Source organism: Anomaloglossus baeobatrachus, chromosome 1 (genome assembly GCF_048569485.1).
Source record: "Anomaloglossus baeobatrachus isolate aAnoBae1 chromosome 1, aAnoBae1.hap1, whole genome shotgun sequence".
NCBI classification, from domain to species: Eukaryota; Metazoa; Chordata; class Amphibia; order Anura; family Aromobatidae; genus Anomaloglossus; species Anomaloglossus baeobatrachus.
The window spans coordinates 242,873,611-243,161,968 of NC_134353.1; the positions used below are offsets into that span (position 1 = coordinate 242,873,611).

A 288,358-nucleotide genomic window follows, 5' to 3' on the forward strand; every position below is an offset into this window, starting at 1 on the left:
ATCCCGTATGCAACCTGGGCGTGTCACATCGCAAATGCGATTGTACAACTAATTGCAATGTGTAAAGCTGGCTTTACACATGCCGTATATATAATTAATAATATCAGGTTTTACTTTTGCAGTGGTATAATTTTGAACATTGAAAATCCATAAATTGAATCGGTAATGGTAGCATTTCAAGTGGTTGATTCAAAATATGTTATTGAGTGTTTAGTCATAATTAATGAAAGGTAGCGAATGGAGATATGTAATTAGAATGATTTTCCTTTTTAGATGAAGTCTTATATTTTACATATCATATATATTTTTTAAGATTGCTTATTTAGGGTTTATTGGAATTAGTTCTGTGATGGAGGGAAGACTGAATGCAGTAAATACCTCCTGGCAGATAACATGTGGTTTTGCAAAGTCAGCAGTACATGAGTTGTCAGTGTAAATTATATGTATATAGTGCATGAAAAATTGAAATATCTTCTCTGAATGTGGTTTCAGCTCAGATAATAACCCAATATCCTGGTAAAGAAAATTATAGTAAAGAAATACATATCTTGGCAATTATGAGAGCTGGAGAGCTGACTTGTCATATCTAGATATCTGTATCAGTCACGCTACTCCTTTTTTATGTACTACAGGAAATACTTGTTTGTTTAAGCAGTCAAGAAATTCATAATTCTTTAAAAAGTCCAGATAACCCTGGATGATCATGATACTAGCATTATCGTTTGGCTATTAGGGTATGTGTGCGCGGGGCAGAAAATGTCTGCACCTAAAAGCTGCAGTTTGTGGCTGAAAAAAACATAGCAAAAACATGCGTTTTTTGCTAGGTCTTGGTTCATTTTTCATGCTTTTTGTAGGTGCTTTTTTGCGCTATGCGTTTTTTTAGTGTATTCAATAGCTGGAAGGGCTAAAAAACCCCTACAAAGAATTGTCATGCTGTTTCTTTTTTCTGCACCCAAAGCTGCAAGCAAAAACAAAGCAACATGGTCACAACATTTTCTGAACTCTCATAGACTTTTCTGGGAGAGGGAGAGACATTCAGTTTTGGAAAACAAACTGCACCAAAAAAACGCGGCAAAAAACGCAGCGTGTGCACATAGCATTACTCAGTTCTTCAGGCTTATAGCATGGCATTGATATTGGTATTTCAGCTTGCTAAAATGGGTAGTCATTAGAGCTTTTCGAACTCCCAGAAAACCAGGACCGGCGGGTCCCTGCTGAATTTTTAAAAAACCCGGATCTGGTCCGGAATCTGGTACCCATATAAGTCTATGGGAACCAGAATTAGGAGAATAAAATTGTTGGTAGAAGGGATATGGGGGTAGGAGCGCGCGCAGTGTACTCACTGAACCTCCGTCATGGCGGCAAGCTACCTTCAGGTCACGCTTTCCCTTCGGAGCTGACAATTAACCCTCATTGAATATTCACTGCTTTCCCCACCCACCGGTGTGTGTAATTGGTTGCAGTTAGATGCGTCCCCACCCTGAGTGTCAGCTAACTGCAACCAATCACAGGCGCTAGGATGGTCGTTGGGCTGAGAAAGCAGTGCAAGTGTCTTTGGGTGAATATCGTGGTATAAAAATAAATGAATAAATAAAACAATCGGCACAGGTATTCTGATACCAGCACAGATAAAGCCCACGACTACAGCCCCCAGCTGTCGGGCTTTATTATGGCTGTGTATCAAAATAAGGCCGGAGTCACACACTTGTGGGAGTCTCACTTCGCATCACCTGGCAGCCGCACACTCTCCTGACAGGAGCGTGCATCTGTATGTATTTCTATGCAGCTGCATGCTCATGTCCAGAGAGTGTGATGCAATGCGAAACTCGTGCGAGTGCACAGTAAGTCTGGAGTCACACTTGCGCAAGTCTCACATCGTATCACCCTGCACGGCCGGACGCTCTCCAGACACGAGCATGCAGCTGCATAGAACTACATGCAGCCGACCTGCTCCTGTGAGGAGAGTGTGCGGCCGTGCTGGGTGATGTGATGCAAGACTCGTGCAAGTTCCTCCTAGCAAGTGTGACTATGGCCTAAGAGGAACCGCATGCGGCTTTTTTTTTTTTTTTAATTATTTAAATAAATAATTTAAAAAAACAATGTGCGGTCCCCCAATTTTCATACCCAGCCAAGATAAAGCTGACAGCTGGGGCTGTATTCTCAGGCTGGTGAGGTCCAGCCAAAAATATCAGCCTTAAGCCGCCCAGAATTGCCGCATTCATTAGATGTGACAAGCCCGACATTTTACCGACTCTTCCCGAATGCCCTGATGCGGTGGCAATCGGGGTAATAAGGGGTTAATAACAGTACACTGCTGCCACTAAACCCTAGATTAATGATGGCCGATGTCTATGACACCCGCATCATTAGTCTGTAAATGAAAGTAAACAAACACAAAAAAATCTTTTATTTGGAATAAAATACCAAAACCCACCCTCTTTCACCAATTTATTAACCCCAACATACCCCTGCATGTCTGAAGTAATCCACACAAGATCCAATGATAATTCAGCTTTGCTAAATCTGAATATCACAGCGAGCTGCCATAGAACAGCATTGCCGCCCGCTGTGAGTGCAGAATGAATGAGCCGCGATGAGCAGTGACTGGATGCAGGGAGACACGTCACACAGGCTGGGGGCGTATCTGACTGCAATCAATCACAGAGGCCAGGCTGGCTGGTGGGCGGGGAAAGCCCTGCATATGAAATGAGCGGCACAGAGAGGCATCAGGAGCAGCGTACAGCCGGGCCGGAGCCTAGGTATGAAGTGCTCGCTTCATTCTTATTTTCTTTATTTTTCCTTTATTTTTTTATTTTCTCGAGTGCGGAATCTGGATCAAACACCCGAAATCCCGGGCCAGGATCCGGCACCCGTGCAACTTTCAAACTGCACAGATCCAGACTTGTTCACTTTTTCAGTCCAAGTCCGCCCAGCCCTAGTAGTCATATCCCCCAATTGGAGTAGATGTCCACCTGTTCCAAGGGGTTAGAGCTATGTTCCACCTTCAACTCTGAGTTTACAGAACTGGTACACAGAATCCATCTCCTTTGGAGCGGTATGATGGCTGGAGATTCCCATCTTTTTTGCACTTGCGAATAATTATTTGTACAGATGAACTAAGCACCTTCAGGTATCTCGAAATGCACCCAAAGATGAACCAGACTTCTGAAAGTCCACAATTCTCTTCCTGAGTTCTTAGCTGATTGCTTTGAACTTTCCCATGATGCTACACAAAGAAGCAGTGTGTTTCAGGTGTGCATTAAAATATGTCCACAGGTGTGTCTCTAATTAACGCAGATGTTACCAATAAACCTATCAGAAGCTTCCAAAGATATGATAATATCATATGGGGTGTCCCACATTGTTTAAAGGCATAGTACTCATAGTGTATGTAAACGTTTGACTTTGCAGAAAGTAATAAAAATGCCTTAAAACATTCTCTCTCTCTCTCTCATTATTCTGGCAATTGGTAAATATAAACAATTTTGGTTCCTAATTTACCTAAAACGGGAAAAGTTTCTTTTGATTTCATGTCAAATGGTGAGAAAGATATGCATATGTGTCTTTTTAGATAGTGTATATAAACTTCTGGTATCAAGTGTACCTTATAATAAGGTAAATTAGTAAATAGTAGTAGTACATTTAAATAACATAGGGCTCTTGGTTAACACTGATAACCCCTTCAGTCACAGACTCAAGTCCCAGAGGTGTTCCCACCTCTACTCTCAGAAAGTTGCTCAAGCAGCTCAGCTGCCTTTGAAATGACCAGTCTCTCCCAACTCTTCCAGTCGTTCCTACAGCTCGGACCCAAAATCGGGGCACATTAAATAAGCCTCTAAACACTATTAGTGCTGGATCCTTCTCTCCGGGTATTACAACACCAAAACTAGGCACCTTGGTGGCACATATACTCCATCAAGAACTTGTCCAGCTGACAATTTATGCCTCCAATGCAATGCCTCCAATGCTTTCATTTACATTGGCTGAAGATGGCACAACCTGGACACCCTGTGTTTTGCATCTTGTCAACGGTATACGGCTTGAGTTTGAAGCCAGTGATTGCCTTCAGCGGTCACATGAGGCACCTGGGCTGTGATGTCTGCAGTCATTGTAAACAGAAGCATCAGGGAATAGAACACTAGAGCGGTCAGGTGGAAGAATGATGAGGATTTATAGTATATCAAAGATATTGTCCAGAGAAAAGGTCATTACTTGGAGGCGAGATTCTGTAAAAATAACAAAATAAATTGTACTCCCCTACTCTCACCCTCCTGGATCCAGCGCAGGCTGTTCTGTCGTCTGTGCCAGCATTAATTATGTCACTGTTCTACGGGACACAGGATCACTTCAGCTTGTGATGCATGCTGTTCAAGTCATCTGACCGCTGCAGCCTGTCACAAGCTGCAGCGGTCATGTGTCCGGTACAACAGTGACATAATTAATGCTGGCACAGACCACAGGATGGCCTGTGCTGGATCCAGGAGAGTGGCAGCAGATGTAAATAATTTATTTTGTTAGTTTTCTAAAATCTGACTCCCATTAGATTATTTAGTCAGACAATGTCTTTACAGTACATGTATTATTTCAGACAACTTCTTTAAAGGGAACCTGACAGTTGATACCCATGAGCCATGGCAGCATGTATCAGGCATATGTCGCGGGCGGAGGAGGGGACGCCGCGCTCTCCCACTGCTCGGGTCCGGCTGCCGCTGCGGCTGCTGCGGCCTGCTGCGGCCTGCTGCTGCTGCTCGGTGGCTCGAGCGATGGGCCGGATCCCGGGGACTCGAGCGACGCTCCTCGCCCGTGAGTGAAAGGGGGTTTTTGGGTGTGGGGATTGTTTATTGTCCGTGACGCCACCCACGGTTGTGGTGATTTGTTGACACCACCGCTGCTCTGTATGGGGATCCCGGGAGGGATGGTATGGAGCAGCCAGTTGTTGTGTTGCCCCTCCGTGGGTAGGGGTTGGTGATCCCGGGGCCCAGTGATGAGGTGGGAGATGCAGGGCTTGGTGGGCGCAGGGACGCAGGGGCAGCGCTGTGCCTTGCGGCACTGTGGTACTCACTCAGCCTGAGACGATGACACAGTTCTCGGTAAAACACACGGCTGGAAAGACGGTTCCCACGGACGGCTGCACTTGCTTTCCCCAGTAGGTGACGGTGACGGTCCCTCTGTCCTGCACCTAAGTTGATAATGGTTGCGATGGGTTCCCACCGGTAACCCGCTCCCCGGCTTGGATATGGGCCGGAGGAGCCCTACTTTGCCCGCAGGCGCTGGCCCTGAGAAACTGGTGCCCTGGCGGTGGCGGTGTCTCTCTGTTACGGTTGGACTGTTGCCTTCAATCGGGACTTGGTTGTTAGGAGACAGACGTCCCCTTCACTAACGGATTTGGCAAATTATGGCGACTCCTAGCCTTGCCGGGATCCAAAAGGCCCCTGCCCTGGTGCTGACTATTCTTCGTATACTGCTCCAGACCGCCGGGCCACCACCCGTCCGCGGTCCTTCCAGCAACCTCCGAGCAGTCTCCCCTGCAGACTATCACCGCCGTCTGCTGACCTTGCTGTCACTGTCCGGGGCTCACACCCGGACCAACTTCAGGCTTTACTATTGTCCCTTTTGCACTGTCTCTACTCTTACTGTTTACTCCTTCACTTCCCTAGCTTAACTCCTCCTCAGACTCTAGTCTGGCTTCAACTGCCTGGTTCTCCCGCCTCCAGGGCTGTGAACTCCTCGGTGGGCGGAGCCAACCGCCTGGCCCACCCCCTGGTGTGAACATCAGCCCCTGGAGGAAGGCAACAAGGATTTTGGTAGCCTTGGTGTTCCTAACTGGGGTGTAGGGTGTGGTGGTGTGATGACCTGTGACCCCTGGCTTGCCCAGGGCATCACATTCCCCCTTAGCAAAATGCAGACCGTCCGCGGGCTGCCCGTCCAACACCGGTTTTATTTTCTGAAAAATATGTAAAAAGGTAAACGGTAACATTACAACTCATGACAACATCCCACATCGGGAGGCACATTTCTTAAACGTTGCAAACGGTTTACGGTTACGGTCTCCGCTCTCTCCCACCCAAGCAACCTGGCCCTGATGCTGCCCCTAAAACCCAGGCAGCACCCCTTGACCCCAGTCCAGCACAAGTTACCCGAGCGGGATCTGTCCTTCCCCTCCAGAGGGTAGCCACCGGTTCCTGTGGTGGCTGGGCCCCAGCCTGCTCTGCTGTGGGCCCTCCCTCCAACCTGCCTCTCCGGAGGCGGCAACTGCGGAAACGGTAACGGTAAAACAGCTTATTTACATGCCACTTAACGTTTGTGGTTGCCCTGCAAGTTCACGGGCTTGTCCATGGAAAGTTCTCCATGCAAAACTTTTTAAACGGTCCCCACGGGGACAACGGTGCCGGCAACGGCCGGTTTTCTCAATCACGGTTAATCAGATGAAGCTTCGGTAATCATTTTTGCTTATCATCTTTAAAACTTTCAAACACAAACACAGTGGTGGTCCCAACGGGGACTGGACAACGGTGCTCCGCTGCCCTACTCAGATTCTTCTGCTGAGGCGGACCCATCCTCTGCCACCAGCATATCAAACATGCACTGACATGCCGGCTGTGACAGGGGCACCCGGTACCCATTTCCACCGCTACGCGGGGTATGGAAAACCACGGGGTCTCCTACATAACGGGAACGCTCACTTGCCCCCTCAAACTCAGCAGCGGACCCGGGACTAGGGCCGAAGTCGTCATCTCTTGTTCCTGCGTCAGGCGGGTTGCCGCCAGCTGTCGCAGCCTCCTGGCCTCCAGCATCCAGCATTTCAGACCCTTCTGCGATAGCACGGAGCAGCAGATTAGGCGAGCTTACACTGAGGCGCCCCATAAGTAACGGCAAGGGTGATGCATAGGCCGAGACTAGGCCGGGCCCCTCAGCCACAGCGGCCGGTCCTGGTAGGACATAGGGACGTGGGTCACCAGTCGACTCTGCGACATCCATTTCCCCTCCGTATATCGGAGCAGTTGTAATCAGCTCCTCCACCTCATTGGTCCACTGCTCCATCATCCGGAAGATCTGATCCTGCGGACGCTGGTGGAATTGCATCACCCGGGCCTTCATCCAGGCCACGGTTCCAGGCTCAGGGTCTGGCATGGTTACTGCCGGGACTTCCGGCACCCTGCTGTTAAGGGGCCGCGGTCCTATCGGTTCCCCTTGATGCACTTCAGGGCCGTCCTGAACGTCTGCAGCCGGCTGGTCCGCCGGAGCGGCTGGGCAGGGTATCGCTACCGGTTGGGCAGGTAGCGGGCCTAATGGCGGAGCGGCAGCAGCTATCACGGGTAGAGGGGAGAGAGGCAGAGTGAGCGGAAACCGGCCGGGCCCCTCAGCTCCAATGGCCGATCCCTCAGGAATACAGGGGCGTGGGTCGCTTACCCGCTCCTCCAAATCCTCTTCTACCTCGCGTCGCCACATAGCAGCCACCACATCCGCCATGTCGGTCTCCCACTCCTCCAGGAGGAGTTGCATATGGGCCTGCAGATGATTACTCAGCGGGACGGTCCGGTCCCTCAACCACGTCGCTGTGCCGGGCGCGGGGGTCTCGCTGTTATTAGCTGGAGCGGACATCTCGGCAGTCGTGTTTTCCAGGAACTAGCAACAAGATGGCCACAGGGTCCTGGCGTCCCTGCTTTTATAGCCACCTCACATGCGTCCAGCCGCCATCGCGTCCCCCTTAGCTTCTTTTTCGGCCCCTCCTCTATTGGGGCGGGGTTTTGGCCTTCGCGCCTCTGCTACTCGAGAAGACGCTCGAGCGGGAACTTTTCGCGCCAAAGATGGCGACTTCTGAAATTTTTCAGCCGGATACCTCCGGCGGTCACAAGGCGCACCTCTACCCAACGGCAGAGCGGTAAGATCCTGTTCGTGACGCCAAGTTGTCGCGGGCGGAGGAGGGGACGCCGCGCTCTCCCACTGCTCGGGTCCGGCTGCTGCGGCCTGCTGCTGCTGCTCGGTGGCTCGAGCGATGGGCCGGATCCCGGGGACTCGAGCGGCGCTCCTCGCCCGTGAGTGAAAGGGGGTTTTTGGGTGTGGGGATTGTTTATTGTCCGTGACACCACCCACGGTTGTGGTGATTTGTTGACACCACCGCTGCTCTGTATGGGGATCCCGGGAGGGATGGTATGGAGCAGCCAGTTGTTGTGTTGCCCCTCCGTGGGTAGGGGTTGGTGATCCCGGGGCCCAGTGATGAGGTGGGAGATGCAGGGCTTGGTGGGCGCAGGGACGCGGGGGCAGCGCTGTGCCTTGCGGCACTGTGGTACTCACTCAGCCTGAGACGATGACACAGTTCTCGGTAAAACACACGGCTGGAAAGACGGTTCCCACGGACGGCTGCACTTGCTTTCCCCAGTAGGTGACGGTGACGGTCCCTCTGTCCTGCACCTAAGTTGATAATGGTTGCGATGGGTTCCCACCGGTAACCCGCTCCCCGGCTTGGATATGGGCCGGAGGAGCCCTACTTTGCCCGCAGGCGCTGGCCCTGAGAAACTGGTGCCCTGGCGGTGGCGGTGTCTCTCTGTTACGGTTGGACTGTTGCCTTCAATCGGGACTTGGTTGTTAGGAGACAGACGTCCCCTTCACTGACGGATTTGGCAAATTATGGCGACTCCTAGCCTTGCCGGGATCCAAAAGGCCCCTGCCCTGGTGCTGACTGTTCTTCGTATACTGCTCCAGACCGCCGGGCCACCACCCGTCCGCGGTCCTTCCAGCAACCTCCGAGCAGTCTCCCCTGCAGACTATCACCGCCGTCTGCTGACCTTGCTGTCACTGTCCGGGGCTCACACCCGGACCAACTTCAGGCTTTACTACTGTCCCTTTTGCACTGTCTCTACTCTTACTGTTTACTCCTTCACTTCCCTAGCTTAACTCCTCCTCAGACTCTAGTCTGGCTTCAACTGCCTGGTTCTCCCGCCTCCAGGGCTGTGAACTCCTCGGTGGGCGGAGCCAACCGCCTGGCGCACCCCCTGGTGTGAACATCAGCCCCTGGAGGAAGGCAACAAGGATTTTGGTAGCCTTGGTGTTCCTAACTGGGGTGTAGGGTGTGGTGGTGTGATGACCTGTGACCCCTGGCTTGCCCAGGGCGTCACACATACATGTAAGATCACAGCCAGGCATGTGTGACCCTAAAACGCTGTGGAGATTCAGAGAAAACCATTAATAGATGTCGGTGACTGAGCCACATAAAATAGCAGTCGGACAGATGTGATGTCTGATACTGTGAGGGCCAGGGAGGACTGGTAGGCCCAGGAGGTGGATCCACTGGACCGAGCACCCCACCTGGAGGGCAGGGTACACGGTAGCTGGAGCACTAACGTGGCAGGAACGGGTGCAGGTATCAGGAAGCAAAGACAGGACCAGGTCACTAAGGTCACAGCGTACTTTAAGGCAGTAATAGGAAACAGGAACAAAGACCTGAGCACTTAGCTCACAAGACAAGGCATAGAAACACAAACGATGATCAGGCGCCGCCCACATGGAGAGGCCAGTCTTATATACTCAGCACAGCCTCAGGTCATTTCCTGTTGCAGCAGTGCTGGGGCTATAAGACCAGGTGAGTGGGCGTGGCCCGGTCCTATACAGAACATTAGTCTGAATCAGGCTCCTGAGACCAGGAACAGGAGTCTGGGGAGCAAGAGCGGGAGCGGCAGCCATGACCGGTGGACACGTGGACTGGATCAGTGGGTAAGGAGTGGTGCTGGGACACGGGGAGCGTGACAGTACCCCCCCTTGAAGCCCCCCTCTCCTCGGCCGAGACATGAAGGCGCACCGAAGAGAGGCAGCAACGTACTTCCGGGACAACCAGGACCGGGCCTCAGGACCGCAATCCACCCAATCGACCAGGAAGGACTGCTTACCCCGGACCGTTTTCATGGCCACTATGTCCCGTATCGGGGAACCCATGTCAGCGGCAAGGGAGGCAACGGAAAGGGAAGGACAGTCAGAAGCAGGACTGGAATCTTGGATGACCGGATCGGGCGTCTCGGACCGGGTATCAGACAATGTCTCATCCTGGGCAGCTGGTGGAGTCAAAGTCTCATCTCCAGAAGATAGTGGAATCAAGGTCTCAGAGACTGGGGACGATGGAATGACACTGGATAGCGTCGTCTCTTCTTCAGGGGTCGGTGGTTCCAACGGTTCAGGTGACAGGGACCGAGGAACATGCTGTAGGCAGTGGTCATGACACAAGGGACTCCAGCGGGTAATTGCGCCAGAGCGCCAACTAATAACAGGGTCATGGAGTTTCAGCCAGGGCAGGCCCAACAGGAGCCATTCTCGGGATCACATAGAAGGCGATGGTCTCTGTATGCGAAGTGCCAACCTGGAGGTTCACGGGCTCGGTGGTATACCGGACAGGTTCATAGAGCGGTTTGCCGTCTACAGATGCGAACCAGAGAGGCTTCTTCAGCGGGGTGACAGGGACCTGGTATTTGTCTACCGTGGCCTGGTGAATAAAGTTGCCTGCTGCCCCGGAATCGATGTGGGCCTCAGCTGAAAACCGGGTCCCCTCTGTCGTCACCCGGACAGTCTGTTTAACTGGTACCAAAGGGATTTCGGTGGCAAGGGTGGCGGTTCCCACCATCCCTTGGACCTGGGGTCTACCTGGTTTCACCGGGCAAGAACGGAGCATATGTGAACTGTCTCCGCAATAGAAGCACAGGCCCCGGGCGAGCCGTTCTGCACGGCGTTGCTTGGCTTGGGTCAGACGGTCCACTTGCATGGGTACTGGCGATAAGTCACGGAAAGGCAGGGACGAGGGTGCGGTAGGTCTCTGCGGGGACAAGGCGTGGCAAGATGGTCGCTTCTCCCGGACTATCTCTTTGGTACGCTCCTGAAAACGGAGGTCAATCCGGGTGGCCAGGGAAATCAAAGCGTCCAAGGTGCGTGGAACGTCACGGCCAGCTAGTTCGTCTTTGATGCGGCCAGAGAGACCTTCCCAAAAGGCCGCCGTCAAGGCCTCATTGTTCCAGCCCAGCTCAGAGGCGAGCGTGCGGAACTGGATGGCGTATTGGCCGACGGTCAGGGTCCCTTGGCGTAGCCGGAGAAGCGAAGAGGTCACTGCGGTAGCTCGTCCGGGCTCATCGAAGGTACTTCGGAAAGCTTGCAGGAACTCCTGGATGTCAGTGATCATCGGGTCCTCATTTTCCCACAGGGGGTTAATCCAGGCCAGGGCTTCGCCTTCCAGGTGTGACATCAGGAACGCCACCTTGGCCTGGTCTGAGGCAAACAAGTGCGGGAGCAACTGGAAGTGCAGGGAGCACTGGTTCAGGAAACCGCGGCAGGACTTGGGATCCCCTGCATAGCGAGGCGGAGCAGCGAGGCGAAGTTGTGAGGCCGTGGAGGAAACTGGTTCAGACCTAGAGACTGGTTGCTGCGTGGACTCAGACGAGGCGGCGGTCTGCAGCGTATATAACCGGTGGTCCACGGACGCCAGGAATTTCAGCATCCGGTTCAGGGTTTCACGCTGTTGTGCCAGCTCCTGGTGCAGCTCAGCCAGCTCTGATTTCTGTGTCTCAGCAGGATCCATGGCCTGTGCTCCAGCGGGATCCATGGCCTGATCATACTGTGAGGGCCAGGGAGGACTGGTAGGCCCAGGAGGTGGATCCACTGGACCGAGCACCCCACCTGGAGGGCAGGGTACACGTTAGCTGGAGCACTAACGTGGCAGGAACGGGTGCAGGTATCAGGAAGCAAAGACAGGACCAGGTCACTAAGGTCACAGCGTACTTTAAGGCAGTAATAGGAAACAGGAACAAAGACCTGAGCACTTAGCTCACAAGACAAGGCATAGAAACACAAACGATGATCAGGCGCCGCCCACATGGAGAGGCCAGTCTTATATACTCAGCACAGCCTCAGGTCATTTCCTGTTGCAGCAGTGCTGGGGCTATAAAACCAGGTGAGTGGGCGCGGCCCGGTCCTATACAGAACATTAGTCTGAATCAGACTCCTGAGACCAGGAACAGGAGTCTGGGGAGCAAGAGCGGGAGCGGCAGCCATGACCGGTGGACACGTGGACTGGATCAGTGGGTAAGGAGTGGTGCTGGGACACGGGGAGCGTGACAGATACAGGCTGCTCGATGCACAGGCGACATGTATCCGCTGGTAGGATCCTTTTAAGCAGCACTCTATACCACAGGTGGGTACAGAAGAGAATCAGACGAAAAACAACCAAAATAGCCGTACCATAGACCGAACTAAAGAAGCTCCCACTAACTTTATTATTGATGGAATGTGTGTATGTGATGTAGTATACTGTGATGTGATAATATACTCACCTACCGCCTCTCTCTGGTATCCAGCGCTGTTCTGCTCCTCTTTTCAGTGACGTCACCACCGTTCTCTCTAGTTTCCAGCACTGTTCTGCTCCTCTTCTCAATGACGCAACCACCTTTCTCTCTTGTGTCCAGTGCTGTTCTGCTCCTCTCCTCAGTGATGTCACAACCGTTCTCTCTGGTGTCCAGCACTGTTCTGCTCCTCTTCTCAGTGATGTCACCGCTGCCCTCTCTGCTGTTTTGCGCCATTCTGCTCCTCTTCTCAGTGACGTCACCGCTGCTCTCTCTGGTGTCCAGCACTGTTCTGCTCATCTTCACAGGGACGTCACTGCCGCTCTCTCTGGTGTCCAGCGCTGTTCTGCTCCTCTTCTCAGTGACGTCACTGCTCTCCAGTATCTCCGGGTCACACTGCTCTGAAGGAAGAACCAAAAGTGACTTTTAAAATGTAAGTCTATTCAGCATCAGAAAGAGGCCACAAAATGGCTCTATAGGTTTTCATTGTAATAGAGACTTCTGGCTCAGAGTGTAGTGTGACCCGAGATACTGTAGAGCGGTGATGTCACTCACAAGAGAAGAAGACAAGTGGTAAGTGGGTATAAAATTAGTCACACTACATTACATTCGCATACACACACCATCAATAACAATGACAATAGGAGGCTTCTGTATATGAATGTAGTCACCTATATGTTCACATGCGACACTTCACCACATCGGCCTTTCTCACAACTGTAATGGAGCTGAAATAATATGAACATATCGGTGAATACTGGATGTACACAAAGATAAATACACATGCATCACATACACATATGGACAGAAATACATAGACATGACACATATACAAACATATTAGACATATAGATGGATGGATAAATACAGTGTGTACAGTCCACCCATATCATGTCCACCGCCATTAACTTGAGAATGGCAGCAGCTATAGGCATAGAAGTGGTGTCCAGGTATAGTAAAGTAGCCATGCGCTTCGCAATGAAACCACCTATAGTGCCACCTGGTGGAAAACAACGGAGTTAGCGTTTTTATCTCGAAAACGGAACGAGATGGAGAAAAAAAGTGAATTAAAAAATTGTAGGGCATCATCAATTCAATACGAATCGACAAGGAGTCCCTTGTTTGAACTTTCCATCTTTACACTATGTAATAAGTCCTTCATTCCATCTATGCTTCTTGATATCAATTTTGTATCGTCTACGTATTTAAGATTGTTGATAATTCGTTTAGCAATTTTAATTTCTACTTTATTTTTGGGTAGTCCAGCCTCCCTGAAAAATAGCTTCTGCATATAAATTGAAGAGAAACGGTGACATGTCTGATCCCTTGCTCTACTCTGAAACATGCTGGGTCACAGTTTTTTATTCTAATTGTTGCTTCTCTGTCAATATCAAGGTTTCTTATGAGGCTGATCAGATAGTTTGGCACACCCATATCCTTCATAGTATTCCAAAGTTTCTGGTGATCTACATGTCAAAGACTTTGCTGTAGTCCTTGTATTTTACTGGCATGTGGTATGAGCACAAAAATTTGATATTTTCCATAGTCAGTAACATCTCCCTTTTTTGGAATAGGAATAAACACTGATCTTGTTTAGTCCTTGGGCCATTTACCAGTTGTCCATATCTGCTGATACAGGCATGTGATGACATCAACTGCTGCTTCAAAAGACTTTATTTGTTCTATTGGAATATTGTCACATCCAGGTGCTTTGTTTTTTGACAGAAGCTTTATCGCAGTAATGACTTAATCTTTAAGAAATTTTGTTCACTATAATTTCCAGTGTTCATTTCTTTCTGTTATCATTGAATCGTTCTAGTAGAGGTGCTCCGTGTATTCTTTCTATCTTTCCTTGATGTGTTCTGGCTCAGATAGTTTGTTCCTGTTGGCGTCTCTATACATATTTTTTGATAATAAAACTTTTTGTCTGCTTGAATGGCTCTCTTTAGTTTTTTACCGATGTTGTGAGCAACCTGCTTTTTACCTTTTGCATTTGCCATTCGTCTTTCTTCGATGATCTTTAGAGTCTCTTCTGTTAACCATGGCTACAGGGGTCTCTTTGCCGCATGTTTATTGTCTTTCTAGCTCCTTCAGTAATAATAGTGTTTATTTGTGTCCATAATTCCTCAGGATTTTGTCCAGAGATATAAATCAGTTTGGCAGACTGTTCCAAAAAACGTCAGGTTTAAAGGGTACTTTACACACTGCGACATCGCTAGCGATCTCGTTAGCGATGTGAAATTCTAGATCGCAAGTACGATCTTTCGAGATCGCACATGCGTAAAATGACCTATGTGCGATCTCAAATGATCGCACTTGCGATCTAGAATTTCACATCGCTAATGAGATCGCTAGCGATGTCGCAGTGTGTAAAGTACCCTTAAGGTACAGTATGTTGGTCAAATCAAAGTTGCTAATATTCTGTTGTCTAATAATTTTGCAAAGCTTCACTGTAATCTTTGCTGTCAAAAGTTCATGACCGGTTCGACAGTCAGCTCTTGGCTTTGTTTTTGCACTAATGATCTATGCTCTCCATCTTCCTTGAACACTTATGTACTCAATCTGATTCTTATAGACCTCATTCAGAGTCAAAATGCTCATCTTGGATCATAGCAGAAGCCACCCAGAGCGTGCCACATAATCTGTTCTCCTACTTTGAAAGTCTGGATATATGAGTATTTGATATTGGTAAAAGGGCCTGTCCAAGAGAATTTAAAAGGTGCCCATAAGCAATGCAGTAATCATACAAAAATATGTAAAAGAAAATTCTATCACCTACTTCATCCCTCCTATCTAGCTCTGTGTCCCTAGTTCTCCACACTGGTCTTCTGTTTACACAAGCTGCAGCCATCATAGCCCATTTACCCCAGAAATCACTGACTGCTGAGGTCAGTGATTGGCTGCAGCAGTCAAGTGCGATATACTTATTGTGATGGCTTAAGAAGGGAAAATTGCAGTGGAACAGCAGGGATGAAGTAAGTTTATCTTACATAAAAGTAGTGCTACCCGTGGGCAGATTTTTAATTAACTTGGACAATAAAAGACCAAGCTTAAGTGGTTAATCAGCAACAGGTTTATCAGTGATTATGAATGCCTGTGCCAAACCAGATATAACAGTTACTAAGCAGCCAAATATTAAGGTAAGCCCAGAACAAGCAAAAGAGGGTTTTTTTTCTTTCACTGTGTGAAACCTATATTAAATAATATTAGTTGTATGATCAGATTATTCTAAAGCTGAACTGTAAGATATTTGTGAATGAACATTATTAAAAGTGCTTGTTTCATGACTATCTTGCAGTGTAAACAGGCTGACAATCATCTGATGAATATTGTCTGTAATAGCTATCATTAGGAAAGATTAAAAGGCTTTGTAGCAGGGGTGGGTAATTCATTTTCCCGAGGGGCCACATAAGAGACCATGACTGAGGTTGTAGACTACTTGGACAACCCTTCTCATTACCCTTGTTCGCCCCCGTAAAAACAGATAAGCCTACACTCACCTCCAGGGTGGCTGCAGTTCAAGTGATGTCTAAAGCTGCGTTACCGGAGCCCACATAACATTGTTATGACACACGACCTCCGTGACCAATCAGTGCAAGTTTCCTTCTCTTTGCCTTCGGACATTTGAGCAGCAAGTCAGCGCAGCGCTCACATCCTGCTCAAATGTACGAAGGTGGGGAGACAGACGCCGGGCACTGATTGGTCACGGGGCTCAGTTGTCATAATGTCACGTGCAGTGGCGTAACTACAGTCTGATGGGCCCCAGTGCAGAGTTTAAGCTTGGGCCCCCCCTCCCAAAAAGAATACACAGACAGACAGATAGTATAGACAGACAGACACATAGTATACACAGACAGTATTCACAGACAGATAGTATACTTTAGACAGACAGACAGACAGTATACACAGACAGTATACACAGACAGACAGTATAGACAGTATTCACAGAAAGATAGTATACTGTAGATAGACAGACAGTATACACAGACAAATAGTATACACAGATAGACAGTATACACAGACAGTATACACAGACAGACAGTATACACAGACAGACAGATAGTATACACAGATAGACAGTATACACAGACAGTATACACAGACAGATAATATAGACAGACAGACAGTATACACAGACAGATAATATAGACAGACAGACAGAATTCACAGACAAATACTATACTGTAGACAGACAGACATTATACACAGACAGACAGTATACACAGACAGACAGCTACATATTGCACATTATACAGGACACACACGTTATACATAACATATACAGACAACACATAACACATGATTCACATTATACTCACCTTGTTCTTGTCCTCCTGGCATTCAGAGGGTCTTTAGAAGCAGCTTCTCTGGTTGTAGCAGTGCAGGCGCTCCTCCCCCCTCTATCTCTCCGGCCGCAGCAGTGCAGGTGCTCCTCCCCTCTCTGTGTGGTGAAGACGGAAGCAGACAGGACACACAGGAGGGGAGGACGTCCTGTGATGGAGCCTGTGCACCGCAGGAGCAGAAAGTGACAGTGAACTACTGCTCCCTGCGGCGCCCCATCTGCTGTCTGCCAGAAGGGGCCCTGTGCGACTGGTGGCCATGGTACTCACCTACCCTGTGCTCCCCCGGCGACGCTGGCATGCCGGCAACTGAACAGCGTTTAAGCTGTGCAGCGCATGACGTCAGTGTCATGTGCGGCCACTTACAGCAGCGGCAGCTGTCAGCATATTCTCTGCTCCTCATGCCCAGGATCGTGTGAGTGGGGAGCAATATTCATGGCCTTAATCGGCGGCCGGCACATCGGAGTACAGGGACCCGACGGGTCTCTGTGCTGCGATGTATTTTAGCTGGATGCGCAGTCTCTGACACACATCTTTCTGAATCAGGGGCTGGGGCCAACAGGCCCCCTGCACCTTTGGTCCGGTCGTAGTGGCGACCTCTGCGACCCCGGTCATTATGATCCTGGTCATGTGGGCCCCGGGAATGCAAAGGCGAGTAATGGCTTATTTATTTTTACGGGGGCGAACAAGGGGAATGAGAAGTAGTGTACAACCCCTTTAACTCCTTCATGACCAAGGACGTATATGTACGTCCTATGTCGCCTCCCCCTTAGCCCATAGTAATCCCCGCATATGTCTGCTGATCTGATCAGCAGGCAAGCGCGCCTGTTAACCCCTTCGATCACGCTGTCAAACTCTGACAGTGCGATCTAATGCTCTCCAGCGATGGATCACGCCGTTCCCTGATGCCATTAGTGGACTTGTAATGTGATAATGGGGCACCAATGTGTTGGAATGGGGTCAGCTGATAATTCCTCTCACTGCCATGACGTGTTTCCTGTGAATACTGGCAGAACGCCGACACTCACAAGAACACAGCATTTCTGCTGATCAGCTCAAGCGTTTGGACCGTGCAGTTAAGTCTCCTACAGGGACTAATAAAATAAATAAAAAAATGTAAAACAAAGTATTTAAAAAAATATATAAAAAACAAACCCTAAAGTTGAAATAAGCCCCTTTTAGCCCCATTGAGAATAAACAATAATAATAAAAAAATACATATATTCGGTATCACCAAGTTCAGAAGTGCCTGATCAATCAAAATATAAAATCAATTAGTCTGATTGGTAAACGGTGTAGCGAGAAAATTTTTTCTAAATGCTAAAACTACATTTTTTTTCTTGGCCGCAACATTGCATTGAAATGCAATAACAAGCAGATAAAACATCACATCTAACCAAAAAAGGTAAAATTAAAAACGTCAGCTCAAGACGCAAAAGAGAAGTCATCACTGAGCCCCAGATCCTGAAACATGAGAACGCTACGGGTCTCGGAAAATGGCGACAAAAGTGCTATTCTTTTTTATTTTTGTTTTTTACAAAATTCTGATTTTTTTTTTTGCCACTTAGATAAACATAAAACTATACATGTTTGATATCTACGAACTCGAACTGACCTGAGGAATCATAATACGGGACAGTTTTACCATATAGTGAATATGGTAAATAAACACCTCCCCCCAATTTCACCGCACTCAAATTTGTTTCTTGTTTTTCATTACACTATATGGTTAAAATAATAGTTTCATTAAGAAGTACAAATCATCCCGCAAAAAAAAGCCCTCATATGGCAATATTGATGGAAAAATAAAAAAGTTATGGCTCTTGGAAGAATAGCAGGGAAAAACAAATAACCCCAAAACAAACGGAAAATCGGCGGGAAGTGAAGAGGTTAGAATGATGTATAATTATTATTTTATATTAATATTAATTGTATAATTTAATATTGAGCAGAGTTAAGTATGCCAACATCCCCCTATATACTGTATGTGTCCACACACAGCACCCTGAATACAGTATGAACCTCCATATAACTCCCTATATACAGGACGAACTCCCCACATAGCTCCCTGTATACCATATGAACCCACACACAGACCCCCTATGTACAGTATATGCCCCCACATAGCTCCTCTATTTACATGTGAAGAAAAGGAAAATATCCAGCTCACCAGCCTCCGTCGGAAGCAGCATTCACCGGATGGTGCAGGGACATGTGTGATCTTGGCAACTTGTTCTCAAAATGTAAGAGGAAATAGGTATCCACCATCATCGTCCAGAGAATATTTGGAACAGAATCAAAGTTTTTTTTAGTCCATTAAAAATTCACACAAAACATCTGTGTCCAAAACGCGTAAAATGCCTGTCACCATGGGTGTTTTGTATGAATTTTTATGGACTATATAAAGTTTGATTTTATTCCAAATATTCTCTGGACAATGATGCTGGATACCTATTTCCTCTTACCCCTCTATTTACAGTATGAGCCCCACATAGCCTCTATATATACAGTATGAGCCCTCACATAGCTTCCTAAATACACCAGGAGCCCCCCCAAAAGCCTCCAAAATACAGTATGAGCCCTCACATAGCTTCCTATATACATTATGAGCCCCACATAGCCTCCTATTTTATGAGCTCCACACAGCTTCCTATATTCCTTATGCGTTCCATATAGCCACCTATATACTTTGAGCCCCACATAGCCTCCTATAAACATGAGCTCCAGAGAACCTCCTATATACTTTGTGAGCCTCTACATAGCCTCTTATTTACCTACATACATTATAAGACCCACATAGCCTCCTATATACAGCATGAACCCCCACATGGCCTCATATACTTTTTGAGCCCCCATATACTGTAGCCTCATATATATATATATACATACTGTATATTATAAGCCCTATATAGCCTTCTTTATACATGAGCACCACATAGCCTCCTATATATATATATATGAGCCCCACATAGCCTCCTCTATACACGTGTCCCACATAGCCTCCTATATACTGTACTCTATGAGCCCTACATAGCCTGTATATAAATGAGCCCCACATAGCCTCCTATATACAGTTAGGTCACAAAATATTTGTACAGTGACTGAATCTTTAAAATTAAACATGTGACATGTAATTGAAGTGTAGACTTTCAAGTTTAATTAAAGGAATTGAACAAAAATATCCTATGAAACATTTAGGAATTGCAAACGTTTTTCTACAACGCCTCCTAATTTCAGAGATTCAAAAGTAATTCGACAAATTTACTTTACCATAAATAAAATGCTCATTTTTAATTTTCATAGAGAATCCTTTACTGGCAATAACTTCTTGAAGTCTGGAAGCCATGGACATCACCAAATGCTGTGTTTCCTCCTTTGTGATGCCTTGCCACCCTTTACTGCAGCTGACTTCAGTTGTTTGTCTTTCTTCCTTAAATTTTGTATTAAGTACAGTATGTGAAATACATGCTTGATGGGATTTGAGATCTGGTGATTGACTTGGCCATTGAAGAATATTCTACTTCTTTGCCTTAAAAAACTCCTGGATTGCTTTTGCAGTATGTTTTGGGTCATTATCCGCACGGTGACTCAGTGGTTAGCATTGCAGCCTTGCAGCGCTGGGGTACTGGGTTCAAATCCTACCAAGGACACCATCTGCAAGGAGTTTGTATGTTCTCCCCGTGTTTGCGTGGGTTTCCTCCAAGTTCTCCGGTTTCCTCCCACACTCCAAAGACATACAGATAGGGACTCTAGATTGTGAGCCCCAATGGGGACAGTGTTGGCAATGTATGTAAAGCACTGTGGAATTAATTGCGCTATATACAGTCATATGAAAAAGTTTGGGCACCCCTATCAATGTTAACCTTTTTTCTTTATAACAATTTGGGTTTTTGCAACAGCTGTTTCAGTTTCATATATCTAATAACTGATGGACTGAGTAATATTTCTGGATTGAAATGAGGTTTATTGTACTAACAGAGAATGTGCAATTCGCATTTAAACAAAATTTTACAGGTGCAAAAGTATGCGCACCTCAACATAAAAGTGACATTAATATTTTGTAGATCCTCCTTTTGCAAAAATAACAGCCTCTAGTCGCTTCCTGTAGCTCTTAATGAGTTCCTGGATCCTGGATGAAGGTATATTTGACCATTCCGGTTTACAAAAGAATTCCAGTTCAGTTAAGTTTGATGGTCGCCGAGCATGGACAGCACGCTTCAAATCATCCCACAGATTTTCAATGATATTCAGGTCTGGGAACTGGGATGGCCATTCCAGAACATTGTAATTGTTCCTCTGCATGAATGCCTGAGTAGATTTGGAGCGGTGTTTTGGATCATTGTCTTGCTGAAATATCCATCCCCTGCGTAACTTCAACTTCGTCACTGATTCTTGCACATTATTGTCAAGAATCTGCTGATACTGAGTTGAATCCATGCGACCCTCAACTTTAACAAGATTCCCGGTGCCGGCATTGGCCACACAGCCCTAAAGCATGATGGAACCTCCACCAAATTTTACTGTGGGTAGCAAGTGCTTTTCTTGGAATGCCGTGTTTTTTTGCCTCCATGCATAATGCCTTTTTGTATGAACAAACAACTCAATCTTTGTTTCATCAGTCCACAGGACCTTCTTCCAAAATGTAACTGGCTTGTCCAAATGTGCTTTTGCATACCTCAGGCGACTCTGTTTGTGGCGTGCTTGCAGAAACGGCTTCTTTCGCATCACTCTCCCATACAGCTTCTCCTTGTGCAAAGTGCGCTGTATTGTTGACCGATGCACATTGACACCATCTACAGCAAGATGATGCTGCAGGTCTTTGGAGGTGGTCTGTGGATTGTCCTTGACTGTTCTCACCATTCTTCTTCTCTGCCTTTCTGATATTTTTCTTGGCCTGCCACTTCTGGGCTTAACAAGAACTGTACCTGTGTTCTTCCATTTCCTTACTATGTTCCTCACAGTGGAAACTGACAGTTTAAATCTCTGAGACAACTTATTGTATCCTTCCCCTGGACAACTATGTTGAATAATCTTTGTTTTCAGATCATTTGAGAGTTGTTTTGAGGAGCCTATTATGCCACTCTTCATAGGAGATTCAAATAGGAGAAAAACTTGCAAGTGGCCACCTTAAATACCTTTTTTCATGATTGGATACACCTGCCTATGAAGTTCAAAGCGCAATGAGGTTAGAAAACCAATTTAGTGCTTCAATACGTCAGTAAAAAGTAGTTAGGAGTATTCAAATCAAGAAATTGATAAGGGTGCCCATACTTTTGCACCTGTCAAATTTTGTTTAAATGCAGATTGCACATTTTCTGTTAGTACAATAAACCTCATTTCAATCCAGAAATATTACTCAGTCCATCAATTATTAGATATATGAAACTAAAATAGCTGTTGCAAAAAGCCAAATTGTTATAAAGAAAAAAGGTTAACATTACTAGGGGTGCCCAAACTTTTTCATATGACTGTAAATGAATAAAATTATTATTATTATCCATCTGTCTGTGAAGCGCTGATCAATAAACCATGCTGTAGTTCGTTGAATCTGAGCAGAAAGTATAGCCCCGTATACGAGGGTTATATACTTCATATATACTCGTATATACTTCAGAATTCATCCGGTTGCTTCTGTTTTCAGTCACATCGTCAATAAACACTAGTGACACATGGCCATTGGAAGCCATGCATGCCCAGTCATCACATCGCCTCCACCATGTGTTACAGTCGATGTGATGTGCTTTTTATCATGAGCCGTTCCAAGCCTTCTGAATGCTTTCTGCTTCCCATCATTCTGATACAGGTTGATCTCAAGTTTCATCTGTCCATAGAATGCTTTCCCAGAACTGGGCAACTTCTTTAGATGTTTTTTGACAAAGTCTAATCTGTTTTTTTCTATTTTTAAGGCACCTTGTTGTGAACCCTCTGTATTTGCTCTCATGAAGTCTTCTCTTTATGGTAGACTTAGCTACTGAAACACTTACTTTCTTGAGTGTGTGCAAGGATGTTGTGAAGGGGTTTTCCTTCACTAAGGAAAGGATTCTGTGATTATCCACAACTATTGTCTTCTTCGGACATCTAGGCCTCTTTGAGTTCCCATGCTCTCCTTTTGTGAATGTCATCCGAGTGGGTACTGGTGTGGAGCTCCCTCTGGTGGCCAGGAATGGTAATGAAGCTGAGTCTGAATCTGTTACTCAGACAGGTGTTGGAGTTAATTGGGAATCCAGGAAGTCCTATTGCAGATTAGCCTAGTGTATTTAGGAGAGCATTTTCTGCCTGGCGGCTGCCGGTGATGGTTGTTTTCCTGCTGCTTCTGAACATGGCTGGGAGTTTTCCCTTCAGTTTCCCCCATTTATTCTGTGCCTGAATCTACTCCAGATAAGTTTGCTAGTTTCTGTGCTTAATTGCTGAAATTGCACTTAAGGCCTCTTTCAAACGTTCGTGAAAAACCATGTATGTTTTTCACGGACGTGTCAGGGGTGCGTTTTGCCCTCCGTGAGCCGTGTTTATGGCACACGTGTGTTATCCGTGATAACACACGGAGAACGGAAACTTTCTACTCACCCGTCCCTGGCTTTGCTGTCCGTGGTGCTGATCTTCGGTCTCCGATCCTGCCGAATCCCCGCCGTGCTGCTTCCGGCCGCAGTGAAGTGAATATGCAGTGAGCATAATGAGCGGCGGTCGGAAGCAAGTTACAGCAGCGGCAGAGCCTGCAGTGCTGGAAAAGGTGAGTAATGTTTTTTTTTTTTCTCACAGACACATGTGATTTCTCCGGTGCGTGTCACACGGAACACATCCGTGTGGTCCGTTTGCGTTACGTGTGACTCGTTTGCGTTCCGTGTGACACTCGTGATGTTGGAGAGAAATCGGACATGTTGCCGTGAGGAACACACGCACACACGTATGTACGGCACGGACACATGTTCCGCGCGTAAATACATACTTGTATCCAACTCCATTAAAAAACCAAGGTCTACGCGTGTACGTGTCTCCAGTACGTGAGGAAACTGACCAAACACGTACCGGAGGCATGGACGTGTCAAAGAGGCCTAAGGGTGTTTCTGCTTTTTCCATTTGGTTCTGTGTTTGATTTCTTGTATGTGAGAATCTGTCTCTCTGCTTTTATGAGCAGGGCAGTTCCTCCAGCAAGAAAGGGAGCTTGCTCCCTGTTCATGTTTGGATTATTTGCACTTTAGAATATTGTTTGTTCTGTGATTTTGTTTCTTCCCATTATTTCAAATCTGTTTTATTGATGAAACTGTTGTCAACATACAAACATATCATTTGTGCAATTACAATACATAAGCATCATTTTCTCAATGCCGGGATAACATCCAGAAATTGTTACATTACTAAATTTCTTGGAATTCTTCAAATTATCTTTGTGCTATTACCATACAACCACTTGTAAATTATAGGTCAGAATTTTACTTCTTTTGACTTCCCGTATCCTAATATACTCATTCTCCTTGTATGTCTATTGTCTTATGAATTATTGATAAATCTTTTCATATAAAAAATGAAACTAGAAAAATGCAGATTAATGTTCAGAAAAGAAAGAAAGAAGAGGAAATTAGAGAAAAGGGGGGAGGGGGGGGAAGCAAGAAAAGAAAAGAAAAAAGGGGGGGGAAGGAATGAGACTCCCCACCGTTTCTCAGCTCAAAAAGCTCGCCAAACTCTCCACAAACTCTGGGGACTCCATGAACATAATCCATGGTCTCCAAACTGTAGTAAATTTTTCTGTGTTCCCATTTAGTTCTGCTGTCAGCTCCTCCATTCTTTGGAGGTTTGTCATCTCCTCCAACCAATCCAGCACCGTAGGGCATCTAGTCTGTTTCCAAAATCGTGGGATAATCATACGGGCAGCCGCCAGGCAAAATCGCAACATGTCCCTTTTTTGTGTTTTAATAGCTCCTGGGAGCATAGAAAGAAGGGCAACCTGGGGGGATTTTTCTATTTCACCTCCGCTCATCTTTTTGTACAGGTAGAACACTGAGTCCCAAAAGGGTTGCAGCTTAGTACAGCTCCACCATATGTGTAGCATTGTACCTGTGTCTGTGCCACACCTCCAGCACACATCAGACACAGAGGGAAATATAGCATGTAATTTAGTCGGGTAATGGTACCACCTTGTGAGAATTTTATAACTTTTCTCTTGAGCGGCGCACGCCAAGGAAAGCTTGTGGGTCCACAGGTACGCTCTGCTCCAATCGTCCTCTGCAATATCCTCTCCCAGTTCCTCTCCCCACCTACAGACAAAGTGAGGTTTATCCACCCTATTTCTCTGGTTCAGCATTTTATAGATGAGTGAGATGCCATGTCCAGGTGATGACCCCTGTAAAAATATTCTCTCAAAAGGAGTAGGGGGTGTCCTCATCCTTCTCTCCCTGTCCTGGTACGAGAGGAAAGATTTCAACTGCATATATTCCATCCAGGAAATCTCTCTCCCTGTGGCCTGCATGGAAGTATAAGTTGGTAGGGTGTGTCCCTGGAGCACGTGACAAAAACGGGTATCATCCGCCCGAGTAAATCCCCCGAATCTATGGGAGTGGAGTCCTGGGGGGAACTTCTTATTACCGAATACGGGGGTAAGTGGGCCCTGCTCCTGAGAGAGAGATCCCTTTTTTATCTCTCCATCCCACATCCCCATCGCTGTCCGCGTGAACTCCATTCCTTTCGCTATCTGGATCCTACTTTCTTTCTCTAACCATGGAAGTAAATGTAAGGGAGTTCCCAGTACATCCTGTTCAATCACCACCCATTGTTTCGAATTACCATGAAAATGCCAGTCCAGTAATCTCGTTAGGATAGCTGCCTTGTAATATAACTGAAAATTTGGGAGCCCCGCCCCCCCGTCACTTTTGTGTCTGGTCAGAGTTTTAATTCCTGTTCGGGGTCTCCTGTTCCCCCAGACAAACCCAGACAAGGCTGTCCGGATCTTGGAGAAGTAACTTAGCGGTAGCTGTATGGGTATTGTCTGAAACAGGAACAGGAACCTCGGTAACACATCCATTTTTATCGCGTTTATACGCCCAAACCACGTCAATCTCTTTTTGTCATATTTCTTTAAGTCCCTGATTGTCCTTTCTAATAAGGGGAAAAAATTGTGATGTACAATTTTTGCTGGATCCCTAGGTACCATAACTCCCAGATATTTTAAAACTGACGGTTGCCACTTAAAAGGGAAGTTTTGTGATACTCTCGCAAGGTCTTCTGCCGATAAAGTCACGTTCATGGCCTCTGATTTGGAAAAATTTACTTTGAAGTTGCTTAAGTTGCCAAACTGTTCGAACTCCTTAAGCAAGGACGGGAAGGATATGTGTGGTTGGGAAATGAACATGAGAAGGTCATCCGCGAATAGAGCCAGCTTACAGCTCTCCCCCCCCGCCTCTATCCCGTGGATGCTTGTGTTGTTTCTCAGGGCGACCGCAAGGTGCTCCATGACTATGACGTATAAGAGGGGCGACAGTGGACATCCCTGTCTCGTTCCATTGTGGACCAGAAAGGATGATGATAGAAACCCATTTGTCCTGACTTTTGCTGAGGGTCTCGTATACAGGGACGCAATTCTACCCAAAAATTTCTGACCCAAACCCACCTGTCTCAAGGCTGCCATCATAAAGCTCCAACTGACCCGGTCGAAGGCCTTCTCCGCGTCCACTGAAAGTAAACACATGGGGAGAGACTGAGCCCTCGACCGAGCCATCAGGAGGAACAATTTGTTGGTGTTGTCCCGTGCCTCCCGGCCTTTTACAAATCCCACCTGGTCTGTATGTATTATCCCAGGCAGGGACAGGGCAAGTCTGTTGGCAAGTGCTTTAGAGAAAAATTTCAAATCTAAATTAATCAGTGAGATGGGTCTGTAATTTGTAACCAGCAAGTGGTCCTTTCCCGGTTTGGGGATAACACATATGTGTGCTTCAAGAGACTGTGCTACCCACTGGGAGTTTTCAGATATGGAGTTAAATACTTTGGTCATGAACGGGGATAACTGAGTCTGAAAAATTTTATAGAACTTGGGGGTAAACCCGTCCGGACCTGGGCTTTTGCCTGAAGGAGAATCCCTGATAATAGATGCCACTTCTGTCTCTGTAAAGTCTGCTTCTAGGTTTTCAACCTCAGTATTGGGTATAGTCGGCAGGGCTGTTTTAAGTATGTAATCATTTATTTTAGTCTCCAAAGCTTCTTGTGGCATATCCCCAAATTTGCCCCTTATGTTGTAAAGGTCACTATAATATTTTTGAAACTGCTCCGCTATGTGGATTGGGTTCTGAGTCAAAAGGCCGTCCGATTTTTTGATCGTAGGGATGTGACTGGGGTCCCCCCTCGGATGTAATAACCTAGCTAGTGGTCTGCCACATTTGTCCGCATATTCATACATAAATCTTTTTAGTCTATTCCTGTGGCGCTCGTATTGTCGGTCCAGAATGGATTTAAGTTCCTCTCTGTTTTTAACTAGCTCTGTCAGTGTCACCGGGGATAATGTCTGCTTATGGATCTTCTCTAGGTCTGAAATATTCTGAAGTAGAGACAGAATGGTTTGGGCTCTCTCCCTCTTAATCCTAGCCCCATGTTTGATCAGAATCCCTCTCAACACACACTTTAGTGTCTCCCATTGAACAGGTAGGGTAGTAGTGTCTCCTGAGTGTATCTCCAAGAATTCATCTATTGTGTTCTGCAGGTCTTTCAAGCATCCCTGGTCCCTCAGCAGACTATCATTCAACCGCCAAGACCACGGCCTCCCAGGCCCATCCGGCATAGTGAGGCTCAAAAATATGGGGGCATGATCTGACCAAGAGATACTGCCTATAGAGGCCTGTATCTGCCATGTCAGGGCCTTCTGACTTACAAGGAATAGGTCTATGCGGCTGTATGAAGAGTGAGCCGGGGAAAAATATGTGTAGTCACGGTCTACTGGGTGTAGTGTTCTCCATACATCCACTAATCTGAGTTCCTGTATACAACGTTTAACCTTCGTTAGTTTCCTTATTGAGAGAAAGTTATGTCCCGACGTTGTGTCTACCTTAGGGTCCAAAGTGAAGTTTAAATCACCGCCCACGATCACGGTCCCTTCTGCGAATTCATCCAGTGATGACAGGAGAGAGGAGCAGGTCGTCGCCGGATCTCTATTCGGTAGATACCAATTGACAATGGTAAAGATGGATGAGTTAACATTAATTTTCAGGAATATAAATCTTCCCTCCGTGTCCACCCGTGTATCTAGAACTGTGTGCACTAGGGACTTATGGATGCCTATGGACACTCCCTTGGATTTTGACTCTGGGTTGGAACTGTGGACCCAGTTAGTGTAATATCTGTCTCTAAAGATGGGGAGGTGGCCCGTTTTAAAATGTGTTTCTTGGATCAATAGTATATGGACTCTTTTTTTGTGCATGTCAAAAAATATCTGGGAGCGTTTTTGCGGGACATTAAGTCCCCTCACATTTAGTGAACCCCAATTAATCTGCGTCATTTCAATGCGGAGGAACGGTGGGGACTCTAGGGATAGGTTCGGGGATTAGGGAGAGAGAGAGATGTGCAGGCAAGTAGGATAGGAAGAGCAGGGAAAAAAAAGAGGAAATAAAAGAGAAGAGGTAAGAAGGTCGAGAATACAAAAGAAACTACCAACAAAGCAGTAGAAACCAAAGGCAAGGAGGTCAGAGTGCCTCCCGCCTGCAAGGTTACAGCAAGACCCTAACGTCGGGTCTAAAAAGACTAAAAGTAACTGTATAGGTATAAGAGAATACCAAACTGTCTAACCTAGGGATGGTGAGACTACGCCACTCCTTTATGGCGTGTTATCCCAATCAGGGAGGGAACTTTCTACAAAGGAGCCCCCTGCCCCGGACCAACAATAAGCAATTATTCAACTTAGTTTGTCAGCCAGAGCCCTATATAATGTGAGGACATAAGGTCTAGAGAGAATATTGTGCTATACACCGTCAGGGGGTGCCCCCCCGCCCCCTCTTCCAGGAAGGCGGGAGGGAACCCCCCCCCCTCATAATCAGAAAGACTTAATCCCCCTGGCAAAAAAATTATAGCAAAACTGGGAGGTACATTCTATTGAGAAACAACCCAATGAATTTTTGTTTATGAACCAATAACTCCTTAAACATCAGACTGGTCTTCCTCTTCGAGGGCCACGCATCCGATCACCATCTGGGGCAGCACCCCAAACCCCCATTGGAAACACCGGCCATTCCTCTATAGGCACCAATGGAATGTCCAGGGCTGCAGCAAACGATGGCATATCAGTCGGGTTCCTAAGAACATGCATTCTTCCCGCATGTCGGACCTGCAGGCGGAAGGGAAATCCCCAGCTGTATTGAAACTCATACGAACGGAGCATGTCCAGGAGAGGTTTCAGTGCTCTCCTTCTTTGTAAAGTGAAACGGGATAAGTCCTGCAGAATCTGGACTTGGCTCCCCTCGTATGCTGGTGAAACTCCACTGCGCAGCTTAAACAGGATGGCCTCTTTAAGGACATAACGGTGGACCCTACAAATCACATCTCGAGGTCTGTCATTCTGTGTAGGTCTAGGGCCAAGCGCTCTATGCACTCTGTCTAGCTCCAGGGGTTGGCTTGATGGTTCACCCAGGATCTCATTAAACATCACTTGGAGGGCTCTCTGGAGATCCTTAGGTTCAACAGACTCTGGTAAACCCCGGACCCTTAAATTGTTTCTCCGGCCCCTGTTTTCAGCATCGTCCATTGCTTCCACCATATATTGTATTTGGCAGGAGTGTTGATCCAAAATGGCCCCTTGTGCCTGAGTGGTGTCTTCTATATTCTGTATTTTAGCTGCCTGTATTTGGTTCTGAGTGTCCACTCTTTCCACCTCCCCCCTCAGGGCCGACAGCTCTGTGCGGTATGCCTGTTCCAGCCTTGCTATATATGTCTCCATATCTTCTCTGGTGGGCATAGAAGAGATGTGTGCCCGGATTTCATTAAGTTCTGTTAGCACTCCTGGTTCATGTGATCTTATTGTACTTGTGGCAGGCTCTAACTCTGCTTGCATTTCCATATCATACACACTTTGACTCAGGCTGTGTCTCACTGAAGATAGGAGATTTCCACTAGCAGGGCCCTGTTCCCCATTTGCAGCATTAACAGCCTCTGCTTGAGATTTATTATTGTCCTCCTTCTGTGACAGGGGTAAGGGCACCTCTCCCCCCTCCTGAGGCCTCCCCACTGCAGGTCTGCAATCAGCAATGGTGGGGGTTGTACCCATGCTCCCTGCTCCAGGGCTCCCCTGTACCTGGACACGCTGGCTGTCTGGGGTTATCAGCTGCCTCTCCTCCACTGCCCGGGTGCTTTCCTCCCTCTGTCTCTGCTGCTGCTGGGGCTTCCCCTGCTTCTCCATCTTGGGAGATGTCTGCAGTGCTGTCCTCTGCTTCGGCCCGGTAAGGAAGCCTCTAATTCCCTTCTCCTCTGTCCGTGACGCTCCTCTGCTGGGCCCCTGGGAGCTCTCCCTTCTCCTGCGCTGCATATCCTTTTCTTCCAGGCTCTTGGGCTGGTTTAATTGTCAGTAATGTAGTCCGGTGGCAGGAGCTGAGACAAACACGTCCTCACTCCTCCATAGCCAGGACACGCCCCCGTTTCTTCCCATTATATCTGCAGTTCATTTTAAAGTGTCTGGCACAAGAGTACCTGATATAGCGGGGGAAGACACAGTGGTCTTAAGAGAAAAAACTATCAGGAGTTTGGTATTTTTTGCAGTGTTTTTTGCTGGCCGCAATCAATTATCTGTCCTGTTGTATCTAGTAAGTCGGGCCTGACCTTTGCTAATCTATATTTTCTGTGTATTGTGTTTTCTTACATCACTGTTGTTGCATGTTGGGGGGCTTGCTATTTCTTTGGGGATTGCTCCAAGACAAGTTAGGATTCCTCATTTCTATCTTTGAGGTGTAGCAAGTTTCTCCAGGAGTGACGAGGTGTCTATGTGTGTTAGGATCATCCCACTGCTACTTCTAGTGTTGTCTGATAGATAGGGGATTGCGGTCAGCTTAGTTTCCAACTACTTTTGTGGCTTAGTTTTTTCCCGATTAATGGCATTTTTTGTGATCGTCTACGGTTACCCGTTCATAACACTCTCCAGTGTGCTCATTTTTTTTTCAGAAAATACCAAACTGTTGATTTGGCCACCCTTAACATTTCTGCTTTCTCTTTGATGGATTTCTTTGTTTTTCAGCCCAATGATGCTCTGTTTCTCCTCCATTGAGAACTCTTTTGACTGCATGTTGTGGGTTCACAACAACAGCTTCCAAATGCAAATGCCACAACTGGAATCAGCTCCAGACCTTTTAACTGCATAATTGAAGATAGATTAATGAGGAAATAGTCCATGCAGTCCATTAAGGAGCTTTTGAGATAATTGTCCAATTACTTTTGGTCCCTTAAAAAAAAAAAAAAAAAAAAAAAAAAAGGAGGCAGCTACATGTTAAAGAGCTGTAATTGTTAAACCCTTCCTTCAATTAGGATGTGAATACCCTCAAATTCAAGATGAGAATATGCACTTAAAAACACATATTCATTACAGAACTGTATATTGATTATGTATTGGTAGACAGGTAACATGCCAAAATTTGTGTCACTGTCCAAATATTTCTGGACCTAACTGTACAGTATATGAGCCCCACATAACTCCCTATATACTTTATGTCCTTCACATAGCCTCATATACACTCTGTGAGCACTGTTGTTGATTTCCATGGTCCTGAGGAAGGGGTCTTGATTCCAGAAACACGTCAACCTGTAAAACAAATTACTAATATTAATCAACACTTCTTCACATTGGTGGTAGCGCGGCAATACATCCATTCTTTCTCCAATACTCTATAAGCCCCACATAGCCTTCTTTATACATGAGCCCCACATAACCCCCTATATACTCACACACAGTTACCCCGCCACTGTAATGCACTGACCCTCTGCACAGCTGTTTCACATGCTGATTGGTGGAAGAAGGGCCCGGCGGGACCTCTTCCAATGTATTCACCACATGCTCTGGATAATGGTGACATAGAGTAGAGGGCAGCAGTGGCGGCTGGGGGCATGGTGCGGTCCGCAGTCCACTGTTTTGAAACCTTCAGTTGTCTTGGTTTGCAAGCCAGATAGGAATAGCCAGAGGGCCAGGTATTACCTAATTGCCGCACTTTGCCCAGCCCAGCTTTATACCATGGCACATCCAGTCATGAAAAAAACTAAGTTCACCCTTTTTGAATCGTATGGTTTTATGTATCCCGATATAGTAAAGAAGAAACACCTGGTCCTTAGAAGATCTTAAAATTAGGTAAATACAACACATGACAAATTACAGTATCATTTACATCACAAAAACATGCCCGAACTGCAGATGTAGTGTGTAGTAAAAAATGCAGTATAAAGAAATGTTTGCCTATCATATGGTCAATTTTGTACAAAGGACCATAAAGATGTGGCAGGATATTCTGCTATTAGGGTTATTGCAGCCTGTGCAGGGGCCTTTAGGAACAGTGCAGCTGGGACTTGTAGTCTGTTCAAGAATTGGGCAGGTCAGGTGTAGTAGTTTTAAGTTAGACCTTATTTTACTTTATTTTTCAAGTGTGCACATCAGTGCGCATAACAAATTTTATTCACCTGTCACTGCAACTCCCACCCAAAAATCTCAAAAATAGATGCCGGGTTTGTAGTAAGCATGGTAGAAGGATTTGCAAGATTATTGCCCCATGTGCCCATCACAACCAGGCCTTTGTATCATCTACTGTTTTGAGACCCACCACACATCTTACAATTATTAAATTGACATGGAGAACACCAAAATTTGTGGTAGAGTCTTTTTGTACAATAATCAATATTTTTTTTTTTTTAGTGAACTCAAATAGAGATACATATTTTATGGGACAAGTGATAAAAATATTTCAATCAGTAAAACACATTTTACCCCATTTCACAATTCCAGGCCGCAATTATCATAAATTCTCATCCACATGCTCACATCTGTATACTCCAGGCTGACTCAATTGACCACTCGGATCTTTGCTTCTTAAGCAGCCATTGAGGGTTCCACATACTTCCTAAAGAATCTGGGGGAAAATGCAGAGTAAAACTAAGGTAAACCAAATTAATAATGTGGCAGGAAAAATACTAGGCAGACAGGCTGCAGTCCAAAACAGAGTCCAATTTGAAAAGTCACCAGCAGGAAATGGAAGGCCAGGGAAGCTTTAAATAGTTACACCTATCGGGCGATAGGGCAGACTAAATTACAGCATTGGAAACACTTGTTGGCAGAAAGGCAATGAACACAAACAAAGTGATTAGAACCAGCACAGTGACTGACCCTGACTGCGGCTCAGTGGAGAGGGGAATGGACCACAACCCAGAAGGTTGCTGGGTCAAGGCATGACAATGTCTTTCTGAAAGTCTTTGGACATCATCAGACTCATAAGCTGCTTTACCGTTGAATCAAATATGAGACACTTGACAATTTTCTCCTGGAATTGTCCTGTATAATTATTCCCTGTTGATAAAATGGTGATTTTATTGAAACAATATACAGCCTAGAAAGTGACACATTTTTAAAATCAGGGTCTCCTGATTTCCTCCTGCAGGCAGAGCAAAGTACTGTAATGCACAGCGTGGGGAAAAGTCAAAGAACGTCCATGCCCATGCAGTATAATACTTTAATCTACCCTCAGTAGGGCAGAGAGAAGTGCGCATACACAGGACTGCAATGGGGGACTCTGTGTGTGTCGCGGGCGGGGAGGGGGACGCTGCGTTCACCACGCTCGGGTCCGGCGCTGCTGCTCGGTGGCTCGAGCGGTGGGCCGGATTCGGGGACTCGAGCGGCGCTCCTCGCCCGTGAGTGAAAGGGGAATAGTTTTTGGGGTTTTGGGAAGTCAGTTCGTGACACCACTCACGGTTGTGGTGAGGTTGGGACACCACCGCTGCTCTGGACGGGGATCCCGGGAGCGATGACAGGGAGCAGCCGAGATGTTTCTCTCCCCTCCGTGAGTAGGGGGGTTTTGGTGGTCCCGGGGCCCGGTGATGGTGACTGAAAGGTGGATAGCGGGGTTTGGTGAGGTGCAGGGTCGCGGGGGCAGCGTGGTGCCAGACGGCACGGTGGTACTCACTCAGCCAATAACGTAGACGGAGTCTCTGGTAAAACAAACGGCTGGATGGACGGGTCCCGCAGCCAGCTGCGGTGGTCACTCCCGGTAGGTTGGCGGTGACTGCCTCTCCCTGCACCTGTGATGTTTTCGGCCCCGATGGCTTCCCACCGGTAGCCCGCTCCCCAGCGGTGTATTTGCCAGAGGAGCCCCTTTTGCCCGCAGGCTCTTGCCCTGGGAACTCTAGCTGTGGCGGTAGCTGTATTTCCCTTCACGGTTGAGCGGTTGCCTTCAGTCGGGTCTTTACTGCTGGGAAACCCCGGAGGTTCCCGTTGCTGACGGATTTGACCGGATTAACGGCGACTCCAAGCCTGGTCGGGGTCCGTAGACCCTGCCGAATGGTGCTGACTTCTCTTCGCTCCCCGGTCCGGTACCGGCGGGCCACCGCCCGTCCCCAGTCCATACGGTTCTGCGTCAATTGGCCTCTCCTGCAGACGGTCACCACTGTCTGCCAACCTTGTTCTCAGGTGCCCGGGCCATGTACCTGGACACGGTCAGTCTGCTCCTCCACTGCTACTTGACTCCTCTCCCTTACCTCTCAACTGACTTCCTTTCCCACCTCCAGGACTGTTAACTCCTCAGTGGGTGGGGCCAACCACCTGGCTCCACCCCACCTGGTGTGGACATCAGCCCCTGGAGGGAGGCAACCAGGATTTGTGTGTGTGACTGATGTGCCTAACCAGGGTGTGGGGTGTGTTGTTGCAGTACCTGTGACGTCCTGGCTTGTCAAGGGCGCCACATGTGGATGATGCATCTTACGTCATCCACAAGCATTGAAAGAAGATGTTTCCAAGAAGACAGGAGGCACCAGATCAAACCCAGAGATGCCCATCAGTCCGGGCCGGCCCGCAGGTGAGTATAATAAAAGCTGCTTTTTACGTCATACAGATTGACCTGGGCACTACAGACCTTGGAGCATTAAACTGAAGCTTTGTGCAGCAGGTACGATGATGCAATCGCACATGGAGCAGGAGGAAAAAAGTCACTGTATTGTGTTGTGAATGGCAGAGCAGTGAGGCTCATTAAGAAAAATGTCTTTAGGATCATTTCTTCAGGATGCTACCTATCCTAGCACCTGTCTAAATATTGAGCCCGGAATAGCTGATGGTGGCTATCTTGAAATTCTTTTCAGTGAACCCCTTTACAAACATTTATATCTATTTATCATTACAATATTTATTAGTTACCCAAGGTTTTTTTGATTGCCTCGATAATAAACTGCATTGCTCATGTAGTGCAGTGCATTATGTATGCCTGTCAGTATTATATGGATAGGCAGTATAGTAGTCTCTGCTTTTTGGATCTAATAGACTTTAGCCCGAGGCAGAGAAAGAGGCCATTATTACACCCTTATTTGCCATAGCAACTCTGCAATCATGGTGTGTGTGTGGAGAGGGGGAGAGTGTAAGGGGCTCAAAGAAGGAACATTCTCCATCTCTCAAACTTTTCAAATGCCGCAGTCACTATGCAATGGATGCTCAGCTGTGTGCCGAGCTCGCTAAATGCTGAAGTGCTGCGTGTGCATTGCTCACTACTCAGTTTCTTGCATCATCCTTTGGTCAAGCAACTTTACACAAACCTAAAATAACTGTGTACAATTACAAACATCAACTAGATTAGTATATACTTTGCCACTGCACTATGGAGATGTGCTTGGAAGAGATCAATCAGTTTTTACTATCTAAACAGTCTTAAAGGGGTTGTCCAGGGAAAACAAGTTAACTTACTGATTTGTGGGGTCCGATTGCTGGGACACACACTGATCAAAAGAACAAGGAATTTTTATCCTAAATGGGTCAGCTTTATCCTTGTTGCAAAATCTGGTGGCAGATTGGATCAGGCCTCAGCTCTCTGTTGTCCTATGTGCAAATTGAGGTTCTGATCTGGTATAAATCCTAAGTCATATGACAAGGCTTGTTAAAGGGCTACTTTTGACTTTTAGGATTGCTACTTCCAATAGGTGGCGCTAGAGTTCATCTCCTTCCTCCCTCAAGAGGCAATTTTTATGTTGTCCTATAGGGAATTAATGGAGAGGCAGTTGAGCCTTAGCAGTTCTGTTCCATTTCTAAAGAGGATAAAAGTGCTCTGTCCTGTCAATCATAGAAGGTCCTAGTGGTTGAACCCAGCAATCAATATCCTGGTGCTCTTACTGAATTCATACCTTCTGTTGCTTTTTAACCCTAGAATGCATACCTGGGGCCTCGCAGGCCTGCTACGTTACTTGTTTTCTATTGTAGATTTCTATGGTTGCGCGTTCTAGGGTTAAGGTGCTATGACAGTCATTCATCTGATCTGGCGACTCTGTGACTCTGTTGCCTTGGTCCATAATATACCAGTATGGGTCTCAGTGTATAGCAACACAAACACAAACTTTTGTTACATTTTCTTTTATTTCTAAAATTACTAAAACCTATATAAAAATGGTATGTCTTAACTATGCTAACCAGCAGAAAAAGGTTACCATGTTAATTTTCTGCTATGGTGAATGTCGTAACACCTGAGAAACCATGAATTCTGTTTTCTTTTTTAATTTATTCTATGGCTCGTGGAGGATTGGTATGAAAAATAAAAATGAAAAACACAAAATATAAACAGCCTAATAATGCCTGTGGTGGTATACAGTATGTACTTTATCCATTTCTGTATTTGAAAAGAGTAAGATCGCCACCTATTGACATATCTGTAAACCACATAGGCACATTTAGTTAAAAATCTTGAAAGGTTTTCCCCTAGCAGAAAACTATTGTGTATGGGCTCAGAGAGAGTATAAGAAACCCCTCACAAACCTGCACTCACCTTCTGGACTGGCGTTGCACCACCACACTGGTAATGGGTCTCTTGCCCATCTCCTGGACGAATTATGTCCTGTTTAGATGGAATTTGAAGGCTGCGGCCATCATGTGGATTTATGTCTGGAAATCGGTTGAGTACACTATAACGAGGCTGGAAGAGTGTTGCCTCTCTGGGAGATTGGTACATTGTTTTAAATTCCCCACCCTAGAGCCATAAACAATTTTTTATAGTAGGGAAAATCGCCTTTAATATAGACCAGGCCAGGTTCGCAGTGGCCGACTCCATCACAAGTTTTGTCAAGTTGCAATAATTTGTGCTTGTCATTTTAGTTTTCTTTTATGAATTTCATTGATCTGATCCCTCTAAGTGTGGGAACCTAATGTTATTCATGATTATGATTACTGACCCATGCAAAGTGGGTGGAATATAACTCCAATACATGAGAAAAATAAATACTTTCACCTCTTTCTTTTACAGAGCTTTTATTTACTGTAATTGTTTGAGTCATATAAATGGTTTCTCCTGTTTGAACTTTTAAAACTCCGGCTAAGATTGATCGAAACCAATAAACTGAAAGTTTACTTATTGTTACTGGAACAAGGGCAGCCTCTCTACTGCAGCCCTTGTCTTTCCTGATTGATTGCAGCGGTGGCATCCGATCCCATAGACCTTTTGGTGTCAACGTGATGTCATTGCAGCACAGAAGGCTTTCAGTTCAGTGACAATGACAGGAGCAATGGGAAGGGAAATACCAGTACCTATTGTGCTGGCCGAATTCTGATGAAAAGGAACTGCTCACTCAAAAAGATTTGAAGGCAAATTACAGAGCTTGAGAATTAGGATAGATCCAGGAAATAATAGAGAGGTAATTGTACCAAAAGCAGTTTTACCTTCTTATGGAAACAATACCATGCTTTTCTACAGGTTGCACCTGAAAGGACAGGTCTGCAGGTACTTTTTAGGATTTCTATCTAGATAAAATGACTTGACTAACAGCCTATTCATTATATATCCACATGTGATCTATATGCTATTTGAATCATAAAAATTCTTGGGAGTATTGAAATAAAGTGAATATGAAGAATCATTCATTTTAATTTTTTTAATTTATTTTAAAAACACAATAAAAATAGATCTGTATAAATAGAGGTATAAATAATATCCTGTACACAATCAAAGAATTTACACTCTGTTCACATCTGTATTAGGTATTCCATTTTTCAGGGAACATGATGGACACAAACAGCAGCCAACAGACCCCATTCATTATAAGGCTACGTTCCCACAATGAGAAATTTGTGAGTTTTTGATGTTACAGATTTTCTGCACCTATTAGGTAAATTAGATTACTGGTGTTTTAAAAAGGCTGCTTTATCTTTGATACCGGTGTTTAACTTTGACATCGCTTTACCGAAACAGTCTTGTGTGTAATTACATGCATTTTGTACCTGTGGCTTTTCCACATCTAATGTATTTCTATGAGGAAAATCCACACATAATCTCAGCGTCTATGGAAGAGAAACTGACATGTTTTGGAGATCAAAACGCACTGTAAAAAAAGCACATTGGGCATCAGATTTCCATAAATCCTCTTTACTGAACCTGTGAGACGCTGCATTTTTTTGTTCAAGGAAAACACACAAACAAAATCTCCCCAAAAACTCATTGTGAGACCTCAACTTAATGCAGTCTATTGGGTTTTTCATGATGTCCCTCATTTTACTGCACAGCATTCTGCACTTTTTCTTCCATTAAAAATGACTGAATCTCTGGTGGAGCTTCCTAGTAGAGGCTGAATGCAGCTGTAAATAGAGGATTAGAGGATGTATGTTTATATTTCATTTATTTGCTTTCTTTTAACTCTGTCTTCAGAAAGTGGTGGAATTACATGGATAAACTCAAGGATATTCAAAAACAGTCCTCTGTCGAATGGGTTGGAAAATTTTCCTTCCTCGTCCATCAGATAAAAGTACTTCTTTGCATTCATTCTCTCATTTGTTGTTATGTTTGTGGCTGCCATGTATAGCTGTAAATATAAAATCACATATATCTTAATATCACCATTCTCATCCTGATATTGTCTATTGAGCTGTTGAGGCCTCCATTGATCCCAAGAACAGGCAAGTTTTCATCAAGACTGCTGGTCACTCTCCAACTTACTAGAAGCAATGGAAAGTGTCAGAAGCCTGTTTTCTGACATAAAAAGACACAAAGTACCCTATTCATTATGACTAGCGTTTTGTAAGCCAGTGCAGGAGTAAGAGGGTCCTCATGAAGACGCACAAGCCACTTAATAAATTAGGAACATCTTTTCAATAGCGTGCTCATCCATGTGCCTCGCAAGAAATGATACTCTAGTCAGAGACTGAATAAGTTAAGCCACAATGTTTGATGAAATTCTTAGGCGGGCTTCACCATGCCCGGTCCTGCTCCAAGCTCTGCCAATTTTGGTGGAGCTGGCTGAAACTGGCTTGAAAACCCCAAAATTGGCAGTTTTTTAGGGGAGCTTTGAGCTTTTGTGATATTTGAAGATGTTTTACACCAAGATTCTGGCAAAAACAGCGTCATGAATCTGGCCCATAATTTTTATGCAAGCTAAATTTGGGGAAAATTGCACAGTTTTTAGTGTGTGAGGCAGAAATAGCGTGAGCCTCCTAAATTTTGCACATCTAGTGGGCTATTTACATTGGCCAATTTTAGGCTGGTAGCGAGTGCCAGTGGACTATCTTAAAGTGGTTTGGCACAAATTGTTCTGTGCCCTGAATGCAGTGTGTGTTATTGGCAGAGCATGCCCTGTGTATACGGGTACACTGTGCTCCCGATAATGATGATTTTTATATTTTTCAACAGAGATCCAATCACGCAACAAATAAGCATTTTGCATATCTGTCAAGTGATTGTAGATGTGTTTATAGTACAAGATAATGCAGATAATCAGGAATGAGCATTCCTATGAGCTCTCATTCCCAATCGGCTTCTGTTAAAAGCGAACCTTGCTTAAAGGGAAAATTTATCAAGACTGGATTTTTTTTATACCAGTCTTAGAGGGAACCAACCAGCAGGATTTTCATATATAAAGTAAAGCCTGTGCTATACTGGTAATAGGAGGCTGTGTCTAACCATACCTTTTGTACTGAGATTAGATGTTTTATTTCAGAAATATGTGCAAATCAAGTTCTAGCAATGCACTGATATTTGATTGACTGGTGCAAAAGTAAGGGAATATGTGGGTCAGGTCTCGCTTTCTAATCTCACCCCTGTCTGTCTGCCTGCGCTGGAATTAACGTCTATGATGGCGACAGGGGAAGAAAGACCAGGCAAACAGATAGAGGCGGGCATGGATAGCAATAACTGACCAACAATTTCCCTTCCTGTTGCACCTGTCAATCACATAGCAGTGCATTGAGGGAACTTTACTTGCACATACCTATCTCAGAACAAAAGGTATGGTTAGATTCAGCATCCTAGCACCAGTATAGCACTGGCTTTACTTTATATATGAAAATCCTGCTGGTAGGTTCTCTTTAAGACTGGTGTAAAAAAATCCAGTCTTGATAAATTTTCCCCTAAAGGTTCTCTTGTTAATTATTTTAATTACTATAATAACTCAACTTATTTGCTAGATCTAGAAACCGATAAATACTTACACACATTCCAGTCATCATGGCCGAAATAAAACCAATGATGGTAAGGAATAGAAAACCAAATCCAATTATCAGACTCCGACCTTCAACCTGAAACCAGTTCCAACACAGGTAGATACCCAGGAGGCAGTTGATGCACATGGTAAACAGAAATCCAACAAAATGTGTTCTGTAAAGTCATTTAGACAAACATTATTAGAATTGCTGGTAACGCCAAGGATTTAACCCATTCACCCCGAAGGACTCATGACCAGGCCAAATTTACAATTCTGACCAGCGTCACTTTGTGTTAATAACTCTGGAGCTCTTCTATGGGTCCCAGTGATTCTCATTGTTTTTTCATGACATAGTGCTTCATGTTAATGGTAAATTTAGGACGATATGTTTTGCATTTATTTGTAAGAATATCAGAAATTTGGTGAAAATTTTGCAATTTAAAGTTTTTTCATTTTTATGCCCTTAAACCAGTTATGTCACAAAAAATGCTTACTAAATAACATTTGTCACATGTCTACTTTATATCAGCATACTTTGTTAAACAAGTTTTGTTAGGAACTTACCATAGAAGGGTTAAAAGTTTATCAGCAATTTCTCATTTTTCCAACAAAATTTACAAATCAGTTTTTTAGGGACCACATCACAATTGAACTGACTTAAGCCTGCTTTACACCTTACGATCCAGCATACGATATCGTATGCGATCGTAACCGCCCCCATCGTATGTGCGGCACGTTCAATTTGTTGAATGTGCCGCACAACCGATTAACCCCCGTCACACGTACTTACCTGTCCATACGACCTCGTTGTGGGCGGCGAACGTCCACTTCCTGGAGTGGGAAGGACGTTCGGCGTCACAGCGACGTCACGCGGCAGCCGGCCAATAGAAGCGGAGGGGCGGAGCTGAGTGGGACGTAAACATCCCGCCCACCTCCTTCCTTCCGCATTGCTGGCCGGGAGCCGCAGGACACAGGTAAGATCTGTTCATCGTTCCCGGGGTGTCACACACTGCGATGTGTGCTACCCCGGGTACGATGAACAATCTGACGTTCAATTCTAGAGTAATGAACGACGTGCGTGCGATGAACGTTTTACCGTTCAATCGCAATCGCACGTAGCTGTTACACACTGCAATGTACCTTACGATGCCGGATGTGCATCACTTACGACGTGACCCCGCCGACACATTGTAAGATACATTGCAGCGTGTAAAGCAGGCTTAAGAGAGGCCTATGTGAAAGAAAATACCCAAAAGTGACACCATTCTAAAAACTTCACCCCTCAATCTGCTCAGAACGACATCCAAGAAGTTTATTAACCCTTCAGGTGCTACCCAGGAACTAAAGCAATATAAAAGGAAATACTGAAAATTTTACTTTTCCCCACAAAAAAATGCTTTTAGCCCCACATTTTGCATTTTTACAAGGGGAACAGGAGAAAATGCACAATACAATTTGATGTGCAATTTCTCTTGATTATGCTGATACTCCATATGAGGTGGAAAACTACTTTTGGGTGCACAAGGGAAGGAGCACTATTTGAATTTTGGAACTCAAAAATTGGCTGGAATCGTTAGCAGACACCATGTCGCATTTGGAGAGCCCATGATGTGCCTAAACACTGGAAACCCTCCCCACAAGTGATCCATTTTGGAAACTACACCCCTCAAGGATTTTATCTAGATGTTTGGTGAGCACCTTGAACCCCTAAGTGCTTCACAGAATTTTATGGCGTTGAGCTTTGAAAATAAAAAAAAAACAAAACAACATTTTTCCCACAAAAATGTTGCTTTAGCCCCAATTTTTTTTTATTTGCACAAGGATAACAGACGAAAAGGCACCATATAATTTGTTCTGCAATTTCTCCTAAGTACATCAATACCCCATATGTGGTGGAAAACTACTATTTGGGTGCACATCAGGGCTCGGAAAGGAAGGAGCACCATTTTAGTCACATTTTAAGTGCCCCTGACATGCCAAAACAGCAGGAACCCCCAAGGATTTTATTCAGGGTTATAGTGAGCATATTGGACATATAAGTAGTACATAGAATTTTATAAAAATAAGTTGTGATAATGAAAAATGTAAATAAAAATGTTGCTCTTGCCCCAAATGTTTCACTTTTACCTCTCAAGGAATTTATCTAGGGGTCTAGTGAGAATTTTTAACCCTCAGGCGAATCACAGAATTGTGTAACTTTGGGCTGAGTAAATGAAAATTACTATTTTTTTCCACTAAAATGTTGGGTTGACACCAAGTTTTTAATTTTCAAAGGGTAATAGGAGAAAACAAAAGATACAGTTTGTTATTCAATTTCTCCTGGGGCACACTGATACTCCATATGTGGTTAAAAACTACTTTTGAGGCACAGTGCAAACCTCAGAATGGAAGAAGAGCCATATTATAGTGCAGATTGTTTGAGGGTGAAAATTGTTTGAAGTTACATTGGCATTCCCTGAGTTGCCCCAACAGTAGAAACCCCCCATATCTGACCACATTTTACAAACTACACCCCTCAATAAATTAATCTAAGGGTGCAGTGATCATATTGACACCACAGATGTGTCACAGAATTTTATCCCACTTGGTGGTGAAGAAGGAATAATTAAATTTTTACCACAGAAATGTTTCATTTTCACACAGGAAAACGGGTAAAAATAGCACCGAAAACTGTCACACAATTCTGCTGAAAGTGATAATGTGGCTATACAGTACTGCTTAGCCACAAGGCAAGACTAAGGAGGGAAGGAACGCTATTTGAATCTTGCAGTACAAATTTTTGTACAATAGTTTGTATACGCTATATACAAAGCCCAGAATAGCAGAATCCCTCTCAAGTGACCCCATTTTGGAAATTACATCCCTCTAGGAATTTATCTACATGTGTTGCAATGATTTTGACTCCATGGGTGGTTTCCAGAAGAAAGCAGTAATGGATATTCCTGAGTGAAAATTGCAAATCTGAAATTGTAGTGCTCAGTATGTTGTATTGTGCAGCTTATGCTTCTGGACATACGGCTCTCCTCACAACAAAAATGGCAAACGTGGATACTAAATGTGGTTTAGATACATTGTAGTGCTCAAAAGGGACGAGGCATTTGGAAGCACAGGTTTTGCTGCATTTCTTTTTTTTTTTTTGGTGAAGAGCCATAGTGCTATTCCAGAGCCATTGTGCGATCAGTAAGGTGGAAATCTTCTATATTTGCATTGACAGATGATGGACCTCAGAGGGGACTTGGTTTTTTGTGGATTGAATTGAAGCTTTTATTGGCAACACTTTAATTAAAATTTTGGATCACATTTATCCTGTGCTCTACACTAAGCACTTACATCATAGTTTCCATCTAAATCTCTGAATGACGTGATTCAGATGACACCCCTGAGCGATCTTTTCACTATAATGAAGCAGTAGAGTTACTCTGGACTCTGTCTGGCCTCTGTTCAGCATTGTCCTTTTTAGAAGTGCACAAAACTGTGGTTGATCGCCCTTTTATGCACCACTGAAAAGATGGATACTGCCAGATCATAAGCCAGAGAGAGTCCAAGGTAGTCTCCCTTTGCCTCATTATAAGGAATGTACCATCAGGTGTTCCTGCACCTGAATCATGTATTTCAGAGATTTACACAGAAACCAGATCTAAGTAGTGCGCAGAAAAAATGTAAGCCGAGCCTTAGGGAATGTGCAGACGATCAGGACCCGTTGGGTCCTGACCTGTTGGGCCACGAGTCTCCTCTGAAAGAGACCGCAGCTGCTCGTGGCCATGATCCGGGCTTGGGCAGTTGCGGTCTCTCGCTATTTTCTCCCTGCGTACAATGCTTGCGACTCTGCAGCAAAGAACTGATATGCTGCAGGAAAAACAAGCACAGTGAGCATGGGATTTCAAGTAATCCCATACACTGTTCTTGTACTGTACAACGCAAGGTTTTGGACGAAGGGAAAACATACTGCGTCCAAAACGCTGTGAAACCTGATCATGGACATGGAGCCTTACTCGGATCTTTGTGAGGAAGAATTAATAAATCAACAGCAGGTCAAGAATTGTTTTTATTTATTTTTGGCTACTATCGCACACTAAAAAACATTTTTTTATTTTTACAAAAATAAAAAAGTTTTTGCATTTCCATATGTTGAGAGCTAATTATTCTCTATATCTCCTGACAGAGTCTTGTGAGTTGTTTTTTGCATTATTAGTTGACATTTTTATTGGTAACATTTTTGGGCACATAATGTTCTTTGATCGCTTTCTATTCCGTTTTTTGTGAGGCAGAATGAACATAAAAAGCAATTCCGTAATTGTTGTTTTTTAATGTCATTCACCGTGTGGTAAAATTAATAAGTCATGTTTGTTCTTCAGGTCATAACAATTACAGCGATACCACATTTATGTGATTGTTTTATGTTTTGCCCTTTTACACAATAAAAACGATTTCATAAAAAAAAAGATTTTTTTTTGCATTGCTATATTTTTCGAGCTATAGGTTTTTTATTTTTCTTAAGTGGAGGCTTATTTTTTTCAGGGCAAGATGTTTTCAGGAATATTATTTTTATTTAAATGAAACTTTTTGATCACATTTTATTCCACTTTTTTCCGGTGGTATGATGAAAAAGCATATTTTTTTGCCACTTTTTTTATGGTATTCATTGAAGGGGTTAACTAGTGAGCCAGTTTTATAGAGCAGATCATTCTGAAAGCGAAAATACCAAATATGTGTACTTTTTTGTTTATTTAGTTTTTTTTATATAAATATATGTATTTATTGGTACTTTTTTTTAATTTTGTGATTTTTATTTATTTTTATTGATATTTTTACAATTTTTTAAAACTATATTTTTGAGACTATAAGCACAATGTGATCGTAGTACTGTACACGGCAGGTTGTCGAAAGCACCTCTCGCGATGCCGTACATGTACGTCTGATGTCATGAATGGGTTAAATTACTTTTCAAAGCTTTACATCACTTTTTGATAAACAGAGGACAAACCTCTTTTCTGGTGTTCTGGGGTCTTGCATACAAAAGGTAACACAGCTGAGGAATGTAAGATAAGTGCTTCCTGCTTTAACATTACCCTGACTGAGAAATCAATGTAGGATGTTGAAGATTTATTGCGTTTCATCCTACAAACCTCACAGTTTAATGTGAATGAAAGAGAATCCAAACCTATTGCGCTGACCAACATCGTTGTAGACGTAAGGACAGTAGTGATCGAAATGAGTCACACAGCGGTTTGTCACGCGACAGTGCTTTGAACGCAGAGGCTTCACAAGATGACAGGTATGACACAGTCTGCTTAGAGGGTTTTTGCCATTTTTCCAGTCATTAAAGTTGATAGCCTAAAGAATAACATTATGAATTATTAATAATCATCAGTTGCCTGAAAAATATTTTAAAACTTGATAATAAAATGAAACCAGAATGTCACATCAGTGCCGGAAAAAAAATAAAAAAATGTTTTTTTTTTAAATGGATACCAATTATTGTTTAGTAAAACCAATTTAAATTGCTGTATGATGATTGCAGAAGATCATGTTTTCTCCTTTAAGCTGTGTCACTCCAGCCCAACCTCAGGTAGCCGGCAGCTTTCTCGTATCTGTGTGCTAGTATTATGTATGAACGGCTGGTTGTTTTGCTCAGCACATTAGATAACCAGCCCTGTTCTAGGTCATTGCTAATGTGGAAAATGTTGATTATTCAGCTATTGACTAACAAGTCTGCGTCAAAACTTTGGTGCACAAGTGTGTTTTGCCTACAGTCATGCATGGTGGTGGGAGTGTCATAGTTTTGGGCTACATGTGTGCTGCCGGCTGTGGGGAGCTACAGTTCATTGAGGGAACCATGAATGCCAACATGTACTGTGAGGATACTGAAGCAGAGTATGATCCGCTACCTTCATATTCCAACATGAAAACCCCAGACACAGCTCCAAGACGACCACTGCCTTGCTAAAGCAACTAAGGGTAAGGGTGCTGAACTAGCCAAGCATGTCTCCAGTCATAAACCGTATTGAGCATCTGTGGGACATCCTCAAAAGAAAAATGGAGGAGTGGAAGGTGTCTAACACCCACCAGCACTGAAATGTCATCATGGAGGAGTAGAAGAGGATTCCAGTGACTCCTGTGAAGCTCTAGTGAACTCCATGCCCATTGTGTTAAGACAGTGCTTGAAAATAATGATGGGCACACAAAATATTGACACTTTGGGCATAATTTGCCCATTTTCACTTAGGGGTGTACTCCCTTTTGTTGCCAGCAGTTTAGACATTAATGGCTGTGTGTTGACTTATTTCTTGGGCACAACAAATTTACACTGTTCTACAAGCTGTACACTGACTATTTACATTGTATCAAAGTGTCATTTCTTTATCGTTCCTATGGGAGACCCAGACATTGGGTGTATAGCTTTTGCCTCCGGAGGACACACAAAGTACTACACTAAAAAGTGTAGCTCCTCCCTCTGAGCATATACACCCCCTGGATAACCAGATCTAGCCAGTTCATTGCTTTGTGTTCAGGAGGCATACATCCACACATGCATTCTCATCTGATTTTTCATTTTTGGAAAGATTTTGAAGAAAAGCGGGTCCAAGTCTGGACCCCCGGCATGTCCCTTCTCACCCCACTGTGTCGGCGGTGTTGTTAAGGTTGATTCCAGGGCTGGAGCCTTACATGCCGCGCTCCTTCACCATCCCTCAGGCTCTGGCTTGAAGTGGGAGCCAGCACGGTTCTCCATGCTTTGCAGGAGACCGGTCTCCATCCGCAGCCCTTCAGGATCCTGCTGGACGGAGCACTCATCCCCAGGGACTTGGAACCCTGCGTCTCAGCAAGCTAAGTACCTGAGACGTTTATATTCGGGGGGGCCCGGTACTTTATTATGGTGGGAGAGTGTGCTGTGTAACTTTTCTGACATTTCCGGCCGGTTCTCTGGTTGTCGCCTGAGAACCGCGCCGATGGTGCCTGCGCGCCGGCCGCATCACTCAAATTTAGGCCCCGGCTTCGCCGGAGGCCTACTTTCGTTTTCACTGCCCTCGCATGTCAATCATGCAGAGGGACAGTGCGGCTCCGCCCAGCGGCCGTTCGGCACAGGGGAGGGACACTCCTCTCTGAGTACATGTCCCCTCCCCTGTAAGTCTCCTTGGCCCCCCAGATCCCGCTCTCAGAGCAGGTCCCGCCCCCTCTCCTCGCTCCGGCGCCATTTTATCAGCGTTTTTCTCTGCGATCAGCGCTGGCTGCAGCATCCCTGCTAAGCTACTTGGGGGTCCGGGCTGTGGGATCTGGAGGGCACACAAACGGTCTGGTAAGCCACAACCTCCGGTTGTGGACCTTCTTATATACTCTCTGGGGGTCATTCTGGCTCAGAGCCCCCACTCCAGCAGCATGTCTCACACGAGGAGCAAGGCTGCAAGGCTGTACTCAGTATGCACTGCATGTAAGCTCGTGCTGACTGAACCGAGCACATATCCACATTGTGATACCTGCTCTAACCTCACAATGCCTCAGCCTGGAATCGCACCCACAGTGGTCCCTCCGGCTGCTCCGGCTCCAGTGGCTGAACCCCCGGCTTGGGTAGAATCCTTCTCTAGGTCAATCTCCCAGTCTTTTGCCGACTCCATGGGACAGCTGTCCCGGACTTTGCTGAACATGCATCAGCCCCCTTCTCAGGGCGCCTCTGCTGCTAGGGCTCTCTCAGCGGAGCTCACAGAGGATTCTTCATCTGGTCCCAGACCCCGTCCTCCTAAGAGGAGACGCAGGGCTCCCTCTCCTTCCTCGTCCCGCGGCTCTGATTCAAGAGCTGACTCGCAGGACGAGGAGGATGGCGTTACTGGGGGCTCGGAGGCTACCTCCATGTGCCCCATTGATCTGTCCGAAAGTGACTCAGATGTTAGTGATTTGATTGCGTCCATTAATTTTGTACTGGACCTCAATCCGCCAGTATCAGAGGAGCAACCCTCTCTGGCAGAAAAACACCAGTTTACCTTGCCTAAGAGGACAAGGAGTGTGTTCTTTAACCACTCCAGTTTTCAGGCCACTACGACCAAGCCTAGGGCCTGTCCTGACAAACGCTTCCCAAAGCGTGGTTCTGATGACCGTTTTCCCTTTCCACCTGAGGTGGTCAAGGAGTGGGCTCATTCACCAAAGGTAGACCCTCCGGTGTCTAGACTCTCAGCCCGGACAGTTGTATCAGTGGCTGATGGCACCTCTCTTAAGGATTCCACTGACCGCCAGGTTGACCTTCTGGCCAAATCTGTATATGAGGTGGCAGGGGCCTCGTTCTCCCCATCTTTTGCAGCAGTGTGGGCTTTCAAAGCCATCTCTGCTTCTCTAGAGGAGATGCATTCCCTCACCAGGAAATCTATGCCCGAAATGGTTGCCTTAACTTCCCAAGCTTCAGCTTTTTCATCCTATGCCATGTCTGCCATGCTGGAGGCTTCTCACCGCACTGCGGTGGCTTCGGCTAATTCCCTCGCTATCCGTAGGATCTTGTGGCTTCGAGAGTGGAAGGCAGATGCTTCTTCAAAGAAGTACCTTGCTGGGCTCCCTTTTGCTGGATCCAGGCTATTCGGTGAACAACTGGATGAAATTATTAAGGAAGCTACTGGCGGGAAGACTACTTCCATGCCACAAACTAAAACCAGGAAACCTGCCCAGGGTAGGAACCAGTCGAGGTTTCGTTCCTTTCGTTCCTCCAACTGGTCATCCTCTAAGCCCTCGGCCTCGTCCACTAACTCAGCCAAGGACCAAAAATCCAACTGGCGCACAAAGGCGCGTCCACAGAAGACCGCAGGAGCTGCTGCCACTAAGGCAGCCTCCTCTTGACTGGCCGCGCCAGCAACGTCCTTAGTCGGTGGCAGGCTCTCCCACTTTGGCGACGTGTGGTTTCAACACGTCTCCGATCAGTGGGTGTGGGATATCATCTCCCACGGCTACAGGATAGAATTCTCTTCCAGCCCGCCAAACAGATTTTTTCTGTCAACTCCCCCCTGCTCCAAGGCCACCGCCTTCTCTCAGGCCGTGGCATCCTTGCAGGCCAACGGAGTAATTGTACCGGTTCCCGCCCGGGAACGGTTCAGAGGTTTCTACTCAAATCTCTTCCTAGTCCCCAAAGAGGACGGTTCCTTCCGGCCCATCCTGGATCTCAAGCTTCTCAACAAGCATGTTCAGGTGCGGCATTTTCGCATGGAGTCTCTGCGATCAGTCATTGCCTCAATGACCCAAGGAGATTTCCTGGCATCCATCGACATCAGAGATGCCTATCTGCATGTGCCAATTGCAGTTTCACACCAGCGTTGGCTACGTTTTGCAATCGGAGAGGAACATTTCCAATTCGTGGCTCTCCCCTTCAGGTTAGCCATGGCCCCTCGAGTATTCACCAAGGTCATGGCAGCAGTGGTTGCGGTTCTGCACCTCCAGGGGTTGGCAGTGATTCCTTACCTGGACGACCTTCTAGTTAAGGCTTCATCCAGCGCAGACTGTCAGCGGAGTGTCTCGCTCACTCTCGCCACTCTAGCCCAATTCGGGTGGCTTGTCAATCTGCCCAAATCCACTCTGACTCTGACCCAGAGGCTCACGTACCTAGGGATGCAGTTCGAGACTCTGCCGGCACTTGTGAAGTTGCCCTTAGTCAAACAGCAGTCCCTCCATCTGGCGGTGCGCTCTCTGCTGAGGCCCCGCCGTCATTCCATCAGGCACCTAATGCAGGTGCTGGGTCAGATGGTCGCGTCAATGGAGGCTGTTCACTTTGCCCAGTTCCATCTGCGTCCTCTGCAGCTGGACATTCTCCGCTGTTGGGACAAGCGGACTTATCCTTGCACAGGCTAGTGGCTCTGTCGCCACAGACCAGGGGCTCCCTTCAGTGGTGGCTTCGGCCCCTCTCTCTGTCTCAGGGGCGCTCTTTCCTGGACCCGTCCTGGGTGATCCTCACCACGGATGCCAGTCTGTCCGGCTGGGGAGCGGTATGTCTCCACCACCGAGCGCAGGGCACTTGGACTCCGTCCGAATCAGCCCTCTCGATCAATGTGCTGGAAACCAGAGCTGTGCTTCTAGCTCTCCTAGCCTTTCACCACCTGTTGGCGGGCAAGCACATCCGAGTCCAGTCAGACAACGCGACAGCGGTTGCCTACATCAATCACCAAGGCGGGACACGCAGCCGCCTGGCAATGTTGGAGGTTCAACGCATCCTTCAATGGACGGAGGACTCCAAGTCCACCATATCCACAGTCCACATCCCAGGCGTGGAAAACTGGGAAGCAGATTATCTCAGCCGTGGACAGTGGCGAGTGGTCCCTGCATCCGGCAGTGTTTCAGTCAATATGCCGCAAGTGGGGCACTCCGGAAGTGGATCTAATGGCATCCCGGCACAACAACAAGGTTCCGGTTTACGTGGCTCGCTCCCACGATCCTCAGGCCTTTGCAGCGGATGCTCTGGTTCAAGATTGGTCCCAGTTTCGTCTGTCCTACGTGTTTCCCCCTCTAGCTCTCTTGCCCAGAGTTCTGCGCAAGATCAGAATGGAGGGCCGTCGGGTCATCCTCATTGCTCCGGACTGGCCCAGGCGAGCTTGGTACCCAGACCTGCTCCATCTGTCCGTAGAGGTGCCGTGGCATCTTCCGGACCGTCCAGACCTTCTCTCACAAGGTCCGTTTTTCCGCCAGAATTCTGCGGCTCTCAGATTGACGGCGTGGCTCTTGAGTCCTGGATCTTGACGGCTTCTGGTATTCCTCCTGAAGTCATCTCCACTATGACTCGGGCTCGGAAGTCTTCCTCGGCCAAAATCTATCACAGGACCTGGAGAATTTTCCTGTCCTGGTGTCGCTCTTCTGGCCATGCTCCTTGGCCTTTTTCCTTGCCGACCCTTCTGTCCTTTCTACAGTCCGGTCTGCAGCTAGGACTATCCCTCAATTCCCTCAAGGGACAAGTCTCGGTTCTGTCAGTGCTGTTCCAGCGGCGTATCGCCCGGCTGGCTCAGGTCCGCACCTTCATGCAGGGCGCGTCTCACATCTTTCCGCCTTACCGGCGGCCCTTGGATCCCTGGGACCTCAATTTGGTCCTCACGGCCTTGCAGAAACCCCCCTTTGAGCCTCTTAGGGAGGTTTCTTTGTTTCGTCTTTCATGAAAGTGGTCTTTCTAGTGGCCATAACTTCCCTCAGGAGAGTCTCTGATTTGGCTGCGCTCTCTTCGGAGTCACCTTTTTTGTTTTTTCACCAAGACAAGGTGGTTCTCCGTCCGACTCCGGACTTTCTCCCTAAGGTGGTTTCTCCTTTCCACCTTAACCAGGACATTTCCCTGCCTTCCTTTTGTCCGGCTCATGTTCATCGCTTTGAAAAAGCGTTGCATACTCTGGATCTGGTGCGGGCGCTCCGGATCTATGTGTCTCGCACTGCTGTTCTTAGGCGGTGCACCTCTCTTTTTGTGCTAACCACAGGTCGGCGTAAGGGCCTCTTGGCTTCTAAGCCGACCTTAGCTCGTTGGATTAGGTCGGCCATTTCCGATGCCTACCAGTGTACTCAGGTGCCTCCCCCGCCGGGGATCAAGGCACACTCGACCAGAGCTGTCGGTGCCTCTTGGGCTTTCAGGCACCATGCTACGGCTCAGCAGGTCGGTCAGGCTGCCACTTGGACTAGCCTGCATACCTTTTCAAAGCACTACCAAGTGCATGCTCATGCTTCGGCAGGTGCGAGCTTGGGCAGACGCATCCTTCAGGCGGCTGTCACCCATTTGTGAAGTTAGGCTCCGCCTACTTCTCAGTTTTTCTGTTTATTCCCACCCATGGACTGCTTTGAGACATCCCAATGTCTGGGTCTCCCATAGGAACGATAAAGAAAAAGAGAATTTTGTTTACTTACCGTAAATTCTTTTTCTTATAGTTCCGTATTGGGAGACCCAGCACCCTCCCTGTTGCCTGTTGGCAGTTTCTTGTTCCGCGTGTTATCACCGGCTGTTGTCGTGGACAGAGTCTCCGGTTGTTCCGGTTCTTGCTCTGTCTTTACTTGTGGGTGGCTATTCTCCTTCAGCTTTTGCACTAAACTGTCTAGATCTGGTTATCCAGGGGGTGTATATGCTCAAAGGGAGGAGCTACACTTTTTAGTGTAGTACTTTGTGTGTCCTCCAGAGGCAGAAGCTATACACCCAATGTCTGGGTCTCCCAATACGGAACTATAAGAAAAAGAATTTACGGTAAGTAAACAAAATTCTCTTTTTCTTCAGTGTTGTTCTATGAAAAAATATAATAAAATATTTACAAAAATGTGAGGCGCCTATGCTATTTTGTGATATATTGTATACCTCCCAGTTTGTAAAAGTTACCAATCAATAAATGAATTATTCACATGCAATATCTTTCATCCATTATCATGGATTTGTTTATTATGTGATGCCCCAGTTGTCTAGACCAATATACAGTTACTGTTAATACAGTAATAATACAGCACCTGCCTGACAGCATAGTGATAATCTTCAGTGTCCTGAGGAAGGAAGCCAGGATCCATCAAGGAAGCTTTTAAGAAAAATATCCACATCAATATATTGCTGGACAAGAACATGATATGCCACTCCCAGAAGGCATTGTATAAGATGGGCAGAATCTGTACACAGCCAGAGAAAAAGAAACACTGTTTAGTCTGCATTATTCTCTAATACATTCATTTCTAAAATCACATTGGATATACTACACTATTAGGAAAAAAACTCAACTGCAACTGTCAGGGTACATTTGTTTACCAGGCTTTTACTAACTAATCTGACAGAAGTATAATGTAAAGACAGAGACCCTGATTCCAGCGGTATCATTTACTGAGCTGATTGCTGTAGTATTAAGAAAATTATCAAAGACTTCTGCGTCTGCCACCAGGTAGTCCAATTATGCTCCCACTACTCATTGGCAGCTTTCTGCTTATGCATCGTGTACACGGAAAGCTGCCAATCAGTGGTGTGGGTGGGGTTATATAGATGTAAGTGTTCAGAGAAGGTCTTGATCTGCAGTAGATAAAACTGTTATAATACCAAAAGTACATAACACAGCTGAGTGACACATCACTAGAATTAGTCTCAGCCATGACATTATGCTACTCTCAGAGGGGAAGGGACTCACAAGACATAGGAAACCTTGACATTGGGTTGCAAACTTTTGTATTTTTGGCAAAATGTAAACCAATGCCCAGGTGTGTAATGATCAAGATCGCAGAGGTTGTGCGTGCTTCGAGGGCACACATCCAGCTGAAATGCATTGCAACACAGAGACCTGTTGGGTACCTGTGCTGCAATATAAGCTGCTGGATGGCATCTGATGGCAGCAGTGGGGGCACATGAAAGTGATGTCATGCGCCATGATGCATACACCGACGTCTTCTGCCAGTCACTGCGCGCTGGCTACAAAGGACGGTGCGCTTATGTGGGAGCGGAGGGAAGTGGGTAGAGTTGTTTTTTAATGCATTCAAGACACAACGTGGACTGTATATACTATGCATCCCCGAAAATAAGTAAACAAAAAATATTATTTTTTGCTTCAAAAGATAAACTAGAGCTTATTTTCAGGGGAAGTCTTATCTTTTTATATGAACAAAAATCCACATTTATTCTTAAACAAAACAAAAAAAATCAACATTTATTCAAATATAGTCATATCGCCTTATGGAACATCAACATAACTCTCCAAACCCTATCTATCTATCTATCTATCTATCTATCTATCTATCTATCTATCTATCTATCTATCTATCTATCTATCTATCTATCTATCTATCTATCCATGTATCTATCTATCTATCTATCTATCTATCTATCTACAGTTGAAACCAGAAGTTTACATACACTATTTAAAAAGACACATATGCATGTTTTTCTCACTATCTGACATAAATCAGAATAAACCTTTCCTGTTTTAGGTCACTTAGGATTATAAAAATAATTTATATTTGCCGAATGCCAGAATAATGAGAGCGAGAGAGAATGTTTTAAACTGTTTTTTATTACTTTTTTTTGAGATAGTGATAAGTGGACCCAGACCGGATTCACACGGATTCAAAAGTACCCGAGCACTGACCGTGGGTCCGGAGTCTGGATCTCACAGACGCCTCCCATTAGTAATCTAGGGCTAGTGGCCGCTGTGAGCTGTTATTAACCCCTTATTACCCAGACTTCCACCGTGCCAGGGCAATCGGGATGAGCTGGGTAAAATTCCAGGATTATGGCATGTAATGGATGTGACAATCCTGGGTGGCTGCAGGCTGCTATTTTTAGGCTGGGGGAACCCAATAAGCATGGGCCTCCCCAGCCTGAAAATACCAGCTCCCAACTGTCGGCTTTATCATGGCTGGGTATCAAAATGGAGGAGACCACACACCGGTTTTTAAATTATTTATTTAAATATTTTTAAAAAAAAAAAAAAAAGCCTTATGAGGTTCCTCTCATTTTGATACACAGGCAAGATAAGCACATGGCTGGGTGATGCAGCCTGTAGGCCTATTCTTTATCTGTGCAGGGTATCATAATATGGGGGAACCCTACACCAATTTTTTTATTTATTTATTTTTACAACAATAAAGACGCACACAGTGCCTCTGATTGCAAGCAGTCAAACACGCTGTTACACAGGGTGGGGGCATGTCTGACTGCAACCAGAGATGCGGGGACTGCCGGCGGGTGGGCAAAGCAGTGAATATGTATGAAGGATAATGAGTGGAAGTAGCATTAGAGCCATACGGGAGACTTGCTAAGTATAATGCATCTGCTCCAATCTTTCTATCCCTTCTACCACCATTTTAAAGTGCCGGATTCTGGTCCCCATAGAACTATATGGCGACCGGTATCCAGCCAGATATCCATGTTAAATTCTGGGCCTGAACCGGGATTTTTTTTTTACCCAGTTGGGCCTGCCGATCCTGGGTATCTGTGAGTTCGCCCATCACTACTCATGTCTAGATGTTACTCAGGCATAAAGTGCTCTTTATGGCTTTAATAACCCAGTATATTTTAAGGAAAAACTGCAGAAAGTAGATCTGGTATTTGTCCTTAAGAATATTGGATGAAACACAACAATTCTCAAGGTATTTTGCAGAAATTATACAATTAAACATTCACCACAAGCAAGAATAGCATATGTGTATAATTTGGGGATAAATCTTTTTTAATTTCTAATTACTTTTAGCTCTCAGTAGTTTGAAAGTACAATGCAGACACCGTAGCATACTACATCTCCACAAATAACATTACCTTAAAAAAGTATGTAGGGTAGCCCCAAAGGAATAGATTGCCATAAAAGAATAGTATAGGGGCTTTCGATTTGCCTGGAGGACCACAAAGCCACGAACTGCAAAGAAAAGTCAACAGTTATCTTGATTAATGGAAATCTTATAAACAAAACATACATGGCCATGTCATAGTATATACACCGGGGAAATAGCTAAATAGTATTCCTAGGGAAGGAGCAACTTCAAAAATCACATTTTAAACAAGGAGAACAAAGAAGATAAGGCACAAGTAATATGCAAAAATAGTATAAATTTTATTGATGTAGAAAATCACCCTCCCTTCCAAAAAAATTAAAACTCCTTATATGGTCATGTAGATCTTTCAGAAATAAGCCAATATATTTCTTTATTAACCAAAAAATAAAACCATGTTTTAATCTACCGTATTTTTCCAAAAATAATACTTCCCCCCAAAATAAGCCCTAGCAGGGATTTTCTGCATTTTCGGAGTAAGGCTTAAATTTAAGCCCTACCCCAAAAATAAACCCTAGTCGTGGTTCAATAATGAAGTGTCCATGCAGCTGAAAATGTTAAAGAACACTGCAGGACACTTCATTATAGACAGCGGACACCCCGCAATCACACTCACCAGATGCCGAGCGGGAGGACCTGCAGTGATCGCACACCCACACACATCAGAGCTCACACCCGCACACATCAGATCACACACACAATCACCCATCAGATCGCACACACACTCATCAGATCGCACACACACTCACCACATCCAGTGATACCGATTTCCTGAGACGCATTGTGATGGAGTGCAAGGACCTTCGGCTGCGGTTGGAATGCTCACAGGACCTGCGATGCGTAACTTCCTCCCATCTTTCCCTGTGGCCGGAGGCATTCTGTACCACAGGATGTGGTGAGTGACTAGTGAGTGTGTGCGTGCGATCTGATCGGTGATTCTGTGTGTGATCTGATGTGTGTGTGTGTATGTGTATGAGTGTGTGCATGACGATCTGATGTGTGTGTTGGCCAGAAGCAGAGGAGTACGGCGTGCAGCATACCTGCCGAGAGGGCCCACCAGAGATCACAGGGAGGACCTGGGAGCCACGCAAACGCCCGGGGTCTGGCAAGTATGAGTCTCTTGGGAAGGGGGGGGGTCTGCTTTTTGTTTTTTCCAAGAATAAGACCCACTCCAAAAGTAATCCCTAGCACTTTTTTGGGGGCAAAAAAAAGTATAAGACAGTGTCTTATTTTTGGAAAAACATGGTATATGGAAATGATGCTGATCTGCTCTGGGCATGAATTGAGCGCTTTCGGAGCCTCTGCCTTCCCTGCTCTAGTTTGTGCTTAGTTGTGTAGTCAAGTCAGTGAGCTGTCAGTCAAATGGAAGAAGACCTTGGCCTGCTGCCTAATGCCCCATAGTTAGGCTTGGCTTGCTGCCTCATAGTTAAGCCTTGCCTGCTTAGGCTACTTTCACACATCCGTGTTTTGCCATCAGGCACAATCCGGTTTGTGTATGATGCAACGGATCCGTCGCAGATTGTGTAAAAACTGATGCGACAGATCCAGCAAAAACGGATTTGTTTTCTTTTTTCTTTTTCATGCCAAGAGAGATTGAGAGAGAGACCCCATCATCACCGCACACACCGGTACTACCGCACCCATCATCACCGCACAAACCGACACAACCGCCCCCATCATCACCACACACACAGGCACTACCACCCCCATCATCACTGCACACACCAGCACTACCGCCCCCATCATCACCGCACACACATAGGCACTACCGCCCCCACCATCACTGCACACACTCAGGCACTACCGTTCCCATCATCACCGCACACTCAGGCACTACTGCACCCATCATCACTGCACACACATCGGCACTACCTGAGTGAGGTCACCGCTGACAGCATGACTCACTTCAGTTGCTCTGTGGAGCTCACAGCGAGCGGCGGTGTTCTGCGGCCATTCTGTCAGCTTCCGATGTAGCAGAACTGAAAGCGTCGTGGGACCTCGTGTGGATTACGCTGGACCTTGAGGGGTATTTGGGGGTTAATAAAGTGGTGAAAGAGGGTGCATTTTTGTCTTTTATTTCAAATAAAGGATTTTTCGGAGTTTGTGTTTATTTACTTTCACTATAGATTAATCAGGATGGGGGTCGAATAGACGCCTGCCATGATTAACCTAGGACTTAGTGGCAGCTATGGGCTGCCATTAACTGCTTATTACCCCGATTGCCACCACACCAGGGCAATTCGGGATGAGCTGGGTAGAGTCCCAGGACCGTCGCATCTAATGGATGCGGCAATTCTGGGCGGCTGCTGGGTGATATTTTTAGGCTGGTAGGCTCCCCATAACATGGAGCTCCGCATCCTGAGAATATCAGCCTTCAGCCGGGTGGCTTTACCTTGGCTATATTAAAATGGGGGGGGGACCTGCACGTCATTTTTTTTATTATTTATTTAACTGCACTATATAGACCCGACCACCGGCGGCTGTGATTGGTTGCAGTGGGACAGCTGTCACTCAGCGTGGGGGCTAGTCTGACTGCAACCAATCATAGGCACCGGTGGGCGGGGGAAGCAGTGAATACTAGATGGAATAATGAGCGGCCGGCATTTTCATAAGCAGAATAAGCCGCCAGAGCAGTGTGACAGCTGTGCAGAGCCGCGCCCATGATCGGTGAGTATAAAGGAGGAAGGGAGAGACTGACTGACAGAGGGAGAACGACCAACAGAGACCGACGGACCGACCGACACATCGACAGAAAGAGAGCGAGAGAGAGACTATTTACACAACGTCTGGGCATCCCCAGAAACTAAAACCAGATCCATCGTTGGTTTCCGGCATATGCCGGATGACGCCGAATCCGGTGCCCATAGCCTTCCATTATACAACATGCCGTATGGCGTCGGACATTTTTTTGCCACAGCCAAAAAACGCTGCATGCTGCGTCCTTTCTGGCTGCCGGACAACGATTTTTCGCCTGATCCGTCCGGCGCTAATAAAAGTCTATGGGGAATAAAACGGATCCGGCGCCGGATCAGTTTTATCCGTTTTTTGCCGGATTGTACCTGATGCCAAAAAACTGATGTGTGAAAGCAGCCTTACTCATGCGCTTTTGTTAAGTTTGGCCTGCTGCCTCATGTTCCTTAGCTAATCTTGGCCTGCTGCCTCTTTCTCCTTAGTTAGGCTTGGCCTGCTGCCTCATGCCTTTTTGTTAGGCTTGGCCTGCTGGCTTATGACTCTTGGCTATACTTGGCCTACTGTCTCATGCCTAGGCTTTCCCTTTTTTTCTCATGCTTGTTGCTTAATTGTTTAGTCTGCTTCCCCATACTCCTGGGCCAATGCCAAGTGCATTAGGACATTAGTTTTCATCACTGGATCATGAAGGATAGCGGTAGTCTGATGTGACACAATCGAACATCGAGGAGTGACCCAGTCCATCTATACCCTTTGATATGGGTTAAGTTTTTTCCAATCCTCTCTATTCATTTAATAATTGGATGGGAAATGGGATAGGAGAATATGCTGAAGTCTGGGAAAGTCTGTAAAGTGCTGTCAATGAGCAAAGTGGAACAGATCTGGAGAGACCAGTTTATTTACCTATGGCTGTGGTCACATGAGCGTATTAAAAATTGGTCCCATTTTCATCCAGAAAAGTAGGGCGATTTTTTTCTCACTTGTCACCTGTGTGCTGTCAGTGTGCTCTCCGTGTGCAATCCGTTTTTTTCTCATCAACTATTAATCATTTACAGTCATTTACAGGATCATTTACAGTGTCCTATGCTACAGGATGGTAATATATGAGTAAAATAAATGGATGTCACTAGGATGGTCCGTGTGGCATCCTTTTGTTTCCACACCCATTGACTTGTATTGGTGAGTCTCGCACGATTTCGACTTCCACTCACAGCATGCTGCAACTTTTTTCTCATCCAGAATCTGGATGAGAAAAAGCTGACCATCTGCTCTAACTCATTGACTAACATTGGACCGAGTGAAATGCGAAATTTTCTTGCATTGCACTAGTTTGATTCATACGCTCGTGTGAGCGAGGCCTAATTTGGAGTTAGAGAACAAACTAGTCTTCTCTAATTCTGGGGAGTGAAGAAGTCTATGGATGGATTAAAGCTTTTTCCTTAGTAAAATACAGTAAGGCTATGTGGCCACGGGGAAAGTGTCCTGCGGTTATATCCGCAGGACATTCCGCAGAAGCTCCCAGAAATCTGCAGCACAACTTTGTCTGTTTCAATGCTGCGGTTTATTTGCGGAATGTCCTGCGGATATGCTGCGGTATTCTGCATTGAGGATACAGTACCATGGCTTGGGCACTGCATCCTCAATGCAGAACAAGTGCTGCAGTGATCGGGGAGTTCATACTTACCTCCATCACGCAGCACTTCTCTCCAGTCGTGTCTGCACTGTGCAGGAGAAGGTGGGCGGGCCTGAACTAGCTCTGGTTGTCACATGACCGGAGCTCTTGCAGGCCCCGCCCACCTCTTCCTTCCTGTGGCTGGCTCCACCGCGCTGCTGTACACCGGACGGAGAAAGTGACTCCGGTGTCTGCTATCAAGGCAGGTAAGTATGGGACCCTGCGGAGAAATCCGCAGGAATAATTGACATGCTGCAGATTTTTCCTCAGGGAAATCCGCATTATTTCCGCTGCGGAAAAAAACGCAGCATGGGCACAGCAGTCCCCAAATGCCATAGAAATGGCTGGAGACTCGCTGTACTGTGGATTTTTGAAAAATCCATGGAATTTCTGCGAAAAAAATCACGGCAAATTTCGCGAATTTTCCGCAGCGTGGGCACATAGTCTTAAGGTCTTTCTATGAATGTTATCCTTACTAACATGAATAACGTTTGGAAAAATTGAGGTAAAACTGTTCAGATCCTTACACAACAAGATGAAACATTCATTAGGTGGGGTTTTTTTCAGGTGTGTAAAGCTGATACCCTTTTATTAGGAAAAGTTGAGTCTTGTCATAGAAATGTTTGCATAGGAAGGTTGTCTCCCTGTATTACATCCTTGTGTAAGTAGTATATTAAGGTACTGTTGTACATTAAGCCATTTGTCCAGTTTCTTTGCAAAGTTAAACAAGTACAGGACACAAATGTCATCCGTGTGCTGTACATGTTTTTCATGGACCCATAGACTTGTATTGGCCCTTGTTATCCGTGCTGCAGAAAAAAACGGACATGTCTTGGTGCGGTTTACAAAGACACACAGTCCGAATGAAAACACGGACATCTGAAGATTACCATAGGTTATAATGAGTACATGTGATATCCATGAAAAAATCAGATGCCGCATGTACATGTGAAGGCGGCGTAAGATGGGATGACTGGCTGTGATTTTGTAATTTTAACTAAAGGCAGATTTCTATTTTTTAAAAAGCAAAAATAACAGTCTTTACTTAAATAATTTCCACTCTAATATGCAGATGTTTATTATTACAGCTACTGTATATATTGAATATACAAGAACTCATTTTCAAACTAAATTAGTTTTTTGAGGCAGAGAAATCAACTTTTTTTTACATACTTACGTAAATGTGTGTGCTTCGGTGTACACTTGGTGTGTCTAAGGTCACATGCACGCTTTGCATTTGGTGAGTTTTTCCCTCAGTATTTGTAGCCAAAACCAGGAGTGGGACAATCAGTAGAAAAGTATATTAGAAACACGGGCACCACCTGCACCACCTGCAGTTTTTTATCTACTCCTAATTTTGGCAAGCGTACGTGCCCACGATCAGGGTTCACAGCATTTTGGATGCAGAGTGTTTTCGCTGAGTCCAAAACTCTGCGTTCTACGGTACAAGCACAGTGGATGGATTTCTAGAAATCTCATGCCCACTGTACTTGTTTTTCTCGGAGCATAAACTGACCTGTGGTGCGGCTTCCCAAGACGCAGCATGTCAATTTATTGCTGCAGAGACGCAAGTGTTCTCCGCAGGGTGAACAGACAAAAAAGACCGCAGTGGCCCGAACTGTGATTCTGCGGAGAGCACTCCCAGCCCTGCCGGAGAGGACATGGTGCGTCCAGGATGCAGCATGTCCGGATTGTGGGCATGTACCCTTACAAATACTGAGGTAAAAACTTACCAAATACTCAACTTATTCACCTGGCCTTAGGACTCAGTGCACCGTTACTCTCTCCCACTTGCATATTGAGCACCTTTCTTGATCTTGATGGATAATGTTCACTTTTCTAGAGCGAGCACTGCCTGAACTCAATATGCATTAATGCGTGTGCGCACTGTCTGGAGGATCCTAAAGATTCATGGATAGATTCCTGACTCTTCTCTAAAGCTTCTCAGTACACTTCTGGATGTTTAAGTGAAGTGAGCAAAAGCCACAGACCGTAGGAAGGGATCAGAGCGCTCTCAGACTCACATTTTGTTCACTCTTGCACTAACACTATACATGCACCCCTGGGCTCTGCCAGTGTCAGTGTGCACTTGCAAGTATGCGGATAGAGTTTAGTCAGTGCTCATTCTGGACATGCGAATGCTGTCAATCAAAATCAGGGAAAGTCCTCGATATGCAAACTAGAGGATATAATGATACACTGAACACTTGGTCATGCCAAGGGTGCACCAAAGCCCCCTCATTTGCACATTGAATAAAAGTTTATTTCTCTGCTATTAAAATGTATCCTGCTTCTATGGTTCTTATTTGGACTAGGTTCCATATATACACTACTCACAAAATGTTAGGGATATTTGGCTTTGACATGAAATTTCTGGATGAATCTAAAATGCACTCTGACCTTTTCAGGTGAACTTAATGTGACCTTCTCTAATTTGTTAAATGCACATGTCCAACTGTTCAATGTTTCAGGAGTTTTTGCACAATTTGCTGTTCTCTAACAAGGTGCTTAATGGCAAAATTCACAACAGGTGTTTGATTAATGGATCACCCTATAAATTTTGGGGTTCAATTAGAATTGGTATTTAAACAGCCCTCCTCATCATTTTGTTCACGTTTTGACATTATGAGACCAAGACGACACCTAACAATTGATCAGCAGTACCTCGCCATTGTGAGGCTTCAAGCAGTATGTTCTCAGATGGAAGTGGCCACTGAGCTTAGAGTGTCACAGTGTCATCAGGAAGTTGCAACAGAGACACACCAAGACTGGAAGAGTCCTAGAAAGGCATAGAAGTAGACATCCTTTGGCTACATCCCACTCTGATGACCGCTTCGGAACAGGATGATGAATGCCATACAAATCCAGGCACATTTAGAGGAGCTGAGAGGCACCCAAGTGTCATGTCAGACCATTCAAAACCATTTATATCAGCGTGGTATGCGTGCTAGCCAACCTGCATGGATACCTAACCACATCACCATGTAAAAGGCGTCATTGTCTTGCAAGGGCCTGGGGCCATCCATGCTGTAAGAGGGACCAGTGGGCCGCAGAGCTCTTTACCGTTGAAAGTCAATTCATGCTGAGAAGAAATGATGGCCGCCAATTATGTTAGAGACGTCAAAGAGTGCACTATGCATCAGCCACTGTTGTCATCTGACGAGCCTTTGGTGCTGTTACAGTGTGGGCAGGCATGTCTAGACAATACGGAACTGCCCTACAATATGTGAATGGTTCAGTGACAAACCCTACTACTTGAATAACATCTTAAATTCAGTCATTGTGCCTCTGCATGAACAACACAGACCTAATTTAATCTTCACAGACAACAATGCTCCAGTTCATGGAGCTCGCATCATTAGGTAACGGCTGCTGGAAACTGGAGTGCCTCAAATGGTGTGACTGGCACGTTTTCCAGCCCTGAATCTCATAGAAAACCTATGGGAGCAGCTGAGTTGCAGTGTAGACACTTATAACTTTTTACCCCAGAACTCAATGACCTAAGGGCCACTCTTCAAGAAGAGTAGGATGCCATGCTTCAACAGACAATAACTCCACTTGTGAACATCAAGAGACATCGTTCTCAAGCTGTAATTGATGCTCAAGGCCACATGACAAGTTAATGAGACACTGAAATATTTTATATGGTTATACCCACCACTGTTGTTGGCTTTTGTTTCAATAAATTCTTTGAGATGAGGAAATCACCAATGCATGCTCCTACTTAAGATAAAATATCACTAGGGTGAACTTTTTACCTTTTACATAAATTTCACACGAAAGCCAAATATCACTAGCTTTTTGTGAGTAGTGTAAGTGTAAGTTTTGAGGGATTCTCTTTACTTGGCATGGCAATTTAAGAGAAAAATTTTCATCATTAATAAAATTTATTTTTTTTCCAGTTTTAAAATTCAAACAATTTACTTTCATGACTGTTGTAATGAACGAGATTACATATATATGTAAAATTACAATGTTGGCTTAACCATCAAAAATGTATGGGGTTTTCCCTGGCCTTTCTCCAGCAGTGTCAGGAGGAATAGTTTTTGCTGACAGCTACGTAAATTGTCGAACTATTTTAAAGGAACCTGTCAGCAGGTTTTTGCTATGGAATCTGAGGTCAGCATAATGTATTGCCAAATAACCTGATTTTAGCTATTCTTCACTTACTGAACTGCTTGCTGCAGTTTTGATAGAATGCCTATAGATCCCTATAGTTGTAGCAGGGGTCAGAAAGCTGATTGGCAGCTGCCTGTATAGACTGTTCACCGAGCAGTGGTGAGGGTGGGTTTACATAGATTGTCTGGTCTGTCTGGCATGCAACACCTAGTAAGGCAGTGATAATCTCCTGATAAAAGACTGATTGTATTGACACTAAAATACCAGCCTAGTAAGTGATACGTCACTGGAATCAGGCACTCTGCCCTTACATTATGCTGTTCTCAGTTAAACTGTAAAACCTGCTGACAGACTCCAATTAAAACAACTGTTGAAAACAGTAGAACATTGAAGTGCGTAAGACAAAATTATCAATTACCTCCAGTTAAGCATTGTATGTAGATTTTTTGAGTGCATTTCAGAGCTCTGTAGAAAGGAAATAATTTGCTTTGATTTCCGTGCCTTAGCTAGACGTAGTGGAGTGTTTCTATTGTTATCTTCACTTTCTAAGTCAACTCCATCCTGGAAGTGAAAATAAATTTTCCGTTTTTACACATTAAGTTACCATATGTTCACATCATTTATTAGTTTACGTTCAGTGGCTCCATCGGTGCTTACATCCGAACCCCCCCCATCTGACTAGACTACCAAAAGTTAAAGTCTCATATAGAGATGAAGTAAAAAAAGTAAATAAAAACTGTAAAATATGTAAAATACATCACAAAATACAGAACACAAAAAATAAATAAAAATATTACACCAAAAATACATTTATTTATATAAAAAACAAAAATAAACCAAAAGTACACGTTTTGTATCGCCAAGTATGGAACGACCCAATTTATAAAACTGTCGCATTGTTTAACCCCTTCAGTGAACAGCTTACAAACCCCCCCAAAAAGTGGCAAAAAAATGGCTTTTTTAATCATACCACAGAAAAAAAGTGGTATAAAAGACGATCAAAAAGTTGAAAGTAAATAATAATAGTATTGCTGAAAACATACAGCTCCCACAGCATAAAAATAAAAAAGTTATAGCTCTAAGAATAAAGCCCTGCAAGAACGATACTTTTTCTATAAAATTGTTTTTATTGTGTAAAAGCAGCAAAAGATAAAAAAAAAATATATAAATGTGGTATCGCTGTAGTTATATTGACCCAAAGAATAAAGCTGTAGTATTACTTTTACCAAACAGTGAACAGTGTAAAAATTTTTTGAAAAGTAAATAAACAATGGCTTTTTAAAAAGCTAGCTATGCAAAAATTATACATTTTTTGAGGAGTGGTGTCAGATTTCTTACATGTACTTGTTTGACTGTAGGGTTTCCAGCAGCAGTAAAGTATTTATATATTGGATTGCAGTGAGATGTGTGACTGTCAATGAGTAATGGCAGCAACAGCACAATTAAAAAATGATGGACAGGAAGGAAATGTTTGACTGGCAGCCCTGGCATCAGTAGCATCCAATAGAATATGATGGACAGGCAGTATTGAACATAATGGATAGGCAGGCCAAAGCCATGGCAGATCTAATCTTTGGCATTAGTGGTAGGTGAAGAAATCGCTTACTGATCCATGCCTAATTCATTTTGACATATGTAAAGTTTTCCACACTTGTGGATGAAACTCTGGTCCACTTAGGTGTGACAGCTACCTGCTGCACCGAAAATTGTTTCTGATAGTATAATGGAGGCTGGACAAGTCAGTACCCCCATGGAAAACTGGGAGAGTTCTTTCCACAGGCCCATTCTGCTGACTCGGAATTCCACAGGATCAGTGTATCTGCCATAGCAAGGACACAATGCAAGTCTGACTTAGCCTTGTTCAGGCAGTGCATGTGTTTCCTGATGTGTGTCAGGTTGGCGCACTGACTGATAAAACAATTGTTAGGCCCTGTGCGCACTAGACGTTTTTTGAAGCGTTTTTTTTACCACGTTTTTGTGCAGAAAACGCTGTGACATTGCTTCCCCAGCAATGTCTATGAGTTTTCAGAAGTGCTGTCCGCACACAGCGTTTTTTTGTAACTGCGTTTTTGTGGTGACCACAAAAACGCAGCATGTCAATTATTTCTGCGTTTTTCACAGCGTTTTTAACTCATTGAATGCAGTGCACAAAAACGCAGCCAAAAACGCGGTAAAAATGCACCCGCGGTAAAAACGCGTGAGTTTTTTGTGTGTTTTTGCGGACAAAAACGCACAAAAAACGCAGCGTGAACAAAACACCTAGTGCGCACATAGCCTTATGTATCTTATAATTGCTGCTTCTGCTGCCTCGTCTACTTATTGTAGTGGTAGCACCGGCACAGACAGGGAAGCATTGACTCTGCAAGGAACAGAGAGCACTATGATCACTGTATTTTAACTACTTAAATGTCACTGTCAATCTCTGACAGCCACATTTACAATAAACTCAGGAAACCGATGAGTTACCATTGCAGACATTAGCCTGATGAAGGCCCCTTAACTGTCATCTTGGTCCTCCTGTGAACCTCAGCCATTCTGACTATACTGTGATCAGTGTAATTTCCAGTTCCCCAAAAGCAGGGGTGGGCAAAGTGGTGCCCGCGGGCCACATCCAGCCCTCTGGCTGTTTAAGTCCAGCCCGTACCTAGAGAGCCTAAGGGGGCTTAAAACAGTGGACTGTGACTTGTGCCATGCCCTCCGCCACCCGACATCATCACAGAGTAGTCGGGAAGACAGGAAGTCAGAAGGAGAACTGCAGTGACAGTGGAGAGTTGAGTAGTGACTGTAAAAGTGTAAAGGTGTGACTGAGGAGACATCCTGACTCGGGTTAACGGTGGCCTGGTACCCAGGAGAAGTGGTTGGCGGTAGAGTACGGTGGAGTACTCCCAGAACTATGTACCGACGGGGTACAGGACCCTAGGACATGAAAGAGTTCAAGCCGACCTGTTAACACCTGCACAGCAAAGGGACCATCAAGGACCTTGCTGACCCTAAAGAATCCGAAGACTCAGTAGCAAAGGGAGAACCGGGGACAGAACCACAGACTCCAAGCCCACAGGGTTCACGCTACAGTCAGGCGGACAGAAGTGGACAAACCACAGAACGGGGATCCCCAGTGTTCCATACCACGGGGACCCACTTACCAGAGACAGGTGCAGAGGAAGAAGGTACCAGAGAACCAGACTGGCACTGGGATGACGGGGACCTGGAGGTGAAACCAGCCGGCCTCGGGCAACCAGTTAACATCTCAGCAGTGAGTAAACCAGTTGCACTGAATACCTGTCTGGACTCCTTCTTCCGACGCCCACTGTACCATACACCTGCTGAGGCAATACCCTACTGGCGGAGGGATTACCATACTAGCTGATAATACCATCAGCCCCATTAGAAACATTTTGCAGAGGCGGCTCCCTACATATAGCCGCAACACCACAAGTGGCGTCACAAATAGACTTTATTCACCAATCCCCTGTAAATATCCCCATTATAAAAAGGGCCCAGGGCACGGAACCGGGTAACGGCCACCACTGTGACATTCCCAATAGAGACTCTGCCCGGAACAGAGTACCCCATATCCCTGGGTGCTACATAGAGGTATCATACTGTGTATAGGAGGAGCTATGGGAACATAATACTGTGTATAGGGTAGGAATATGGGCTTAATACTATGTATAGATGAGCTGTACATGGGGGACATTATTAACTGTTAAGTGGACACTTAAAGGGAACCTGTCAGGCCCAATATGCACCCAGAACCACGAGCAGTTCTGGGTGCACATTGCTAATACCTACCTAACTGACCCTGTATACGCTAGCATAGATAAAGAGATCTTTAGAAAAAGTATTTCTAAAAATCTTTTATCGTATGCTGAGTGCGGGCACTGAGCCGAAATCATCCTCTGATGCTGCGCATTCATTAGCATGTTAGCACACCCACAGGGGCGTACTAACATGCGAATGGGGCCGACTAGCAAGGGAAGCAACGCCCTTGGGACTAGTCCCCGCACTCATTAGCATACGATAAAAGATTAAGGGCACAGTAGTGGCATTAATATGTGAGGGCACAGTGGTGGCATTAGTATGTGGGGGCACAGTGGTGGGATTATTTCCATTTGGAGACACAGTGATGGCATTACTATGTGGGGCAGTAAGAAGAACATGGTTTTTGTGCCACACAGCAGGTGCAGTAGTAATAGGGACACATACAACGGCAGCGGCTCAGTATTGTTGTGACGGCAGGATGAGGAGTTTGGGCAGGTTGGGATTAGATGGGACGGTGCCAGAAATGTGAGAAGTCAAATGTGTTTTTGTTGTAATATTTGTAGACGAGTTGTTGCTGGAAGAAGTTATCATGTCAGTCTGGGCCAGATGGAAAAGACGGAAAAGGTGAACAATTCCATCCGAAAGAACGTCAGCTACAAGTCACCATCTATAACTGCACTGTAATCTCTTGTATGTGCTACAGGACCAATATCTACCACTATATAGTCATCATATAGTGATAATATCAGTGTCATCTGCTGAGGTTCCACTACACTAACGATTAGTTTGTGCCATCGTAGTTATCATGGTTACCTGGTTAGTAGTCAAAACTAAAACTTGTTTTGCAAAAAAAAAATAGCTATAATATGGCTACGTTGATAGAAAAAAATGTTTTGGCTCTTGTTAAAAAGGGAAAAAAAACTGCAAAAGTTGAAATTATACTGTCAGGATGGGGTTAAAAGCCAATGCAAATGCATGTCTTTTTACAGTCTGTGTCGCGGGCAGAGGAGGGGACGCTGCGCTCTCCCACTGCTCGGGTCCGGCTGCCGCTGCTCTGCGGCTGCTGCTGCTTGGTGGCTCGAGCGATGGGCCGGATCCCGGGGACTCGAGCGGCGCTCCTCACCCGTGAGTGATAAGGGGTGGTTTGGTTTTGGGGATATTGATTATGGATATTGTCCGTGACGCCGCCGCCAGGTTGTGGTGATTTTGGTGACACCACCGCTGCTCTAGACGGGGATCCCGGGAGCGGTGACAGGGAGCAGCCGAGTTGTTATTTCTCCCCTCCGTGGGTAGGGGGTTGGTTGTCCCGGGGTCCGGTGATGGGGTAAGGGTTGAATGACAGGCGGGTTGCGGGGCCTGATGAGGTGCAGGGTCGCAGGGGCAGCGCTGTGCCGCACGGCACGGAGGTACTCACTCAGCCCAATGATGATGACACAGTTCACGGTAAAACAAGCGGCTGGATGGACGGGTCCCTCGGACGGCTGCGGTGTTGTTGTTCCCTGCAGGTTAGCGATGACTGTCTCTCCCTGCACCTATGTTCTATGTTGATTCCGATGGGTTCCCACCAGTAACCCGCTCCCCGAATTGGATGTAGGCCGGAGGAGCCCCTTTTACCCGCAGGCGCTGGCCCTGGGAAACGGTTGCCCTTGGCGGTGTCTCCCCTTCATGGTTGGACGGTTGCCTTCTGTCGGGACTTGACTGTTTGGAAACCCGGAGGTCCCCTTCACTAACGGATTCGGCAACTTCACGGCGACTCCTAGCCTTGCCGGGGTCCGAAATGCCCCTGCCACTGGTGCTGGATTCTCTTTGTGTACCGGTCCGGTACCGCCGGGCCACCGCCCGTCCACGGTCCTTACGGCAAACTCCGATAGGCCACTCCTGCAGACGGTCACCACCGTCTGCCAACCTTGCTGCTCCGTCCGGGCTACACACCCGGACTCACTTCAGTCTGCTCTCTTTCCTCTCCAAACTCTATCTCTCTACTTCACCTCCTTCCACTTCCTCCTCCAAACTAGACTCTGCTCTGCACTCAAGCTCTGCCTGAGCTAAACTGACTCCAATTTCCTGCCTCCAGGACTGTGAACTCCTCGGTGGGTGGAGACCAACCGCCTGGCTCCACCCCCTGATGTGGACATCAGCCCCTGGAGGAAGGCAACAAGGGTTTTGTGTCTGACCTTGATATGCCTGCAGGGAGTGTGGGGTGTGTTGGTGTTGTGCTCTGTGGACCCTGGCTTGTCCAGGGCGACACATCTGCAAGAAACGTTACAATTTTTGCAAACACACAAGCTTTTTTTAGTTTTAATAAAGTGTGTCGGAATTGGGACATCTGGTCCTCTTCACCTCTGGCGATCATCCTTCATGCGACATAAGTTGCCTTTCCCCTAACCTTATACTACACACCCCTCTCCACATCCACCACTACTTCCTTATACCCTCGCTTTCGACATGCTAGTGTCCTTTTCTGTCTGCTTGTGCTCAAATTAATGTAGTGACTGTGTTGTTTATGTTCTTTCTTTGTCTCTACTAATTCACCAACCTGTGAGTTGGCACCTTTGTATTTCTGACTCTGATTGTGTGTCAACGGTTATGTTATATTTTATAATCTTCAATAAAAAACTACGGGAATAACTTAACAATGCAGTTAGAGAAGTGGATGCAAAACAAGGTTTTACTTACTTGTTCGCATAAAAGCTGAACAGTTGGGAGATTTCCACTTAACACTGCTAAATGTAGTGGGGTCTGGAGAGAAATAAAATGTACAATTAATAAAGATTACAACATTAAATCATCATGAACTCAACATACCAGCCTTTAGTTTCTGATGGGATTTTCTAACAGACAGATTCATAGAAAAAGCTGCTCAATGTTATAAATATTATTTTCTTCTTATTTAGATATTAATTAGGTTGGCTCTACTCTTAAGGGGGCTTTACACGGTAGCGATATCGCTAGCAATTTCTAGCGATATCGAGCGCAAAAGCACCCGCCCCTGTTGTGCATGCGATTGTTTGTGATCGCTGCCGTAGCGAACATTATCGCTACGGCAGCGTCACATGCACTTACCTGGTCGTCGTCGTGACTGCCGAACAATCCCTCCCTCAAGGGGGAGGGACGTTTGGCATCACAGCGAAGTCACCGCGACATCACTAAGCGGCCGGCCAATCAAAGCGGAGAGGCGGAGCTGAGCGTGATGTAAAAATCCCGCCCACCTCTTCCTTCCGCATTGTGGCCGGCGGCAGGTAAGGAGACGTTTCTCGCTCCTGTGGTGTCACACACAGCGATGTGTGCTGCCGCAGGAGCGACGAAGCACAACAAAAAACAACCCTTACCAATTTTTGAGTTTGGGACGACCTCTCCATGGTGAACGATTTTCACCATTTTTGAGGTCGCTTAAGGTCGCTGGTAAGTGTTACACGCTGCGATATCGTTGATGACGCCGGATGCGCGTTACTAACAACGTGACCCCGACGATAAAACATTAACGATATCGTAGCGTGTAAAGCCCCCTTTAGTTCATGTGTCATAAGAAAATGTGCTTTTTAGCTAATGCAACCTAACATAAAATACAACTCATAGCTATATACATACTGTATTTGTGACGCCCCTGGACTAGTCAAGTCGTCAAAGGGTACTGCACGCTCTTTATCTCCCAGTGCAGGACTCAACCCTACTTGGTTCTGGGTTCCCAACCTGCAGCACTGCCTCCATCAGCATCCAAAAATCCCAATTACACCTCGCACCACACCCTGTCAGGCACATCAGTGGGCTGCTAAGCTGGAATAGGGCCGCCACTTAGGGGTCAGGCAGGGAGGTGACAAGTCAGTTGTCTCCAGGGGAGCAAAGTGAGAGGAGAGTTGAGTGGTAGCCCTCGAGCAGTGAGGAGCTAGGAGGGAGCTCCTGGGGAGGAGAAGATTGCATTGCAGATGGTGGTCTAGACCGGGAGGAGTCGGAGACCCGGTCGCGGGATATTGGGACTGGATGCCTGGTTTAGTCTCGGAGGACGGTCAGCAGCAAGTACAATAGACGGTCTGGCACCGAAAGCACGGCGGAGTACTGGACCCTAAGTCAGGGAGAGGCTTCAGGCAACCCGGCAATTAACCTGCGGAGGATAGGGCCTTTATGCACTGTCCCCACGAACCTCAGAGATCGGGGGCACTAGCGCAACGAGGTAGATAGGGCTTTCCAACCAAAGCAGCCCACTGAAATCCCAAGCGTGAGCTCCTTGAGAGCACAGCTCCTTCACACAAAAAGTGGGGAGCGGGGCCCGGACAGCTTAAAGCTTACGAGTCACTTGGACACTACTAGAATTTGTGCATGGAGGCAGGCTCCGGACCTTCAGGCAGAAACTGCAGAAGACAGAGACCCGGACGAGCTCCCCCAAGAGGGCAGCGGCACCCAGAGACTTGGTTTACTACATTGTCAGCATCTGCTTTGTAGTGAGTGAGTACCTGATCACCCCTTGCTCCCAGCGAGCCTGCGCTGCCCTGCAATCCCACCATCCCATCCAGAGTCCCGGGGCCTTCCCTACCTGTGGAGGGTAACGTCATCTGGCTGCACCATTTCATCACCCCGGGTACTCCCAACGGCAGCGGCGGTGCTCCCCGTTACCGCACATCACGGGTGGCATCACGAACTATCTTATCCCCTGTAAATAATAACCCATTACATTTTAGAGTGACCCTGAGCCTCCGGGTCCGGAGACTCTTAAGCCACGTGTAGCGGCAAACGGGATCTGAGCGGTTCGACCGCTGCTGGGGCGGTACATATTCATAAGAGGTACCCTTGGCTTTGACTGTTGCAGTATATACATGCATATATACATGGTAGCCATCAATCTCTGATGATGTGCAAAAGAAGGCAGTAAGAGCGTTCTCTTTATGTATACAGCGGACTCAAAATTATGCTGTTGAAACAATATGTTTTGTCCAATTTGGACTAACAGTACAGTAATCTGTCTCCACAATATGCTCACCTTAAGGCCTCTTTCACACGTACGTGCCTCCGGTATGTGTTTGGCAGCTTTCCCACGTACCGGAGACACGTACACACGTAAACCTAGGTATTTCTATGGTTTTGGACACACGTAAGTATTTTGGCACGGACCTTGTGTCCGTTCCGTAATTACGTGTGTCCGTGTGTTTCTCACGCCGACATGTCCGTTTTCTCTCCGGCATCACGTGTGTCACACGGAACACAAACGTGTCACACGTAACACACATGGACTACACGGATGTGTTACATGTGACACGCGCCGGAGAGAGGACATGTGTCTGTGAGAAAAAAAACCAAAACATTACTCACCTTCTCCAGCCCTGGAGTCTCTGCCGCTGCTGTCACTTGCTGCCGACCGCCGCTCATTATGCTCATTGAATATTCACTTCACTGCAACCGGAAGCTGCAGCAGCGGGGAGTCGGCAGGACCGGAGACCGAATATCAGCACCACAGACAGTGACGCCAGGGACAGGTGAGCAGAAAGTTCCCGTGTTTATGGGCTACGTGTGTTCTCCGTATGTTATCCATGATAACACACGGAGAACCCACGTAGCCCATAAACACGGGTCACGGATGGCAAAACGCACCTCTGACACGTCCGTGAAAAACGTGCGTGGTTTTTCACGGGCGTGTGAAAGAGGCCTAAGTGATAATGCCAAGTCCACGTCTACAATATTTGAAGTAACGTTGTTAAGTTAGTTAGATAAAATGCTTACTGATTTAGAAAACAAATAACGTAAAAGTGCCTAAAGTTTTGTATGGGGTGCAGTACGCCAAGAGAATGTCCTTTTGGCCTGTATTTGACAGGTTTATTCTGAAGTATCTATTAAAATATATATTTTTTTAATAATAAGAGTCAATAGACGTCTACTTGGATACCTCTGCATCCCTAAGGGCCAGGCAGTAAATATTTTATCTGTGGTGTGAATACTTGTTAAAAAGAAAGTGTCACGGGGTCCTTCTCCAATATCACACAATTAACAGAGCGAGAGATGGGTGAACAATACAAAGATCCTTTATTTTAAGCAAAATCAGATGGTCCATAAAATAATCCACCATATGGAGGGTAAAATAGTCCAGTAATGGCATTAATGTCCCGGAGATGAGTCACTATCCTCCAGAAGTCCTTCCTTTTCCAGGGAAATCGGGGTTTCTCAACGGCTCTCTGGGGTGCTGCCTGTAACCGCAGCTTCTCCCCCAGAGGATGAATCTTCCTGCTTTTCTCTTGTCCTTCTCCAGACTGAATAATCCCCCAGGTAAACAGAGAGTTTATGTGGATTCCAGGCCCCCTCCCCCACACCTAGCGACAGAAGCACTGCAGGGGGTGATTAACAATAATAACAATGCATAGAATGGACAGAGTACCAAGTCAAAAATACAAACCTACACAAAATGATACACAACCCCCCATATCCTACCATCACAGAGAGTGACAGTGTATTGAGTTGGTGGAGGAGAGCGCTGCAGACAATCAGTTAGTTCAATGCCCTGTTAGAGTAGACTGCATGAGCCACTCAGAGCCACTGAGCTCTTTAATGGACTGCAGCGCTGTCGACATGACGTCAATAACAGACACCAAGAGCAGTGATGGGAGACTTGGAGGGAATAGGTAAAGCACACTGTTTTCTTTTTAAAACAAACTGTACCTGGGAGCAGGGGTTTTAGGAAAATGGAAAACCCCTTTAACTGTTTTAGTCAGCAAAACAATAACGATTACAAATTTAATCCCTTTGCGATGAGTGCCATATATAGTATATACTGCTATCTGACAAACCAATAAACAGTGAAACTCTCCTTTACAAGTATTCACTACACAAATAAAATATTTACTGCCTGGAGGGATGCAGATGTATAAATGTAAATGTCCCATTCCAGACAGATGATGATTGCATCATTCAGCCATCATCTACTTCTAACAGATGGAGCTTAGCTCCACCCACTGCTGTTAACCTCTTAAATGCTGCTGTTAATCTGTGACAGCATAAATTATTGTGCACGGCACTGGTGGCACGCTGTTCTAAGTGTCCACAAACCATTGTTCACACACAGTGTACAGATGTTTACCATAGTTAGTGGGGTTCAGCTGAAGACGTTCATACCTGCCAGTGCTCCTATGAAGACCAACCTGTAGCAGGATGTTGCTTTATCTAGTATTTTGAATAACAGGTACCTTAAAGGGAAGGTGTCGCGTTTTTTTATTTTTGTATTAAAAATAGTGATTATGAAATCAAGTATTTCTCATACAAAATGAAAATCGTAGCTTATTTAGTTTTTATGTAATTCTTATTTTACTGGAGGCACTGGGGGCTGCCATGATGGATTTGCTGTGTGTGTAACGACAGTAACTCCTTCCTTTATGGCAGCCCCTGTGAATAGACTCTGATAGTCGGGCTCCGACCCCATGCCATACGTTACAGTGGGCGTCTGCTGTGACCTGGACGCGCCCCCTGGGCTGTCCAGAACACAACAGAGGGAGGAGTTCAGCGCCATTATTGTGGAGCTCACAGCGTGTGCTGTTTGCTCCACTTTACCCCTGTCACCCGCCGGGATGTGTGAGTACGGGCCGCCTCCCCTCCCCTCGTTACTGTCTCCGATGACATCCCATCCCTCCGTTCTCCCCAGCCTTGCTCTGCCCCAGCTACTGACGCCGCCCCTCCCCCCCATCAGGGGTGATTGTGTGTGTGTGTGTGTGTGTGTGGCACAAGGTCCCCATCAGGGGTGATTGTGTGTGTGTGTGTGTGTGTGTGTGTGGCACAAGGTCCACATCAGGGGTGATTGTGTGTGTAGCACAAGGTCCCCATCAGGGGTGATTGTGTGTGTGTGTGTGTGTGTGTGTAGCACAAGGTCCCCATCAGGGGTGATTGTGTGTGTGTGTAGCACAAGGTCCCCATCAGGGGTGATTGTGTGTGTGTGTGTGTGTGTGTGTCACAAGGTCCCCATCAGGGGTGATTGTGTGTGTGTGTGTGTGTGTGTGTGTAGCACAAGATCCCCATCAGGGGGGATTGTGTGTGTGTGTGTGTGTCACAAGGTCCCCATCAGGGGTGATTGTGTGTGTGTGTGTAGCACAAGGTCCCCATCAGGGGTGATTGTGTGTGTGTGTGTGTGTGGCACAAGGTCCCCATCAGGGGTGATTGTGTATGTGTATGTGTGTGTGTAGCACAAGGTCCCCATCAGGGGTGATTGTGTGTGTGTGTGTGTAGCACAAGGTCCCCATCAGGGGTGATTGTGCGTGTGTGTGGCACAAGGTCCCCATCAGGGGTGATTGTGTGTGTGTGTGTGTGTGTGTGGCACAAGGTCCCCATCAGGGGTGATTGTGTGTGTGTGTGTGTGTAGCACAAGGTCCCCATCAGGGGTGATTGTGTGTGTGTGTGTGTAGCACAAGGTCCCCATCAGGGGTGATTGTGTGTGTGTCACAAGGTCTCCATCAGGGGTGATTGTGTGTGTGTGTGTGTGTGGCACAAGGTCCACATCAGGGGTGATTGTGTGTGTAGCACAAGGTCCCCATCAGGGGTGATTGTGTGTGTGTGTAGCACAAGGTCCCCATCAGGGGTGATTGTGTGTGTGTGTAGCACAAGGTCCCCATCAGGGGTGATTGTGTGTGTGTGTGTGTGTGTGTGTGTCACAAGGTCCCCATCAGGGGTGATTGTGTGTGTGTGTGTGTGTGTGTGTGTAGCACAAGGTCCCCATCAGGGGGGATTGTGTGTGTGTGTGTGTGTCACAAGGTCCCCATCAGGGGTGATTGTGTGTGTGTGTGTGTGTAGCACAAGGTCCACATCAGGGGTGATTGTGTGTGTGTGTGTGTGTGTGGCACAAGGTCCCCATCAGGGGTGATTGTGTATGTGTATGTGTGTGTGTAGCACAAGGTCCCCATCAGGGGTGATTGTGTGTGTGTGTGGCACAAGGTCCCCATCAGGGGTGATTGTGTGTGTGTGTGTGTGTGTGTGGCACAAGGTCCCCATCAGGGGTGATTGTGTGTGTGTGTGTGTAACACAAGGTCCCCATCAGGGGTGATTGTGTGTGTGTGTGTGTGTGTGTCACAAGGTCCCCATCAGGGGTGATTGTGTATGTGTGTGTGTAGCACAAGGTCCCCATCAGGGGTGATTGTGAGTGTGTGTCGGCGCTTGCGATGCTGTACAGTGAGCTTCCAGGACCTGCGAGAGGATCACATGGGAAGCATGTGATATCTCCGGATATTGTGAGTGTGTGCGCGCGATTGTACAGGTATGTGTGATATCGTGAGTTTGTGTGTGAGTGTATGCGATCGGATGTGTGAGTGTATGCGATCGGATGTGTGAGTGTATGAGATCGGATGTGTGAAATGTCGGCCGGACGCAGGGGAGGATGGCATGCAGCACAGCTGCCTGGAGCGCCCACCGGAGGTCACAGGGAGGAATGATGTGAAAGGTGTGTGTGTGGCACAAGGTCCCCATCAGGGGTGATTGTGTATGTATGTGTGTGTGTGTAGCACAAGGTCCCCATCAGGGGTGATTGTGTATGTATGTGTGTGTGTGTGTGTAGCACAAGGTCCCCATCAGGGGTGATTGTGTATGTATGTGTGTGTGTGTGTGTGTAGCACAAGGTCCCCATCAGGGGTGATTGTGTGTGTGTGTGTGTAGCACAAGGTCCCCATCAGGGGTGATTGTGTGTGTGTGTAGCACAGGGTCCCCATCAGGGGTGATTGTGTGTGTAGCACAAGGTCCCCATCAGGGGTGATTGTGTGTGTGTGTGTGGCACAAGGTCCCCATCAGGGGTGATTGTGTGTGTGTGTGCACGCGCGCGCGCCACTGCATGTGAGTACCTGTGTGTGTACCAGTGATACTGTCTGCAGGGTTGTGTATCTAATCCTCTCCTGTGTGATACTGTCTGTACGGCTGTGTATCTAATCCTGTCATGTGATACTGTCTGCTGAGCTGTGTATCTAATCCTGTCGTGTGATACTGTCTGCTGAGCTGTGTATCTAATCCTGTCATGTGATACTGTCTGCTGAGCCGTGTATCTAATCCTATGTTGTCTGATACTGTCTGCAGGGCTGTGTATCTAATCCTCTCCTGTGTGATACTGTCTGCTGAGCTGTGTATCTAATCCTATCGTGTAATACTGTCTGCAGGGCTGTGTATCTAATCCTATCGTGTAATACTGTCTGCAGGGCTGTGTATCTAATCCTATGTTGTGTGATACTGTCTGCTGAGCTGTGTGTCTAATCCTATCCTGTGTGACACTGTCTGCAGGGCTGTGTATCTAATCCTATTGTGTGATACTGTCTGCTCAGCTGTGTATCTAATCCTATCCTGTGTGATGTCTGCAAAGCTGTGTATCTAATCCTCTCCTGTGTGATACTGTCTGCTGAGCTGTGTATCTAATCCTATCGTGTAATACTGTCTGCAGGGCTATGTATCTAATCCTATCATGTAATACTGTCTGCAGGGCTGTGTATCTAATCCTATGTTGTGTGATACTGTCTGCTGAGCTGTGTATCTAATCCTATCCTGTGTGACACTGTCTGTAGGGCTGTGTATTTAATCCTATTGTGTGATACTGTCTGCTCAGCTGTGTATCTAATCCTACCCTGTGTGATGTCTGCAAAGCTGTGTATCTAATCCTCTGCTGTGTGATATGGTCTGCACGGCTGTGTATCTAATCCTATCCTGTCATACTGTCTGCTGAGCTGTGTATCTAATCATGTCCGATGTGATACTGTCTGCTTAGCCGTGTATCTAATACTCCTGTGTGATACTATCTGCTGAGCCGTGTATCTAATCCTATCCTGTGATACTGTCTGCACTGCTGTGTATCTAATCCTCTCCTGTGTGATACTGTCTGCACAGCTGTGCATCTAATCCTATCCTGTGATACTGTCTGCAGTGCTGTGTATCTAATCCTATCCTGTGTGATATGTGTGATACTGTCTGCAGGGCTGTGTATCTAATCCTATCCTGTGTGATATGTGTGATACTGTCTGCAGGGCTGTGTATCTAATCCTATCCTAATCCTATCCTGTGTGATACTGTCTGCAGAGCTGTGTATCCAATCCTATTGTGTCATACTGTCTGCTGAGCTGTGTATCTAATCCTATCCTGTGATACTGTCTGCACAGCTGTGTATGTAATCCTCTCCTGTGTGATACTGTCTGCACAGCTGTGTATCTAATCCTCTCCTGTGATACTGTCTGCAGGGCTGTGTATCTAATCCTATCCTGTGTGATACTGTCTGCTGAGCTGTGTATCTAATCCTCTCCTGTGTGATACTGTCTGCACAGCTGTGTATCTAATCCTATCCTGTGTGATACTGTCTGCAGAGCCGTGTATCTAATCCTATCCTGTGTGATACTCCTGCTGTTCTTTGTGACACTTTAGACATTTCTGGTCACCAGGAAAATGGCTGTGCATTGTGTCCCTACATGTCATTCTCTGTTATCTGTTGTAAACACTCAGATTAGGAGAGGGAGGCGTGCCATCACACACAGGAGAGCAGACTTCGCCCACTTTACGGCAGGCTGTAATCTGAGCTTTTTATACAGTGGAAATTAAGTAGGATTTCAGAAGCTGCTCCCCCTAGTGTTTAACAGTGGAAAATATCAAACTTTTTTTTTTTTTTTTTTATATTTTGCACAATTAAAAAAAATAATAATATTTAAACAAAACATTTAAACATTATTACTTTACATTTTTTCAGTTATTTTTTTTTGACGATACCTTCCCTTTAAGGGAACTAACAAAGTGAAAAGTAAAACAAAATGATAAAAAAAAATAAAAGAACATGAAAAAATAAAATTACTCCCCTTTTCCACCATTAAAAGTAAAGATATTTAAAACAAAAACAAAAAAACAAATCTATTTCGTATCGCCACATCTAGCTAAATATTAAATTAGGTAATTCAATCAATAAATCTGTTAAATAAATAAAAATTGAAACACCAGAATCGTGTTTATATGGTTGTGGGAGCACCAAAAAATATATAACAATCACATCGTCAAAATGGTGTAAATAATTATGGGCACATAAAGCAAGACCTCACACAGCTCCATCAACCAACAAATAAAAATGTTGTCGCTCTCACAGCATAGCAACACAAGCCAAACTTTTTTTAATGAATTTTCTAATTTTGTTTGCACCTATGTACGGCCCTGCGTCAGCAGCCTGCCGCCGCTGCTCGGATCCGGATCCGCGGGGGCTCGAGGGGTCTCCGGACTCAGGACTCAGGGTTCGGGGTCGCGCGGCCACTCGGAATAAAGGGGGTTATTTTCAGAGTATTGTATGGACAGTTCGTGATGCCACCCGTGGTGCGTGGTAAGATGGAGTACCACCGCTGCAATGGGGAGTTCCCAGTGTCGATGGTGTGGGCAGCGTCTGGACCCGGGGGTCTCGCGGCCACTCGAATAGAAAAAGGGGGTATTTACAGGGGAGTATTGTATAGAATAATTTGTGACGCCACCCATGGTGTGTGGTAAGGTGGAGTACCACCGCTGCGGCTGGGAATACCCGGGGGTGATGGAGTGGGCAGCCAGGTGTTTAACCCCTCCACGGGTAGGGAGAATGCCCCGGGACTCGGTGTTGGTAACGGGAAAATGTCGTTGGGACGGTCAGGGATCACTTAAGTACTCACTCAGTCCAATAACGCTGACACTGACAACCGTGGTAAACCAAAGTTCTTGATATCGCTGCAGCAGGGAGGGAGCACGTCTGGATCCCATGCCCGTTGGTGTTGCTTGTTAGCCTATGGCCTTTTCCGTGGCACCTTACTTCTAACTGGTCACTTTAGCATAGAACTATCGGGTCCCGCTCACCAGTGTGGCTAACTTGATGAGCTTGATCTCAGGGTTCACTCTTGGGCTTTTCTGGACTATGTATTGGGAAAGTCCTATACCCCTCGTTGCGCCAGTACCCCGACTCTGGAGCGGGTGGAGAACGGATCTTGAAGGCTTCGTCCTCATCGGGTAAATTGTCAGGATGCCCGAAGCTCCTTCCTGACCCAGGGTCCACGTACCCCGTCGTGCCCTGGTCCCTGCCTGGTCATGGCACAAGGCCACTGGCTGTCCTCCTCGACAGTCCGTGCCCCCTGTCACGATCCCCCGCGACCGGGGTCCAGCTCCTACCAGGCCCAGACCAACGTCTGCCACCCAGTAGCCCAAGGAGCCCAGCTCCTGCCCTCCTCTCACTTTCACCTCCAACACTACACTGACTGTTTCCTGACCTCCCCTTAACCTACCCCCCACGTGGGTGACCCTATTCCCTTCAGGTCAGCCACTTGTGTGTCTGGTGGGTGTGGTGCAGAGTGTTCCTAGGATTTTGATTAGCTTGTTCTTGGCAACACCAAAGGTCAGGGACCCGTAACCAAGGAGGAGGTGGATATTGTACAGGAGGGCAGATTGCATAATACCCTGTGACGACCTGATAGGCCAGCGCATCACACCTACATTATGAAAAATTCTGCAATATATCCAGTACATATTTGGCATCAGTCTAATCATACTGACCTATAGAGTCATGTTATCTAGTCATGTCTTATCAAACAATGAATGCCGTAAGAACAAACCCCCCCAAACAATGTCAGTTTTTCCCAATTTTACTGCACCTGGAATTTTATTTTCTATTTTAGAGTACAATATTTGGTAAAATGAATGGTGTTTAAATTTCATCCTGCAGAAAATAAGCCCTTATTTGGCTATGTGGATGGAAAAAAAAATGTTATGGCTCGTGAAAAAACGAAAGCACGAAAAAAATAAATATCGCCCCGTCCTTAACCCTTTCGAACCACAGCCTGTTTCTGGAATGCTTCAACATCTCCAAGTGATTCTGAGTTTGATTTTTCATGACATATTGTACTTCATCTTCGTGGTAAATTTTGGTCTATATTATCTGCTTTATTTATGAAAACATTGACAAAAAAATTTCACAATTTTCAAACTTTGATGTTTTTTATGCTCTTAAACCAGCTAAATTGCACAAAATCATTAATAAGTAACATTTCTCATAATAATAACATGTCTATCTTTTATCAACATCATTTTTGAAACATATACCGTATTTTTCGCTTTATAAGATGCACCGGATTATAAGATGCACCCCAAACTTAGACATAAAAAAAGGTAAAAAAAGAAAAATGGGGTCCATCTTATAATCCGGTGTTCTCTTACCGGAGGGGGGCAGCAGTGGTGGTGAAGCGGGGTCACAGGAGGCAGCGGATTTGCTGGCAGGCACGGCGGGTCAGTGGCAGCGGCGTCCGGGGTGGCAGGAGCCGGGGGATCCATGGTGGTAGGAGCCGCGGGGCACACAACACCCGGCCGCTACCCGCACACAACACCCGGCCGCTACCCGCACACAACACTCGGCCGCTGCCCGCACACAGCCGTCGACCGCCGCCTGCACACAGCCGCCGACCGCCGCCTGGACACAGCCGCCGCCTGCACACATCACCCGGCCGCCGACTGGACACAGCCGCCGCCTGGACACAGCACCCGGCCGCCGACCGCCGCCTGTACACAGCACCCAGCCGCCGACCGCCGCCTGGACACAGCCGCCGCCCGCACACAGCACCAGGCCGCCGACCGCCGCCTGGACACAGCCGCCGCCCGCACACAGGACCAGGCCGCCGACCGCCGCCTGGACACAGCCGCCGCCCGCACACAGCACCCGGCCGCCGACTGGACACAGCTGCCGCCTGGACACAGCCGCCGCTTGCACACATCACCCGGCCACTGACCGCCGCCTGGACACAGCCGCCGCCTGCACACATCACCCGGCTGCCGACCGCCGCCTGGACACAGCCGCCGCCTGGACACAGCACCCGGCCGCCGAACGCCGCCTGTACACAGCACCCAGCCGCCGACCGCCGCCTGGACACAGCCGCCGCCCGCACACAGCACCAGGCCGCCGACCGCCGCCTGGACACAGCCACCGCCCGCACACAGCACCCGGCCGCCGCCTGGACACAGCCGCCGCCTGGACACAGCACCCGGCCGCCGACCGCCGCCTGCACACAGCACCCAGCCGCCGACCGCCGCCTGGACACAGCCGCCGCCCGCACACAGCACCCGGCCGCCGACCGCCGCCTGGACACAGCCGCCGCCTGCACGCATCACCCGGCCGCCGACCGCCGCCTGGACACAGCCGCCGCCTGGACACAGCACCCGGCCGCCGACCGCCGCCTGCACACAGCACCCAGCCGCCGACTGCCGCCTGGACACAGCCGCCGCCCGCACACAGCACCCGGACGCCGACCGCCGCCTGGACACAGCCGCCGCCCGCACACAGCACCCGGTCGCCGACCGCCGCCTGGACACAGCCGCCGCCTGCACACAGCACCCGGCCGCCGCCCGCTGCCTGGACACAGCCGCCGCCCGCACACAGCATCCGGCCGCCGACCGCCGCCTGCACACAGCACACAGCCGCCGCCCACACACAGCACCCGGCCGCTGCCCGCACACAGACGCCGACCGCCGCCTGCACACAGCAACGGGTACCCGGCTGCCACCGCACGCAAGCACAGGTACCCGGCCGCTTGCACGCAGCCACAGGCACCCGGCCGCCCGATCACCGCACAGACAGGACCCCCAGGTACTGCTATATTCGCTTTATAAGACGCACCCCCCCATTTTGCTCTCAAATTTTTGGGAGGAAAAGTCCGTCTTATAAAGCGAAAAATACGGTATTTATTTTTTTTGTTATGAAGCTAGAAGGTTTCAAAGTTTTTCAGCAATTTCTCGTTTTTCCAACCAAACCAATTTTTTTAGGGACTACAACACATTTAAGGTGACTTCGAGGGGCTTATATGACACAAAATACACAAAAGTGTCACATTCTAAAAACTGCACCCTCAAAGTGCTCAAAACCAAAACAAGAAGTTTCTTAACCCTATAGGTGTCACAGTAAACAGGAAAAAATGAACCACACAATTTGTTGTGCAAGTTCTCCTGAATACAATAATACCAGATCTGTGGTGGAAAACTACTGTTTGGGCAGCTGGCAGGGCTCGGAAGGTAAGGAGCGCCGTTTGACTTTTCCAATGCGATATAGGCTGTAAAATCATGTTTTTCCGAAAATAAGACACTGCTTATATTATTTTTTGACCCGAAAGATGTGCTAAGGCTTATTTTTGGGGTAAGGCTTATTCTCGGGGAACACAGTTGGTGGTAAGCTTACCCCCCAAAAATGCAGATCCCTCTTCCCAGGAGAATCATACTTACCAGACCCCGAATCTCTGCGGCATGGCTCCCAGGTTCTCCTGCGATCTTCGGCGAGCGCTCTCAGCAGGTATGCTTCACGCGGTCCTTCAGTGCTTCTGGCCGACACATTCACAGACATCAGATCACACACACACACTCATAGACAAACGCACACACAATCGCACATCAGATCGCACACACACACACACCACATCTCGTGATAGTGATTTCTTCCGGCTGGCAGAGGAACCTGGGATGCAGTGCAGTGGAGCACACCTGTGGTGGAGTGCATAGAGGACCTGCGGTGGTATGCATGGGTGCGTTCCACAGCAGGTCCTTCATAAATTCCACAGCACATCCTCATGCTCCACTGCACTGTGTCCCAGGTTCCCCTGCTGGCCAGAAGCAATCAGTATCGCCGGATGTGATGTGTGTGTATGTGTGTCTGTGCGATCTGATGTGGGTGTAGATGGTGTAATCTGATGTGTGTGTGTGTGTATGTGTATGTGTGCGCGCGCGCAATCTGATGTGTGCATGATCTGATGTATGTGGTTGTGCGATCTGATGTGTATGGGTGTGCATTCCACTACAGGTCCTTAATGTGTTCCACTGCAGGTCCTCCCGTTCAGCATCTGGTGAGTATGATTGCAAGGTCTTTTGTCTTCTCTCTTTTGGGGGTGTCTTCTTTCTATAATAAAGTGTCCTGCAGTATTCTTACATTGAAAATGCTGAAAATCCCTGCTAGGGCATATTTTTGAGGGAGAGCTTATTTTTGCAAAAACATGGTAGATAGCTGACACCATGTCGTGTGTGGAGAGCCCCTGATATTCCTAAACAGTGGAGCTCCTCCACAAGTGATCCCATTTTGGAAAGTGGAATCCTGAAGGAATTTATCTAGATGTGTGGTGAGCACTTTGAACCTGCAGGTGCTTCACAGAATTTTATAATGTTGAGCTGTGGAAATGAGGAAATACATTTTTCTCACTAAAATGTTGTTTTAGCCCCAAATATTGCATTTTCTCAAGGGTAACAAGAGAAAATGTACCATGCAATCTGTTGTACAATTTCTCCTGGAGTATGCTGATACCCCATATGTGGTGGAATACTACTGTTTGTGTGCCCGTCAGGTCTCGAAAGGGAAGGAGTGTCATTTTGGCTGTAATAGATTGTGGAGGCCATGTCACATATGAAAAGCCCTTGACATGCCAAAACAGCAGAAACCCCCAGAAGTGCCCATATATTGGAAACTACCCCTTTAGCAGAATTCATGTAGGGAAGCAATGAGCATTTTAAACCTTCAGGTAAGTCACAGAAGTGTATAGCATTGGGCTGAAGAAATGTAAAATTATCATGTTTTCCAATAGAACGTTGCTTTGATCCCAAGTTTTTAATTTTCAAAAGGGTTAATAGGAATAAATCAAAAGGTACAATTTGTTGTGCAATTTCTCTTGAGTACATCAATACCCCATAAATGGTTGAAAACTACTTTTGAGGTACAGTGCAAAGCTCTGAAGGCACGGAGTGCCATATTGCACTGCAGAATTGCTGGAATGGTTTACAGATTCCATGTCATACTGGAAGAGCCTCTGAGGTGCCAGATTAGAAGACTCCCCATAAGTAATGCAATTTTACAAACCTCAAGGAATTCATTTAGGGGTACAGTGAGCAAATTAACACCACAGGGGCTTCACACAATTTTATACCATTGGGCAGTGAAAAAAAACATACCGTATTTTTCGCTTTATAAGACGCACCTGATTATAAGATGCACCCCCAAATTTGGTGAAGGAATAGAGAATTTTTTAATAAATGGGGTACGTCTTATAATGCCAGTGTCCGTCTAACAAATCATATAGGGTATATGTCCCTCATAGCCCCCCCATCCTAAAATTAGCCCGCTTAATCTGGATATGGCCACCTTATATTGAATATAGCCCCCTTGTGCTGGCACACATCCCCCAGTGATGCCACATGTCCCCTATGGCTGGCACACGTCCTCTATGGCTGGCACACAGCCCCTATGGCTGGCGCACAGCCCCCAGTGATGGCACATGTCCCCTATTGCTGGCACACGTCCCCTATGGCTGGCACACGGCCTCTATGGCTGGCACACGGCCTCTATGGCTGGAACACGGGCCCCAGTGATGCCACATGTCCCCTATGGCTGGCACACGGCCCCTATGGCTGGCACACGGCCCCTATGGCTGGCACATGGCCCCCTGTGGCTGGCACACGGCCCACTGTGGCTGGCACACATCACCCTGTGTTAGATATTGCCCCCATGCTGCTGCTTTTAGTAAAATAAACTCTTTCCTTACCTTCTCCAGCACTGTCTTCCCTCGTGTCTCCCTCCGTGGGGTTGAGCTCCTCCTGTCTCCTGCACTTCCTACTTCCTGGTTCTCGGTGTGGTCATGTGATCGGCACAGCAAAGTGACATCTCTGCGTGCCTGATCACAGCAGCAGGAGGGAGACCGGGGAGACATGCAGGAGGAGGTAAGTAAAGAGTTTTTTATTTTACTATGGGCAGCAGCATGGGGGCCATAGCTAACACAGGGGTGCATGTGCGATCAAAGGGAGCACAGGCAGATATAATATGCGCCGCTCCCCCAGCCCGTCACCGCGGTGCGGTTTCAGCACAACGGTGATGGACAGCGGCTGTGCATATTATATGAGCAGGAGCAGGAGATCTCCCGCTGTAGCCTTCCCCAGCTCACCAGCCTGGCTCCAGAGCGGCCCCCACCTCCCCTGGACCCTGCAGTATATAATTCGTATATTCGGATTATAAGACGCACCCCCTACTTTCCCCCAAAATTTGGGGGAACAAAAGTGTGTCTTATAAAGCGAAAAATACGGTAATTGCATTTTTACCACAAAAATTTGGTTTTAGCCCCAGAGTTTACAATTTCACATGTGAAAGTGGGGAAACATGGCACCAAAATGTGTCACATAATTTCTGCAATACCCCATATGAAGCTATACAATACTTCTTAGCCACTCGGTGAGACTCAGGAGGGAAGAAACTATTTGGCTCTGGGAGCACAGGATTCCTAGAATAGTTTTCAGACTCTGTATACAGAGCCCCTGAGTGCCATAAAAGCAGAAACCCTCCTCAAGTGACCCCATTTTGGAAATTACACCCCGCTGGGAATTTATCTACATATGTAGAGCCAATTTCAAATCCATGGGTGTTTTCCAGAAACCAGCAGCAATGTATGATGCTGAGTGAAAATTGAAAATCTGCCATTGTACTGCCCATACATTGTGCCCAGCTCATGATTCTGCAGGCATGCACCCTGTAAATTAATCAGGCTCTCCTCACTATAGTAATACCAAACGACGCTAAATGTGGTTAGGCACACTGTTTGGCTCAGAAGGAGTGGAGCATCTTGATTTGGGAGCGCAGTTTTTGCTGAATTTCTTTTGGGGGAGCCATAGCATCTTTCCAGAGCCTTTATGCTACGAGTAAAGTGAAAATCCTCTATAGTTCCATTATTGAGTGGTGATTTGTTTTTTGTGGACTGAGTTGAAGCTTTTACTGGGAACATATTTACATTACATTTTGGATCACATTTATCCCATGCTCAACGCTGAGAATTTACATTGCGGTTTTCATCTAAAGCTCCATATTGATGGGATTCAGATGAGACACCCAAGAGATACAGTCACTATAATGAGGGATCCAGTCACTATAAAAGCTTGCAGGGCTTATATGACATTAGAAGAACTGTTCTTATTCATTTTTGACAACAGTACTACTGTTATTTATGGGTTGAATTTAGTATTACAATTTTGCCCATGTATATGAACCAGACACCTATGCACAAAAGATGAGCTATTTTCCACCCTTTGTTTTCATCTCAGGAATCCTCCTTATTAATGCTATTTTAAATAATCTTTACATGTTTTTTTTGTGTCCAGGCATGCGTCTCTAGATGGAAAATTGGAATGCCATATGCATCTGGAGATATAAAAGCTTTCTTTAGCCATATGTTTTAACCATATTACTGAAGTACAAGAGTATATGTGTAATTACCGTATGTTATACAGCTTATTAGGCCTCCTAGTAAGCACTGAATGAGCTCTAAGTGTTCTACTTGGTAGCCAAACATAGCTAGTGTATGTTTAGGTATAGCAGTATGTTGTAAAAGAAAGCCGCACTGAAAAGTCGTTAGGTTACGTTCCCCCGATCAGGATCAGTTGAGTTTTTGACATTGCAGAATTTCTGCACCATCTCTACACCTTAGTTTACTTGCTTTTTTTTTCATTGCATTTGTGTGTGCGTTTTTGACGCTGCTTTTATATCGTGTTTTTTAATGCTACGTTTTTTGTCCCTGTTTGGTGTGTCATCTTTTAAATAAAGCTGTTTTGTTTTTAAAAATCATGTGATTGACATCATTAGATCTGGATTAAATGCGTTTTTGGTGCGTTTCTGCAGCGTAAACCTATCAAAAACACATGTGTGTCTTTTACCTGCAGATTTTCTGCATCTAAGGCTATGTGCGCACTCTGCGGATTTACCGCGGATTTGCTGCAGAAAATGTTTCTAACATTTCTGCAGTCATTCACCAGCAAAACCTATGGGTATAAAAAAAATGTTGTGTGCACGCTGCTTTTTTTTTATACCTGCGGACTTACCCGCGGAATTTCCGCTGCGGAATTAATGAGCATGTCACTTTTTTTCCGCAGGTACCTGTGTTTTTTGCCATAGATAATGGTAAAAATCCGCACGGACTAACCTGTGAAAAAAACGCGGAAAATCCGAGGCAAATCCGCACCAAACTGTGGCAAAACCGCATGCGGATTTCGTTGCAGTTTTGGTGCGTTTTTTTACCGCAGGTGCCGGATTCTTTCAGAAGGTCAGGATTTTCCCTAAGGCTATGTGCGCACTTTGCGTCGTCCTAGTTGCAGTTCAAAACGCATATTTTGGCAGAAATTGCTTTTGCCAAGTTGCTTTTGACCATCAAAACGCGGTAAATACGCGTGCGTATTTACCGCGTTTTAGATGCGTTTTTAGCGATTTTTACTTGCTTTTTCATTGCCTAAAGTTAGATGCGTTTTGAACACAAAGACACAAAATAAAGTTTTAACATACAAACACTATGAAAAAAGGAGAAAAAAATGAAAATAAATAATTATTTAAATCATAACGAAAATAGTTATATTTAATGAAATTATAGCGGTTTTATACTATTTTTGCCAAAAATATCAATGATTAAATAATTTTCTTTGTTTTAATTGTCGGACTATGTGTGTGTGTAAAGGGACATATTATTCCATTATTTTGATGTCAGAAAAGCATGCGTTTTGGTATTCCAAAACGCATTGTTTCTGCAGCTAAAAACGCTGTAATTTTGATGTTGCTTGCTTTTTTTGCTACTTCTCATTGACTTCAATGTTAGCAAAACGCAGCCCAAATGGCAAAAACAATTGACATGCTGCTTCTTTGAACGCATGTTTTTTGCCACAAATTATACAAGTTAAACGCTGCGTTTGGAAACGCAAAGTGCGGTCTAGAAATTCCCATTTTCCATAGACGTTGCTGGAAAATCAAAACGCATGCCTTTTGGCATGAAAACGCTGCAGTTCAAAACGGACCTAAAATGCAGCTGAAACGCAGGTGGAAACGCAAAGTGCGCACATAGCCTAAGAAAAAGTCAATTTCTAGTGCGCACATGGCCTTATACAAGTCTTTGGGGAAAATCTGCACAGAAAACTGAGAGTTTCAGAAAGAGAAATTGACATGCTATGGCTTGGAAAAACACTGCAGGTGAGTTTAAGTAGCAAAAAAAAAGAAGTACAGTGGACATGAGGTTTCTATTAATCCCATCCACTTTGCTGGTACTGTAAAACACAGCATTTTGGATGTAGTGAAAATACTCTGAGTCCAGAACGTAAGGGCTCATGCGCACGGAACTGCTTAATATTCTGCAGTGATTTGACAGCACATGTTAGCGTCAAATCGCTGCAGAAACACAGCATAATGGATGCAGTTTTTCTGTACAAAAAAGCCGATTTCATGCGCTATGGCTGCTGCCCCCACCATAGACAGAGTGGGAGCTGCATCCATAGCGCACGGAATAATTGACATGCTCAGTTTATGAACGCACGGATTTGGATCAAAATTTAAGCACCCAAATCGCTGCGTTCATAAAAGCATCGTGCGCACGTCTCATGCACAATCTTCATAGATTGTGCAGGGGACGCAGGATGCATGCATTTACACTGCAGTGCAATACGCAGCGTAAATGCATGCAAGTACGCAACGTGCACATGAGCCCTAAAACTGATTGCACCTTTTTAGACATTTTGCAGTGGTTTAGCTACTATTGTGGTTTACAAATGGAAGTTGCTCTAGAAAAATCTTTACAAAAACTATGGCTATGAACAACTACTTAATGGTATCTTCATACTGTTCATTATGCAGTTTTCAGCATTATTTTATACTAGACCAGATAAGTCAACGGGGAAAACCACAACAAACTACCGTAAATATGCTGTGGCTAAAAAAAACTCAAAATTTTCCCATGCACTATGATTGACCCATGTGTCTGACAAAACCACTGCTGATACAAAGACTAACTGGCCTGTCTAGTGCAAACACTGTTGTCTGCTCTTTAACATTTTTTGGGAATTTTGTAACAACCGTATATGTAAATAGCCCTATTTCTAAAAGGAGGTTTCAGTCTGCAGAAACACATTCTGCTGCATCAATTGTCAGGAACTTGGCCTTTTAAATCTATTTCCCACCTCTGTTAGAAAGTAGAAAGTCAGTCTTGAGAAGCATGGAGCATGGAATATCACTCCGGTGCTATCTGCCAGGGGCAGCAGGCACACGGCCAACTTTCTGATATAAGCACTTGACAAGATATTCCATTTGTTCTTTATTTAGCAAAGGTTATAAGGAAATGTCATCAGTCTGCAACTTCATTTCCGACTATCCCCTTACATCAGTCATCTCGGATACACACCGCTGGTCAGTTCATGCCTGGATTAGACAAATAACATTACTGCTACATTCTAATTATCATATAAACCATAAAAGAGCAGCTAATAAGTGTTAGGCTATGTGCCCACGGGACAACGTACCCCCACATTTTGCCGTGGAAAACCCGAGGATTTATCTGGATTTTCCACATAAATTTGCGGGTCTGCGCAACCATGTTATCCTATGGGATTTGGGGAGTGCTGTATCAATGCTGCTGTATGTGCGGCTGCAGAATATGCTGCGGATTCCCCGCAGCCGCTCGTAGCTGCATGTCAATTATTCATGCAGAAATATCTGCAGATGTCTCGCCTTTCCACTATGGAGATAGAGGTCGGGACATCCGCAGGTATTTCTGCACTTGTCCCGCAGGTTTACCGTAACAAAAATGCTCGAATCTCGCAGCAATGGATAGCTGCAGATTCCAGGGAGCAGCTGCGGGAAACCTGCGGAAAAGTCCATGGGTACGTTGTCCTGTGGGCACATAGCCTTTCATTGCAGACTGCAGCAGCTTAAATAATAAATTCTAATGTCCCTCAGAGGTATTACATGCTTTTGGGATGAGGTAGGTCTTGTATGTTACAATGAAAATATAGTAAAAATACATAATAATAATAATAATAAAAGGGGGAAATTCAAGTCATACAAATATTTTAGCAATATACATTAGTCTTAGGGCGGCTTTGCACACTACGACATCGCAGGTGCGATGTCGGTGGGGTCAAATCGAAAGTGACGCACATCCGGTGTCACTTGCGATGTCGTAGTGTGTAAATCCTAGATGATACGATGAACGAGCGCAAAAGCGTCGTTATCGTATCATCGTTGCAGCCTCCGACATTTCCATAATGCCGGTGCCGCGACAGGTACGATGTGGTTCCTCGCTCCTGCGGCAGCACACATCGCTGTGTGTGAAGCCGCAGGAGCGAGGAACATCTCCTTACCTGCCGCCGGCTACAATGCGGAAGGAAGGAGGTGGGCGGGATGTTTACATCCCGCTCATCTCCGCCCCTCCGCCGCTATTGGCCGCCTGCCGTGTGACGTCGCTATGACGCTGCACGACCCGCCCCCTAAGGAAGGAGGCGGGTCGCCGGCCAGAGCGACGGTCGCAGGGCAGGTGAGTGCATGTAAAGCTGGCGTAGCGATAATTTTCGCTACGCCAGCTATCACAAGATATCGTACCTGCGACGGGGGCGGGGACTATCGCGTGCGACATCGCAGCATCGGCTTGCGATGTCGCAACGTGCAAAGCCCGCCTTAGTCTGACCCTGTCTAGTCTAAGGCTGTGTGCGCACATGTGCGTATTGCATGCATGTACGCTGCGTCTAGCACTGCAACGTAAATCCATGCGTCTATGAAGATTGTGCATAATCCCTCTGCACGTTGTGTTTGAGAGCACAGCAATTTGGATGCTGAAATTTTGATCCAAATTGCTGCGCTCAAAAAATCAGCATGTCACTTATTTTGTGCGCTTTGGATGTAGCTCCCTCTCTGTCTATGGTGGGAGCAGCATCCTGAGCGCATGAAATCGGCTTTTTTTCTGCAGAAACACTGCATTCATTACGCAGTGTTTCTGCAGCGATTTGAAGCGCACCTGAGCTGTCAAACCACTGCAGAATTTTCTGCAGTGACACGACGCAACATGCGCTAACAGCCTAATAATTTTATTGATAAATAAAACCTTGCAGTGTAAATGTTAAAATATCCTGAGGAACAATTAACATTTTTTATGTAATTTCTAACATTTGAGAACTGATATATACAGTATATATATATATATATATAAATATATATATATATATATATATTAAACAACTTACCACCATTTTATGCTGATTGGGGTGTCTGACCATTGGGATCCCCACTGATTTTGAGAATGAAGGAGATTTTGCACTAGTTCTCTAATAAGCCTTTGTGCTTGGAGCATTATGTCTAGGTAAATTGAACAGGCTGGACTATCCTGCATTGCAACCTTTCATCACTTTTTCTCTGCTGTCCATGTCGAGGGAGATTATCTACAGTGCCATGGGTTGTAAACTTCTATATTATGTTGTGTACAGTGGATAAAGGTACATCAAGATCTATAGAGAAGGACTTTGTAACCTTGAGATTGTTGATATTTTTCAACAATTCCTCAGACAGTTCTCCTCTTTCTGCTCTCCATGCTTAGTGTAGCACACACAGACACACAAAGATTGAGTCAACTCCCCTTTTATCTGGTTTAAGGTGTGAATTTTATATTGCTCAGATCTGTTACTTGCCACAAGTGAGTTTTAATGAGCATCATATGCTTGAAACATTTGTTTACCACAATTAAGGAAAGCTGCCCTTAATTTTGTCTGGCCCATTTTGGGGGGTTTGTGTGAAATAATGTCCAATTTAACCTTTTTTTCTCGTTTTTTTTTTGTTATTCTAATATACAGAGGAAATACAACATGTACATTTGAACCCAGAAGTTTAGATACACTATCTAAAAAGACACAAATGTATGTTTTTCTCACTATCTGACATGAAATCATAATAAACCTTTCAAGTTTAAGGCTATGTTCGCACGTTGCGTTTTTTTCCGCGTTTCTGCAGCGTTTTTAGCAGCAGCATTTTTGCGCTAAAACGCATGCGTTTTTGATTGCGAGCAAAGTCTATGGGAAAAGCAGAAATCCTGTCTGCACTTTGCTTTTTGTTCTGCAGCGTTTAATTTGCATATTTGTGGTCAAAAACCATGCTGAAAAAGAAGCAGCATGGCAGTTGTTTTTGCCATTTCTGCAGCGTTTCCTTAACATTGGAGTCAATGAGAAATGTCAAAACGCAACCTAAAGCAACTTTCCTGCGTTTTTCATGCTTTTTACCTGCTTTTCCACTGCGTTTTTGGCTTCATAAACGCATGCTTTTCTGGCATAAAATTAAAGGGTTAAAATGTTCCTTTACACACACACAATAACCGAAAATTTAAATGCTAAAAATTAATAAACTTTACCTATTTTTCTGTTAAAATGTGCATAACCGCTATTATTTCATTAAAATTGATATTTTCCATATAGTTTTATTAAAAGTTAATTTTATCCTTTTTATTCTCTTTTTTCTTTCTTTTTGACTATTCCAACTTTATTTCTCAGTGTCTTGATCTACAAAATGCATCTGCAGAAACGCAGGTGAAAACGCATGTAAAAAGCGCTAAAAACGCACTAAAAACGCGGTAAATACGCATGCGTTTTTAGCGCTGAAAAATGGTCAAAAGCCATTTGGTCAAAAACCAAGGGAAGGAAAACGTGCAGAATAAACTGCAGGTACTCCGACGCAACGTGCGCACATAGCCTAAGATCAATTAGGAACCAAAATCTAATATATATAGCTCAGTGTATGTATGTGTGTATGTTTGTATGTATATATGTGTGTGTGTGTGTGTGTGTGTGTGTGTATGTCCGCTAAAGGAATTTGCACCGTCACATTTACAATCACGAAATTTTGCACAGACACCTCATGTGACTCAGGGAACATCATAGACTATGTTTTGACGGGAAAATTTAACCCCGCGCTTTACAGTTACTCTCCAAAATCCTGCCTCCATTAAACTGAATAGAGGTATAATAGAGGTTAATACAGACTATTAATAGCAACTGTCAGTGGTTGTTATAGGAACAAAATAAACTGTTAGTATAAGAAGCTTATGTATGAGGTAATATGATGTCGGTGGGGAGACAGATAGAGATAGAGAGAGACAGAAAAAGACAGACAGAGAGAGACAGACCTGGATAGAGACACACAGACAGATGGGGAAAGAGACAGACGGGCAAAGAGACAAACCTGGAAAGAGACAGCCCTGGAAAGAGACAGCCAGGCAAAGAGACAGCCGGGCAAAGAGACAGCCGGGCAAAGAGACAGACGGGCAAAGAGACAGACGGGCAAAGAGACAGTCGGGCAAAGAGACAGTCGGGCAAAGAGACAGACCGGCAAAGAGACATACGGGCAAAGAGACAGACCTGGAAAGAGACAGACAGGGAAAGAGACAGACCTGGAAAAAGGCAGCTCTGGAAAGAGACAGACCTGAAAGAGACAGACGAAGAAAGAGACAGACGGGGAAAAAGACAGCCCTGTAAAGAGACATCCCTGGAAAGAGATAGCAGGGCAAAGAGACAGACAGGCAAAAGAAACAGACGGGCAAAAGAAACAGACTGGGAAAGAGACAGACTGGGAAAGAGACAGACTGGGAAAGAGACAGACTGGGAAAGAGACAGACTGGGAAAGAGACAGACTGGGAAACAGACAGACTGGGAAAGAGACAGACTGGGAAAGAGACAGACTGGGAAAGAGACAGACTGGGAAACAGACAGACTGGGAAACAGACAGACCTGGAAAGAGACAGACCTGGAAAGAGACAGACGGGGAAAGAGAAAGACAGACAGACACACACAGAGACAGACGCAGAGATGGAGACAGACAGACTGATACAAATACAGACAGAGAGATAGAAACAGACACATAGACACAGACAGACAGAGAAAGACAGAGAGAGAGAGACAGATAGAGACACACAGACAGAGACTGGGAGAGAGACAGTTACTATCCCGGGCAACGCCCGGGTACTACAGCTAGTTATTTATATTTGCTAAATGCCAGAATAATGAGAGAGAGAATGTTTTAACCCTTTCACGACCGGCCGATTTTTCGCTTTCCGTTTTTTTTTTTCGCCATTCTTTTTCTGAGAGACGTAACTTTTTTATTTTTCAGTCAATATGGTCATGTGAGGGCTCATTTTTTGCGGAACGAGCTGTACTTTTAAATGAAACCATCAGTTTTACCATATTGTGTACTAGAAAATGGCAAAAAAATTCCAAATGCTGAAAAATTGCAAAAAAAGTGCGATAGCACTATAGTTTTTGAGATATTTTATTCACTGTGTTCACTATATGGTAAAACTGATGTGTGGGTGTGATGCCTCAGGTCAGTGCGAGTTCGTAGACATCAAACATGTATAGGTTTACTTTTATATAAGGGGTTAAAAAAAAATCGGAAGTTTGTCCGAAAAAAGTGGCGCACGTTTTACGCCATATTCCGTGACCCGTAGCGTTCTCATTTTTCGGGATCTTAGGCTCAATGACGGCTTATTTTTTGCGTCTCGAGCTGACGTTTTTACCGGTACCATTTTTGCGCAGATGCTACGTTTTGATCGCCTCTTATTGCATTTTGCGCAAAAGTTGTGGCGACAAAAAAACGTCGTTTTGGCGTTTGGAATTTTTTTGCCGCTACGCCGTTTACTGATCAGATTAATTGATTTTATATTTTGATAGATCGGGCGTTTCTGAACGCGGCGATACCAAATGTGTGTATATTTTTTATTTTTTTAACCCTTTAATTTTCAATGGGGCGAATGGGGGGTGATTTGAACTTTTAGGTTTTTTTGTTTTTTTTTAATTTTTTAAAACTTATTTTTTTACTTTTTTTTTTTATTTTACTAGTCCCCCTAGGGGGCTATTGCGATCAGCATTCCGATCGCTCTGCACTATCTGCTGATCACAGCTGGAAGGCTGTAAACAGCAGATACGCTGCCTTTCTCTTTTGCTGTGCCCCGGGCACAGCGAAAGTGAAACCAATTCATGTGTAGTACAGGAGTCATCACATGACCCTGTACTACCATGACAACTATCGGGAGTCACGTGATCGCGTCACGTGACTTCCGGTTTCGGCGGTAAGTAAAACTTTACCGCGATTGCGCTTATAATGGCGCTGTCATGTATTGACAGCGCCATTATAAGGGGTTAATCGGCACGAGCAGATAACGATTCTGCTCGTGCCTAGCAGGCACACATCTCAGCTGTGAAAATCAGCTGAGATGTGCGCCGATCGCGGCATGCTGCCGCCGGAGGACCGCGGGCAGTAAGATTATGTCATTTAGGACGTAATTTTACGGCCCGCGGTCGTTAAGGGGTTAAGGCATTTTTATTACTTTCTGCAAAGTCAAAAGTTTAGATACATTTCATTAGTATTTGGTGTCATTGCCCTTAAACTGTATGACTTGAGTCAAACAATTTGGACATCCTTCCACAAGCTGCTCACAATAGTTGGTAGGAATTCGGGCCCATTCCTCCTGACAGAACTGGTGTAACTGAGCCATGTTTGTACGTTGCCTTGCTCGCACCAGCCATTTCAGCTTGGCCCATACATTTTCAATAGGGATTTTTGATGGCCACTTCAAAACATTGACTTTGTTATCCTTAAGCCACTTTGTGACCAGTTTGGTAATAAGTTTGTCACCATTTTCCGAGTCCCATAGAGTTCTCATTTTTTGGTATTTGGGGCTCAGTAATGGCTTATTTTTTGCAGCTTGAACTGACGTTTTTAATGATGCCATTGTTGTATAGATGCAATGTTTTTATCGCCAGTTATTGCATTTAAAGACATGTTGCGGCGACCATAAAACGTAATTTTGGAGTTTGGAATTTTTTTCTCGCCACGCCGTGTACCGATCACATTAACTGATTTTAGATTTTGATAGATCAGGCATTTCTGAACATGGTGATGCCAAATATGTGTATTTTATTAACTGTTTTATTTTCAATGGGTGTTTTGGGGATTAATAAAGTGGTGAAAAAGGGTGCTTTTTTGTCTTTTATTTCAAATAAAGGATATATTAGTTGTTTGTCTTTATTTCCTTTCTCTTACAGATTAGTAATGGGGGGGGTCTCATGGATGCCTTCCAATACTAATCTAGGGCTTAGTGACAGCTGTGAGCTGGCATTAACTCCTTATTATCCTGTTTGCACTGCACCAGGGCATTCGGGAAGAGCCAGGTAAAGTGCAGTGACAGTCGCATCTAATGGATGCGGCAAATCTGGGCAGCTGCAGGCTGATATTTTTTATGAATAAGGCCCTATGAGGCCGAAACATCAGTTTCTATCTGTTGCCAAAAATATAAAAAAAATTACACCTGTTTAGATACATGACTTGGACCTTGGTCCTCTCACTAGCACCTCTGAAGAAAACTGGGGCTGAGTGCACACCAATATTAAATTGGATTAAATTAGGCTGATATTTTTATGCTGGGGTGCATCTAATAACCATGGCTCTCCCCAAACTGAGAATACCAGCCCCCAACTGTTGGGCTTTATCTTGACTGGGTATCAAAATTGAGGGGACTGCATGCTGTTTTTATTTAAAAAATAAAAAAAAAGCCACATGCGGTTACTTTCATTTTGATTCTCAGCCAAGATAAGGGCATGGCTGGGGGCTGCAGCCAGTAGCCGTGGCTTTATCTGTGCCAGGTATCATAATAAGGGGGCAACCATACGTCAATTTTTTATTTATTTTACTGTACGATATAGACGCTCCCACCGGAGTCTGTGATTGGAAGCTTCAGACACACTGTGACTCAGCGTGGGGCACGTCTGACTGCAACCAATCACAGATGCCGATGGACGAGGGAAGCAGTGCATATTCAAAAAAGGTAATGAGTGGCCCGGGAAGTGAATGAGCGGCCACAGGAGCATTGTGACCACTGCGCCGGTGACTCGGTAAGTATGAAGCGCTTGCTCCTACCCCTTTGCACCGGATTCTGGTCACAATAAACTTTATACAGTCACCAGCATCTGGCCAGATACCAGGGATCAATCCCCCGCTGACCCAGAGTCAGCGGGTGATTGATCTGCCAGTCCTCCTATCACTAGTGAGAAACGCAGGGACAAAACAAAAACATTATTGACATGCTACAACTTGGCTGCATCTTCAAAAACGCAGGCAAAGAAACCCCATGCACTGTGCAGACAGCAAAATAGAAATCTCATCGAGTTTGCTGGGGGAAGGAAATGCATACATTTGGGTGCATCTTTGTGACCACAAAACTTCACCAAAAATGCACCAATATTACAGTAAAAGACGCAGAGTGCGTACACTGTGTTTTTGATGCAGTGAAAACATACAGCGTAAAAATCTCCAAAAGCCCATTGTGGGAATGTAGAAAAAGGGTTTTCTGAGAATGCAAAGAAGATTAGCAAGAAATAATTCCCCGTGGCTGCAGCACCGATGCTCCAGAAGTCTCTGCCAGTCTTCACACTTGGCTGCAATGATCCTGTGGCTACACCTTATATAATAGCTGAAAAGTGAATAGTAAGCGGCAGGGACACCGGAGCACCAGCACTGAAGCCAGAGGGGAGTTAGCAGGGTAGTTTGGGGGACATATGACTTTTTTTAATCAGTTTTTATTCTGCTGTTTGTTAGGTAGGATGTACAAAGAGAGAGTATTGTGCTAATGTTTTCTATTCTTTGACCAGTAGGCTAAGGCTGCTTTCACACATCCATTTTTTGCCCTCAGGCACAATCCGGTTTGTGCCTGATGCAACAGATTAGTCGAAGATTGTGTAAAAACTGATGCGATGGATCCGGCAAAAAACGGATTTGTTTTTTTTTTTTCATGAGAGAGAGCGAGAGAGATCCCATCATCACCGCACACACCCCGGCACTATCGCCCCCATCATCACCGCACACACGCAGGCACTATAGCCCTCATCATCACCGCACATATCCTGGCACTACCGCCCCACCATCACCTCACACATCCCGACACTATCGCCCCCATCATCACCGCACAGACCCAGGCACTACTGCCCCCATCATCACCGTACACACCCCGGCACTATCACCCCCATCATCACCGCACACACGCAGGCACTACAGCCCTCATCATCACCGCACACACCCCGGCACTACCGCCCCCACCATCACCTCACACATCCTGACACTATCGCCCCCATAATCACCGCACAGACCAAGGCACTACCGCCCCCATCATCACCGCACACACCTAGGCACTACCGCCCCCATCATCACCGCACACACACAGGCACTACCGCACCCATCGTCACCGTACACATCCTGGCACTACCGACCCCATCATCACTGCACACATCCTGGCACTACCGCCCCCATCATCACCGCACACATCTCGGCACTACCGCCCCCATCATCACCGCACACATACCGGTACTACTGCCCCATCATCACCGCACACACCCAGGCACTACCGCCCCTATCATCACTGCACATATGCCAGCACTACTGCCCCCGTCATCATCGCACACATCCAGGCACTACCGCACCCATCATCACTGCACACACCCAGGCACTACCGCACCCATCATCACCGCACACACACCGGTACTACCTGAGTGACGTCACCGCTGATGATCGCACGACTCACTTCAGTTGCTGCATGGAGCTCACAGGAGCGGTGGTGTTCTATAGCTGCTCCTGTAAGCTTTATGTAGCAGAGCTGAAAGCGTTGTGGGACCTCGTGTGGATTACGTCGGACTGGAGGGGTATTTGGGGGTTAATAAAGTGGTGAAAGAGGGTGTTTTTTGTCTTTTATTTCAAATAAAGGATTTTTCTGTGATTGTGTTTATTTACTTTAACTTACAGGTTAATCATGGAAGGTGTCTCATAGACGCCTGCCATGATTAACCTAGGACTTAGTGGCAGCTATGGGCTGCCATTAACTCCTTATTACCCCGATTGCTACCGCACCAGGGCAATTCGGGATGAGCCAGGTAGAGTCCCGGGACTGTCGCATCTAATGGATGTGGAAATTCCAGGCGGCTGCTGGCTGATATCGTTAGGCAGAGGGGCTCCCCATAACGTGCGGCTCCCCATCCTGAGAATACCAGCCATCAGCCCTGTGGCTTTACCTTGGCTGGTATCAAAATTGGGGGGACCGCACGCCGTTTTTTTTTAATTATTTATTTTACTGGAAGATATAAACCTGCCCACCGGCAGCTATGATTGATTGCAGCCAGACAGCTGTCACTCAGTGTGGGGGCTCGTCTGACTGCAACCAATCATAGGCGCCAGTGGGAGCAGTGAATATGAGATGAGCCTAATGAGCGGCCGGCACTTTCACAAGCAGGAGAGGCTGCGGGAGCAGTGTGACAGCTGCGTCACGCCGGTGATCGGTGAGTATGAAGTGGAGAGAGACAGAGAGAGAGAGAATGGAGAACAGTTGATGACCTGCGTTTTTGTTGACAAGACCGAATGCAAAATGCAACCAAAACACAGTGCAAATGCATAGCTAATCATTTTGGTTGCGTTTTGACACACTTCATTAATTTCAATGGGTGGAAAATGTTCACAAAACGCAATGAAGGGTTTGTCTGCATGTTGCCTTTTTTCTTAGTTTTGGTCGCGTTTTAAACTGCACTGTGTCAATGAGGAGCATTGCAGCTATAAGACTTTTCACCACTGACAGCCAGATTGGTTTGTTAGTCTCCGCAAGGAGAATAGTTTTCCCCTGTGTCAATGACAAAATGCATGTGTCTTGCTTCCCCAGCAAACTTTATGAGAAATCAAAATTTCCATCCGCACATTGCTTTTTTTTGGCAGCATTTTGTTTGACAAATATTTGTCAAAATCTTTGCGAAAAAAAAAAAAGCAGCATGTCACTTCTTCATTGCGTTTTGTGAACATTTTCCACGCATTGATTTGTCAATCTCAAAACGCACTGTTCAAAGCGCAATGAAAACGCAAGGAAAACACAGTCAAAACGCATGCGTTTTGACTGCGTTTTTTTTGTCAAGTACAGTGTTTACATTTGTCAAAAGTGTGCAGTTTAGTTGTCAAGCCAGAACGCAGCGTGCGGACATACCCTTATAGACACTTGCATTGTAGGCTTGTGACGTAACTTCTGACTTCCGGCATGTCAGAATTTACTGGCACAAGATGGTGCCGTGGGACCAGACTGATACTGGAAAAGGATGTAAACGCTGTAAAGTAAAAGACTGGGGGCTAGCGCTAAAAAAAAAAAAAAAAAAAAAAAAATCACTGCAGTTGTATTTTAAATGAATAAATAATTTGCACTTTTCAGGTAAGATATTGTTATAGGAACAATAGAATGATTGGGAAAATCTGAGAGCATATAGCTTGTAGATGTAAGACAGCACATACATTGTGTCACGGGTGACATACAGTTATGTAGTTTCTGGTCACAGTGTTTGACTGCACAAAAGGCTCCCTGACTTTCTATTGTTCCTGCTGTTAGTATTCTTTGTATAAAGGTCCAGTCACACTAAGCAACTTACCAGCGATCCCAACAACGATAGGGATCGCTGGTAAGTTGCTAGGAGGTTGCTGGTGAGATGTCACACTGCGACGCTCCAGCGATCCCACCAGCAACCTGACCTGGCAGGGATCGCTGGAGCGTCGCTACACGAGTTGCTGGTGAGCTCACCAGCAACCAGTGACCAGCCCCCAGCGCCGCGTGGAAGGTGCTGCGCTTGGTAACTAAGGTAAATATCGGGTAACCAACCCGATATTTACCTTGGCTACCAGCGCACGGAGCTACACGTGCAGAGAGCAGGGAGCAGCGCACACTGAGCGCTGGCTCCCTGCTCTCCTAGTTACAGCACACATCGGGTTAATTACCCGATGTGTGCTGCAGCTACATGTGCACAGAGCAGGGAGCAGCGCACAATGCTTAGCGCTGGCTCCTTGCTCTCCTAGCTACAGCACACATCGGGTTAATTAACCCGATGTGTCCTGCAGCTACATGTGCACAGAGCAGGAGCCGGCACTGACAGTGAGAGCGACGGAGGCTGGTAACAAAGGTAAATATCGGGTAACCAAGGACAGGGCTTCTTGGTTACCCGATGTTTACTGTGGTTACCAGCCTCTGCAGAAGCCGGCTCCTGCTGCCTGCACATTTAGTTGTTGCTCTGTCGCTGTCACACACAGCGATCTGCGCTTCACAGCGGGACAGCAACAACTAAAAAATGGCCCAGGACATTCAGCAACAACCAACGACCTCACAGCAGGGGCCAGGTTGTTGCTGGATATCACACACAGCAACATCGCTAGCAATATCGCTGCTACGTCACAAAAGTTGTTCGTTAGCAGCGATGTTGCTAGCGATGTTGCTTAGTGTGACGGGGCCTTTAGGTAGCTTTCCTGCTGGGTTTACATCTCTTCACATTTAAAGGGGTTTTCCGGCTTATTTTGCCTTTTTCTTGTCATTACACTATTGGGTTACATTGGGGCAGGTAAGTGGATAGTGACTACTTACCTGCCCTGCTGTCCTCCCCTCTCCCCCGGCTCTGAGCGGTTATGTGACCGCTCTTGCTGTGATTTTTCTGCTTCCTGTGATGTCACGACCACAGGGCAGGAGCTTATGCTTGCCTTGTAGACAGGCATCACAGGAGACATCATGTAGCTGTCCTGCTGGGCAGGTACAGTGCGTGGCGTCCCCGCCCCCTTCCCTGTACCCTCCCACACATCCAATAGTGCAGGGGTCTCGCTGCCTGTACGCTGCATGCAGCGCCCGATGCTGCTTGTGGCGTGCAGGCCCGTGGCCCCCTTGCTGAACGCTGCATGTGCAGGGGGCCGTGCAGTCAGCGCTGTATTGATATATATTGATGACTGATTCACTGGCGCTGCGCAGATGGGAGCGCTGTATACAGCTATGATCAGCCGCCAGCCAATCAAGGCCAGTAGCGGATCATTGTAGTAGCTGTATACAGAGCTTGGCTATGCAGAGCACCCGAGAATCTGTCATCTGATATACAGTGCTGTCAGCTGCGGCCCCTGATGCTGCTTGTGGCGTGCAGGCCCCTTGCTGATCGCGGCCTCTGCAGGGGGCTGTGCAGTCAGCGCTTTATATTAGATGACAGATTCCCGGGTGCTCTGCAGAGCCGAGCTCTGTATACAGCTATGATCAGCAGCTGGTCAATCAGAGGCCCGCAGCAGATCACTGGAAAACTGCATAGAAAGCGCGTCCCTGCACAGCGCCTGGAAATCAGTCCTCTGCTATAAAGCGCTGACTGCACAGCTCCCTACAGAGGCCGTGATCAGCAGGAGGGGGCTGCGGCCGCAAGACGCGGGACACCGAGGGAACAACGACAGGTAAGAAAGATTTGTGGTTGTTTTTTTGTGTGTGTGTGAAGAATGGCAGACTAGGGGGCAATTCTACAGGTCAGAGCATTGTTACAAGAAGAAGAGCCCAAGGGGACATTACTAAAGGATGGGCACAAGGAAAGGGGGCATTACTATATTATGGGGACAGGGATGGGCACATTACTAAATTATGGGACAGGGATGGGGCACATTACTATAGTATGGGGACAGGGATGGGCACATTATTACATTAATATGTGCGGTGGATGTGAGGTGATTGTGCTGCCACAGATGAGAAGCAGGATCACTGCTCTGTACTACCTATTCTGTATCTTCCTGGAAGCTGTGAATCCCAACCGCTCTAATTATCAGTCCCTTAGATAACTATATGATTGTACTCACTCCTCAAAGCATCAACAGATAGTTCAACTCAGCCCAAACGATGACTTGTAGGAAGACAAGGAGAAACGCTGTAGTTTTCTTCTAGAATCTTGTATTAAGTACAAAGTAAAGGCAGGTGAAAAGGAATAATATATACAGGATTGTAGACATGTCTCTTCAGCAATGGTTCCTCTCTAGACTAAACTGAGGAGGAAGGGAGGAGCTTTCTATACAGAAGCCAACTAAGGGAGGTACATAAGGACAAACTTCATACAGTCTAATCTACCTAGCAACAATAAGGAATTTCCTGATAGGAGGAAAAATATGCAATGCAAGAAATATAAACAACAGGTTGTTCCCATTCATGGGACACAACACTATGATTGGAAATACAGAGCAGTGATATCTCGTCTGTGCAGCACAATCACCTCACATCTACCGCACATATAATGTAGTAATGTGCCCATCTTTGCTGTAGTGATGAGAGATCAGTGCTGGGGCAGAATACTGACAGTCAATGAGTGTGCAGAGGGTGGGTCTGGACAGTGAGGTCAGGCGGTGCCAGCTCTGACTGTGAGGTTTGGCACAGGAAGATGTCATGTTTGGTTGAGCTGCAAGTAAAGAAAGAGCTGCAGAGAATAAAGGGATAATTCAAGAGGAACAAAGTTAGAAAACAAAAAAAAATAATGTAGGGGCATTTTATATGACAATACAGCACAGATTAGCTTAATACATTTTTTGGAGATTATTTCGGACAACTCCTTTAAGACCCAGGGGAGCCCTTCTTCCATCCAGCTGCTGATTATCAGTATTCTCCTTGTGCTTAAATACACCCATGTTCCCTGAACTGTGCTGCTGATATTATTCAGTTCATTTAAGCTCTGGTTGCAAACAGGCAGGTTGTAGTCAGCTGCGGTGTTGTTGCTGTTACTTTGCTGAACTTCTAACAAAGTCATCTGTGGATAAGTAGCTTCTGCTTTTCCCCTGTGAAAGTCCTCTTTGATGTCTTCTTTAGTGTTTAGAGAAGTTGACAAAGAGCTCATCCCATCCATTCCCTATTTAGGGCCCAGCACTATAGATACTTAAGGGGGCTTTACACGCTGCGATATCGTTAATGAATTATCGTCGGGGTCACGGTGTTTGTGTGACGCCCTGGACTAGACAGGTAGTCACAGGTAGACCCCCGCATTACACCTGTCCCCCAATAAGGTAACATCAGCCAACCATTAAAACCGTAGTCACCTCCCTCGGGGCTGGATGAACGCACCAGGGGGCGGATACAGGCAGTTGGCCATGCCCACCGAGGAGTTCAGGGTGCCTGAGGCAGGAAACACAGTGGAGAGGAGTTGAGTTTGAGTAGTGGAAGGAATCTGACAGGTGCCGGGGTTGAAGCCCGGGCACCTTTGGCTAGGAGGCGAACGGTGGCCTTAGCCTGCAGAAGCCGGGAAGACAGCTCAGTGGAACCATGGTGGATCGGGACAGGGTAGTGGCCTGCCGGTACCGACCCGGGGAACCGACTCGGAAACCGGAGCACACAGGGGGGTGTACTCAGACCCTGAAACAAGGTCCAGAATCCACTGGACTGAGTTAATTAACTGATTGCGGTCTGGACTATAGGTCCTTTCCCACCCAAGTCCCGACTGAAGACAACAACCCACCGAGGGGGATAGAAAGCCACCGCACAGGCAGAGAGATCCCACGGACCAGCGTCTGCGGGCAAAAGGGCTCTCCCGACATTCACAAAGCCGGGGAGCGGACTCCCGTCGCTGAAGTGCAGGCAGCCCAAATACACAACAGGGTGCAGGAGAAAGGCCAAAACCACCGAACCGGGTGGGGGACCAGATGCAGCCGGCTGCGGGCACCGACTACCATCAACTTGGTTTACCAGAGACTTGTGTGTGTCAATAACAGTGAGTACAACAGTGCCATCCGGCCGCGCACCGCCCTGCACCGCCCAGCTACCCCCAACAGGTCCCGGAGCCATCATCCCCGCCCATGGAGGGGTTAACAACTTGCTACATAAACATCTCCCCCGGGTGCCCCGTAACTGCTGCGGTGGCGTCTACCTTCACCACATCCCGTGGGTGGTGTCACGAACTCAAGCGAGGCTCCGGCCGTGCACCTATCTAACCCCCACCAAAAGCGCCAGCATCCCCTTTCAGAGCGAAGTGACCCCGGGTCCGGAGGCGCTCAAGCCACCCACCAACGAGCCCGGATCCGAGCGGCTTGGCTGCAGCCGAGCGTGGGGCGGTATATTTGTGACGCACATCCGGCGTCATTAACGATATCGCAGTGTGGACAAGTACGAGCGACCTTTAACGATCACAAAAGCGGTCAAAATCGTTTGCCGCAGAGAGGTCGTCCTGAAACTAAAAATCGTTCTCTGCTTATTAGCGATGTTGTTCCTCGTTCCTGCGGCAGCACACATCGCTATGTGTGACACCGCAGGAGCGACGAACATCTCCTTACCGGCCTCCACTGGCAATGCGGAAGGAAGGAGGTGGGCGGGATGTTACGTCCCGCTCATCTCCGCCCCTCCGCTTCTATTGGACGCCTGCCGTGTGACGTCACTATGACGCCGCACGAACCGGCCCCTTAGAAAGAAGGCGGATCGCTGGCCAGAGTGACGTCGTAGGGCAGGTAAGTGCATGTGACGGGGGTAAGCGAGGTTGTGCGGCACGGGCAGCCATTTGCCCGTGTCGCACAACCAACGGGGGCGGGTACGATCGCTTGCGATCTCGCTAGCGAGATCACAGTATGTAAAGTACCCTTTAGGGTCAGGTATCCGGCTCAACATATAGGTGGGGAACCTATCTAGGGTGGTGAGGGACTTCAGGGATCAATAGTAGGTTTGGTCAGGGGTCACCATCTCCCTCTTCCCTAGACACAGGGCTTCCCTTTCTCCGTTCGCTTGGTACTTCCCTGTACCTAGCGTGACACATGAACCTGAATTCTGCTGCTAATTGTATAGGCACTCTATAATACACGTGTAAATAATGCAAATGTTCTGGACAAATCTGACAGAATTCCTGGTGAATTAAATCTGACAGAATTCCTGGTGAATTCTCCCACAATTAATAGAAAACAGGCTGATGTAAACAGTATCGGTATCCTGCTTATGACTTCTGAGTCTCAACAGAGGAGTTTGACGAGGGAGCGATTACACACACTTATACTATATTAGAAAATTGCTCAAACCACAAACCTATAATAGCAAAAGTGGCTCAAAACTGCCTCTTCAAGTAATAAAAAGAAATGTAGTGCAACTCCTGCCTTTCGCGAACATTTTTAGAGAAAAAAAAATAATCGACATTCCTGTGGTTACAAACCAGTCTGAACTTTTGTTTCTGTTTTCCTGACAGAGCATTCTCCCATAGTAATACATTTTCATATCACTGTTTAAGAATTTCCTGATGTATAGCCCTCCACATAAATACATCATGTTTAGAAGCTTTTCTTCTCCCTAGCTAAAACTGATTAGGGCATGTCCATTGCAGCCATGAAGTGTGCCTTTTATCAGGCAAAGTGCCGTAGTTATGTCTAAACAATAACATCAGTGACTTTCTAATCAGAAGAACTCGGCATTCAAAATCCATTATATGCTAAGGATGTGCATTACAGATGGGTATGGGTACTGGTATCTGTATGCTAAGGCAGATCCTATGCATTTACAGATACAGGCTGAAACGCCACAAAACATTATGCTATAAGGTTGTAGGAGAGGAAAAACTGTACAGGGGACATCATGTCATAACCTGTGTCATTACAGAACTGCCTTTCCAGATCCATCAGGCAGCCTGCTGGACCCTGCTCATGTGGCGCCCCTGAGACTTCAGTCGCCACAGGGTACTGCATCTCCTTTAAGGCCCCCTTCACACGTTTGTGAAAATCACGCACGTGCTTCACGGACGTGTCAAAGGTGCGTTTTCCCCTCCGTGTGCCGTGTTTATGGCACTATGTGTGTTCTCCGTGTGTTATCCGTGATAACACACGGAGAACGAGAACTGTCAACTCACCTGTCCCTGGCGTCGCTGACCGTGGTGCTGATCTTCGGTCTCCGGTCCTGCCGACTCCCCGCTGCTGCTGCTTCCGCCGCAGTGAAGTGAATAATAAATGAGCATAATGAGCGGCGGTCGGCAAGTGACAGCAGCAGCAGAGACAGGAGGGCAGGAGAAGGTGAGTAAAGATTTGTTATTTTTTTCTCTGACACGTGAGTTTTCTCCGGCGCGTGTCACACGGGACCGCATCCACACTACATCCGTGTGGTACGGGTGCAGGCGTTGTTATACCCGTGCTGCCGGAGAAAAACGGACATGCATCCGTGTGGAGCATACAGGCTCACGTCTGCCCCACCCGGAGGCACGGGCCAATGGCTGCACACGTGTGTGCACATAAGCCCATTGATTTTAATCAGTTTACGTGTGCCCGTGTTTCCGGTACATGCGGGCACGGACCTAGCACATACCGGAGACACGTGCATGTGAAGGGGGCCTAAGATGTAGTACTAATTCCGGGTAAGAAGAGGTTAATCGCTGGTGATTCTCACATTCACAACTACACACAATCAGGTGCCTTCCCACTGAGGGAATGGCCTGGGGTAGATAGGGGGGTGGCCATCACGAAGCATGCGACTTTCTCGGTCACCAGGACAGCCACCTGGGGGGCGGGCACCACTTGCGGAAAAGGGAAGGAGCATCTTTACACATAGTCAGTTAGCCCCGGGCACAGCTTGGGGTGAGACGCACCTAGGACCTCGGTCCAATCTTCTACTCACACTTCTGGGAGCGCCATAGGACCCGTGGCTTGCAGCATCCAGCTTAGCCCGGGTTCTCTACAGCTACATGGGATTCCAGGGTCTGCGGTGAGTGCAGGAAACACCCGTGACCCGTTCCATATTCCACATACACCGGGATTGGAGGGACCTCGAATTGCTCGGGATCGACTGGAGCCCATCACAGCTGTGGCCAGTGCTTCGGAAGCGGCAACCGGGTTACTTAAAGAACTGTGAGTAAAACACCTGGAACCCAAAGAGACTGTGTCCGCCTGTCACTCCTGGCGCCGCCGCCACGCGCCTCGGCACCCGCCATTACTACTCCCCTCATCATCTTCCCCAGGGCCCGCTCCACCTGTGGGGAGCCGAAACACCTCGGCTGCTACTACCATCCGCCCCGGAGGACAGCGAGAGCAGCACCGGCTAATTCCCTGGCCGCATACCGCAGGTGGCGTCACAAAATCAACATCCACCATCATCCTTATCTCCCCTCTCCCTCCGTGTACACCTCGGGATAACGAAACCAGGCTACCCGTGACATTCTCTGATCCTCATCGGCCAGGTCACGAGTATTCCCCCGACCCCCTGGGGTGTTAACTCACACCTATGCCCCCGTTTACCAGTATATGATTGTAGGCCTGGCAACTACAATGACAGGACAGTTATCGTATTCAGGCGGAGCCCTCTCAGATGAATTAAATAACAAAATCACCTCTTTATGAGCCCTCTACAAAGTATAACTGCAGGTGGTAAAGTCCTACTTCCACCCAAGTGCACTCAGAGTAGTTTTTATAGTTTATATCCCGAATTTACTAAGCTTATATCCCGAATTTACTAAGCCGGATGAAACACGTTGCATGACTTTGTGGCTTACCTGACCAAAATTGTCTGTACTCCTTGGGTTGGAACCTGAGTATATTAACAAATGGGTCAATTCGCAGTGACCTGTACAAGATGAAATATACACATTAGCAGAAAACACTATTTTTTACTTATATACAATATTTCTAAGCTAGACGTGTAAACCTTTTACCAATCATTGGTCACTTGAATGTCTGTTTACACAAGCAGACCAGAGTACACTGGATGGTTCAGTGTGCAGAGGCTGAAATAGTTCTTAGTAGTGTGAGTCTTCTTTACACAGGACGATGCACCCCTGAGAAAGATGATCTTACATGCTACACATAAGATCATTTTTCCCAATGAACAAGCATTTTGCAACTTCATCTGTGATTATCAGCCTGTTTACACGGCGAGATAATTGTGAAATGTGCATTGATAACAATACACATTCATGATTAACTTGCAGTGCAAATGCAACTTTACCCAACAAAAAAAAATGGTCAAAGTAGAAATGATCCTGTCTCTACCCACAACCCCTGAGCTCCATATTTAGGAACTATTTATGAAACAAAACAGGTTAATAATCTATTAGGGATTTATCATAATAGGAGTTTTATCTTATATTTTCCAAAATCTATGGATATATATATATATCAATTACATGACCCATACACAGTAGGAGACATTTTTCATTGGTTTTGCACACAAAATTTGTGACATGTTAATTTTAGATGCATGTGCCAAACTTATCAAAGTTTTACGCCATTTAATACAACTTTTTTTAGCGCCTGAATAAAAACTTTTAATTGACCTTTTGGCGTGGGGTACAATGAATTTATAAATACTGTAGATGTCTACATAAGAATCATTAAAAAAGTCCCATATTCTATGAAGATTGAGATTTGGTTTTACCTTGTCTGTTTTTGAGGGATTCAACACGCCTGTCGTAGCCCTCCCCAAGGGTATTAGACCAAGGCGCTTTAGGAGTTAGCGCAGCGGTCTGGACCACCAGCATAGCCCTGTCTGAAGTACCTCTGAAATAAGGGTCAGCTTAGGGTCCCTAGCCTGATCACTAGTCTAGGGGCACCCATTCCAAGTTACCATGTCACACCCCATGATAGCTGGGTACAACGCAAGTCGGGGTGTGGGGACGCGGCATTATGAGACAGAGTCCACTTATTTTCACTAGTCACCAAAGTAATATGTGAAGCCCCGCTAGTATGTGTCGGTGCAGTACCTTCAGGGACTCCACGTGGATGGAACAGTCTGGTCACAGGTAGGGAACCTTCTTTTAGGATTGTCGTGACGCCACTCTCAGTATTGCGGTCAGCGGGGACCGCCACTGCAGATTAAGGGATGCCTGGGGCTGATGGTGGGTGCAGTCAGTATATTAGCCCCTGAGAGTGAGGCAAGCCCCAGGCCCCGGTGTATGTGTGTGGGACCACAGGTCGCAGAATGACTCAAACACAGTCCAAGAAGTCTTTCAACGTGTTTACTCACTGTTTGGAGGTCACGGTGAGATGCCCGGGCGACACTGTGATAACCAGGTGGAACCAGGAATTCCAGGAGGCCGTTCTGAGGGTAGCTGTCCACTCGCCTTCCTTGCACTCTTTCTGTTTTAGGAGGATCCTTTGCTTGAAGCGTGGTAGGACCCCTCCAGGGAAGCTGTTACCACCCTGCTCCCCTCTCTCTGGCTCGTCTGCCGGCAGCGTGGCCTTGGTGGGATGGCTTCTGGCCCTGTCCCCTTATGGGCCTGGTGATTGCTGCTTGGCTCAAGCTCTGTGTAGTCGTGGTGAGGGCATGAAGTACCCCCCCCCACCTGTAGGTTAAGCAGCTCTGGATGATCTGCTGCCTGTACTGGGGACCTAGTTCCCCTTGTGTGCTCGGATACCGGGATCTCCGTACTCAGCCACCCTTCTCTCTGGATGATTTTCAGGCCGACCCACGGTACTCCTTTCTCCCCCGCTTTCAGCTACTGCACTCCTCAGGACCTGTCTGACACGAGAGCTCCCCTGCTCCCTTCCTCACACTTCAACTTCTTCCTCCAGACTCTCCTCTTCCTCTCTCTCTCTGCCCTGCTTCCTAGCAACTAGCCCCTGAACACACCCCCAGCTGGGAATTGAAAGTTAACCCCTTCTGGCTACCCAAGGGTCCCCTCTGGTAATGTGGGAGGCCTGGTCACTATATGTTTGTGTGTGCACCTCATCCTGGCCTTTGGAGATTACCTGGAAGCATTGTCCCCGCATGGGTGCAATACTCTGTGGTGCCTGACCAGGTCAGGGGCGCCACATTCCCCCTTAGTTATCATCAGCACGTCCTCGGGCTGCAAAGACAAGAGAAAGAAAAAGGTAAATACAAACTTTTCCCACACAGGGGCAATTATTTACATTTAAACATGCCAGGTACCATTCCACCACCAACCACCCACATGTCCGAACCCCACCCAAAAACCTTCAGGAGGTAGGTCGCCGGTCCTTTTGGTGACCAGGTCTGGGCCATCACATTCCCCAGACCTTTCCTCCAATCTTCCTCTCCTGAGGAGAGTGGTGTAAGGTAGGCCCCATAAACAGGCGTACCCGCTTCCGAGTGTTGGAGGGCAGGCCCCATAAACAGGCGTGCCCCCTTGTTGGTGCAGAGCCATGCCCCTCAACAGGCAGACTCTGTGGTTGATACCAAGGAGGTAACTTTTTACAATGCAAAAGTTTGTGGTTAAATCCAGTTCATAACCAGTGGTCTAACATTTTAAGGAGGTCTCACAATAGTCCTTGTGGGCACATTTCGCTTAAACGTTACCTAACTGTAAACAGGTTAAACATTACATTTCATACAGTCACTTTGAACTAAACTGTACTTTCTCTATAGCGTAATGGGAGCTGACCAAAGTTGCTGCGGGTTGATCTACGCAGTACTATGCTGTCATCTGTCTGAGGTTGTGTCCTCCCACCCGATGTATGTGTCTCAATGTGAATAATAGGTGTGCTAGGTATTGATGCCAGTGCATGGTCTTCTGCTTCAGCTACATTTGGCTCTTCCAGGTTCTGAACAGGTTCTTCTGGGTCTCTTACTTCTCCAGATTGAGGGAATGTAATGACTGGAATAACTACTGCTCCATTGTATTGAGGCCAACTTGCTGGGAAATCTCCAAGTACAGTATGGATCATCTTTTCTTTTGGTTCTTGAACTGGCAAAGGGTTGGGAATTTCTTCAGGGGTTCTTAGTTGTTCAGGACATTTCTTTAGGCGATCTCTAGAAACGACAGCTGTTGTTTTTCCTCCATCCTTGCTGATACGGCATGTCTTTTCATTGCTAAGCGTCGATGGTAACACAGTATAGGGTTCTTCTTCCCAGTGATTGTCAAGTTTATGATGTCTTCTCTTTCTCTTGAGAACTATATCTCCTGGCATCAAAGGAACAGCAGGTGCTTTTCGATTGTAGGCCTTTTCTTGTTTCTCACGCTGCTGAGTCAGGCTTCGCTCCACACACTCTTGTACTTTCTTGTATTGGGCTTGGCGGTTGGAATCCCAATCAGCACCTTGTAGATGGTCTTCAGGGGTCTCAACTCCCATTTCCAGATCTACTGGCAATCTCCCGGGTCTGGTCCTCATCAGGTATGCCGGTGTGCAGTTCGTGGAACTCACAGGGATGTTGTTATACATGTCCACTAGATCGGGCAGTTTTTCCGGCCACTGACTTCGTTCTTCTAGTGGGAGCGTCTTCAGAAGGTCGAGAATGATGTGGTTCATCTTCTCACACATGCCATTGGTCTGAGGATGGTAAGGCGTAGTACGGATCTTCTGGCAGCCGTATAGGTTACAAAACTCCTTAAACACTTCAGCTTCAAAGGCTGGTCCTTGGTCAGTGAGCACTTGATCTGGATAGCCATGTGGTCGACAGAAGTGTGTCTGGAAAGCTTTGGCTGCAGTTTGACCTGTCAAGTCCTTGACTGGTACTACCACCAGGAATCTGGAGTAGTGGTCAACCATAGTGAGAGCGTAGTTGTAGCCTTGTCTGCTGGGTGCCAACTTTTCATGGTCCAGGGCCACGATCTCCAGGGGCCGTTTAGTTTGGATTGGCTGGAGTGGTGCTCTCTGGCTGTGCTGGTCTTTTCTTCTAAGATTGCAGGGCCCGCAGTTTCGACACCACTTCTCTAGGGCAGATCTCATGCCCACCCAGTAGAATCTTACTTTAAGTAGGGCCTCCAGTTTCTTCCAACCAAAGTGGCCTGCACCATTGTGATAGGCTTCTAGCACCATCCTCGTATCCTTCTGTGGTACAATCACTTGCCACACCTTCTCATGCGTCCTCGGGTCAATGATGCTCCTGTAAAGTTTGTCTTGATAGATGAATAATCGACCCCTCTCCTTCCATAGGTACTGTGCCTCAGGTGGGGCTCCTTTGTCAAGGCTGGCGCCCGGCTGGCTGATCAGTTTCTTTACCAAGCCTACCGCTGGATCATTTTCCTGGGTCTCCTTCCAGTTGTAGTGAGGTAGTGGGTTCAGGGTCACCTCTTGGCGGTTGGCACGCGACTGCCGACACTGTTTTGCTCCATGGCGATGGAACGCTGGCAGCTCAATCTCTTCAAGATCATCTTCATCTTCACCCTCGTCTGCTAGGTGAGGCATCCTGGACAGAGCATCTGCGTTGCCGTTCTTGCGGCCAGCTCGATACTTGACAGTAAAGTCATAATTCGCCAGTCGGGCTACCCAACGCTGCTCCATGGCACCCAATTTAGCAGTATCCAAGTGGGTCAGGGGGTTGTTGTCCGTGAAGACAGTGAATTTGGTGGCTGCCAGGTAGTGCTTGAACCGCTCTGTGATAGCCCATACCATGGCCAGGAACTCTAGCTTGAATGAGCTATAATTCTCCGGGTTTCTTTCAGTAGGCCTGAGCTTCCTGCTGGCGTAAGCAATCACACGCTCTTTGCCTCCCTGCACCTGTGAAAGCACTGCTCCCAGTCCCACATTACTGGCATCTGTGTACAGTACGAATGGCAGACCGTAGTCAGGGTAGGCTAGGATCTCTTCACCCGTCAAGGCCCCTTTCATTTGTCTGAAGGAGTGTTCTTCTGCTTCTCCCCAGTGAAATGGCGGGCCGGAGATCTTTCCTCTCTTCTTTGGGTGGCCTACCAGGAGCTCTTGCAAAGGCGCTGCCATTTTCGTGTAGCCCTTGATGAACCTTCTGTAGTAGCCTACCAAGCCAAGGAACTGACGTACCTCCCGGACGGTAGTAGTGTGGGCCATTCCTGGATGACTGTGACCTTCTCTGGGTCCGGTGCTACTCCTTCTGCACTGACCACGTGACCTAGGTACTGGACCTTTGGCTTCAGTAAATGGCACTTGGATGGTTTCAGCTTCATTCCATATCGGGATAGTGCTTCAAAGACTTCAGCCAGGTGTTTCAGGTGGTCCTCGTAGGTCTTGGAGTACACGATGACATCATCCAGGTAGAGCAGGACGGTTTCAAAGTTGAGGTGCCCTAGGCAGCATTCCATAAGCCTCTGGAAGGTCCCGGGGGCATTGCAGAGTCCAAATGGCATGCTGTTGAACTCACAGAGGCCCATTGGGGTGGTGAAGGCCGTCTTCTCCCGATCTTCTTCTGCTACAGATACTTGCCAGTAGCCACTAGTAAGATCTAGGGTAGAAAAGTAGTTAGAGGTTTTCAAGGCAGCGAGGGATTCCTCTATCCTTGGCAAAGGGTAGGCATCCTTGTGTGTTATCTGATTTATCCGTCTGTAATCCACACACATCCTCATCGTGCCATCCTTCTTTCTTACCAGGACCAGGGGAGCCGCCCAGGGGCTACAACTGTCCCTTATGACGTCTGCCTCCTTCATGTCCTTCAGCATGTCCTTTGTGCGCTGGTAATGGGCTGGTGGAATAGGCCTATGTCTTTCCTTAATGGGAGGATGACTGCCTGTGGGTATGTGATGTTGCACCCCTTTGATCCTACCAAAGTCTAGTGGGTTCTTACTAAAGACCTGCTCGTATTCCTGCACGACCCTGTAAACCCCATGTTTCTGGTAGTCGGGTGTAGAGTCAGTCCCCACGTGTAGTTTCTGGCACCAATCCTCTAACTGCTTTTGGGAGGTCTCACCCTCTTTTGAGTCAGCTTGTGTCAGGGGACCTACAGGTGTTATGGCGTCATCTGAGCATGTAAACAGTTTGGCTATGGTAGCGTACCTTGGTAGTCTGGCTTCCTCCTCCCCACAGTTCAACACTCGTACAGGCACTCGTCCCTTGTGTACATCAACTACCCCCCTGGCTGTCAGAATCGTGGGCCAGTGGTCTGAATGAGTGGGCTCTAGTACAGCCTGGTAATCCTGTCCTCTGAGACCTACCGCTGCTCTACACCACATCATCATTTCACTCCGTGGGGGTATCACAATGGGGTTAGCATCCATCACCCGTACACTACCAATCTCACCGCCAGTCTGTTTTACCTGTTGCTTCCTCAGAATGATTCGGATCTCCTTTTGCAAGGCTCTTTGCGACCTGCCCTCAGCACCTTCAACAATCTGGTGAAGCAACAACAACACTTCCCCTAGGCAATTTTCTATGACATTAGTGCCTAAAATCATTTGCGGGTTCCTTTCTCTAATATCAGTGTCCACAACAATCAGTCCTTGTCCCTTCATTTCCTGCCTTCCCACCTTTATGGTTACCTCTTTGACCCCGATCTGGTCTATAGGTTGTCCGTTGGCAGCATAGATGGTGAGGGAGGGGTCCGGTGGTCGGAGATCGTCGTCCGACCAAAACCTCCGATAAAGGACATACGGGATCGTGGTGACCTGAGAGCCGGTGTCCAATAACGCCGGGGTAGGGATCCCGTCCAGGACGATGGACAGGACAGGACGTCCACCCACGTACTGATCACAGCAGCGACTTGGGCCTGATCTTCTTAATCCTGAGGACTGGCCCCCGGCCCCAGGTTTGGCTCGTTTAAAGGACAGGCCCTTGCATAGTGTCCCGCCTCCTGGCAACGACGACAGATGGGTTGTCCAGATGAGTCATAGCGATCACTGCTCCTGCCTCGGGTTGGGGGACCTCTTCTCCTCCGCATCCAAGGGACGTCCTCTGGGTTGTCAGCTAGCAGGATCCGATGAGGGACTTTGGTCTCTGAGGGCAACTGCATTGCTTTCAGGATTTGTGCGACATCCTTAGTGAGCTGTTGCACCTGGGAGGATAGTGTATTTATGGTCTCTGCTGACGTGTTGAGTCCTTTTGCAGTTATTAGGGTCTGCGAGGAGGATTCCGCTCCTGCAGCCGTGGAACTGGCAGGCCATGCTGGTGCGACGGGGTCTGTGTCCACAGGAGGTTGGAGTGCTTTCACTGCCCTGTCTTTCAGAATGGCAAAGTCCACGTCAGGGTGTTCCAGGGACCACAGCTTCATCTGCTTCCCATCCTCAGGAGAGCGCAGGCCCCGCAAGAATTGTTCCTTCATCATCCGGTTTCCTTCCTGATCACTGACAGGGTCCACCAGCTTGAGAGCCCGTAGTGCAGCCTGCAGCCTGAGGGCATAGTCTCTTATGCTATCTTGGGGCTTCTGACGGCAGTTATAGAAGTCCGTCCTCAGCTCTCCCTCGGTGCGGTGTTCAAAAGCAGCTGCTAGTTTGGCAAAGATGGTCTCAACAGAGCTCCGGTCATCATTGGTCCAGGACTCAGCTTCCAATTCTGCTGCTTCAGTCAATTGTCCCAGCACCACAGCGGCCCTCTGCTTACCAGTCATCGCGTGCATGTCTAGCAGGGTGTTGATCTTCTTCTTAAACCCGGTCAGCGTGTCTATTTTACCGGCATATTGGGGCAGCCATTGCGCTCCTGGGACATACAGCAAGGAAACTGGCATTATGGGGGAGATTTCAGCCGGCGCGGCTGCGACCGCGGCACCGGCACCAGGCGCTGCTGCGTCCAGCGCGACGGGGGCTGGCATCGCTTGGGCTGCGTCGCCCTGACCAGGGGCATTACCTCCTGCAGCGTCCATTTTTCTTCAAAAATCCCCGCGCTCCCTCTCCACTTCCTGGGTCAGTACGCTCTCTGAATTGTGGGGATTCTGGGGCGGCCACACCTCTTCGTGGGCGGTGCTCTTCTCCCTCGTGCGGGCTGCAGCGCGCGCTTTTGAAGATGGCAATATGGCGGCGGTTCAATTTTTGCGGTCGGACCTCTGAGGCACACGGTCACCTGTCTGAACAGGTCTAGTCCTTATCCTGTTCGTGACGCCAGAAGTTGTGAAGCCCCGCTAGTATGTGTCGGTGCAGTACCTTCAGGGACTCCACGTGGATGGAACAGTCTGGTCACAGGTAGGGAACCTTCTTTTAGGATTGTCGTGACGCCACTCTCAGTATTGCGGTCAGCGGGGACCGCCACTGCAGATTAAGGGATGCCTGGGGCTGATGGTGGGTGCAGTCAGTATATTAGCCCCTGAGAGTGAGGCAAGCCCCAGGCCCCGGTGTATGTGTGTGGGACCACAGGTCGCAGAATGACTCAAACACAGTCCAAGAAGTCTTTCAACGTGTTTACTCACTGTTTGGAGGTCACGGTGAGATGCCCGGGCGACACTGTGATAACCAGGTGGAACCAGGAATTCCAGGAGGCCGTTCTGGTGGTAGCTGTCCACTCGCCTTCCTTGCACTCTTTCTGTTTTAGGAGGATCCTTTGCTTGAAGCGTGGTAGGACCCCTCCAGGGAAGCTGTTACCACCCTGCTCCCCTCTCTCTGGCTCGTCTGCCGGCAGCGTGGCCTTGGTGGGATGGCTTCTGGCCCTGTCCCCTTATGGGCCTGGTGATTGCTGCTTGGCTCAAGCTCTGTGTAGTCGTGGTGAGGGCATGAAGTACCCCCCCCCCACCTGTAGGTTAAGCAGCTCTGGATGATCTGCTGCCTGTACTGGGGACCTAGTTCTCCTTGTGTGCTCGGATACCGGGATCTCCGTACTCAGCCACCCTTCTCTCTGGATGATTTTCAGGCCGACCCACGGTACTCCTTTCTCCCCCGCTTTCAGCTACTGCACTCCTCAGGACCTGTCTGACACGAGAGCTCCCCTGCTCCCTTCCTCACACTTCAACTTCTTCCTCCAGACTCTCCTCTTCCTCTCTCTCTCTGCCCTGCTTCCTAGCAACTAGCCCCTGAACACACCCCCAGCTGGGAATTGAAAGTTAACCCCTTCTGGCTACCCAAGGGTCCCCTCTGGTAATGTGGGAGGCCTGGTCACTATATGTTTGTGTGTGCACCTCATCCTGGCCTTTGGAGATTACCTGGAAGCATTGTCCCCGCATGGGTGCAATACTCTGTGGTGCCTGACCAGGTCAGGGGCGCCACAAATACTTACCACAGCTACAATTATTTGGCTATTATTCCTATCAATAATTGTAATGAGACATCTCATATACATCGTTAACCTGGGACCTTTAACACTAGAAGTCCAGGAGAGGGGTCATTTGACATTTCTACCATTGGAACCCTATGGAGCTCGAAATTCTTGGGACTTCTAGTGTTAAATATCAGCACTGGCACCTTACTCTTCCTGCTGGATTTTTCTCTCTTAATCCTCGTCCCTCATAAGTGAGGCACCTTTGCTATGTTTACATGCTTATTTTTAGTGATTGAATAATAAAGTATTTTTTTCATGTTTTTCTTGATTCAGTGACTTACAGTTTTCAAAATGTAAACATGGTTTGGTCTTGTTAATTACATTAGTATGCCTGTATATGCAGAAAAATATCTATATAAAATATTAATAAAGATGGCTATCTAACACCATTCATGTAAAATCAAGTGTGGGCAGATGCTCTTCTACTACGTGACATATTGTTCATCTAACTAAAACTAACTGCTAGAAATTTTAGATTTACCTTCAAGTTGCCATTTCCCAGATGTGATATAATTTTTAGTGGGAACACTTTGATTTTTTTCCCCTTCAGATCCACAGGCACAGGATGTTTTATAAAGCTGGTGTCACACATAACGACGACGACAACGACGTCGCTTCTACGTCACCATTTTCTGTGACGTTGCAAGGACGTCCCGTCGCTGTCGCTGTGTGTGACATCCAGCAACGACCTGGCCCCTGCTGTGAGGTCGCCGGTCGTTGCTGAATGTCCAGCTTCATTTTTTGGTCGTCACTCTCCCGCTGTGACACACACATCGCTGTGTGTGACAGCGAGAGAGCGACGAAATGAAGCGATCAGGAGCCGGCACTGGCAGCTGCGGTAAGCTGTAACCAGCGTAAACATCGGGTAACCAAGGGAAGACCTTTCCCTAGTTACCCGATGTTTACGCTGGTTACCAGCCTCCGCTCTTGCTGCCAGTGCCGGCTCCTGCACTGTGACATGTGGCTGCAGTATGCATCGGGTAATTAACCCGATATATACTGTAGCAAGGAGAGCAAGGAGCCAGCGCTAAGCAGTGCGCGCGGCTCCCTGCTCTCTGCACTGACATGTAGCTGCAGCACACATCGGGTTAATTAACCCGATGTCTACTGTACCTAGGAGAGCAAGGAGCCAGCGCTAAGCGCGGCTCCCTGCTCTCTGCACGTGTAGCACAGCGACGTTATGATCGCTGCTTCTGCTGTGTTTGACAGCTAAGCAGCGATCATAACAGCGACTTACAAGGTCGCTGTTACGTCACCGAAAATGGTGACGTAACAGCGACGTCGTTGTCGCTGTCGCTTAGTGTGACACCAGCTTAAGTCTATTGTCTTGAGGTCATTGATGAACTTCCAATTAGCACTGAATTTTACTAAAGGGGCAGTCATGGTATGTCCACAGGCTATGCCATACATGTCTCAAAAATATGGATCCTACCTCTGGGATAAACCCCTATTTTCAGAAAGATAGTACCCAATCCCTCATTCTGACAGATAGTAAAATGCGCACAATTGTATTCAGAGTTCCCATAGCGGTGAATTTAATGCAAGGACATGTATGATCATCTCTCCTGTCACTGTAGTTTGGACCAGTTCGAACAGGGGAGGACACAGATGCCGGGAAAAGCACCTCTCTCTGAATCCTATTAGGCCATGAAGTCAGAAATTTCCATGCACACGTTGCTTTTTTTAGGTAGCGTTTTGTTTGACAAATATTTGTCAAAATCGTTGTGTAAAAAAAGCAGCATGTCACTTCTTTATTGCGTTTTGGTTGCATTGTCTACCCATTGAAATGAATGCGGTGTGTCAAAACGCAACCAAAATGTTTAGCTGTGCATTTGCACTGCATTTTGGTTGCATTTTGGATCAGTTTTTGTCAATAAAAACGCAGGTCTCTCGGTCTCTCTCTCTCTCTGTCGGTCTTGATCTCTCTGTCAGTCTCGGTCTGTCTATCTCTCTGTCTCTCCCTCCTTCATACTCACCGATCACCGGCACGGTGCTGCATGGTTGTCACACTGCTCCCGCAGCCTCTCCTGCTTCTGAAAATGCCGGCCGCTCATTAGGCTCATCTCATATTGACAGCTTCCCCCGCCCACTGACGCCTTTGATTGGTTGTAGTCAGACATGCCCCCAAGCTGAGTGACAGCTGTTAGACTGCAACCAATCATAACCGCCGGTGGGCAGGTCTATATTGTGCAGTACAATAAATAAATAATTAAAAAAATGGCGCACGGTCCCCTCAATTTTGATTCCCAGTCAAAATAAAGCCATACAGCTGAGGGCTGGTATTCTCAGACTGGGGGGACCCATGTTATTGGGAGCTCCACAGCCTAAAAATATCAACCAGCAGCCGCTCGGAATTGCCGCAGCCATTAGATGTGATAGTCCCGGGACTTGGCTCATCCCTAATGCCCTGGTGCAATGACAATCAGGGTAATAAGGAGTTAATGGCAGCCCATAGCTGCCTCTATGTCCTAGCTTAGTGATGGGAGGCGTCAGTGAGACACCCCCCATCACTAAACTTTAAGTGGAAGTAAATAAACAGGAACACCGAAAAATTCTTTATTTGAAATAAAAGGCAAAGAAAACCCACCCTCTTTCACTACTTTATTAACCCAAACATAACCCTCCAAGTCCGAAGTAATCCACATGAGGTCCCACGATGCTTCCAGCACTGCTGCATCTGACACTGACAGCGAGTGGCATAGAGCATAACCACTTGCTCTGAACGCCACTCAGCAACTGAAGTGAGTTGTGCTATTAGCGGTGACATCACTCAGGTTATCCGTGACCACAGCTGGATTCCTCCACCTGTGAGAGCAAATCACTCGAGTGAATGAAGTGAGCCGCGCGATCAGAGGTGCCGTCACTGAGGTGATTACAGGTCAAAGGTGCGTCCTTCACCTGTGGCCGCAAATCAGGAAGCGACACAGACAGAGCCGCGTGATGACTATGAACGCGGGTGAACCTCTGACCATACAGCTGCGGGCCCCGCACTACTGCCTGTGTCACAGCACTGACCTCAGAGGCTCACCAGAGTTCATTCTCATCTCGTGGCTCTGTCTCTGCTGTCAGCGGGCAGTCATGCTCTATGTTGCTGCTGTGACAGAACAGGGATGTAGCAGAGCCGAATTGCCTTGGGACCGCACTGTCAAAAATGCATCTGTGTCGCCCAGGGTTATGGGGTACATGGTCCTGGGCAGTGTATCACTGGGGAATGTCACTTTGGTGGCCGTTGCCCGGTCCCGTGCCCTGGGTGCTTTTTAGTGGGGAGTATTTACAGGGGAGATTAAACTCATTTGTTTCTCGCCACCTGCTGGTTGCGGTTAATATTGTGGAACCGCTGCTGCTGATGAAGTGGTTACTCCCAGGGCTTGTGGTAATAGCAGCTGTGGTGGTAAGCCCTTCGCAGGTAGGGCCGAGCCTGGGGGATGCATGATGGAGTAGTAAGGGAGACCACACCGTGGATTGTAAACAATAGCCTCTACTCACTCCGGATCCTTAGACGGCTGGTTCAGGTCCCCTGTACTTCCAGTGCCAGTTGATGACTCAATTGCTCTGTCCCCGGCACTCTTAGTGTGGTTGGGTCCCCGTAGCGTGGAGTGTTTAGGGGCCTGACTGTCCCTTTTCGGTGGCAGTCTCCTTCTCCGTACGGCAGGCAGTGTGAATCCTGTAGGGAGGTATGTGTCCGAACCCTGATCCTTGCTTTACTGCTTATGCCCCCGGATTTGTGGGTCAGAGAGGTCCGTGCAGGTCCCCTCACTGTGCAGGTATTTGCTAGGCCGTCTGAAACTGTCGCCTGACCTAGGGCCCTGTGCCCTGTGCGTGCTCTGGTCCCAGCGGTACGTGGGTGTACCTGCACTGGCGACCACTCTCCTGTGCTCCCGGGTCACCATTACACGACCCAGCTCTCAGGCACGTCCGTGCACTTTACTGTGCACCACTATTCTCTGCCGTCCCCTCCCACCAGGTTGCCTTCCCCTTGTCTAACTAGACAGTGGCCCCTGGTGTGGAGTGGTAACTAGGATTTTGGTGTGTGGGTGTTCCTGGCACTGGTGTTCCAGGTCCCAGAAGGTAGGTCCTGCATCCCTGTGAGGATACAGTTCCCTGTAGTGCCCTGAGTGGTTCAGGGGCACTACATTCCCCCTTGGTTAAACACAGCATGTCCCCGGGCTGTAAAGAGAATAAAGGGTTTATAAAACAACTCAAAAATATCTCCCGGGTCCGTGCTTTCCTTAACCAAGAATCAGCAAAAACATTAGTGCATGCCCTCATCATCTCCCGCCTCGACTACTGCAACCTCCTGCTCTCTGGCCTCCCCTCCAACACTCTTGCACCCCTCCAATCTATTCTAAACTCTGCGGCCCGCTTAATCCACCTCTCCCCTCGTTACTCCCCAGCCTCGCCACTCTGCCAATCCCTTCACTGGCTTCCCATCACCCAACGACTCCAGTTCAAAACATTAACCATGACATACAAAGCCATGTACAACCTGTCTCCTCCCTACATCTGTGACCTAGTCTCCCGGTACCTACCTGCACGCAACCTCAGATCCTCACAAGATCTCCTTCTCTGCTCCTCTCTTATCTCCTCTTCCCACAATCGCGTGCAAGATTTCTCCCGTGCATCCCCCATACTCTGGAACGCTCTACCTCAGCACATCAGACTCTCCCCTATCGTGGAAAGCTTCAAGAGGAACCTCAAGACCCACCTCTTCCAACAAGCCTACAACCTACAATAGCCCTCAGTCCAGTAGACCACTGCGCAACCAACTCTGTCCTCACCTATTGTACCATCACCCATTCCCTGTAGACTGTGAGCCCTCGCGGGCAGGGTCCTCTCTCCTCCTATACCAGTCTGTTTTGTACTGTTAATGATTGTTGTACGTATACCCTCTTTCACTTGTAAAGCGCCATGGAATGAATGACGCTATAATAATAAAATAATAATAATAAAAGTAAATACTAAGAAAACATTCTTCCCGCGCAGGGGAGGTACTGCTTTAACGTTGCATGAGCATCCCCTCATCATCCCACCACCCAAAGGTCCTGAAACCAGTACCCTCTAAGGAGGCAGGTCCCCGGTCCCTTTGGTGACCAGGCCTGGGCCAGCTCTATCCTTGTCCTTTCCTCCAACCTTCCTCTCCTTGGTGGCGGTATCAGTGTCCTGATGGCAAGGTACATGGGAGGCACACTTGGTGCAACTTATTTACATTTAAAGTTTTTGGCTGCTGCCAGTCCTATAGCCGAGGTCCATTTTTATAAAACCTGTAATGTAACCATTATGCAATCAGGTGACTTTTTTAGAGATTATGCAAGCATTTTTTTTTACTGTAAAATCAACATTTTTCAACATTTTCTGGAACAGTCCAAATAAACAAACACAACAAACTGGAGTAGCCTGGTTCAGCTACCACAGTGTAGATGACTTAGAAAATGGCAGGGAAGTAGGAGGAGCAGGCAAGGACAGATCACGGATTTTCTGCACATCTAGAGCATGCCAGCCCTTCTCTCCGTGGTGCCTGGTGTACGTGACCACGTCACCCAGATGCAGGTCACGGTCTGGATGTCCCTTCTTTAGGGGGTCCTGCACATCTCTACCGGACACAAAGATTCTTGCATGCATGCCAGGCTCCTTGATAAAGCCCCAGCCTTTCTGTTGGTCGAACGTATCCACGGTGCCCTGGTACTAGAAACCGCGGGCACCCAGGTATCTCGGCGCAGGCTTTGCTTTTCCTGCAAATCTATAGCTGCCACTTGCCTTTTCTTAGTGGCTCAAGCCTGCTGTTACGGGCCAGCTGCTGGATGGTGACTTGGCAGGCTCTCTGGACCTCCTCATCAACAACAGCCCTTTGTACCGCAGTAGCCATACCGCACTCCCGTTTGAACCTCAGGCTCCCTGAACTCAAACAGTCCGCATCCGGAACACCATCAGCGGATGTCTGCTCGGTCAGGTCACCGGCAACTCCTCTGTCGGTCGTCGGGTCTTCCAGCTCGGCCTGTTCACCGGCGACTCCTCTGTTGGTCGTCGGGCCTTCCAGGGCTGCTCCCTGCAGCCTGGTCTGGTCCGGTCGTGGACGGAGGCATTGCGGCCTGGTCTGGCCGTAGACGGAGGCGTTGTGGCCTGGTCTGGTCTGGCTGAAGGCGTTGCGGCCTGGTCTGGTCTGGCCATGGTCGGAGGATCCAGTGCTACCAGCGGGTCAGCGGTCAGGGGTGATACAGGTTCCGCTGCCACGGGGACTAGTGGGGCTAAGGAGGCTTCCACTCTTACCGGTGCCGCTTTTTGAGCAGAGCCCATTCGTCCTGGGCTCGCACAGCCGCCACTACCCCCATCATCTCCGAGCGCCTGTCCTCAATTTGCTGAATCATTTGCAGCCGCATCGGGAGGTACAGCCGTCCCAGCTCTTCTTCCAGTCAGGGCACGGTTCCGCGGGCTGGAGGGGCAGACATTCTTTCTTCACTGCAGGTTTGCTGGTCTTGCACTGCAGAGCTGCGGTTGCTCCAGCATACCAGGGTGCATTCTGCCGACATCCCTTCTGGCTTCCTGTAGTTAGTTTTGTTTTTGCATACTGCACACTCCCTATAGCCGCCACTTGCCTTTTCTTGGTGGCTCAAGCCTGCTGTTCCGGGCCAGCTGCCGGATGGTGACTTGGCAGGCTCTCTGGACCTCCTCATCAACAACAGCCCTCTGTACCGCAGTAGCCATACCGCACTCCTGTTTGAACCTCAGGCTCCCTGAACTCGAACAGTCCGCATCCGGAATACCATCAGCGGATGTCTGCTCGGTCTGGTCACCGGCGACTCCTCTGTCGGTCGTCGGGTCTTCCAGCTCGGCCTGTTCACCGGCGACTCCTCTGTTGGTCGTCGGGCCTTCCAGGGCTGCTCCCTGCAGCCTGGCCTGGTCCAGTCATGGACGGAGGCATTGCGGCCTGGTCTGGCCGTAGACGGAGGCGTTGTGGCCTGGTCTGGTCTGGCTGTGGATGAAGGCATTGCGGCCTGGTCTGGTCTGGCCATGGTCGGAGGATCCAGTGCTACCAGCGGGTCAGCGGTCAGGGGTGATACAGGTTCCGCTGCCACGGGGACTAGTGGGGCTAAGGAGGCTTCCACTCTTACCGGTGCTGCTTTTTGAGCAGAGCCCGTTCGTCCTGGGCTCGCACAGCCGACACTACCCCCATCATCTCCGAGCGCCTGTCCTCAATTTGCTGAATCATTTGCAGCCGCATCAGGAGATACAGCCGTCCCAGCTCTTCTTCCAGCCAGGGCACGGTTCCGCGGGCTGGAGGGGCAGACATTCTTTCTTCACTGCAGGTTTGCTGGTCTTGCACTGCAGAGCTGCGGTTGCTCCAGCATACCAGGGTGCATTCTGCCGACATCCCTTCTGGCTTCCTGTAGTTAGTTTTGTTTTTGCATACTGCACATTCCCAGGGGCAGAGTCGGCTTTTCGCGCGCTTTTGAGGCACAGTGATGTGGCAGCCAGTTTTTCACAAAAATAAAGATGGCGGTAGTTCTTGCACAAAACAGTCCATAAGGCGCACGTCACCTGGGTTAACAGGCCTAGTCAATATACTGTTCATGACGCCAGGAAAAAGCTGTGTCGCCCAGGGTTATGGGGTACTTGGTCCCGGGCAGTGTATCACTGGGGAATGTCACTTTGGTGGCCGTTGCCTGGTCCCGTGCCCTGGGTGCTTTTAAATGGGGAGTATTTACAGGGGAGATTAAACTCATTTGTGTGACGCTACCTGCGGGTTGCAGTTAATATTATGGAACCGCCGCTGCTGAAGTGGTTACTCCCAGGGCTGGTGGTAATGGCAGCTGTGGTGGTAGGCCCTCTGCAGGTAGGGCCAAGCCTGGGGTATATATGATGGAGTAATAAGGGACACCACACCTTGGATTGTAAACAACAGTCTCTACTCACTCTGGACCCTTAGACGGCTGGTTCAGGTCCCTGTACTTCCAGTGCCAGTTAATGACTCGGTTGCTCTATCCTCGCCACTCTCAGTGTGGTTGGGTCCCCATAGCGTGGAGCATTTAGGGGCCTGACTGTCCCTTTTTGGTGGCAGTCTCCTTCTCCGTACGGCGGGCAGTGTGGACCCTGTAGGGAGGTATGTGTCCAAACCCTGATCCTTGCTTTACTGCTGATGCCCCCAGATTTGTGGGTCAGTGAGGTCCGTGCAGGTTCCCTCACTGGGCAGGTATTTGCCAGGCCGTCTGAAACTGTCGCCTGACCTAGGGCCCTGTGCCCCGTGTGTGCTCTGGTCCAAGTGGTACGCGGGTGTGCCTGCACTGGCGACCACTCTCCTGTGCTCCCGGGTCACTGTTACACGACCCAGCCCTTAGGCACGTCCGTGCACTTCACTGTGCACCGCTGTTCTCTGCCGTCCCCTCCCACCAGGCTGTCTGGTTCCCTGGTCAGGTTCCGCCCTCTAGGTGGCCATCCCCTTGTCTAACTAGACAGTGGCCCCTGGTGTGGAGTGGTAACTAGGATTTTGGTGTGTGGGTGTTTCTGGAACTGGTGTTCCAGGTCCCAGGGAGTAGGTCCTGCATCCCCGTGAGGAAGCAGTTCCCTGTAGTGCCCTGAGTGGTTCACGGGCGCTACACATCCAAAATGCATGCAAAATGCATCCAAAACACATGCAAAACGCTTGCAAAACCCATGCACTTTGGATGAATTTTTTTTGTCAAATGCAGTGTTTACAGTTGTCAAAGTCTGCCAGAGGGTGCACTTTTTTTTGTTAAATCAAGAACGCAGCATGCGGACATACCCTTAGACTTTTATAGTATATCCTGTGTTGTTAGACAACCCTTTTAAATATTAACGTTACAGGGTATATAACCCTTCTAATTACATATGTTTAGCATTATATAAAATATGGTGCCAAATTATTAGACCATATTCTCAATTTAGGCTGCTTTCACACATCAGTTTTTTGCCATCAGGCACAATCCGGCAAAAACTTGAAAAAATGGATCCAGCGTCTGTTGCCGCCGGATCCGGTTTTTCCCCCCATAGACTTTCATTAGCGCCGGATTGTGCCGGATGGCATTGCGTTTCATCTGTTTTTTGCCAGATCCGGCAAAATTTACTTGTCCGGCAGCCGGATGAAACGTTGAAGTGAACGTTTTTGTGTCCAGCAAAAAAAATGGATTGCGCCGGATCCGGCGCCGTAGGGCATGTTTTTTAATGGAAGCCTATGTGTGAGGCCCTGGCCTAGCCAGGTGGTCACAGACACAACACCATACACCCCTTCCCTGGACAGGTCACACCAGTCACACATTAAACCCTTGTTGCCACCCTCCAGGGTTGATGTCCACACCAGGTGGGGCGGAGTCAGGTGGTTGACCCCGCCTACCGAGGAGTTCACAGGCCTGGAGGCGGGAAAACACAGTCAGTTAGAGAGTCCCGTTGTGGGCAGTGGAGTGAGAGGAGTGAAACTGTCGGTGTCTGGGTTGGAGCCCGGGCACTTCCAGCAAGGTAGGCACACGGTGGTGGCCGTCTGCAGGACTTGGCGAAGGTCAGCGGAACCGTAGGACCGGGGTCGGGTGGTGGCCCGCCGGTACCAAACCGGGGAGCCGATTGGAGCCAAGCACCAGGCAGGGTACTCAGACCCCGACTAGGCTCGAAGCCAACCTTTAGTCAAATTTGCTGATTGCGGTCTGGGCCTCAGGGGTTCATTCCCACCCAAGTCCCGAGTGAAGGCAAAAGCCCAACCGTTCCGGATAAGTGCCACCGCCAAGGGCCAGAGATCCACAGGGCCAGCGTCTGCGGGCAAAAGGGCTCCTCCGGCACGTATACGTCGGGGAGCGGACTACCGGTGCCCAGGCATTGGAGTACACAAAACACAGGTGCAGGGAAACGACAGCCACCATCAACCCGCCCAGGGGGAACACCGCAGTCGGCTGCGGGCCCCATCCATCCAGCCGTTTGGTTTACCAGAGACTCTGTCCATCTGTGTCTGAGTGAGTACACCTGTGACATCCGGCACCACGCTGCGCGGCACCACAACCCTGCACCCTGCCAAAACCCATCCTGCGAAATCCTCCACCCTCCTATCGGGCCCCGGGACCACAAACCCCTACCCACGGAGGGGTTAACACCTAGCTGCTCCCCGCCATCGCTCCCAGGAACCCCGTCACCAGCAGCGGTGGTGCCCACCATCACCACAACCCGTGGGTGGCGTCACGAACTCTCCACATCCCAAAGGAGCCCCAATCTCCCTTTTCACTCGAGGGCGAGGAGCGCTGCTCGAGCCCCGAGGTCCGGGCCGCTTGAGCCACCGAGGAGGAGGCATCGGATCCGAGTGCGATCTCCCCAAGCAGCCCCCGCGACGGGAAAGCTGGCCCCCACCCCCGACAACTTGGCGTCATGAACAGGATTGAACCAGTCTACTTCCCAGTAGAAGTGCGCCTTGTGATCCCCGTCAGCGGCGTCCCGCTGAAAAATCTGAAGATCCGCCAATTTGGGCGCGAAGATTTCCCGCTCGAGTCGTCTTCCTGAGCAGTGAAGGCGCAAAAAGTGAAGCCCCACCCCCGAAAAGGTGAAGTGCTGTGGAAAGACCAAGGGGGGCGGGCGAAGATTAGGCCCAATGTGATCCTGGGGATAAGAAGCGGGGACGCCAGGACTCTGCACCCGTCTTGTTCCTGGAACCCATGCGTGCAACATGTCTGCCCCGTCCGGAAGGCCCGAATTCCCGGAGCCCTCGCCTGGAACATCGGTGTGGGTGGAAGCCCGGATGACCCTCATGTGCTGCCGGCTGCAGGTCCAGGTGAGGTACCTAATGGAGCAATGGACAGCCGAGATGGGGGAGATCGCAGCGGCCGTGCGGGCGCGCGAGATGGGGATGGTTTTGGAGGAGAGGGCGAGCGACCCACGCCCGTGTCCTTGAGGGACCGGCCGCTGCGGCTGAGGGACCCGGTCTGCCCCCGATTCTCCTGTCACCCCCTCCGCTCCCCGTGTCGGCCCCGGCTATTCCTCCATTTGGTCCGCCGCCCCCAACCCCGGCGGCGGAGTCCGCCCCAGATGCCCTGAAGGACCCGCCTGTGCACGCAGCTCGCGGGCGACCGTATGCACGGCCCGCTCCCGTCCTGCTTCCATGAAAGGAGAGCTCCCGGAAGAAGCCTGTTCCCAAAGAGGCCCCACTGCTCCTGGAAGCGACCACGCCCGAGGAAGTCCAGGCCCCGACAGTCCGCCCGGCCAAGACGGAGGTGCCTGGTACCCAGAGGCCCGCCCGGTGGGCAAAGCTGGCCGCTACCTAAACCCAGGCCTCGGCTGAGGCGGCGCAGGGTTGTTGCTGCAGGGCAGCGTCTCAGGCCACGACACAGCGGGGTTCCCAAAAGAAGGTGCCGATCGTGGTTGGCACGGGGGAACTCCAGCTGGGCCCAACCCGCGCGCCCGAGGGGCAGGTAGACGTCCCATATTGGGAGCGGCAGCGGAGCCAGCTGGGTCGAGAAATCGAGGCCCGGGAGAAGAGGAGGGCCGAGGTCCTGGCCTGCACGATCAAGGAGAAGGACAATCTGCGGTGTGCCACCTTTCTCGTGCGGGGCCCGAGGTATGAGGGCCAGGTCCGGCACTTTGACCCCGAAAAGGGGTACGGATTCCTGTACGTGCCCAGCTTGGGAAAGGAAGTGTTTGTGGCCCGCCGGGACGTGTACCCCCATCTGCCTTTGGGCCACCCGGACTGTGACCTGATCCCCGGTGAGTTGGTCACCTACACCCGCCACTGTGGAGAGAGGGGCTGGTTTGCACTAAATGTACAAAAGAGGGCACGGCAAGTGGGCTCGCAGCGCTTCCGGACCCCTCCCCCACCGTACAGCCCAGATGTGGAGCTGGAGGAGGAATATGAGGAGGGTGATTTGAAGTAGGCAGCGGATTCCCGTTGCTAAAGTACTGTCCCCGTTGGGACCCTACAGCAAGTCCCCGTTGGGACCTACATTTGTTTGTGGCACCTAAAGGCTGTTGAAGAGCCCATACCCGTTGGGACTGATGTTGTCCCCGTTGTCCCCACTCCCAAAGAACAAGGCCAAGAACTTGCAGGCCACCCAAAAACTATTGGGTTTGTAAATATTCCCAATTGCCCTTCCCGCCACTGCCAGTCTCCGGAGAGGCTGGTTGGAGGAAGGACCTGCAGAAGAGCAGGCTGGGGTCCGGTCACCACCAGGACCGGTGACCATCCTCTGGGTCAGGGGTCCCCTTGGACATGGGGCCCCTGAGTGACTACCGGGTGCGAGACACCGTACCCGTTACCGCTTGGGTAGCCTGGGCCACGTTCCTGTTTCCGGACTGGGGAAAAGGGGTGCTGCCCATTTTTTAGGGGCAGCATCAAGGTCTAGGTTGCTTGGGTGGGAAAGCGGAAGGACATGAACCCGTTTTAATAAAAATGTTCCGTTTGTAACGGTTTAAGAATGTGCCTCCCGTAAGGGAAGAAATTAAAAGAAATGCTTAATGTTTTCATGTTTTGTTCCCGTTGTTTTATGTCTTTTCAGAAAAATAAAACCGGTGGTGGACGGGCAGCCCGCGGACGGTCTGCATTAAACCAAGAGGGAATGTGACGCCCTGGCCTAGCCAGGTGGTCACAGACACAACACCATACACCCCTTCCCTGGACAGGTCACACCAGTCACACATTAAACCCTTGTTGCCACCCTCCAGGGTTGATGTTCACACCAGGTGAGGCAGAGTCAGGCGGTTGACCCCGCCCACCGAGGAGTTCACAGGCCTGAAGGAAGGAAAACACAGTCAGTTAGAGAGTCCCGTTGTGGGCAGTGGAGTGAGAGGAGTGAAACTATCGGTGTCTGGCTTGGAGCCCGGGCACCTCCAGCAAGGTAGGCAGACGGTGGTGGCCGTCTGCAGGAGTTGGCGAAAGTCAGCGGAACCGTAGGTCCGGTGGCCCTCCGGTACCAAACCGGGGAGCCGATTGGAGCCAAGCACCAGGCAGGGTACTCAGACCCCGACTAGGCTCGAAGCCAACCTTTAGTCAAATTTACTGATTGCGGTCTGGACCTCAGGGGTTCATTCCCACCCAAGTCCCGAGTGAAGGCAAAAGCCCAACCGTTCCGGATAAGTGCCACCGCCAAGGGCCAGAGATCCACAGGGCCAGCGTCTGCGGGCAAAAGGGCTTCTCCGGCACGTATACGTCGGGGAGCGGACTACCGGTGCCCAGGCATTGGAGTCAAGACAGAAAACACACGTGCAGGGAAACACCAGCCACCATCAACCCGCCCAGGGGGAACACCGCAGCCGGCTGTGGGCCCCGTCCATCCAGCCGTTTGGTTTACCAGAGACTCTGTACATCTGTATCTGAGTGAGTACACCTGTGCCATCCGGCACCGCGCTGCGCGGCACCGCAACCCTGCACCCTGCCAAAACCCATCCTGCGGAATCCTCCGCCCTCCTATCGGGCCCCGGGACCACCAGCCCCTACCAACGGAGGGGTTAACACCTAGCTGCTCCCCACTATTGCTTCCGGGAACCCCGTCACCAGCAGCGGTGGTGCCCACCATCACCACAACCTGTGGGTGGCGTCACGAACTCTCCACATCCCAAAGGAGCCCCAATCCCCCTTTTCACTCGAGGGCGAGGAGCGCTGCTCGAGCCCCGGGTCCGGCCCGCTCGAGCCACCGAGGAGGAGGCACCGGATCCGAGCCCGATCTCCCCGAGCAGTCCCCGCGACGGGAAGCTGGCCCCCGCCTCCGACATATGGACGCCGGATCCGGCGTAATACGGTAAAAACCGGATCTGGCCGCCGCATCCATTTTTTTGAACTGAGCATGCTCAGTATCACACCGGATCTGTCAAAAAACTGAAGGAACTGATGGAAAAAACTGATGCAACTGATCCGTTTTTTCGCCGGATCCGTCTCATCAGTTTTTTGCCGGATCGTGCCTGATGACAAAAAACTGATGTGTGAAAGCAGCCTTATCCACCCATAAAATAGATACTTTATTTGTCAAAACATAAAACCTCGGGACAGACGTTGAAGCGCGGCTGCGTTCCACTACCAGGATTTCCGGAACATGACGCGGGGTGCATCACGTTCGGTCATGGATACTGGCCTGGTTCCGGCGGATATGCTGATTGTGGTGGGGATTTAAAAGGCTGCATTTTCAGGAGAGGTGTCTGCATGCACCATTCTGATTGTGGGATCGACTATGCCTAACAGGACACTGCTGCCTGGGCACCTTGCAGCAATTGGATGATCTGTACGTGATGGCATAATAGGAAATCGGGACGTATCTTGGTCCCTGGTAGCCACACTCGATTCCCATGATGAACACCAGCAATATGTAGGGGGAAATGCGTGGGGAATAATTGTCCTGGAATTGAATTGTGGTACCGGTATTCAAACAATTGGTATTCGGATGTGGGAACGTATTCTAATATACGGACTCTCCCTGTAGCCCAGGCGGACTACTATCCAACCGTGAAGTACCCCAGTGATATATTATTTGACTAGTTACCTGCTGGTTTTGTTGTGCTATCAACCACAGGGCTATAAGTATAATTAAAGTATTGAAGTCACCTGAGTGACCAGGATTCTATCAGGGAGGGTGACATACATTATATATATATAATTGATATTCCCTATCCTAGTGTGAATGTATCTATTTGCACTTTATGGAGGCTAGTGGAGGGTATTATTTGAGGTAGACGGGGAAAAGAAGGGACCGCCATCGTGGAATGGGACAGCATACTTCTAGGCAGGGTAGAGTGGAGGGACAGGTACTTCCACCTTTTCTCCTGACTGTGGAGCGTTTCTATTATAAATATACCACTGCACTTCTGTCCCAAACTTTAAATCCTGAACACCTTTTGTATCCAGTGTGCACTGATTACACAAAGAACGTTTGTTGTGCTATTTGTCTGCCCGACTGTGGTTTTATGTATTGACAAATAAAGTATCTATTTTATGGGTTTATAAATTGAGAATATGGTCTAACAATTAATAATATCCCTTAGAAATTTTTCTGGTTGTCCTATTGCCAAATTATAAATGTACTGAACAACATGTTCCCCGAGGCACATAAGGTTAAAACCTTGCTTAGGTGATCTGATTTACTCTGCAGCGACTGGCTATCATATAGACTCTAGAAATAGACAGAAACCACATACCCTATTCTTTCTCCTGATGTAACTGTATACTATTTCATATATGAATTGAAACAAAAAATACAGATTCCGCAGTGATGACAAAGGACAAGTGCAGTATTTGCCCTTCATTTTGTTGGCTGTGCTTTCATTAAAAATGTATGCTTTAAATATTGTTTTCAGCTAGTACAGTGGACATAATAATACACTTTGGATGCTATTTTAAGTGCCAGTTATCCTTTAGTGCCAAGGACTTAACATTCTTCAGGCAAACATTAATTCTAGATTCACATTCCTATAATCTGGAGAAATAATAAAAATAAATATGTGCTATAAAAAAAACAGAGGAAAAATACAACTTCCAAAACAATCACCCACAGATAACAGCTAAAGTATCTAATGGTTAAATAACGCATTTCAATCCCATGGCCAAATTAAACAGTATGGAAAAATCAGGTACTAAATCTTATACCTGGGAAACGGTCCTATCACTGAAAAACAAGGCTTATTCTAGTTCCTTTCATGCCTCTTTTTATTGCTTTTCTGCAGCTGGAGTTTTCTTAGGCTATGTGCGCACGTGTGCGTAATTCATGCAGTTACGCTGCGCTTTGTAGCGCAGCGTAACTGCATGCGTCCTGCGTCCCCTGCACAGTCTATGGAGATTGTGCAGGGCCCGTGCGCACGTGGCGTTTTAGAGCGCAGCGCTTCGGCTACTGCCGAAGCGTTGCGTTCTAAGAAGTGACATGTCACTTCTTCCGTGCGCTTTGCCGACAGCTCCTGCTCTGTCTATGGCAGGAGCTGCAGGCAGAGCGCATGGAATCGTTTGGTTTTTTTTTTCACTACGGACATTTCTGCAGCGATTTAAAGTGCACATGTGCTCTTCAGATCGCTGCAGAAATTTCTGCAGTGACTGTACGCAACGTGCGCACATAGCCTTACTTTCAGCATTATTTTCCATAAAGGTAGAGTAACCTTTTTATCATCATTTTAGGTGCTATGATTACATTTTTATAAATTGTGAGTTCTTTGCAATACAATAAAAAGGCTACGATTATAAGACGAATGAAGATGAGGTGTATAGAAATATGACCAGGAGTGGGCCCAGGCTACTGTAAACTATACACAGCAGAGTCCAAACTAGTCAGTGTACAAAAGCCTAGTGTTAAAGGGAATCTATAGTATAATCTTAAACCATCTATGTGGGCATGGATGTCATAGGAAGCTTAATAAAATGATACTTTATATGTAATTAAAGAGGTCGTTCATTACTCTGCAATAGTGGCCACATCTCTGTAAAACTGATATGGAAAAACTTTTCTAAATACCTTGATCAGCCAATTCTGCCTGTCAGTGGCGCTATTGTGGTCTGCTCATCCCCATGAAGTGATCCCCAGGCTTTGTGATCTCTGTGATCCGGTGATGTCACGTCAACTTCCAGTTGACCCGACATCACCGAGGCCTGCACCGGTCTTCCTAAGTGACTGGACTGTGGGCAGAGTTTCACCACTCGCCAAAGCCCAGCATCGCTCCTGCTTGCAGTGCTCTGCAGTGAAGCAGAGAGCAGAGAGATGCTGGGCTGTGATGAGCGGTGAAACGCTGCCCACAGCCCAGTCACTCACGGAGACTGAGGCCGGGCTCGGTGATGTCAACGGTCACGGAGCCCGGCGATCACTTCATGGGGATGAGCAGATTGCAATAGCGTCGCTCAGGGGCACAACTGGCTGAAAAAGGTATTTGACAAAAGCTGTCCCTGTCAGTTTTAAAGTGATGTGGCCAATATTGCAGAGTAGTGAGCCACCCCTTTAAGATGCTAAGATCTATAGGCCGGACACAGATCTCCCTGAGAATCTGCCTCCAGAGCTTATTGTAAATGAAAAGGAGAGTTACCAGTGTTAGACATGTAGATAAAACTGTCAGTCATTACATGTCTCACACTGGTAACATTTACAATAAGCTCTTGAGGCAAATTTTTGATCTATGCTTGGCGTAGAAATCTTTATAGCTCATTTACACATTAGAAAACTGTGGATATTAGTGGAATAAAACATTGGATTGTAGATATCAAGGTATTCTTTTATTCATCTTCCTTTGACCTACATACCCATATAGACAGTTTAGGACGGTTCATCCTACTGACAGATTTCTTTAAATGACTACTGTATAAGGGGTTTAGAGGGTAATATATGCGCTTTCAGTGAATTGAACCACAACAATGGTAGTTTTATTTAGGCAAATTTGTCAGGAGGGCAGTTTTTATTTGTGACAGTAAAGGGAGTGTGTCACGCTCCCCAGCTCCCGTGCCACGGTCCCCGGCTCCCCTGCCTTGCTTACCGGCTCCCCTGCCACGCTTCCTCGCTCTCAGGCCGCGCTCCGCCGCTCCCGTGCCAGGCCTCCCGGTCCCCCGCTCCACAGCCTTCCTGCTTCATCGCCTGCGGTCCCCAGGCAGCCCGGTCCCCGCTCCCGGCGCCCGTCGGCTACTCAGCCCCAGCCCGGCTCTCCTGTTTCCTGCTCACCGCTCCCTGCTCTGGCTTCTGGCACCCGGGCCTCGCGCATGCGCATTAGGTCGCGCGCGCGGTCATTGACCCCCTCTTAAAGGGCCAGCGTCCTCCAACAGGATATTGGTGAATCAGGTACAGGGTATATAGGGGAATCCTTTCCAAGTGGGCGGGGCCTGTTCTTCGTGTTTTGCTAAGCTAGGAGTCAGGTCTCCTTGTGTCTTGCGGTATACTTACCTCTCTCTCTCCTAGAGCCGCTCCTGCCTCGCCATCCGGTCCTGACGATTCCCGAACCCCGAACGGTGACTGTCCGCCATCCCGTGGGTCCATACCATCTCTGATCCCTGTGGTGACCCGTCTTCTCGCTCCGTCGGTTCCGGACTCTGCCTGACAACATCTCGGCCTCCGAACCTGAGCTCCGTCACCCGGACTACCTTCGGTGACTCCGTAGTCCCAGGGACTTCTACACTCCACTTCCTTGAACGGACTCTCCTGCTACCTGTAGTGCTCCGGTTACCGGACCCCTTGCCTTCAGTGAGGTGTTCGGCCCAGTGGATCCACCTCCTGGGTCTGCCCGTCCACCCGGCCCTAACAGTAAGAACAGGCCATGGATCCCGCCGAAGCACTAGCGGCCTTGCAGCAGGAACTCACACGCCAGCGCGAGACCCAGACCCGCATGCTGAACTTCATGTCTTCTGTGGATACCCGCCTGAACACGCTACAAGCGACGGCCACATCCTTGGCGTCTCAGGTTTCCACTGTACAATCCACGGCCACAGCTCCCGTGGCAGCCTCCTCGGATGCTTCCAGACTTCGTTTGGCCTCACCACCCCGGTACGCCGGAGATCCCAAGACCTGCAGGGGATTCATCAATCAATGCTCTCTCCATTTCAAGCTGCTGCCGCACCTTTTTGCCTCTGACCAAGCCAAGGTCGCGTTCATGATGTCCCATCTAGAGGGAGAGGCACTGGCCTGGATGAACCCCTTGTGGGAAAAGGAGGACCCTGTGACCACTAACATCCAGGACTTCCTGCAGGCATTTAGAACCACCTTCGATGAACCCGGCCGTGCCGCCGCATCCGCCTCATCACTCCTCAGGCTACGTCAGGGGACCATGACGGTGGGGCAGTATGCCATCCGCTTCCGCACTTTGGCCTCAGAATTGGGCTGGAACAATGAAGCCCTCACCGCCGCCTTCTGGGAAGGACTCTCCAGTCGTATTAAGGACGAGCTGGCAGGCCGCGACGTTCCTTCTACTCTGGATGCCCTGATCGCCCTAGCCACCCGCGTGGACCTCAGATTCCAGGAACGATCCAAAGAGGTGTCCCGTGAGAGACGTCCGATACGGCATTCCTCTCCTCCGCAGAAGCACGCCGTACTTCAGTCAACGTCGTCTGGTGTCTCGGTCCACGAGCCCATGCAGATTGACCGTTTGCGGCAGTCCGAACAACGCCGAGCAGAACGGCTCGCCAAGGGCCTCTGCTTCTACTGCGGAGAGGGCACACATCTTCTACGCTCCTGTCCAGAGAGGCCGGGAAACGCCAAAGCCTAGGGCTGGTAGGAGAGGCCACCCTAGGTGCTGGGACTCTCTCAGACCCGGTTACGTGGACTGTTCAAGTGACAACGGGAGAGACGCGGTTCACGGCCGAGGCGTACCTCGATTTCGGGGCAGCAGGCAATTTCATCCAGCAGGCCACGGTGGACAAGTACCAGGTGCCTGTTACTCCACTCGACAAACCCCTCGTGATTGCCTCTGTAGATGGGAGACCCCTCTCTGACACCATCTCGTGGATCACCAAGCCGGTGGAACTACGTATCGGTGCCCTGCACACCGAGAACATCGCACTCTACGTCCTCCCACACATGTCTCATCAAATCCTGCTGGGACTCCCCTGGTTACGGACACACGAACCGTCAGTCAGCTGGTGTACTGGTGAAATCACCCGATGGGGCTCCTCTTGCCACGAGAACTGTCTGAAGACTATACGGCCCATCCGACGCCCTCCGGTTCCGGAGTCCCTAACGGGACTGCCCTCGGCCTATTGGTCCTTCGCGGACGTCTTTGATAAAAAGGAGTCCGAAGTACTGCCGCCACATCGTCCTTACGACTGTGCCATCGACCTACTCCCGGGAACTACACCACCTCGAGGACGGATATATCCGCTGTCTCCTGCCGAAACAAGGGCCATGTCTACTTACATCACAGAGAACCTGGCAAGAGGATTCATTCGGAGATCCTCCTCTCCTGCTGGAGCAGGCTTCTTCTTCGTTAAGAAGAAAGAGGGCGACCTACGCCCATGCATTGACTACCGGGGATTAAACCAAATCACCGTGAAAAATAAATACCCCCTGCCGCTCATCCCCGAATTGTTTGATCGGCTTAGAGGAGCTCGTGTGTTTACCAAGTTGGATCTTCGGGATGCCTACAACCTGGTCCGCATCCGCTCTGGGGACGAATGGAAGACCGCATTCAATACCCGCGATGGGCACTATGAATACTGTGTGATGCCCTTCGGCCTCTGTAACGCACCAGCAGTCTTTCAGGAATTGGTGAACGACGTGTTCCGGGACCTTCTCTACGTCTGTGTGGTGGTGTATCTGGATGACATCCTGGTCTTCTCTCCGGACCTCCAGACCCACAGAGAGAACGTGCAGCTGGTACTACAAAGACTGAGGGAGAATCGTCTGTACGCCAAGTACGAGAAGTGTGTCTTCGAGCAGTCTTCTCTTCCCTTCCTGGGTTACGTAATCTCCGACACCGGCCTGCAGATGGACCCGGAGAAGGTCTCTTCCATTCTCAACTGCCCTCCTCCTTCCGGACTGAAGGCAATCCAACGCTTTCTGGGATTCGCAAACTATTACCGTCAGTTCATCCCTAACTTCTCTGCTCTGACTGCACCTCTCTCCGCCTTGACCAAGAAGGGGGCTAATCCAAAGGACTGGTCACCTGCGGCCGACGCTGCGTTTGGCTCCCTGAAACAGGCATTTGCTTCCTCCCCTGTGCTCCACCGTCCTGAGTTAAACCGACAGTTCACCTTGGAGGTGGATGCCTCCTCCTCGGGAGCCGGAGCAGTGCTCATGCAGAAGTCCTCCTCCGGGAAGATGGTTACTTGCGGTTTCTACTCCAAGAGCTTCTCAGCGCCTGAACGCAACTAGACCATCGGTGACCGAGAGCTATTGGCCGTCAAACTGGCTCTGGAAGAATGGCGCTACCTTCTGGAGGGAGCAGTGTACCCCGTGATCATCTACACGGACCACAAGAACCTGGAATACCTGCGGTCCGCTCAGCGACTGAACCCACGGCAAGCCAGGTGGTCCTTGTTCTTTGCCAGGTTCGATTTCCAGCTCCATTTTCGACCCGCGGACAAGAATGTACGAGCAGATACCTTGTCCAGGTCATTCATGCCCATGGAGCAGGAGGAGGAGACATCCCAGCCCATCATCTGCCCTAGTAAAATCGTTCCGGTGGCCCCTGTCACCCTGGCCCAGATACCACCCGGGAAGACCTATGTCTCTGAGACGGACAGGCAAAAAGTGTTGCACTGGGGCCATGCCTCGAAAATAGCCGGCCATGCTGGTCAGAAGAAAACATGGAGTACAATTGTACGTCACTACTGGTGGCCATCCCTTCGCACGGACGTCGCTTCTTTTGTCTCAGCCTGCTCCTCTTGTGCCAGGAACAAGACGCCCAAACACCTGCCATATGGCCGTCTTCTGCCTCTGCCTATACCCTCCGTTCCGTGGCAACACGTTGCAATGGACTTTATTACGGACTTGCCCCTGTCCTCCGGACACACTGTCATATGGGTCGTGGTGGATCGGTTCTCCAAAATGGCTCATTTCGTCCCTATGGCTGGACTGCCTTCTGCCCAGGAACTCGCTGACGCCTATGTACAACACATCTTCCGGTTGCATGGCTTTCCATCACACATTGTGTCCGACAGAGGAACTCAGTTCACCTCCCGCTTCTGGAGGGCTCTCTGCAAACATCTGGGAGTGACTCTGGACTTTTCTTCAGCCTACCATCCTCAGTCGAATGGCCAAGTGGAACGAGTCAATCAGATCTTGACCTCCTTCTTACGTCACTACGTCAACGCCCATCACGACGACTGGTCCACGCTTCTTCCTTGGGCTGAATTCTCCCATAACCATCACATCAGTGAGTCCTCCTCCAGCTCTCCCTTCCATGTCGTTTACGGACTTCAGCCTTCCGTCCCTTTACCTGTATCCTCTTCCTCGGATGTCCCTGCTGCTGATGCTGCAGTCCGTGACTTTGCAACAATTTGGGACTCTGTCAAGGTGTCCCTTGGACGTGCTTCCCTGCGGATGAAGAGACACGCAGACAAGAGGCGTCTGGATCCTCCGTGTTTCTCTCCAGGAGATCTGGTCTGGCTTGCTTCCAAGTACGTCCGATTGAAGCTACCATCATACAAGCTGGGCCCTCGCTACATCGGGCCGTTTAAAGTCATCAGCAAAATAAATGAGGTCTCCTACAAGCTGCAGCTCCCGGCCACGATGAGGATACCCAACTCCTTCCACGTCTCCCTGCTCAAGCCGGTTGTCCTTGGTCCCTTCTCCGCTGCTGCCAGTTCTGCTCCTCCTCCTATTGCTGATGATGACATCTATGCGGTAAGGGATATTGTGGCCATGAAAACCGTGCGGGGCCGACAGTTCTTCCTGGTGGACTGGGCAGGGTATGGTCCTGAGGATAGGTCCTGGGAACCCCGGGAGAATGTGGGTACTCCTCTGATACGTGCCTTCCTGTCCCGGTTGCGGGGAGGGGGGCGTGGGGGAGGGGGTACTGTCACGCTCCCCAGCTCCCGTGCCACGGTCCCCGGCTCCCCTGCCTTGCTTACCGGCTCCCCTGCCACGCTTCCTCGCTCTCAGGCCGCGCTCCGCCGCTCCCGTGCCAGGCCTCCCGGTCCCCCGCTCCCCAGCCTTCCTGCTTCATCGCCTGCGGTCCCCAGGCAGCCCGGTCCCCGCGCCCGTCGGCTACTCAGCCCCAGCCCGGCTCTCCTGCTTCCTGCTCACCGCTCCCTGCTCTGGCTTCTGGCACCCGGGCCTCGCGCATGCGCATTAGGGCGCGCGCGCGGTCATTGACCCTCTCTTAAAGGGCCAGCGTCCTCCAACAGGATATTGGTGAATCAGGTACAGGGTATATAGGGGAATCCTTTCCAAGTGGGCGGGGCCTGTTCTTCGTGTTTTGCTAAGCTAGGAGTCAGGTCTCCTTGTGTCTTGCGGTATACTTACCTCTCTCTCTCCTAGAGCCGCTCCTGCCTCGCCATCCGGTCCTGACGATTCCCGAACCCCGAACGGTGACTGTCCGCCATCCCGTCAGTCCATACCATCTCTGATCCCTGTGGTGACCCGTCTTCTCGCTCCGTCGGTTCCGGACTCTGCCTGACAACATCTCGGCCTCCGAACCTGAGCTCCGTCACCCGGACTACCTTCGGTGACTCCGTGGTCCCAGGGACTTCTACACTCCACTTCCTTGAACGGACTCTCCTGCTACCTGTAGTGCTCCGGCTACCGGACCCCTTACCTTCAGTGAGGTGTTCGGCCCAGTGGATCCACCTCCTGGGTCTGCCCGTCCACCCGGCCCTAACAGAGTGTAACATAAGAATATTTTTGCTCCCTCCTTCACACAAAACTATGCTATTCTAGGCCACCAGAAAGAAGACCTGACAGAACGGATTCCAACTTTTTTTAGCTGAAGGCATTTATAAAATCACACTGAAGTCTCAGGGCCCATAAATGGCTGCATGTTTTTACATTTTTTTACAAAGACAACAGGCCAGAATAATGTAGAGAAACCCTGGTGTGACAGAGCCTTTAGCAGATACCAGGAATTATTTTCATATTTACAATCAATGGTAACAAGCCAGAAAAAAAAGTGTATGACTAAATGCGAACAAGGAAACAAAATTGATTTTTTTTTATTGCAGAATTACAGTAAATCTTCAGTCTTCTGTCGTGACAGCCTTTTATCATAATTGATTAATACTTCCTGTCTACAGAGGTCCTAGTTTATTCCTTTGTGTTGTCTTTGCAAATGTTATGTACTACTATTCTCTAAATCCTGGTCATATGAGATATCAGTGTAAAGCTACATGCGCACGCTGCAGTTTTTTCTGCACACAAACTGCAACCAAAAATGCACCTTGACACAGAGAGCTAAAAAAAAAACCTTGTAATGATGGTGTGTTTTTGCCGCGTTTTAACCGCAATTTTGCCGCGTTTTTGTTAATTCGCTTTTTTAAAGGAGAAACTAAATATGATGGGATAGGATAACTGATAGAAAGAACAGATAGATAGAAAAAAATAGAAAGAATAGATATAAGTAATATATAGAATAGATAGAAAGAACATATAGAATGGATACTAAGAAAGAAAAGATAGAATAGATAAAAAGAAATAACAGAATAGCTTGATAGAGGGATCGTTAGCTTGTCCAGTTGTTCTTTTCATTTTTTGGGGGTAAAAAAATGACATGGGGTCCAGCCCATTTTTCATATCAGCACAGGAACAGCAGCAGCTGTACCTTGGATGGTTATGAAAAAGAAGGGATCCCACACTTTTTTTAATTATTTGATTTTTTTTTTTTTTCTAAATGTCACCCTTATTCTTCTAAAACCAGCCAAGGTACAGCAAACAACTGGGGGTGGATATTATTAGCGTGGGAAGGGCCATGGTTATTTGCCCTTTCCAGCCTAACAATAGCAGCCCGCAGCCATCCCAGAAGTGGCGCATCCATAAGATGCTCCAAATCTGGTGCTGGGCCCGGCTCTCCCTGTTGCCCTAGTGTGGTGGCAATTGAGGTAGTAAGGAGTTAATAACAGCCCACAGCTGCTACTAAGCCCTAGCTTAGTGATGGCAGGCGTCTTTGAGACCCGCCCCCATCACTAATCTGTAAGTGAAAGTAAATAAACGCAAACAGCCAAAAAATCCTTTATTTGAAATAAAAGACAAAAAAGCATCCTCTTTCACCACTTTATTAACCCCCCAGCTGTGGGGCTTTATCTTGGCTGGGTATCCAAATTGGGGTGGACTGCATGCTGTTTTTTTAAAATTATTTATACATTTTACTGTATGATATAGATTTACTGTAGATTTACTGTATGATATATATCTGCCCACCGGCCTCTGTGATTGGTTGCAGTAAGACAGCTGTCACTCACTGTGGGGGTGCATCTGATTGCAACCAATCACAAATGATGCCGGCAAGTAGGGGAGGCAACGAATATGTATGAGTCTAATGATCGGGTGCAGTGAATATGTGTGAGCCTAATGAGCGGCTGGCTCGGGAAGAACAAAGAGCTGCCATGGGAGAAGTGTGACAGCCGCCCCAGTGATCGGTGAGTATGTAGCGCTTGGAGAGAGAGAAAGAGACAGACAGAGAGAGAGAGAGCGAGGGAGAGACACCGACATGCCAAAATCACTCCAGCATTTTGTCATTCTGGAACTAAGGCTGGTTTCACACTACGTCTTTTTAACATCCGTTGAAAACGTTATTTTAGCGGAAGTACGGATCCAGTGCAAATGCGTTTTCATTTCAATGCATTTGCAATGGACTCGCGTCCACCTGCGTTCACCTGCGTTTGCGTGCGTTATAGTGCGGATCCGGTGACTTGCAGTTTTTTAACATGTTTCAAAAACGCTACTTGTAGCGTTTTTGAGCTGCGTCAAAATACTGCAAGTCACCGGATCCGCACTATAACGCACGCAAACGCAGGTGAACGCTGGCGTGCTGATAGACAGGATCCTGCTTTTGTACTGAGCATGCCCAGAAAGTACTGAGCATGCCCAGAACCAGTCTCGCGTGATCTGTCTCTCTCTCCTCCTCCCTCCCTCACCCTCTCTCTCTCTCTCTATGTCTTTCCCCCTTCCTCCCTCCCTCCCTCTCCCCCACCTGAGAGCTGCGGACACTCGTAACCAAGGTAAATATCGCGTAACCACTTCTCTTAGTTACCCGATGTTTACGTTGGTTACGCGTGCAGGCAGCCCTGCTCCTAGCAGCTGCAGACACTCGTAACCAAGATAAATATCAGGTATCCAAGGCCGATGTTTACCTTGGTTACCAGCGTCTGCAGCTGTCAGAAGCCTCCTCCCAGTCTAGCTCCCCTCACTCCCGATCACATGACTCCAATGCCCGCCCCTAAACATCCAGTGCAGGATCCTGCAAAATAACATATGCGTTTGCATACGTTATTTGCTGTAAAAGCAGGATCCGTACTTCCGCTAAAAAAACGTTTTCAACGGATGTTAAAAAGACGTAGTGTGAAACTAGCCTAAGTTCGCGAGCTGCGTTCTTGTTGACAAAACAATTTGTATCCATGCGTTTTGCCATTCGTTTTTCAGCCCCTCATTTATTTCAATGGGTGACAAAAGTTGACAAAAACGCAAGAAGAATGAACATGCTGCTTCTTTTTTGTCACAGCATTTTATCAAATAAACTGCAACGTGTGTATAGCAAATCTGACTTCTCATAGACTTTGCTGGGAAGTCAAAAATGAGAAAGTTCTGACAATAAAACTGCACCAAAAGACGCGACATAAACTGCATTTAGCCTTAAGCATTTAGATGCAGTAATCTGACCACATTAAGTATTTTATATTCTCCTAGAGAATTAAGCTACATGTTATGATATAGCTATGTTATATGTAAGCTAGAATACAGAAAAGTTGGCACACATACATTGCTATTTCTTAAATTACGAGCATGCTTCCAAGGCCTGGATCACTTTCAGACATGTCCATGTGAGCAGATGACTACCATATGTTCATGCGTTATTGCAAAATACAAGTTTCCTGTTCTGCACGGTGATGATACCACACACTGAGGATTGTGCATGAAACTTGTCTAAGTTTCTGAACAATAGTGAGACATATTTACAGAAATATCCCACATTATTATGGAATGAGGAACTGTAAATGTTTTATGTAGTAACATTTTTTGGATCATTTACACAGAACTTGCCAATGCTAACCAAGGCGTGTTTTATTGCAAACTTGCTTTTAAAAAGCTTTTGGGCTCCTGTCCATGTACTTTTAACTAGATTTATTTATTATTTTTTTTTTTTTCATTGCATTGCATATTGCACAATGACAAGAATCTACTGGGCATATGTTGGAATTGACAACCAATGCATGCTCAATACAGCAAAAACTAGCCCAGCCTGTGAAACAGACATCAGTGACGGCACTTTGTTTCATGGAGGTGGTATAGGCTATAGCAGTGACCGCAGCCTCTGCCTCCTGATGACCATTAGCATGCACTGGAATCTCAAAGTATCATCACACAGGAAGTAGTAAAAAATAATAATAAAGCAGATAAATTAGGGAGGAAATGGTAGGGACTTTTTAATTAAAGCATATTAGAAAAGAGACTAGATTATGACATTAGTTATTCAGGATTAAAATACATTTTCGTTTTGGAGCACTCCATTTAGGTTCTCCTCCTATGTAAATATAGAGTACATATGTAGGACGGCACGGTGGCTCAGTGGTTAGCACTGCAGTCTTGCAGCGCTGGGGTCCTGGGTTCAAATCCCACCAAGGACACTATCTGCAAGGAGTTTGTATCTTCTCCCCGTGTTTGCGTGGGTTTCCTACGGGTACTCCGGTTTCCTCCCACACTCCAAAGACATACAGATAGGGACTCTAGATTGTGAGCCCCAATGGGGACAGTGTTGCCAAAGTATGTAAAGCGCTGTGGAATTAATAGAGCTAAATAAATGATTAAAATTATTATTATTATATGTGCGTTATCTTTTTATATGCGTAAACCCATATAATCTTTCTTTCATATGTATTTATTAAAGGGAACCTGTCACATAGAATATGCGTTCTGACCTATCAGCAGACGCATGTGTGCCCTAATTACACCTCCCTACCCATCCCTGTGTTGTAAAATTGTGTAGTATGAAAGTAATAAAAAACGTTTTATTACTTCCATATTTCCTATGTAAATAGCAGGGTCTCTGGCCCCAAGGGCGTCGCATTGCCACATGGGCGTTTGCATACTTTAAATGGTATCACGCCCCCTGTGGGCGTGATACCATGGATTCACACGAGCGACGTCCCCCACCTGCTCCTTCAGATCCCGCGCATGTTTGCACTTACCATTCCCACAGCCTTTTCCGGGTGTTCACTCACCAGCTTCAACCGCACTCTGCGCATGGTCAGACTCTTCTGATCATGCTCAAAGCGCGTCTGAAACTGACAACAAGCACCTGGAAAAGGCTGCAGGAATGGTAAGAGTGCACGCGCGGGATCAGAAGGAGCAGGTGGGGGACGTTGCTAATGTGAATCCATGGTATCATGCCCACAGGGGCGTGATACCATGGAAAGTATGCAAACGCCCACAGGGCAATGCGACGCCCATGGGGCCAGAGACCCTGCTATTTACATAGGAAATATGGAAGTAATAAAACTTTTTTTATTACTTTCATATTACACAATTTTACAACACAGGGATGGGAAGGGAGATGTAATTAGGGCACACATGTGTCTGCTGATAGGTCAGAACGCATATTCTATGTGACAGGTTCCCTTTAAAGGTCCAGTCACACTAAGCAACTTACCAGCGATCCCAACAACGATAGGGATCGCTGGTAAGTTGCTAGGAGGTTGCTGGTGAGCTGTCACACTGCGATGCTCCAGCGATCCCACCAGCAACCTGACCTGGCAGGGATCGCTGGAGCGTGGCTACACGAGTTGCTGGTGAGCTCACCAGCAACCAGTGACCAGCCCCCAGTCTCCTAGTTACAGCACACATCAGGTTAACCCGATGTGTGCTGCAGCTAAATGTGCACAGAGCAGGGAGCAGCGCACACTGAGCGCTGGCTCCTTGCTCTCCTAGTTACCACACACATCGGGTTAATTGCCTGATGTGTGCTGCAGCTATCTGTGCACAGAGCAGGAGCCGGCAGCACAGGCAGTGAGAGCGGAGGAGGCTGGTATCAAAGGTAAATATCGGGTAACCAAGGACAGGGCTTCTTGGTTACCCGATGTTTACATTAGTTACCAGCCTCAGCAGAAGCTGGCTCCCTGCTCACTGCACATTAGTTGTTGCTGTCTCGCTGTCACACACAGCGATCTGTGCTTCACAGCAGGACAGCAACAACTAAAAAATGGCCCAGGACATTCAGCAACAACCAACGACCTCACAGCAGGGGCCAGGTTGTTGCTGGATGTCACACACAGCAACATCGCTAGCAACGTCACAAAAGTTGTTCGTTACCAGCGATGTTGCTAGCGATGTTGCTTAGTGTGACGGGGCCTTAAGAGCTACAAGAAGATAGGGTAAATAAATGATGTACACCTATTTAAAGAGATTAGATGGGATTAGTGTATACACATAAAAGAGTGGGGGTTGGGGTAATATATATACTGCTCAAAAAAATAAAGGGAACACTTAAACAACAAAATGGTATTTTAGTGTTCCCTTTATTTTTTGGAGCAATATATATATATAGCATTGTATCAGTACCTTTTACTGTATAGTCCATGTGTCCGTAATCTAATATTATGGGGGCTATAATGATAAGGATACAGTAAATCCAAAGAACTAAGCACTCATATAGATATGAGACAAGAAATCTCATATCTATATCTAGCTCAATATATTTTCTTTCAAGTGTACAATGTTTCGGTCATTGACTCTGACCTTCATCAGTTACGCAGATCTTTTTTTTGCAGAGAGACATGGATGAAGCTGTGATAAAGCTCTATAGGAGAAACATAGGATTCCTGCAGTAATTATTAGGCCATGTGCCCACGGGACAATGTACCCGCGGTCATTTCCGCAGGTTTGTACGCAGGTTTACCGCAGCTGCTCCCCGGAATCCGCAGCTTTTCATTGCTGCGGGATTCGTGCATTTTTGTTGCGGTAAACCTGCGGACATTCATGCGACTTACATGCGGACGTCCCGGCCCTATCTCCATAGTGGAGGAGCGGGAAATCCGCAGATATTTCCGCATGAATAATTGACATGCAGTTACATGGGGCTGCGGGACATCCGCAGCATGTTCCGCAGCCGCACATACCGCACCATTAATACAGCACTCCCCAAATACCATAGGATAACATGGGGAGTGTCTGTACTTGTGCCAACCTGCAGATTTATCTGGAAAATGGGCACATGGCCTTAAGCCTGCTTTACACCTGTCACGCTCCCCGGGTCCTCTGCTCCCCTCCCCGGGTCCTCTGCTCCGCTCCCCGGGTCCTCTGCTCCGCTCCCCGGCTCACCTGCCACGCTTCCCGCTCTCCAGCCTCCGGTGTCCGCGCTCCCCAGGCCTCCTGGTCCCCGCTCCCGGCGCCCGTCGGCTTCCCAGTCCCTGGCCGGCTCTCCTGCGTCCTCCTCTCAGCTTCCTGCCATGGCTTCTGGCACCTGGGCCGCGCGCATGCGCATTAGGGCGCGCGCGCGGTCAATGACCCTTTCTTAAAGGGCCAGTGTCCACTGATAGGAAATGAGGCACACAGGTACAGGGTATAAAGGGGGTTAATGTCCAAGGGAGCGGGGCCTGTTCTTCGTGTTTTCCCAAGCTAGGAGTCAGGTCTCCTTGTGTTCTGTGAGATACTTACCTCTCTGTCTTCTAGAGCCGATCCTGCATCGCCATCCGGTCCTGCTGTGTTTCGAACCCCGAACGCTGTCCATCTGCCATCCTGACAGTCCGTACCATCTCGGTTCCCTGCGGTGACCCGTCATCTTGCTCCAACGGTTCCGGACCCCGCCTGACATCATCTCGGCTTCCGAACCTGAGCTCCGTCACCCGGACCACCATCAGTAACCTCGTGGTCCCAGGGACTTCTCCATTGTGTTCCAGTGCACGGACTGTCCTGCTACCTAAAGTGCTCCGGCTACCGGACTCCTTTCCCTCATCGGGGAGTTCGGCCCAGTGGATCCACCTCCCGGGTCTGCCCGTCCATCTGGCCCCAACAACACCTTACGATCCAGCATACGATATCGTATGCGATCGTAACCGCCCCCATCGTATGTGTGGCACGTTCAATTTGTTGAATGTGCCGCACAAACGATTAACCCCCGTCACACGTACTTACCTTCCATACGACCTCGATGTGGGCGGTGAACGTTCACTTCCTGGAGTGGGAGGGACGTTCTGCGTCACAACGACGTCACGCGGCAGCCGGCAAATAGAAGCAAAGGGGCGGAGCTGAGCGGGACGTAAACATCCCGTTCACCTCCTTCCTTCCGCATTGCTGGCCGGGAGCCGCAGGACGCAGGTAAGATCTGTTCATCGTTCCCGGAGTGTCACACACTGCGATGTGTGCTACCCCGGGTACGATGAACAATCTGACCTGCAATTCTAGAGAAATAAACGACGTGCGTGCGATAAACGTTTTACCGTTCAATCGCAATCGCACGTACCTGTCACACACTGCAATGTACCTTACGATGCCGGATGTGCGTCACTTACGACGTGACCCTGCCGACACATTGTAAGATACATTCAGCGTGTAAAGGGGGCTTTAGATCACTTGCGGTTAGGATACACCATAATGGTGGCTATAGGAGATATTGTCAGACCTCCCTCACTATTTATTTTACTTGCTTATGTAGTGGCATGGATTTACTCAATAAATATCTATGGATCATTTATTCAATATTTACAACTCATTAGGATCAGATTATTTTTTATGACTTGGGTCTTTTCATGGTCCATTCCGCCCTGGTTTGTTTCCTGTCTAAAAACATTCTGCTATTTACATCTACACACAAATATTAGGTAAGTTCTAAATCAAGCAGTTGTAAGAGAACGTCTTAAGAGTCACCATCTATGGCCAGTGTATCCATTCCATCTTTTTGAATACTTTTTTGTTGTCCCAGTTTCCGCTTCTGTGAGGGACATATCACTTCTAGAACTACAAAAACCCACTGCTTTAACATTACCATCATGTCTTTCCCAGACATGTCTTGCATGTCTCCCGCTTTAAAGGACTCTGCCAGCACAAAATGACTGTACAAGTCAAGTAGAGGAGCTTGGCACATCCCTGGCATAGTCAGACATTTAAGTGCACCTACAGCCTACATTTTATCCCCTTCTATCTCCACCCCCTCTTCTTTGATTTACAGTTTTGGCATTATAGAGCCAGAGAAGGGCAAAGTTGGATGGAAAACAAGTGGATGGGAAGGTGTATGTAAATGTTTGGCCCCTCCAAGGGTGCACCGAGTGTCTATTCTTGGTACAAACAGTCATTCTGTGCTGACAGACTCTGTTTAATCCTGGTATCTAAGTGGTGGTCTCCTATTCAAATTGTCAGAGGTTTTTTTAATATACAAAAGACTTATTGGTTTTGAAAATCCCCATATTCTTCAAATGAGTCACAATGCATTAGTTAGGCTAGTTTCACACTTGCGTTGGACGGCTTCCGTAGCATTGCGTTGTGTGACGGATGCAACAGATGCGTTGCATATAGTGGCACAACGCAATGCTACGGATCGTACAAAATAACGGAAAGCGTTATTTATTTATTTATTTTTTTCTTCTTTACAGTACCGGCAGCTGACTATTGTGAACGATCAGCTGATCGCTCTTAATAGCCGGCGGCCGAGCACTTTCACATGCCGGCGGCCGAGCGCTCAGCTGAGCGCTATAACATGCCGGTGGCTGAGCTCTCAGCTGAGCGCTATAACATGCCGGCGGCCGGGCGATCAGCTGAGTGCCCTGCCATGCCAGCGGCCGAGCGCTCAGCTGAGTGCCCTGACATGCCGGCGGCCAAGCGCTCAGTTGAACGTTCGGTCACCGAGAAATAAAATAAAGTTTGTGATTAAAAAAAAAAAGGAGCATGCGCAGTGAAAAATAAAGGTTTCCGCTGCTCAAAAAAAGTTACATGCAGCGTTCCATCCGCACGGCGCAGCGTCAAAATAACGACGCTGCGTCGTCCAGCGGATGCAACGTTGACACTTGCGTTACAGTGCGTCGTCCATACAAGTCTATGGAGAATAGCGCAGTGCATTAACGGACTGCGCTATTCTCCATAGTGACGGACTGTGCTGAACGCAAGTGTAAAAGTAGCCTTAAGGCCCCGTCACACTAAACAACATCGCTAGCAACATCGATGCTAACGAACAACTTTTGTGACGTAACAGCGATGTTGCTAGTGATGTCGCTGTGTGTGACATCCAGCAACAACCCGGCCCCTGCTGTGAGGTCGTTGGTTGTTGCTGAATGTCCTGGGCCATTTTTTAGTTGTTGCTCTCCCGCTGTGAAGCACAGATCACTGTGTGTGACAGCGACAGAGCAACAACTAAATGTGCAGGCAGCAGGAGTCGGCTTCTGCGGACTCTGGTAACCACAGTAAACATCGGGTAACCAAGAAGCCCTTACCTTGGTTACCCGATATTTACCTTCGTTACCAGCCTCCGCCGCTCTCACGCTGTCAGTGCCGGCTCCTGCTCTGTGCACATGTAGCTGCAGTACACATCGGGTAATTAACCCCATGTGTACTGTAGCTAGGAGAGCAGGGAGCCAGCGCTAAGCAGTGTGCGCGGCTCCCTGCTCTCTGCACATGTAGCTGCAGTACACATTGGGTAATTAACCCCATGTGTACTGTAGCTAGGAGAGCAGGGAGCCAGCGCTAAGCGGTGTGCGCTGGTAACCAAGGTAAATATCGGGTTGGTTACCCGATATTTACCTTAGTTACCAAGCACAGCATCGCTTCCACGCGGCGCTGCTGGCTGGGGGCTGGTCACTGGTGAGATCTGCCTGTGTGACAGCTCACCAGCAACTTGTGTAGCCACACTCCAGCGATCCCTGCCAGGTCAGGTTGCTGGTGGGTTCGCTGGAGCGTCGCAGTGTGACATCTCACCAGCAACCTCCTAGCAACTTACCAGCGATCCCTATCAGGTTGGATCGTTGTTGGGATCGCTGGTAAGTTGTTTAGTGTGACTGGGCCTTTAAGGCCCCGTCACACTAAGCAACATCGCTAGCAACATCGCTGCTAACGAACAACTTTTGTGACGTTGCTAGCGATGTTGCTGTGTGTGACATCCAGCAACAACCTGGCCCCTGCTGTGAGGTCGTTGGTTGTTGCTGAATGTCCTGGGCCATTTTTTAGTTGTTGCTGTCCTGCTGTGAAGCACAGATCGCTGTGTGTGACAGCGAGACAGCAACAACTAAATGTGCAGGCAGCAGGAGCCGGCTTCTGCGGAGGCTGGTAACCAATGTAAACATCGGGTAACCAAGAAGCCCTGTCCTTGGTTACCCGATATTTACCTTCGATACCAGCCTCCTCCACTCTCACTGTCAGTGCCGGCTCCTGCTCTGTGCACATGTAGCTGCAGCACACATCGGGTTAATTAACCTGATGTGTGCTGTAACTAGGAGAGCAAGGAGCCAGCGCTAAGCAGTGTGCGCTGCTCCCTGCTCTGTGCACATTTAGCTGCAGCACACATCGGGTTAATTAACCCGATGTGTGCTGTAACTAGGAGAGCAAGGAGCCAGCGCTAAGCATTGTGCGCTGCTCCCTGCTCTGTGCACATTTAGCTGCAGCACACATCGGGTTAATTAACCCGATGTGTGCTGTAACTAGGAGAGCAAGGAGCCAGCGCTAAGCATTGTGCGCTGCTCCCTGCTCTGTGCACATTTAGCTGCAGCACACATCGGGTTAATTAACCCGATGTGTGCTGTAACTAGGAGAGCAAGGAGCCAGCGCTAAGCATTGTGCGCTGCTCCCTGCTCTGTGCACATTTAGCTGCAGCATACATCGGGTAATTAACCCGATGTGTGCTGTAACTAGGAGAGCAGGGAGCCAGCGCTCAGTGTGCGCTGCTCCCTGCTCTCTGCACGTGTAGCTCCGTGCGGTGGTAACCAAGGTAAATATCGGGTTGGTTACCCGATATTTACCTTAGTTACCAAGCGCAGCATCTTCCACGCTGCGCTGGGGGCTTGTCACTGGTTGCTGGTGAGCTCACCAGCAACTTGTGTAGCGACGCTCCAGCGATCCCTGCCAGGTCAGGTTGCTGGTGGGATCGCTGGAGCGTCGCAGTGTGACATCTCACCAGCAACCTCCTAGAAACTTACCAGCGATCCCTATCGTTGTTGGGATCGCTGGTAAGTTGCTTAGTGTGACGGTACCTTTAGAGTATAATACATGTCATAAATGTGACTAAGTCCTTATGAATGATCACCATGCTGTTTCTACTTCTATTAGTAATTCTATCATGTTGCCTACACAGCTAACAAATATTTTCAATACATATTATGTTTTCTGAGTCCATTGATCAGAGCCCTTCCAAACTATAAAATGAGAGGTGAAGATAAGGAGAAGTGTGCCTGGTTACATCAGATCACAAGCTCTCAGCAGACTGGGGGCCAACACTTTATATATTTGTGGCATAGTAAAAAAAAAGCACATCACAAAATCTGTCAGAAATGCAGTATAAAATTATGGTCAAATTAAGATTTCAAGAAGTTGTAACTGTCGATGTGACTATTGATACATTAAAATTGGGATTTTGCTGGGATTTTTTGACCATGTAGTCCCTGTTTAGTCCCTTTAACACTAGATGTCCCAGAGAGGGGTCATTTAACATTTCTACCTTTGGAACCCAGAGACAGGTCAAATGACCTGAATGATTTTAGCTAACATCCTATAATCATCGTCTTTTGTTCTGTAATTAAGGCCATTACTATTGCACCACAGGAGGTTGTTGTTTTCCATTGAGTTTAGCCATTTAGTTTCTAGTTAGTTCTATTCAGTGTATTGTATTTGATTATATAATTGACTAGGGGTCATTTGACCCTCTTTCGGGACTTCAGGGGGGAGCTCGAAATTTCTGGGACTTCTAGTGTTAAAGTCATCCATGAGACTGCAGCAGCCACTGCTTGCTTTTTACAGTGGTTGTGACTTTCACAATCTTGCCAATTGAGCATTTTGCATCAGTTCTTTGATCCGGGTACTTTAATAAAAGGCCTTATTCCGCTTTTTGTCTTTCCACGACTATTTTAGAATTGCAATTTGGCTGTGAAAAGACTACGCAATTGCAGGCAAACTACAGTCACCCACAAGTCTACTATGACAAAGTTGCATGAGACATCAGAGAGGGTTACATGCATCAGATTTGGATTTTAGTGATCGTCATGTCAGGGTTATGTAATGTCACGTCATACAACACAACCACATTGGCAATCATTAAATGCAATGTCACAGAGGAGTGCTGCAATCTTTATGTCACATGAAAAAAAACACATGTAGTCCTAGCCTAATAATAAGTGATGGTCAGACACGCAGATATCCGGGATCGGTGGGTCCAACCGGTGGTCCCCATAAAAGCCTATAGGTAGACCAGAATCCAGCGCTTTAAAATGTTGGTAGAAGGGATAGGGGGGATAAAAGCAAGCGCATTATACTTACCAGTCTCCCGCGTGGCTGTAACGCTACGTCCGGGGCTGCTCATTAACAACATACATATGCACTGCTCCCCCGGCCACCGGCAGTTCCCGCGTCTCTGATTGGTTGCAGTCAGACAGTGCCCCACCCTGTGTGACAGTGTGTCTGACTGCTTGCAATCATAGGCACTCTGTGTATCCCTGTGTAAAAATAAATAATTAAAAAAAAAATTGATATAGGGTCCCCACATATTATGATACCCAGCACAGATAAAGCATACGGCTACAGGCTGCATACCCAGCCATGGCTAAGTATCGAAATAAGAGGAACCGCATGCGTTTTATTTTTAAATTATTATTAAATAATTTTGATACCCAGCCATGATAAAGCCGACAGCTGGGGGCTGGTAGTCTCAGGCTTTGGAGACCTATGTTTATTGCCCTCCCCAGCCTAAAAATAGCAGCCTGCAGCCGCCAAGCATTGTCGCATCCTTTATATGCGACAATCCCTTAACTTTCCCCAGCTCACCCAAATTGCCCTAGTGTGGTGGCAATCAGGGTAATAAGGGGTTAATGACAGCTCACAGCTGCCACTAAGCCCTAGATTAGTAATGGGAGGTGACTATGAGACCCCCCATTACTAATCTATAAGTGAAAAGAAATGCTTTTCCCTTATTTTTCTTATTTACTTTTTTATAATTACCTGAGTGGCCGGATCCAGATTGGCACTCAGAGTTCCCTGAGAACTCCAGGCTCGTGGTGGGTGCATGGGTACTTTTGAACCAGTGCGGATCTGAACTTTCATAGTCCGGGTCCACCCATCACTACTAATAATCCAAACACATCATAATATACAATCATACACCTTACCGCTATAACACAAATTGCAGTTTAAAAGAAATACATTTAAATTTACAAATAAAGTATGTAAAAAAAAAATATTTATAGTATATATATATAATGCAATATCAAATGGGGATGTACTAACCTTTGAAAGCTGCCCAGTGCAATGCAGTATCTCCTTCCAAGTCACATACATGTACTTTCGCACCTTTTCCAATGAGATAGCAACAAAGGGCTGTGTGTCCATACTGAGCAGCGGTGATTAAAGGTGTACACCCTTTCTGATCTTCCACATCTATAGACACCCCTGCTTTCACAAGTAGGTCAACCACCGAGATATAGCCATTGACTGCAGCCCAATGAATGGGATGTTGCCCTGTCTCAGATTGACTTGCTAAATCCACAGGTCCTTTACAGTCTACAAAGAGCCCCAGTAGCTCCACAGATCCTGCAAGTGCGGCCCAGTGCACTGGTGTGTGTCCTTTTTCATCATAATTTTCCAGAACTGAAGGGCCATCCTTATTAATTATTTGCTGGCAGTTCTTTAAGTCACTGTCAAAGAAAGGTAAAATTTCTTTAGATTTCAGTAAGACGAAAAGTTATCGTAATTTGCAAACCCTCAGACTAGTGATCCGTAAAAGCAAAGGTGCCCATACACAGTTGAAAGAATGTGTGAGCAAGGATGGTTGACCTTAGGGAGATCAACATCCACCACTGCGGAGACACCATCACGTGTTTCTCAATGCAGTGATTCTAGAGCAATGCACCCTGGGAAATATTCAAAGCAAGAAGGCCTGCGGAGACACCATCACATGTTTCTCAACGCTGGCAGGAAACTAGCCAAGTCTTTCACCGGGAAGGAACAACCATGGGAAGGGCAGTCTCCAGTCAAGGAGACCACCTATGCCAAACATGGTATCCATCCACAGACAGCCGTTTCGGGGTATTTACCCCTCATCAGTGTGGAGTAGGAAGATTCACAGGTCCACAGACCTCAATTTTGAAATACAGTCACAGGACCTGAGGGCAAGATTTCAACAGAGGGGATATAGCAACCGTGACATAAAGAGGGGATACCTTAGAGCCAAGCATACTCCAAGAGAGCATCTATTATTTAAGACAGCCGAATCCAGAAAATTGAAAAATCAGAAGAATGAGATTAGGTTTATATCCACGTTTAACTGTCAATGGAATAGGATGAGAGACTGCTTGAATAAGCATTGGGCAATCTTAAAGACTGATAAAATCTTAGCCAAAAATGTCTCAGAGATTCCCTTGATGACGCCTCGTCGTGGGAAAAATCTCAAGGACATTCTCGTTGACAGTCACTATGTGGCTGAGGTGACCAATCCATTTTTTACACAACAACCTACCAGGAGAAAAGGCTGCTTTACTTGCTTGGCTTGTAAGAGTAACAACCTAGTCCAGGGCATTGACTTACGGTCGGCAGACGGTAAGAAACATTTTAAGATCCAAAAATACATAACCTGCAAGAGTTCCTTTGTCATATATCTTGCCACGTGTCCTTGTTCGAAGCTATATGTTGGACTTACGTCAAGACAGCTTCGGGTGAGGACAAGGGAACACGTTCGAGACATCATCAACTCGAGGCAGGTTACTGATGACACAACCCTTAGGACAATCCCCAGACATTTTAAGACCATTTATGGTTGTGATGCATCAGGTCTGAAACTAAAGGGCATTGACATCTTGCACTGTGGTATTAGAGGGGGTGACTTAAAGAAACAATTAGTACAATTGGAATGCCGATGGATAGTCACCCTAGGCACCATGACACCAAATGGGCTTAATGAGAAACTCAGTTTCGCATCTTTTCTATAAAAAATCTGGAGTAATATGATATTTATGGTGTTTTATGATTCAATTTTAATTGTGTTTTGTTTTGTTCTCTGTTTTTAAAGTGATTTTTCATCATATGGATTTGTACCCTCATGGTTCTATGAAGCTGAGATCCACTGAAACACCATCTGTCCATGTGGACCCTCGTCTATTTTTTTGGAGGACGTATCGACTGTATTATCATTGTTGAATGAAGATATTGGATTTTTGATGGCTTATGGGCTGGCTATTATTCTCTTTACTGTATGATGACCAAAAGTAACGTCCCTTTCTGATGATTTGCACTTTATGGGTTGCGAGTGATATGATTTTTTGTATTAATCATTGGTTACACATAGATGTATATTTATCAACTATTAAAAATGGAAATAGTTATGAGATTCTGTGTGTACCATTATATAATCATGTCACAATGAATCATTTTGTTGGGAGTTGGATTCCTTTACATTATAGTTCACAGGGTTGTGTGGCCTTGTTCATATGGACACAGAGAGGCCCCCCCTCTTTTTTGAAGTATTCGCATCTGCATATGTGCGTGTGTATTGACACGCGCGCACATTGGAGATGCAATTTTTTGTATACAATGAATTTGCATTAAGGTTCCTTGAATGGGGCGCTCTGTGTGTTAGATGAATAAGGTCACACTCACCTAATATGTTCAGTGATAATGTGCCTCTCTATCTATGGAATGATTTGATATGTTTATTCAATAGAGACGTATCATCCTATGGGTACATCTGGGTACAGTGGACCTAGCATATCTAAACGCACCTATATGAATCTTTGGTGTTTCTGCCTTTGTGTCCTCTGGTGATGTGCGCTGGTCTGTGCGCGCGCTCTCTGATAGTCCTTTCATACAGTGCATACACTCCGCGGCCTCCCTATGCCTAATGCGCATGCCCGTTGACGTCATCGGGAGATTTCTCCCTGGGCGTGCGCACCAAGGCTGGAGAGCTGCGGTATGTTGCCACAACGACCGGGAGCTGCTCACTGCGCGCGCGCCATCATGACGTGCGCACATCACCTGCGGACTAATGAATACACTATGGGTATTTAACCTCACAATCAGGGAATGAACGCACTTCCGCCCCTGCCTCCAGCCTGCTGAGGAAGCGATAGCGATACGCGTTCGGGACTGGGAGCTGCTTTCTTTCCCCCCACTCTGTGTGCCCGCTGCTCCGTTCTATCCAAAATATGGGTAAGCTTTAAATGACCTTTTCACAATTCTTGTATAATTTGATAGCTACCCTTGGTCAGTTTAGGAGCTCTACTCTTTTCTCTATATATATGCAGCAGACTTATTGACTTGGTTCATTTTTGACTTGAGAGATTCACTCGTTCATTGCTGCTATTATAAATTATGCAGACCATATTTATTGATTGGGCCCATACGTACACTGATGTGGGGGGTGATTGCTAGTAGAAGTCCTCCTTATACCTGTATGCATTGATGAATAATTGTATTTTAATTCACATATATGTATATTTCTATGATTCTAATAAAGATTGTTATATTTTATGGAAAAAGTACTCCTGTGTGTGTGTGTTTGATACACATTCCTTGTTGAATTGTATAGATGGAGTTTTTCCGGCTAATTAATCCTATACCAAGGGAATTATAACCACTTTGGGTGATATAATGTATTTATTGTACTTTCCCTTTTGGTCTTTGATCGTGTTTGTATTATTTTTAGGTTGTTGTTTTTTCGTGTAAATATATACTGAAACTTTGATGTCATAAGATGTATACTGTATGTATTTAATTTTGTATAAAATGTTAATGTTACTAACTAAGTCCCTGTGCACACGCTGCGGATTTACTGCGGATTTTGCCGTGGATTTGCCGCGGAATTGCTGCAGAAAATATGTCTAACATTGCTGCAGTCATTCCCCAGCAAATCCTATGGGTTTTAAAAAATGCTGTGCGCACACTGAGTTTTTTTACACTCGCGGATTTACCCGCGGATCTTCCGCTGAGGAATTGATGGGCATGTCACTTCTTTTCCGCAGGTACCTGCGTTTTTTGCCATAGATAATGATAAAAACCGCGGGGACCAACTTGCGTTAAATCCGCAGTAAATCCGCAGCAAATCGTGGCAAAAACGCGGGCGTGGTTTTGCCATGGTTTTTATCGTGGGTGCAGGATTCTTTCAGAGGGTCCGTTTTTTTCTTAAGAAGAAGGCACTTTTTAGTGCGCACATAGAATAACTGTGTAATGCCCCAAATCACATGCTTGAGAAAGGGCGAGTATCCTCCGAAAAGTTACATTTGGAAGTAGCTGCTCCTGTGTTTGACACACGTCTTGGAGTACGGATCCGATATTGAAGAAACACTTACAATTGCCTAAAAAAGGATTAAGGATACTTCATCTGTATATGGTAATATACGAATTATGAAAGTCCTTTTGTATTGAATTTTTTTCTACACAGTGTAAAGTGTTTATAGCATACTATTATTGCTGTTTTTTGCTCTGTTTCTTGGATAGGAAGAATCCACGTATGCACTCATATCCTGTTGCCTTTCATAGAATTTTTTTGAACATGCAAAAATGATTATCCTCATAGTGGCATGTCTAAGATTAGGGAAAAAAAGCTTTCTTTATTTTTTAAGTGGCCACTCAGATAACTTGAATGGGGAAGACACATAATATTTTACACAAGCCAAAGACTAGGGTGGTGTAATTATTAGTAAAAAATATTGTTACTCAGATCATGGATAATAAAAAAAAATCTGTCAGCAGGTTTTTGCTAAGGAGTCTGAGACCCTGATTAGTAGTGATGTATCACTTCCTCAACTGCTTGGTGCAGTTTTGATAGAATCCCTGTTTTCTTTGTTGTAGATGCAGCAGGAGTCAAATTGCTGAGCTTTGTAAACCCCTGACTACACTGTACATTTGAACAAGCTGACAATCAGTGGTGGCTGCAGGGTTACACACATTAGCCTGACTGATCTACAGGCGAGACCTAGTTCTCTGGTGATAATCTCCTGCTGATAAAATATAGCTTGTAATGAAACTATAGCACACAGCCTAATAAGTGACACATCCCTGAAATCAGGGTCTCTGTTTTTACATTCAGGGGTGTTCCTCAGTAGTAAGAGCTGTGTTTTGTATGATCTGGTGGTATTCATATCTGTCATCAAATGAGCACTGTAACTAATCTTTAGTTGCTGATTGGCTGTAGCATTCATATTTTGTCCATGTGAAAGAAACAATGGTCGCTAGATATAATTATTCAACTGAGCTACAATGCACAGCTCCATTCAATGTGTAGTGGCCGCAGCCAGGTATTGTGGATCAGTACATTGCCGTTGAGATCAATGTTAACGAGGACCAACGCAGCAGGATTTTCCTATATTAGGGAAAGGCAGTGCCATACAAGCAGTAAATATTTGCAGTGTCAGTTGTCCGGCACCAAAAACCTGTTTTTAATGCATTCCATTATTAAGTCTGCTAGGCTGTCTGTGGGGGGTGACACTCTCAGTGGTGCTGATACCAAAATTCATATCAAATACTAGGTGAGTACCATCATTTTCTTCTTCTAACGGGCCATACAAGCAGTAAGATGCTGAATGCAGGCATACCTGTTATAGAAAGATGTAATAATTGGTTGATTAAATATCTTTATATTGCAGAAAAGCACTGCACTTTGATTGATATGTGCAACATGGGCAGGTCTTTGTGGGTCCTCGCATTTAATCCTCCTCTTACGACATCCCCTGGCTTTGCCTTTTATTTATTTGAATATCACGCCGCCATGGCTGTTGTTGGCGGCGTGTCTGCATTGCCAAAGTACTCAGGTCTTCATTAAAATGGTGTCGGAGTCCGCACATGTGCGTTCCGCAATCTCCAGCGCCACTTTATTGAACACACTGTGGTGAAGACTATGAGAAGCATTGGCAGAGTACAGATGTGAAAGAAAAAAAATCTGCGCACGCACCGTTGCTTCTCATAGTCTTCACCACAGTGTGTTCAATAAAGTGGCACCGTAGACCACCAAAATCTTCTCCCAGGAGGAAGGAACCCTAATAGCCTCCCACCTACCTGGGTCCTGGCGTCATTGTTTTCCTGATCTCCTAAAGGCGCCGGAAAAAAACACTATCTGTTTTGGAATCCTTCCGTTTCAAACTGTCCCATTTCCAACCAGGGTTTCTCATGTTCGGGGCTTTGGTCTGTCTGCTTCTCTTGGAAGTTTGAAGGATCTCTTAAAAATCAGGAAGTCAGTCTTTGGGCATCTCTTCTGAATCAGATACTTTTTCTAAGATTTTATTTCGGGCCACTCCGAAAATAAATTCTCCTTCGCAAGGGATACCACAGAGTTTTGACTTAAGGCCGCTTTACACGCTGCGATATCGTTACTGATATCGCTAGTGTGCGTACCCGCCCCCATCAGTTGTGCGACACGGGCAAATCACTGCCCGTGGCGCAGAACATCGCTCAGACCCGTCACACTACTTACCTGCCTAGCAACGTCGCTGTGACCGGCGAACCGCCTCCTTTCTAAGGGGGCGGTTCGTTTAGCGTCACAGCGACGGCACTAAGCGGGCGCCCAATAGAAGCGGAGGGGCGGAGATGAGCGGGACGTAACATCCCGCCCACCTCCTTCCTTCTGCATTGCCGGCGGCCGTAGGTAAGGTGAGGTTCCTCGTTCCTGCGGTGTCACACATAGTGATGTGTGCTGCCGCAGGAACGACAAACTACATCGTACACGCAGCAGCAACGATAATTGAGAATAGGGGGGCATGTTACCGATTAGCGATTTTGAACATTTTTGTGACGATTCAAATCGCTCATAGGTGTCACACGCAACGACATCGCTAAAGCGGCCAGATGTGCGTCACAAATTCCATGACCCCAACGAGATCGCTTGAGTGATGTCGTAGCGTGTAAAGCGGCCTTTAGAGTGAAAGTCCCCTTTCCAGTTCTTTGTTTGAAAGGGAACATGTACGAGCAGTGAGTTTTACTGCATCAGCCGATGAATCTAAGGCTGTGTGCACACGATGCGTTTTTTACCGCGGAAACGCTGCGTTTTGAACCGCAGCGTTTCAGTGGCAAATTGCATGCGTTCAGCTTTCCCAGCAAAGTGTATGGGAAAGCTGAAAAATCAGTGCACATGCTGCGTTTCTTTCCGCAGCGTTTTGGATGCCAAAAATCGGTGCGGAAAGAAAAGCAGCATGTCACTTCTTTTGTGCGTTGTGGCTGCGTTCTCTCCCCCATTGAAATCAATGATGTGGGGTCAGAACGCAGCCACAACGCATGGACCTGCTTTTTTGTTGCGGTCCGCGGCCTTTGTCGGCACGCCAGAACGCAGGCATTTACCTGGAAGTGAGGTCAAGAGGCTTCCTGTTGACCTCACTTCCTGGCAAAGCCCCCGGTGTCGCCAAAGTGCCCGCCCCGACCCCCGACCCCCCCTCCCGAAAATCCAACATGGCCGCGCGCACAGTAGCGCACCGGCCGCCCTGCTCCTATGATTTCTGTCGCATGTGCAATAACACATGCGACAGAAAACTGTTCCCCAGGCCCTGCCCGTTCACCCCCTATTCCCCCCGGTGTCATACATACCTGTCCGGTCGCAGCGCTGATCCCCCGCGGCCCCCTCCTCCTTCAGTGCACGCTGGCCGGTCACATGAGCAGAGCAGCTGACAGCCAGCACAGTGTTCAGAGAGCTGTGCTGGCTGCTCGGCACTCTGCACCTGTGACCCGGGGAGAGTGGGTGCAGATTTTTGCACCCACTCTCCTCAAATGGAGGGTCTGCCCTCCTAGAAAATGGGGGATACGTTTCCTGAACGTGCCCCCATATTCTAGAAGGTCCAGAGGCGACGTGGGACATCCATATGGATTTCTGCGGACCCATTTTTTTTTATTAAATTGGAGAACAAGGGAATGATTTGGGGAGTGTTTTTTCTAATAAAACATTTTTTGTTGTCTTTTTTTGCTTTTGTTTACTGTCAATTAGTTATGTCGGGTGTCTGATAGACGCCGTGACATCACTAATTGCTGGGCTTGATGCCAGGTGACATGACACATCTGGTATCAACCCCATTTATTACCCCGTTAGCCAACGCACCAGGGCGCGGGATGAGTTGGGGCGAAGCGCCAGAATTGGCGCATCTAATGGATGCGCCACTTCTGGGGCGGCTGCGGCCTGCTATTTTTAGGCTGGGAAGAGTCCAATAACCATGGCTCTTCCCACCCTGAGAATACCAGACCCCAGCTGTCAGCTTCACCTTGGCTGGTGATCTAATTTGGGGGGACCCCACGTTATTTTTTTTTTTATTCTTTATTTATAAATAAAAAAAAAAACATGGGGAGCCCTCCAAATTGATCACCAGACAAGATGAAGCTGCCAGCTGTGGTTTGCAGGCTACAGCTGTCTGCTTTACCCTGACTGGCTATCAAAAATAGGGGGGACCCCACGCCATTTTTTTCATTTTTTTTTTTTTTTTTTATTGGATAAATACTAAGCTAGGCACCCTTTAGTGCCACATGAAAGGTACTAAAGGTGCCAGCTTAGAATATGCAGGCGGGGGTAGGACGTTCTATATATTTGACATCCCTTCATCCATTGACGCTTTTTAGGCTGTGTGTCCACAATCAGGGTTTGCAGCGTTATGGGCGCTGAGTGTTTTCCCTGCGTCCATAACGCTGCGTTGTGCAGTAGAAGCACAGTGGAAGGATTTTTGGAGATCCCATGCCCACTGTGCTTCTTTTCTCCGCAGCATAAACTGACCGGTAGCGTGGCTTCCCGAGCCTCAGCATGTCAATTTATGCTGCGGAGACGAGAGTGTTCTCTGCAGGTAGCATAGAGCTCCACAGCAGCCTGAACCCAAATCGTGGGCATGGGCAGCTGCAGGAAGGCTGGCACTGTGTACTAGACGCCGTGTCGCTGGATCATGGCCACATAGCCTTAGGCCCCTTTCACACGTCAGTGATTCTGGGACGTTTGTGCTTTTTTTTAAACGTACCAGGATCACTGACATACGCAGACCCATTATAATGAATGGGTCTGCTCACACGTCAGTGATTTTTCACTGCACGTGTCTCCATGCGGCGTACCCGCGTGTGCGTGATTGCCGCACGGAGACATGTCCATTTTTTTCTGGCATCACTGATGTCCCACGGACCACGCAGTGGTGTGATCCGTGAAACACGTGCCAGAAAAAAACGTGCTTTTAAAATAAAAAACATTTTAACTCACCCGGCTCCAGCGATGTCCTCTGCAGCCCGTCCTCCCTGTTCCTTCTGTGCCGGCTCATTATTGTCGCGCATATTCATGATGCACGACACAGCCGACCCGGAAGCAGCTGCTGCGGGGGTCAGCGCCGGCCGGATGCTGCACCGCGGGAGCGATCAGCACCATGGAGAGCGGGAGCGGGTGCAGGTGAGTTAATCTCTAAGTGCAATCACGGGCCACGGAGAACGGAGCCCGGATTGCACTTAGACAACCCACGTGTGCCGTGATTCACGGCACACGGAGGGACATGTGCGTGTTTTACACGCCAGTGAAAAACGTCAGTGTTTTTCACTGACATGTGAAGCGGGCCTAAAAGTGAGAATATTGTTGCTACAGCAACATTTTGGGTGAAGTAGCTGTGGATTCAAAATGCTTAATATACTCCTGAATAAAATCCTTGATGGGTGCAGATTCCAAAATGGGGTCACTTGTGGGGGTTTTCTGACGTATAGGTACCTAAGGGGCTTGGTGCGCGAAGTTTATTTCAACTTTTCCAAAATTCAAATGGTGCTCCTTCCATTCCAAGCCCTCCCATTTATCCAAACAGAATGTGGAGAAGGAAATGACATCACAGGTTTTTTTTTCCAAAGGTCTGTGTTCAACCAACTTTATTATCACTGACAAGTCTTAAAAAACGCACCTAAAAAAACGCATGAAAAACGCATGAAAAACGCATGAAAAACGCATGAAAAACGCATGCGTTTTCGATGCGTTGTTTCTCAAAAAGCATTGTTTACAATTCTCCCCTCTGCCAGAGGGTGCGTTTTTTTCCGCGCGGAAAAAAAAGCAACGTGTGCACATACCCTAACAGAGCTCTGTATAAGGCCTCAGCTCCACTTGTGAATAGCCTCTGATGTGAGAGCAACGGAAGCAATATGCTACACCCTTGCGATCGGATCACAGCTGCGGAGAAGAAGGAGGTAACACTTTCCCCCTCTCCTCTCCTGCATGTCTGTGTATATGCACTGCACTCTGATGACATCTGAGCGCAGTGCAATATTTCACACACACCCATAGACTTATATGGGTGCATGTGAGACAGACTCGCTGCCAAACGCAGCATGCTGCGATTCATTTCTCAGGCCGATATGGCATGAGAAATCAATTGCAGATGGACACTGCCCCATAGTTTTACACTAGTGTAAGTGCAATCCAATGTTTTATCTGATTGCACTCGTCCGTGCAAAACGCAAGTGGAACCGAGCCCTAACTGCTAGATCTGCAACAGAGAAAACACTGATTTTATCAAAACGACCGCAAACAGCTCAGTGACACATCACAGGAATCAGGGTCTATGCCTCTACATTATGATGCTCTCAGATGCAGTAGCAAAAACCTGGTGACAGATTCCCTTTAAGTGGGCTGATCCTAAGGACAGATTCCCCTTAAGGAATGCTACCTTGTTTTAGCAACAGGTAAGGACTTGAAGCTGCCTCTTTACCTTTTCCAAGTAGGTCTAGAACTGCATGGCAATGTTGGCAATGTACCATACGCTAAAATATATGTCCCAGATTAAACGGAAACTATTTCACATAAAGTTAAGCTTTCTTCTTTTATGCAGGAGTTGTGGGAATGAGGAGAGCTTTCCATGTAAAGCTAAAAAAAGAGAATTTTGTTTACTTACCGTCAATTCTTTTTCTTATAGTTCCGTAATGGGAGACCCAGACCATGGGTGTTTAGCTTCTACCTCTGGAGGACACACAAAGTACTACACTTAAAAGTGTAGCTCCTCCCCCTGAGCTTATACACCCCCTGGTGAGCAGACCCAGCCAGTTTAGTGCAAAAGCTGAAGGAGAATAGCCACCCACAAGTAGAACAGAGCAATAGCCGAAACAACCAGAAACTCTGTCCACAACAACAGCCGGTGATAACACGCGGAACAAGAAAAGTGCCAACAGGCAACAGGGAGGGAGCTGGGTCTCCCATTACGGAACTATAAGAAAAAGAATTTACGGTAAGTAAACAAAATTCTCTTTTTCTTTATCGTTCCTATGGGAGACCCAGACCATGGGACGTTCCAAAGCAGTCCCTGGGTGGGAAATAAACCGAACAAAGTAAGAAGTAGGCAAAACCTAACTTCACAAATGGGCGACAGCCGCCTGAAGGATGCATCTGCCCAAGCTCGCATCTGCCGAAGCATGAGCATGCACTTGGTAGTGCTTCGAAAAGGTATGCAGGCTAGTCCAAGTGGCAGCCTGACAGACTTGTTGAGCCGTAGCCTGGTGCCTGAAAGCCCAAGAGGCACCAACAGCTCTGGTCGAATGTGCCTTGATCCCGGGCGGGGGAAGCACCTGAGAACTCTGGTAGGCGTCCGAAATGGTCGATCTGATCCAACGGGCTAAGGTCGGCTTAGAAGCAGAGAGACCCTTGCGCCGACCTGTGGTTAGCACAAAAAGAGAAGTGCACCGCCTAATAGAAGCAGTGCGAGACACATAGATCCGGAGCGCCCGCACCAGATCCAGAGTATGCAGCGCTTTTTCAAAGCGATGAACAGGAGCCAGACAAAAGGAAGGTAGGGTAATGTCGTGGTTAAGGTGGAAAGGGGAGACCACCTTAGGAAGAAAGTCCGGAGTCGGACGAAGAACCACCTTGTCTTGATGAAACACTAAAAAAGGTGACTCCGAAGAGAGCGCGGCCAAATCAGAGACTCTCCTGAGGGAAGTTATCGCCACCAGAAAAGCCACTTTCTGAGAAAGACGATGCAAAGAGACCTCCCTAAGAGGCTCAAAGGGGGGTTTCTGCAAACCCGTGAGAACCAAATTAAGGTCCCAGGGATCCAAGGGCCGCCGGTAAGGCGGAATGATGTGAGACGCGCCCTGCATGAAGGTGCGGACCTGAGCCAGCCGAGCGAGACGCCGCTGGAACAGTACTGACAGAGCTGAGACTTGTCCCTTGAGAGAGTTGAGGGACAGTCCTAGCTGCAGACCGGACTGTAGAAAAGACAGAAGGGTCGGCAAGGAGAATGGCCAAGGAGGATGGTCAGTAGAGCGACACCATGACAGGAAAATTTTCCAAGTCCTGTGATAGATCTTAGTGGAGGAAGACTTACGGGCCCGTGTCATAGTGGAGATGACTTCAGGAGAATTACCAGAAGCCGTCAAGAGCCAGGACTCAAGAGCCAAGCCGTCAATTTGAGAGCCGCAGAATTCAGGCGGAAGAACGGACCTTGTGAGAGTAGGTCTGGACGGTCCGGGAGATGCCACGGCATCTCTACGGACAGATGGAGCAGGTCTGGATACCAAGCTCGCCTGGGCCAGTCCGGTGCAATGAGGATGACTCGACAGCCCTCCATTCTGATCTTGCGCAAAACTCTGGGCAAGAGAGCTAGAGGGGGAAACACGTAGGACAGACGAAACTGGGACCAGTCCTGAACCAGTGCGTCCGCGGCGAATGCCTGAGGGTCGTGGGAGCGAGCCACGTAAACGGGAACCTTGTTGTTGTGACGGGATGCCATTAGGTCCACGTCCGGGGTGCCCCATTTGCGGCAGATTGACTGGAACACTGCCGGGTGCAGGGACCACTCGCCACCGTCCACGGTTTGACGGATGAGATAATCTGCCTCCCAGTTTTCCATGCCTGGGATGTGGACTGCGGATATGGTGGACTTGGAGTCCTCCGCCCATTGAAGGATGCGTTGTACCTCCAACATTGCTAGGCGGCTGCGTGTCCCGCCTTGGTGATTGATGTAGGCAACCGCTGTCGCGTTGTCTGACTGGACTCGAATGTGCCTGCCCGCCAACAGGTGGTGAAAAGCTAGGAGAGCTAGAAGCACGGCTCTGGTTTCCAGCACATTGATTGGAAGGGCTGACTCGGACGGAGTCCAAGTGCCCTGCGCTCTGTGGTGGAGATATACCGCTCCCCAGCCGGATAGATTGACATCCGTGGTGAGAATCACCCAGGACGGGGCCAGGAAGGAGCGTCCCTGGGACAGGGAGAGAGGCCGAAGCCACCACTGAAGAGAGCTCCTGGTTTGTGGCGACAGAGCCACTAACCTGTGTAAGGAGGAAGGCCGCTTGTCCCAACAGCGGAGAATGTCCAGCTGCAGGGGACGCAGATGGAACTGGGCAAAGGGAACAGCCTCCATTGACGCCACCATTTGACCCAGCACCTGCATCAGACGCCTGAGGGTATAACGGCGGGGCCTCAGCAGAGAGCGCACCGCCAGTTGGAGAGACTGCTGTTTGACTAAGGGCAACTTCACAAGTGCCGGCAAAGTCTCGAACTGCATCCCTAGGTACGTGAGACTCTGGGTCGGAGTCAGAGAGGATTTGGGCAGATTGACCAGCCACCCGAATTGGGCTAGAGTGGCGAGAGTGAGCGAGACACTCCGCTGACAGTCTGCGCTGGATGAAGCCTTGACTAGAAGGTCGTCCAGGTAAGGAATCACTGCCAACCCCTGTAGGTGCAGAACCGCAATCACTGCTGCCATGACCTTGGTGAATACCCGAGGGGCTGTGGCCAACCCGAAGGGGAGAGCCACAAATTGGAAATGATCTTCTCCGATTGCAAAACGTAGCCAACGCTGGTGTGAAACTGCAATTGGCACATGCAGATAGGCATCTCTGATGTCGATGGACGCCAGGAAATCCCCTTGGGTCATTGAGGCAATGACTGATCTCAGAGACTCCATGCGAAAGTGCCACCTGAACATGCTTGTTGAGAAGCTTGAGATCCAGGATGGGCCGGAAGGTACCATCCTTTTTGGGAACTAGGAAGAGATTTGAGTAGAAACCTCTGAACCGTTCCCGAGCGGGAACCGGTACAATTACTCCATTGGCCTGCAAGGCTGCCATGGCCTGTGAGAAGGCGGTGGCCTTGGAGCAGGGAGGAGTTGAGAGAAAAAATCTGTTTGGCGGACTGGAAGAGAATTCTATTCTGTAGCCGTGGGAGATGATATCTCTCACCCACTGATCGGAGACGTGTTGAAACCAAGCGTCGCCAAAGTGGGAGAGCCTGCCACCGACTAAGGACGTTGCTGGAGCGGGCAGATAGTCACGAGGAGGCTGCCTTAGTGGCAGCAGCTCCTGCGGTCTTCTGTGGACGCGCTTTTGGGCGCCAGTTGGATTTCTGGTCCTTGGCTGAGTTAGCGGACGAGGCCGAGGGCTTAGAGGACGACCAGTTGGAGGAACGAAAGGAGCGAAACCTCGACTGATCCCTACCCTGGGCAGGTTTCCTGGCTTTAGTTTGAGGCATGGAAGTACTCTTCCCGCCAGTTGCTTCATTAATAATTTCATCCAGCTGTTCTCCGAACAGTCGGGACCCAGCAAAAGGGAGCCCAGCAAGGTACGTCTTTGAAGAAGCATCTGCCTTTCACTCTCGAAGCCACAAGATTCTGCGGATAGCGAGGGAAATAGCCGAAACCACCGCAGTGCGGTGAGAAGCCTCCAGCATGGCTGACATGGCATAGGATGAAAAGGCCGAAGCTTGGGAAGTTAAGGCATCCATTTCGGGCATAGATTCCCTGGTGAGGGAATGCATCTCCTCTAGAGAAGCAGAGATGGCTTTGAGAGCCCACACTGCTGCAAAAGTCGGAGAAAATGCGGCCCCCGCCGCTTCATACACGGATTTGGCCAGAAGGTTAATCTGGCGGTCAGTGGAATCCTTCAGGGAAGTGCCATCAGCCACCGACACAACGGTCCGGGTTGCGAGCCTAGACACTGGAGGGTCTACCTTTGGGGAGTGAACCCACTCCTTGACCACCTCAGGTGGAAAGTGAAAACGGTCATCAGAACCACGCTTTGGGAAGCGTTTGTCAGGACAGGCCCTAGGTTTGGTCACAGCGGCCTGAAAACTGGAGTGGTTAAAGAACACACTCTTTGCTTTCTTAGGCAAGGTAAACTGGTGCTTTTCTGCCAGAGAGGGTTGCTCCTCTGATACTGGCGGATTGAGATCCAGTACAGAATTAATAGAAGCAATCAAGTCACTAAGATCTGAGTCACTTTCGGACAGATCAATGGGGTACATGGAGTTAGCCTCCGAGCCCCCTGTAAAGGCATCCTCCTCATCCTGCCAGTCAGCTCTGGAATCAGAGCCACGGGAGGAGGAGGGAGAGGGAACCCTGCATCTCTTCTCAGGAGGACGGGGTCTGGGCCCTGATGATGAATCCTCTGTGAGCTCTGGTCCTGAGAGACCCCTAGCAGCAGAGGCACCCTGTGAAGGGGGCTGATGCATATTCATCAGAGTCCTGGACAGAAGTCCCATGGACTCAGCAAAGGACTGGGAGATAGACCTAGAAAAGGATTCTACCCAAGCTGGGGGTTCAGCCACAGGAGCAGGAGCAGCCTGAGAGACCACTGGGGTTGAGACTCCAGGCTGTGGCACCGCCAAGTTAGAGCAGGCATCACAATGTGGAAAGGTGCTCGGTTCAGGCAGCAGGAGCTTACATGCAGCGCATACACAGTAAAGCTTTGGAGCCTTGCTCCTCGTGTGAGACATGCTGCTGGAGTGGGGAATCTGCCAGAGAATGACCCCCAGAGAGTATATACAGAGGTCCACAACCGGAGACCGGTTGTGGCTTACCAGACCGCTGGAGCAGTGTTGTGTGCCCTCCAGATCCCGAAGCCCGGACCCCCGAGCACAGCACCTCAGCAGGGATGCTGCAAACCAGCGCTGCAATGACTGATCACAGAGAGAACGCTGAAAAAATGGCCGCCGGAGCGAAGAGAGGGGGCGGGACTTGCTTGAGGAGCGGGATCTGGAGGGCCATTGAGACCTACAGGGGAGGGGACACACACTGCAGTGGGGAGTGTCCCTCCCCTGTACAGAACGGCCGCCGGGAGGAGCCGAGCCTGTCCCTCTGCATAAGTGACATGCGAGGGCAGTGAAACAGAAACTAGGCCTCCGGCGAAGCCGGGGCCTAAATTTGAGTAGCGCGGCCGACGCGCAGGCACCATCGGCGTGGTTCTCAGGCGACAGCTAGAGAACCCGCCGGAAATGTCAGTAAACATAATAAGCACACTCTCCCCCAACAATAAAGTACAGGGACCCCGAAATATAAACGTCTCAGGTACTTAGCTTCTGAGACGCAGGGCCAGGTCCCTGGGGATGAGCGCTCCGTTCCAGCAGGGTCCTGAAGGGCTGCGGATGGAGACCGGTCTCCTGCCAAGCATGGAGACCGTGCTGGCTCCCACTTCAAGCCAGAGCCCAGGAGGGATGGTGAAGGAGCACGGCATGTAAAGGCTCCAGCCTAGGAATCAACCTTACAACACCGCCGACACAGTGGGGTGAGAAGGGACATGCCGGGGGTCCAGACGTGGACCCCACTCTTCAATCTCGTTCCAAAAGGAAAAAATCATATGAGAATGCAAGTGTGGATGTATGCCTCCTGAACACAAAGCGATAAACTGGCTGGGTCTGCTCACCAGGGGGTGTATAAGCTCAGGGGGAGGAGCTACACTTTTAAGTGTAGTACTTTGTGTGTCCTCCAGAGGTAGAAGCTAAACACCCATGGTCTGGGTCTCCCATAGGAACGATAAAGAAATAAAGCTTTCCTAGGAGCCAGACAAAGCTCTTCTATTCAGCTCAAGCTATTATACAGATAATTAGATGATTGTACAGTCTATATTTCTGACATGAGATCATGTAGATTATGCACAATCATATACTACAATCACTGGGACCATATCTTACGAGAATAGTTAGAATACATATAAAGTACAAGTTTATATAACCTGGATTTCGTGGTGATGGTTTTCTTTTTAATAATAATTCATTATAGAAAAAACAGCCTAATGTATGTATGTACAGTTGAGAACATATTGTGAGTCTTTTCATGTAGGGACTGTATGAGGTTTCTCCACTGGAGAATGTACCACATTTATATCCCAGTAAGGCTACATGCTTCTATTCCAGCTAATGAGCTGAAAATCCTCTCCAGTCATTGTAATGGTATAAATGGGTCTCAGTGCCTGCTTTAAGAAATCCATTAGTCCCCATTGGTAACACCTCCAGATACACTGTGCATATGTGCATACCGGTCATTAAGATATTTATCTGCTGTAGTATGTGTTACTGGGTGTATTATGTTAGAGTAATAAAGCCGCAGCCTGAACTCGCTGCAGAATGGCACGGTGGGAAAAGGACTGAATGGTACCAGCATGAGCTGCTGCTCCTGTGGAAACAATGGAAGGGACCCCTCATCGTGCTAATAAACGAGATTCCTTACTGATCATAATGTAAAAACTCCTTTAAAAGAAACCTCAGTAGTGCTGCAGGCAGTGCCTTTTCCCTATCAAAATCCGAGGAATCTGAAACAGAGACTCCAGAAGAAACCTTAAACGCAGACAGGAACAGAGTAATGTAACGCTATCATTGGAGTCATTCCTTTCAGCAGTAGCAGTGATTCTAATATTAAGACTACTGGAGTATTAAATTCTACATCACTTTCCGTCGTATATCACCAGCCAAACACAGATAGCGTTTAGGAGCACAAATTGTGACAGCTCCACTTGCATAGTACTGACTTAACGCAGGCTACGTCTGGGTGTCCGCCTGCAGAAAACATATATGCCCGAAAATGGTGCAAGACAGTGCACACGCTGACTCCGTCTGCTCCAATGGTCCCGTCGTCGTATGCGTCCAAAACACGTTTTACGCGGGGGGAGGGGGGGTTCGGACGTGTGCCCCGACGAGATCAGTGAATATAGGTGAAAACACAATGTGAAAGTGGCCTTAATCAATGATGCCATTTCCTCTTTCCTTTTATTTCTCCACACGAATCGTGATCTCGATGCAATCGCAGCATGCTGCGTTTTTCCGCAAGTGTTGGCTCACGCACCCCCATACAAGCCTATGGGAGCGGTGTGAAACATCGCACTGTGGTCTCATGTTATTCAACTGCAGTGCGATATACGCACAGACAGCGGAGGAGATGGGAGAAAGTGCTCCCTCTTTCTTCTCCGAGGCTGTGATACGATCGCAATATCACATCACAGTCGCATGACCCTTGGCTGACGCCCGCAGCAGAGGGTCATTAGTATATCGCTTCAGATGCACTCGCATTGGATGCGGTACGCAAGTGGAAAAGAACCCTAAGCTCCATACTCCACAAACACATGGAATTTTCACTCTGTTTCTATTCCAAACCCTTCTAAAAAGAAAACCTGTGTGCATATAGCCACATTCTGCTCCAAAAAGTCCTAAAAACCATCAAGCTGATTCATCAAAACAATTTTGCCAGAATGCTGATGAAAATTGCTTTGAAAATTCGCAAAATTTTTGCACAACTCAGAGTTGCCAAAATGTTGTGACTTTTGGCATTTCCATACCAGAATCTTACAGCTCCACTAAAATGGGTTAAGCTGGGGCGGGACACGGGCATGGTGGATGTGTGATGCCACAGCTCGTTTAATTCATGATGAACTGTAAGATTTATGGTGTGACGCAACGAGGCACACACCACTGGTCGGAATCACCGGATTTCTTCACCCCTTCACCACCTGGCAATTTTCTTTTTTTTTATTGTCGTTTTTTCCTCTCCTTCTTCAAAGAGCCAAAACTTTTTTTTATTTTTCCATCAACAAAACTGAATGATGGCTTGTTTTCCGCAAATGTTTTTTGGGTTTTATTTACGATGTTCACTCTATGGTAAAACTAACCTGTCATTATGATTCTCCAGGTCAGTACGAATACGTAGCGTAGAGTTTTTCTTTTATTTAATTGGTGGAAAAAATATCAGAAGTTTGTAAAAAAAAAAAATGTTGCTTTTGGCACTATTTTATGAGACCCGTAACATTTTACTTTTTTGGATCTGGGGCTCAGTGACGGCTTATTTTTTGTGTCCTGAGCTGTTTTTACTGATACCATATTTGGGTAGATGTGAGGTTTTTATTGCCTCTTATTATTATTGCATTATATTGTACTGTTGCAGTGACCAAAAAAAACGTAATTCTGATTTTCAGAATTTATTTTCCTTTACGCTGTTTACTGATTTAATTAATTTAGTTTATATTGTGAAAAATTGGGGAATTTCTAAACAAAGCGATACCAAATGTGTGTTTTTTATTGTTTTATTTTCAATGGGGAAAAAGGCGGGTGATTTGAACATTTGTGTGTTTTTTTTAATTCTCACTTTTTATTGTTTCTACTAGTCCACTTGAGGGACTTGAAGCTGTGATCATCCAATTGTTTTAGCTGTACACAGCAGAGCATCGGCACCGATGTGTACAGCAGAAATGCTGATTTCCTGTGAATGCCGGAGTTCATAGGAAGATCGTCATGACAGTGACAGGGGTCATCAGCTGACCCCCGGCTGTCATGACAACACATCGGAGCCCTATGATTACGTCATGGGAGCGAGGAATGACTCGTTCCTCGCCGGCGTATGTTAAATCCCGTTGTCATGGCTTGTAGCTGGCATTCACGCATGGGTCGTCATGACAGGCACAGGGGTCATCAGCTGACCTCTGGCTATCATGACAACCCATTGGTGCCCCACAATTACGTTACAGGAGCGTTAATGTCTGCAGGGTATGAAAAGTCCCCCTTTCGGCATGTGTTAAATCCTGTTGTCAGAGATTGACAGCAGGATTTAACTGGTTAACAGCCACGGGCGGATTTCCGATACCCCTATGGCGGTTAAAGGCACAAGTTGGCTAATCAGATCAGCTGATGTGCAGGCAAAGTTGCGGGCTCGGAGTGCTAGCCCGCATCAAAGGGAGGGACACGACCTTACACGTAAGGGTATGAAGGGGTTAAGAGGTGTTCATCTCTTCATGAACCAGGAGTGTCTGACTCCACCACATTCCCTAATCAAGATCAGTATCCTCACCGGCACTGAGGTCCTGCGCAGGTGCACTACAATACCGTAGTGTGATCTTCCCTGAGCAGGGCAGATCAAAGTGCGCCTGCGCAGGACCTCAGTGCCGGCAAGTGTGTATGACGTGGACGCGTCATGCACACAGGCTTCAGGAGACAGAGGAGCAAGATGGCCGAAAGAGGAGGCGCCGGTCCCGGAGAACAGCGCCGCCCATCTGGTCAACCTGCACCGGAGCGACCGGTTTAGGTGAGTAAGCATGTCTCTTATTCATATATAAGGCGCACTTTCGATTTCTGAGAAAACCACAGGCTTTTATGTGCACCTTATAGTCCGAAAAATACAATACACGGAAGTGCTACCGTGTGCCATCCGATCCTACACAAAAGACATTGAAAAGATAGTCCTGTCTGTGGGTCTGCAAAAAATAGGAACTGAACAGGACAAACGGAACAGTCAAGTGAATGAGCCCGAATGAGCGGCAGTGCCCATGATTGACCAGCTCCCTATTTACATGGGCTCTTCTCGGGATCTATGGGGGAACAGCAGTGGAGCCCCCCAGCCTTGAGACTTGACAGTGTCAGGTTTGGAGTGGATTCCACAAGGAGACCGCATCACTTCTTTTCTTACTTGAGCTTTTTAAAACCTTGTTAAAAAAATCTTAAACTTGTTGAACAGCAAAGTGAATTGAAAGTAATGATGTGGATCCACCTTGAAATCTCTGTGTGAAAATGCCCTAAATGTTTGTGTTTCATGAAGTGTCTTTTTCTTGTTTAATTTTGGTTGCTTCCTCAGCGCTTCTTGAATATTTGTAAATAAGGTTTATTTGGGCTTTTTTTCTAGTGTTTTCTGGGCATTATTTGTATCTCCTTTCAACAATGGAGTATTGAAAAAAAACTCTGGGAAAATGCTGTCTCCTGGTGTCATCCAGACATTTTTTGAGCCTTCTTATTGACTTATATAGTAAGAGCGTCTTCAGACTGGACAGGTCACTTTATGCAACCATGCGGTTTCTTTGGTATCCTGAAGACGTTCACATACACACAAAAGACTGAACATATGAGCAGGAAGCCGTGTGCACATAGACAGGCATGCATACAGGCACACATACAGATTATATATAATCCCCCCAGAAACCCCCTGCACATACGGGACCCAGTGAACCAGCACTATACTTTCCTGGGAGACTCCTGTCCGGGGTCCCACAGACGAAGGTTCCATGCAGCCCACCAGCCCAAAGTGCCTGAGCCCACACTGCAGCCCCTCTACATACACAGCTGTACACTGCACACATTACCTCAGCGCTGTGCACTATAGCTCTCAGCATGCAAACACACGGACACCACAAGTTATAAACTACAGCTCGGCTTCAGCGGGGAGTTACCATTCCTTCACTGCCTGGAATATGTCAGCCGCGCTGCTGCCTTCCATGCCGGGTCCTTTCCCTGGGGCACCACAAGTTCCAGCAGTCAGTGCAGCACAAGAGCGGCCGCGAGTCTCCTGCTCCCGTGGGCGCCCGGTGTGTGAGGAGCGGCGGTGCCGGCGGCTGTGGACGAGTTCTCTGTGTACAACTCTTCCTGTCAGGACCGAGTCCCGGCGCTATCTCCAGGCGAGCGGGTCACATAGCAACAGCCGCGGCATCTATACAGTATGGCTGTGTGTGAGGAGAGCGGGGCACACAATAGCCGGGAGGCTCCTATATGTACAGGGTCATGTGTCACTGCATTCATTGTATGTCTGACCCGCGCACTGCCCCTCCGTATACCGCCCCTCCTGTACACTGCCCCTCCGTATACCGCCCCTCCTGTACACTGCCCCTCCTGTACACTGCCCCTCCGTATACCGCCCCTCCTGTACACTGCCACTCCGTATACCGCCCCTCCTGTACACTGCCCCTCCGTATACCGCCCCTCCTGTACACTGCCCCTCCGTATACCGCCCCTCCTGTACACTGCCCCTCCTGTACACTGCCCCTCCGTATACCGCCCCTCCTGTACACTGCCCCTCCTGTACACTGCTGCCCCTGTATACTGGCCCTCCTGTACACTGCTCCTCCTGTATACTGCCCCTCCGTATACCGCCCCTCCTGTACACTGCCCCTCCGTATACCACCCCTCCTGTACACTGCCCCTCCGTATACCGCCCCTCCTGTACACTGCCCCTCCGTATACCGCCCCTCCTGTACACTGCCCCGTATACTGCTCCTCATGTGCACTGCCCCTCCTGTATACTGTTCCTCCTGTACACTGCTGCCCCTGTATACTGGCCCTCCTGTACACTGCTCCTCCTGTATACTGCCCCTCCGTATACCGCCCCTCCTGTACACTGCCCCTCCGTATACCCCCCTCCTGTACACTGCCCCTCCGTATACCGCCCCTCTTGTACATTGCCCCTCCGTATACCGCCCCTCCTGTACACTGCCCCGTATACTGCTACCCCTGTATACTGCTCCTCATGTACACTGCTCCTCCTGTATACTGATTCTCCTGTATATTGCTGCTCCTGTATACTGCCCCTCCTATACACTGCTCCTCCTATATACTACTACCCCTGTACACTGCTTCTCCTATATTCTGCTCTCCCTATACACAGCTTTTCCTGTATACTGATCCTCCTGTATACTGCTACTCTTGTATACTGTCCTGTATATTGCTTCTCATGTATACTGCTCCTCCTGTACACTGTTCCTCCTCTACACTGTTCCTCCTGTATACTGCTCCTCCTGTACACTGTTCCTCCTTTACACTGTTCCTCCTGTATACTGCCCCTCCTGTATAATGCCTCTCCTGTATACTGCTCCTCTTGTATATTGTTGCTCCTGTATACTGGCCCTTCTGTACACTGCTCCTCTTTTATACTGCCCACCTGTATACTGCCCCTCCTGTATTCTGTCCCTCCTGTACACTGTGCCTCCTGTATAGCATATCTTCTATATACTGCTCCTCCTGAATACCGCTCCTCCAGTATACCACTGCTCCTTTCTACTGATCCTCCTGTATATTGCCACTCCTGTACTCTGCCCTTCCTATAAACCGCTCCTCCTGTTCACTGAACCTTCTGTATACTGCTCAACCTGTATACTGATCCTCCTGTATACTGATCCTCCTGTATGCTGCTCTTACTGTATACCACTCCTCCTGTATACTGCTGCTCCTTTATACTGATCTTCCTGTATACTGCTCCTCCTGTATACCGCTCCTCTGGCATAGCACTCCTCCTATTTACCGCTCCTGCTGTAGACTGCACCTCCTGTATACTGTCTTCTTGTATACTGCACCTCCTGTATACTGCACCTCCGGTATACATCTCCTCCTGTATACCGCTCCACCGGCATAACGCTCCTCCTATTTGTGACGCCCCTGGACTATCAGGTCGTCACAGGGTATTGCACAATCTGCCCTCCCGTGCAATATCCACTTCCTTCTTGGTTATGGGTCTCCAACTACATGGTGTTGCCTACATCAGCTAATCAAAATCCTAGGTACACTCTCCACCACACCCACCAGACACACCAGTGGACGGCCTGAGTGGAATAGGGTCGCCCACTTGGGGGCGGTTGGTTAGGGGAGGTCAGGATTGTCAGGAGTAGAGAGAGAGAGAGAGTTTGGAAGTGAAGGAGAGAGGAGGTGAAGAGCTGGGCTTCTAGGAAGTTATCTAGGTGGCAGACGGTGGTCTGGGCCTAGAGGAGCTGAACCTCCGGTTGCAGGGGATCGTGGGAAGGGGCACAGGTCTGTCGAGGAAGACAGCCAGCGGCCTTGCACCATCACCGGGCTGGGACCAGGGCACGACGGGGTACGTGTACCCTAGGTCAGGGAGTAGCTTCAGGCAACCTGACAATTCACCCGACGAGAACGGAGCCTTCAAGATCCGCTCTCCATCCGCTCCAAAATCGGGGTACTAGCGCAACGAGGGGGATAGGACTTTCCACTGAAAGCGGTCCAGAAAATCCCAAGCGTGAACCCTGAGAGCAAGCTCCCACACTTAGCCATAGTTGGGAGCGGGACCCGGCAAGTTCCATACTACCGGGACCAACAGAGAAGTAAACTTAGTGCCAGGAGGCGGGTCACAGATCACCAGGCAGCACCATTGGGGACGGGAGCCGAACTAGCTCCCCTCAGTGGCAGCGGTATCCAGAACTTTGGTTATCCAGTTGTCGGTGTCAGCTTAATGGACTGAGTGAGTACAAAAGTGACCCCTCTGCACCCAACAACACTCTCCCACACCATCACCGAGCCCCGGGGTATCCCCCTACCCGTGGAGGGTCATAACACCTGGCTGCCCTGTTCCATCATCCCCGGGTACACCCAACTGCAGCGGTGGTACTTCAATTACCACATACCATGGGTGGCATCACGAACTTTAATACAATCCCCTGTAAATACCCTCTTCATTTGAGTGGCCGCACGACCCCCGGGTCCGGAGACCCCTGGAGCCACCGCGGATCAAGGATCCAAGCAGCTCGGCTGCTGGCACTGGGGCGGCACACCTCTACCGCTCATGCTGTAGACGGCGCCTCCTGTATACTGCGCCTCCTGTATACCTCTCCTCTGGTATACCTCTCCTCCGGTATACCTCTCCTCCGGTATACCACTCCTCCTGTATACCGCTCCTCCTGTATACCGCTCCTCCTGTATACCGCTCCTCCTGTGTGCTGTTCTTCCTGTAAACTGCTTCTCCCCTATCCTGCCCCTCCTGTACCTATCCTGCCCCTCCTGTATGCTGCTACCCCTGTACACTGCTCCTCCTGAATACTGCTCCATCTATATACTGCTCCTCCTGGTTCAAAAAGAAAACAAAAAACGATCAAATGATCAATATTAACACGTATCAAAAGATTTTTTTATTAAATATGTAATATTAAAAGTGTGTAAAGTATGACAAGTTCATTGGTGGAGCAATATATACTATACATGTACCAAAAGCACAAATTGCACAAAATACCAAAAAGACTGGGATCACATTTTAAACAAAAGAACATTTTAACATATGTTCATGCTGCAGGGGTCCCTGACAAAGGACTTTGGAAGCCGAAACACGTGCAGAGTGTTTAACTGCAGTGATAATCTGTTATATGCTGCAAGTGTATGATTCCCTGTATAACCAAGGTGAATATATTGTGTGCCCTTCTGTATCCCTTAAGCGCCACTCACATCAGCGGTATTTTGCCGCAGGGCCGGATCCGCTGCAGGTGCGCTCCAGCTCAATTTACCTCCAATGGAATTGCGGCAAGATGCGGCCACAAGCGGCCACGTGTGACACACGCAACCGTATGTGACAGCAACCCGCCGCGACTCCATTGGAAATGAACGGAACCGAAACGCATCAGCAACGGATCCGGCCCTGTGGCAAAATACCAGTAATATGAGTGGCGCCTTAGGCCCCTTTCACACATTTGTTTTTTGCCATCAGTCACAATCCAGCGAAATGTGAAAAAAGCGCATCCAGCGCTGCATCCGTTTTTCTCATTTACTTGTATTAGCGATGGATGCCCTCATGTTACATTCGTCGTACGATGGATTCGTCGACAAATGTGACGGAGAGTACGCCCATAGTAACGTTTTTTGTGTGCGGCGAGAAAAAACGGACAAAGATGGATCCGTCGCCATCCGTTTGTAATGGAAGCCTATGGGGGCAGGATCCGTCGTCATCTCTGAAATGATGGATCCATCGACGGATTTCCGTTTTTTTTATAACCGAGCATGCTGTGTTGTAAATTCACTGCTGGTCATCTCTCTCTCTCGCTTTTAAAAAATAAGACAGATCCGTTTTTTACAGGGATGCGTCGCATCAGTTTTTACACAATCTGCAACAGATCGCTTTATGGGTTCCTTGTGTAATCTGAAATAGGCAGACTAGATGTTTTTTTTTTACTCATATGGGACTTGATATACAACCTTTCCCGTGCAGAAATATGATTTTAGTGACCCCTAGTGGTATCTTAACTTTATGCAGCATGAACATATGTTAAAATGTTCTTTTGTTTAAAATGTGATCTCGGTCTTTTTGGTATTTTGTGCAATTTGTGCTTTTAATACGTGTATATGTAGCGCCCCTGAAGCCATCAGGGAGCTACAAGGTTCTGCATCCCCACCAGGATGCAGGGCCTACCCCCTAGGTCCTCGGAAGACCAGTGCTGGTCACACACAAACACTTCACAAAATCCCAGTTTTCCCCAACAATCCCCCATTCAGTGGTACAGAGTTAGGGTCAGACCAATAGATGACCGCCTAGAAGTGGAGCCAGTCCAGACCACTAGTTAACTAGGTTGGAGGGGCGGACTGAGGACAGACACTCAGATAGTCTGAGGAGTCGAGGAGTGAAGGTGGACAGGAGGAGACGCACTGACAAGGAGTTGACAATAACCTGTTGCCCAGGAGGGTAGTTGCCGGTGGAGTACTCCTGCAACTACGCACTGATGGGGTACAGGACCCTAAGACAGGCAGAAGCTCCAAGCAGGTCTGTAAACACCTGTACAGCGAGGGGACCATCAAAGACCTCACTGACCCTAAAAGTCCTGCTCGCATTCCTGTTTGTGACGCCAGAAATGGAGGTGTGCCGCCCCCGTGCCAGCAGCCGGGCTACTGCTTGGATCCGGATCCGCGGTGGCTCGAGGGGTCTCCGGACCCGGGGGTCGTGCGGCCACTCAATGAAGGGGGGCTATGTACAGTGGGATTAGAAGTTTGTGACGCCACTCACGGTGCGTGATAAGATAGGGTACCACCGCTGCTGTTAGGGACACCCGGTGGCGGTGGTAAGTTAGCAAGATGTTTAACCCCTCCGTGGGTAGAGAGGTTTTTACCCTGGAGCCCGGTGATGGTGGTGAAGGGGTGCCGTTGGGAAGTAGGGGGTTACTGCGTACTCACTCAGTCCAAGAATACTGACACCGACAATTTGTAGACCAGAATTCCCTGTAACCCGCCACCCAAACAACCTGTTCCCCCTGGAAACCTATGGTGGGTCCGTGAACAGATTAAGGTCCCGGGTGTTGTATTTAGACGACTCTGGTTGGCACAGGAGGTGCAACTATTTATAATATACAAGTTTGTGTTAACGGAGTCCATGTACCGAGTGTACACACTGAAAAGGAATTTGGTTGTTAATCAGGTAACTTCTTCGTTCATTTTCAATTATTTACTCAAACTTTCATTTGCTGATATCTATATAAAAATAACAAACTGTGAAAAACAATAAACGAAAACACCGATACCTATCAGTTCTATGGCATTGTATAACTACTGGCATTATAACATTTTTCTTAGTAATAGATTGTCGGGTCCCGTAGCCAAGCTTCTTTGCGACTACGTGCTACTGACGCCGACACAAACCCTTCTTCAAACATCACATGCTTGGTTACCTCCAGGGCATACCAGCCCCACTCCCCGCAATGACGGGTATAGGTAACCATCTCCTCAGGTTGAAGATTACGCTCAGGGTGGCCCCAAGGGAGGTGCTGTGCCACGTCCCTTCGGGACACATACACCCCAGCTGTGAGGCCTGCTTCGCGGATAAACCCCCATCCCTGCTCGGGGTCAAACCGCTCCACAAGGCCACGGCGCCGTGGCCCTTTAACTCGAGAAGCAGTGCTCCTCACTTGCTCCTTTTCTGCTTGATAACGGGTGGCAAGCTCCCGTCGTCGCCGGTCTCGGGTTACGATCTCTGCCTGTAGCTGGTACTGTTGTCGTTCCCAGTAGGGGGCATCAGCGTCCGGTCTCAGCTCCCTAGCTGGTTCTGGCTTTATCTGGACTCTTGCGGCCCCAACAGCCGTCGGGATGCCACGCGGTAGTGGAACCGGTGGTTCTGCAGGCTCCGCTTCCGTGGCTGTTAGTAGACAAACCGACGGCTCCGCAGCCGGGGTTGCAGGGTCCGGGTGCTCCGCCTCTGAGGATAGGCCCGATGAGGCTGCCGGGTCTGGTCTGGCCAGTGTCTGGATGACCGCTGTCGTGACTGGAAAGAGGGACGTGATCGGGATCTCCACAGCTGGGACTTTTTGTAGATGCACCAAAGGTTGCGCTGCCGGGGTTTGTGTAGGCAGCTCGGTGTCCGCTGAGGATGGGGTAGGTGATGGTGGAGTGCTCACCGCGAGCGGGGGCGGTCCGGAACCCTCAGCCGCTGTGGCCGGATTTGGGCAATCAGTAGGGACTGGGTAACCGCTTACCCTCTCTTCACATGGGATTTCGATCTCACGGACTCGCACCGCCACCGCCAGGCTCCTCATCTCTTCCCTACAGTGGTTCAGTTTAAACAGGAACTGCGTCCGCATTCTCCTTCTTCCAGGAACGTTGTCGCAGAGTCCTGGGGTCCCTGCTCCACTTCAGCTCTCTTTACATTCCGGCACGCCCCCTAGGTCTTTTCGCAGCACTCCTTTGCGCGCTGTGGCCCTCTGGGAACTTCCAAATCTGGCCTCACATGCAAGACGAAGGGCAGGGCTTAGGCTTTGCGTGCTTTCTCAGGGAAGACAGCATTTTGGTGCGAAAAGATGGCGGAAAATGGCGCAATTGGCGGGAAAAGGACTTTTGACTCGCGGTTTTCGACTATTAAAGCGCACGTCACCCAGGTAAGAGGGTCCTGCTCACATTCCTGTTTGTGACGCCAGAAATCGAGGTGTGCCGCCCCCGTGCCAGCAGCCGGGCTACTGCTTGGATCCGGATCCGCGGTGACTCGAGGGGTCTCTGGACCCGGGGGTCGCGCGGCCACTCGATGAAGGGGGGCTATGTACAGTGGGATTAGAAGTTCGTGACTCCACCCACGGTGTGTGGTAAGATAGGGTACCACCGATGCTGTTAGGGAAGCCCGGTGGCGGAGGTAAGGCAGCAAGATGTTTAACCCCTCTGTGGGTAGGGGGGGTTTTGCCCCGGGAGCCCGGTGATGGTGGTGAAGGGGTGCCATTGGGAAGTAGGGGGTTACTACTTACTCACTCAGTCCAGGAATACTGACACCGACAACTTGTAAACCAGAATTCTGAGCACCTCTGCAGCAGGGAGGGAGTATGCGTGGATCCGTGCCCCTTAGTTTTGCTTGTTAGCCTGTGACCTTTTCCGTGGCACCTTCGTCACTAGTTGGACCCTATAGTGTGGAACTAGTTGGGTCCCGCTCACCCGTATGGCTAACGAAGTGAGTTTGATCTCAGGGTTCACGCTCGGGATTTTCTGGACTGTATTTGGGAAAGTCCTATCCCATCGGTGCGCTACTACCCCGATTTTGGAGCGGGTGAGGGATGAATCCTGAAGACTTCACCCTTGTCGGGGCAATTACCGGGCTACGTGAAGCTACTTCCAGGCCTAGGGTCCACGCATCCTCCTTGGTTACGGATACTGGGCAAAAGGGCAGATTGCACAGTACCCTGTGACGACCTGACAGGCCAGGGCGTCACAACCCCATATCCCTGGGCGCGAGATATATATTGTTCCACCAGTGAACTTGTAATACTATATACACTTTTAATATTGCATATTTAATGAACATCTTTTGATATGTGTAAATATTGGGAATTTGATTGTTTTTTCTTTTCTTTTTGAACCACTTTTTGCACTATAAATTAGTCCCTACATGCCGTCATATATGATGACAACTCCTATGTTTTGAATTGATCAGTTATTGAGTTATTATAGCAATGCATGTTGTTGTACTGCAAACCCTTATTAATACTGCTCCTCCTGCATATTGCGCCCTCTGTACACTGCGCCTTCTGTACACTGCACGTCCTGCATAGCGCCCCTAAACCCATCAGGAGTTACAAGATACTGCATCCTGTCAAAGATGCAGGGCCTACCCCGAGGGACCCAGAAAACCAGTGCCGGTAACACCAAAACATTCATTCAAATCCCTGTTTTCCCCTTCTCGAAGACTGGTGACAGACTAGACATTGAACCCAATGGATGGCCACTTAGGGGTGGAGGCGATCCAGTCCACTAGATGACAACCAGGGAGGAGGAGTCAGACAGTCAGTAAGTGGAAGTGAGAGGAGACGGACTTCACCGCACTAACAGGAGAGTGTAACGGTGACCTCAGGGCCCAGGCGTGTGGTTGCCGGTGGAGTACGGTGGAGTACTCCCAGAACCATAGCACCAATGGGGTACAGAATCCTAGGTCAAGCAAACACTCCATGCAGACCTGATAAAATCTGCACAGTGAGGGTGTGAAGCCCCACAGGTGTTGTATCGGTGCATTACCTTCAGGGACTCCACGTGGGATGCAACAGTCTGGTCACTGGTAGGTTGCTTCTTTAGGATTTTTGTGACGCCACTCTCGGTATTGCGGTCAAGGTAACCGCCACTGCAGATTAGGGGACGCCTGGGGCTGATGTTGGATGCAGCTAGATGTAGTGGCCTCCCGAAAGTGAGGCAAGCCCCAGGGCCCTGTGTAGGTGTGTGGAACCAGAAGGCGCAGAATGACTCACACGCACAAGCAGAATGTCTTTCAGGGGTTTTACTCACATTAGGTGGCAGGGTGAGTAACCTGGGCGTAGCTTGGATGGACCAGGCTGGAACCAGGAATCCTTCCGGCTGGCTGATGAGGGTGACTACCAACTCGCCTTCCTTAGCCCTTTGTGTTTTTGTGGTGACCCCGACTTGAAGTCCCTACAGGGATCACCCAGGGAAGTTGCTGCTGCCTGTTCTCCCCCTCGTTTCGGCCCGTTTGCTTGTAGCCTGGACCAGGTCACTCCGGCTGCTTGCCTCCTGTGAACTATGGGCCCTCTCTTTGCTACGTGGCTGCGGACTCTGTGGTGTTGTCTTGGGGGTTTGAAGTGCCCCCTCAGGCAGGTTTGGCAGAAGAAAGGTGAATCTCTCTCTGCACTGGGACCTGTTACCCATGTGGGCCTGGTACCTCCCTGGCAGTCCCCTTACTCTGCCACCCCTTTGCTCTCTCTAGCCTTGGGTGGATTTCGGGTGGCACTACCAGGTGACCGATCTCCCCCGTCGGTAGTCACTGCGCGGACGCTGTTAGACAGCAACAGCTCCAGGGTCTGCTCCTCACGTCTGCTCTCCCTAAGCTGCACACTAAACTGGCTCACTGCTCCTCCTCTCTTGTTCTTGCCTATGCCACCTAGCAACCAGGTTCTCTACCACACCCCTTGAGTGGACATGGAGGCTTCGCCCCCTCCTGGAATCTCTCAGGAGTCTCCTCCAAGGTCAGTGTGGGAGACCTGATTACTATGCGCCTGTGTAGTCACACCTTGGTCAGCCTTCTGGATTACCTTTATTGTACTGCCCCCGCATGGGTGCAGTACTCAGTGGTGCCTGACCAGGTCAGGGGCGCCACAAGGGGACCATCCAGGACCTCACTGACCGTAAAGTTCGGGACACAGTAGCAACGGGAGAACCGGGGAACAGGAACAGAGAAACCAACCCCACAGGTTTCAAGCTACCTGTTATGCGGACTAAAGGGTGCTTTACACGCTGCGACATCGATAGCGGTAGCACCTGCCCCCCTCGTTCGAGCGACATTTGGTGATCGCTGCTGTAGCGAACATTATCGCTACGGCAGTGTCACACGCACATACCTTTTCAGCGACGTCGCTGTGACTGCCAAACAATCCCTCCTTCAAGGGGGAGGTGCGTTCGGCGTCATAGCGACGTCACTGCGGCGTCACTAAGCAATAGAAGCGGAGGGGTGGAGATGAGCGGGACGTAACATCCCGCCCACCTCCTTTCTTCCGCATTGCTGGTGGACGCAGGTAAGGAGATGTTCGTCGCTCCCGCGGTGTCACACATAGCGATGTGTGATGCCGCAGGAACGACGAACAACATCGTACCGGTGGCAGCAGCGATATTAACGATTTTGGACTCTTGCGATCGTTGCTCCTTGGTGTCACACGGTGCGATGTTGATAACGGCGCCGGATGTGCGTCACTAACGACTTGACCCCGACGATATATTGTTAGCGATGTCGCAGCATGTAAAATACCCTTTAGACTGAAAGAGAACCAGGAGGGGACCCCCAGACGCTCCAAGCCACGGGGACCCACCAACCAGAGACAGGTGCAGGGGAAGACAGCCACCAGATCATCACACCGGCACTGGTACTAAGGGGATCAGTGGTGAGGACCAGCCTTCTTTGGGTTGCCAGCCATAACAACGCTGTGAGTAAAGAAACCAGTTACACTGCAATCCCTTGTGTGGCCTACCTTCTTTCCATGCCTAACAACATCATCTATCCCCAGGGGCCTGACCCTACTTGTGGAGGGCCCAACATCCAGGCTGCCATAAACACCAGCCCCACTAGCAAGAACTGTGAAGCGGGGTCACCACTTAAATATCCGCAACCCGCAAGTGGCGTCACGATAAAAACTTTTATTTCATCTCCCCTGTAAATATGCCTTCTTTTAAAAGTGACCCACATATACTGCTCCTTCTGTACACTTCCCCCCTTGTATACTGCTTTTGTGACGCCCCTGGACTAGTCCAGGGTGTCACAGGGAACTGCACTATTCTCTATCCTTGGTGCAGGGCCCACCCTCCTTGGTTCCGGGGTCCGCAACAGTGATTCTGTACTAACAGCACAAATCCTAGTCACCCAAACACTACACTTGTCAGGCACACCAGGGGCGTGGTTCCAGCTGGGAAAGGAACCGCCCACCTATGAGTCAGACAGGCTGGTGGGAGGAGTCAGTTAGACAGTTGGTAGCAACTGAAAAAGAGAGAGGACCTGGTGATGAAGAGCTCCCTGAGGAGAGCCTGGCTGGGTCGCAGACAGTGGCCTGTACTTGACGGCTCAGAGATTAGCGGCGTCAGCACAGCGGAGGGATAGGACTTCCCACACAGAGCAGTCACAGAAAATCCCACGTGCCAGCTGCTAAGAGCAGGTCCCAATTAAAAAAAGGGACGGGACCCGAAGGTTTCAAGCCAACGGGGCCAGGGACACACACAGTATACGGGGTATGGAGGAAGGCTCCAGTCCACCACAGAATCACTGAAAGGGACCACCGCACGTGCAGTCACCGAGTGCAGCAGTACCAAGAGACTTTGTTTACCTCAGAGTCTGTGTCCACTGAATGCGTCATCACACCTGAGTGAGTACCCTGGCTCCCCAGCGCCCTGCCGGCCCTATATCAATATAGGCTGTTCCTACCTATTCCCTACCCTGAGTCCCGGGGCCCCTACCTGCGGAGGGAATCACCACCAGGCTGCCCCAACACCATCAGCCCCGACACTCCCATACAGCAGCGGCGGTATTCCTTATTACCGCACACCGCAGGTGGCGTCACAAATATTCTCCCCCGTAAAAAACCTTTTTGTTTTTCATCAAAGTGTCTGCCGAGCAGTCCGACTGCTGCTAGGGCGTCACACATTGATTTTTGGCGTCACGAACAGGATTGGACTGGACCCACTAACCTGGGTAACGTGCGCCTTCTCCAAAACTGTTGAGCCCAAAGTGAATAAAAAAAAAAAAAAATTCAGTTGCCGCCATCTTGCTGCTGAAAACCAAGGGGGCATAGAAAGATGTCGGCGCCGGGTGAAGCGAGCGCAGCGGCAGTTCCCCCTCAAGATCAAGGTGACATGGACGCACGAGCGACCGCGCAGATAATGCCAATGACTTTACCGTATGTGCCAGGCGCTACCTGGCTACCACAATATGATGGTTCCCCTGACACTCTGCAAGGATTCAAAAGAAAAATCCGCACACTCCTGGATATGTTTGGGATGAATGACCGGCAGCAAGCGTCTGTACTACTCGGCCAGTTATCAGGCGCCGCAGAGCTGGAGGCGGAGACCTGGACAGATCAGGACCGGGCCTCAGTAACTGCCATTTTTGAACGTCTGCGACTTTCCTTTGAAAACCGCACTGAGGCAGAACTCCGGATAAAGTTTTACAACTGCAAGCAGCGCCCACAAGAAAGCATTAGAGACTATGCTCTGAGGCTGCAATCAGCGCTACGGACTCTCAAACTAACCATTCCCATCAGTGAAGCTGAAGGAAACAAGGTGCTTGTTGAACAGTTTCTGCAAGGCCTGGGGTCAGTGGAGGACCGCAAGCAGCTACGGCTGTGGACTCTGGAATATCCTGCAATGGACTTTGCTGTTTTAAAAGACCGAGCCATCAAGGCTTTGCAAACCCCAGAGCCAACTGATTCTCCTGCTACGTCCTGGCAAGCCGGCACTTCTCCTCTACATGTGCCACCTCCTGTTAGAGCACTGCCAGAGCCATACCAGTGATTTGTCTTTACAGGTGCAGCAGCTGAGCAGTGATGTTGCAAGGATCCTAGAGGCAATGCAGCTCAAGCCCAAGACCAAGCCGGCGGAGAAGATCCAGCTTGCTAACTGCCCAGATGACGTCCCTTGGATGAGAGGGAGGACCTCGACATACAGAGGAAGGAACCGTGACCGGTATGAAAACCTTGTTTGTTATAGGTGCAACAAGACTGGTCACTACGCCCGTTATTGTCCTTTAAACGGGCCACCCCTGGGGCCAAGGGCCACTCCCCAGGACTAAATCAACAAGGCCCAGCAGACTGGCGGGAGCGGTATGTTGGAGGAAGGACCATCGTTTCCATCACCTTGGATGGGATTCCGACTTCAGCACTTCTTGATACCGGCTCCCAGGTAACAACTATACCCCAAGTACTGTATACCAAATTCTGGTCAACTGAGGAACTCGCCCCACCGGACAATGACCTCACCATTTATGCTGTAAATGGTTTACCAGTAACACAACTCGGGTTCAAGGAGGTAACCATCAAGGTGGGCAGGGTGGAGTTAGCACGCCAAGGACTCATAGTAGTGCAGAATGACCCTAGTGACCGGAACCCTAAGATGATTTTGGGGACTAATGTTATTGAGAATTGTATGGGGGAAGTATTGTTTCTTCTCCAACAGCTCTCTGAAACTGCAGGAACGGGACGCCAGAGGGTCCTGCAAAGAGAGATTCGAGACCTCCAGCAGAGGCAACAGGTAAATTTGTCTGGTGGGGAAATTGGCGGTGTACGGGTAATGGATGCAGCTCCTGTGGTAGTGCCCCCACGGAGTGAGATGATGATATGGTGCAGGGCAGCTGTAGGCTCCCGTGGACAGAATTACCAGGCAGTGGTAGAGGCCCTGCCTTCAGAGCACTGGTCTACAGTACTAACAGCCAGAGGGGTAGTCGATGTCCGTAAGGGGAGAGTGCCCGTGCGAGTGTTGAATTGCGGGGAGGAAGAGGTTAGACTGCCCAGGTATGCTACCATAGCCAAATTGTACACTGTGAGTGAGAATTTCATCCAGACAGTAAAGTCCTCAGCCACACCAGATCAGTCAGCCACAGACAGTTCCCAGATTCAGCAAGAACAGTGGTGTCAAGAGTTACATGTAGGTACTGACTCCACTCCACTACATCAAAAACAAGGGGTCTACAGGGTGGTTCAGGAGTATGAGCAAGTGTTTAGTAAACACCCATTAGACTTTGGGAGGGTGAAAGGGGTTCAGCATCATATACCCACAGGCATTCATCCACCTATAAAGGAAAGGTATAGGCCCATACCACCTGCTCACTACCAGTGTGCCAAAGACATGCTGAGAAGTATGAAGGAGGCTGGGGTCATCCGTGATAGTTGCAGCCCCTGGGCAGCCCCGCTATTCCTAGTGAAGAAGAAAGACGGCACTATGAGGATGTGCGTGGACTATAGGCGAATTAACAACATCACACATAAGGATGCCTATCCACTGCCCAGAATTGAAGAGTCCTTGACTGCATTAAGATCTGCAAATTACTTCTCTACCCTTGACCTCACTAGTGGTTATTGGCAAGTGTCCTTTGCTGAGGAGGATCGCGAGAAGACCGCCTTTGCCACCCCGATGGGATTATGTGAATTTAACAGCATGCCATTCGGGCTGTGCAATGCACCTGGTACGTTTCAACGACTCATGGAGAGCTGTTTAGGCCATTGCAACTTCGAGACTGTCCTGCTGTACCTGGACGACGTAATTGTATATTCCAAGACCTATGAGGAGCATCTGGGACATCTGGCAGAAGTATTTGAAGCCCTTTCCAGGTACGGGATGAAACTAAAACCCTCCAAATGTCACCTGCTGAAGCCCAAAGTCCAATACCTGGGGCATGTGGTAAGTGCCGAAGGTGTGGCTCCGGACCCTGAGAAAATCACAGCTATCCAGAACTGGCCCAGGCCTCAGAACATCAAAGAGGTGCGCCAATTCCTGGGATTGATGGGGTACTACCGGAGGTTCGTGAAAGGCTATACCAAGATGGCATCCCCCTTACAAGATCTCCTAGTCGGACAAAGAAAGCACGGCAAGACTTCTGGCTCTCCATTCACATGGGGTGAGGAGCAGGAGAAGTCCTTCAAGTGGATGAAGTCAGCTTTGACAGGAGATGAGATTCTGGCATATCCTGACTATAACCTCCCATTTGTGCTGTACACTGATGCCAGCAACGTGGGGCTGGGAGCTGTTCTATCCCAGGTACAGGATGGCAAGGAAAAGGTGATTGCATACGCCAGCAGGAAACTCCGTCCAACAGAAATCCTGAGAACTATAGTTCTTTCAAGCTGGAGTTCTTAGCACTTGTTTGGGCAGTGACAGAGAAGTTTAAGCATTACCTGGCTTCTGCAAAATTCACCGTATATACAGACAATAACCCGTTGACACACCTGGACACGGCGAAGCTTGGAGCTTTGGAACAGCGGTGGGTAGCACGACTGGCAAATTACGATTTCACTATAAAGTACAGGGCTGGTCGCAAGAACGCTAACGCTGATGCGTTGTCCAGGATGCCCCAGTTGTGTGATGATGGGAGGCATGAAGATGACCTGGAGGAGATTGAGATACCTGCTTTCCATCGCCCTACTGATAGAGTGAAACCCCGATATTATAGTGATCAGCAAGTGGCGACCTTCAACCCATTGCCCCACCATGGTTGGCAAGAAGCCCAAGATAATGACCCTGCAATCAGATTGATAAAGGCATTGATATCCGAGGCTGATTCACACCTTGAACCAGATGCTCCAGAAGAAGCTAAGAAATTGTGGAAAGAAAGAAGTCGTCTGTGTTTCCATGGAGGCAAGTTGTGCAGAAGTCTCATTAATCCAAAAACGCATGAGAGAATATGCCAGATAGTAATACCCACAGCATATGCACCAGTGGTGTTGGAGGCCTATCATGATAGAGCTGGGCACTTTGGTTGGAAGAAGTTGGAAATGTTGCTGAGAAGTCGCTTTTATTGGACTGGGATGAGAGATACCATAGAAGCTTGGTGCAGGAACTGTGGTCCATGTACATTAAGGAGAAAAGATAGCACCAGTCAGCGAGCGCCATTGCAACCAATAGTAACTACCCAGCCTCTAGAACTCGTTGCCTTAGACCACGTCAAGCTCACACCAAGCAGGAATGGGTACACCTATGCACTCACCATAGTAGATCACTATTCAAGATTCCTGGTGGTGGTACCTGTCAAAGATCTAACTGCCAGCACTGCGGCGAAGGCTTTCCAGGCACATTTCTGCAGACCCCACGGTTACCCAGATCACGTCCTAACAGATCAAGGTCCCGCTTTTGAAACAGAAATCTTCCAGGAATTTTGTAAATTGTATGGGTGTAAGAAGATACGCACTGCCCCCTACCACGCACAAACAAATGGGATGTGTGAGAAGATGAACTATGTAGTCATCAACCTGCTAAAAACTCTACCCCTTGAGGAGCGGAACGAGTGGCCTGAAAAATTGCCAGATCTTGTGGACATGTACAATAGTATTCCTGTGAGTTCCACTAAATGCACACCCGCTTATCTCATGAGGGCTAGACCTGGGAGACTGCCAGTGGATCTGGAGATGGAAGTTGAGATGCCTGAAGTTTATTCCCCAAATGCAGATTGGGATACCAAGCGTAGAGCTCAATACAGGCAAATTCAAGAGTATGTCGAGGAGAATCTGGACCAAAGTAGGGAAAAGCAAGAAAGAAGCTTTAACAAGCAAGCCCAAGCCCCTCCATTTTCACCAGGAGAAGTGGTCTTAAAAAGAAAAAGAAAGATGCATAAACTGGACGACCAGTGGGAAAGAGAGCCATATGTGGTCCAGCCTTCCAATTTCAACAACCAGAAGACCTGTCTTGTCAGCAAGGACCAAGGAAGAACCACAGCTGTAATTTCCCGTGACCACTTGAAAAAGTGCCCTGAACCCCTGAACATCCAGAAGAAAGAACAGCCCCAACCTCAAGTGACTGAGAAAAAGAAGAGAGTGATCCACACCATCCTAGGTGACTTCCCGGAAGATTGGCCTATGTACAATGGAGCAGTGATTGTGCCTGTACTCACATTCCCGCAACCCGCGGAAGAACCAGAACCAAGGAGGCCTGAAATCATTGCACCTAGAGAAGTACCCATACCAGCACCACGAACACGTAGATTACCACCTACAACACCTAGCACCAGTAGTGGGGAACAGGTAGTAGCAAACACCACAGTACAAGGGTTAGAGGGAAGCCAGGAGCTGAGAAGGTCCACCCGTGTGAACTTTGGTCAGCCCCCACATAGGTTCAGAGATGAGGAATGGTAGCGGAACCCGGCTACTCTACCCTAATGTAAATAGTCTAAATATAGAGTAAATTTAAAAATGTTTAGTATTTTCCATGATTTTAATTCTACTATTTTCCATGCTAAAGATAGTCATGTAAGACATGTTGATATAGAGTGTTGATAAGAAGAATGTTGATTTATTTTAATTACCTGGATTCATGACCTGATTGACGACCAATGATAAGTTTTATTGAAAATGGACCTTTGGCTACAGGACTGGTGGTAGCCAGCACGAACTGGTGCTATTGTAAATGGTTATTTCCCATTCATAGCCACGGACTGCATCCCCACCTACAGGAGAAGACACAGGTGGAGGAGAGACCTGGGAGACATATGGCCCAGGTCTGGCCACCAACAGGAGCGGTGGCTTGCCTCCTTTTGGAACTTTGGGGGTGGGATGAAGGATTGGGAAAGCGAAACGTTGGGTTCAAGTGCCTCCCCTGCGTGGGATGGATAGATATGTTTTTCTTATTAAAATGTTCACTTTTTGCAGATAAAAATAAACACTCTGGGTGCACTGTAGCTCGGGGACGAGCTACGTTTAACCAAGGGGGAATGTGACGCCCCTGGACTAGTCCAGGGTGTCACAGGGAACTGCACTATTCTCTATCCTTGGTGCAGGGCCCACCCTCCTTGGTTCCGGGGTCCGCAACAGTGATTCTGTACTAACAGCACAAATCCTAGTCACCCAAACACTACACTTGTCAGGCACACCAGGGGCATGGTTCCAGCTGGGAAAGGAACCGCCCACCTATGAGTCAGACAGGCTGGTGGGAGGAGTCAGTTAGACAGTTGGTAGCAACTGAAAAAGAGAGAGGACCTGGTGATGAAGAGCTCCCTGAGGAGAGCCTGGCTGGGTCGCAGACAGTGGCCTGTACTTGACGGCTCAGAGATTAGCGGCGTCAGCACAGCGGAGGGATAGGACTTCCCACACAGAGCAGTCACAGAAAATCCCACGTGCCAGCTGCTAAGAGCAGGTCCCAATTAAAAAAAGGGACGGGACCCGAAGGTTTCAAGCCAACGGGGCCAGGGACACACACAGTATACGGGGTATGGAGGAAGGCTCCAGTCCACCACAGAATCACTGAAAGGGACCACCGCACGTGCAGTCACCGAGTGCAGCAGTACCAAGAGACTTTGTTTACCTCAGAGTCTGTGTCCACTGAATGCGTCATCACACCTGAGTGAGTACCCTGGCTCCCCAGCGCCCTGCCGGCCCTATATCAATATAGGCTGTTCCTACCTATTCCCTACCCTGAGTCCCGGGGCCCCTACCTGCGGAGGGAATCACCACCAGGCTGCCCCAACACCATCAGCCCCGACACTCCCATACAGCAGCGGCGGTATTCCTTATTACCGCACACCGCAGGTGGCGTCACAAATATTCTCCCCCGTAAAAAACCTTTTTGTTTTTCATCAAAGTGTCTGCCGAGCAGTCCGACTGCTGCTAGGGCGTCACACTTTCTGTGTATCCTGCGCCTCCTTTATACTGCCCTCCTGTACACTGCTCCTGTGCCGCCCCTACAGCTGTAGCTCGAGGGTCCCCGGACCTGGCGCTTGGCGACCACTCGAATAAAAGGGGGGATTATTTACAAGGGGACAGTTCGTGACGCCACCCGTGGTGTGCGGTAAGGGAGTACCACTGCTGCCGATGGGAGTACCCAGGGCTGATGGAGCGGGGCAGCTAGATGGTGATCCCTCCACTTGTAGGGTAGGCCCCAAGGCTCCGGAGGGAGGTGGAACGGTATGGTGGAGGTGATTTGGGTAGGTCAGGACCCGGGGAAGCAAGTGTACTCAGGCGGTGCAGTTGTTAGTGCAGCCAATAAGCAGACTCTGACACACAAGTAAACCAAGGGAGCCCGTCTGGGTGTCTGTCCCTGTTGGTATTGCTTAGTGGTCCTGAGCCTGCCTCCATGCACAATTGTGTAGATGTTCCTGAGTGACCCTTCAGCCTGAAGCTGTCAGGGTCCCGCTCCCTATAGTGGTAGAGTGGAGCTGTGCTCTCGATGGCTGACACTTGGGATTTCAGTGGGCTGCATAAGCTGGAAGGATGGAGGGGAGCCAGCACTGCTTATGAGTGGCATGCAACAATGAAAAAGTAAAAAGTGTAATATTCACAAATTCATTCCTACTGTAACAATTCAATGAGATTTTTGGCAAATAATTGATCAATGATTTGAGCCCCCCTGCCCCGTCTCGGCAAATCTCTATAAGGGGGGTCCCTACACTATAGTTATAATATACATACATACCATAAGGTCTCGTGTAATACGCAGGACCATATGAGAACATCACCTACCTGAGAAGTGTCAGAACCGCTCCCATGCTGCAAGGGCTGACAACTGCGAGTAGAAGGGCAGTCCAGGCGCCGGTGCGTGCGGCAGAACCACACACACCAGCACAATGTCAGAACTAGCCCCCACAGTGTCAGACCAGCAGACATGGATGAATGGCGGAACAGCCCCAGGCAGGTGGTGCTTAAGTAATAAACACCACCTGCCTGAACCTTGTTCCACCCTCATCCATGTTTGCTGGTCTGGCACTGTGAGGGCCAGTCCTGACATTGTGCTGGTGTGTGTGGTTCTGCCACACACACTGGCACCTGGGCTGCCTTTATTCGCGGTTGTCAGTCCTGGCAGCATGGGAGCGGTTCAGACATGTCTCGGGTAAGTGGTGTTTTCATATGGTCCTGCTCATTATATGAGACCTTATGGTACATAATAATTTATAATATAGCGTTAGGGACCCCCCTATAGAGATTTGCCGTGACGGGGCAGGGGGGCTCAAATCATTGATCAATCATTTGCAAAAAATATCATTGAATTGTTACAGTAGGAATGAATTTGTGAATATTACACTTTTTATTTCTTCATTGTTGCATGCCATTCATAAGCAGTGCTGGCTCCCCTCCTTTTTGCATAAGCTGGAAGGCCCTATCCCCCTCGTTGTGTTGATGCCTTCGATCTCTGAGCTCTTGGGGAAAGTTCATAAAGAGACTATCCTCCACAGGTGAATTATTAGGTTGTGTGAAGCTGCTCCCTGATCTAGGGTCCTGTACCCCACCCTGCTTGGTACCGGTCCGGTTACTGGACTTCTGGTGCCGACTGTTCTCCAAAACTAAGTCTGGGCACCCTCTCCCAATACCCTGGTACCCTGGTACCGGGTCTCCGACTCCTCTGGTCCCAGATCACCGTCTGTGACCCAACCAAGGTGACACAGGGAGCTCCAACTCCCTCAGCTTCTCACTCTTTGAGGGCTACTACTGATCTGACTGATCTGACTTCCTCCCTCCCACCAGTCTGCCTGATCCCTAGGTGGGTGGCCCTATTCCAGCTAGACCACCCACTGGTGTGCCTGACACGGTGTGGTGTGAGGTGTGGTTAGGATTTGAATGCTGATGGAAGCAATACCAGTGTTAGGGTGAACTCTTAACCAGAGATCACTAGTTGCCTACTGCCTGGCCGAATTGGTATATACCAAGTGCATGCATAAAAGAATTCACACCAGACACAGTCGGATATGAAATCTCTGCTTGGTCACAGTACAGATGGCACCAAACAGACCGACTACAGAGCATGCGTCTTCTGATATAGGCTAGAGGCGTACACAAGTTCAGATATGCCCATTTAGTGGGACAGTTCATGGGCTAGCCAATGGGGAGATCCGTGTTGCTGTTGATGGGTGGGTCTGATTTCAGTGGAGGAATCCATGATGTCATCTGATCTTTGGGTTGGTCTTGTAGCTTGACCAGGGATCTTCCATATATGGTGGCCTTCTTACATCTGGACATTCCTCGCATTCCAGTCAAGGTGTGGAGAACAGGAAATGGCAGCCATCTTTAAATCTGTGTCATGTGTATGATCTGAAACCTGAATTATGTAAGCAAATCGACATATTTCCCACAATCCCTTGTCAAGAGGTTAATTAAGTATTTCAGCTTATGGCTCTCCTCAACACCAGTGTGTAGGAACCCAGAACCATGGAGGGTGAGTTCTGCACCATGAGAGACAGGGGTGCAGTTCCCTGTGACACCGTGATAGAGTCATGGGCATCACACTCCTCCTGTATACTGCTCCTCCTGTGCACTGCCCCTCCTGTAAACTGCTCCTCTTGTATACTACTTTTCCTTTATCCTGCACCTCCTGTATGCTACTACTTCTGTACACTGCTCCTCCTGTACACTGCTCCTCCTGTACACTGCTCCTCCTATACACTGCCCCTCCTGTACACTGCCCCTCCTGTATGTTGCTCCTCCTTTATACTGCGCTTTCTGTATACTGCGCTTCCTGTATACTGCCCCTCCTGTATACTGCTCCTCCTGTGCACTGCCCCTCCTGTATACTGTTCCTCCTGTATACGGCTCCTCCTGTATACTGCCCCTCCTGTACACTGCTCCTCCTGTATACTGCTCCTCTAATGTACCGTCCCTCCTGTATACTGCTCCACCTGTATACTTCCCCTTCTGTATACTGCTCTTCCTAAATATTGCTCCTCCTGTATACTGTCCGTCTTGTATATTGTTCCTCCTGTATACTAATGTAGTGTCCCTGAAGCCATCAGGGTGCTACAAGATTCTGCATCCCCACCAGGATGCAGGGCCTATTCCCTAGGGCCCCGGGAGACCAGTGCCGGTAACACACAAAAACTCCAGGTAATCCCAGTTTTCCCCAACAATCCCCCATACAATGGTACAGGGCTAGGTTGAGACCAATGGATGGCCGCCTAGAGGTGGAGCCAATCCAGTCCACTAGCTAACCAGGTGGGAGGGACGAACTGAGGACAGAGAGTCAGATAGTCGAGAAGTGGAGGTGGACAGGAGGAGACGTACTGACGCGGGGTTAACAGTAGAGTTGAGCGCGGTTCGCGGTTCGAGGTTCTCCAGTTCTAAGCTCGAGTGATTTTGGGGCCTGTTCTAGATCGAACTAGAACTCGAGCTTTTTGCAAAAGCTCGATAGTTCTAGAAACGTTCGAGAACGGTTCTAGTAGCAAAAAAACAGCTAATTCCTAGCTGGCTTTCCGCTGTAATAGTGTAAGTCACTCTGTGACTCACACTATTATGACATTTCAGTGTATAGTGTGCGGGAACAGCGCCTTCAGATCACTGCTGTTTGTATAATGGCGATCGCCATTTTTTTTTTTTTCCCTTGTCTTCCTTCCCTAAGCGCGCGCGTGTAGTGGGGCGGGCCAGCATGTCAGCCAATCCCAGACACACACACAGCTAAGTGGACTTTTAGCCAGAGAAGCAACGGCATGTGTGATAGGATGTCCATGTCACATGTCCCTGCATTATAAAACCGGACATTTTCCTCCAGGACGCCATTATCTCTTTTGCGTCATGGGTGTCAGACATCACTGTCGCAGCTCCTTCCTTTTTCCTATCGCCGATACAGCTGTATGCGTTCCATACACAGCGCTAGACAGCTTAGGGAGAGCACTTTCTATCAGTCCTTTTAAGGGCTCAAACCAGCAGGGTCAGAGCCATAGGTGACAGGTCCTGAAAACAGAGACAGCGTCTGTGTAGCCAAGGTCAGGGATTTCGTCGCTGCATTTCCCCATTAGGAGGGAATAGAAAGGCAGGCTTCCATTCCTCTACCCAGAGCCCCACAATCCTGGCACTGTACCCTCCTGTCCTCTGCACACTCCAACTCTTTTTAACTAAGCCATTATACTAGCAAACAGTCAGTGTACCTAGTGGCATCCTAAACGTGGCTATTGGACTTTTGTGTAGTCACACTAGTGGAAAGATATTTGCAGCACGTCTGCCTGCATTGCACACTCAAACTTTTTTTAACTAAGCCATTATACTAGCAAACAGTCAGTGTACCTAGTGGCATCCTAAACGTGGCTATTGGACTTTTGTGTAGTCACACTAGTGGAAAGATATTTGCAGCACGTCTGCCTGCATTGCACACTCAAACTTTTTTTAACTAAGCCATTATACTAGCAAACAGTCAGTGTACCTAGTGGCATCCGAAACGTGACTATTGTACTTTTGTGTAGTCACACTAGTGGAAAGATATTTGCAGCACGTCTGCCTGCATTGCACACTCCAACTCTTTTTAACTAAGCCATTATACTAGCAAACAGTCAGTGTACCTAGTGGCATCCTAAACGTGGCTATTGGACTTTTGTGTAGTCACACTAGTGGAAAGATATTTGCAGCACGTCTGCCTGCATTGCACACTTAAACTTTTTTTAACTAAGCCATTATACTAGCAAACAGTCAGTGTACCTAGTGGCATCCTAAACGTGGCTATTGGACTTTTGTGTAGTCACACTAGTGGAAAGATATTTGCAGCACGTCTGCCTGCATTGCACACTCAAACTCTTTTTAACTAAGCCATTATACTAGCAAACAGTCAGTGTACCTAGTGGCATCCTAAACGTGGCTATTGGACTTTTGTGTAGTCACACTAGTGGAAAGATATTTGCAGCACGTCTGCCTGCATTGCACACTCAAACTCTTTTTAACTAAGCCATTATACTAGCAAACAGTCAGTGTACCTAGTGGCATCCTAAACGTGGCTATTGGACTTTTGTGTAGTCACACTAGTGGAAAGATATTTGCAGCACGTCTGCCTGCATTGCACACTCAAACTCTTTTTAACTAAGCCATTATACTAGCAAACAGTCAGTGTACCTAGTGGCATCCTAAACGTGACTATTGTACTTTTGTGTAGTCACACTAGTGGAAAGATATTTGCAGCACGTCTGCCTGCATTGCACACTCCAACTCTTTTTAACTAAGCCATTATACTAGCAAACAGTCAGTGTACCTAGTGGCATCCTAAACGTGACTATTGGACTTTTGTGTAGTCACACTAGTGGAAAGATATTTGCAGCACGTCTGCCTGCATTGCACACTCAAACTTTTTTTAACTAAGCCATTATACTAGCAAACAGTCAGTGTACCTAGTGGCATCCGAAACGTGACTATTGTACTTTTGTGTAGTCACACTAGTGGAAAGATATTTGCAGCACGTCTGCCTGCATTGCACACTCCAACTCTTTTTAACTAAGCCATTATACTAGCAAACAGTCAGTGTACCTAGTGGCATCCTAAACGTGGCTATTGGACTTTTGTGTAGTCACACTAGTGGAAAGATATTTGCAGCACGTCTGCCTGCATTGCACACTTAAACTTTTTTTAACTAAGCCATTATACTAGCAAACAGTCAGTGTACCTAGTGGCATCCTAAACGTGGCTATTGGACTTTTGTGTAGTCACACTAGTGGAAAGATATTTGCAGCACGTCTGCCTGCATTGCACACTCAAACTCTTTTTAACTAAGCCATTATACTAGCAAACAGTCAGTGTACCTAGTGGCATCCTAAACGTGGCTATTGGACTTTTGTGTAGTCACACTAGTGGAAAGATATTTGCAGCACGTCTGCCTGCATTGCACACTCAAACTCTTTTTAACTAAGCCATTATACTAGCAAACAGTCAGTGTACCTAGTGGCATCCTAAACGTGGCTATTGTACTTTTGTCTAGTCACACTAGTGCAAATCTATGTGCAGCACCTGTGCATGACACCCTCCTGCTCTGTTTTTAATAAGCTATAAAGATAGCAAAAAATACTGCCATTTAGTGGCATCATAGAACTGGCTGTTGTATTCCATTAGTGCCCCACTGGTGCCAAGCGATTTCTAGCACCTGTGCATGACACCCTCCTGCTCTGTTTTTAATAAGCTATAATGATAGCAAAAAATACTGCCATGTAGTGGCATCATAGAACTGGCTGTTGTATTCCATTAGTGCCCCACTGGTGCCAAGCTATTTCTAGCACCTGTGCATGACACCCTCCTGCTCTGTTTTTAATTAGCTATAATGATAGCAAAAAATACTGCCATTTAGTGGCATCATAGAACTGGCTGTTGTATTCCATTAGTGCCCCACTGGTGCCAAGCTATTTCTAGCACCTGTGCATGACACCCTCCTGCTCTGTTTTTAATAAGCTATAATGATAGCAAAAAATACTGCCATTTAGTGGCATCATAGAACTGGCTGTTGTATTCCATTAGTGCCCCACTGGTGCCAAGCTATTTCTAGCACCTGTGCATGACACCCTCCTGCTCTGTTTTTAATAAGCTATAATGATAGCAAAAAATACTGCCATTTAGTGGCATCATAGAACTGGCTGTTGTATTCCATTAGTGCCCCACTGGTGCCAAGCTATTTCTAGCACCTCTACATGACACCCTCATGCACATTTTGCTACGCTAATGTTATAGCAAACTCAGGGAATTCATTGCTGCATTTGATAATTCGGAGGGATAGAAAGTGAGGCTTCCTTTAGCTTTTACTTCTGTTCATAGACAGCATCTCCAAGTTCACACCCGAAGAGCAATTTCTCCTCCACGTCTAAGTGTGGAGAGGCAGCTAGTGCGCATGCGTGTGCCGATTTACCCCAGCTGCAGCCTAACTCCAGTGTTTCGCCTAGTGAGTATGCTCAGCCTGACTGTGCCATTCCTGACGCTAAGTCTTCATTTCGGGATACAGCGCATGCTCCCACACTAAGTGTCAAAAGCCTCTTTGCACAGGTACTTGCATTCCGTGCCGGGTCTAAGTCCTGTTTTGTGCCTAGACACCATGCTAAAGCTGATAGTCTTTTTTCAGAGACTGTATTTCATGCTACTGAGCATGCTCAGGCACTTACTGCATCAGAGACTAGGTCCGGTAATGAACTCTTTGGCCCTGCCCCTGATGTGGGGGTCCCATATAGACCACAGGGCATCAGGTGTCCTCCCAAATGGCTTGCAGAGGCCCACCCCTATGACTTGTCACCGCATTATTGATGGTCAGACGATGACTGGTGAGGTGTTTGGGTCATGGCAGCCATGAGGTCATCATTCAAGTTGCGGTTCCAAATAGGACGCTAGTTATGCCACTCATGACGTGTCACTCTACTTTTGTCTCCAGGAGGTTCATTGTGGTTCACCCTGGTTTGGGGCGGACCCAGGTTATAAAAGGGGCTGGAGCCAACAAGGAGGTGCGCATTCTTCTATTATGCTCCGAAAGAGCACACCTCCATGTGTTGAACCCATTGCGGCTTTAGGCCAGAGGTAGGCAGGGATAGGGTGTCGATGCAGGCCACCACCACAGTTGGTAACGCAGAACGGTTAAGACCAGCTCCTGTCTTACCAGTCCTGCTTGTGCAGCCCAGTGGCATTAACAGGCCTGCTGCTGCTGATGCGCCTGCTGTCCACAGGTGTGGCCCCTACGCACACGGTCAGCGTACTCAATGGCTCCTGTGTTGTTAACAGAGAGTTCCTGGGCTGGGTGGGCATGTGGACCCTGTGACGCTAACAGGGCTCCCAGTCTCCAGATCCGAATGGCGTCTAACTCGGTTCAGGCTACTATTAGTTTCATAGCCACACAGCTCTGTATCCTCCACCAAACCTTCCAGTTGCCAACCTCTCCTTTTCCAACTGGGAGCACGGTGGACACTGACTGCTGATGGGGATATATACCTTTCTCTTTCTTTTCTTATTAATTTTCGTTATATAGCGGTAACATAGTATATACCACCTTATCCAAATCTGCCAGTCCCACTGTAACAGATGGTGTTTCTTCATCAAATGTTACTTTTGCTTAACCACCAAATCCACGGACCAAAACTTTTTTCCCCTTTCCAACACACCTATTCCCCTTTCCACCAGCATCTGTCCTTTTTCAACTCATTTTGGTATATGACCAAAAGTGCAACTCTGCAGGGACACCGTACTCAACGCCATCTCAGCACAGCAGCCATCCCTCGGTCCCTCTGATGTGGACAAGGAAAAGACCATTTCCTCCTATCCATGACAAAGCGTTGAGATTCACTCTGTGCAGCACTGGTGTTTAGTGGAAAAGCAGATCTAAGATTGCGTACCACATTCTGCAGATACTCCTGTATACGTGCGTCCATTTCTATGGCAGGAATTATTTTGCCAAATTTTGTCTTGTACCGGGGATCTAACAGTGTGGCAACCCAGTATTCAGGATTACTTCGAATTCGTACAATCCGAGGGTCATGTAGGTAGTGCAGCAAGAAGGCGCTCATGTGTCTTGTGCATCCAGGAGGACCAAGTCCTTGGTGTGTTGGTGGCAGAGAGGTGAGAATCGTGCCTCCTTCCTCTGCCCTCTCCCCACAACCTCGCACAACCGAAATGTGAGCAAGCTCTCACTCATCTGCTGAGTCTTCCATGCTCATCGCCAGTTCGTCCTCCATTTCTTCATGGGCTCCTGCAGTTTCCTCAACACTTTTTGCTGATACTATGCGCCCTTGTTAATCCCTCTCCCTCACCATGACTGCCGCATAGGTGCCGCTGACCATCTGGACCTCGTAGATCTTGTTATCCCTTCCGCATATGACTCCTCCTGTACTTCCTCCCCTTCCTCTTGTCCCAACACCTGACTCCGAATAATAATTACAGTGTGCTCCATCATGTAGATGACCAGAATTGTCACGCTGAGAATGACATTGCCAGTGCTAAACATCTTCGTCGACATTTGTAAACTGTGTAGCAGGGTGCATAGGTCCTTGATCTGACACCACTCCAGCAGCGTGATCTGCACCACCTCTGGATCAAGTTATCCCAGGCTATATGTCATACCGTATTTCAGCAGGGCTCTGCGGTGCTGCCACACACGCTGCAACATGTGCAGATTCCAATTCCTGCGTGTCGGAACATCGCATTTCCGGCGTTTAACTGCCAGACCCTAAGACTTCCGGAGTGATGAAAGTTGTTGAGCTGCTGTGTGCGCACGATGGAAGTGAGCACATAGCGAGCGTGCCCGCTGCACAAGGCCATGTAGGCCGGGATGGTGTTTTAAAAATTGCTGGAGAATTAGGTTCAACACGTGAGCCATACAAGGCACGTGTGTCACATTGCCCGGACGATGGCCCGCAGCCAGGTTTGCATCATTGCCGCACACGGCTGTTAAGTCACCAACGGAGTACGCTCCGTCAATTTGTACTCCGGTCGCCAGGTGACAACGTGTTCCTTTCATGCATAATGCTGATGATGGGAGAGGAGTCGATGCCAGCGGCGCAGGTGGACGCAGGTTATGCTCACCCACTGGGCTGCATTACCTTGACAGATGCAGAATCTCTGGCTGAATGTAGCTGGTGGGTATCTCACAGATGAAATACCATCATTCAGCTACAACCAATGGGAAGACACCACACCCTTTTTTATGCCCACCCTGTCTGCAGACCACTGCCAGACATAGCTATGAACCTCTGGTTAATTTTACCCCCAGTTCAGTTTTATGATTTTGTGTGCTTGTTACCTGACTACTTTTCCTGCTTGCTGTTTATGTACCTTGTTGGCCGATCCGCATTTCACCTCTGCTTGTTTTCTGATTAAGTCCTGGCCGTCCCATTCTGTTCCTGTTCCTCAATTAATGTTTTGACCCTGCCTGACTACTATTCTCTGGAACTGCAGCCTTCCACAGGTATTAATCACCTTGGGCCCTGTGTAATTCCTAATCCCTGTATAGGGGTTAAAGGGTTTCAGGGTTCTAGGGGTCCTGCTTGGTGAGTGGCTTCCCTCTAGCCTATCATTTACAGCCCATCTGAGTGTGTGGATCAAGGAAGGCGTTACACCGTGCTCTCTGCAGAAGGCCATGTGGGCCAGGATAGTGCTTTAAAAATTGCTGGACAACCAGGTTCAACACGTGAACCACACAAGGCACGTGTGTCACATTGTCACAGCGAAGGGCCGCACCCATGTTTGCATCATTGTCGCACCCGGCCTTCCCTGGCTGCTGGTTGAGTGGAGACAACCATTGATGAAACTCGGTCTCCAGAGCTAACCGTCCACAACTTCTCAGCGGTGTGACTCACATTTCCCATACATTTCAAAGTAAACCTTTGACCGCCTGATGGCATTGAGCTCTGCTGCCAGCATAGTAAGGAGGTGTGTGGTAGTCCTTGTGCGCAGTTACAAGGAAGGGTGGCCTGACCACACAGGCTTTGCGCCAAGGTGGAGGACCCACACGAGGTTGAAGAGGCAGAAGCAGTGTATTAACTTCTACATACAGATGAAGGATTGACACAACTCGTGGGGACGGCAAGACTTGTTCAGCAGACCCTTCTCCATCTCTCCCCACAGTAACCCATTGCCCAGTCAGCGACATGTAACGCCCCTGTCCATGCTTACTGGGCCAATTATCTGTGGTGAAATGCACCCTGTCACACAGAGTTTCTCAAGGAATCAGTGATGTTTAGTGCGACATGCTGGTGTAGCATGTGCACGCCTTTGTTGGAGAAGGAGTGGCGCCTGGGCATCGGCTCTTGGGGCACTGCGATGGGCATAAGGTCTCGAAAATCCTCGGTTAAAAAGGTTGGAAAGGCAGCATTTTGGTAGCCAACAGTTTCCAGATGCTGAAAGTCAACCTCTAAGCCATGTCATGCCCTTCTAAAAGCATGTAAAACACAGTAAGGGGACTCCAACCACAGTCTCCCTCGTTGCCACTAACTGGGCCACACACACCCCACTTGACTGGCATCAGTTGACCCCCCCTTTTGAAAAAGAAAAAGATGCTTGGCATGAAGCACTCTCAAAAATACGCGTGCCTTTCCCGTCCCCTGGCTGACCCAGGGGAAGAAAAGTCCTCTGAGAGCCATGACTTGTTCATCTTGGTTCTTTTAGAAACACAGCGAGGGGACTCCAACCACAGTCTCCCTCGTTGCCACTAACTGGGCCACACACACCCCACTTGACTGGCATCAGTTGACCTTCCCTTTTGAAAAAGAAAAAGATGCTTGGCATGAAGCACTCTCAAAAATACGCGTGCCTTTCCCGTTCCCTGGCTGACCCAGGGGAAGAAAAGTCCTCTGAGAGCCATGACTTGTTCATCTTGGTTCTTTTAGAAACACAGCGAGGGGACTCCAACCACAGTCTCCCTCGTTGCCACTAACTGGGCCACACACACCCCACTTGACTGGCATCAGTTGACCTTCCCTTTTGAAAAAGAAAAAGATGCTTGGCATGAAGCACTCTCAAAAATACGCGTGCCTTTCCCGTTCCCTGGCTGACCCAGGGGAAGAAAAGTCCTCTGAGAGCCATGACTTGTTCATCTTGGTTCTTTTAGAAACACAGCGAGGGGACTCCAACCACAGTCTCCCTCGTTGCCACTAACTGGGCCACACACACCCCACTTGACTGGCATCAGTTGACCTTCCCTTTTGAAAAAGAAAAAGATGCTTGGCATGAAGCACTCTCAAAAATACGCGTGCCTTTCCCATTCCCTGGCTGACCCAGGGGAAGAAAAGTCCTCTGAGAGCCATGACTTGTTCATCTTGGTTCTTTTAGAAACACAGCGAGGGGACTCCAACCACAGTCTCCCTCGTTGCCACTAACTGGGCCACACACACCCCACTTGACTGGCATCAGTTGACCTTCCCTTTTGAAAAAGAAAAAGATGCTTGGCTTGAAGCACTCTCAAAAATACGCGTGCCTTTCCCGTTCCCTGGCTGACCCAGGGGAAGAAAAGTCCTCTGAGAGCCATGACTTGTTCATCTTGGTTCTTTTAGAAACACAGCGAGGGGACTCCAACCACAGTCTCCCTCGTTGCCACTAACTGGGCCACACACACCCCACTTGACTGGCATCAGTTGACCCAATTTTCAAGATGAAAAAGATGCTTTGCATGAAGCACTCTCAAAAATACGCGTGCCTTTCGCCTCCCCTGGCTGACCCAGGGGAAGAAAAGTCCTCTGAGAGCCATGACTTGTTCATCTTGGTTCTTTTAGAAACACAGCGAGGGGACTCCAACCACAGTCTTCCTCGTTGCCACTAACTGGGCCACACACACCCCACTTGACTGGCATCAGTTGACCCCCCCCTTTTGAAAAAGAAAAAGATGCTTGGCATGAAGCACTCTCAAAAATACGCGTGCCTTTCCCGTCCCCTGGCTGACCCAGGGGAAGAAAAGTCCTCTGAGAGCCATGACTTGTTCATCTTGGTTCTTTTAGAAACACAGCGAGGGGACTCCAACCACAGTCTCCCTCGTTGCCACTAACTGGGCCACACACACCCCACTTGACTGGCATCAGTTGACCTTCCCTTTTGAAAAAGAAAAAGATGCTTGGCATGAAGCACTCTCAAAAATACGCGTGCCTTTCCCGTCCCCTGGCTGACCCAGGGGAAGAAAAGTCCTCTGAGAGCCATGACTTGTTCATCTTGGTTCTTTTAGAAACACAGCGAGGGGACTCCAACCACAGTCTCCCTCGTTGCCACTAACTGGGCCACACACACCCCACTTGACTGGCATCAGTTGACCCCCCCTTTTGAAAAAGAAAAAGATGCTCGGCATGAAGCACTCTCAAAAATACGCGTGCCTTTCCTGTCCCCTGGCTGACCCTGGGGAAGAAAAGTCCTCTGAGAGCCATGTCCACATTGTCAGTGGACAGACACATGTGCTTATCTGCCAGCAGACCCCCAGCAGCACTGAAGACAGGTTCCGAGAGAACGCTGGCTGCAGGACACGACAAGATCCCAAAGGTGTACGTGGCGAGCTCAGGCAATTTATCAAGATTGGAAGCCTAAAATGAGCAGGGCTCAAGTTGCACAATAATGGAATCGATGTTTCCTTGCATATACTCATATATCTGTGTGTCCTCCTCTTTTTCCTTGTCCAGCTGTTTTGTTTTTGCATGAGTATATGTCCTTGTCACTTTCCCATGTGTTTGTGTTGTGTTGTGAGTTGTTTTTCACCTTTTGGACACCTTTGAGGGTGTTTTCTAGGTGTTTTTCTGTGTTTGTGATTGCCTGCCATAGTTTCCTATGCAGTTCGAGTTCGGTTCGTCGAACGTTCGACAAACCGAACTCGAACGGGACGTCCGTTCGGCGAACCGACCTCGAGCCGAACCGGGACCGGTTCGCTCATCTCTAGTTAACAGTGACCTGGTACCCAGGAGAGTAGTTACCGGTGTAGTACTCCTGGAACTACACATCGACGGGGTACAGGACCCTAGGACAGGAAAGAACTCCAAGCCGACCTATTAACACCATCAAGGACCTTGCTGACCCTAAGGATCCGAAGACTCAGTAACAAAAAGAGAACGGGCACAGGACCAGAGACTGCAACCCCACAGGGTTCATGCTACCATCAGGCGGACAGAATTGGACAAACCATCGGACGGGGACCCCTAGTTGCTCTACACCATGGGGACCCTTTTACCAGAAACAGGTGCAGGGGAAGAATGTACCAGATCACTATACTGGCTCTGGGACAAAGGGGACCTGGAGGTGAAACCAGCCGGCCTCGGGTAACCAGTTACCATGAACCAGCAGTGAGTAAAAACCAGTTGCACTAAACCTCTGTTTGGACTACCTTCTTCCGACGCTCGTCACATCACTAGAGATGAGCGAACCAGTCACGGTTCGGCTCGAGCTTGGTTCGCCGACGGAGGTCTCGTTCGAGTTTGGTTCGGCAAACCGGTTCTGAGAACCACTCGAACCCATAGGAAACAATGGGAGGCAATCACAAACACAAAAACACATTATTAATGTACACATACAGTTAATAAACATTATCATAACACTTACCGGTCCCCGCGACGCGTCCTGCACTCTGTCTCCTGCCGCTATTCCATCCGATGATCGCTGAATCCTCCCGGTAACCAGCACTGCCAGCAGTGATGCAGGACCTATCATGACGTCAAAATAGCCATGTGACCAGTCACGTGTCTGTTATCTCATTGGCTACAGACTGGTCACATGACTATGACGCGTCATGTAAGACTTGCGAGTGCATGTCAGAGTTCCGGGATTTCCAGTTTTCTTTTGAAGGATCTTGCCCTTTGTTAACATGGAGTTTTCTGTTCTGTTGCCCTACTTCCTGTTCATCTGTTTAAAAGCCCGCCCCTAAGCTTAGTCTAGTTGCCTGAGTATACTGCTTCCTGTGTACTCCTGCCCTGCTGCTCTCATCTCCTGATTGCTGTTTGGATCCGGTTGAAACACCTGACACCAGCTCTGGACTTCACCTCTCATCCAACTGTGCTCGGACTCTGTCTGCCGTCTCTAGTCGGCACTTCTGCCCGGTCCCTTCTGTTCATATCCACCCTAGGACTCACATCACGTACGGACATTTTTTGGACTATATCTGTTGCCCTTTCGTGTCCCGGCTGCTGTACATTTGGGCCTTCTGGGGTGATTGCCGGACAGCCCCTGTATAGGGGTTCGCTCCTGGTGGTCTCCCTGGGGGAGTCCAGTGCGCGGCCCCGGGAATTCCCCTTTGCTCTGAATCCGGCAGGTATTTACTGTGTTTATATTCCACTGTGTATATTCTGTTCTGTGTACATATTGCGGTTACATATTACTGTGTATATTTTGTTCTGCTTACATATTGCGGTTACATATTACTGTGTATATTTTGTTCTGCTTACATATTGCGGTTACATATTATTGTGTATATTCTGTTCTGTGCACATATTGCGGTTACATATTATAAATCGTCTTTTGCATCAAGAACTCGTCTCTGGTTGTCATTGCCCTAACGCAATCGAAATCCTCAGTACATAAAATAGTATTACAGTGCATCTCTCCAGCACGCGGTGATCGTTTGTGTATCGCCGTGTTCCGGGGACATGATCTGGCACGCGGTCGGGTTCCCGGTCTGCTTCTCCATTCCGTTATAAACCGGCTGCCACAGCCGGTCGATAACGGAGATCACTGTTGCTAAAGCAACGCGCTTGTCAGTGGTGATGTCACCGCTCACAAGCTGCAGCTCGGAGAATAGCACCGCCTTCTTCCTATGCAGCGCTGATGTAGCAGAGCTGCATGTGTTGAAGGAGAAAGAAGACAGAAGAGCCGGATCGTGGAGGGATGCGAGGGAGTAATAAACATGGAGTCTCTAATGTGTCTGTGTATTTATTTCTATTAAAGTATTTTTTCTCTGTGTGGTGTCTTTTTTTAACCCTTTATTGGAGATTCTTAATGGCTGGGTCAAACTTGCCTGACATTAAGAATCTCTGGCTTAATACTAGCTAGTAAAACAAAGCCAGTATTAACCCTTATTACCCAGCAAGCCACCGTCACCAGGGCTGTTGGAAGAGGTGGATACAGCGCCAGATGATGGTGCTTCTATGAATGCGCCATTTTCTGGGGAGGCTGCGGATTGCAATTCGCAGCAGAGGCGCCCAGAAACCTCGGGCTAACCTGTGCTGCGAATTCCAATAACACAGCAGCTGAATGTATAAACGGCTTTTATACAATCAGCTGATGCATCAGTGCAAAAACACAAAAAAACAAACTACACACTTCAGTGCAGACTCCTGTCCGACAGCATCAGCTGATAGTTTAGCCAGCCGGGCGGTAAAAAGCCGGCCTCACCGCTCGACTTATAGTGTCAGTTGATTCCGTCAGGTGACCGCATCAGCTGATCATCGCCAGGTCTGAGAAAGAGAGAGAGAGAGAGAGAAGATAGAGAGATAAAGAAGCAAAAGAGGAGAAAGAAGAGAAAGAGAGAAGAAAGAGAGAGAAAGAAGAGAGAGAAGAGAAAGAGGAGAAAGAAGAGAAAGAAAGGAGAGAGGGAAAGGAGAGAGAGAGAAAGGAGAGAGAAAGGAGAGAAAGAAAGGAGAGAGAAAGGAGAGAAAGAAAGGAGAGAGAGATAGGAGAGAGGGAAAGGAGAGAGAGAGAAAGGAGAGAAAGAAAGGAGAGAGAGAAAGAGAGCGAGAAAGGAGAGAAAGAAAGGAGAGAAAGAAAGGAGAGAGAAAGAAGAGAAAGAGAGAAGGAAGAGAGAGAGAGAAAGAGAGAAAGAAGAGAGAGAAGAGAAAGAGGAGAAAGAAGAGAAAGAAGAGAAAGTAGAGAAAGAAGAGAAAGAGAGAAGGAAGAGAGAGAAAGAAGAGAGAGAAGAGAAAGAGGAGAAAGAAGAGAAAGTGGAGAAAGTAGAGAAATAAGTGAAAGAAAGGAGAGAGGGAAAGGAGAGAAAGAAAGGAGAGAGAAAGATAGGAGAGAGGGAAAGGAGAGAGAGAGAGAGAAAGGAGAGAAAGAAAGGAGAGAGAGAAAGAGAGAGAGAAAGGAGAGAAAGAAAGGATAGAGAGATAGGAGAGAGGGAAAGGAGAGAGAGAGAGAAAGGAGAGAAAGAAAGGAGAGAGAGAGAGAGAGAAAGGAGAGAAAGAAAGGAGAGAGAGATAGGAGAGAGGGAAAGGAGAGAGAGAGAGAAAGGAGAGAAAGAAAGGAGAGAAAGGAGAGAGAGCGAGAGAAAGAGGAGTAAGAAGAGAAAGTAGAGAAAGAAGAGAAAGAAAGGAGAGAGAGAAAGAGAGAGAAGGGAGAGAAAGAAAGGAGAGAGAGAGAGAGAGAAAGGAGAGAAAAAAAAGGAGAGAGAGATAGGAGAGAGAAAGGAGAGAGAGAGAGAGAAAGAAAGGAGAGAGAGAAAGGAGACGTGTCTGACTGCAAGCAATCATAAGCGCCGGTGGGCGGGGAAAGCACGGAATAACTAATTGACTAATGAAGCGGCAGCCAATTTCTAAAGAGGAAAAGACGCCGCAGATTTGTGACAGCCGGGGAGCGAGACGCCCGTGATCGGTGAGTAGGAAAGGGAGAGGGATTGTGCTGGGGATGCAGGACACATGCAGATAGCAACATGTGCACATAGCCTTACTGTGAAAAGCCACATTTATAGTGATAGAACCATTCTCGAACGTAACTCCAGCTATCAAACTTTTAGCAAAAAGTTCGAGTTCGAGTTCTAACTAGAACACCCCCCAAAATCACTCGAACCGCGAAGTGGAGAACCGCGAACCACGAACCGCACTCAACTCTACACATCACCCATACTCTGGGGCCCGACCCTGCTTTCGGAGGGCCTACCATCCAGGCTGCAATTAACACCAGCCCCAGTAGTGACATTCTGCAGCGGCGGCTCTATATAAATAGCCACAACACCGCAAGCGGCGTCACATATGAACATTAACCTAAATCCCCTGTAAATATACCCCCATTACAAAAATGGCCCAGGGCACGGAACCGGGCAATGACCACCACCGTGACATTCCCAAGATAAATGTGCCGCCCCGTGGAAGCAGCCGAGCTGCTCGAATCCGGGTTCGCTGTGGCTCGAGGATCTCCGGACCCAGGGGTCATGCGGCCACTTGAATGAAAGGGGGTATTTACAGGGGAGTTGAGGTATAGTTTGTGATGCCACCAGTGGTGTATGGTAATTTAGGGAGTACCGCTGCTGCTGTTGGGAGTACCCGGGGTGATGAAGTGGGGCAGCAAGGTGTTGTAACCCTCCACGGGTAGGGGGCATGCCCCGGGACTTGGTGAGGGGGTGCCGTGGGATGCAGGGGTCACTCTCGTACTGACTCAGTTCATAAGCAGACACTGACAACCAGGTAAACCAAGTCTCTGGGTACCGCTGCCGCTGAGGGGACCTCGTCCGGGTCCCGTCCCCAATGGTGCTGCCTGGTGATCCGTGACCTACCTCCTGGCACTTATTTTGACTTCAACTTGATGGGCCGGTAGCTTGGAACTAGCCGGGCCCCGCCCCCTACTATGGCTAAGTATGGGAGCTTGCTCTTAGTGCTCACGCTTGGGATTTTCTGGACCGTTTTGGATTGGAAAGTCCTATCCCCCTCGTTGCGCTAATGCCCCAATTCTGGAGTGGGTGGTAACAGATCATAAAGGCTCCATTCTTCTCAGGTGAATTGCCGGGTTGCCTGAAGCTACTCCCCAATCTAGGGTCCGTGTACCCTGTTGTGCCTTCGGTCCTGGACCGGTGATAGTGCTAGGCTGCCAGCTGTCCTCAACAGGTTCGAGCACCTTGCCACAATCCCCTTCAACCGGGGGTCCGACTCCTCTAGGCCCAGACCGCCGTCTTCAACCTAGACAGTTCTTTCAGGAGTCCCTACTCCTGACTTCCTCTGAGCTCCGCACAGCTCGAGGGCTACTTCCCAACCTCTCTCCTTCAATTCTCTTCACTGACTGACTACACTCCTCACCTCCCCTCCCTGACTCCCCAGGTGGGCGACACTATTCCACTCAAGCCGTCCACTGGTGTGTCTGGTGGGTGTGGTGCAGGGTGTATCTAGGATATGATTTGCTGTCGGAGGCAACACCATTTAGTTAGGGACCCAGAACAAAGAGGGAGGCGGAATACTGCACGTCACATTCCCCCTTGGTTAAACGTAGCTCGTCCCCGAGCTACAGGACATCGAGATTTATTTGCATAACTGTAAGAAAAAAGGGAAACATTTTATTTACAAGGTTTTCTTCCCACATTAGGGAGGCACATTCCTTAAACGTTACTAAACAGTTAGAGTTCATCATTTCAACTATGGAACGCTACCGGTTGTGTCAGTAGCGGAGGCTCAACCTACTCTGTTGCAGCCTCTTCCTGCGACAGTCCAGTCCCAACGTCCCGGATCCCATCAACCCGACACCCAAACAACCTGACCCACTGCATTCCTATCCGTGGATCCATGACCAGGTTAAGGTCCCGGGTATTGCAAAGACGACTCTGGTAGGCACAGGAGGTGCAACTATATATAATAACACAAGTCTGTGTTGGCCACAACCAGTTCCATGGCCATGGTCCATATTTCCTACTAAAATATATAGATATAACCGAAGTCCATGCACCTCTTGCAAACATTATATCAACTTTTCTCAATCTTGTAAAACTCTCTGTTGATTAAAACCCAGTATGATTATTCATCATTTTTTTCTTTTATAAACATTGCTATTTACTATGATACAAGAAAAATAACAAACTATGGAAAACAGTAAAAGAAAACAGAGATCCTCATTCTAACTTTGCTAATATTAAATGGCCGGGTTCCATTCACTTGGGTTCCTATAATCGAATGCGGCGGCAGGCAGGAGCTGCTCATTAACCATGGCAAGCTGCTTCACATCTAGAGCATACCAACCCCGCTCTCCCCAATGCCGAGTATAGGACACCACCTCTCCCGGTTCTAGATTGCGTCCCGGGTGCTCTCTCGTAGTATGCTCCTCTATATCTCCTCGGGAGACAAACACCTCCTCTTGGAGGCCTGCTTCCATCAGAAACTCCCATCCCCTGTTGGGGTCAAAACGTCTCACATGGCCCTTGCACCGTGGCCCTCTGAAGAGGAAGGTGGCCCTCCTCAGATGCTCTTTCTCCCTCTGAGCACGGGAAACAATCTCCTGTCATCGATCTTGTATTGTCATTTCCGGATAGAGCTTTCGCTGGTGTCGTTCCCAGTAGGGGGCGTCAGCGTCCAGCCTCGCCTCCCTTGCTGGCATTCATTTTAGCTGTATTCTGCGGCCCATCAGCTGCTGGGATGCCGCGCAGTGGTGGAACCGGTAGCTCCTCAGGTTCTGCCTTCACCACTTTATGGAGAAGAACCGATTGCTCTGCAGCCGGGGGTGCAGAGTCCGAGTGCTCCATCCCTATGTACGGGCCCGGTGATGTGACCGGGTCTAGTCGGGCCGGTGTCTGGGTGACCGCTGTCATGACCTGATCGGGTGACGGGGCCGGGAGCTCCGCAGCTGGTTCTTTATAGATTGGGTCTGAAAGTTCCGCTGCCGGGGTTGGAATGGGCAGCTTGGCGTCCGCCGAGGACGGGGGTGGTGGTGGTAAGGTGGTTGCCGTAAGCGGGAGGCGGACCGAATCCCACAGCCGCATTGGCCGGATTAGTGGAATCAACTGGGACTGGGTATCCGCTTACCCACTCCTCACGTGGGATTTCGATCTCACGGGCTTGCACCGCCACTGCCAGGCTCCTCATCTCTTCCCTTCAGTGGTCTAGTATGAAGAGGAATTGCGTCCGCATCCTCCTGCAGAGCTGCTCCGTTTCTTGTTCGATCCAGGTCGCAGTCCCGGGAGCAGCAAGCTCCGGTGACCAGTCTCGCGCAGCTGCCATCTTTCCTCTGCGGGGTCCAGGAATGTTATGGCAGAATCTTGGCATCCCTGCTTCTCTTCCGCTGCTACATGCCATCACGCCCCCTTGGTTTTCGCCCACCACTCACTTCTCTGCGGTGGCCCTCTGGGAACTTCTGTTTCCGGGTTGACTCTCAGGACAAAGGGCGGGGCTTCGGCTTTGCGTGCTTTCGGTCGAGAAGACGGCGTTTTGGCGCCGAAAGATGGTGGAAATGGCGGGAAATGGTATTCAGGACCCGCGGTTTGGATTTTCAAGGCACACGTCACCCAGGTAAGTGGGTCCTGCTCGTATCCTGTTCGTGACGCCAAGTTTTCGAAGTGTGCCACCCCCGCAGCCGAGCTGCTCGGATCCGGGTTCGCTGTGGCTCGAGGGTCTCCGGACCTAGGGGTCGTGCGGCCACTCGAATGAAATGGGGTATTTACAGGGGAGTTGATGTATAGTTCGTAACGCCAACCGTGGTGCACGGTAATTTAGGGAGTACCGCCGCTGCCGTTGGGCGTACTCGGGGTGATGAAGTGGGGCAGGAAGGTGTTGTAACCCTCCACGGGTAGGGGGGATGCCCTGGGACTCAGTGAGGGGGTGCCGTGGGATGTAGGGGTCACTCTCGTACTCACTCAGTTCATAAGCAGACACTGACAACCGGGTAAACCAAGTCTCTGGGTACCGCTGCCGCTGAGGGGACCTCGTCCGGGTCCCGTCCCCAATGGTGCTGCCTGGTGATCCGTGACCTACCTCCTGGCACTTAGTTTGACTTCAACTTGATGGGCCGGTAGCTTGGAACTAGCCGGGCCCCGCCCCCTACTATGGCTAAGTATGGGAGCTTGCTCTTAGTGCTCACGCTTGGGATTTTCTGGACCGTTTTGGATTGGAAAGTCCTATCCCCCTCGTTGCGCTAATGCCCCAATTCTGGAGTGGGTGGGAACAGATCATAAAGGCTCCGTTCTCCTCAGGTGAATTGCCGGGTTGCCTGAAGCTACTCCCCGACCTAGAGTCCGTGTACCCCGTCGTGCCTTCGGTCCCGGACCAGTGATAGTGCTAAGCTGCCGGCTGTCCTCCTCGACTGGTCCGAGCACCTCGCCACAATCCCCTGTGACCGGGGGTCCTACTCCTCTAGGCCCAGACCACCGTCTTCAACCTAGACAGTTCTTTCAGGAGTCCCTACTCCTGACTTCCTCTGAGCTCCTCACAGCTCGAGGGCTACTTCCCAACCTCTCTCCTTCAACTCTCTTCACTGACTGACTACATTCCTCACCTCCCCTCCCTGACCCCCCAGGTGGGCGACTCTATTCCACTCAAGCCGTCCACTGGTGTGTCTGGTGGGTGTGGTGCAGGGTGTATCTAGGATTTGTAAGCATGTAAGCAAGGTAACTGATGGCAACAAAATTAAATTCAGGAGGAACAAAAATTAGAAACTAAAAACTAAATTTATAGGGGTGTTGTATGCTACAATATAGTACAGATTACCTTAAAAATAAATACTTGGATTTCGGGATTGGACAACCTGTTTAACCTGCGCAGGTTTAGTGCCAGCTCTCTGCCTCTGCTCTGCTCTATTTGGCTGCATCGGTGACATCATCTTGACAGAGCTGCAGCCAATCACTGAGCTCAGCAGCTCTGCCCATGTCGATGCCATGAGCCACTGTGCTCAGTTATTGGCTGTACCGTTGTTGACGTGACATCAGTGCAGCAGCCAAACAAGATAGGGGCAGCTGCGTCGAACAAGTGGTGAACACAAGGTGAAAGTGTTGAGTGAGTAGTTAACTATTCGTACTCGCTATGCTGTTAGTGAGTACTGTCCGCTACTTGCATATTTGTTACGAGTAGCGGGTGCAATGTAAGTTAATAGGAATTACTTGCTAAGTAACGAGTAACCCGAAAGCCGTACTTTTCGTGCGAGTAGCGAATAGTAAGGCTTTTGGGTTACTCGCTACTTAGCTAGTATTTTCCATTGACTTACTCAGAACGAATATGGGAGCAGTGGACAGTACTCGCTAACTACTCGCTCAACACTACAAGGTAAGTAGTACTCAGTTCGCTTTGTTATAACTAATGAGGCATATGAAATAACTTTTTGTTTTTTTTGAAAGATGACAATTTCTTTAAATGGAAGGCTTGAAGGCTGATGAAATTTCAATATCAATCTAAATCTATGTCTAAACTAATTTCTAATATGGCTGTGTTAAAATTTTCGAACTCTTTCCTGACTAACACTAATTGCTTTTCTATTATTTCTCTTGCTTCCTGTCTGACGACACTTTGTTTGAGAATCCCAGAGCAGAGCATCTCAGTGTAGAGGATCCCGCCCCTGTCTGGCGCAGACAGACAGGGGTGGGAAAGGTAGCAAGACCCGACCCACTTATTCCTTTCCAGTCGCACCTGTCAATCATATAGCAGTGCATTGCTGGAACTTTACTTGCACATATTTCTGAAATAAAACATGCAGTCTCGGGAAAAAAAGGTATGGTTAGATTCAGCATCCTAGCACCAGTATAGCTCTGGCTTTACTTTATAATCGAAAATGCTGCTGGTTGGTTCCCTTTAAATATGAGACAAGTGTATGGGACAAGTAATATTAGTAAATCAGATTATTTCACAGTGAAGAAATCATTGAGACAAGTATACTCAATATAATCACATGTATGAAAAATATCCAGCTGACCCAGTCTGCAGAGAGGCCTTACCCGACCAGATGGTGTATGGATAATAAGGAAGGTAGCTTTGCATCCACAAAGTGTTAGAAGGATATACAGAACACACATTTCAGTCGTGACAAAACTCAATTTCTTTTATTTAACCTATATAAAAAATATATTCATCCAAAAATTAAATACATTTTAAAAAATCTAGGATAGCAAAAGGAAGCTGGCTGAGGGCCGCAAAGCCTGTAGTCAGGTGACTTAATTGTCTCAAGCTGTATTCCTTCCTTAGGTAGTCTTTGCAATCTCAGCCGAATCCTTGCAGATACTGAAGTCCATATAGTATTATAATCCAGGTTCGGTTATGGCTTGCCAATCGGATTCGCAGGCCCTAGATTGGTAGCATGTATCAAGAGTCTAGCCGGGCAATGAACAGACCTCCTTCTTATACCCCTGAGCTGTACATTCAGACCATTGAGGTCTTCACGATTGGTGGATAAGACTGGGCTTTTATTGGCTAGATTTCAAGCCGTATACAATGTGAGGTTCGCATAATTGATTTGTCTGGGTATCTGACCTTCACTGGCCAAGGCAATTACATGAGTCAACAAGAACTGTAATACTAGACTCCTAAAGGCCCAGTCACACACAACGACTTACCAGCGATCCCGAAAACGATGCGACCTGATAGGGATCGCTGGTAAGTCGCTGGGAGGTCGCAGGTGAGATGTCACACAGTCAGACCTTACCAGCGATGCAAGAACAATACAGGTCGCAGTACCGACCTGTATAACGATCTCAGCAGTCACTGTGACCCTGTCACACAGTGTCAAACACAGCGATGTGTCCTGCCCAGCAGGATATCGCCTTTGAAGAAAATGGCCTGGACCATTCGGCAACGACTAGAGATCTCACAGCAGGGGCCTGATCGCTGGTGGGTGTCACACATAACAAGATCGCTAACGGGATCGCTACTGCGTCACAGAAACCGCGACTCAGCTGCGATCTCGCTAGCGATCTCGTTATGTGTGACAGTACCTTAAGAGTCTTGTAGAAACAATGAGGGGCTTATCCCCCGTCTATAAACAAACTATCTTCATGTCTGGTTGAATTTTAAGACACTTAACCCATGTTAGGCACTGACAGAGTCCATGTCGTCACACTGATGCCTAACTGTTGCTGCCAGTCCCTAGCTTCAGCGATAATGGGTACCCATCCATGTTCATGCTAGCATCATTGGTCATGTGATACATGTCATCGGCTCAGAACTGATTGTTTTTTAACAGTGTTTTTGTTAATGTACTAAAAAGAAACAGAAATGTATTGAAAACTATTGCAATAAGCAAAATGGATGGTAAATGTAGAGTAGAGATCGCCATCTAGCAGCAGCAAGGGAGTACTGCACTGTGGTCAACATCTACAGTACAGTAGAAACACTCCTTGAGTAGTTAAAATTCAAGCCATTACTAGACATATGATAATAGGTTTAGAAATGACATTTTAGAGATTAAAAGTTCCTTGATAGATCAACAAATTAAAATAATTAATGTACATTTCTATAATTCTGAATTTATAGAACCTATGCAAATGCAGGTGAAAATGCAGAAATAGGAAACTTTGAGATGTTGTAAAAAATACTTTCCATAGTAGTCATGTTACATTTTTTTGGTCTGTAAAAGCTTTGCAGATCCGCTTTAAGTCTGATGAGTCTTATAACTGGTTATTCTCTCTTTTTTATTTCCAGTAGTGCCGATTCCAGATTAGGAGAGCCATCAACTATGATTCTGATATATAAAGTAATACATAACACACATTATATTATACTACTGGTGACGGAAAGAGTGAGTGCTAATTAATGCCTTTGGAACGTAATGTGTATTGCCATGACACCAGGATCTGCAGATGTTATCTCACTCTACAAAATAAAAGTGAACAGCCCTAAGAGTATGTGTGCATGCTGTGTTCGGGTTTGACAACAAAACTGCACCCTCTGGCAGACTTTTGACAAATGTAAACACTGCGTTTGACAAAAAAACGTGATTAAAACCAATGCGTTTTGACTGCGTTTTCCCTGCGTTTTTGTTGCATTTTGGCCATGTTTTGGTCAGTGCATTTTCAGATTAAGAAGTAAATGGGTGGAAAATGTTGACAAAACACAATGAAGAATGAACATGCTGCTTTTTATTTTGTCAAATATTTGACAAATATTTGTTAAACAAAACACTGACAAAAAAACTGCAACGTGTGCATGGAAATTCTGATTCCTTAAAGACTTTGCTGGGCATAGGATGCGTATGGGATGTACTTGGACATTCCAACATGACAACGGTCCAAAACACAAGGCCAAGTCAACCTGTCATTGGCTGCAGCAGAACAAAGTGAATATTCTGGAGTGGCCATCTCAGTCTCTTGACCTCAACATCATTGAGCCACTCTGGGGAGAACTCAAGCATGCAGTTCATGCAAGAAAGCCCAGGAATTTACAGCAGCTGGAGACTTTTTGCCAAGAAGAATGGGCAGCTTTACCATCTGAGAAAATAAAGAGCCTCATCCACAATTACAACAAAAGACTTCAAGCTGTCATTGATGTTAGAAGGGGCAATATACGGTATTAAGAACTGTGGTATGTGCACTTTTCATCAGGGACATCTGGATGTATTTGGTTGTCATTATGATTTAAAAAGAGAAAACACAGTAGTTTAACAATAAATGGCTTCAGCCAACCACTAACCATGAGTGGAAAAAAAGATTTTGTGTTATTATTCATATTCTCTGAAAAAAGGCCAAGAAAGCAAAAAAACTGCCGGGGTATGTAAACTTTTGACCACAACTGTGTAACAATATTTAAAGTTACATTTAGTTGACAAAACGACAAACTGGATTTACTTGTATTGCAAGCACAAACGGGCTTTCCCTGCAGGTGTTAAACATGGCACCTCAACTCCGGGGACTCTAAGCTTCAAAGTGTTAGCAAATGGTCTGTAGCCATGCAGAATATTTCCCATTTAGTGTACAGAGAGGAGTGAGGGAGGCACAAGACAGTTAAATGCAAGGTATTTGCTCAATTAGCCCATAGTCCAGTCACAGACCAGCAATTATAATATTATAATCTAGGCCGTCCTGGAAACATGAGCACAGAACCAAACATATTAAAGATGTGTGACACAATAAGAAGTTGTTCACATTTGGGGGTGCAGTGTCAGTTGATTGTGATGCATAATTCTTTTCTCCTTCCCTCAAGGAAACAAAAGATAATATTTAGGTATTTCTGCCTCTTTATTTTATAACTGTTTTGCATATTTGTGTGTCTCTTTATCTATTATACTTTTTATTGTAAACACTGTGTATTTTTATATTAAAGCTTACAATGTGCAATACAGGGTAATATTGTGGTACCGTGTTAGCCAGAAAAATCAATTGAAATACAATGTCCCAAGAATGACAAAAGTATTTTAGGAGTGATACCTTTATAGGCTAACCAGAAAAATTATATTAGCAAGCTTTCAGAGCACAGAGGCTCCTTCTTCTGAAGAAGGAGCCTCTGTGCTCTGAAAGCTTGCTAATATAATTTTTCTGGTTAGCCTATAAAGGTATCACTCCTAAAATACTTTTGTCATTCTTGGGACATAATATTTCAATTAATTATATTAAAGCTTAAAATTTTAAAAAGTTTGATCTTTTGTATGCTCTAACGCAGAGGTCTCAAACATGCGGCCCTCGGGCTGCATGCGGCCTCTGAGGCTGCTTCTTGCGGCCCGCAGATGCCTAGACCACGTGACGATTGCGGCCCGGTACATACATGGGACCGCCGCTGTCAGCACTTTCGTTCAGATGAGTATAATTTGCAGCACCGCACAGAGAAGCGCGGCTCTACACAGCTTTACTAATGGCAGCTGCCGCCGGTCAATCAGAAGCCAGCAGCTAACGTAGGTGTATTCTGATTGGCCAGCATGGCTGCCATTAATATGGATGTGAAGAGAGCAGCAGTACTGCAAATCTCTCCCCAGAAGGAAAATGCTGATGGCGGTGGCCACGTGTACCGGACAGCAATCGTGATGGAGACTAGGTGACTGCAGGCTGCAAGAGGTAAGAGGTGAGGACACCAAAGGAACGGAGGAGAGGTGAGAACAATCTTCTTTTTTTTTTTTTGTATGTGGACAACGTCATAACAGGGAATATTAATACAGGATGGGACATTAGTACAAGAGGACATTATGGGCACATTACCACAATATGGGCACATTACCACAATATGGTCACATTACTACAATATGGGCACATTACAACAGGGAACAATATGGGCACATTACAACAGGGCACAATATGGGCACTTTACTACAGGGCATATTATGGGCACATTACCCGAGGGGACAATATGGGCACATTACCACAATATGGACACAATACAACAGGGGACAATATGAGCACGCTACTATAATATGGACACATTATCACAGGGGACAATATGGGCACATTTCCACAATATGGGCACATTACAACAGGGGACAATATGAGCACATTGCTACAATATGGACACATTACAACAGGAACAATATGGGCACATTACTACAGGGCATAATATGGGTACATTACCACAATATGGGCACATTGCCACAATATGGACACATACAACAGGAGACAATATAAGCACACTACTATAATATGGACACATTACAACAGCAAAAAATATGGGCACATTACAACAAGGGGACAATATGGGCACATTACCACAGGGGACAATATGGGCACACTACTACAATATGGACACATTACAACAGGGAACAATATGGGCATATTACAACAGGGCACAATATGGGCACATTACCACAATAAGGGCACATTGCCACAGGGGACAATATGGGCACATTACTACAATAAGGACACATTACAACAGGGAACAATATGGGCACATTACAATATGGACACATTACAACAGGGAACAGTATGGGCACATTACCACAGGGGACAATATGGGCACATTACCACAATATGGACACATTGCAACAGGGGACAATATGAGCACACTACTACAATATGAATACATTACAACAGGGAACAATATGGGCATATTACAACAGGGCACAATATGGGCACATTACCACAATAAGGGCACATTACCACAGGGGACAATATGGGCACATTACTACAATATTTTTAAATACTAATAATTTTCAAATACCATTAATTTTTAAATACTTAGAATCATCAGGAATGCAGTATATAGAAAAAGTCCAGCTCACCCAATGGAGACCGCTAAATATTTGATCGGTGCACGGAAGAGAAAACAGGATCCCTCTGCAGCAGGATGTAGTGTAGGAAATTATCCAACATCCAGATCAGTAGATTGGTTAAAAATCAATTTTCCTTTATTCCAAACTTCATAAAAGCATAAAATTCTCCATCATGATGAAGACCTTACACGTCTTGTGATGCGTTCTTCATCATGTTGGAGAATTTTATGCTTTTATTAATTTTGGAATAAAGGAAAATTGATTTTTAACCAATCTACTGATCTGGATGCTGGATAATTTCCTACATTATAATCATCAGCAGTATTATTAATCAATGTATGAATGTTAGCGCCGTAGGTGTATATTTATCCGTTATTTATTTTTATTTGGGATATGCACACGATCCCACCATCTCAATAGCATCTTCATTCATAATTCAATTTTCACTTGCGCACCAGAGGTATTGCAATAAATTTTACCATTCATTTATTCCGATTACCTCTTTTGAAAATTAAAAATTTGGAGCCAAATCAGCATTTTTTTTAAAAAAAAATGGTAATTTTACATTTCCACATCCCAATGTTATTAATTTCTGTGAATCACCAGTGGGTTAAAAATGCTTTTTACTCCCCAAAATGAATTCCGCAACAGGTGTAGTTTCAAAAATGGGGTCACTTGTGGGGGTTTGGGCTGTTTTGACATGTCAGGGGCTTTTCATATGTGACATGGCGCCTGCAATCTTTTCAAGCTAAAATGGCACTCCTTCCCTTCTGAACCCTGACATGCACCCAAACAGTAGTTTTTAACCGCATAGCAGGTATAGTTGAAACCAGAAGTTTACATACACTATCTAAAAAGACACATATGCATGTGTTTCTCACTATCTGACATGAAATCAGAATAAACCTTTCCCGTTTTTTAAATTAGGATTACCAAAATTATTTATATTTGCCAAATGCCAGAATAATGAGAAAGATCGAGAGAATGGTTTAAGGCACTTTTATTACTTTCTGCAAAGTCAAACGTTTACATACACTAAGAGCATTATGCCTTTAAACAATGTGGGACAGCCCATATGATGATGTCATATCTTTGGAAGCTTCTGATAGGTTTATTGGCATCATCTGAGTTAGAGACACACCTGTGAATGTATTTTAATGCACACCTGAAACACACTGCTTCTTTGTGTAGCATCATGGGAAAGTGAAAGGAAATCAGCCAAGATCTCAGTAAGCGAATTGTGGACTTGCACAAGTCTGATTCATCCTTGGGTGCAATATCCAGATACCTGAAGGTGCCTCATTCATCTGTACAAACAATTATACGCAAATGCTAACAAGGTGGGAATGTGCAGCCATCATACCTCTCAGGAAGGAGACAGGTTCTGTGTACAAGAGATGATCGCATTTTGGTCAGACATGTGCATATCAACTCAAAAACAAAAGCAAAAGACCTTGTGAGGATGCTGGCATATGCTGGTAAGATTGTGTTATTATCCACAGTGAAGCGAGTACTGTATAAACAAGGGCTGAAAATCCACTCTGCCAGAAGGAAGCCATTAATCCAAAAGAAACATAAAAAAGCCAGATTAATGTTTGCAAATGCACACAGGAACAAAGACGTCATGTCCTGTGATCTGACGAAACTAAAATTGAACTGTTTGGCCATAATGACCATCATTACGTATGAAAGAAAAAGGGAAAAGCTTTGAAGCCTAAGAACATAATCCCAACTCTGAAAATTGTGGTGTCAGCATCATGTTGTGGGGTTGTTTTGCTGCAGAAGGGACTGGTGCACTTCACAAAATAGATGGCATCATGAGGAAAGAAGATTGTGGCAATAATGAAGTACCATCTCAAGATATCAGGCAGGAACTTAAAGCTTGGGTGGAAATGGGTCTTCCAAATGGACAATGACCTGAAGCATACTGCCAAACTGGTTACAAATTAGCTTAAGAATAACAAAGTCAATGTTTTAGAGTGGCCATCACAAAACCCTGATCTCAATCCTATTAAAAATGTATGGGCAACACTGAAAAGACCGGTGCGAGCAAGGCGACTTACAAACATGGCTCAGTAATACCAGTTCTGTCAGGAGAAATGGGCCCAAACTCCTACCAACTATTGTGAGAAGCTTGTGGAAGGATATCCAAAATGTTTAACCTAAGTCATACAGTTTAAGGGCAATGGTACCAAAAACTAATGTATGTAAACTTTTGACTTTGCAGAAAGTAATAAAAATGCCTTAAAACATTCTCTCTCTCTCTCTCTCTCTCTCTCTCTCTCTCATTATTCTGGCATTTGGCAAATATAAATAATTTTGGTAATCCTAATTTAAACGGGAAAGGTTTATTCTGATTTCATGTCTGGTAATGAGAAAAACATGCATATGTGTCTTTTTAGCTAGTGTATGTAAACTTCTGGTTTCAACTATAGATGAATCACCCCTAGATTATTTTTTTCTAAATGAGGTTTAGTCTCTAATAGTGACTCTTTATTTTCAATGAATCATTTTCATTTTCTAACATGTATATAGAAACAAAATATTTAAAATATGATTTTAGCTATTTATGTTATGGAAGGTTGTGATTGCCTAAATCAATAGGCTGCATTGTTACAAAACAAGTTCTGTAAATGCAGAAAGCTCCCCAATCAAGAATGTTATATAATGTGAACATACAATGATGACATAGGAATGAAAGCCGGCTCCTGATTACCATTCAGATTACCAGCATGCCAGTAGCGGAATTGAAAACAAACATGAATTAAAACCAATATTCAAAGCTTAGGTCAAAGTTTAATAAACCAACAAGATGAGACTCGCTTCCCAGATGCTAGAAATGGACTCCACGTTCTTCTAGGAAGGCAAGTGCTTCCTCAACAATGACCCCATATCCTACAGCATTTCAAGCTCTTTGATGTTTGATTCTTTTAAAGGGAAGGAATTATTAGTAGATAATGAATTACAGGAACTTTTAGTGTGTGAATTTCTTAATTCACTAGTTTACGATGCAACTACATAGATATTCAGAGCTGATCTATTAAAAAATCACAATGAATATATATTATTAGCTACAATGAAAGAAGTAGAAAAAAAACAAACACAGAAATTCCCAAATTTTTGTTTAAAGGATAAATGGAGTTAAAACTTAAACATTCTATTCATTGATGGAAGTTTAGGTTCTGAGACTTCCACTGATCACTTAAGTCAACTGGCAGAAGCGTTCAAGCCCATGAGGTGTCCTGCTTGCGCCTGAGGATAAACTAAGCAATTATGAACATTGATTTGAGTTATCAACAAAGGTCACAGTACCCAGATGCTCAGCTGATGTAAAGAATTAGCTTTCAAAGGGTTGTTGCCAATTTAAAAGTTGACATCTGCAGAGATGATCTGAAATGACCCAAAGAAATGGAGAGGTGATTACGCATGAGCCATTATACCATATAAAAATTTATAATACTGCTACAACCCTCCCCAATGCTCAATTTTCAATGTTTGGAATAACCTTTTTACCTGTACAGTAAGTGGAAGTAAATAAATATAAACTAATGCTTGCGACTACACAACAACCTTGGCCACAAAACAGTTTGCATGCTGCTGCTAAATATAAGCATAGTGCAAGTGAATGGGGTAGCAATGTGACTCACAAAAAAATACAAAGAAATCCAACTGGTTCTGATTTGTTGCAGTACCTTGTGGGTCACAATGCGACCTCATGCACTCGCATCATGCTGTGATGTAGCAGTGCCATAGGGTAGTCATTGACAAAATTCGCTGTGTAGCTGCAGAATTAACACGTGTCAATTTTATCATCCATGAGAAATGGACTGTTTTGTCATGTGTCATGCATATTGCCACCGAGTGTTATCCATGTTGCATCCACAACTATTTTCTCAGCTATTTTTTTCTGAAGGAATGACTTTGTTCTCAAATCAATAAAAAGGTCCCTGGAAGATTGTGTTTCCATTAAAATTCATCACTAAGCATCAGATCCGTGAGACACAAATGCAAAATGGAAGCAAATCGGTAGCCTTTGTAGCGCCCCTGAACCCATCCTGGTGCTACAAGGTTCTGCATCCCCACCAGGATGCAGGGCCTACCCCCTTAGGGACCAGAACCCGAGTGCCGGTAACACCAAAAACCCAGGTAATCCCAGTTTTCCTCAACAAATCCCCCGTACAATGGTACCCAGCTACGGTGGAACCAATGGATGGCTGCCTAGAGGTGGAGCCACTCCAGTCCACTAGTTGACCAGGTGGGAGGGGTAGACTGTGGAGAATAGTCAGTTGAGAGTTGACAGTAGAGGAGTGAAAGTGGAAGCAAAGAGACGTCCTGACTCGGGTTGACGGTGACCTGGTACTCAGGAGAAGTGGTTGCCGGTGGAGTACGGTGGAGTACTCCTGGAACTATTCACCGACGGGTTACAGGACCCTAGGAAAGGAAAGAGCTTCAAGCCGACCTGTTAACACCTGCACAGCAAAGGGGACCATCAAGGACCTTGCTGACCCTAAGGAATCTGAAGACTCAGTAGCAAAGGGAGAGCCGGGGACAGGACCAGAGACTCCATCCCCACAGGGTTCACGCTATAGTCAGGCAGACAGAAGTGGACAAACCACAGAACGGGGACCCCCAGTGTTCTATACCACGGGGACCCATATACCAGAGACAGGTGCAGGGGAAGAAGGTACCAGAGAACCAAACTGGCACTGGGATGAACGGGACCTGGAGGCGAAACCAGCTGGCCTCAGCCAACCAGTTAACATCTGCAGTAAGTGAGTAAACCAGTTGCACTGAATATCTGTGTGGACTACCTTCTTCCAACGCCCACTGCACCATACACCCTCTGGGGAAAAATATAAAATAAATATGAAATTATGAAAATATTTATGTCAAAAGGACTATGACAAACATAGAAATTCCAAATGCACAAATCTATATATATAATTGCCTTATTCTGTCTGTCTGTCTGTCTGTCATGCTCCAAAATTGTGTCACGGTGACAGTGTCACGGTGACAGTGTCACCGTGACACTGTCACCGTGACATGTCCTTACGGTGACACAAAGCTGATTGGCCGCTGGGTTCGCCATGGCCCCGCCCCCCCACACGGATTGGCCTCTCGCCCCGGCTGCGCCCCCACACGGATTGGCCAGCCGCTCGCCCAGGCTCTGCCCCCCCCCACAGATTGGCCTCTCGCCCCGGCACCCTGCAGGCATTGGCAACTCGCCCACGCCACGCCCCGCCCCACTCACGCAATAGACGTTAGCTCTCCCCCCCTCCCCCCCCCCCCCCCCCGCATTGCCCGAACTGGCACGGTCACGGACCCACGAATCCCAGGTGAGTACTGTACTCACCCCCCCCTTTTCCCCCTCCCCAACGGGAGCCCACATCAGCGTACGCCGCCGCCGTATGCTGGTGTCGGCTCCCGTGCGAGCGGGGGACGTCTTGCGCTGGTAACCATGCTTGCATAGTTACCAGTAAATGAAGGTCCTGCAGCGGCGCGACTTCCACACGCACAAACATAACAGCACACACACACGCATACACACACATCAGATCGCACTCACTCTCACAAACACCTCACACACAATTCACACACACATCGCATCCACATACTCACAGCATCCGGCGATATCGCTTGCTTCTCGGCCTCGATACTGTGCTGTTGTGATCTTCCAGGACCTGACGGAGGATCACATGGCCAGAGGCATGTGGTATGTCCGGATGTTGTGAGTATCAGCGCGTATGTGCGATATCGTCAGTGTCTGTGAGTGGATGCGATCGGGTGTGTGTGAGTGGATGCGATCGGGTGTGTGTGAGTGGATGCGATCGGGTGTGTGTGAGTGGATGCGATCGGGTGTGTGTGAGTGGATGCGATCGGGTGTGTGTGAGTGGATGCGATCGGGTGTGTGTGAGTGGATGCGAGGGGCTGAGGCTGGGGACAGAGAGGGGCTGAGGCTCGGGACAGAGAGGGGCTGAGGCTGGGAACAGAGAAGGGCTGAGGCTGGGGACAGAGAGGGGCTGAGGCTGGGGACAGAGAGGGGCTGAGGCTGGGGACAGAGAGGGGCTGAGGCTGGGGACAGAGAGGGGCTGAGGCTGGGGACAGAGAGGGGCTGAGGCTGGGGACAGAGAGGGGCTGAGGCTGGGAACAGAGAAGGGCTGAGGCTGGGGACAGAGAGGGGCTGAGGCTGGGGACAGAGAGGGGCTGAGGCTGGGGACAGAGAGGGGCTGAGGCTGGGGACAGAGAGGGGCTGAGGCTGGGGACAGAGAGGGGCTGAGGCTGGGGACAGAGAGGGGCTGAGGCTGGGGACAGAGAGGGGCTGAGGCTGGGGACAGAGAGGGGCTGAGGCTGGGGACAGAGAGGGGCTGAGGCTGGGGACAGAGAGGGGCTGAGGCTGGGGACAGAGAGGGGCTGAGGCTGGGGACAGAGAGGGGCTGAGGCTGGGGACAGAGAGGGGCTGAGGCTGGGGACAGAGAGGGGCTGAGGCTGGGGACAGAGAGGGGCTGAGGCTAGGGACAGAGAAGGGCTGAGGCTGGGGACAGAGAGGGGCTGATGCTGGTGCAGCATGGGGGATGGATTACAATGGGGGGTGCGCAGCATGGGGGATGGAGCACGTTTGGGAGTGCGCAGCATGGCGGATGGAGCACGTTTGGGAGTGCGCAGCATGGCGGATGGAGCACGTTTGGGAGTGCGCAGCATGGCGGATGGAGCACGTTTGGGAGTGCGCAGCATGGCGGATGGAGCACGTTTGGGAGTGCGCAGCATGGCGGATGGAGCACGTTTGGGAGTGCGCAGCATGGCGGATGGAGCACGTTTGGGAGTGCGCAGCATGGCGGATGGAGCACGTTTCGGAGTGCGCAGCATGGCGGATGGAGCACGTTTGGGAGTGCGCAGCATGGCGGATGGAGCACGTTTGGGAGTGCGCAGCATGGCGGATGGAGCACGTTTGAGAGTGCGCAGCATGGCGGATGGAGCACGTTTGGGAGTGCGCAGCATGGCGGATGGAGCACGTTTGGGAGTGCGCTGCATGGCGGATGGAGCACGTTTGGGAGTGCGCAGCATGGCGGATGGAGCACGTTTGGGAGTGCGCAGCATGGCGGATGGAGCACGTTTGGGAGTGCGCAGCATGGCGGATGGAGCACGTTTGGGAGTGCGAAGCATGGCGGATGGAGCACGTTTGGGAGTGCGCAGACTGGCGGATGGAGCACGTTTGGGAGTGCGCAGCATGGCGGATGGTGCACGTTTGGGAGTGCGCAGCATGGCGGATGGTGCACGTTTCGGAGTGCGCAGCATGGCGGATGGTGCACGTTTCGGAGTGCGCAGCATGGCGGATGGTGCACGATGGGAAGTGCGCAGCATGGGAGATGGAGCACGATGAGGAGTGCGCAGCATAGGGGATGGAGCACAATGGGAAGTGCACAACACACCACACACACACACACACACACACACACACACACACACACACTGGGAACCACAAACAACTGCCCTACACAGACACCTACACACACAGACAACGCTGCACACACACAACACCCAACACACAAACACCGCGGCACACACAAATATACGCACATACCGCACAACACACACATTGCACAAAACATACCTCCCCCCAAAACACACCACACACACACAAACCGCGCAACACACAACGCTACAGACACACAGCGCTCCACAAACAACGCAACACACATACAACACCGCTCTCACCCCCGTCACACCCAGACAACACCCAGAACATGTACAGCGCCTACACAAACACTTGGTAACTACACACAACATTATATATATATATATATAACAAAAATCATACATGAACTACACAATACGTAAATTCTAGAATACCCGATGCGTAGAATCGGGCCACCTTCTAGTGAACCATATAAATTGCTTAGGCTGGTTTCACACTTGCGTTCAGCACAGTCCGCCGCTATGGTGAATAGCGCAGTCCTTTAACGCACTGCGCTATTCTCCATAGACTTGTATGGATGACGCACTGTAACGCAAGTGTCTGCGTTGCATCCGCAGCATTGTTATTTTGACGCTGCATCGGGCGGAAGAAACGCTACATGTAGCGTTTTTGTGTCGTTAAAATATTGCACCTTGACGGATTCCGTTAGTATCCGCAAAGGTGTGTAATGATTGTCTACGGTGGCGGATTCCGCCGCAATGCGCTAAGCGGCAGAATCCGTCACGTTCTACTGAGCATGCTCAGCATGTCTAGCAGAACGATCTAAATCATTTAAAATCACTCCTGGTCTCTCTCCTCCCTCTCCCCCCCTCTCTCATACTCACAGATCACTGGCGCAGCGCTGCACGGCTGTCACAAAGCTGCGGCGGCTTTTCCTCTTTTGAAAATGCCGGCCACTCATTAATCCATCTCATATTCACTGTTTTCCCCGCCCTCCGGCGCCTATGATTGGTTGCAGTCAGACCCGCCCCCACGCTGAGTGACAGCTGTCTCAACGCAACCAATCACAGCCGCCGGTGGTCGGGTCTATATCGTGCAGTAAAATAAATAAATAAATAATTAAAAAAAAAACGCCGTGCAGTCCCCCCCAATTTTGATACCAGCCAAGATAAAGCCACACGGCTGAAGGCTGGTATTCTCAGGATGGGGAGCCCCACGTTATGGGGAGCCCCCCAGCCTAACAATATCATCCAGCAGCCGCCCGGAATTGCCGCATCCATTAGATGCGACAGTCCCGTCACTCTCCCCGGCTCATCCCAAATTGCCCTTGTGTGGTGGCCCCAGGAGAGCTGCACCCGGTCTTCTGCCCGCTGTTTTAATGCACTGTTGGATCTGAATAAAGCACCTTTTGGATACTCGCTGGATGTGCCGTGGTTTTCTACATCAAAGAATGTCTGCAAATTAAATAAATGAGCATATAAAGAAATAAATAAACTAATAAAGATTAAAAAAAAACAAAAAGATAAACAAATGAAAAATAAAATCCTCCCTTTTCTTAATTATTAAACAGTTCAGGACTAATGATTAGAGATGAGCGAACCGGTCGCGGTTCGGCTCGAGCTTGGTTCGTCGAACGGAGGCCTAGTTCGAGTTCGGTTCGGCGAACCGGTTCGGCGAACCACTCGAACCCATAGAAAACAATGGGAGGCAATCACAAACACATAAAAACACCTAGAAAACACCCTCAAAGGTGTCCAAAAGGTGACAAACAACTCACAACACAACACAAACACATGGGAAAGTGACAAGAACAAATTCTCATGCGAAAACAAAACAGCGTTACGAGGAAAAAGAGGACGAGACACAGATATAGGCATGGCATGCCCTTCTAAAATCATATAAAACACCGCAAGGTGACTCCAAGCGGGTCTCTCTCTTTTCCAAAAATTGGGCCACACAGACACCCCTTCAGTGGCAGCACTTGTGCCCCAGTTGTACACTTCACAGGTAGATTTGCATCAAGCACATTCAAAAATACGCCATCCTTAACTGTCCCCAGGATGGCACCGGGGTAGGTAGCAAAGTCTTTGCTGATCCCAGATCTCTTCATCTTGGATCATTTTGAGAAACACTGCAAGCAAGGGTTACTCCTGGGAGATTCACTCCGTGCACCACGGTTGTTTGGTGGAAAAGCCGAGCTAAGATCGAGTAACAGCTTCTGCTGATACTCCTGCATACGTGCGTCCCTTTCTATGGCTGGAATTATGTCACAAAATTTGGACTTGTACCGGGGATCTAATAGTGTGGCAAGCCAGTACTCATCATCACTTCTAATTTTGACAATACGAGGGTCATGTTGGAGGTAGTGCAGCAAGAAGGCGGTCATGTGCCTTGCGCAGCCATGCGGACCAAGTCCACACTGTGTTTGTGGCATAGAGGTGGTTACCGTTCTTTCTTCCTCTTACATCTCCCCCCAACCTCTTTCAACTGAAATTTGACCAAGGTCTCCCTCATCTGCTGAGTCTTCCATGTCCATGGACAGTTCTTCCTCCATTTCTTCATGTTCTCCTGCACCTTCCTCAACATTTCGCCTGCTACCATGCGCCCTTGTTGATCCCTGTCCCCCATGGTCCCATGCCTGCCGCCTTGGTGATGATGAACGTCTGGACCTTGGTGATGTTGTTGTCCCTTGCACATATGAATCCTCCTGTAGTTCCTCCCCTTCCTGTTGTCCCATCCCCTGACTCCGAATAGTGTTTAGCGTGTGCTCCAGCATGTAAATGACTGGCATTGTCAGCGCTAAACATATTCGTCGCCATGTCGAAACTGTGCAGAAGGGTGCATAGGTCCTTGATCTGAGACCACTCCATCAGGGTGATCTGCCCCACCTCTGCATCTCGTTGGCCCAGGCTATACGTCATGACGTCATAATCCCAAAAAATGGAGTCATATTCCAAAATTCCATATAAAATTCCAATTTTATTAGATACAAGATCATAAAATCAATCATAATACAAAGTACAAAAAGGGGAGGGTAAAAAGTGCAAGGTAAGGAGCAGCAATTTTACCACAGGTGCAGTAATTTGAGAGCATAGATGTTATTTAAGGGGATAAGGTATAAGGCATACCAAAACAATAGATTTATAGGCACCAACCATGTCCCACTATATGTAAGGTGCTTGCCAGCTGGTACCAGTGCCTAAAATAGTCAGACAGTTCCAAAAGTAGGACCACATCCCAATCTGCTGCAGCATCAACACACCACCTCCACATGAGAAGTGACCTTGAATGCAGGGGTGTTACTATGCATCAAACAACCCCTATGGTGTTAGTATCGTGCATCCATCGGTCCGACCATATGGGAGTGGAGGGTGACCCCAGCATTAGGTGAAGGATAGGGTCAACAATAGATAACCAGCGCTGGTATGCAGGGTCATGTACGCATAGGTGAAAATACCTCCCTGCAAACTTAGCCGACAAAACCCAGTTACATTAACATTGCTCACCCATAAGGTAAATCTGCGGTAAGTGCTGTCCTGTAGGCCCCAACGCTGCGTTTCGCGTAGGGCTTCCTCGCGAAACGCAGCGTTGGGGCCTACAAAACAGCACTTACCGCAGATTTACCTTATGGGTGAGCAATGTTAATGTAACTGGGTTTTGTCGGCTAAGTTTGCAGGGAGGTATTTTCACCTATGCGTACATGACCCTGCATACCAGCGCTGGTTATCTATTGTTGACCCTATCCTTCACCTAATGCTGGGGTCACCCTCCACTCCCATATGGTCGGACCGATGGATGCACGATACTAACACCATAGGGGTTGTTTGATGCATAGTAACACCCCTGCATTCAAGGTCACTTCTCATGTGGAGGTGGTGTGTTGATCCTGCAGCAGATTGGGATGTGGTCCTACTTTTGGAACTGTCTGACTATTTTAGGCACTGGTACCAGCTGGCAAGCACCTTACATATAGTGGGACATGGTTGGCGCCTATAAATCTATTGTTTTGGTATGCCTTATACCTTATCCCCTTAAATAACATCTATGCTCTCAAAGTACTGCACCTGTGGTGAAATTGCTGCTCCTTACCTTGCACTTTTTACCCTCCCCTTTTTGTACTTTGTATTATGATTGATTTTATGATCTTGTATCTAATAAAATTGGAATTTTATATGGAATTTTGGAATATGACTCCATTTTTTGGGATTATGATATTTGTTGGGAGTTTCCATCATTGAATGATTATGATGTATCAGATGTATTTGATCTTATATACGTCATGACGTATTGCACCAGGGCTTGGTGGTGCTGCCACAGTCGATGTAACATGTGGAGAGTCGAATTCCAGCGTGTCGGCACATCGCATTTCAGGCGATGAACTGGCGGGCCGAAAGACTTCTGGAGCGATGCAAGTCGCTCAGCTGCGGCGGTTGAACGGCGGAAGTGAGCAGACAGCTTTCGTGCCCTGTTCAGAAGGCCATCTAGGCCGGGATAGTGTGTTAAAAATTGCTGGACAACAAGGTTCAACACGTGAGCCATACAAGGCTCGTGTGTCACCTTGCCCAGGCGAAGGGCCGCACCCAGGTTTGCAGCATTGTCGCACACGGCCTTACCAGGCTGCAGGTTGAGTGGAGACAACCATTTACCAAACTCAGTCTCCAGAGCTGCCCACAACTCAGCCGCTGTGTGACTCTTATTTCCAAGACATTTCAAGATAAAGACCGCCTGATGCCGTTGCGCTCTGCTGCCAGCATAGTAATGAGGGGTGCGTGATTCCTTCTGCGCAGTTACAACGCTGGTGGCCTGAGCAGGCAGGTTTGGGGTGGAGGTGGAGAAGCCAGACGAGGTTGAGGAGGCAGAAGGTGGAGGAACTTGGACAAACAGAGGATTGACACACAAGTCGTGGGGATGGCAAGACTTGTGCAGCAGACCCTTCACCATCTATCACCATAGTTACCCAGTGCCCAGTCAGCGACATGTAACGTCCCTTTCCATGCTTACTGGTCCAAGTATCAGTGGTGAAATGCACCCGTTCACACACAGAGTTTCTCAAGGAAGCGGTGATGTTGTGTGCGATATGCTGGTGTAGCGCAGGCACACCTTTCTTAGAGAAGTAGTGGCAACTGGGCATCTGGTACTGGGGCACAGCGACAGACATAAGGTCTCTAAAATCCTGTGTGTCCACCAGGCAGAAAGGCAGCATTTTGGTAGCCAAGAGCTTACAGAGGAATAAAGTCAACCTCTTAGCTTTGTCATGGGTCGTAGGAAATGGCCTTTTATTTGTCCACATCTGAGGGACAGAGATCTGGCTGCTGTGTGTAGACGGTGGTGAGTAGGGTGTCCCTGGAAAAATGCAGGTTTGTGAGCAAAGTGCAGGCGAAGACATGATGCTGCCTTCATCCAACGTTGGTGCTATCGATGTCTGAGAGAGCTGTACACACGCACTTGTTTCCCCTTCCAAACCAACTGACGACCTACCAAACAAACTGCTTGTTGCGGTTACAGTGGTGGAAGTTGTGCATGGAAAACCAGGTGTGACAGCTGTCCCCACAGTCCTAGAAGATGAAGAGCGCGCGGATGCACTGGAAGGGGCAGGCGGTGGATGGTCCGCTCCACTAGGCCGCATTGCAGCACGGTGAGCTTCCCACTGGGACATATGATATTTATTCATGTGACGATTCATGGAAGAAGTTGTCAAACTGCTGAGGTTTTTTCCTCTACTAACAGATTCCCGACAAATTTTACAGATCACATGATTTGGGCGATCCTTTTAAGGTTAAAAAAGGACCAGGCTAGGCAAGGCTTAGAGGCCATGCGAGCTGCAGAGCCACCCCGACTTGTGCTCAGAGGCAGAGTGGTGGCTGAGGATGCAGTTGTAGACATGCTACCAGTACTCCTCCTCTGTCCAGGAAGGCGCAAGGTAACTTTGTCGTCAGTTGCATCCTCCTCCACTGCCTCTGTTGACCTCCTCGAGTGCCTGACTGTGGGTTGACAGTAGGTGGGATCTAGAACTTCCTCATCAAGCATTGTGCTTGCACTACTCTCACCCTCAGACCGAGCCTCTCCCTGCCCTGACCGAATATTTAAGTTGTCATCCCAATCTGGTATCTGCGTCTCATCGTCATCAGTATGTTCCTCATTGTCTCTACCAACAGGTGTTACAGTTTGTGAATAAGGGTCAACATTATGCTCAGAAACTTTGTCATTACAGCCAGAATCTGAGTCACAAAGGTTCTGGGCATCACTGCAGACCATTTCCTGGTCTGTACTCATTGTAGCTTGGGACAGCTCTGCAGACTCAGCCATCTCTGTTCCACCATACTGTGCAGGGCGGGTGGAGACTTGAGAGCTGGGAGAAAGCAAATGTGATTGGGATGACAACTCAGAGGACTGTTTTTTTTTGGATGAGGTGGAGGAGAGGGCACTTGTTGGAGCACTTGAGATCCATTCAAGCATGTGCTTTTTTTGTGCATCATCTCCCTTTGTTCCAGTTGTTTTGTTCCGTAAAAAAAGGGAGCACATCTGATTGTCCACGGAAAGTAGTAGACATCTTACTTTTGATGGAAGATGGCCTATCTTCAGCAGATGTTAATGGAGCTTTGCCACCTTCCCCACGGACAGAAACTTTTTTTCCCTTTTCCAACACGCCTCTTCCCCTTCCCACCAGCATCTGTCATTTTGCCACTCATTTTGATTGCAACAAGATTGTCCACTTAAAATGTGGTAGTAAAAATTGAGAGGTGGTGTAGATTGCAGAGGTGGTCTAGCTTTATTGGCAGCAGAAGAAACAACACAGACTATCCCTGACAATGCAACTATGGCCCTTAAACTGGCAGCACAGTTTGCAATTATAATGGCTTAGTAAAAATGAGCTTGAGGGTGCAATGCAGAGGTGCTGGAAATAGCTTGGCACCAGTGGGACACTAATGATGTCCAACAGCCACTTTTAGGATGTCACTAAGTTTGCTCAGTGTTTGCTATTATAATGGCTTAGTAAAAATGAGCTTGAGGGTGCAATGCAGAGGTGCTGGAAATAGCTTGGCACCAGTGGGACACTAATGATGTCCAACAGCCACTTTTAGGATGTCACTAAGTTTGCTCAGTGTTTGCTATTATAATGGCTTAGTAAAAATGAGCTTGAGGGTGCAATGCAGAGGTGCTGGAAATAGCTTGGCACCAGTGGGACACTAATGATGTCCAACAGCCACTTTTAGGATGCCACTAAGTTTGCTCAGTGTTTGCTATTATAATGGCTTAGTAAAAAAGAGCTTGAGGGTGCAATGCAGAGGTGCTGGAAATAGCTTGGCACCAGTGGGACACTAATGATGTCCAACAGACACTTTTAAGATGCCACTAACTGGCAGCACTCTTTTCAATTAAAATGGCTTTGCAAAAATGTGCAGGAGGGGAGAATGCAGAGGTGGTGGGGCTTGCTTGGCACAAGTGCCACAATAATGGAGGACAGCAGCCACTCTTTGGATGGCACTAACTGGCAGCACTCTGCAATTAAAATGGCTTTGCTAAAAAGGGCAGGAGGGTACAGTGGCCGGGTTGTTCGTCAGTGTAGAGGAAAGGAAGCCTCACTTTCTATCCCTCCTAATGGTGAAATGCAGCAAGGAAGTCCCTGAGCTTAGCTACATAGACGCTGTTATCTGTAGCTGTTAAAAACTGCTTCCACGGACCTGACTGTCACCTATGGCTCTGAGCCAATTGTAATTAGCCCTTACAAGGGCTGAAAGAAACTTCTATCCCTAATCTGTAGAACGCTGTGTGTATAGCGTACACAGCAGGATCGGCGGCAGGAGCTGCGTCAGCGGTGACTGACACCCAGACGAAGAAGGCAGATAATGCCGTGCTGGAACAAAATGTCCGTTTTTATAATGCAAGAACATGTGACATGGACAGCCTATGACACATGCCCTTGCTTCTCTGGCAAAAAGTCCACTTAGCTGTGTGTGTGTCTGGGATTGGCTGACATGCTGGCCCGCCCCACTACACGCACGCTTAGGGAAGGAAGAAAAGAAAAAAAAAAAATGGCGATCGCCATTATCCCAGCAGCGGTGATCTGAATGCGCAGTCCCCGCACACTATACGCTGAAATTTCATAATAGTGTGAATCACAGAGTGACTTACACTAGTACAGCGAAAAGCCAGCTAGTAATTAGCTTGGCTTTTGGCTGACAGAACCATTATCGAACGTAACTCGAGCTAACGTTCTTTTAGCAAAAAGCTCGAGTTCTAGTTCGATCTAGAACACCCCCCAAAATCACTCGAACCGCGAACTGGAGAACCGCGAACCACGAACCGCGCTCAACTCTACTAATGATATAACTTTGGGACCTGTAGGAAATTAACTGATCTGGAACATAGAACCGATTAAGTTTGCTTAGAATTAGTAAAACCTCTTTGTCTTGTATTCACATTTAATCTCATTTTTAGTATATTTTTATCCAAGTTCAGCAGAACTAAAACCCACGTGGTGGAATTGTGATTCTACATGGGCATACATAACTTAGTGTGCATACATTTATATAGATTTATACATATATAAATATGTATCATCAGTCATTATCCAACTTTCCCAACTTTCAGCAATTCTAATTGGTGTAATCTATTTACAATTCAGTATAATTACTTAATATTGTACAATCCAATCCTATACATTCAGGATTAAAGGCTACTTTACACGCTGCGATATCGGTCCCGATATCGCTAGCGTGGGTACCCGCCCCCATCTGTTGTGCGACACGGGCAAATCGCTGCCCGTGCCGCACAACATCGCGCAGACCCGTCACACATACTTACTTGCCCGGCGACGTCGCTGTGACCGGCGAACCGCCTCCTTTCTAAGGGGGCGGTCCGTGCGGCGTCACAGCGACGTCACTGAGTGGCCGCCCAATAGAAGCGGAGGGGCGGAGATGAGTGGCCAGAACATCGCGCCCACCTCCTTCCTTCCTCATAGCGGCCAGGAGTCAGGTAAGGAGAGGTTCCTCGTTCCTGCGGCGTCACACATAGCGATGTGTGCTGCCGCAGGAGCGACGAACTACATCATCACTGCTGCAGTAACGATAATCGAGAATGGACCCCCATGTCACCGATGAGTGATTTTGCACGTTTTTGCAACGATGCAAAATCGCTCATCGGTGTCACACGCAGCAACATCATTAATGCGGCCGGATGTGCGTCACAAATTCCGTGACCCCAACGACTCCGCATTAGCGATGTCGCAGCGTGTAAAGCCCCCTTTATTCTTTTTTATGTCCGTATGCAATAATTTATTGTTAGCCATGTAAGTGTGTTTGGTATGCTTCCTTTTTTGTAATTTGTGGTGTAATTATTGTTTTTACTGAATTATGATTTGTTGGGAATAAGTACCCTAATATACTAAACCCATTGTATGACATCATTTGATGAAGAGAGAAGGAGGAGACGCGCTGAGTAGTACCCGGTGACAGGTATTTTTTAAAGAAAATTACAATACAACGTCATTACTTAATTGAAGAAACTATTAAAAAGCCGATTCCACCTAAAACCTCCAATGACCCCCCCAACTCTGCTATAGATAACTATACACATGTAGAAATAAAAAAAGTTCAAGTAATTTCTATCCTTTACATCATAGAGGCTCTTATATAGAAACTTTTCAACATTTGGTTCTTAAAGAAGTCCGCTCCCTTACTTACCCTAGGTATAAAGACAACTTAAACAATGGCGAAAGGAAAGCCATCCTGTCCCTTCGTAAGAATAAAAACATTGTAATAAAGAACGCCGATAAGGGGGGGGGCATAGTCCTGATGAATCGGTCCTGGTATATAGGGGAAGGGATCAGGATCCTGGGTGACACTGACTACTATGCACAGTTAGATCATGATCCCTCAATAGAAATTTTCCTTGAATATAAGAAATTGGTTAAGGGTGCCTTCACCATTGGTATTCTAAATAAAAAAGAATGGAAATTTTTAGACATTATAAGTTATAAAATTCCCTATTTTTACTTTCTTCCCAAATTACACAAACACCCTACGAATCCCCCAGGTCCTTCTATAATTTCAGGTACACAATCTATTACATGTAACTTATCCCATTATGTTCATTTATTTCTCCAAAAATATGTTTTGACCCTTCCCTTATCTTAAGGATTCTTCCCAACTAATCAAAGAACTTCGAGCACTTCCCACTATTCCCGATATTGGTTTCCTTAGCCTTGATGTTGCCACTCTCTATAGCAACATTTCCCATGACTTTCGGCCTATCTGCCATTCGCAAGTATTTGGAAGATGATGTTTCCCTATCCAACCCCCAATGTGAGTTCCTGTTGTCAGCTATCCACTTTATTTTTACCTTACCAATAATGTTTTTACATTTGAGGGCATTATACACCATCAGAGAAGGGGCTGCGCGATGGGGAGTCGTTTCGCGCCCAGTTATGCTAACCTTTTTATGGGTGCGTTCGAGTCCCTGTTTATCGCGCAGTCCACCTTTTCTGAAAGGATAGTATATTACCGGAGATATATAGACGATCTCTTCCTCCTCTGGAGGGGAACTGAGGAGGAGGCCCTCAAATTCGTTGATGACCTTAATGCCAACCCCTGGGACCTCAGATTCACAGCCACTTTTCCACCAATGCCCTCCAGTATTTGGACCTTCTGGTACGTTTTGATGATGAGGGGAGAGTGTTCACCTCCACGTATTTCAAACCAGTGGATGTCAATAGCTATTTGCGCTTTGACAGTGGACACCTCCCCAACTGGGTCATCAACGTCCCTTACGGCCAATACTGGAGGGTACGTAAAAACTGTATTAGAGATCTGGATTTCATCCAAGAATCTGCTATTTTGAAAAAACGTTTTTTACAAAAAGGGTACCCCTTCAAGCTTCTACAAGATGTCTTTAGGAGAACCAAATGTTTGTCCCAGGAATTTTGTATTGATAAAATCAGTGAGGGGTTGGATAGGGACACAAAGGAGACTTCTAACTTCAACAAATGGAGTTTGGTGACCACTTTCTGTCGCCCCAGAATGGTTATCCAAGCATTATTAAGCAAATTCTGGTTCATTTTGAAAGGTGACCCCGTACTCTCAAAAAGTTTACCAGATAAACCTCTGATTATTTTTAGGAAGAACAAAAGCTTATGCAATATGTTAGCCCCTAGTAATATAACAAGAATTAACACTCATATTAAGGAAGGAGCTAAATCCCTCCTTGACGGTTGTGGTCATGACGGGGACAGTTTGAGCTGCTATCCTTGTGGTGCGCCGAGGTGCCTCTGCTGTGATGTCATTGTTAAGGGGGTAAAAACTTTTTCCTCCTATACAACAGGCATGACTTACTCCATTAACCATAAGCTAACTTGCCAATCTATGTATGTGATCTATCTTTTGGAGTACACATTCGGCCTTCAATATGTGGGCCGCATGGTGCAGACAGTGCACGCCCGTCTTAATAAACACAGGCACAATATTCAGACAGGCTACCAGCTCCATAGCCTGTCCAAACATTATAACAACTTTCATGGCAGAGATCCTAAATTGATGAAACTTACTGTTATAGATAGAGTAACCGATACGGACCCTGATCGGTTCAATAGTTTAATAAAAAAGAGAGCTATTGGATTTTTAAACTGGGGACGCTGGCCCCTGAGGGGCATAATCTCACTATTGATAATGTCACAAAACATTAGTTTAAGCCGCTTGATGAATTGCATTTGACCATATTTAATTTTTGGCTCTCTTTTCTAACTTCTTCTATGGCAATATTGATGTATGTGGCGGGGTGCCGATTGTATTGGAATCAAGTTTCTCTTTTTTTGGGCGACACGTACCCATCTGTGTGCATTAATTATGCGCACACATGTGCGCGTTTTTTGTTTTTCCCTTTTTTGTGTTGTAGTGTCCTTGTCTTTTAGTTTTTTAATTGTTTTTATTTGTGATTTTAAGAAATGCTGACCAGGTCTTTAATGGTTAAATTTTGCTTCAATTATGACCAGTCCTACCACCCAATCAATTGTTTTCCTTAGCTATATATGCTGTTTTTATAGTCATTCCCTTTAATTACCTGATGAAGACAGCAATACAGCTGTCGAAATGCGTTGTGGCCGTTAGAGGGTAGTTTAATTTAATAAAAAAAAGTTTTTTTACATCAAAAACTTTTGTTTCCCTGTATCCCTGTATTCTGCTCCTTAGCACTCCGTTTTACTTTTACCTTCAATCATTTGATGAAGGGGCCGGATCATCCCTGAAACGAGTTGTGCTTGTGAATGACAAACCAGTTCTTATCTTATCTTTCCCTGTGGAGGTCACTGTCTGCAGTGCCCAGATACCGCTCATCTTTGATCCGGACGTTAGTGGTGGCCTTAAGGTCCAGTCACACTAAACAACTTACCAGCGATCCCAACAACGATAGGGATCGCTGGTAAGTTGCTAGGAGGTTGCTGGTGAGATGTCACACTGCGACGCTCCAGCGATCCCACCAGCAACCTGACCTGGCAGGGATCGCTGGAGCGTCGCTACACGAGTTGCTGGTGAGCTCACCAGCAACCAGTGACCAGCCCCCAGCACCGCGTGGAAGATGCTGCGCTTGGTAACTAAGGTAAATATCGGGTAACCAACCCGATATTTACCTTGGTTACCAGCGCACGCAGCTACACGTGCAGAGAGCAGGGAGCAGCGCACACTGAGCGCTGGCTCCTTGCTCTCCTAGTTACAGCACACATCGGGTTAATTACCCGATGTGTGCTGCAGCTAAATGTGCACAGAGCAGGGAGCAGCGCACAATGCTTAGCGCTGGCTCCCTGCTCTCCTAGCTACAGCACACATCGGGTTAATTAACCCGATGTGTCCTGCAGCTACACGTGCACAGAGCAGGAGCCGGCACTGACAGTGAGAGCGGCGGAGGCTGGTAACAAAGGTAAATATCGGGTAACCAAGGACAGGGCTTCTTGGTTACCCGATGTTTACTGTGGTTACCAGCCTCCGCAGAAGCCGGCTCCTGCTGCCTGCACATTTAGTTGTTGTTGTCTCGCTGTCACACACAGCGATCTGTGCTTCACAGCGGGACAGCAACAACTAAAAAATGGCCCAGGACATTCAGCAACAACCAACGACCTCACAGCAGGGGCCAGGTTGTTGCTGGATGTCACACACAGCGACATCACTAGCAACATCGCTGCTACGTCACAAAAGTTGTTCGTTAGCAGCAATGTTGCTAGCGATGTTGCTTAGTTTGACGGGGCCTTTAGACTGAGTCTTTTTGCATAGCTTTTGGAGTGTAAACTGAGCAGAAACTCCACATTTTTGAGAAATTTTGAGGAGGACTTAGAAACTTTCTGCTCACTTTCTTCTCACTCTAAGGGCTTTTGCAGATGTCCATGGCAATCGGTCATTTATTTCTATGAGGCTGTCAAACTCAACATCCCCTGACCTTCTTTTCTAAACAATTTATAACAATGTCTGGTGAGACACAAACATGTCTAAAGCCATTAATAAACATGGGACATGGTAGAATTCTGGCTCAATTTTCGGCAGTGTTCTGGAGCATTTTATTTAGTAAATTTCCTCCATATGTCAATAGGGTTTTTTGGACTCCATTGGGATTAATTTTAAGATGTATCCAACAGAGGCTTCCACTGTACAGTGTGTCCACCCATATTCAGTCCACTGCCATTAACTTGAGAACAGCGGCAGCTATAGGCATAGAAGTGGTGTCTAGGTATAGTAAAGTAGCCATGCGCTACGCAATGAAACCACCTATTGCGCCACCTGGTGGAAAACAACGGAGTTAGCATTTTTATCTCAAAAACGGAACGAGATAGAGAAAAAAAGTGAATTAAAAAATTGTATTGCATCATCAATTCAATACGAATCGACACCTTGCATACAGAAATGCTATGATATGAAACCCATGACCCCTCCAAAACATTGAATGCTGGTCATGCATATGGCGCTCATTTAGCTTTGATGCTCAAAGTGGCCACCGTCAGATACAATGCACATCTGGACTCTGGACAGCATACTGTATCTTGCTGCACGTTGTGCAATATGGTAGGTGACACGTTTGCACAAGCATCTGTGATATGTCGTCATAGGTCCTGCAATGTTGGTGGATGGGTAACATGCACCTGCTGTTTGATGTAACCTCACAGAAAGAAGTCCAATGGGGTCACGTCAGGTGAGTGTGGAGGCCACTCCACGCAGCCACCATACCCAATGATTTGTAGGAAGGTCTCCATGAGGTATCGCATCACGTCCGCAGCCTTGTGAGTTTTACACGTTCTAATCATAGCATATGTATGCAAGGTGTCGATTCGTACTGAATTGATTATGCCCTACAACTTTGTAATTCACTTTTTTTCTTTATTTCGTTCCGTTTTCGAGATAAAAATGCTAACTTCGTTGTTTTCCACCTGGTGGTGCAATGCTACTTTACTATACCTAGACACCACCTTTATGCCTATAGCTGCCGCCGTTCTCAAGTTAATGGTGCTGGACAGGATATGGGTGGACACACTGTATACAAAGGTTATGGTGAAGATGTGAACAAAGTCCTAATGTGTAATATATGGAGATTAAATTATTATTCAAAGACTAGGTGTACTAAAAATGATTGTAATGCAAGAATGGTGTGAACACAGCTGTGATAATAACCAGTGCTAACCACTGATTTCACCATGAAACCTTTCAACATATTTCTCAAGATAGCATTAAATGATACACTTGTTTCAAAGATAATGGACTTTAGGGCTTTAAATTGTAAGAACAGTTAGTGCTCCATTAACGTGACAATGTTTAACACCTACACCAGTCTGCAGTTAAATGAGACATGACCACCTACATTTTTAAATTAGTTTCATATGGCAATAATCTCTACCCATTAGTTAACTAGGTTGCATTTTTGCATCTGACCTGAAGGTTAAAAAGAGTGTGCTCTCTGGCATGTAAACTTTGCTGCTCAGGTTTGATTGTTTATGAGTTTTCCAATTCAACTTAAACTTTAGGTAACATCTGTATCCCATTTACTTGTATATAAAAATGATCATTACTCATATAAACTTTTGCTTCTATAAGAGAGGCCAGGGGTTGACCTTTTCTGTGCCTGTTAGTCATTTCATTTACCTGCTGATGCATACAGAACTAAAGGTAGCAATACACAAATATATGCTGTATGATAAAATAATACACAACAGCAAATGAAGGGGATCTTCAGTACTAGAAAAATAAAACATTATTGTATATTGAAACGTTACCCATATTTTTCTACGTATATTGTGTTTTTAGGTCCTAATTATCATACAGTCTTAAGATTTCATTGTTTACGATGAATGGAAGTATTATTTCCTCTTACAGGTATAAAACATAGCTGAGGGCTTGTTTCAAAGTATAAGTGTAGGGCAATCGACTTAGCTCTAAACACAGCAGCAGCACAATTCCATCTTTATTCCTGGTCTGCAGGCTAATAGCTCCTACCTAGACAGATGCACTGAGTCATGAGCATAAGCAGTATGAGCACTGTTCAGCATTCAGTCCCGAAGAAATACTGAAGAATTTTGAGAAAAGTAATATAAAGATTAAGTTTGTATTATTGAGTTTAAAGGTGGTATTTCATAGTTACATAGGTGGAAAAAAGACTTAGGTTCATCTAGCTGAACCTTCCTCCACCAATTATACATTTCGTCTCTAAATAATTTACAATATAAATGACAATGTTGTATGTACTGAGGAAATTATCCACCCTTTTTTTGAAAGTTGTTATAGTATCTGCCATTACTACCTCTTGTGGTAGGGCATTCCACAGTCTGACTGCTCTAACTGTAAAGAACCCTTTCCTATTTAGCTGTCAGAATCACTTTTCTTCCACTCGCAGTGAATGCCCTCTGATCCTTAGTATTGTCTTTGGAAGAAATAAGCCATGTGCCAGTCCTTTATATTGACCACACATGTATTTACACATATAAATGAGATCTTCTCTGAGAAGTCTTTTTTCTAAGCTAAACATATCTAACTTTTTCAACCTCTCATCTTATGGAAGGCTTTACATCCCTTGCAATAATCTAGTTGCCCGATATATAGGGGTAACAATACGTTGGGTTCACGGGACCTAATCTCTTTTTTTTATACACCCTAAAATTTTGTTTGCATTTGTAGCTGCTGCTTGACATTGAGTGCTGCTGCGCTTTCTTGTAACCAAAATACTTAAGCCTTTCTTCTGTTCTGTAGTCCCGAGTTTAATTCAATTTAATGTGTATGCAGCAACAGAATTACTCAGTCCTAGGCGCATTACTCTACATTTACCAACATTAAAGCTTATTTGCCAAGTGTTTACCCACTCTGACATCTTATCCAGATTGTTTTGTAATATTTTACTACTAAGGTCAATTTTTAATATCCTACATAGTTTGGTATTGTCAGCAAAGATTGACACTTTACTCGCAATCCCATATACAAGGTCAATAATAAAGAGATTAAAAAGAATCGGTCCTAGCACAGATCCCTGCAGTACCCCACCACTGACTATAGCCCAATTAGATAATGTACCATTTATGACTACTCTGTTTCCTATTTTATAGGCCTGTTTCACACGTCAGTGATTCTGGTACGTTTGTGCTTTTTTTAAAACGTACCGGAATCACTGACATACGCAGACCCATTTTAATCAATGGGTCTGCTCACACATCAGTGATTTTTCACTGAACGTGTCTCCGTGCAGCGTGCACCCTTGGCCGTGATTCTGCACTGAGACATGTCAGTTTTTGACTGGCATCACTGATGACCCACGGACCACACTATGGTGTGATCCGTGTGTGATCAGTGAAACACGTACAAGAAAATCAAGGACATATTAAATATTAAAAATTTTCAACTCACCTTGCCTGCGATTCGCTCTGCAGCGTCTGCTTTCGGCAGCTCCTGCCTGGCTCATGAATATTCATGAAAGCAGAAACTGCCGACCAGGAAGTAGCTGCTGAGAGCGGTGGGCGGACGCTGCAGAGCTGGAGACTTCAGCACCATGGACAGCAGCAGTGAAGGCAGGTGAATAATGTCCATATGCAATCACGGGATCACAGATCACGGATTGCATATGGACAACCCACGTGTGCCGTGAATCATGGAACACGGAGGGACATGTGCGTGTTTTACACGTCAGTGAAGAACGTCTGTGTTTTTCACTGACGTGTGAAATGGGCCTTAGTCAATTCCTTACCCATCTGCTTATAGTTTCCCCTAGTCCCTGCTTCTGGAGCTTCATTATAAGACTGTTGTTTGGCACAGTATCAAATACCTTTGAAAAGTCCAAATAAATCACATCACCTCCATTACCAAAATCTAGATTTGCACTGACCTCCTCATAAAACCCCAACATGCTGGTTATACACGACTTATCTTTTATGAATCCATACTGGTTATTATTAGTTACTAGCTGTAGTACCCTGGCGTTGCCCGCGATAGTAACTATCTGTCTGTCTGTCTCTGTGTGTCTGTCTCTGTCTGTATGTCTGTATCAGTTTCTCTGTCTGTCTCTGTATTAGTCTCTCTGTCAGTCTCTCTCTATCTCTGTGTCTCTCTCTTTCTCTGTATCCGTCTGTGTCTGTCTGTCTCTCTTTCCCCGTCTTTCTCTTTCCAGGTCTGTCTCTTTCCAGGGCTGTCTCTTTCCAGGGATGTCTCTTTCCAGGGCTGTCTCTTTGCGCGGCTGTCTCTTTGCAGGTCTGTCCCTTTCCCCGTCTGTCTCCTTCCCCTTCTGTCTCTTTCCCCTTCTGTCTCTTTCCCCTTCTGTCTCTTTCCCCTTCTGTCTATTTCCCCTTCTGTCTCTTTCCCAGTCTTTCTCTTTCCCTGTCTGTCTCTTTGCCTGGCTGTCTCTTTGCCCGACTGTCTCTTTCCAGGGCTGTCTCTTTCCTCGTCTGTCTCTTTCCAGGTCTGTCTCTTCCAGGGCTGTCTCTTTCCAGGGCTGTCTCTCTCCAGGGCTGTCTTTTTGCCCGTCTGTCTCTTTGCCCGGCTGTCTCTTTGCCCGGCTGTCTCTTTCCAGGGCTGTCTCTTTCCTCGTCTGTCTCTTCCAGGGCTGTCTCTTTCCAGGTCTGTCTCTTCCAGGGCTGTCTCTATCCCAGGCTGTCTCTATCCCAGGCTGTCTCTTTGCCGGCTGTCTCTTTGCCTGGCTGTCTATTTACCCGGCTGTCTCTTTCCAGGGCTGTCTCTTTTACCGTCTGTCTCTTACCAGTGCTGTCTCTTTCCCCGTCTGTCTTTTTCCAGGTCTGTCTCTTTGCCCGTCTGTCTCTTCCAGTACTGTCTCTTTCCAGGTCTGTCTCTTTGCCCATCTGTCTCTTTGCCCGTCTGTCTCTTTGCCCGTCTGTCTCTTTGCCCGTCTGTCTCTTTCCAGGTCTGTCTCTTTGCCCGTCTGTCTTTTTGCCCGTCTGTCTCTTTCAAGGGCTGTCTCTTTCCAGGGCTATCTCTTTCCAGGGCTGTCTCTTTGCCCGGCTGTCTCTTTGCTCGGCTGTCTCTTTGCCCAGCTGTCTCTTTCCAAGGCTGTCTCTTTGCCCGGCTGTCTCTTTGCCCGGCTGTCTCTTTTCAAGGCTGTCTCTTTCCAAGGCTGTCTCTTTGCCCATCTGTCTCTTTCAAAGGCTGTCTCTTTGCCCGGCTGTCTCTTTCCAGGGCTGTCTCTTACAGGGCTGTCTCTTTGCCTGGCTGTCTCTTTGCCCGGCTGTCTTTTTCCAAGGCTGTCTCTTTGCCCGGCTGTCTCTTTGCCCAGCTGTCTCTTTGCCCAGCTGTCTCTTTGCCCAGCTGTCTCTTTGCCTGGCTGTCTCTATCTCTCTGTCTCTATCTCTGTCTCTGTCTGTCTGTCTTTTTCTGTCTCTCACTCACACATAAGTTTCTTATACTAACAGTTTATTTTGTTCCTATAGCAACCACTGACAGTTGCTATTAATAGCCCGTATCTTCCAGCTCCATTCAGATTAATGGAGGCAGGATTTTTGGGAGTAACTGTAAACCGCGGGGTTAATTTTTCCCGTCAAAACATAGTCTATAACGTTCCCTGGGTCACATGGGGCGTCTGTGCAAAATTTCATGATTGTAAATGCGACGGTGTAGATCCTTTAGCGGACATACACACACACACACACATATATACACACATATATACACACATACATACACTGAGCTTTATATATTAGATTATATTATTCTCTCTAATAATAGCAATACATGCAGCTACACTCTCCTGTCCATCTGGAGAGTGGCAGGCCTTGCCGGTTGATATGATTCGATTCTCGCCAGAGTCACTCGCAAGTGTGACACCGGAATAAGGGTGGGTATTTTCTCCATCTAGGAAAAATGGTCCAATTATGCTAAGCAGACTCTGATCAGACTCTTATCAAAGCTTGATCAGAGTTTGATTAGAGTGGGATCCGTTTTTCTTGTAGGTGGAGAATAAAAAAGTTTCTTCATCTTCTCCATTCTGTCAGTCTGTAAAATGTTACCAGAGTGCAGTCGAAGTTTTTTCATGGTCCCATAAATTTGTTTGTGCCAACCGATTTTTGGAGGAAAATCATCCGTGCTGCAATTTTTTTCCAAGTGGTACTTGGAAAAAAATCTCATTGAATTTAATTTTTTGTTGGCGAGCACTCAGATTGAAAATATGGATGACTGTACGAGCCCTAACTCAACATGCTTGTGCTGATTAATGCAACTGGGACCCGGCTCTCAATAAACATGATGTTGGACGTGACGCCCTATCAATTAATTAGAACCCAAGAGAAGGATCTTACCAGCAAGTGGGAGAATTGGAGCCAGAAATAGTTTTGTGACTGGTCTGAGTTGGGAGAGAGAGATGAAAGGCAGAGCAGGCAGGTAGTTAGCAACTGCCTACTGATAAGTGCTTAGCTTGCTTGTGTGATGCCCTGGTCTATCAGGTCGTCACAGGGTATTCTGCAATCTGCCCTTCAGCACGGTATCCACCCTCCTTAGTTACGGGTCCTGGTCCTTTGGTGTTGCTAACAGCTGAGCCAATCAAAACCCTAGAAACAGTTTACACTGTACCCACCAGACACACTATCGGGGGGCCTGAAGGGAATAGGGCTGCCCACATAGGGTGTTGGTAGGGGAGAGGGGAAAAGTGAGAGGAGAAGTAAAGTGGTAGTGGAAGGAGAAGGAGGTGAAGTGACTCTCGTGAGGAGAGGTCACAGGTGGAGCAGGGCTCCTGAGTACTAGGTGGCAGACGTTGGTCTGGGCCTTGTAGGAGCTGGAACCCCCGTCGCAGGGGATAGTGTCAGGGGGCACAGACTGCCGAGGAGGGCGGCCGGCGGCCTTGAGCTATCGCCGGGCAGGGGCCAGGGCACGACGTGGATTTGTGGACCCTAGGCCGGGAAGTAGCTTCATGCGTTCTGGTAATTTACCCGACGGGGGTGAAGACTTCAAGTGTCATCCCCAACCCGCTCCAAAATCGAGGTACTAGCGCACCGATGGGATAGGACTTTCCCAATACAATCCAAAGAAATCCTATGCATGAACCCTGTGAGCAAGCTCACTCTGTTAGCCATACGGGTGAGCGGAACCGGAAAAGTTTCAGACTTGAGGTGTCGCGGGCGGAGGAGGGGACGCCGCGCCCTCCCACTGCTCGGGTCCGGCTGCTGCGGCCTGCTGCTGCCGCTGCTCGGTGGCTCGAGCGATGGGCCGGATCCCGGGGACTTTAGCGGCGCTCCTCGCCCGTGAGTGAAAGGGGGTTTTTGGGTGTGGGGATTGTTTATTGTCCATGACGCCACCCACGGTTGTGGTGATTTGTTGACACCACCACTGCTCTGTATGGGGAGCCCGGGAGTGATGGTATGGAGCAGTCAGTTGTTGATGTGCCCTCCGTGGGTCGGGGTTGTGGTGCTCCCGGGGCCCAGTGATGAGGTGGGAGATGCAGGGCTTGGTGGGCGCAGGGACACGGGGGCAGCGCTGTGCCTTGCGGCACTGTGGTACTCACTCAGCCTGAGACGATGACACAGTTCTCGGTAAAACACACGGCTGGAAAGACGGTTCCCACGGACGGCTGCACTTGCTTCCCCCAGTAGGTGACGGTGACGGTCCCTTTTTCCTGCACCTAAGATGATGATGGTTGCGATGGGTTCCCACCGGTAACCCGCTCCCCGGCTTGGATATGGGCCGGAGGAGCCCTACTTTGCCTGCAGGTGCTGGCCCTGAGAAACTGGTGCCCTGGCGGTGGCGGTGTCTCTCCATTACGGTTGGACTGTAGCCTTCAATCGGGACTTGGTTGTTAGGAGACAGACGTCCCCTTCACTGACGGATTTGGCAAATTATGGCGACTCCTAGCCTTGCCGGGATCCGAAAGGCCCCTGCCCTGGTGCTGACTGTTCTTCGTATACTGCTCCAGACCGCCGGGTCACTACCCATCCGCGGTCCTTCCAGCAACCTCCGAGCAGTCCCCCTGCAGACTATCACCGCCGTCTGCTGACCTTGCTGTCACTGTCCGGAGCACACACCCGGACCAACTTCAGGCTTCCTTAACTGTCCTTTTTACTCTTTTTCTCTCCAGCTCCTCTACTACTTCCTTCTACTTCACTCCCCTGGCTTGAACTGCCTGGTTCCTCCCGCCTCCAGGGCTGTGAACTCCTCGGTGGGCGGAGCCAACCGCCTGGCCCACCCCCTGGTGTGAACATCAGCCCCTGGAGGAAGGCAACAAGGATTTTAGGTTAGCCTTGGTGTTCCTAACTGGGGTGTAGGGTGTGGTGGTGTTATGACCTGTGACCCCTGGCTTGTCCAGGGCGTCACATTCCCCCTTAGCAAAATGCAGACCGTCCACGGGCTGCCCGTCCAACACCGGTTTTATTTTCTGAAAAATATATAAAAAGAATAACACACATACAACTTATGACATCATCCCACAACGGGAGGTTCGGTACTTAAACGTTGCAAACGGTTTACGGTTACGGTCTCCGCTCTCTCCCACCCAAGTAACCTGGCCCTGATGCTGCCCCTAAAACCCAGGCAGCACCCCTTGACCCAAGTCCAGCACAAGTTACCCGAGCGGGATCTGTCCTTCCCCTCCAGAGGGTAGCCACCGGTTCCTGTGGTGGCTGGGCCCCAGCCTGCTCCGCTGTGGGCCCTCCCTCCAACCTGCCTCTCCAGAGGCGGTAACTGCGGAAACGGTAACAGTAAAACAACTTATTTACATGCCACTTAACGTTTGTGGTTGCCCTGCAAGTTCACGGGCTTGTCCATGGAAAGTTCTCCATGCAAAACTTTTTAAACGGTCCCCACGGGGATAACGGTGCCGGCAACGGCCGGTTTTCTCAATCACGGTTAATCAGATGAAGCTTCGGTTCCATTTTTGCTTATCATTTTCATTTTCACAAAAACTTTTAAACACACTGGTGGTCCCAACGGGGACGGTGCAATGGTGCTCCGCTGCCGTTTGCGGCTCAACAGTCCATTCTCACTCGTGGGGCTCTAGTGCCACCTTCACACGGTGCACCACTTTAGACCCCAATGGTAGCTCGCTGCAGGCGATCTTCTTCTATATACATTCGGGCATGCACATCCGCTCTACACCCCTCTCGGGCATCGATCTCCCTGCGCAGCTGCTGTTGCCGCCGCTCCCAGCCAGGAGCACTTTCTGTTTGCTCCGGTTCAGCGTGTGCGGGGGATGGACCCAGCCAGAGTCCCTCCGTGTCGGCTACGACCGGCACCTTCAGTAATGAGGGACCCCGCTGTGACATGGCCTGCTCTGCCTCCTGGCAGCTGCATACCCGCCGTGCCTCCGGTGCATCTTTGCTGACTGCCTCAGCCTTCAGCTTCCTCCATGGAAGTGGATCAGGGTGGTCACGGGCTTCGGCTGCAGGTCGGTCCGCCGGGGCGGATTGGCAGGGTACCGCTACCGGTGGTGGTGGTAGCGGGCCTAGTGGCGGGGCAGCAGCAGCCAACACGGGTAGCGGGGGAGGTAGCAGGGCGAGCGGGTATGGACCGGGTCCCTCAGCCGCGATGACCGACCCACTAGGGGTACAGGGGCGTGGGTCACTTACCCTCCCTTCCAAGACTCCCTCCACCTCGCATCTCCGTATGGCCGCCACCACTCCCGCCATGTCGGCCTCCCACTCCTCCAGGAGGAGCTGCATGCGAACCTGCAGACGGCTGCTTAGCTGGACGGTCCGGACTTCCACCCGCGCTGCAGTGCCAGGTGCGAGGACCACGGTGTTGCTGGTCGGACTCAGCATCTTTAGCAGCGGCCTCTTCCAGGAACCAGTCAATGGCCGCAGGGTCCTGGCGTCCCTGCTTCTATAGCCGCGGCTACATGCGGCCAGCCGCCATTTCGTCCCCCTTAGCTTCTTTCCGGCCCCTCCTCTATTGGGGCGGGGTTTAGGCCTTCGCGCCTCTGCTACTCGAGAAGACGCTCGAGCGGGAACTTTTCGCGCCAAAGATGGCGACTTCCAAAATTTTTCAGCCGGATACCTCCGGCGGTCACAAGGCGCACCTCTACCCAACGGCAGAGCGGTAAGATCCTGTTCGTGACGCCAAGTTGTCGCGGGCGGAGGAGGGGACGCCGCGCCCTCCCACTGCTCGGGTCCGGCTGCTGCGGCCTGCTGCTGCCGCTGCTCGGTGGCTCGAGCGATGGGCCGGATCCCGGGGACTCTAGCGGCGCTCCTCGCCCGTGAGTGAAAGGGGGTTTTTGGGTGTGGGGATTGTTTATTGTCCGTGACGCCACCCACGGTTGTGGTGATTTGTTGACACCACCGCTGCTCTGTATGGGGAGTTCGGGAGTGATGGTATGGAGCAGCCAGTTGTTGATGTGCCCTCCGTGGGTCGGGGTTGTGGTGCTCCCGGGGCCCAGTGATGAGGTGGGAGATGCAGGGCTTGGTGGGCGCAGGGACGCGGGGGCAGCGCTGTGCCTTGCGGCACTGTGGTACTCACTCAGCCTGAGACGATGACACAGTTCTCGGTAAAACACACAGCTGGAAAGACGGTTCCCACGGACGGCTACACTTGCTTTCCCCAGTAGGTGACGGTGACGGTCCCTTTTTCCTGCACCTAAGATGATGATGGTTGCGATGGGTTCCCACCGGTAACCCGCTCCTCGGCTTGGATATGGGCCGGAGGAGCCCTACTTTGCCCGCAGGCGCTGGCCCTGAGAAACTGGTGCCCTGGCGGTGGCGGTGTCTCTCCGTTATGGTTGGACTGTTGCCTTCAATCGGGACTTGGTTGTTAGGATACAGACGTCCCCTTCACTGACGGATTTGGCAAATTATGGCGACTCCTAGCCTTGCCGGGATCCGAAAGGCCCCTGCCCTGGTGCTGACTGTTCTTCGTATACTGCTCCAGACCGCCGGGTCACTACCTGTCCGCGGTCCTTCCAGCAACCTTCGAGCAGTCCCCTTGCAGACTATCACCGCTGTCTGCTGACCTTGCTGTCACTGTCCGGGGCACACACCCGGACCAACTTCAGGCTTCCTTAACTGTCCTTTTTACTCTTTTTCTCTCCAGCTCCTCTACCACTTCCTTCTACTTCCCTGGCTTGAACTGCCTGGTTCCTCCCGCCTCCAGGGCTGTGAACTCCTCGGTGGGCGGAGCCAACCGCCTGGCCCACCCCCTGGTGTGAACATCAGCCCCTGGAGGAAGGCAACAAGGATTTTAGGTTAGCCTTGGTGTTCCTAACTGGGGTGTAGGGTGTGGTGGTGTTATGACCTGTGACCCCTGGCTTGCCCAGGACGTCACAAAGAAGAAAACACAGGTGCCAAGGAAAGGGTCACAGACTAACCGCAACACCAAGGACACAGACTTAAGCATGCTCCCTCCCAGCTGCAGTGTTGCTCAGAACTCTGGTTTAGAAGCTGTCGGTGTGATTATTTCTGCACTGAGTGAGTACACTGAAAAACCCTTCTCCTAACCCCAACGACACCCCTACACCACCATCACCGGGCTCCTGGGGAAAAAAACCCCTACCCACGGAGGGGTTAAAACGCCTTGCTGCCATACCACCGCCACCGGGTGTCCTCAACAGCAGTGGTGGTACCCTATCTTACCACGCACCGTGGGTGGCATCACGAACTTTCCTAATCCCATGTATATAATCCCCCACTCCTTTTTTTAATTCGAGTGTCCGCGTGGACCCCCCGGGTCCGGAGACCCCTCGAGCCACCGTGGCTCCGGATCCGAGTGGCTCGGCTGCTGCTACGGGGGCAGTACACTTGTATGGTGCTGTATAAAGTGCCTTTATTCCCTCCAAGAAACAAAACTTCAAGAATAGAATTAATTTTGTGGTATATAATGGAGAATGCTACAAATTTGAGTAAGCCTCAGATACTATAGGATTATTGCACAAATCCATTATATAGTTTTGTGCATGATGCTATCTTTTTATGAGTTAACACAACCCTCTTTAATAGGGATCTTAGTCTTTTGACTTTTGCATTTTGTCCCCCCCCAAATAAAAACCAACCTCTACACGTTTCTTAAATTTACATCATCTATAGGTCCAAATTGGTTTTATGTTTCTTCCATGATTTAGGTTGTTTTTGTGTTTGTTTATTAAACTAGCTGGGATTCTATATAACAGATCCATTTTCAGCAGCTTCAAACAATAGCCAAATCAGTCCCATTCACTTTTACAGGACTCTAGGCAATTCTGTACTTGTTCCATATTAGTGATGAGCAAGCACTACCATACTCAGGTGCTCAGTACTTGTAACCAACAGTTAGATGCTTGATAGGCGCAACTCAAGTACTTGAGTATAATGGAAGTCAAAGGGGAAACTCAAGCAATTTTCTGGGAAATGTTTGCTCTTGACTTCCATTATACTTGTGTACTTGAGTCGCGCCTATATGAGCATCCAAAAACTCGTTACGCGGACTGAGCACTGAGCATGGTAGTGCTCGCTCATCACAATATCCATTTTAGTCTATGCTGCTGTGGCGCCCTGGACAAGCCAGGACGTCACAGGTACTACAACAACACACCCTACACCCCGGTTAGGAACATCAAAGTCAGACACAAATCCTTGTTGCCTCCCTCCAGGGGCTGATGTCCACACTAGGTGGGGCGGAGCTAGGCGGTTGGCTCCTCCCACTGAGGAGTTCACAGTCCTGGAGGCGGGAAAAGGAAGGCAGTTCAGTTGAGAGTTGAGTTGAGGAGAGTCAGGGAAGTGGTAGTGGAGGACTTGACTGGCCGTGTCCGGGTACGTGGCCCGGGCACAGACAGAGCAAGGTTGGCAGACGGTGGTGACTGTCTGCAGGAGAGGCCGATTGACGCACAACCGTAAGGACCGGGGACGGGCAGTGGCCCGCCGGTACCGGATCGGGGAGCGAAGAGAAGCCAGCACCATCCGGCAGGGCCTACGGACCCCGACCAGGCTAGGAGTCACCGTTAAACCGGTCAAATCCGTCAGCGACGGGAACCTCCGGGGTTTCCCAGCAGTAAAGACCCGACTGAAGGCAACCGTCCAAACCGTGAGGGAGAGAAAGCTACCCCCAGAGCTAGAGCTCCCAGGGCCAGAGCCTGCGGGCATACAGGGGCTCCCTTAGCCAACCTACCGCTGGTGAGCGGGTTACCGGTGGGAAGCCATCGGGGCCAAGAATGAAATACCTGTGCAGGGAGAGACAGTTACCGCCAACCAACCGGGAGTGACCGTCGCAGCTGTCTGTGGGACTCGTCCATCCAGCCGTTTGTTTTACCAGAGACTCCGTGTGCGTTACTGGCTGAGTAAGTACCACTGTACCGTCTGGCACTGCGCTGCCCCTCGACCCTGCACCTGGCCAGGCCCCGCAATCCACCCAACAGACCACCACTCCGGGCCCCGGGATTACCAAAGCCCCCTACCCACGGAGGGGAGAGAAACATCCCAGCTGCTCCCTGTCATCGCTCCCGGGATCCCCGTACAGAGCAGCGGTGGTGCCCCAACCTCACCACACACCGTGGGTGGCGTCACAAACCGACATCCCAAACACCAACAAACCACCCCTTTCACTCACGGGCGAGGAGCGCCGCTCGAGTCCCCGGATCCGGCCCACCACTCGAGCCACCGAGCAGCAGCAGCAGCAGCAGCGCCGGACCCAAGCGTGGTGAGCGCAGCGCACCCCCCGCCCGCGACAACTTGGCGTCACGAACAGGATCCTACCGTTCTACCGCCTGGTGGAAGTGCGCCTGGTGTCCCGCCGGAGGTGTCCGGCCGAAAATTTTCGAGAGCCGCCATATTGGGCGCGTGAAGTCACCGCTCGAGCGTCTTCCCGAGCAGTGGAGGCGCGAAAGCCGAAGCTCCGTCCCTGAAGAGGAGGTTCCAAAGAGACACCAAGGGGGCACGGATGGCGTCTGGCCACATGTAGACTGCGGCTATAAAAGCAGGGATGCCAGGACCCTGCGGCCATCTTTTGGCTGCTGGAGGAGGTCACCGCAGCGATGCACTGTCCAACGAGCAACACCGTAGGCTCCGCACCCGGCACCGCGGCGTGGGTGGAGGTCCGGACCGCTCAGCTGCATAGCCGACTGCAGAGCAGAGTGCAGCTGCTCTTGGAGTAGCGGGAGGCCGACATGGTGGACGTGGTGGCGGCCATACGGAGACGCGAGGTGGAGGAAGAATTGGAAGAGCGGGTAAGCGACCCACGCCCCTGTAGCCCTATAGGGTCGGCCATCGTGGCTGAGGAGCCCGGTCTGCGCCCGCTCGCCCTGCTGCCTCCCCCGCTGCCCGTATTGGCTGCTGCTGCCCCGCCACTAGGCCCGCTACCACCGCAACCGGTAGCGGTACCCTGCCAATCCGCCCAGGCGGACCGACCTACAGCCGAAGCCCGTGACCATCCTGAACCGCTCCCCTGGTAGCTACCGGAGACTGCAGCAGCTGGCGGTAAACTGCCTGGCGCAGGGATATATGATAGTGACTCCGGCCCTGGCACCGAGGCTGTCTCAGAGTCCGAGGAGGCGAGTGAGAGCATTCGCTACTACGGCGGACCGGTAGTTTTCTATAGCCCGCGTATGGGTGGAAATGGATACCGGGCACCCCTTTCCCAACGGGCCTGTCACCACATGTTTAACATGCTGGTGGCGGAGGATGAGGCCACCTCAGCAGGAGAGTCGGAGTGATGGCAGCGGCCCTCCGCTGCAAGTGTCCCCGTTGGGACCACCAGCACCGTTGTGTGATGTTTTGATGTTGTTGAATGTAACCGAATGATAACAAGAAGCAATCAACCGAACTGTGACCAGATTAGCACCGTGATTGAACCGGCCGTTGCCAGCAACTAGTACCCATTGGGACTTTCTGCACCGTGCGTAAGGAACTACTTACAGACAAGCCCAAGAACTTGCAGGGCAACCACAAACTTGTGACGTGTAAATAAAAATGTTGGCTTGTTACCGTGACCACCTCCGGAGATGCTGATTTGGGAGGATGGGCCTGGAGGAAAGGGATGGCCCAGGCCCGCCACTACGTAACCGGTGGCAATCCTCCGGGGGTCAGGGGTCCCCCATGGACGTGGGTCCCCTGAAAGAGACTGTACCCGCTCGGGCAATCTGGTTCTGGACTGGGGCAAGGTGTGCTGCCCACTTTTTAGGGGCAGCATCAGGGCCAGGTTGTTTGGGCGGGGGTAAGAGCGGAAGCCGTACCGTTACAAAATGTCTGTGTCTTTACATGTTTTACCGTTTTTTTATCTTTTTTTCAGTTGTGAAAATAAAACCGGTGATGGACGAGCAGCCCGCGGACGGTCTGCGTTTAACCAAGGGGGAATGTGGCGCCCTGGACAAGCCAGGACGTCACAGGTACTACAACAACACACCCTACACCCCGGTTAGGAACATCAAAGTCAGACACAAATCCTTGTTGCCTCCCTCCAGGGGCTGATGTCCACACCAGGTGGGGCGGAGCCAGGCGGTTGGCTCCTCCCACCGAGGAGTTCACAGTCCTGCAGGCGGGAAAAGGAAGGCAGTTCAGTTGAGTTGAGGAGAGTCAGGGAAGTGGTAGTGGAGGAACTGACTGGCCGTGTCCGGGTATGTGGCCCGGGCACAGAAACAGCAAGGTTGGCAGACGGTGGTGACTGTCTGCAGGAGAGGCTGATTGACGCACAACCATAAGGACCGGGGACGGGCGGTGGCCCGCCGGTACCGGATCGGGGAGCGAAGAGAAGCCAGCACCATCCGGCAGGGCCTACGGACCCCGACCAGGCTAGGAGTCGCCGTTAAACCGGTCAAATCCATCAGCGACGGGAACCTCCGCGGTTTCCCAGCAGTAAAGACCCGACTGAAGGCAACCGTCCAAACTGTGAGGGAGAGAAAGCTATCGCCAGAGCTAGAGCTCCCAGGGCCAGAGCCTGCGGGCAAACAGGGGCTCCCTTAGCCAACCTACTGCTGGTGAGCGGGTTACCGGTGGGAAGCCATCGGGGCTGAGAACGAAATACCGGTGCAGGGAGAGACAGTTACCGCCAACCAACCGGGAGTGACCTTCGCAGCCGTCTGTGGGACTCGTCCATCCAGCCGTTTGTTTTACCAGAGACTCCGTGTGCGTTACTGGCTGAGAGAAACATCCCAGCTGCTCCCTGTCATCGCTGCCGGGATCCCCGTACAGAGCAGCGGTGGTGCCCCAACCTCACCACACACCGTGGGTGGCGTCACAAACCGACATCCCAAACACCAACAAACCACCCCTTTCACTCACGGGCGAGGAGCGCCACTCGAGACCCCGGATCCGGCCCACCGCTCGAGCCACCGAGCAGCAGCAGCAGCAGCAGTGCCGGACCCGAGCGTGGTGAGCGCAGCGCACCCCCCGCCCCCGACACTGCCATTCACATGTCCATGTTTTTTCACCAATTTGTCTGTGCAAGACCATAAGGACATGTCTGTTTTTCCTGTATCACGGATGAAAAGAGCCAATACAAGTCTATGGGTCTGTGAAAAACACATCTACCAACTGTGTGCTCTACGTATTGAACATTGCAAATGATAGAAGCTTCCTAATTAATTTACTTATCCATACGTGAAAATTACCGATAACACATTGATGGCAAAAATCAACCCATGGACCATACACTGATGACACACTGATCCAAACACTGATTACACTATTACCATTTTTTTCATACACCTGTCAGATTTTCAGCAGCATTTCTGCACCAATTAGGCTGCTTTCACACATCCGGTTTTTGCAGTGCGGCTCAATCCGGCTCAAAAACCTATGCAACGGATGCGGTGGAAAAACCGGATCCGTTGCATATGTTTTCCCATGTGGCTGCCGGATGCGGTTTTTGCCGCAGGACGCCGCATCCGGCATCCATAGGCTTGCATTGCAAATCGTGCCACATCGCGCCGGATCCGGTATGAAGTACTGAAGTTCGTCTTCACTATCATATAATCCCCTATAAGCGTGCATAATATGTACGGAGCTGCCACCAGTAGGATTGGAAGCAATGAGCCATCCATATATAGGGTCACCTGAGCGTATAAAAGATTTTCCGGAAAAATGCTCAAGTCTCCCATTGACTTCCATTTTAGTCGGTACACAAATCGAGTCCGTCCGAGCATCCTACTGCTCGTTTTGAGTACTGAGCACCCAAGCATGGTAGTACCCGCTCATCACTAGTTACGAGTACTGAGCACCAGAGCATGGTAATGCTCATGTGACACCCCTGCACTAGTCAGGGTGTCGCAGGGAACTGCACTCCTGTCCTTATAGTGCAGAAACCACCCTCCTTGGTTCCAGGTTCCACCCAGTGGTATTGCTAACAACTGCATTCAAACCCCCAATACATACTCACACCAGTACAGGACAGACAAGCCAGTGGATAGATCTAGAGAGGAAAGGGCCTCCCACCGAAGAGTTAAGCAGACTGGTTGGAGGTGACAAGTCAGTTGGCTCCAGGGGAGCAATGTGAGAGGAAGTGAAGTAGAAACTCTCAAAGGGAGAGGTGACCGGGCCGAGGAGTCGAAGCTCCCGAGAGGCTGGACTAAATTGGGACACAGCACAGCAATACTATTGGTGCACTGGGACTTTTGGTTCACCGGCAGCATGGGTGTGTAATGATTTTACAAAACATCATCCAGCACCACGATAACCGGCCTGAGTGAGTACCTGGTCACTCACTGCTTCCAGTAGCCCTGCGCTCCCCTGCACCCCACCATCCAGAGCCCCGGGGCCTTCCCTACCCGTGGAGGGTGACGACATCTTGCTGCCCCACTCCATCACCCCGGGTACTCCCAACAGCAGCGGCGGTACTCCCAATTACTGTACACCACAGGTGGCGTGATGAACTATATCAATTCCCCTGTAAATACCCCCTTTCCATTTGAGTGTGGACCCTAGCCCCCGGGTCCGGAGACCCTCGAGCCACAAGCAATCATCCCCCCCGGATCCGAGTGAATCGATCTGCTGCAGGGGCGGGACACCTCAAACTTGGCGTCACAAACAGGAAGCAAACTGGGCCCACTAACCTGGGTGACGCGTGCCTTGAAAAGCGAAACTGCGTGTCAAAAGTCCCGTATCTGCCATTTTCTGCCATCTTTGGCGCCAAAACGCCATCTTCCAGGCCAAAAGTGCGCAAATCTGAAGCCCCGCCCTTCGTCCTGAGAGTTTGCCCGGAACGATGATGAAGATTTAACACCAATATATCGAAACATACGTTGGACGTTTATCTGAGGTTATACTCCAGTAACCGGCCTCCATTTTTAACTTCACCATTGTTGCTGGTAGATACCCTACCCTTGATATTCATTGTAGGTTATATTTTCTAACATGGGATTCTGTGATACTATGTTTAATATGTGCATAGTCCAATATGGAGTTATTGTATGTTGATATCTTTTCACTCTGTTACTTTCATTAATATGCATTGTATATCATGAATCCCTAGTGTTATACATATGATGGGCCTGGTCCTGGCATTTTTAATATGTTTTTAATATTAAAGGATGTTCACCTTGTGATTCAATAAAACATTTGTATCTTTTTGCACTGTAAAAACGCCATGTTCTTTTTTCCTATACCTATGGCAGCCTGTGGTTTACTTGAAGGAGAGTGGTCGTGCAGGGAGCCAATGACTCCCTGCTCTACCATATGACCCAACAGTATCAGCATCATGTTGACCCAAATAAAGTTCAAAGTGGGGCTCAATGTGAATCTTAGGCACCCTTTGAAAAGTTTGAGACATGTGCGCTGCTCTGAACCTTCAGCGCTGATGATTCCACCGCTTGTAGCAATTAGTAGGCAATCCAAGACGCTAGCCGGGCTAATTGGACCGAACTACAGATGCTTTTAGACCTCTTTTCTGTGCTGTGCAGTGTTTACTACCATTGCTGTGATGAAGCCGGACCCATTAATGATGTGCAATCTTCTTACAGTGTCCGATATTCTGCTAGTCCCATCCTCCAGTGCTGAGATGTGACATTATCAATACAGGAGTTTGCAAAATGGGAATGGGATCTCAAAAGTATCAGCACGATTCATCTAAATGTTTCCAAGTCCAGAGAGGAGTGGAGCAAAGTCATTTATCAGGTAATTTTGGTGTAAAAAATTGCAATTGGGAAAAACACGAATTTGGAAGCCAAGAGGGTTCATGATCTGTAGTTCCTACCAGAGGCGTAACTGCCGCGATCGCAGAGATCATCATTGCAACTGGGCCTGGGGGTGCAGGGGATCTGCCCGGCCCTATCTTTGATTTAGTTGGACGTGGGTCCGACGGCATGCATCCAGATGAAATACATTGTAGCAGAGAGACCCGTCGGGTCCCTGCACTGTGATGTGCCGGCCACCACTGAAGGCCATGAATATTCATTGCTCCCAAAAACACACACACAATCCTGGGCATAGGGAGTAGAGAATATTCTCACAGCTGCGCTGCTTACATGCTGGTCAGTTGCCGGCATGCTAGTGTCGCAGGAGGATTCCGGGGGAAGTGGAAGGTAGGTGAGTACAAACGTTTATTATAATTTTCTTTACTGTGTGCGAGGGTGGGGCTATATACAAAGATGAGAGTATGTAGGGCTATATACCAGTATGTTGGGCTATATACCAGAATGAGGGGGCTATACAGCATGATGGGGGCTATATACCAGGATGGAGAGCTATTTACCAGGATGGAAGGCTATATACAAGGATGATGGTGCTATATACCAGGATAAGGGGCTATATACCAGGATGGAGGGCTATATACCAGGATGGGGGGCTATATAGCATGATGCAGGCTATATACTAGAATGGAGAACTATGTACCAGGATGGAGGGCTGTATACCAGGATGAGGGGCTATAGACCAGAGGGGGCAATATACCAGGATGAGGCTATATATCAGGATGGGGACTATATATCAGGATGGGGACATGCTTGGGTCATATACCAATACGGCGCTATATACCAGGATGGGGACATGGTGGACCCATATAAACCAGGATGGGGACATGATAGGGGAATATATACAAGGATGGGGCCATGATAGGGTCATATATACAAGGATGGGGCCATGATTGGGCCATATATACCAGGCTGGGGCCATGATGGGGCCATATATAGCAGTGTGGGCCATGATGGGGACATATATACCAGGATGGGCCATGATGGGGACATATATAACAGGATGGGCCATGATGGGGACATATATACCAGGATGGGGACATATATACCAGGCTATAATCCATGATTAGGGTTATACACCAGCATGGAGACATGATGTGGACATATACCAGGATGGGGGACATATTTACCAGGAAGTGGCCCAGGATGGGGGACATTAGTACAGGATAGGGGACATTACTACACAATGAAGAGGGAGTGGAGGCAACTTGTATGTCTTTATAGGTATTAGAATGCTTTAATAGCCCATATATATGACGAACATATGGAGTGGGGTGGGCCAGGCTCAAACTCTGCACCAGGTCCCATTAGACTCTAGTTAGGCCACTAAGTATAAGGTTTCCTTATTTTACATGGCAGACTCAGGCATTTAAGAAAGGGTTGTCCAAGTAGCGAGCGATGACTTTAAGAATATGTAACTATCACCATCTTGAATTTACAGAGCAAATCTAAAATCTTTAACAGCACCCTCAGGGTCCATTGGTCGTGTCCCAAGACTGTCGAGATCTCGTCTTTCCTTTGCAAAATGTATTATACAAGCAAATGTATAATTATGTAGGGAATTTCTGAAAAATGAAAGTTATAAAATATTACAGATGTATTCTTTCTAGTTATGAAAGTTAGAGAATAATTAAATCTCCTTCAAATGCATGGAGCATGAAACAAATAACAGTAATCAGATATTGGGAAATTGGTCCCAATTACTAATTACATCAGAGTGAAACTCTTTTAATACAGATTTTCATGATATAACAATTTGCCTGTTGACAGCGTTGATTAGGGGCTCAAAACACATTGGTCGCTGGCAATCCTTTTATTCAGGCTGCATGTTCATTTCCATAAATACCTATGTGCCGTCCCCGCGACAGCCGATGGGCTACTCGGATTCGGATCCGCAGTGGCTCGAGGGGTCTCCGGACGAGGCGGGGTCGCGCGGCCGCTCAAAATGAAAAAGGGGGTTAATATTTAAAAAGGGTGTAGAAAATAAAGTTCGTGACGCCACCCACGGGTCGTGGTAATGTGGGATACCACTGCTGCTGCGTTTGGGGGAGCGCCCGGGAGCGATGGGATGGCAGCTTGTGATGTTAACCCCTCCGTGGGCAGGGGGAAGGTGTCTCGGGGCTCGGTGATGGAAGGTTAGGGACCCGTCGGGAGGAGAGGGGCACAACGTACTCACACAGTCCTGAGATTCTGACACAGACAACGGGTAAACCAAAGTCCTGAATGCCCTGTAGCCGTTGTTGGAGCACGCTGGGTCGTGCCCTTTTGGCGTTGCTGGTTGGTCTGAAGCTTTGTCCCTTGGCACATGTTTACTCTTTATCCCTTTTGCCTGAAACTACTCGGGTCCCGCTCACCCGCGTGGCTAGCGGAGTGAGCTTGCTCCCACGGTTCACGCATGGGATTTTCTGTACGGTTTTGAGAAGTCCTATCCCCCTCGTTGCACTAGTACCCCGATTCTGGAGCGGGTGGCCAATGGCTCGTGAAGACTCCGTCCTCGTTGGGTGAATTACTGGGCTGCGTAAAGCTACTTCCCAGCCTAGGGTCCCCGTACCCCGTCATGCCATGGCCCCTGCCCCGTTGTAGCAGAAGGCCGCCGAACTTCCCTCCGTGGCAGTACCGTGCCCCCTGTCACTACCCCCTGCGACCGGGGATCCAGCTCCTTCCAGGCCAGGCCAACGTCTGGCTCCTAGGACAGGTACAGGAGCCCAGCTCCGCAGTGTGACCTTTCACTGTCACTGCTGCACTCAAACTGACTACTGACTGACACTTCTGGCCCTCCTTCTACAATCCCTCCATCTGGGCGGCCCTATACCCCTCAGGCTGCCCAATGTGTGTCTGGTGGGTGTGGTGCAGAGTGTTCCTCAGGATTTGTGTATACCTGTTCTTAGCAACACCAAAGGGACAGGACCCATAACCAAGGAGGAGCGGGTACTATGCAGAAGGACAGATTGCTCGGCATCCTTGTGACGACCTGATAGGCCAGGGCGTCGCACCTACAGAGGCTCCTGTCCCTGGTAGGAATTCCTAATTGAACATATAGTGGTGTTTCAAGTATTAGGTTAAATATCCTTCTTACAAAGTTGGTGTTGTAGTGCTACCACCTCAATGATTCGGCTAGTACAGAACCCCCTGTTAGAAATACCATTTGCATTCTACAACACACACGTTAAAGTGATAATAAACTAATAACGTCTGTGAAATGCATAATGTAATCATCACTCTGCTTTCAGCATTCTGATTACCCAATATTACAAGGCTAACCTCTCTTCTTTATGGTTTATGTGAGCTTAGAATAACAGTGCCTTGTAATAGGAAGGCCTGATTGCAAATTGGGAATATTTGTGATTACAGCAATCCTCCAAGGAGGGATACCACTTAGAAATAGATTATTAAAGCAAATTTAAGAGGCATAAAATGTAACTTTTAATCTAGTTATATTAAAAGCTTTTGATCAAGCTAGTAACCCAAAGCTCACTGGACTGCTGGTACCGCCAGCTTGAGATGTAGTGTCCAGGGAGCCTATGACATATAACAAAACAATCAAAAAAACACAACATACATAAAGAAAATATTGAGCATGATAATCTCACTCAAAGAAGAGACAGCGGTCCCAATAGTAAGTGCCAAAAAATTATCAAAATTAACTCAATATAAAAAACCATATAGCGTTATGTGGTCCTCAGCGGAGGAATCCACCAGTATTAGGCTTGTTTATAGAATGAGTTGTATACGGTCTCACCCATTCCTCGCAGCTTGGGGTAAACGAGTCTTCCTCTATGGGTCCTCACAGCATCCAGCTGACCCTATAATATCCCTGAGGAAAACTAATAGTGCCTGTTACCCCAATAACTTCTGCCCTCACAAGGGCAGACCACATCTAACCCTCTCTCCGTGCCCCTACAATGTTCCTGGCCCTCGTCCCGACGCGTTTCATCTCTCTAGAATCATCAGGGCACTCTGGAAACACATAGGAGGTTAGAGGTCCTAAGCCCAAGCTCACATAGCACACTGAGCACACTAACCTCTCTTCTTTATGGTTTATGTGAGCTTAGAATAACAGTGCCTTGTAATAGGAAGGCCTGATTGCAAATTGGGAATATTTGCTTAATTTTTTCACTATGCTGCTAATATTTCACTCAACACATGATCCTGAATCGAGCCGTCTCATGTCCATAACATCCAATTTTCATAATGAGCTCTGCAGTTAAAAAAAGGAATCCTACCATTTTAGAGTACCTCACTGTTACCTATATCAGAGACCTCATCTAGATATTTAAAAGGAACCAGCCATCAGAATTTTCATATATAAAGTAAAGCCAGTGCTATACTGGCGCTAGGATGCTGAATCTAAGTATACCTTTAGTTGAGAGATTGGATGCTTGATTGCAGAAAAATATATAATCAAAGTTCAAGAAATGCATTGATTGTTTCAATGGCGTGTGCATCCTGCTTTGCACATGTCAGATGTTTGTGCCAAGGATAGCATCTTCAATAAGATGGCGCCGGAGAAAGTGCTATGCACATGTGCGAACTCCAACATCATCTTAGTCGAGTTACTGAAATACGTCTAGATGCTACTGCGGGCTCACCAGACATAAATGATGGGAGGAGAAGGGCCAAGACACACATACATGGGCAGAATAATAACGCAAGATTTGACCAACATAGTCTCGCCCCGATGCAAACACCACTCAAACAATCAATGCATTTCTGGAACTTTGATTACACATTTTTTTTCAATTAAGCATCCAATCTCTCAACTAAGGGGCACTTTGCACACTGCGACATCGCAGGTGCGATGTCGGTGGGGTCAAATTGAAAATGACGCACTTCCGGCATCGCATGCGACATCGCAGTGTGTAAAGCCTGGATGATACGATTAACGAGCGCAAAAGCGTCGTAATCATATCATCGGTGCAGCGTCGGCGTAATCCATGATTACGCTGACGCGACGGTCCGATGTTGTTCCTCGCTCCTGCGGCAGCACACATCGCTGTGTGTGAAGTCGCAGGAGCGAGGAACGTCTCCTACCGGCCTCACTGCGGCTTCCGTAGGATATGCGGAAGGAAGGAGGTGGGCAGGATGTTTACATCCTGCTCATCTCCGCCCCTCCGCTCTGATTGGCCGGCTGCCGTGTGACGTCGCAGTGACGCCGCACGACCCGCCCCCTTAACAAGGAGGCGGGTCGCCGGCCACAGGGACGTCACACGGCAGGTGAGTGTGTGTGTGAAGCTGGCGTAGCGATAACTTTCGCTATGCCAGCTATCACCACATATCGCTGCTGCGACGGGGGCGGGGACTATCGCACTCGGCATCGCAGCATCGGCCTGCGATGTCTTAGTGTGCAAACCCCGCCTAAAGGTATGCATAGATTCAGCATCCAAGCACCAATATAGCACTGGCTTTACCTTATATATCAAAATTTTGCTGGTTGGTTCTCTTTAACTTCTTAACAACATTGTACGTACTGGATACGTCCTAGATAATGTCGGTGTAATCACCGCCAGCTGCTGTGGTGAGCTTGCGGTGAGTCCCGCACATGTCAGCTGATTTGAGCAGCTGACGTGCGGCTACGGCTATCAGGTGCGGGTGGATCCGCAATCCACTTGCGCCTGTTAACCCCTTATATTGCGCTGTCAATTCTGACAGCGCGATGTAAATGGCCACGTTGGGGAATGTGCCTTTCCCCACTGCCTTCGGAGGCCCCAAGGTGTGATCACGGGGAGTCAATAATTAACATGGTAGCACAGGGTCATGAGATGACCCTTGCTGCTATCATGACTCACTTCCTCTTACAGCCGGCAGAGTGAATGCTAGAGGAGAGCAGCATTTCTCCTGGCCTGACTGTGCACCTATGATCAGGAGAAATAAACAAGCAATCAGACTGCTGACCCTTATAGACCCCTAGGGGGACTAGTAAAATAAAAAAAAAGTTTTGAAAAATTAAAAAAAAACATAAAGTTCAAATCACCCACCATTTCCCCATTGAAAATTAAAGAGTTAAAAAAATGAAAAACATACACATATTTGGTATCGCTGCGTTCAGAAATGCGCAATCTATCAAAATATTAAATCAATTAATCTGATCGGTTAGCAGCGTAGCGGCAAAAAAATTTCAAATGCCAAAATTACATTTTTTGGTTGCCGTAAATTTTGCACAAAATACAATAACAGGTGATCAAAACGTAGCATCTGTGCAAAAATGGTACCGTTAAAAACATCAGCACGAGACACAAAACAATAACCAGTCACTGAGCCGCATATCCAGGAAAATGAGAAACAAGGAGAAAATAGATGTTCGCTCACCTATAGCCGAAGGGGGAACCACCGCATCCAGGACTTGTGCACGGAATGGGATGGGAAACCGGCAATCCAAGTAAGTAAAGGAAGGAACTCCAGCAGCAAAGTCCAAGGATAATAAAACCAAATTCTTTATTGATTCATATTAAAAATTACATAAAAATATCCAGACAGGGTCCTATGCAAACAGAGGACGCGTTTCGAACCGGATGGTTCTTAGTCAGTCTCTGGGGGAGACTGACTAAGAACCATCTGGTTCGAAACGCGTCCTCTGTTTGCATAGGACCCTGTCTGGATATTTTTATGTAATTTTTAATATGAATCAATAAAGAATTTGGTTTTATTATCCTTGGACTTTGCTGCTGGAGTTCCTTCCTTTACTTCCAGGAAAATGAGAATGAAGGTTTCAGAATATGGCTCAAAAAGTGCGCCACTTTTTTGGACAAACTTCTGTGTCTGACCTGTGTCATCACACTGACATATCAGTTTTACCATATAGTGAACATGGTGAATAAAATACCCTAAAACAATCATGCAATCACACTTTTTTTTTTTAAATTTTTCTGCACTTTGAATTTTTTTGCCATTTTTAAGTACTCATGGTTTCATTTAAAAGTACAACTTGTCCTGCAAAAAATAAGCCCTAGCAAGATTGATGGAAAAATAAAAAAGTTATGGCTCTCAGAAGAAGGGGAGCAAAATATAAAAACAACAGAAAAACAGAAAATCGCCCAGGGGTTAAGGGTGTTAATCTGGAGAGCCTCTTGGAAGTCAGGCTACTACAGATAGATTTTGATCTATATCCATATCAATAGTGAGAAATTCTCTGAAAAGGATATGAAATTCCCCAGAAACCACAGAAAAAAATGCCAAATACCAATAACTAATCACAATAAAAAGGTACTGAAGAATGCAGACAGGTCCCAGAGATAAAAGGCAGAGGCAGATTAGGTAGAAAATTCTGGGAAATAATCACTCACTTGTTATTGATGAGGAAGGTAGTTGCTTAGTATCATAGATGCACACTAATAAGGAGTGAGAAAAAACACACAAGATTGGTTGCAATGTAATAAAAATTCAGGTCTTCATCATGTCCACATGCCCCACCTGTCTGGCTTACAGATAATATACAACAAAATGGAAGAGGATAGGCAATTCAGCAGGCTAAAATTCAATTACTTTATTTAATTAAATTTAATTGCATATAAAAAAAATCTATTATGGATCAGGCATAAGAGACCTTACGCATTTTGAGCTTAGTTAAAAGAGAAAAGTTTTGCTATTGTGTTAGCCAGCTGAAAAATGATTGATTGCTCTCAGTGAGAGAAACAAAATTATAATCTCCTAGTTCTGATAACTTTTAATGGCTCACAAAAATAAAATAAATGATGTTACAAATCTATATTTGTGTTTCTTCATAGACTTTGTTATACCATGAATGATGAAGAGACCTGAGAAGTCTCGAAAGCTTACTTTGTAACAACATTAGTTTGATTTTTCTTAGCCATTAAAAGGTATCACAACTACAAGATTATAATTTTGCTTATCTCACTGAGAGCAATCAATCATTGAGCTTCTTACACACTCTTAAGGGGGCATTACATGCAACGACATCTCTAATGAGATGTCGTTGGGGTCACGGAATTCGTGACGCACATCCGGCCTCGTTAGCGACGTTGTTGCGTGTGAAACGCGCGAACGACCGCTAACAATCAAAACTACTCACTTAATCGTTGATCATTGACACGTTGTTCTAATCCCAAATATCGTTGCTGTTGCAGGACGCAGGTTGTTTGTCGTTCCTGCGGCAGCACACATCGCTATGTGTGACACCGCAGGAACGAGGAACAACATCGTACCTGCGGCCACCTGCAATGAGGAAGGAAGGAGGTGGGCGGGATGCTACGGCTGCTCATCTCCGGCCCTCCGCTTCTATTGGGCGGCCGCTTAGTGACGCCGCTGTGACGCCGCACGAACTGCCCCCTTAGAAAGGAGACGGTTTGCCGGCCACAGACTCGTCAGCAGGTAAGTACATGTGATGGGTCCTAGCGATGTTGTGCGCCACGGGCAGTGATTTGCCCGTGATGCACAACCGACGGGGGCGGGTGCTATCACCAGCGACATCGCTAGCGATGTTGCTGCATGTAAAGCAGCCTTTAATGTTAACCTATGATTAAGAACGTGTAAGGCACTCGAAACGTGTAAGATTTCTTATGCCTGATCCACAATGGATTTTTTAATATGCAACTTTGAACAAAGTAATTGAATTTGAATCCTCTGAATTGCGCCCTCCTCTTCCTTCTGATTCTTTTTTTCTTTTTAGAGTATAAGCTCTTATGATCAGCAGATTCCTCTCTATCTCTCTCTCTCTCTCTCTCTCTCTCCAGTAAAGTGTAAGAACTTATGATCAGCAGGGTCCCCTCTCCCCTATAGAGTGTAAGCTCTTATGATTAACAGGGTCCCCTCTCCCTATAGAGTGTAAGCACTTATGACCAGCAGGGTCCCCTCTCCCTATAGAGTGTAAGCACTTATGATCATCAGGGTCCTCTCGCTCCAGTAAAGTATAAGCGCTTATGATTGGTAGGTTCCTTTCTTTCTCGACTGTAAAGTATAAAGGGTACTTTACACGCTGCAATCTCGCTAGCGAGATTGCTAGCGAGCGTACCTGCCCCTGTCGGTTGTGCGTCGCGGGCACATCGCTGCCTGTGGTGTACAACATCGCTAGGAACAGTCACACATACTTACCTGCCTAGCGACGTCGCTGTGACCGGCGAACCGCCTCCTTTCTAAGGGGGCGCCTCGTTCGGCATCATAGCAACGTCACTAAGCGGACGCCCAATAGAAGCGGAGGTGCGGAGATGAACAGGCCGAACATCCCGCCCACCTCCTTCCTTCCTCATTGCCAGCGGTCTTAGGTAAGGAGATGTTCCTCATTCCTGCGTTGCCACACATAGCGATGTGTGCTGTCGCAGGAACGACGACCAACCTCGCTACTGACCAGACAACGATTTTTGGTAAATGAACGACCTCTCACACACCAACGAATTTTACCTCTTTTGCGATCGTTTAAGGTTGCACATACAGTGCCTACAAGTAGTATTCAACCCCCTGCAGATTTAGCAGGTTTACACATTCGGAATTAACTTGGCATTGTGACATTTGGACTGTAGATCAGCCTGGAAGTGTGAAATGCACTGCAGCAAAAAAGAATGTTATTTCTTTTTTTATTTTTTTTTTTAAATTGTGAAAAGTTTATTCAGAGGGTCATTTATTATTCAACCCCTCAAACCACAAGAATTCTGTTTGGTTCCCCTAAAGTATTAAGAAGTATTTCAGGCACAAAGAACAATGAGCTTCACATGTTTGGATTAATTATCTCTTTTTCCAGCCTTTTCTGACTAATTAAGACCCTCCCCAAACTTGTGAACAGCACTCATACTTGGTCAACATGGGAAAGACAAAGGAGCATTCCAAGGCCATCAGAGACAAGATCGTGGAGGGTCACAAGGCTGGCAAGGGGTACAAAACCCTTTCCAAGGAGTTGGGCCTACCTGCCTCCACTGTTGGGAGCATCATCCGGAAGTGGAAGGCTTATGGAACTACTGTTAGCCTTCCACGGCCTGGACAGCCTTTGAAAGTTTCCACCCGTGCCGAGGCCAGGCTTGTCTGAAGAGTCAAGGCTAACCCAAGGACAACAAGGAAGGAGCTCCGGGAAGATCTCATGGCAGTGGGGACATTGGTTTCAGTCAATACCATAAGTAACGTACTCCACCGCAATGGTCTCCGTTCCAGACGAGCCCGTAAGGTACCTTTACTTTCAAAGCGTCATGTCAAGGCTCGTCTACAGTTTGCTCATGATCACTTGGAGGACTCTGAGACAGACTGGTTCAAGGTTCTCTGGTCTGATGAGACCAAGATCGAGATCTTTGGTGCCAACCACACACGTGACGTTTGGAGACTGGATGGCACTGCATACGACCCCAAGAATACCATCCCTACAGTCAAGCATGGTGGTGGCAGCATCATGCTGTGGGGCTGTTTCTCAGCCAAGGGGCCTGGCCATCTGGTCCGTATCCATGGGAAGATGGATAGCACGGCCTAACTGGAGATTTTGGCCAAGAACCTCCGCTCCTCCATCAAGGATCTTAAGATGGGTCGTCATTTCATCTTCCAACAAGACAACGACCCAAAGCACACAGCCAAGAAAACCAAGGCCTGGTTCAAGAGGGAAAAAATCATGGTGTTGCAGTGGCCTAGTCAGTCTCCTGACCTTAACCCAATTGAAAACTTGTGGAAGGAGCTCAAGATTAAAGTCCACATGAGACACCCAAAGAACCTAGATAACTTGGAGAAGATCTGCATGGAGGAGTGGGCCAAGATAACTCCAGAGACCTGTGCCGGCCTGATCAGGTCTTATAAAAGACGATTATTAGCTGTAATTGCAAACAAGGGTTATTCCACAAAATATTAAACCTAGGGGTTGAATAATAATTGACCCACACTTTTATGTTGAAAATTTATTAAAATTTAACTGAGCAACGTAACTTGTTGGTTTGTAAGATTTATGCATCTGTTAATAAATCCTGCTCTTGTTTGAAGTTTGCAGGCTCTAACTTATTTGCATCTTATCAAACCAGCTAAATCTGCAGGGGGTTGAATACTACTTGTAGGCACTGTAGGTGTCACATGCTGCGATGTCGCTAACGACGCTGGATGTGCGTCACAAACACGGTGACCAAGACGATATATATCGTTAGCGATGTCACAGCGTGTAAATGGCCCTTTAGTCCTTCTTCTAATCACCATTGTCCTCTTTTTCTCCCTTGTAGAGTGTAAGCTTTTATGGTCATCAGGGTTCTCTCTCTCTACTCTCTGCCAAGATGTATTTTTTCAACTACAAACTGCCCTGTATTTAGGTTCAAGCAAATTTATTAGCTGCAAATCAATTATTGGGGTAAAAGTTGGTGAAGTCAGCAAATTTGAACTTCAAAAGATCCGATCAACTCTACTTACAACCTAATGATAAAGCCCACACAATTAGATTAGGTCGGCTGGTACCAGGGCCTCACCATGCATGGTGGAAGTCTATACTCAAATTAAAAAACACTGCTCAATTTGCCTCCTAAAAGGGTGTCCAGGTTAGGAGTATAGAGAAATAGAGTAAAATGTCATTGTTTGGATATGGATTACATTGATTTTGCCAAGATCATAGGTAAACTTGAAAAAAAGAAGGGTGAACTTAAAATTTAGACATGTGACTACCGTAATAAAGAAAATACAGTGAAGAAAAATTAAATGTTTTGTGACTTTTTCCCCTAGAGAGAAAAACTGTCTTGATGTGCTTCTTCATTTACTCTCCCTGTTTATCTGAATTGCACACATTTGTAAAAAAATTGTTTAAAAGAACTGAGAGTCCTCAGTGGTTGATACCTTTTAATGGCTAACTGAAAAGATGGTAATAATTGCAAGCTTTCGAGACTACTCAGGTCTCTTCATCAGGCTCAGTATAACACAAAATCTGAAGAGTCACATATTTATACACAACAGGACTTAGAATAGTGCAGTAAAAAAAACAAAAAAACAAGTTAAGAAACTGTTTCATATAACTTGTTTTTTTTTTTTTTACTGCACTATTCTAAGTCCTGTTCTGTTTCATATAACTTGTTTTTTTTTTTTTTTTTTTACTGCACTATTCTATGTCCTGTTGTGTATAAATATGTGACTCTTCAGATTTTGTGTTATACCATGCCTGATGAAGAGACCTGAGTAGTCTCGAAAGCTTGCAATTATTACCATCTTTTCAGTTAGCCATTAAAAGGTATCAGCCACTGAGGACTCTCTGTTCTTTTAAACAATTTCTTTATCTCTACTGGCTAACACGGTACAAAGATATATTTTACTTGTATCACACATTTGTAAAGTGAGTTAATAATGGTATATTGAATGTTCTAGCCTTATTATAGTGTTTATCTTGGGCCAAGAAACTTCTAGTTACACCTCTGGATTTAGTTATCCTGCATATATGTTAGAAAATTAATGCAATTTGAACTGTATTTTGTCAGGCTTCCACCAGGGGGCGCAGAAGCAGAATTGAGATAGAACTCCAAAGAGCAGTTAGACTAAAGCCAACAAGGGGGCACATGCAGGGCCGGCCTTAGCCTGAATGGTGCCCTGTGCAAAACTGCCCTTTGGTGCCCCCCCCCTACTGATTTTTTACCCAGTTTCCCAGGAAACAAATGACGACTGGAGCCAATTTTTCTTATATCCTAATTAAAATTCAGCTCTTCAAATGTACAAAATACTCCAAATTTGTGCTGGAGAATCTGCACCTCAAATCCACCACGTTTGATCTCGTTCTTTTAGAGGTCTTCCGATTTCAACCATTTATGTCGTATTCCTGGATATTACATCATGGATGGTACATGCGGATCACCCCAATGGGGCGCACATGTATCTGGAGAATGAGGCGCTGCCGCTCTTCATAGAGAGATGATATATATTTCTATACACTTAGAGCGACGCAGGTCGTGGCCCCATTGGTGGGATCAGCATCTACTATACAAATCCTGAAGATAAAAGTACAGGATGATGCCAGATAATGCACGATGGAGCCGGCGGCCAATGCTGCATGTACTCTGGAACAAAAAGTCCAAAATACAAATGTTAAAGGAGAATGTATGAAATTAGAAAAAAAATCTCTGCTTTCTATGTAATAAAGAGTCCTCAGGTTATATGTGTCACTGCCTCTCAGCTCCAATGACCTGAACAGACTGATGTGCAGCACCACATACACACCTTGAGGACGAGGAGTGCTGTGTATGTGTCACTGCCTCTCAGCTTTACTGACCTGAATAGACTAAGCTGCAGTACCACATACACACCATGAGGGAGGGGCCCTATGTATGGAAGAACTATGGCATATATACTGTAATCCATTTATTAACCAGTTTGGGCTCACACCTGCTGGCAATGCTGCAGATAATTTTGTTGGAAAATTTGTAAGATAAATCCGCGCTGAATCGTGATATTCTGAAGACTTTTATAATACATACCTCAGCTGCTGCAGAACATCATCATACACATCTCAATTGCTGCAGAACCTCATCATACACACCTTCTATGCTGCAGAACCTCATTATACACATTTCAGCTGCTGCAGAATCTCATAATACCCCTCAGCTGCTGCAGAACCCCATAGGGCTATGTGCGCACGTTGCGTATTTGCATGCAGCTACGCTGTGATCTGCACCGCAGGGTAACTGCATGCGTCCTGCGTCCCCAGCATAATCTATGAAGATTATGCAGGAGACGTGTGCACGTGGCGTATTAGAACGCAGCGCTTCTGCTGCTGCCCGAAGCGCTGCGTTCAAGAAGTGACATGTCACTTCTTTCCTGCGCTCTGCATGCAGCACCCGCTCTGTCTATGGGAGGGGCTGCACTCAGAGCGCATGGAATTGGCTTTTTTTTTTTTCATTACGGACTCTTTCTGCAGCGATTTGAAGCGCACGTGTGCTGTTCAAATCGCTGCAGAAATTTCTGCAGGGCAGAAAGCTACGTGCGCTCATAGCCTAATACACATCTCAGCTGCTGCAGCTACTCATAATACACCTCAGCTGCTGCAGAACCCCATAATACACATCTCAGCTGCTGCAGAACCCCATAATACACATCTCAGCTGCTAGCGATGCATTACATTGACAGACCTTCATACCTACAATAAACCATTACATGTGATGTGCAGACGGCAGTGACGCCATGTCATGTATGAGACTGCAATGGTATTTTGTTACTGCATAAGTTCTCTGACAGCTGATTCCTCCTGCACGACCTCCGGGTGGAAGGAATCAGACATCGGCTCCATTATTGCAGTTGTGTATATTTTACTCTGATGCTGCCGTGTTTCAAATAAAACACATATAATATCTGTCCAGGGACGATGCAACTAGGATGAGGAGCCCGGGAGGCCGGTCCCCGGCGGCTTCTCCCTGCTCTGCTGCCCTGCACTGACCAGTGTCTCACCTGTGTGACATTCTGCAGATTAGCCAAATCTGAGAGGTCATGTGATCACTTACCAGTGATTTGCAGACTCGGGGTCATCTGCTGAATGACGTCTCCTCCTGCTTCTCTCATTGTTATCATTTTCAATTAGAGAAAAACAGGAGGAGACATCATTTAGCAGATGACCACACATTGTAAATTGCATGTGAGTGATCAGATAACTACCACTCGAATCAGCAAGTGAAATCCTAACAGAGCACATATTACACACCTTTAGGATATGGCAGGTCAACATTCAGAATTACATTACACGTGACAGGTATAGGGCATATGTAGGGTGTATAATAAATATATATATATATATATATATATATATATATATATATATATATATATATATATATAATGTATTACCCCCTACATTTGCTCTGCACCCACTCTGGCCGCAGCTGCAGGGCCCACTGGCATCACATCACAGGCTCCCCCTGATGTCATTACACCTATCTGGGACCCACAGCTGCAGAGCATGGGCGAAACAGGGAGCCAGTGGCCATCTCCTCCTAAATGGTGTTCAACCATGCATCCAAAGAAATAGCAATGGCCCCCATCACCCACAGGCCTTGTCATTTTGCCACTGCATAAATTACACCATATACATGGCACACATACAGTAGATACTATATAAAAGATAGATGAATCCAGGGTTTGACAGGGGTGTCTGGGGTCCACAGGAGTTATATCTAGAGGCCACATTACAACTATATGCAAAAACCTGCAGGAGCCCCCACACAGCCTCCTACACGCAGCAGGAGCCCCCACACAGCCTCCTACTGTGGCGCCCTGGACAAGCCAGGTCGTCACAGGTACTGCAACAACACACCCCACACCTCGGTTAGGCACATCAGTCACACACAAATCCTTGTTGCCTCCCTCCAGGGGCTGATGTCCACACCAGGTGGGGTGGAACCAGGCGGTTGGCCCCACCCACTGAGGAGTTCACAGTCCTGGAGGCGGGAAAAAGAAAGAGTGCAGTTAGGGAGAGTGAAGGAGTAAGTGGCAAGTGAGGAGCAGTCTGACCGTGTCCGGGTACGTGGCCCGGGCACATACAGCAAGGTTGGCAGATGGTGGTGGCTGTCTGCAGGAGAGGCCGATCGACGCGGAACCGTAGGACCGGGGTCGGGCGGTGGCCCGCCGGTACCGAACCGGGGAGCGAAGAGAAGCCAGCACCATTCGGCAGGGCCTACAGACCCCGACCAGGCTTGGAGTCGCCGTTAAACCGGTCAAATCCATTAGCAACGGGAACCTCCGGGGTTTCCCAGCAGCAAAGACCCGATTGAAGGCAACCGTCCAAACCGTGAAGGAAAATACAGTCACCGCCAAGGCTACAATTCCCAGGGCCAGAGCCTGCGGGCAAAAGGAGCTCCTCCGGCGCCTATCCAAGCTGGGGAGCGGGTTACCGGTGGGAAGCCATCGGGTCCGAAAACACACTACAGGTGCAGGGAAAGGCAGCCACCGCCAACCTACCGGGAGTGACCACTGCGGCCGGCTGCGGGACCCGTCCATCCAGCCGTTTGTTTTACCAGAGACTCCGTATACATTATTGGCTGAGTGAGTACCACCGTACCGTCTGGCACCGCGCTGCCCCCGCGACCCTGCACCCCACCAAAACCCTGCCATCCACATTCCAGTCACCTCATCGGGCCCCGGACCACCAAAACCCCCTACCCACGGAGGGGAGAGAAAACATCTCGGCTGCTCCCTGTCATCGCTCCCGGGATCCCCGTCCAGAGCAGCGGTGGTGTCCCAACCTCACCACAAACCATGGGTGGCGTCACGGACCGACTTCCCAAACCCCAAAAACTATCCCCTTTCACTCACAGGCGAGGAGCGCCGCTCGAGTCCCCGGATCCGGCCCACCGCTCGAGCCACCAAGCAGCGAGCAGCAAGCAGCAGTCAGCAGCAAGCAGCAGGCAGCAGCAGCGTCGGACCCAAGCGTGGTGAGCGCAGCGCCCCCCTCCCAGCCCGCGACACTGCACGCAGCAGGATCCCCCACACAGCCTCCTTCACGCAGCAGGATCCCCCACACAGCCTCCTACACGCAGCATGATCCCCCACACAGCCTCCTACACGCAGCAGGAGCTCCCACACAGCCTCTTACACGCAACAGGAGCCCCCATACAGCCTCCTACATGCAGCAGGAGCCCCCACACAGCCTCCTACACGCAGCAGGAGCCCCCACACAGCCTCCTACTTGCAGCAGGAACCCCCACACAGCCTCCTACACGCAGCAGGAGCCCCCACACAGCCACCTACACGCAGCAGGAGCCCCCACACAGACAAATATCCAGCCTGGGGGCCTCCAGCACGGAGAGGCAGGCAGCCTGGGGGCCTCCAGCACGGAGAGGCAGGCAGCCTGGGGGCCTCCAGGACGGAGAGACAGGCAGCCGGCGAGCCTCCAGGATGGAGAGACAGGCAGCCGGCGGGCCTCCAGGACGGAGAGACAGGCAGCCGGCGGGCCTCCAGGACGGAGAGACAGGCAGCCGGCGGGCCTCCAGGACGAAGAGGCAGGCAGCCGGCGGGCCTCCAGGATGGAGGGGCAGGCAGCCGGCGGGCCTCCAGCACGGAGAGGCAGGCAGCCGGCGGGCCCCAAGCACGGAGACGCAGGCGCCTTTTCTGACTAATTAAGACCCTCCCCAAACTTGTGAACAGCACTCATACTTGGTCAACATGGGAAAGACAAAGGAGCATTCCAAGGCCATCAGAGACAAGATCGTGGAGGGTCACAAGGCTGGCAAGGGGTACAAAACCCTTTCCAAGGAGTTGGGCCTACCTGCCTCCACTGTTGGGAGCATCATCCGGAAGTGGAAGGCTTATGGAACTACTGTTAGCCTTCCACGGCCTAGACAGCCTTTGAAAGTTTCCACCCGTGCCGAGGCCAGGCTTGTCTGAAGAGTCAAGGCTAACCCAAGGACAACAAGGAAGGAGCTCCGGGAAGATCTCATGGCAGTGGGGACATTGGTTTCAGTCAATACCATAAGTAACGTACTCCACCGCAATGGTCTCCGTTCCAGACGAGCCCGTAAGGTACCTTTACTTTCAAAGCGTCATGTCAAGGCTCGTCTACAGTTTGCTCATGATCACTTGGAGGACTCTGAGACAGACTGGTTCAAGGTTCTCTGGTCTGATGAGACCAAGATCGAGATCTTTGGTGCCAACCACACACGTGACGTTTGGAGACTGGATGGCACTGCATACGACCCCAAGAATACCATCCCTACAGTCAAGCATGGTGGTGGCAGCATCATGCTGTGGGGCTGTTTCTCAGCCAAGGGGCCTGGCCATCTGGTCCATATCCATGGGAAGATGGATAGCACGGCCTAACTGGAGATTTTGGCCAAGAACCTCCGCTCCTCCATCAAGGATCTTAAGATGGGTCGTCATTTCATCTTCCAACAAGACAACGACCCAAAGCACACAGCCAAGAAAACCAAGGCCTGGTTCAAGAGGGAAAAAATCATGGTGTTGCAGTGGCCTAGTCAGTCTCCTGACCTTAACCCAATTGAAAACTTGTGGAAGGAGCTCAAGATTAAAGTCCACATGAGACACCCAAAGAACCTAGATAACTTGGAGAAGATCTGCATGGAGGAGTGGGCCAAGATAACTCCAGAGACCTGTGCCGGCCTGATCAGGTCTTATAAAAGACGATTATTAGCTGTAATTGCAAACAAGGGTTATTCCACAAAATATTAAACCTAGGGGTTGAATAATAATTGACCCACACTTTTATGTTGAAAATTTATTAAAATTTAACTGAGCAACGTAACTTGTTGGTTTGTAAGATTTATGCATCTGTTAATAAATCCTGCTCTTGTTTGAAGTTTGCAGGCTCTAACTTATTTGCATCTTATCAAACCAGCTAAATCTGCAGGGGGTTGAATACTACTTGTAGGCACTGTAGGTGTCACATGCTGCGATGTCGCTAACGACGCTGGATGTGCGTCACAAACACGGTGACCAAGACGATATATCGTTAGCGATGTCACAGCGTGTAAATGGCCCTTTAGTCCTTCTTCTAATCACCATTGTCCTCTTTTTCTCCCTTGTAGAGTGTAAGCTTTTATGGTCATCAGGGTTCTCTCTCTCTACTCTCTGCCAAGATGTATTTTTTCAACTACAAACTGCCCTGTATTTAGGTTCAAGCAAATTTATTAGCTGCAAATCAATTATTGGGGTAAAAGTTGGTGAAGTCAGCAAATTTGAACTTCAAAAGATCCGATCAACTCTACTTACAACCTAATGATAAAGCCCACACAATTAGATTAGGTCGGCTGGTACCAGGGCCTCACCATGCATGGTGGAAGTCTATACTCAAATTAAAAAACACTGCTCAATTTGCCTCCTAAAAGGGTGTCCAGGTTAGGAGTATAGAGAAATAGAGTAAAATGTCATTGTTTGGATATGGATTACATTGATTTTGCCAAGATCATAGGTAAACTTGAAAAAAAGAAGGGTGAACTTAAAATTTAGACATGTGACTACCGTAATAAAGAAAATACAGTGAAGAAAAATTAAATGTTTTGTGACTTTTTCCCCTAGAGAGAAAAACTGTCTTGATGTGCTTCTTCATTTACTCTCCCTGTTTATCTGAATTGCACACATTTGTAAAAAAATTGTTTAAAAGAACTGAGAGTCCTCAGTGGTTGATACCTTTTAATGGCTAACTGAAAAGATGGTAATAATTGCAAGCTTTCGAGACTACTCAGGTCTCTTCATCAGGCTCAGTATAACACAAAATCTGAAGAGTCACATATTTATACACAACAGGACTTAGAATAGTGCAGTAAAAAAAACAAAAAAACAAGTTAAGAAACTGTTTCATATAACTTGTTTTTTTTTTTTTTACTGCACTATTCTAAGTCCTGTTCTGTTTCATATAACTTGTTTTTTTTTTTTTTTTTTTACTGCACTATTCTATGTCCTGTTGTGTATAAATATGTGACTCTTCAGATTTTGTGTTATACCATGCCTGATGAAGAGACCTGAGTAGTCTCGAAAGCTTGCAATTATTACCATCTTTTCAGTTAGCCATTAAAAGGTATCAGCCACTGAGGACTCTCTGTTCTTTTAAACAATTTCTTTATCTCTACTGGCTAACACGGTACAAAGATATATTTTACTTGTATCACACATTTGTAAAGTGAGTTAATAATGGTATATTGAATGTTCTAGCCTTATTATAGTGTTTATCTTGGGCCAAGAAACTTCTAGTTACACCTCTGGATTTAGTTATCCTGCATATATGTTAGAAAATTAATGCAATTTGAACTGTATTTTGTCAGGCTTCCACCAGGGGGCGCAGAAGCAGAATTGAGATAGAACTCCAAAGAGCAGTTAGACTAAAGCCAACAAGGGGGCACATGCAGGGCCGGCCTTAGCCTGAATGGTGCCCTGTGCAAAACTGCCCTTTGGTGCCCCCCCCCTACTGATTTTTTACCCAGTTTCCCAGGAAACAAATGACGACTGGAGCCAATTTTTCTTATATCCTAATTAAAATTCAGCTCTTCAAATGTACAAAATACTCCAAATTTGTGCTGGAGAATCTGCACCTCAAATCCACCACGTTTGATCTCGTTCTTTTAGAGGTCTTCCGATTTCAACCATTTATGTCGTATTCCTGGATATTACATCATGGATGGTACATGCGGATCACCCCAATGGGGCGCACATGTATCTGGAGAATGAGGCGCTGCCGCTCTTCATAGAGAGATGATATATATTTCTATACACTTAGAGCGACGCAGGTCGTGGCCCCATTGGTGGGATCAGCATCTACTATACAAATCCTGAAGATAAAAGTACAGGATGATGCCAGATAATGCACGATGGAGCCGGCGGCCAATGCTGCATGTACTCTGGAACAAAAAGTCCAAAATACAAATGTTAAAGGAGAATGTATGAAATTAGAAAAAAAATCTCTGCTTTCTATGTAATAAAGAGTCCTCAGGTTATATGTGTCACTGCCGCTCAGCTCCAATGACCTGAACAGACTGATGTGCAGCACCACATACACACCTTGAGGACGAGGAGTGCTGTGTATGTGTCACTGCCTCTCAGCTTTACTGACCTGAATAGACTAAGCTGCAGTACCACATACACACCATGAGGGAGGGGCCCTATGTATGGAAGAACTATGGCATATATACTGTAATCCATTTATTAACCAGTTTGGGCTCACACCTGCTGGCAATGCTGCAGATAATTTTGTTGGAAAATTTGTAAGATAAATCCGCGCTGAATCGTGATATTCTGAAGACTTTTATAATACATACCTCAGCTGCTGCAGAACATCATCATACACATCTCAATTGCTGCAGAACCTCATCATACACACCTTCTATGCTGCAGAACCTCATTATACACATTTCAGCTGCTGCAGAATCTCATAATACACCTCAGCTGCTGCAGAACCCCATAGGGCTATGTGCGCACGTTGCGTATTTGCATGCAGCTACGCTGTGATCTGCACCGCAGGGTAACTGCATGCGTCCTGCGTCCCCAGCATAATCTATGAAGATTATGCAGGAGACGTGTGCACGTGGCGTATTAGAACGCAGCGCTTCTGCTGCTGCCCGAAGCGCTGCGTTCAAGAAGTGACATGTCACTTCTTTCCTGCGCTCTGCATGCAGCACCCACTCTGTCTATGGGAGGGGCTGCACTCAGAGCGCATGGAATTGGCTTTTTTTTTTTTCATTACGGACTCTTTCTGCAGCGATTTGAAGCGCACGTGTGCTGTTCAAATCGCTGCAGAAATTTCTGCAGGGCAGAAAGCTACGTGCGCTCATAGCCTAATACACATCTCAGCTGCTGCAGCTACTCATAATACACCTCAGCTGCTGCAGAACCCCATAATACACATCTCAGCTGCTGCAGAACCCCATAATACACATCTCAGCTGCTAGCGATGCATTACATTGACAGACCTTCATACCTACAATAAACCATTACATGTGATGTGCAGACGGCAGTGACGCCATGTCATGTATGAGACTGCAATGGTATTTTGTTACTGCATAAGTTCTCTGACAGCTGATTCCTCCTGCACGACCTCCGGGTGGAAGGAATCAGACATCGGCTCCATTATTGCAGTTGTGTATATTTTACTCTGATGCTGCCGTGTTTCAAATAAAACACATATAATATCTGTCCAGGGACGATGCAACTAGGATGAGGAGCCCGGGAGGCCGGTCCCCGGCGGCTTCTCCCTGCTCTGCTGCCCTGCACTGACCAGTGTCTCACCTGTGTGACATTCTGCAGATTAGCCAAATCTGAGAGGTCATGTGATCACTTACCAGTGATTTGCAGACTCGGGGTCATCTGCTGAATGACGTCTCCTCCTGCTTCTCTCATTGTTATCATTTTCAATTTGAGAAAAACAGGAGGAGACATCATTTAGCAGATGACCACACATTGTAAATTGCATGTGAGTGATCAGATAACTACCACTCGAATCAGCAAGTGAAATCCTAACAGAGCACATATTACACACCTTTAGGATATGGCAGGTCAACATTCAGAATTACATTACACGTGACAGGTATAGGGCATATGTAGGGTGTATAATAAATATATATATATATATATATATATATATAATGTATTACCCCCTACATTTGCTCTGCACCCACTCTGGCCGCAGCTGCAGGGCCCACTGGCATCACATCACAGGCTCCCCCTGATGTCATTACACCTATCTGGGACCCACAGCTGCAGAGCATGGGCGAAACAGGGAGCCAGTGGCCATCTCCTCCTAAATGGTGTTCAACCATGCATCCAAAGAAATAGCAATGGCCCCCATCACCCACAGGCCTTGTCATTTTGCCACTGCATAAATTACACCATATACATGGCACACATACAGTAGATACTATATAAAAGATAGATGAATCCAGGGTTTGACAGGGGTGTCTGGGGTCCACAGGAGTTATATCTAGAGGCCACATTATAACTATATGCAAAAACCTGCAGGAGCCCCCACACAGCCTCCTACACGCAGCAGGAGCCCCCACACAGCCTCCTACTGTGGCGCCCTGGACAAGCCAGGTCGTCACAGGTACTGCAACAACACACCCCACACCTCGGTTAGGCACATCAGTCACACACAAATCCTTGTTGCCTCCCTCCAGGGGCTGATGTCCACACCAGGTGGGGTGGAACCAGGCGGTTGGCCCCACCCACTGAGGAGTTCACAGTCCTGGAGGCGGGAAAAAGAAAGAGTGCAGTTAGGGAGAGTGAAGGAGTAAGTGGCAAGTGAGGAGCAGTCTGACCGTGTCCGGGTACGTGGCCCGGGCACATACAGCAAGGTTGGCAGATGGTGGTGGCCGTCTGCAGGAGAGGCCGATCGACGCGGAACCGTAGGACCGGGGTCGGGCGGTGGCCCGCCGGTACCGAACCGGGGAGCGAAGAGAAGCCAGCACCATTCGGCAGGGCCTACAGACCCCGACCAGGCTTGGAGTCGCCGTTAAACCGGTCAAATCCGTTAGCAACGGGAACCTCCGGGGTTTCCCAGCAGCAAAGACCCGATTGAAGGCAACCGTCCAAACCGTGAAGGAAAATACAGTCACCGCCAAGGCTACAATTCCCAGGGCCAGAGCCTGCGGGCAAAAGGAGCTCCTCCGGCGCCTATCCAAGCTGGGGAGCGGGTTACCGGTGGGAAGCCATCGGGTCCGAAAACACACTACAGGTGCAGGGAAAGGCAGCCACCGCCAACCTACCGGGAGTGACCACTGCGGCCGGCTGCGGGACCCGTCCATCCAGCCGTTTGTTTTACCAGAGACTCCGTATACATTATTGGCTGAGTGAGTACCACCGTACCGTCTGGCACCGCGCTGCCCCCGCGACCCTGCACCCCACCAAACCCTGCCATCCACATTCCAGTCACCTCATCGGGCCCCGGGACCACCAAAACCCCCTACCCACGGAGGGGAGAGAAAACATCTCGGCTGCTCCCTGTCATCGCTCCCGGGATCCCCGTCCAGAGCAGCGGTGGTGTCCCAACCTCACCACAAACCGTGGGTGGCGTCACGGACCGACTTCCCAAACCCCAAAAACTATCCCCTTTCACTCACAGGCGAGGAGCGCCGCTCGAGTCCCCGGATCCGGCCCACCGCTCGAGCCACCAAGCAGCGAGCAGCAAGCAGCAGTCAGCAGCAAGCAGCAGGCAGCAGCAGCGTCGGACCCAAGCGTGGTGAGCGCAGCGCCCCCCTCCCAGCCCGCGACACTGCACGCAGCAGGATCCCCCACACAGCCTCCTACACGCAGCAGGATCCCCCACACAGCCTCCTACACGCAGCATGATCCCCCACACAGCCTCCTACACGCAGCAGGAGCTCCCACACAGCCTCTTACACGCAACAGGAGCCCCCATACAGCCTCCTACATGCAGCAGGAGCCCCCACACAGCCTCCTACACGCAGCAGGAGCCCCCACACAGCCTCCTACTTGCAGCAGGAACCCCCACACAGCCTCCTACACGCAGCAGGAGCCCCCACACAGCCACCTACACGCAGCAGGAGCCCCCACACAGACAAATATCCAGCCTGGGGGCCTCCAGCACGGAGAGGCAGGCAGCCTGGGGGCCTCCAGCACGGAGAGGCAGGCAGCCTGGGGGCCTCCAGGACGGAGAGACAGTCAGCCGGCGGGCCTCCAGGATGGAGAGACAGGCAGCCGGCGGGCCTCCAGGACGGAGAGACAGGCAGCCGGCGGGCCTCCAGGACGGAGAGACAGGCAGCCGGCGGGCCTCCAGGACGAAGAGGCAGGCAGCCGGCGGGCCTCCAGGATGGAGGGGCAGGCAGCCGGCGGGCCTCCAGCACGGAGAGGCAGGCAGCCGGCGGGCCCCAAGCACGGAGACGCAGGCAGCCGGCGGGCCTCCAGCACGGAGACGCAGGCAGCCACAGTGAGGCGGCCGGCCGCCCGCACAGTGATGCGGCCGTCCGTGTGCCTGTCTGTGCAGGCGGCCCACCGCCTGTCTGTGCGGGCGGACGGCCGCATCACTGTGCGGGCGGCCGGCCGCCTCACTGTCAATAACGAATAACGTTTGGAACACAATTCTAAGTCTGAACTGGGTGCAAAAAACCTAAAAAAACATCACTATGGGGAGATAAGGTATGCACACCAGTGACTATGTAAGGGGAATACATGGAATAGCAGAAACTGCTGTGTGAATACTGACTTGAAAAATCCAATAGCTATATGA

General features: G+C 48.1%; 1 protein-coding gene across 1 annotated transcript; it reads right to left on the reverse strand.

The window, feature by feature from the left end:
- Positions 1 to 37,737: 37,737 nt before the first annotated feature.
- Positions 37,738 to 177,237, reverse strand: LOC142291568 (uncharacterized). Its single transcript, XM_075336202.1, has 10 exons — positions 177,039 to 177,237; positions 155,955 to 156,361; positions 109,716 to 109,786; positions 70,365 to 70,427; positions 64,345 to 64,487; positions 55,437 to 55,533; positions 52,658 to 52,810; positions 45,396 to 45,568; positions 40,242 to 40,407; positions 37,738 to 38,620 (listed from the first exon to the last, which is right to left on the reverse strand). The coding sequence occupies exons 1-10, from the start codon at positions 177,083 to 177,085 to the stop codon at positions 38,426 to 38,428; spliced, it is 1,515 nt and encodes a 504-aa protein (XP_075192317.1). The 5' UTR covers positions 177,086 to 177,237; the 3' UTR covers positions 37,738 to 38,425.
- Positions 177,238 to 288,358: the final 111,121 nt, after the last annotated feature.

Bases quoted from the DNA above. Each gene is read 5' to 3' on its own strand.
- LOC142291568 (XM_075336202.1), bottom strand. From the start codon at position 177,085: ATGGAAGGCAGCAGCGCGGCTGACATATTCCAGGCAGTGAAGGAATG. The intron at 64,488-70,364 runs GTAAGTAAAACC...TTTCACTTCCAG, and splicing joins TTCAGCTTTTATGCGAACAA to GATGGAGTTGACTTAGAAAG. The intron at 40,408-45,395 runs GTTTGGATTCTC...ATGACTTTACAG, and splicing joins GATGTTGGTCAGCGCAATAG to AACACATTTTGTTGGATTTC.